Here is a 237625-nt window from a genome sequence, read left to right as displayed (position 1 = left end):
ATCGAACCCAAATTAGCCGTTATCCACTGCTCGTGTCTTTTACAGATCTTACCAGTAATAAAGATCAGACAAAAGAACTTAATGAAGACGCCATTGTTTGTATGATTTTTAAGCAATTAACTTAGGTAGCACGTGGGGGCAAAGGATCGACAAAATTGACATTATCATTCCTTTGTGCATGAAAATTGAAACCCAATGCATGACAATGAGATTAGATAGTAACCTCACGATCAGAGTTCGTTATTCTATTATTATCTCATTTAATTGTAGTATTAATATCAAGAAGTTTTTAAATTAATAATTAATAATAATAATAATAATAATAATAATAATAATAATAAAAGAATCTAAAGATTACTAAGAACTAGTGCTACGCAAATGGAACATTACTCTTAGCTTGACAAGTAAAAAGGTCTGAAATACTTTTTAAAAGAAAAATTATTCTTATCAGTTACTATTTACTATTCCATACTTCACATCGAAAAAATCCTTTTGCCTTATAAAAAAAAAAAATTTGTACGTGTAGAGTGTGAGAGTGAATAATAACGAATAAGTAAAATTCTTATTTTTAAGAGAGAAATTTTATTTACAATCCCTACTTGAAGATTGTATGTACAAATTCTTTATTAAATGAAAAAAAAAATCATTTAAAAGGAATATTTTTATAATTTTAAAAACTTTTAAAAATAAAATTATTTAGACTTATATTATACAATCCCCAAATAAGAATTTTACGCAGCATTACTCTTTTCAAAATTCTTGCTACAAAGTCTAACTATGTACTGCATTGGGTCATTTTTTCTTCAAAATTTTTATTTTGAGGTCAACGTCCTCGTCGAATGGAGTTTTATATTTACGCTCTTCAGATAAATACATTCATAAATTAATCTAATATATTAAATTATAAAATTATTTTTATTATAAAATATATCTAATATAACACGTCAACGTTACACTTGTCCTAATATTGTTAAGGAACAAACAACCTCTGACATTTTAACAACTGGCCATAACTGGTTTTCTAGGCTACGACGACAGTGAAGCTTCATCAAGCACGGGACTCTCCTAGCTCCTCCTCCTCCTCCTGCACCTGATCCCATATCATCCAACTCTCCGCTGCCACCTCATCAGATTCCGCTACCTCCACTAACGATATATTCTCTCTCCTCTTTTTCCGGCCGGAAAAGTTGTTTGGCGCCGACTCTCCGGCCTCCAAAGGAAAATTCAAGATGGCTTTACGGCCTCTTATCTTGAAAGCAGCGCAATCATAGGCCTTGGCAGCATCAACATCAGTGTCAAAGGTACCCAGCCAAACCCGCCTCCCGCGCCGGGACGGGTCCCGGATCTCCGCCGCGAACTTACCCCACGGTCTACGTCGAACTCCCCTGTAGTGCCTCCTCTGATCATGATGATCACCACAATCCGACAGCTTCTTGCTGGACCTTCCCGCTGGTTCGAGTGATTTGGACTGTCCGACTTCCTTCGGTAAGTCATGTTTTGGAGTACTCGAAGCGTGTGGTTTTCGAGTTGAGCCAAAAATGAAAGTACTAGCTGTTCTTTCGAGGTAACAGGCTTCTAGTTCTGGATTATGGTATAAGCTCGGGTCCGAAGTAGGAGAGTGCGATTCAGACTCGGATATGGGGCTTTCAGCTTCATGTTTGATGGGTTGAGGACAGTAGGCTGTAGGGGCACTGAAACTGAGACTGTTAATGAAGGAATCCGTGGAGGTAAAGTCTCCAAGAAGGTGTTGTCGGATAAGGTCAAGGACGGAGGATTCATGCGGTGTTGCCATTAAAGAGAAAGAAACGCAAAACAGTATGAGCTGAAGAAGTGGATGCTTCGAGGTTGATAATTTTGAATGAATGATAAACGCTAAACAGAGTAGGGGGATATAATATAGGGAAAAATTTACTCTTATCATTTTCATAGATCACATCTTATATATATTTTTTTAATTTTAATTTTTTTATTAAATATATAATATATGAATGATGAATAAAAAAATTCAATTAGTTAATAAATATGATAGAGTAATATTACATATAATCATGAAGTGCGTAAATACCGTGCAGTCACTTTAAAAAAAAGTGGAGTCTATTATTAATAAATTAATTTCTTTTCATGTGGGCGCGTGAGCTTCCGCCAGTAGATACAACTAGATCGTCGACAGTATATAACGTCAACCTCGCGCGAATTTAACTTTAGTCTTTAATTGAATTTTTTTAAAGAGAAATATACAGGATCTTTTAAGTTTTTATTCCACCTCTATCGTTCATGCTAGAGAAATAAATAGATATACAGAGTACATATGTTTTATAGAATTCTATTTCTCTCTTTTGTCGTAGCTTTTAAAGTTTGGATAAATTTTAGATTTTTAAAATCTTAAGTTTTAAAATTCTAGTGTAGCTTTTTATATGATCTATTGATTCATGATTGTTAAAGAAATGATAAAAATGACATTGATGATAGAGTGACTGATAATTGGAACATCAAATTTAAAATTGTGGCCACAATGAGTTCATAATTATCCAAAATCAACAAAAAACTAACAATAGACCGACAAATTGAACTGACAATGGGCTACATATGACCTTGGCTAAATATAAAACCAAAATCAAAATACCATAAATGGATATGAAGCTTCAAACAATATTCATAGTATACCAAAACCTAACAAAAATGCTCATGGCGAATAAACATGATTCAAATGCATGGATTTAACACAAAATATGGTTGAACGGCAAAGAGGGATAAATGTAGTAGAACTTTGAAAGTAGTCCACGGTATCGACTATGGCGTTAGCCAAGGTCTATGATAGCATGATAGAAATTTAAATAAAATAAAAATAGAGATGGAGAAGAGAGGAGGGAGAACAAACATTTTGATGGTTGCATTTTTTTCTTATTCTCAATTATGATAGAATATAAAACATTGATATCTAATTATAGAAAAATTACATGAAAATGAGATAATTGTTTACGAAAATCAAGACTCTTGATTTGATAATTATGAAATTGAAATCAGTTAATTTTATAATTATGTAATCAAATCATGATAATAATCAAATAAAATTATTAATTTGATATTACATGCATAGTTTCTTGTGATAGTGAATAGTGAATGATGATAAATTCGAACAAGTCAATACACACAAAAAAGTAAAACATGTGGCTCAATCTCATCATCTCTCGCATTTGTATTTTCTAACTCAAAATAACTGTTATTTTCGATCTTCATGGCGGCTTTTTTATTGATATGTAACGCATCAATTAGAACATATAAGCAGAGAGGATATTTTAGTTGGTTGGCATAATGCAATACGTGAGAACAATATCATATTATCCAGTTCAAAGTGGAATTTAAAGTCTGCTGACGTCTCCAATGCAAATGGGTACGTAGGATCTGATAAAATTCTGATCAGACAGTACCTTTGCTCACCAATTGAATCTATAATCTTATCCTTCCACAATAATAAAGGGAAAATGGAGCACTCATGTTTCACAATTGAGATGAAAGAAAATATGAATCCCATACAACAAATTATAATGACATGCAAGTTGATATTTATGATTTGGCATGTAGCTAAGCTAAGCAAAGCAAAGCTAGGTAGGAGCCAGAAGTAATTGTTCATGTGTACGTACAAAGGGCGCATGCATCCATCCATCCATCCTACATGGACAGCCAATTTGTTATGGGACATTAATAAATCTGCAACTTGTGCTTATTGGGGGGACCCAGCAAATTAATATGCATGTCACTAATTCATAAGACGTAAATGAAGAGAAAAGACACCAAGCTAGCTACGTACCCACGTACGTGTGTGTCTATATATATATAGAGAGAGAGAGAGAGTATGTGAGTAATGCTTATATACATTATATTTTTATTCTATTTTAATCATATTAAATAATATTTAACACATTTATCATTATTAAATGATAAAAAAATATACAATCATTACAAAAAAATTGTTTATTTGTGACCAGTTAATTTCAACGAAATTACTATTTACAGTTAAAATGAATCTGTTTTGATCACAAATAATCTTTTCGTCGCAATTAAATGATCACAAAAGTCCGTTTTTCTTGTAGTGAATAAATGATCATTTAATAGTAATAAATGTATCACATCTTATTTAATAAGATGAAAATAAGATGATAGTAAAACATATATAATTTTCCATATATATATCATGAGATATAATTAAGAGTTCCAAGTGACCGGATACAAAGTTTATCTATTTAATGATATCCCCACATACATCATCAACTTGTGCATCCACGACGTCTAACCAAATAGCTAGATTATATATGGGAGGGATAATACCGATGATGAGGAGAAAAAGAGTAATCAAACAAAAAATAAATTATAAGATCGAGGACGTGGAAGAAAGCAGCAATTCGTGTGTGTATATCAATTATATGATTTTTTTTTTAAAGAAAGATAGAAGGAAAGGATAATGCTTTCACTTTCTGACGATCCTACTCAATGCAATTTGCTATATAGTTTTGTGCTTCATTTTCATGTATATAGTACTTGTGAGAATGTTCTACCACATCAGCATATGCAGCTGTAGTGCTAAACTCTTTTCTCCCCATGATCTTCTGTTTTGTAGATTTGATAAATGATACTTGCAGTCGTGAGTGTATAAGTAATGTGTAGTTATTTTGAAAAAAATAAATAAATACGAGATTCACATGAAAATAAATTAAATTTTTAACAGTAGACCTCACTTTTTTTCAAAACGATTGCACGGCGCTTTCGTACTCCACGACTGTACGTAGCATTACTCTGTAGATTTTGTATCTCTTTTTTTTCTCTAGATATTAAGGGCGTTACTTAGTTAAGTGAAATGCGATATTTTGTTGAAAGTTGAGTAAAATATTATTATAATATTATTTTTATTTTGAGATTTAGAAAAATTAAATAATATATTATAATTTGTTTAGAATTTTGAAAAAATTGTAATGATTATATGAGATGAGATAATTTGATTTTATGTAATCAAGCCAGCCTAATTCACAACTTCCTTTAAGAATTAAAAAATCATATTGACCTACAACAATATTATTATAAAAAAATTATTAAATGAAAATTTGGGTATGGATTAGGGTAGATAATTGATAATTATGAAGTCTCGGTTATTTTAGACAACAAAAAAATAGTAAGAACCATCAACACAATATATATATATATATATATATATATATATATATTTTATAAAACCATTTATTTATATGAATGAACAAACAAACAAACTCAACATTGCAGATTAGAAAAAATTAAAAAATATATATATAAAGGAATTCGACCCACACTTTTTAAAATATAACTAAAGATAGCAAGATCTAAAATTAAGATTAACATCGCTAGCTCTTTTATCTATATACGTTATACGTATATATACATATATTCCTTATTTCCCAGTGATGCCACCCGCGTTAGCTGCCCCAATGCGCGCTATAATATAACCATTAGCCGAGAGTATCCCAACGACGGATGTGGAGGTAACGGCGATAACGGAGGCACGCTGAAAATCCCCTTAACCTCACAATCCCATACCTCTGTCCAACTCGACGGCGTTAACGGATGGACCGCCGCCGAAACACTCTCCGCCATTACTTCCCGAGCACGTTCCACCGGCTCTTCTTTCACCTCCTTTCTCTCTACTACTCTGTTCGTCTCTTCCTCAATCTCACTCTCTCTCGTTCTCTTCCTTCCGACGCTCACTTCAGCAGTATTATTCTCCGGAGTATTGGCAGTGAACTCTAGTGGAAAATTCAGTATAGCTTTGCTTCCACGCAGCTTGAATGCAGCTCGATCGTAAGCTTTTGCTGCTTCTATGGCCGTATTGAACGTTCCGAGCCACACCCGAGAGCCTTTCCTGTTGGGGTCACGTATCTCGGCCGCGAACTTCCCCCACGGCCGCCTCCGGACTCCCCTGTAGTGCTTACTTTCACTATGATTCGAAACGTTCGGGTTACATCCAGCTTCCAGCATGGGCTGAGAATTTAGTCGGAAAGTTGGAGGAGGTATTGCGACATTTATGGAGGGTCTGCGGTGGCTTAAGTTGGAAGTTTGGGGGGGATTTGAGTGGAAGGGTTTAGGCTTTGTTTCGAGGTCGGAGTTTGTTTGGTTGAAAGAACTGGAAGGATATGTGACGGGTTCTTCCTTTGGCAGCAAGTAAGCAGAGACTTCAATATCACCGTTGGAGCCTCCATTTTTGAGTTCCGAAGTTTGGATGGGCTGATTTTGGGAGATGTTGGAGTTACAAACATCGAGATTGGAGATGAAGCTCTCCATGGAAGTAAAATCACAAAGAAGATGTTGTCTGATGAGGTCCAAGGTTGAAGATTCCAGAAAAGACGCCATTTCAGGGTACTGCAGTACTAGTTGAGGCTGTGTGTGTGAGAGATTCTCTGAGATGGGAGGAGAGATAGAGAGAGTGAGATGGAGTAAACTCAAACCTAGGAAGAATTGAGAAGAAAGTTGGGTTCTTTTGAGTGGAAAAAACAATGAAGTGAGGAGGAGGTATATAAGGGGGAGGAATTTTCAATGTTGGTTGGAATACAGGGGAGGGTTGGTTTCACATTAGGTTCGAGGATGGAGGAAAGAAGCATCCACTTGGTCCTTGGAATGGAAGCTCTGCGAACCTTTTTTGATGTGTGTTGTCGGTACGTCTTTATTTAGTGTCCACGCCAAGTAACCAACAAACCTGTTTCCACGGTAATTCCAGAAAGGAAATTGATTTACGCACATTATAGAATATACAATTATATTTGAAATGAGAGATATTTTTATAAAATATCTTCTAAAAATAATATTATTTTATAATATATTATATAATATCTCGTGTATATATCATTACTCTTCTATAAAAACCCTAATGAAAGAGGATTTTGATTACATGGTCGAAAATTATTAGAGCTTAAATTAATTAAAAATGCCATTCCCATTAACGCCCCAAGTATTTGAAACTTTGTCGCTTATAAAAACAAGATCGATGGCCTACGTGCATCTGATACAGATGATGACGACGATTGTGGCGGTCCAATATATTATTATATTTCACGGAATATATTAATTGGATCATGCTACTACTCATCAGAATGACAAATGACAATCCTTTTTTTTTTTTTTTAATTACAGAATGGATATTTTCTTTTTCTAATTACTTGGAGAAATTACTTTTTTCTTTTATTGTGGAAAATGCTAAGTTTTGAAAAAAAATAGGAAAATACTACTATGCCCACTCAATTTGACACCTCTATTTGACCACTTATCTTTTTTTATTTTTTTATTATTATTTTTTTTTACTTAATGATTAAGGAAGTGATTTTAAATGTATTGATGTATTTTTTTTATTTTTTAAATGTATTTAAATATATTAAAAAAATGTGAAAAGAAAAAAGAAAAAAAAAAAAAAAACTAGTTTACGCTGGGCGGTAAGCCCAGCGGTCAAGAAGGGGCGGCAGAGTAGCCGCACCCAAAAAAATATATACATTTTCATGCATTCGGATACTTTGGAGCCGTGGGTTGTCATTTGCCATGCCACTTATCATTTCCGTATTAATTATTCAAAATGTCTTGACTTTTCCAGTTTCATGCCCTTTTGGATATGGATTTTTTCCTTTTATTTTTTTGGCACATAGATTATAAAAATATTAGAATGAAAATATTTTTATTTTCCCTTGAGTCCATATTATATATATACACGTAGTCCCCATAGAATTGGCCAATAGATCATCTAGATTGGAAGTAACCAGAAGGATTTTAATACCACTATAAGAACTTGTGAGGTGTTACCATGGGCCTAGGTCATGATGGTCCGATGAATCACTCCGCTCAAGACTTAAATCCCTCTGGCTTGATAGGGCTCGTGCCAGTTTGTTAAGGACATGAACGTCCGCTCGCCCGCTTATCTTTATACAATTGAGATATTCACTTATTCAAAGTGAGTAAATAACTTAAATATTTCAGGATTCAAATTTTAAATAGTGAGCGAAACAGTTAGTCCGAATGATTCTAAGAAGTCAAAAGTTCTATTTAAAGAATCCAAGTACGTTAATGAATCTCAAATAATTTGGCTCTACAAATATTCTTATCATTATTGACTCAAGCATTGGAAGCGCTCCATCAAACCTTCCAAGCCACCTTACTCTTTGGTTGCAGGAGATTAAAAGTACGTAACAGTAAAACACATCCTTAACATAGATAAACAAGCAACGATTAAAACAAAAAAAATGAAAGCAGACCTTAGCCCGCCATAAAAATCTCAGCGCTTATCCTTTAGAAATCTAATGTTTAATTCTCGAACATGAACTCCTGAAAGAATTTTTACCCCTTGGTTTTTAAAAAACACTTGATGACAACATATATTGCCATGTCGTGCCTTGATACATTTGAAATCTTCTGCCATTCATCGCTAATGAGTAATTGTCCATTCATCTAAAAAAGTTATTGTCATAGAATTTTTCTACTCATCAGTCCTGCACGGTATGGAATTGAATATAATTTTTCATTGCTATAATATATATATGTCATTAGTATATATATGATTTTGTAAATCTCTTTTTCTATCTATATATATAACCTCCAAATTCTTTTTTTGGTATAAGATATTATTCCTTCATAAATAAGGATAGTTAATAAAATTGGCACCGTCCTCTTCTAAAAAAAAATATAATTTTGTAAATATACGAATGAGGTCTTACATTATCTTTAAAGAAAAACATCTTATTGTTCATATATAATCTTGAATAATAAATCCTAACTTTGTGAAGTTCGGTAATTTTCTTGCAGGGTTTTTTTGTTTTCTCTGAAAGATTAGTGGCAAATGGTAGTGTTTCGGAAATATTCTTGAATTTTTATTTTCAACGTTCGCATCAATTAGCATGCAGTTTTGAAATATGCAAAGAACGTGCTATTTACAGCGGTACACACGCACATCATTCGAAATTAGCAAGTAACAAGGAGAGGATTTTGTCTTTGACTTTTCATAAGAATTCAAAAACCATGTGGTGTTGAACTTTGACTTGGGTGCTTCTAATTAAAGCGAAACTTTTGAAAGGACGATACAACTAGTAGGCAACTAGTACGCAACTTGACAACAGCCAGATCATCATCCACTTGCCTGTCCAATAATAACTTTAAAAAGAATAATATTTATTATATACTATATTTTTATTCTATTTTAATCATATTAAATAATATATAATGTATTTATTATTATTATAAGATAAAAAAATATATAATAAATCACATTTTATTTAATATAATAAAAATAAAATAATAGTATAATATATAAAATTTTTCTCTCAAAAAAAATAAGAAATAAAAAAGCATCCACTTGCAAATTTAAAAAAAGAAAATACAACTGCCTCGTGCTTTTTGCCACTTCGGCTAACAATGTCAGAGTAAATACATTCCCCCCAGCCCATGCAACGATGAACGAACGAAGGGGACCGCCATTTGCTATTATTTTTTATTGAGAAATTATAGTTGTAATTGTGAGTTGTATAATTATTTAAAAAAAAAAATAAATATAAAATTTATATAAAAAATAATAATTTTTTAATAATATATTTTATTTTATTTTTAAATGATTGTATAATGTTTGAGGACTTTACAAATTGTATGTAGAATTATTTTTTTTTAATTTTTTTATCTTTAATTATCTAAGTTTACTTTGGACCGCTGTCCATTTTATAGTTAATTAATTTAACTATAAAATCTTTTAGAGAAAACAATCTAATTTAACCATAGAGAAAACAATCTTTTAGAATGTTGTGAGCATTTGGAAGGAATTAACACCAAGAATTAGAAAATTAGAGAGGAAAGAGCAATTTCCTTTTTTGTTGTTTATCTCATTCTCATTAATTATTCTCATTGTTTTTTGTATCCTTTTGGATTGTAGGTGTAAGATAATGAAGGGGTTTTTTCTTGTGTTAAAAAAAGTCGTGATAATGATGGAATTAATAGATGCAGTAAGATATTTTTTAAGATATTTTTTATTTTTTTATTTTTAAACGTACAATTAAGATATTTTTTGTGATATTTTTTTTCTCATGGATACAAATATCAGTGAATATTTTTTTTTTAACATTTGAATGTTCATATCGTTCTCTCATTATTGATCTCATTGATTTTATAAGTATATATTATTTTGGATTGTAGGGTATAGCTAGCTGTAAGATAATGAAGGGATTTTCTCGTGTTCAAATAAGTCGTTACATATAATGATGGAGTAGATGCATGAGTAAGATATTTTTTGTTGTTTGAGAGTTTCTTGATATTTTTATTTTTAAAGTTTGAATATTCAAATAGTTTAATACCTACTCAGTGTTTATACAGTAACTTCTATATATATATAGGAATTAATTGTCATAAAGATATGAAAGGGAAGTGAAAATAACATTTTGAGAATCACAATTAATGAAATAATTTTCTTTTAAGACTTGCTTGGGCTGTACAAAATTTCAAATCTCGCGAGTTATTGATTATTAGTAATTTAGTAGGAGTTAATATAACAAGATTTGATGTGCAGTCATTTTTACGTATTTATTAGTACATTCTGATTGATTACGTCATTTTTTATAAATATAAAATAATTATTTTAACTAATCATATGAATAGAATATATAAAAAATACACAAAAACAACTGCATGTAACGAAATTCTTAATATAAACTCACAACAATTAAAACTATTGATAATCAACACTATTAGAGGGTATAAATAATTTTATCATTCTTGATAATTGACCCATGCACGGATAATAAGCTTGGATTGCCCCCTCGTTTATTTATTTATTTATTTATTCCCTCAGTTTTTTAGTTATGAGAGCTACTCATCGTCAATTGATGTTGATGTAATCTTTATAATATATTATCAATGATTAATAGAAAAGATCACTAAAATAAACAAAAAAATTCAAAATATAATTAATATTATAAAGATTACATTATTTCAAAGTCAAATCATAAATATTATTTTAAGAATAAGGAAGGATAGATACACCATCTTTTAATAATTTCTTAATACTTGGGTAAGGAAAATAAATTATTTTCCCCACGTGGTTACAATATTGCAGTCTCCCAATAATTTATCAACGTTTATGCGTTTTATATTGCAAGAATCAGGCCATATGGATCAAGTCTTTCTCCGTGCAATAGTATTGCATAGAGTTGCTCATGAAAACAGAATAATATTAACATCACCAAAATTTAAAAAGGCAGCATATTTAAAAAAATAAATAAAGTTTGGAGTTTTTGTATGTTTCTACAATTCGTAGTCTTTATTTTTATTTTATTCTATTTTATAAAAAAAATATAGTTTTTGTTTCTACAATTCCTAATTTGTTAATTTTTGCTTTTAAAAACATGTAATAATGTCTACATAACTTCTCTAAAGGACAGTAAATGCCCAATAAATATTATAAAATTAGTATAATTTCTTAGATTTTAGTAACACCCTTGTTTGTTTTTCAAAAACATCTCATCTCATCTCATCTCATCTCACTTCATCATTACAACTTTTTCAAATCCCCACACAAAATAAAATAAACAATTCAACTTTTTCAAATCCCAAAACAGTAATAATATTAAAAAATATATTCTAACAATATTTTATTCAATATTTTAACTTTAATCTCAACTCATCTCATCTCTGAAAACAAACGAACCCTTAATTGAGTGTTTCCAGTTTGGATTATACCTTATAAGACACTAATTTTTCAAAATTCTTCATTGATTCATATCAGCACTTTAAAAAAAACAAAAAACAAAAACTTTTTAATAGTTTCAACGTTCAACCGTTTGAAATCGAAAATTTGACCGAAACAGTCCTCTGTTTCTTTATTGTATCCATGCGGCCACAGAATAGACTTCCCCAGCAACGTTTGAGTCAGCTACCGGCTACCGCTTAAACATGGTGCATTGGACGGATCCAACAACAACCATTGTGGAACCCATATCCAAAAAAATAACGATAGACTTACTATTTTTTACAATTTATTTATTATTTTTTACTTAATAATTAAAGAAGAAACTATTAATAAAATTATATATATTTTTATTTTTTTTCTAATAATTAAAGATGTTAAAAAAATACTTACTTAATTATTAAGTAAAAAAAATATCGGTAGACACTCTCGGAACCCCAAGCATTTTTTAAAATATAATTTTTTCCGTCGTCATCTTCAATCTCAATTAATTGTATTTTAAATAGAAGATAATTATATAAAATTATAATTTTTTGTAATGAATAATTATATCAATTGAGTGATAAATAATTTGTAAAATGATTGAAAGAATATTTATCCAATAATTATTTTGATGCCTCCTTACTTTAGTCCTTGCCAACTCCTTGGTGGCCCGGGTGTCATCTGATTTGTAAGATCATTAAGGATCATGAACAAGTATGAAAACGACTTATGTCTCTTCTTTTCTTTTCCGTGGAAATTTAAAAGGGCTAGGGATGGAAATACCAATAAAAGGGTTACTTTGATTCCTGGTGTAACTAATTATGCACTAATTAGAAATGATCCATCATCTCTAGTACTATAATTCAACGAAAGTGGTCATAAATTTGTTTATTATTTATACCTTTCAATTATCATTTATTTTATAATATGACCACTAAATTATCAAATTCTTTATTTAATCCCCAATTTGAAATATAAGTCACAATTTATCCTGTCATTAATGACCGTTAAAGTTGACAAAAAAATTATTGACATAACACGATCTTAACGGTTAGAATTTTAAGAAGCAAAAATATAAATTTAAGCATTTAACCTATCATTACGAATTGTTAAAATAGATGATAAATAAGTTAAATGGTAAGACTTTGAGGGTTGAATCTTTAATAATGGAACAAAAGTGTAAAAAGAGCAGCAGTCTAATGGTAATTTATTAGTTATATATATATATATATTGTAAATGAGTGATAGTTTGAAAGGTAAAGCGTGAATTTATTTATTTAAAGTAAACCTAAATCTTGGTTTAAATGTCGCATTTTCACCCTATATATTAGCCTATATATTAGGGTTGGGCGGCAGGGCTCCTGCCATCCACTGCCTCGGCTTTGCCTGGGCAGATTGGGCAACCCGGCCCACCCATGCAGGTGGCGGGGGTGGATTAGGCCAAAAATTTATATATATATATATATATATATATGATTTTGTTACTAAAATGATATCATTTTGGAAACAAATTTCTTTTTTTAAACCAACACTAAAATGACGTTGTTTTGGATGATTTAAGTTAACCCTAAACACCCCCCCTTCCTTCCCTCTTTCGCACTTCGCCGTTCTCTCTTACCACTCCCTCTCTCTTTCCTCTATGGATTGCACTGCTATCTTTATCTCCTGCCATTGCCATCCTCTGCTACGACTCCTCCTTGATTCCTCCTCCTCTCTGAGTCCATGATTGTGAGTTTATTTTTTACTAGTTTAGGTTTTTGTGTGATTTTGTATTTTGTATTCTGTTGTGTTTTCTGTGAGTTTGTTTGAATTTTTTTCCCATCTCGTTGTGGGACAGTGGATGGGGGGTTGGATGGATGAGGGCTCCTCCCCCACCCCTTGGCACATGGATGAGGGGCCTCGCCCCCACATCCGGGAGGTGGATTGTGGTGGCCTCTCACCCATGCGGCGGCGGCGACGATGAAGGCCAGGGAGGGGGGTAGCACCCCTAATACGTACAACATACAAAACTGCGCACAAAAGTAAAAGTGAAGGGATTTCAGATGAAGGAGGAATGAATAACCATTAGGAAGAAGATTCCATCATATCTTTTAAGGCTCATTTTGATATTAATAATATTTTAGAATATCTGTGAATAGTAGTTAAATAGTTTGTGAATAATAATGAAGTGGTGATCTATTGCGTTTTGAGGAAAGAGAGAAAAAAATGTGAATTTAAGAATATTTGAGAATAATTGTATTCTCAAACAAGCCCTTAATTTCAAGACGTTGGAGGCTCCATAACATGATAACAATTAGTAAGACAAAAATGATACAAGAAAAAGAGTTCCCTCACTTGCTATGCAAATTATATTCTCAACTAAAACATAGCTATCTATTAAATAAAAAAAATAAAATAAAAAAACCTAAAACATAGCTAATCCCATTAAAAATGCAAGATTTGGTAAGCTTGCTAGCTGTTCCTACATAAAATATGCACATATACGTACATCCATGAAAATAAAAATTACTTATTTCAACGATATTCAAGCGCCATACAAAATTGCAAAAATAAATCATAGGCATCTTGAAGTTGTTAGATGGATGAGGCCAGAAGCAACAACAAACACAAGTTCTCTCCAAACCCTACAACTCGGACCCGTGAATGGACAAATTATAACTTATTCATGATGGAATATTAGCGCATGCATTATTGGAGATCAATAAAACAATCCCATGCACAGCTTCCACTATTCCTAATTTCCAATGCCTCCCTCCCTCTCTCTCCAACTTTCTTAATGGTGTTGCTAAAACTTTCTATGCATATAAGTATCCATAGTAAGAATTGGAAAATGCTACAACCATAACAAAATTTATAAAATAAACTCATTAATTAATATGATTTCATACCATACGTTAAATCTACTTTACAGTAAAAATAATTTTATAATCTGACGTACCATATCAAATCACATCAATTTATAAATTTACTTTTATAAAAAATTTTGTAATTAAAGCATTTATTCTTACAAATTGCCTATCTAATATATATATATAATTGCCTATCTAATATGTACAGGTGTATATGAATAATTTAACCTTTTTTTATATCCAGACAATTCTGTCCAAATATATATTATATTTTGTTGTATAATTCTGCAGCTGCTATTGTAAGTGATGTGATGGATGGTTTTGTGTTGATTCTGTTTAGAGTAGTGATAGACTAACAACTCATCTATAATTTGTCTACTACTTTCTTATAAAATATAATTTTTTCAAATTTTAGATACATCAAATCAAAACCAAAATGTAAAATCAAATTTAAAATAAATATTATTTTATTCAATAATAGTTTAAAAATAGTAAATTAATTGATAGTTTATCATTTCTCTTCTTTAAAGGTTATGAACTGCCTTTGATGATGGTGTGGGAATGCTACTTCCCTTGTTTGATTATACAGCATGGGCTGTGTCCAGACTTTGTATTTAAAACAATAATTGTTTGCCAAAAAAATGGAAAAATAAAAATAAAAATAAAAACGACTTTTTTAAAAGCCAAAAAAACAAACAACTTGCTTCCCCAAACTTTAATTTTTGTGATTTTCTTTTTATAAAGAAGACACTTGTCTCACCTACCGGTGCATGCGTCTCTCTCTCTCTCTCTCTCTCTTCCTTGCAGTATAAATGCCCTTAAAACCTTTATTTTCTACCAAATTCGTCTCTCCCCCTCCTATCTCGAGCCTTTCTTCCCAGCTCTTTCGCCTCACAACTCAACCAGCTTTCTTCCGAGCCTTAAAACTACACGAAAATGAACGAAGCTGCCTTGGGTGACTTTAGTTTCCCTGATCTCTGTCACCGAAGCTCAGGCCTCGGTGGCTTCTTCCCCTGCTCAACCGAACAGTGGGGTGAATTGCCGTTCCAAGTTAATGACTCCGAGGACATGATTGTCTACAACTCACTGCATGATGCTCTCAGTTTTGGGTGGTCTCCGTTAGATTTTACGGCGACCAACGTGGAATTGGAGTCGAGGGAGGTGTCGGAGCTGGCTCCGATTACGGTAACCGAGCCAATCGATTTGGCTCAAGATTCTGCATCGTCCGGGAACTTATTGGGAACTTCTTTTATTGCTCCGAAAATCGAAAATCGATGCGAAATTTTGTTGGATGAATCAAGAAAATTCTTCCAGAACGCTCACCGGAGAGTGATCAAAGAGAGGCACTACAGAGGAGTAAGGAGAAGGCCGTGGGGGAAGTTTGCCGCGGAAATACGTGACCCGGCTAAGAACGGAGCGAGAGTGTGGCTTGGCACGTACGAGAGGGCAGAGGAAGCTGCGTTAGCTTATGACGTAGCGGCTTACAAGATGCGCGGCTCCAAGGCTTTGCTTAATTTTCCTCACCGGATTGGTTCCGGTGAGCCCGAGCCGGTTAGAATCACAGCCAAGCGACGAGAATCAGAGCCGGCGTCGGACAGCGGCTCCCCAAAAAAGAGGAAAGGCTTGACAACTAAAGAAGCCGAAATCAAAATAAAGAGAGAATCAAATGTGTTCGAGCATCCACAGCAAATGGACCTGCTTCCAATTAACGAGCAATTAGAGGAATGGAATCTAATATAGTTTTTATTTTCTACTTAGATAAAATGCACCGGTGGCTAAATGCAAATGTCACACAGAGTGCCAGATCAATTAATGGTCATGTAATTAGTAAACGTTACGCAAAAATCGAGTCACTTTCATTAGTAAGTACATGACTTTTTCTCTCTCTAATTTCCTCTGACGTTTGGTGTTAAATTACTTTTAAACTCTGTTGCAAACACTGGGTTAGGAGGAGCAAAAGTGCCCATAGATGTCACTGGGAAGCCATTACCCAGCAATGGCAATTTTTACGAACCTGCGACAGCATTATCATTTCCAAACCTTAAATAGCGAGGGTTTATGAATAAGATTAAAGAAATACTACTTAATAAAAATAAATTTATAAATTGATTATTTGACTTCATATAATACATAAGATGTAATGAAATGAGTTGTCTCGAATCATTGAATTATAAGTTTCATAAATTTCTAAGAAAATTGGAGAAAATAGCACTTTCCTTTTTACCTAACGAGTTGTATGCGAGGAAACTTGGGGTCGATGACCTTTTCTTTGCATGTAAAGCACAATTTTATTTTTATTTATTTTTTCAATGAAAAGCTAGCTAGCAGGATATGCAAGAAGAAAGTAGGATATAATTAGTAGTATATCGTTCCCTGCGGAGAGATACTCTCTCCTAGTTCTCTTTTCTCTTGTCTTTTAAGTCTACTGATACTCTATTTTTACTAGGCGTAGGAGGTCTAGAGTTTAGGCTCCAACCACCTCCTCCCCTAACTAGCCCCATTGGCTTTTTTATGTTTATAGTTTGCTGTCTATTTTTTTTCTTTTATTTTTTATTTAGTTTTTCCTCCATAGTGTCGATCCTCTCCGATCTGCTGCCTTCCAACAACCTCCGACCAATACGCGACGCCAGTTCAACCTTTCTGATCGCCGATCTTCATGCTCATAGAAGAAGAATGCGATTATGCCCGGCGAGTTTGACGCACGCGCGGCCACAACCTTGCGTTATTTTCAGCTGCAATTGCGTACCAGAGGAGCTTTGGCGGCCACTCACGGCCCCACTGGTCTCAGAGGCCTCATATCCTTCAGATTTGCTCGTCCGTTCACCTCCTCAGGTGGCGCATGTCATACACGCGCTGTCATCGCTTGTGTTGTTGCCACCGACTCGACTTGGATTCCGATTGCTCAATGTTACTCTAACCAGTGATCTTGTAAGAGCATTCTCATTGGATTAGTTAAAAGCTAAATCCAATAAGAATTTAGCTATTAGGTGGATAAATTGCTCACATTGAATTAGCTATATTTTGGAATATAGCTACAGTAATATCCAAACTAATTTTCAAATTTGGAAGACACTATTCATTCATCAAATCCTTTTTATATTATTTCTTTCTCTTTCCTTTTAATATTAATTATTTCTCTCTCCATTTTAAATGACAATTGAAAAAATATAATTAGAATACAATTACAAATTAATATATAATATTATAAATAGTAAAATATGAAAAAATAAAATAAATTCATAATTAAAAAAATTAAAAAATTTTCAAAATTATTAATTACTCATTACTATATAATGAATAAATAGACAATTCAATTTGGAGATTTGATGTGAATAGTCAAAATTAAATTCATCTTATATTATTTTATTGTCATATAATGAAAAAATGGCTATTCCAATGTAGAGATTTATATAAATAGAATAGCTAAAAGTTAGATTCATCTTACATTCATAAAAAATGTACTTTAATTTAGCTATTCCAATGAGAGTGCTCTAAGAGGGATAGTGGATCTCTCTAAAAATCTACTTCAGACAATATGTGACAGTGCACCCATCACCACCACTGTTTCCAACGGAGGAACTACCGCTTCAAGCAATAGTTCTATTGTTCACTTTCAAGCGATAGTTTTATTGTTCACTTTTTTACAAAAATAAAAAATAAAAAATAAAAAGTAGCGCAAGACGGCAAGAGCATCTAGACCGTACGTACGTAATTAATTTGCGTCCCACCATTTGTTACGAAAACCCTTGTTTTGAATATTGCGGATCGAGAATTTTCTCTTCGAGTATGAAAACAAGTTAACGTTTCTGTACGCCCACGCTTAGTTAGAAAGGAACTGATCACGACAAAATGCAACATTATTTCACAATCAACCCAAATAATTAATTAGATCTTGCTTTTACACACACACACACACACATATATATATATATATATATATGAATAATACTACGTATAGTAATAGAATGCATGTTTTGATGCAGTCATTTTAAAAAATAATGAAATTTATTATTAAAAAATTATTTTTTTTAATGTAGATCTCTAATGAAGTAAAGAAGGTTGCACGGAAAGTGCATGACAGAATGTCAAAGAGAAGAATCAGAATTTCAATATTGCATTTCGTATTTGTCTTTTCCTCAATACAATAGAGCTCCAGCAGTGAGCTATTTATAGCCAACAGTACATACACGATTTATAAGAAATGAATACAAGATTAAATCTCCACTGTACAGCTCATCAATTTTCTGTTGTGCATAACAGATTCTAGAGCTTTCCGTGAGTGGGAATTGGTTATTTCTGTACAGAGGCAGCTTTCTGTGTTGATGTAGTGCGGGCACAGCCTTCTTGCAAATCCGTGGAGTCTGATGCTTCAATTGTCCCCCTCGATTCTAGCGGCACAGGGAAGATAGTCAAGGATGAGCGGAGCAGGTTGAATCGACTTGAAGATAGTGGCTTAGTGAGAATGTCAGCCACTTGATCCTTGCTTGAAACAAATGCAACTCTAAGTGTCTTAGCAGCAACTCTCTCTCTTACAAAATGAAAATCAAGTTCAACATGTTTAGTTCTTGAATGTAAAACAAGATTTACTGACAAATAAGTGGCACCTAAATTGTCACACCACAGGGTTGGTGGATCAATTAAGGGAATGGCTAATTCTTTTAATAGAGACTGAATCCAAAGAATTTCACAGGTGGTGTTAGCCACAGCTTTGTATTCAGCCTCAGTTGAAGAACGAGCTATAGTGGGCTGCTTTTTGGAGCCCCAAGAAATTAAGTGTGAGCCAAAATATACGCAAAAACCACCAGTTGACTTGCGGTCATCTGGACACCCCGCCCAGTCAGCATCCGAGAAGGCAGTGAGTTGGAAGGAAGAAGATGATGAAAAGTAAAGGCTAAAGTGAGATGTAAGGCGAAGGTAGCGTAAGATACGCTTGACAGCTTGCCAATGAGGGACACGAGGGCAGTGCATAAATTGACACACTTTGTTGACTGCAAAGGACAAGTCAGGTCGGGTAAAAGAGAGGTACTGCAGACTTCCTACAACACTCCTATAAAGCTGAGGATCTTCAAACGAAGGCCCATCAAGAGCCGAGAGTTTGACATTGGTACACATGGGAGTAGACACTGGCTTAGACTTGTCCATGTTGGTCTTATGTAAAAGATCAGAAATATAACGACTTTGGGACATGAATAAACCAGATGACATACGAGAGATTTCAACACCCAAAAAAAAAAATGCAATATGCCAAGGTCCTCAGTTGAAGAACGAGCTATAGTGGGCTGCTTTTTGGAGCCCCAAGAAATTAAGTGTGAGCCAAAATATACGCAAAAACCACCAGTTGACTTGCGGTCATCTGGACACCCCGCCCAGTCAGCATCCGAGAAGGCAGTGAGTTGGAAGGAAGAAGATGATGAAAAGTGAAGGCTAAAGTGAGATGTAAGGCGAAGGTAGCGTAAGATACGCTTGACAGCTTGCCAATGAGGGACACGAGGGCAGTGCATAAATTGACACACTTTGTTGACTGCAAAGGACAAGTCAGGTCGGGTAAAAGAGAGGTACTGCAGACTTCCTACAACACTCCTATAAAGCTGAGGATCTTCAAACGAAGGCCCATCAAGAGCCGAGAGTTTGACATTGGTACACATGGGAGTAGACACTGGCTTAGACTTGTCCATGTTGGTCTTATGTAAAAGATCAGAAATATAACGACTTTGGGACATGAATAAACCAGATGACATACGAGAGATTTCAACACCCAAAAAAAAAAATGCAATATGCCAAGGTCTTTGGCAGGGAAGTCACTACGGAGTGAATGAATAAAATCATGAATCAAAGAAGTGTTAGAGGCAGTCACAATAATATCATCAACATAAATCAGAATATAAATTGAATTAGAGCCATGTGAGAGAATAAATAATGAAGAATCCGAAACTAAGGCATGAAAACCTAAGGAAAGTAACTTGGAGCTCAATTTGGAGAACCAAGCCCGAGGGGCTTGTTTCAATCCATAAATGGATTTGCGTAACTTACAGATGTGATGTGAAAATTCAGGATTTACGAACCCAACAGGTTGATGCATATATACATCCTCCTCCAAGTCGCCGTGCAAGAAGGCGTTCTGTATATCAAGCTGATGAAGAGGCCAGTTACGGGTAATAGCAATGGAAAGAAGGAGACGTATGGTTACGGGTTTAATCACAGGGCTAAAGGTCTCTGAGTAATCTAAACCAGGTTGCTGATGAAACCCTTTAGCAACAAGACGAGCTTTGCGTCGCTCGAGGGTGCCATCAGCTTTCCTTTTGGTCTTGAGAACCCACTTGGAACCAAGAACATTGAAGTGAGGAGAGGGCGGTACCAAATCCCAGGTTCGGGTTTGAAGGAGCGCATGAAATTCGATGGCCATTGCGTCACGCCATTCAGGGTATTTGGCCGCTTCTGTGTAGGATGTGGGTTCTTCTGGAACTGAGGATGTTTCGGAGATAGTGAGGGAAGCAGATTTGGGTATTGGCCAGGGAATGGTTCCGTCGGAACGGACAAGGGGACGAGAGGTGTTGGTTTTGGAACGAGTGAGTATGCCGTGTGTAGAATAAATGGGACCAGGTGGAGGTTCAATCGGAAAATCAATAGATGGCAGAGATTAGTTAGGGTTAGACAAAGAGGTCGAAGGGGAAGTAGAAGATGGATAGCTTGTTGGAGAAGAAGACGTGATGGATCGGGTAGGAGAGGAAGTGAGGGGGGTTGATGAGGGAAAAGAATCCATGGGCTGCAAGGAAGTTGCGGGCTGGATTAATGAGCCCGTGTGAGGGTCTGCAGCTTGGAAAGAATGAGAAGGGGCCCATGTGAGAGACTGCGGCTTAGAGGAGCTGGGCTGAATGAGAGGCCCAGAAGCAGCAGGAGACGCCTGTGAAGCAAATGGAAATCTGGTTTCATCAAAGCGGACGTCCCGAGAGAGATATACACGACCAGAGGGAACATGTAAACAACTGTAGGACTTGTGATCTGGAGTGTAACCAACAAATACACACAACTGTGAACGTAAATCCATTTTGTGCTTGTTGTACGGCCTTAAATTAGGCCAACAAGCAGAACCAAATACCCGTAAGAAGGAGTAATCGGGTGTGTGGTGGAACAAGGCCTGAAAAGGAGAGATGTTATTTAAGAGTGAGGTGGGCATCCGATTGATGAGGAAGGTGGCTGTTTGGAATGCCTCAACCCAGTACATAGACGGCATGGAAGAATGAGCAAGAAGTGAGAGTCCCGTCTCGACAATGTGACGGTGACGACGCTCGACACTCCCATTTTGAGGATGAGAGTAGGGGCAGGAAATTCTATGAGAAATACCAAACTGTTTAAGGATAGTATTGAGCGGGCGGAACTCTCCTCCCCAGTCGGATTGAATGGATATAACATTTGAGGAAAATGTATTACTGACATAACGTAAGAAGGCAAGAAAAATTGAAACCACATCAGATTTTGCATGCAACGGAAAAAACCATATATATTTGGTGAAGTCGTCTACAATAGAGAGGTAATATCTGAAACTCTTGGTGGACAGCACAGGCGCTGGTCCCCATACATCTAAAAATAAAAGTTGAAAGGGAGATGAAGAACGAGAAGGAGAGGGAGGATGGGGAAGAACATGAGACTTTGCTTGTAAGCATGCAGAACAAACAAACGAGGACATAGTAGTAGAAGTAGGTAAATGAAAATTGCGGATAGTGAGTGAAGTGACACGGGGGTTGGGATGGCCCAAACGATAGTGTCAAATCTGAGATGAAGTTCGTTCTCCAATGAGTGCATGAGGAAAAGCAGGGGTGACGTGTTTGAGAGGTGGCTGTGTCGTTGGGTTAGCCTCTGCACCAGCTTGAAGAACATATAGCCCATCTTTAACATTGCCTTGAAGAAGTACCTCCCGGGTGCATAGATCCTTCACAAAAAAATCAGAAGAGTGAAATTCAAAAAACACAGCATTATCATGACAGAATTGTCTAACAGAAAGCAGATTTCTAGTGATCAAAGGAACATGTAATAAATTTTTGAGAAAAAATTTGCGAGAAGAGAAAGAGAGTTCAGCCATGCCAGTGTTTTGAATGGGGAGCACAGATCCATCCCCAATGCTCACTTGATCCGAACCAATGTAAGGAGTAGAGTTGATGTTCAAATTGGCAAAATCAGAAGTAAAATGATTCGTAGCAGCGGTATCCGGAAACCAATTAGAGACAGAAGGAGGAACAGATGGGAAGGCAGTATAGTTGGCGTGAAGAGAGGGAGGGGGAGGAGTTTGATAAGAGTGATCAAAATGATAGTAACAAGACAGAGCAGAGTGACCAGATTTTTGACAAACTTGGCACGTTGGTCGTTGAGGGGAGTTGGAAGAGAAGTTGTTGAAATGAGGAGTGAAAGAACCACGACCTCTGCCACGGCCTCGCCTTCCACGGCCACGACCTCTGTTAGAGGATGAGGAGGGAAGAGAGGGCTGAGTGACAGTCGAGTTGGCAGAAAGAGGGGTAGCAGAGAGAAGGGAATGGGTTTGATGTGCTAGCCGTGACTCATGGTTGAGCAGATAACTGAAAACTTGAGTAGACGAGAGTGTTTCGGGACGGGTTGTGATTGAGGTGACAATAGATTCATATTCGGAACCTAGACCAGCTAAGAGGTAGATAATGAACTCATAAGAGGAGAGGGGTCGACCAGCAGCACTGAGTGAGGACGAGAGAGCAGTAGCTTTGTGAAAGTACTCTGAAATGGTTTCAGAGCCTTTCTTCAAGGTAGCCAACTGGTATTGCGTTTGCATAATGTGAGCCGAAGATTGCGCCGAAAATAGGGAAGAAAGAGTATTCCATACTTCACGCGAGGTTGTGCATTCGAGTACTTGAGCTAGAACATTATCGGTCAGTGAGGAGTTAATAGCCGAGAGAACGAGTTGATCTTGAAGAGCCCAGTCAGTGTAAGCTGAGTTGGGTTTGCCGTCCACAGTGGGTGGAGGAGGGGAAATAATGCCATCAATATAACCAAAGAGACGATGACCTTTAAGGAAGGGCAAAATCTGGGCTTTCCAGAGAAGAAAATTGTCAATATTGAGCTTAACGGTGACTAAATTTGTGGCAAGGTTGGTGATAGTGGTGGGAGAAGGAGAGGAATTGGATTTATTTGGAGCCATAATAGACCAGGAATGATAGACGTTAGTCTTGGACTATGCTCGTGATACCATAATGAAGTAAAGAAGGTTGCACGGAAAGTGCATGACAGAATGTCAAAGAGAAGAATCAGAATTTCAATATTGCATTTCGTATTTGTCTTTTCCTCAATACAATAGAGCTCCAGCAGTGAGCTATTTATAGCCAACAGTACATACACGATTTATAAGAAATGAATACAAGATTAAATCTCCACTGTACAGCTCATCAATTTTCTGTTGTGCATAACAGATTCTAGAGCTTTCCGTGAGTGAGAATTGGTTATTTCTGTACAGAGGCAGCTTTCTGTATTGATGTAGTGCGGGCACAGCCTTCTTGCAAATCCGTGGAGTCTGATGCTTCAATTATCTCTAATTTATTTATTTTTTTCAAAATTATTATGTAGCGCTTGCACACTCACGATTATAATTATAATTTATATATATATATGAAGTATTGATTTGATTTTTTTGTTAAATTTCCAAATTTTATGATCATTCTTCCCTTTTCTTTTGAAGATTTTCTTAATATTTAGGTTAATTTTAATATTTTAGAAATTTCATTTGTAAATTCGCTAGCTCTTGCTGGTCTTGCACAATAAAATGTTCATGTACCTTCTCAAAAGACGCCATTCAATGATCAGGAAAAGAAAAAAAAAAACAGAGAAGATGTTTTTTCTTCTTCTTTTTTTTTTCAACTGACTATATTTGTTGTTTATGAAATGTACTTCTACGTTGAAAAACTCATCATTAAAGACATTTGACTGAGACATTCGGGACAAACTAATATATATTTATCAATGAAGCTAGTCTGTCGTTTCAATTCTACCGTCAGTTTGATTGCTTGTCAGAAAACTATTTAAAAATAATAAAAAAATATTAATAAAAAAATATAAATAAAAAAATTAGATAAAAAAAATACTAATTTTGCACTAGCGCTAGTCCTATTCTATATATATATATATATATATATATATATAGCTGAAGTAAGTATCAAAATAAATGATGATGATATATACATGTGAAAGGAACAAATCAGAAAACGTTGTACGTTCACACCAAAATCAAATCATGAGGAAGCAGTAATTATTCTAAGTTGTAACCAGAATATGTCATGCGCTTTCTTTACTGACAATCGGAATTTAAAGTCGTTGAGCGCAGTGAGGTTGACATTCAGTAAATATCTCAAACTTTTAACTTAATTTATTATATATAGGTAGTGATTAGTCAGTGAAAACATGTCCTTTACTCCGTTGGAATCCAAACTAACAAGTTTGACATTATATAATCATGATCAGCCATGGTTAGAGTTAATATATATATATTTTTAATTTCTTATATATTGATGCACGACCAAATTAAACTTGACTAACATATATATAATAATGATAAAGTCCTAAGTCAGAAATTCTCCTCATCATATTTTTGATAATATATATATATATGAGATCCAAAGGTCCAGTGCTTTAATTAGACTACATGCAGTGTCTCCATGCATGCATCATGTCAGCTGACTTTTACTAAACGTAAATAGTTTAAATCTTAGGTGATTCGATGACTCAAAAATTTCTTTAATAATTATCTCATGACTAATTAGTATCAGCCCGCCCCCCTCCCGCTAGGGGACGGGTCAGCCCGCCTCCGTTAGGAATCTTTCATGCGGGGTGGCGGTAGGGCCGACGGGAGCGGGCCCCTCTGCCACCACTATCTATATATGCGCATGCACACCAAACTGGTTGGAGACAAAGAGGTCGTCGTCTCAAATCGAGGAGAATTAATTTGTATAGTTCTTTACCTAACAAGAGTCAAGAGTATATATCAAAATAATTATCTCCAGCTACGTACCTATTGATCGGATAGAGGCGGCCTACAGTCGAGTAGCTAGAATATTATATGGCCATTTTTCGACTTGATTAATATATAGCTAAACACTCACTCACCCAACCCCCATATTTATATATACTAATTAGATCAATCATATAATTATTTAAGTTTATAGCTTCTAAATTTGAATGCTAATAAAGAAAAAACAATAAATCCCATAAAAAAAAAAGGATGACTACAAAAACTAATAAGAATTTAATTAACTTTTCGTAATAATTTATCTTATCATTTTAATTTTTAGGTAACCGATTATACGATCGGAAGTTGTTAGCGTTTTAATATTTGCATAATATTACATGGGATCGGAGTTTGATGTATAATTATAAATAATAATTAACGAGTTTTTTTTGCATAAAAGCGACCCAAAATATTCAACGATGCAGTCGATATTATTAGAGCAGCAAATTACATGCACAGCTCATATATATAATAGAAAAACGAAAAGAGTAATTATAAATTAAACAAAGTCGACAATCGATTACACGATCGAGGAATATTTATATGGTCTGAGACAAAACTGCTTAATTATTTAATGTACTTGCAATAATGAATATATATAAATAGAGTAATGCTACATATAGTCATGTAATGTGTAAATGCCGTACAGTCATTTTAAAAAAAAGTGTGATCTATTATTAAAAAATTAATTTATTTTTATATAAATCTCATATTTATTCACTTTTTTCAAAGTGACTATATATATAGACTTTTTAGGACATGAGTGCGAGCTAGCTAATTAATTAGGTTGTATAAGTAGTCTTAATTAGTTCGCACTTCTTTCGAATAATTTGCCGACAATATTATATATTATAAAATATATGTATCCTACGATTTATGATCAAATTAACCCATATATACGCGCGGGTAACCTCTGTGGGAAGAATTAATATTGATATAACTAAGGGAGTGGAAATTGAAACGAAATGATCAGTGTGAAAGGAATATATATATATATTATAGTAGGCCACTTTTAAAGGCATTTCAAAACCATTAATTAGGTGTTGATCATCATCATGTGAAAAGACTTCCTCGATCGAGAGCTAGCTATTGAATTCATATCACGAGTCAAGGAATTATAATTAGGATTTCCACGAAAAACTTTTAAAAGTTATATATTGACTAACGTACGTAACGTGGTTTACCAAAACTAGTAGATATAATGACTTATTATAATATGCATGTGTGATTATGATATAGTTGTATATATGCATGCATGCAGGGACGGATCATATCCTAGCTAGCTAGGTGATATCAAAATGTCATTCATGTCATTATTATTATCCAACCGTGAGCATTAATATAATTACAATCATATAATTTTTTTTGTTAAAAAAATTAAAGATATATTACTCCAAAGTCATTAGTGTCAACATGATTGCATTAGGTTATATGTTTGGATACTGAGATAATTTCAGATGATTTGTAAATATATAATAGTAAAAAAGTAGTAAATATAGTAATAAAATAATAATAAATAATAATAAACTATTTGTAAATAATAGTGAAGTAGTCTCAATACTTTTTAAAACTGGATTGCCTTTATTAATTACCCGTTTCACGGAGTTTCAACTTTCAAGTATATATACATATCAAAGTTCCCAGTCATCATAATATTCCCCAAAAAAAAAACATAAATGTCAACGTGCCAAAAATCAAATTTTACAAAATGGTAATGTAACATTATAACTAATTTGTCAGACATCACACCGGTAATACTGTAAAATCACACACGATTTTTCGCGTGGACAAAATACCCAAAACTTTGGAACATGTATTCTAGGTCTAGGACCGGTCTTTGGGCCTTCCCTTTTCTTGATCTGGGCCATTCGTTTAATATATAGTTCCTTGTTTAGGCAGTATTCTTTTCTCTCGGTCCTCTTATCAGTATTAACCAATCCAAATCTTTAGAATCAAATATGGTCCAGTTTTGTTTTGTTTTTTGTTTTTTGTTTTAATTTTCTTCTTCTTATTTTTAGCTCTTTCAACTTCTAAGTGATCCAAAATGTCTTTCCTTTTTCATATAAATTTCACCATATTTCTTATAAAGTTTATTCCATCACGAGAATATTGTCAAGACAAAAAAAAGGAGAAATGATTGGTATAAGTTTCAAATAAACAAGCTACATACAAAATCTTGTAAAAAAGTAGATCCCACATAAAAAAAAAGTGTAAAAAAAATTATTTTTTGTTAATGGGACTCACTTTTTTACGAAAAAATTATATAAAATTTATCTATTTGAGACTTAACTGACGTTACTAAAAACAAAAAAATGGTTTAAAATTCAACAAAATATCTGATCTTACAAACCTTAAAATCTCTTGAACGTCGTCATTCACGAATCTTCAACGTCACTTTCTTTTGTTTGCTTTGAATTGTGAGCCATTTTCTGTATAAGTATTATCTATGCATGCATCATGCATTAAAGATAAGTGTTAGATGATCTACACATAAATCTTACGTTAGAAAATTACACATTGACGTGGCTTAAAGTGAACCATCCGAGTGTAAAATTTATTTTATTGTAAATTAGTAAATTATATGATGATTCATACAATTAAGCCATATAAGTATATATAGATTTTTTGGATAAGATTTTTTATATGCAAATCAAACATTTCAGGGATCGAAGTCAATTAGGCTTTAAAACGAAATAGGAGAAATATATAATATCCTGATGAGAAAAACCAGCTTATAATGAATCATGCATAGCTGATGTAGTCGAATAAGCCAAATCCTTGTGCAGCTTTTCTTTCGCTCTCTCTTTCTTTTTGATCGGTTTTTTCACAAAGTACTTGATTCTTGTCAATTAGTACTTTTCTTCCCAAATAAAAAATAAAAAAAACCTGCGCATATATAATATCTAAGCCCCAAATCGTCTCATCCGCTCAATAGTACTCTGCTTACAGGATGAACTCCCGAACAATATTAATGAATTCAGTTGTTTTATTTCATGTTTTTAATCAAATTGTTACGAGTACTACTCATGTACAATAATGACATATATACACATGCATGCACTTAATTCGATTATAAGTAGTCGACGTCGAGCACTTGCGCTCGATTGTTTCCAGCCGATCGAAGTCATTATCGAGCACTCGATCGCTCTCTGATCTCTTGATCAACAATCTAATCAAATCGGACAAAAACGTCGACGTACGTACGTGTCTCGAGACCAGGGCCAGTTCCTCTGCATGCGGTCCGTGCATGAATGCTCTCCAACACGTGCCACCCTTTCTTCAACGCGTGCAAATGCACCGGCCCCTCAACCCTCTCTATAAAACCCACCTCGATCCCTCCCACGTCTACCTACGATCAGTATCACAAGCCCCACTAGCATATATACGGTGTTTCTCTGCTCAATTCTTAATCGTCCGATCTTCATCGATATATCCAATGGCCGAGCACCAACAGCAATCCCAGCACCCAGCCCAACAACCCCGGTCACATCAAGTTGTCAAGGCAGCCACAGCGGCCACCGCCGGAGGGTCCCTCCTGCTACTCTCTGGCTTGATCCTAGCCAGCACGGTCATCGCCTTGACCGTAGTCACCCCACTGCTTGTGATATTCAGTCCTGTTCTCGTCCCGGCGGTCATTACAGTCTGTCTTATTATCTTTGGGTTCTTGGCCTCCGGTGGATTCGGAGTAGCGGCGTTGACAGTTTTGTCGTGGATTTATAGGTACATGACGGGAAGGCAACCACCTGGGACGGAACAAATTGACCAGGCACGCATGAAGCTGGCTAGCAAGGCTCGAGAGATGAAGGACAAGGCTGAGCAGTTTGGTCAGCAGCATGTCTCTGGTGCCCAGAGCTCTTAAGCTCTCATCTACGATGGAAGCTGTAGTGGACGGGTTCATTGGTTGTCTGTTTCTCGTTATCGTGTTGTGGTTTTTGAGTGCTTTTTATTTTGTGTCGATCTGTTACTGTCGATGTAATGAATTAAACTCTTTTAAGTGAATTAACTTGAATTTCTATTTTGATTTTTTTGCTTTCTTTAGTTTCCTGAGGAGCTTGATTTGGGCTATTATTTTCTTATATAAGCTGGTAATTTTTATTAATTTGTGAATGGGGCTTGGAAGTAATCTGATCGATAGATCAGGCCTGCACGCACTCGAAGTCATGCACCTTAATTAGTACGTACAGGACAGGTGGCTGGATCGATGAACGCAAAATACAAGCGTATACTCGCTCATCAGAAGGCTTGTTTTTTGCTTTTGAGGCATGACAAGTGATTCATATATGCATGCAGCAAAACACGTGTAAATTTTATCAAGATTCCCATAAACGGCCTGCCAATATCTTAATCTTAAAGAGAGGACAAAATCAAGGCAATTTTGTTATTTGTCACGACTCATGAAGCTGATAATTATAATTATAAAGATGATCAAGAGATAGAAAGTGGGTTGTTACGAAGGACTTAATTGCCTGAAAGCTCAAATATGTCATAATATTATCATATGATCTTAGGATTAAGATTCTCTTCACCTCAAATATTTTATTACGTCATATATTAGATTTTGAAAAATGAGGGAGAAAATAAAATTATTTTTTATATTTTATTTGAAAGTTTAAAAAATAATTAGATAAAAAAGTTGAAATATTTAAAATTGAAAAAAATTTGTATTCGAGTGATATTTAAAAAAGAAATTTTTAGATGATATAGGATAGTATTTTCCAAACAATCCATGCGGGGATAAGTGTTTCGGAATTTAGTAGTAGATTTCTTTAGATGTTATTTCAATTCATCGATCGGTGAAATATATAACTTAAATTATTGTTCGTGAACTGTCCGCGTAGAGTACTGTTAAAAAAGATATATATATATATATATATATATATATATATATATATAATCAAATCAAAAGAGCTTTAAAAAAAATTAGATTGAAATTCTAGATTGAATTAAAAGTACAAGCCGCGCGTTACGCTAGCTAGCAATTTGGGATAGGTGAGAGTAGTACTGTGAGACGTCTTACATGTACGTGTGCCGGGGCAAGTGTAGAGATCAGATGATCATGTGCTTCAGAAATGGAAGTGCATCATGGCTACTACGTACTGATAAACAAATAGTTTAACCAAAGTTTGTCAACATAAACATGAATTTTTTTTAATTTTATTTTTTATTCCAGGTGATCATGAGGCCTGAGTGACATGAATAATATTGCAGCATCCTGTACGTCTGAGCAGATTCTCAGTACTGCCTGATCTATTTTGCATCAAAGGATCAAGATCAGTAGTCACTACTGCTGATCACCTAGTTCTTATCCTGTAGCGACGCCAAGCAAACTGTATTATGACGGCTCCCCATGTTCGCCAATTGGACGAGTAGTATCTCATCGTCCTCTTAATTAGTCCATCGCTGGAAAACTTGTAACGGAAATGTTCGGTTATAAATCGGAGATTGCAAGCATCCAGACCATATGCTTCTACGGACTCTAGGCAAACAAATGTTGCAGGTGAGGACGGAAGCCGATCTATAAAAGTTTGGTGGAGGCACCAGGATAGGAGATCTTCACCCAGAAAGCTACCAGCTTCAAGCACAGTACTCGTCGTTACGAACCCTTTACCAAGCGCTTGGCGACGGTTTAGGCGTCCATTAACTATAAATATCATCCTGTGAACAGGGTCTCCTTCTCTAATAATCTGCTAATTTATGGGAACACCAAACTAGTTAAACAAAAAGAAAAAAAGAAAAAAAAGAGAGCTGAAATTCTTAAGATCAGCCGTTCTACGTACGTACGTACAACTAATTGCAACTTAATTAAATAAATCAAGTAATAGATCGAAGGAGACCATATCGCACCCTTTCGCCTCTGGAAAAGAAAAGGGGTGTGACCATATCGCAGATGTTGTCAAGAATAAGATCGTCCAACACTTGGAATAGAGGAACCTGATGATGATCAATGAGAGAATATTATACAAAATAAAGTGCAATTAATTAATGTAAATAAATTGAAGTTCATTTTCAAAATAATGTCATATTTTATTTTAAACTTTTCGATCGTCTGTACGTAGATGACAAGGGAGATATATATATATATATATATAATATGGTTTTTGTTACCTTCTTGACAAGATCTATGCAAAGATAACGTTTAATGTCCCTACGGAGGCCATCGGGCAAATCTCTGATCAATTCCATCTCATCCAATCCTCCCATGGCTGCCCCTCTTAGGCGTTCAAAATGGCGAACTCTCCGTCTCAAATGAGATGGCAACTGCCTTCTTTTCATCCACCTCTCCATGTCTCGATATCTCAGCTGCATTTCTTTCTTAGTTGCCGTGACCGTATGCAGAATTATCTTCATAATTACAGAGACAAGTTCTTCTAAATTATAATATTGTATTTGATACGTCATGAATAAATTAAAGTTTAAGAATAAAAAAATCACGTGAGTAATGGGTCACACCTGGATGTTGCCAACCAAAGTAATGAAGAGTGCCAAGCCCGCAAGCGTGATGCAAATACTGACTATCAATTCCAACCAGTTACTTGAAGGCTCAAGAACATTTCCGAAAGTGCTGCATGTAACATATATATATATATATAAGCATAATTATATAAACATGATTAATTACGTACTAATTAACTAATATATATAGTACAAAAAATTATTCAGATTATTAATTTATTTATTCAAAATCTAAGCTACGATCTAAAAATTCATGGAAATTAATTAATGCATTATAACAATTAATTAGATTTTCGTATTGGCATTTATAAATAAGATTATAATAATTATAATATTTATTTAATTAATTACCTAAGGTTCAGAAAGCCCCAGTATATGGGATAGAGGATGGTAAGAGCGAGGGAATTGCTAGAAAATACTGGAAGTGCCTCCGAATAGATCCCAAAATTGAAAGGCCCATCGACATCCAAGCATAATGACCTATTAATTGTTGTTGCTGGAGACTGGTTATAAAGACAAGTACCAATTCCCTCTGAGCAAAATAAAGAGAGATTACATGAGTAGTTGTTAATCCTTGGTCTGTCACATGAGTACTGTTGCTGGAGGCACGACACCAGTCGTTGTGTTGAAAGGGCATACCAGCATCCCCCTGCAACCTGTAGATCATATATATATATATATATATATATGATATATAAATTACTTTATAATTATCAAATAAATGGGTAAAATGGGTTCATATTTTGAAGGATGAAGGTAGCTAGCTAGCTAGGCATGCCAGCTTACATGAGAAGCAATGAAGTAGGCAAGGAGATTAAGGTGCAAACGCCACCAATCACTGCCAAAGATATAACCTGTGACCTTTTGCAGTTTCCTCAACAAGTAAATGCTATGGTAGAGTTTGGGAAGGAATTGAAACAAGTAGGTTACTAAAAGTATTGTCATTATCAGCTTAATCCCTTCTTCTTTGAGCAATTTCGGGACTACTAACCACGTTACCACCTGCCAAATTAATTAAAGGAGAGAAATTCAGCTATAGATCAGGAGGCCTGTCCTGTAAAAGAAGTGTTCGTGTGATCATGTATAATATAGAGAAAGAATTAAGCATCCTTTGTGAGAGAAACAAGTTACCTGAGGAACCGGAAGTATTACAAAAGCATCCAACCAGAAACCCTTCAGGGAACGCAGGTTGTGAGATGCAATCGCACGTGCGTCCCACACCAGCTTCCCACACCCAACAACCAAAGATTCGGTCGACACGTACGCCAGCCTTAACTGGAGCAAGAGATGGCACAGATGAACCAAGTCCACACACGTGCGAACAACGGTGAGGATAGCAGCCAACGCAACGTTTATGTAGAAACATGGGGCACCACTCGGGCTCAAGGAAATCGTGTAGAAGAACAGAGGATCCAAGGCCAAAGCCATGCCACGTGCCAGCAAGACGGCACGGTTCCACCTCAGCACGCGCTTGCTTCGTGGGTCCGAAACTCTCCCGAAAGGGCCCCAGCTGGGGCGGCGAAGGTTACAGTCAGAGCGGATGGAGTGGAAAACAGGGACACCCACCTGAGTGCAGGCAGAGCATTCGTTGAAGTTCTTGGTAATTGCAATAGGCTCATGATCGCCATCGCTAATGCTATGGCTGTTTCTGTTATTATTCTTGTCAGGATTTCTTGACATCTCTATCCACCTATAAATATTATATTATCAACAAGCAAAAGAAAGTAAGAATTCAAAACCCATACATGATCTCAATCCAATCACCTCAACAACATGGCACATTTCTGCGTGATCTGAGAATCTGATCAGATCAGAGAGGAGTGATACCTATCTTAATTACCTTGAGAGGGAGGACATGGTTGGAAGTGAGAGAGAGAGAGAGGGTCTGAAGGGATTATAATGGAGGGCCGGGTTGTCTGTGTCAGAGGCACGTAGCTCATGGAGGAGATGTCCTGGCTGTGAGAAGGAGGGAGACGCTCTTACGTGGATGGTCGGTTAGCTATAAATCGACTGTAGTTGGGTCCACATAGCTCAAAGTGTCTTACTTACCTTCCATGTCAGCAGAGATGGGACAACCCATACCTATCAAATTTCTTAATTACGCATGAGTTGTTTTTCCCCATATATATTATTTATTACTTTGAATGCCGAATTGTCTTTGGTATGGCATAAAAATGAGGGTTTTGCTTTATGACTAATTTGTGACTTCATCGTTAACCAGTTTTCATGAGTTGCTATTAATTCTTTTAAAGATAATTTATTGCAAGAATTTTCATGTTCTGGTCATCGTACCAGCTGGTGTGGTATGCGCATGAACAAATATATGAATTCTTTTTTATTATCAATTAAGACAAAAACGACTGTAGTTTACTGTTGCATATATAGCTAGAGAGAGAGATCTAAAAGAAAACAATATTAGAGGTGGTAAAATGAAAAGAAAAAATGGAGGAAATTAAGATGCTCTTGCATTATGGAAATGATAGTCCTTTTTTATTTGAGCAATCAATAATAATAATGATAATAGTAATAATCTTAAAAAGCTTCCATTTTTGTTTGCTTAAAGTGATAATTGTCGAGAGAGAGATTTTGAGTATTCATTTATGGTTTTTGTGGAGAATTACTTAAAATTAATTTTCTCAATATTGAAAGAAGCAAAACAGATAAATAAAAAAGAAAGCAAATTAAAGAAACTTTTTTAAGATCACGAAAATGAAAACCCAAAGAAGAGCAAAAATGGATAAAGGCCGGTGATGGTAGGGGTGAGTACCGACTTAAGTGGAGTCAGATTTAGGAAAATTTGACTTTGACTACGACTCTGATTCCAACTCTGACTTGTGTAGGCTTCAATCAGACTCCGACTCAAACTTGTCAGAGCGGAGTTAGATTTAAATTTTTAGTTTTGGGCTTTTTTTACCTTCATATTTAACTTATTTTAAAATGAAATTTTTATGGGCTTTTAAATTTCAAATTTTACACAAAATTTAAAACTAAAACTAAAACTAAATCATTCACTGCTAATTTATTTCTATATTAATATCTAACTTTTTTTTATACTAGACTTCTACAATAATTTCTTATTACATGTTATCGTATTATACTAGTGTCTAACTTATTTTTACACTAGACTTATTTCTAGTGTCTAATTACATATTATTATATTTTAGTAAATTAGTATTATGTATTATTAACTTATTATACTAGATTTATTAGTTATTTCTATACTAGTGTATAATTTATTTCTATACAAGACTTATACTATAGTGTCTAATTACATATTATTATACTTTAGTAAATTCATATGTGTTAATAACTTATTATACTAGACTTATTTAAATACTAGTGCCTAACTTAGTTATGTACTTGATTATGTATGGTAGTAATATTATAATGTTTATATATACTAATTAAACTATCATTAATCTATTTATATTATAGTATAAGTATATTATTATATAATAATTAGCTCATATTCGTATATTATTGAATTTAACTATATAAGTTCTAGTTATATAACTATATAAATATATATTTTTATAATATATGTACAATATCGAAGTCAGATTCAAAGTTAAAGTCGGAGTTGGAGGATAAAGTCAGAGCATAAAATCGGAATCCGTCTAGCGAAACCTTCGAGTACTCCAACTCCGACTAAAAAATTAAAAATAAATCTGAGTCGGATTCAAAATGGTATTTCAGAATTTTTGCTGAGCCCTAAGTGATAGGAGAGAGAATTTAATATTGCAAAAGTTTTGCATTTGGTACGTAATTGGCTCCATTATTGATCAAGAAGTCCAACGTGAGAGATTATTCAGTCAAATCGCGCGCAGTTTAGAAATGAATTGTTAGCGTTGTGCCCCATATGATCATCTAGCCTGCATGCATTTCATTTTTTGCTTTTGTTTTCGCTTCCAGTTAGTATTAATTAAGACTAGATCATGAAAAAATAGTAATAATTTGAAGGCGAAAAATAGAAAAAAAAAATAAATACTGCAAAATTCACATTCTTTCAAAGGCTTTTTAGATAATCTTGATGCTGACATTATTTACCCAAATGGAGTCCTCAAATTAAGATAGGCAGTAAACAAAAACAATCTTTACTTAAACGTAATTACGCATATTTACCCGCAAAAACATATATCATGTTCCTCAAGAATTGACACATATATATGTCTCATCTTCTCAAATGCAGCGCACACACACATATATATATATATATATATATATTTACTGCAACAGCTCTGAAATCCAACCGAGATGAGGCAAATCCGAATCTGGTAATTCCCAGCAATTAGAAGTAGAGCTCCTCTGATCCCCTGCCTCCTCGCAATCCCTAATCTTCAAGCCCCTCAATGTTTTCAAAAACTCCGAAACACCATCAAAACAATTACTCTCATTCTTCTTCCTCGTCAACTGTTCTGGCACCGGTGGTACTGCTGATATGGCTCCCTCGTTTCCATTTGATCTATCCCCAGTACCGTTATTTCGTGCCCGGTAAGCGTAATGGAACTTGTATTTGGTCTCCGATCTCAGTTGCTCGGGCGTGTGGGCGAAAAAACATACCTTACGTTGGCAATATTTGCCGGCATTGCATGCACGCGTGCGGTACCTTGCGGGGTGCAGCCAGTACTCGAATACTCCGTGCGCAAACTCACAGGCATCGCTCTTAGGGCATTTCCCGTTCATGCGGAAGGCGGGGCAGGCGATGGCCGAGTAGTTGAATTTACTTGGGTCCCGGCGCTGGGCCTTTTCGCCGCGGTGCGCGTAGGGGCACTCGGTCCAGTCGTGGCTTCGCACTCTCGGGCATCGCTTGATCTTAAAGGCGTACATGCGGAACTCATCTGTGCCAAACACGGCGTTGTCAATGTGGTCAGAATTGAACTCGGAAGGAGTGACGACTTGGGGAAACTGCTGCTCGGAGAAATCGTAGAAACCGGGATTGATGCCATTCAACATTTTTTATGGCTGGATAAGATTTTAGAAAGGGAAAGAGAGAACTTATCGAAACTGCACTCGTACATGCACAAGGTTTTACGGTTTCAAAGGTAAGAGAAAAATCAAGTGCCAAATTTTCTTTATACAAATCGAGAATGCATGACAATGGGATGTGCGTGTGTGTGTGAGTGTCGCAAATTCCAAGAAATTAAGATTGAAAAGAAAATTCAACTCCAGGATGCATTGGGTTGAAGAAATCCGAAAACTTCAGGGGCTTGAGGGATGCAAACAATCTGTTAAGCTTTAATCTCTTCATAATACCTCTGCTTATTGGTTCGGAGATAAATATTGTTTTTGTGATTGCAAATATGGGAAGCAGAGAGCAGATCCATTAAGCATGCCAGAGAAATCTAAGAGGCAAGCTAGGCTGTTAGAGGAAGCATTGAAGTGAATTAGGAAGGTAAGGGAAAGGGTACGTGCATTTATAGCGACAGGAACTGAACTCTGCTAGAGTTAAAAGCTAACCATTATGAGTTACAATTGAGTCCACAAATGGACCCTTCGTCTAACGGTAACGGACGTCTGCTGGGGTTCCCCTTAATGGGCATGACATTGGCATGCATGCTTTCTTTGCCACCGGGAAGACATTGGTTAACACAATCTGCCAGTTGTGAGCCCATGAAGAGGCAGCTTGGCCATTTGATGTTGGCCATTGTTGCAACTTGCAGTGCGAAATATGCTTAACTTTGCAATTAACTCACCATCTGGTAGAATATAATTAATTGGAGATCTCTTGATGAAATCAAGATTTTATGACCTAAGATCTGTGAATTTGCTAAAGCACCCCTCACCAGAATCTACACTACTTTCTCATAATTACTAATTGGCATTATTTTGCCCATTAATGAAACTGGAGATCATGAAACAAAGTAAATGTGGTGACGTAAAGATTGCCGATCGCAGGGGTTTAACGGACGTTTCGATGAGACCACAGTAAACAAAAACCCAGAATCGACGTTTTATCGACTCCGGCCCCCACACCACAGAGAGAACAAATTTTGCTAAAAATGGCAAACGCACGGCAATCCACACGTGGAAATGATAAGTGACCCGACCCATATTTACGACAAAAGTAGTAAGAGATTCTCGCATTCACGTGTCAGAGGATCAAATACCCGAGCTGGAACAGTTTTGAGTTACTCTTCCTGCTCTTATTGAGAGGTGTCCTTCGGTTTGGCAAGCGTTCATTTCTTCTCTTCTCTGTGGTTCCGTTCGTTCACAAAACAACAAAAGCAAACAAAACCGACTCTCCCTTCGCTGCAACAAAATGGTTGTTGGTTGTATATGTAACGCCCCATCCCACGGTCTATACTCTAAATAGACTAATTAATAATATAATTGGAATCTCATTAAAACTTTATAAAAAGTAAGAACTTTTCATTTTCAAGTAATGTGAAATCTTATACACCACTTATTCTTATCCATATCATATGGGATATCACAATTTATCCTTCTTAAATTCCTGACGTCCTTGTCGGACCTATTCATTGTAGATAGCATGATTCAAGTCTCACATTTCTAGTTGAACCTGACTCTGATATCATTTGTAACATTTCAATGGAATGCCCAAACCATATGATCTATATTCTAAAATGATTAGTCAATGATTACAATTGAAATCTCATTAAAACCTTATAAAGAGCAATAACTTTTCATTTTCAAGCAATATGAGATCACATACACCACCTACCCTTATCCGGATGGCTCGATATATTTTGTGGCCTAAGGCAATATTAAGTACATGATGATTTAATTTAAAAATAATAATAATATTAAAATATTAAATATTAAAATTTTCTGAAATGCAAAACAAATATTAATATTATTTTAAATAATAATATTTATTAGTACTATAACAATTTGAAACAGAATTTAATTTTTCTGTAAATAGAGTATTATTTCTTATCCATATATATATACTTATTTTAATTAATACTTCATTATGAAAACAAATAAGGCTATCGATATAAAAATAAGCATCATATTTTATAAAATATTGTGATATATCATTATATTTTTGCTACTTCTATTCCAATTTCATTATTGTCTTAAAATTTTGTATATTTTGAGTAAGATTTTTTTTAGTAAAACTTCTATATTTACTTTTTTTTAACCAAATTTTACCATTTAAGATTGATTTTATTTTAAGCAAAAGAAATTTCATCTTCTACCCTAACCAATATTTTTTCTATAAGTTAATTTTTAGATTCATAATATTTTTTTTTTCTTTTGGGGCCTACTCAAAGTGGGGGGCCTTAGGTGGTGGCATTAGTTGCCTATCCCTTGAGCCGGCCGTGTCCTTATCATATGAAATATCACACTATATATGTGAGAAAAAAAAGAGTTGGTGCAGAGCTTTTAACAAAATCGAGATACATAAACCTTTATCTTCGATGGAGTATTTTCTTTTCTAAAACCCATCTCCGAGTCGTACGTGTTGTCTTCTTGGTACCAAAATCTATACAACTTGAAATAGAGGTTAGCATTGATTAGTCTGTATGGATCTAAAGCCGGTTACACGATTGAAGAAGAGAGGTTCCTACCGATGTCCACTCTCATAAACGAAAAAGGTAATCAAAAGTCAGCTTCCCTTCTCAAATTGGGATTTTTTTTTTTTTTGAGCTTTTAAAGTATGAAAATAGTATTTATTTAATTATTATCCTTTCCTCATATTTTAATTTGGTATTAAATGATTGGGTGAAAAATAAAAACAAAAAAGTCTAATTTCATGCTTGCTGATTGGTACTCAGCGGTATGGGGTATGGGTGTGCTTTGAAGGACTTTGCGTGGCTTACTCCCAAGCCGCAACCCACGGGGTGACAAGTGCCCCCTGCAGCGTGACCAATCTGAAGGTAAAAATAAAATAAAATACTTTATACACGAAGTGATTACAATAAACTCACAAAATGATATAATCTGATATAATATATTAAATTATAAAATTAATTTTTATTATAATGTAAATCTAACAAATAATATGAAATTATGTCATTTTGTAGATTTAAATTTATGTCTATAACACTTCTAAAAAATAAAAATAAAAGGCTGGCCTGCGAGACTTTAATCACTTTCTAATTTCTATCCCATTTGCGGCTAAAACTAGTAGAGCGTGATTCCTTGGACGATTCATGCAATCACTCTAACGAAGTGCCTAGAACTCGTGACCTCAAAATAGTGAGAAATATTAAAGTGGAACTCCTCATTATAGATATAAAACTATTGGCGGAATTTATAAAATATAAAATATAACAAATCCAAATTACACATCAATTAACAACGGAAGAACAATTTCGTGAAAAAAGGGAATAGGATTACATGAATAACCCAAAAGTCTTGCGAAGATGTGAAATTCCAATCTTGCACAATGGAACAGAATTTTTATTCCTCTATAATTCAAATTATACAAAATACATTGTTTTTTTTCTTTTTCTGGTCGGGATACAAGGTGTGCTGAGAAACAGACGGGTAGACTCGGGGCCCAAAAATGAAAATAAAGATGCCGCAAATGTAGTGATCGAGATTGATACATGAGTGACGAATCATGTCATCTTGGCCCATACCTTTGCTGACTCAGAAAATAATAAAAAAGAAAAAAAAAATCACCTCTTTAGGTTTTAGGATACGAATCCTGGCTTTGGCATTGTTCAAGAGTAACATTACAATTGTTCATGGTGCGCGCATCAAGGAGACCGTGATTCCATAGCTTGATCATAAATAATCTCCAACACCTGCCAAGCCATAAGCATATTAATACTCCAGACTAGGGGTGTAAACTCAAACCGGAAAACCGGAAAACCGGACCGGACTGGACCGAACCGGACCGGTTTTACCGGTTTTGAACCGGTCCGGTCCGGAACCGGTTTTTAAAACGTAAAAACCGGCCGGTTCCGGTCCGGTTCCGGTTCCGGAATTTTTTGGACCGGACCGAACCGGACCGGACCGGTTGATTAAAAAAATAAAAAATAATATTTTTATATATAAGTTTTATACAAAATATTTTATATATATTAAATATTAATATATATAAGTTTTATATATAATGTATAATTATAAATTTTTATGTGAAATTTTATATATAACATATATATTCATATATGAAATAATTTCTTATTATAATTTATAAATTATTACATAAAATGTTAATACTAAATCACTAAAAGTTTATAGCTAATACTAATATATAACTTATAACTATACCAATAGTCTAATATTAATACTATTATATAGTCTAATATATTAATAAAAGTATAAAACAGTTTTTTTTAAATCAAATTTTTTTTTTTTTATAAACAAATTTTTAATGACAAATTGTGAAATTTATATTTTTAAAAAACCGGAAAACCGGACCGGACCAAACCGGAAAACCGGACCGGACCGGACCGGAAACCGGTAAAACCGGAAGTACCGGTTTAGGAGGGTAACCGGTGCGTAATCGGTTTTGAAAAATATAAAACCGGTACATACCGGTTCGGTCCTAGATTTTATCCAAAACCGGACCGGACCGGACCGGTTACACCCCTACTCCAGACCGTTTTATCAATTACAAGTTATAAGCAAATCGATGGCTTGTATTGAATATGAGTACTACCACCTTATAGTCTTCCAACCAGATGATATTAGAAGTCAGGAGTGCAACTTTACTAAGATTATAGAGCAAGAAATTGTAATGATAAACAGATGTTCTGACTTGGCTTGCTATAAGGTGTTCTGACTGCATTCTATATTCATCAAATAATTGGGGATTGGATGAGACTTAAGGGCAGAGTTGAGCGGAAGCAGGGAAATGAGACTTTAAGGGATGCATTGGAATGAACATACCCACAATTCAGAATCAAAAGAAAATAGCTTACCAAATCAGGGCAGGGTTACGGACCAGGTCAGGTCCATGCAAGCTCGAAAAGGCCTCACATGCCCAAGGAATATGACCATCTGCTAGCACCCTGACATTACCAAATATAGAGTATTTCAAAGAACAAGCCTCAAATGAATAAGATCAATTCAGAGAGACAGGCATGAACCATGCATCATATATCATTATTAAATGTGCCATGAAATCAAACCGCATTCAAATTGATGCATACACCCCCATTCTAATTTTCGTCCTAGCCTAGTGAGAAGTACTCAAAGCAATTTTCCATATAAAATAAAAGTATTGAACATAGGTTGCATTCATGATTCAGACATCCGTATTATGTTTAGTTTTCCAAACATCACTAAACGGCAACTAATGGCTTCATTCAGTTAGGTTGATTCAAACAATTACACAGAACCCAGAAACAATCACCCTTTCAGCCAATTCAGACAGGCATGGCTAATGAGACAAAGTCAATTGTAAAGCAAAAAAAAAATCGAAACGAGAAAGAAGATTACCGTTGCTTCCTCACAAAAGAATTCCACATATGCATCATTAGCTTCTCATCCTTCGTCACATCAACAAAATCATCAAGCATCTGCGACATGATAAGAGTGTATCAATGCTATCATTGATAGAGAACAAAACACCTCCAAGTAAACAAAGTCAAAGATGCTTATTAAACTGAAGGTGCTTACCCATATTATCCAACCAAGACCAATTTTTTTTTTTTTTTTTTTTTATAACAATGAAAGTAACAAATGTGGACGAGCAACAATCAAATCACCAATAAAAAAAGATGACAACAGAAACGATATCTCGGCCATTGACTTTACCAAGGCCCAAATTATATTCAACAAACTGACCATGGACTCAACAAAGACTGGACCAAGAAATTTTTGTAATCATTCTTACCTATTAATGGATACCTAAAAGGAGGAACTGCTAATAAGAAGCAAAGAATGTGAACACTTGTCCACATGCATTTGAAGAGCCAACAATATGAAATTTAGTACAATTATAACAATTGACAATTTCCTGTAATGGGCCCTAATTATGACCCTTGTAATTGATACTTCTTAAAGGTTACCTAAAAATTACTCTTCAATGCCTTAGCTAGCTATTAACTATTTTGTAACTTAAACATTACTCTTCAACCTGAAATTTGTTTTTCAAGCAAAAAGAAACAACTCTGAGAAAACAACAAAAAAAGTCATGAAATCACTAAGCATACCCTCCGATCTTCAAAGTCTGCAACATCGTCATCAACTTCATCTTCACTATCTCGATCTGATAATACTTGCTCTGGTGCCATTGGCTACAAGCACAAGATAATAATATCTATTCTCAGATATATTGATTGGTATATTTTGAGAAGAAGTATCCAAAACAAAATATCATCATGTTGTTGAAAAATATACAACATGAACTTGACACCTGTGCTCTATGTGAGTGAAAGAACTGTCGCTTCCGCAGCAGGGCACAGCTGAAATGATTGGAAAATAATTATAATGATATGCATATAAGATGATGGAATTTATAATTTATAAAAATTTGTATCCTTCCAAATAAAAATAAGAATATGCCAAACCATGGGGTGGGGGTGAGAAAGAGAAGCGGTGTTGGACAGACATACTTTCTAGGATCAGATCGTTCAATAGATAACTTTCTTGTCTTTGCAAACTGTAGCACGGTAGGGGCTGCAAGATTATTCCCGGGTATTGATTGAACACAATCAGGATCAACATGTGATTGTGGTGTGGCACTTGAAACCCCTGCAACATCAAAGTCAGACAACAAATTTTAAACACTCTTCAGCACTAAGAATGGCATTCTGCAAATCATTCCCACCTGAGAAACGAGCCCTATCACCTTTGCTAGAATGAGCATCTGAAATTTTTTTTTTAAAAAAAAAAAAAATCATTGTACATATATAAAATCCATGGGAATGGGTGAATAGGAAAAAAAAGATAAGAATGCAAGAGTCTATCTAGTCCAAGAATCCTTCACAGTATCTGCAGATATCTAAAACTACGAGCTGCTGGAGATATCTTGTAGGCTGATGCCTTAGAAAGCCTGCAACAATAGGTTCACCCCACCTTTTCCATATATCTTCAACAGGTGGCACAAAGCTAGATAGTTTTCAACAATTCATTCCTATTTTGAGATGGACTTTTGAAACAAAGCTTGGTAGGGCAACTGAAGGTCATTTCACAAGTTCCAAACCTACTCCAGGAGGTCATTTTGCAAAAATGTAAGTGCAATCTGCAGATTACATGTTGCATAACATGTTCGTCCCACCCTTGATCCCTCCCTATGCACAATTTTAATGTGAAAGGAAATTTGGGGCAATGCAGTTTCACGGTTAGGTATGCATGCATATGTGCACACAAGTTTATCACATTCTAAAAGAGGCTCACACTATTAAGGTTTACCAATAAATTTGACGCCACCACTCTCATTGCAGTTCCACATTCAAGTCACCCACTTTATCATAGGGCTGGTGATTTACAAGAGACATGTCATGCACTAGCCTTAAGGAGCTGGTAGACCATAATGGTTTCAATCTGCTGGATTGCTTCAGCACAATCATATTTTTTTTTATCAGTTGTTAGGAGTCACTTGTCTGTCAGGTGGGAAATTCTAGGTTTATTGTATTTTCCAGCCACAAGAAAGAAGAGAGAGGTTTTGAAATTCTTCTCGATCTACGATCCTGTAAACAGTGAGAAAAAAGAAATGACACCACTTTGAAGGGGTGGATAAATGGATTGCATGAAAATTCATCTCTTCAATCAGGACTTCCCTATAGGACACTCTAGGTAGACTCTGGATGTAAGTCGCGTAATAATTAAGAGGCGAGTATTTTTAGGTAAAATATTAATTCCTTTTGTTTCTCTTCTGATTCCTTCGTGCTAGTTCTCTACAATCTTACTCCTTTATCTTTTTCGGGGGCAATAATTTGAACCAAAATTCAAAAACACCAAGGAATTTCTATGCTACAAGTATTATTGGCCCATTAACAATCTGTTGTCAAAGGCACTTTTGAAGCCGAATGGAAGATGTGGTGATAAGCTGTGGTGGACACCAGCAGGTAAGGGTATCTTTTCGGTGCATTCCTTCTATAAATCCCTTACCGTACTTCCGAACACCGATTTCCCTTGGAAAAAATTGTGGAGGAATAAGGCACCCCCTAAGGCACTTTTCTTCACTTGGACAGCGGCTCTGGGTAAGATTTTGACTACTGACAATTTAAGAAAGCGTAGGGTCATTATTCAGGATTGGTGTTGTATGTGCAAGAAAGCGGGAGAGACAGTGGATCATCTTTTGTTACATTGTGAGACAGCTAGTGCCGTGTGGAGCGAAGTGTTCAGTCACATAGGTTTAAACTGGGTGATGCCGGCTACTGTGGTGGAATTATTGGCTAGTTGGGTAATACCAGATGGACCCCCACAAATTAAAGCTGTATGGAAGATGGTTCCTAGCTGCATAATGTGGTGTATATGGCGAGAGCGTAATGAACGGACATTCGAAGATAAGGAGCGGACCTTAGAGGAGCTTCGAGTTTTATTTTTTCATACTTTACTGCTTTGGGCTATAGCTGAGATTTTAATGGCCTAAATGTACATGATTTTCTTGTTTCTTTTACAGCAACTTAGATAGGCCTTAACTCTAGTATAACTCCTTGTGTACTTGGGCTATGCCTATTCTTATTTATACTATCGTTTACTTATAATAAAAAAACAATCTGTTGTCAAATGACATCTTCAGAATAAGCAAGAGGTGGAGAATAAGGCCACAGGTCCAATCTACTATGACGCACGAGTTGTGTTTAGAAGCTCATTCAAAAGAACTGATTAGAAGATCTGTTGAGGCTGCTGATACAGATAAAAGTAAAGAACACATACCATCAGCCTTGTCTAGAAGTTCACAGACTTCTGATGGCAACTGTGACTCCAAGGCGAGTGGATGTACATGCTTTGCACTTTGAACTAGGTTCTTCGGTCTTCTGCGTCTAAGTGGCTTTGAGCTGGATAGAGAAATGAGCCCTCACACTAATTCTAAGGAATTGATTATGTATATGAACTTAAATGGAACAAAACCAAAAAAAGCTTATTAGGTCACACTATGGAAAAAGAAGAGAGAACTTACCAAAAGAAGAATGTTTGTTGCTTAGGATCAACACCATCTGCAACAACCTGAGGAGAATAAACTTGGATATAAATTCCAGACAGGAATATCAATGACACAAAAGCAAAATGCTGTACACACAATAATACTAGACTGTTAATGACAACCAAAGTACAATAAAGAATCATCACAAAGTAATTTTCAGGATAAAGTTATTGTCACCTCAGATCTCCACGTTTCAGTTTTTACAGACACATTTACAGCTTGATACTCTTCAGTCACCTGTAATACATCCATGTTTTAGTAGTTATGCTTCACCAAATTTTAATAATCAGAATGACAAGAATTTTGAAGATTACCAACCCAAAACTCAAAGTTGAAGAGATCATGTGATGAACACAAGTGAAATCTGAGACCCTACAGAAAAGATTTCAAAACTTATAAGCATCAACATGCAAAAGCATGCATACTATCTGTTCATTTTCATATGAAATGAACTATGAAGAGATCAGAAAACAAACAAGGAAAGAGATTTACCTTAAAGCTAGAGCATTTTATCAAGCAGAATGGGCATGTAAAGTCTTCAGTTACTGCAAGTTCATGAATTACCAGGTTACAGCTCAAAAATCACAACCATGCATTAACGGGGAAAAAGCATACATCATTCAGAACTATTTTTTTATAAGTTAAAATTTTATTAATAGCAATCTAGGGGAAGCCCAAATACAGGACTTATACAATAGAAGACACCTACTTGGGAAAAAAACCATTCGGAAGGATTAAAAAAAGCAGGGAAAAAATGGAAGAGAAATTTCCATTAGCATCAATATCTACTATATTCTTACAAGTAAATGGAAGTGCAAAATGAGAAAACCCTTATTCTTTTATGAATGTCTAACTGATAAACCTCATCTAAAACCAAGTTATCATCGAGGAGTTGCCACAAGTTACCAAACTAGTATACTGGCTAGAGCTAATCAAAAACCTCACAAGTTGACAAGAAGATGGACCATATACATGAAGTTGACAGCAATCAAGGGGAATCATAAAGCACCAAGAATCTGTTGATTAACCCTTTATTTTCTTTCTTTCCTTTATCATTACTATGAAGCCCTGAAATCAACCCCCCAGCCCCCGAGCACCCAGAATCCATTCTTCTTTTCTGATGGCATGCCTTCACCACTTTGAGCAATGATACAAAAACAGGTATGTTCTATCATATACTAGCCCTGATGGAACTCAAACAAGTGCAAACCCACTTGTCCATCAGTAACTAAACATCCAACTGCGATGTTATCATTTCTCCATCTCTTAACAGTGGAAATAATTGGTGTACTAGAGAGGGGAATGGGTCCTATGGGGTGGGGGTTTGGAAGCACATATGACGTGGTTGGGGGGTGTTTTCTTGTCATACTAAATTTTTGGTGGGGGAGGGCATTCGTATAAAATTTTGGAGAGACATTTGGTGTGGGGAGGAGGCTCTAGCAGATGCATTCCCTTCCGTTTTTCCTGTGGCATGTGATCAAGAGGCTTCTGTGGCGGATCTCATGGTTCGTTCAGGGGATCAACTCCATTGGAATGTCATCTTTAGTAGAGCAATACATGACTGGAAACTTAACAGTGTTAAGGCCTTTTTTAGTCGAGTGTACTCTACGAGGATGTCTGGTTTGAGAGAAGATAAGCTGTGGTGGAATCCGGTAGGTAAGGGTGTTTTTTCGGTTCGCTCCTTCTATAAGTCCCTTACTCAGCTTCCAAACACGCATTTTCCTTGGAAAGGTTTGTGGAGGAATAAGGCACCTCCAAAAGCACTATTTTTCACTTGGACAGTGGCTCTGGGTAAGATTTTGACCACTGATAATCTACAGAAGCGCCGTGTTATTATTCTAGAATGGTGTTGTATGTGCAAGAAAGCTAGCAAGACAGTGGATCATCTTATGCTACATTGTGAGACAGCTAGAGCACTGTGGAGCGATGTGTTCATTCGAATAGGGTTGATTTGGGTCATGCCTGCTACAGTGGTAGAGTTATTGGCTTGTTGGGTAATGCCGGGTGGTGCTCCACAAATCAAAGTTGTGTGAAAGGAGCGGACAATAGAGGATCTTAGAATTTTATTTTACCGAAACTTACTTGGGCTAGTGCTGTAGATTTTAATGGCCTAACTGTACATGATTTTCTTCTTTCTTTTTTAGCAACTAGATAGGTCCTATCTCTTGTATTCCACTTTGTATACCTGGGCTTGGCCTATTCTTATTTATACTACCGTTTACTTATAAAAAAAAAAACAGTGGAAATAATTTGCCATCTCCTACTATACCTTGACTACATCTGCAATTAGAAAGTGTCTTCTTTAGTATATTATCAATTGGGAACTAACAGGAAAAATGACTTCTGTTCATTGTTGTTTAGAAAGAGTTAATTTTCCAAGTGCTTCATCCAGACCCTCAACTACTCAAACGGATCCCTTCTAATGTGACAGTTGCCCTTGGACACATCTTGCATTTGGAATGGGATTTTTCCTGCACTATTTCAAACTCTCAATTACCTATTCCACCTCCATGGACTTATCTTTTCCTCCAATTACTATGCTTCCAGAATCCCATCAACAGCTTTTGTTCCCCTTTAATAAAGGTATAATGGAAAGGGCAGTCCATCTTATGTCTACTCAAAATGGAGGAGGAAGTGAGAGCTTAGCAGGTTCACATTATTAATCCATTTCCTAATAGTGCTTTTTTCTAGAGAATTGGTAACTGACACTAGTTTAGCTTTCACTGGAAATAATATAGCCATGAAATGCTCAGTATAAAACATAAGATATAAATTGATACCACTTCAAAATTCAGAGGACAAGAATGCACTCGCTGAGTTAATGCTATGGAGCTACAATAAGTTGTCAAGTATATTCTAAGAGAAAACTAACATAAGTAATCAGTTACATTCATGCTTCTCTCTATTTCTTTCCTTGCACCCTTGTGAATTTCAACAGGTTGCCAAAGCAATAACAAATTATCAATGCCACTAGGTGTGTGAAAATAATCAAACAAAAGGGGGACGGCCCCCTGCACAGGTGAAAGGAGATAGAGAACAAATTGAAAGGGTAAAAAACTACAGATTAACCAGAAAGAAAAAAGAGAAATCCACATCACCTTCTGTTGTCTGCAACTTATTTTTGTAGTATCGATAATTAAAAACGACATTTCCTGCCCTTAGCCTGGATATCACAATCAGCCAATTTTTTTTTTCATAAATTGACATGGGAAAACAAAGAATATGCCAGGCCAATGTTTTAGTGGACCATGCTAAACAATAAGCATGCCAAATGCACATATTCGAATCTTCCAAATAAACAGCAAGACACACAAATTTTCACGATCAAACTAAAACTTTGAATATTATTGACCAAGTTACAGAATCAATCCACTTGGGGCTAGTTTTTGATAATCTACAGTGAACATGTAACAACATAATCAATGCTTGTTTGCATTCATTTAAGATTGGAACAGCTGAAAAAAATCAACAAAGAAAAATATGTGCAGTATACCAATTCTAGAAGACTATTAGTTTTAATAAAAATGAAGATTTCTAAATTCCAACCCTAACAGCATCTATGATGCACAAGGAGTTGTGAATATATAAACATGTGCAGGGATAATCAATGATGTGGGGCTGCCTGATCAAGATAAAGAGACCCTCATCCTTTCTCACTTAAGATACTGTTTTTATCCTCCTTCTAAACATTCAATAGTTTTTTTTTTTGATAAGTAATAAGTTATTTTATTGATATGAAAGAGGCATAGCCCAGGTACACTAGAAGTATACATGTGAATACACCAGTTTAGTGACTCGAAACAGTTACAAGGAAATCATGAAAACTAAGACCATTCAAATCAAGAGCAATGGCCCACACAAACAAGGTCTTCCAGAAAAAGCTCCTAAACTCTTCCAAAGAGCGTTCATGATCCTCAAAAAGTCTCTCATTACGTTCGTTCCAAATACACCAGAAAATACATATAGGAACCATCTTCCACACTGCTGCAATTTGTGTTGTTCTTGAGATCCCATTCCAGCTTGCTAACAAGTCAACCACCCTGCCCGGCATCCCCCATGCTAAGCCCATTCTACTGAAAAAATTAGTCCAGATATCTCGAGCAAACTCACAATGAAGAAGTAAATGGTCCACCGTTTCCCCACTTTTTCTGCACAAACAGCACCAGTCCATAATAATGAGGCCACGTCTTCTAAGACTATCAAAGGTCAGAATCTTCCCTAGAGCCGCCGTCCACACAAAAAATGCAGCCTTTGTTGGTGCTTTAGTCCTCCAGATATTCTTCCAAGGGAAAATATGCCTTTGGTGCATATTAATGGATTCATAAAAAGAGCTTACCGAAAATTTCCCTTTCCTAGAGGGGCACCAAACCATCGTATCTTCCAAAGTGGCAGCAGTGGTAATATTGTACAGCATGCTCAGAAATCCCACCAGCTCATTCACTTCCCAATCGTGTGCATCCCGAGTGAGGTTGATAATCCACTCCTGTGTGCCTTGGTTAATAACCCGCAAGTCAGCCACCATAGCTTCTTTTTCCCGTGCAATTCTGAAAATCATAGGATAAGCATCCTTCAAGGCCGTGTCTCCCAACCACACATCTTGCCAAAAGCTGATCCTACTACCATCCCCCAAACGCAAACGAGTATTACTAGCAAAAGAGCACCATCCTTTTCGAATAAACTTCCATAGCCCCACTCCATATGTCCCCCTACCCTCTTTAGAACACCAACCCCCTCTTTCACTTCCATACTTCTTATCCACCACCCCTTTCCATAAAGCCCCCCTCTCATGGTTATAACGCCACAACCATTTCCCTAATAGTGCCTTATTGAACGCCCTCACATTCCGGACCCCCAATCCACCGTCTCTCAAAGGGGAACATACCTTTTCCCACCCTACTAGATGGAACTTACGCTCATCTCCTAACCCACCCCACAAAAAATCCCGTTGAAGTTTCTCTATTCTAGAAGCAATACTTGCGGGGAGGGGAAATAAAGATAAGTAATATGTGGGGAGATTGGATAAGGTACTCTTCATAAGTGTGATTCGCCCCCCTTTAGAGAGATACAACCTTTTCCACCCGGCCAACCTACGCTCAAATTTTTCCAGCACCCCCTCCCAAATTGTCTTTGCTTTGAAAGAAGCCCCCAACGGTAGACCAAGGTACTTCAATGGCAACGAAGCAACCCCACATCCCAAAATATTCGCCAACCCTCTAATATTGCTGACTTCTCCAACCGCAACCATCTCCGTCTTGGCAAAATTAACCTTCAACCCGGATACCGCTTCAAAACATAGTAAGATGGCCTTCAAAGATTGTATATGCCCTTCATTTGTCTCACAAAAAAGCAAAGTGTCATCTGCAAACAATAGATGAGAAATAATAGTGGAACCTGAAAAATGAAGGGCATCTCCCACCGAGAAACCTGAAAAAAATCCTCCTTCTACTGCCGCCGACACCATACGACTTAGAGCCTCCATAACTAGGACAAATAAAAGAGGTGATAGTGGGTCACCTTGTCGCAGACCCCTCGAACTATGAAAAAAACCCACGGGATCACCGTTTATCAGAACCGAGAAGCGAACCGATGACACACAGTATCTCATCCACTTCCTCCATTTTTCCCCAAACCCACATCTCCTCGGCATGTACAGCAAAAAATCCCAATTTACATGATCATAAACCTTCTCCATATCGAGTTTGCATAAAATACCTGGATCTCCCGACTTTAACCTGCTATCCAAACATTCATTAGCTATAAGAACCGAGTCCAAAATTTGTCTCCCCCTCACAAAAGCATTTTGAGACTTAGAGATAATCTTCTCCATGACCGTGCTCATCCTGTTAGCAAGAACTTTGGCAAGTATCTTATACACATTGCCCACAAGACTAATCGGTCTAAAATCTTGTACCTCTCTTGCACCGGCCTTTTTAGGGACTAGTGCAATAAAAGTAGCATTTAAGCTTTTCTCAAATCTGCCATGACTGAAAAATTCCTGAAAAACCAGCATTACATCCTCTCGCACCACCTCCCAACAAATCTGGAAAAAAGCCATTGTGAATCCATCCGGGCCTGGGGCTTTATCTTTGTTCATATTCCTGATTACTTGTTTTACCTCTTCCTCTTCAAATGGTCTCTCCACCCAATCCATACTATATTGGTCAATTACCTCAAAAGCTAGACCATCTATTGTGGGCCTCCATGCATGAGGTTCCGATAACAACTGTTCAAAATGCCCTACCACATGCTCTTTTATCTCGCTCTGATCTGAAGATACATCTCCATCTATGCTCAAAGACTCAATGGAGTTAAACCTCCTATGTGCATTGGCCATGCGATGAAAGAACTTTGTGTTTTTATCCCCCTCCCGAAGCCACAAGGCCCTTGACTTTTGTCTCCATGAAATTTCCTCCATTAAAGTCAATCTTTCCAATTCAGCAACTACCTGACCTTTTCTGATGTTTTCTTCCCCTACACCCTCTAAACCTTGTAACTCCTGAAACAAACTCTTCTTTTGTAAAGTTACATCACCAACTACCTGTTCATTCCAAATCTTCAAGTCCTTCTTCAAAGCTTTCAACTTTCCAGCCAATACATAACTCGAATTGCCCTCAAAGAGGTATGAATTCCACCATTGCCTGACCATCTCCACAAATCCATCCATCTTTAACCACATATTCTCAAACTTGAACGGCCTTCTACCCCCTTGAGTACCTCCACAAGCTAACAATATAGGGAAGTGATCAGAGCATATCCTTGAAAGCCTAGTCTGACTTACATCTGAGTATTGTGTCTCCCACGAGGGAGAGATGAGAAATCTATCAAGTCTTGACCAGGCTTGATTATTAGACCAAGTGTAATCGCCTCCCATTAACGGTAAATCCATAAGGCCTACCTCAAAAATGAACTCCGAGAAATCCACCATAGCTTGGTTTTGTCGACCCGCCCCTGAACTTTCGCTGGAAAATCTTGTCACATTAAAATCTCCACCTATACATGACGGTACCTCCCACCAAGAACATAGGCCAGCAAGCTCATCCCAAAGCAACCTCCTCTCACTGTCCAAATTAGGACCATATACCCCAATAAACGCCCATAAAAAATTATCTTCTGTGTTTTTAAAAGAACACCCAACCGAATATTCTCCCACAAACTCATCACTATTTTCCACCACCCGCTTATCCCACATAATCAAAATTCCACCCGAAGCCCCTTTCGAAGGCAAATATGACCAGCCTACATATTGACAGCTCCATAAGCTCCGAATAATACTTCTATTGATAATCTTCAACTTTGTTTCTTGTAGACAGATAATTTCCACTTTCCATTGCCTTAATAGAGCTCTTATTCGCAAACGTTTATTAACCTCATTCAGCCCCCTAACATTCCAACACAAAATTCTAGGCTTCATTTAACAACTGTTCCAGCCCTCCCCTTGTTTCTTGCACGACTTGCACTCCCCTCCTTTCCATCATAATTAATAGACCACGTCAGCCTCTTTAACTCCCTATTTCTTTTTAACCCTGTACCATGTTGTCCAGCCTCAATGGCTATAATCAATGCCTTAAACTGTTCTTCATATCCTTTACACGAAATTCCCATACAACTTTGAAGTTCCTCTACCTTTTTCAATACCCAATCATCTGAAGCAGTAGGAATAATCATTCTTATTGGAGTCGGATCCACTCCTGCAGACTCCTCCCCCACTTTAGAGCATTTACTTGGCTCAATCATCATCAACTGACTTTCCCCTACCATCTCTGATGCGCTCCCACACTCCACTGTGACTATAGCTTCTTGCCGAGCTCCTTCAGAACCTTTGCTGTGTGCCAGAAGCTCGGGCCTATCCACCGAGATGATCTGTGGCAATCCGGATGAACACAACTGATCTAGAGGTATCCCCTGACTCCCCGAGAGGTTCTGTGGTGTCCCTGATGAAAACAAACACCCATCCTCATACAAGCTCAATTCCAGACCTTCCCCTTCCACGATTTCTCCCACCTCCACCTCCGTCGGTTGTAGTGCCACCGCCAGACCACCCACTACGTCACCATGAGCCGTCGCTCCCTTCTGTTCCATCCCCTGTCCAAGACTCGGTCTTGATGTTCGTGTTTCGGGCCCCTCCAGCGAACCCGAAACCTCGGAGGGTTTTGTGATATGCTTCTCTGCCGCCGACAAAACTTCCATCGAGGCCTCTGCTTCCTCCGTCGACGTCGACTGGGGTTGCGCTGGCGTCGGAGTCACTGGCCCACCCCCCCGATGGGCCTGCTGACCCACTCCCCGCTGGGCCTGCAAGATGGCCTACTTTCTTCCTCCAGAAAGAGAGCATCTGTGGCATGGGCTCTGTTCGAGCTGACCCATAACCCTGGGCCTTCCCTATGGGCCCAACCCGCCCCTCTTCTTCTTTACCCAGACCTCCTGCCCCATTTCTTTCTCTATTACCCGCCCCAACCTCCTGCCCCACTTCTTCTTTACCCAAAACGCTGCGTATAAGCCCCTTTACTTTAACACTCATCTCCTCCAGCGAAGCTTGCAAATCCCGTAATTCCTTCAAAACGATTATCTCACTTTGCCCAGACCACCTACCACGTCCATTTTGTCTCTGATTTTCTCCCAAAACAGTAAGATCACCTGACCGTAGTAGGCCTGCCATATCTGACTTTTGCACATCTCGGGTTGACTGTAGAGCCTCCTTGTACGACATAGAAGACGTGAGAGCTTCTGCCTGTGTAGATGGAAGAACTCTCCTCTTCCCACCTACGCTTCCAACCTCCCTCAATGCCTCCGCCAGTTTTCTCCACCCCCACCCATTTCTGTCTTCAGGTATTATAATGAAGCTCTTACTACCACCTCCACTATAGACCACCAGAGCCAAGTAACTGCCGCGAGAATTTGAGCCTTTTTGCGCTACGAAAGCTCTATTACCTTCTCTAAAAACAGAGTAATATCCCTTACTGCCATGTTTATGACAGCCCTCCATGGTTTTTGCCGCCCAAAGAGCAGTGTCCAAACCCAACCTCATGTTTTGTATTCCTTTCCACCCTCTCTCAGTGATAAGCACTCCACTCCCATCTGCCCTCACCTCAAAAAACTTGGACTCAATTGCTACACTTCTCACAGTAGGCATTTTCCTTCCAGAACCACTCCACCCCGCCACCCTCAAGCACCCACCCCCACCTTAAGTTCAGCTGAACTACATGTTAATCACCCCAAGTAACTACCACTAATGACGACCCAATACCAGTAGCAAGAACACAAAAAGCCAAGAGAAGCAAAAGTGTACGGAGAGAGAAATTTTTAAATACTTGATTTACCACCCATTTTACAAATGGAAAGTAGTTAAAGATTCTGTATAACAGAGGTTAACAAATTTAAGATATTTTTAAGTAAAAAAAGCTAAAATATGAATTAAGTGACCATTTTCATTTAAGAAAACAACATAATTACTGCCTCATACAGACAACATTATTCACCGTTCAATCATTAGAAAATATATAAATTGATGTGCTCAACAATTCGATCAAAATCTGGAAATTTTCCACATTTATGGTTGGTAGATTAATTTGAATTATATGGATCTGCATATCATCCCATTCTTGTATTAAAAAAAGGGAAGGTATTAATCTTGATGTGACAATGCATATAATATATATTCTATACCATTCATGTGGCTGAATTTGTGATACCTATTGTCTCTATTTGCGAATGTCTTCATACATACCAACCTACATATACATGAAATACACACAAACACACACACACACATGAGAGAGAGATGAAGAGTACCGAATAATATGAGACAATGATGAAGAAGGAATGTCACTACACATGTATGAATTATAAGGAGATTTCTCCTTCGCCCCAATCTCTTCTGCAGAAATGATGACTTGCACTTGCTGTGATGTACTCTTAGGCAACCGGGAAAAAAAAGTAACAGATATTATAAAAAACAGGACCTTGCAGAGCAATGTGAAAATATATATAGAATAGTAGAATGAAAAAGGAACAGGAAAAAAAAGAAAGAAATGATACTCATTTTTTTCCAACCTAACAAGGAAATGTTAAATGTGGAAAATACCAGAGTTTCAGAATTATATGGAAGTTGAATTGAGATGCATCTGTCCTCATTCAAACAACTCAGCTGAGTAAAGTAAAAATAAATTTATTAGAATATGAAAATATTCCCAAGGCATATTTAAACAGCTAATTAGCACATCTAGGCTAGAAACAAGAGAAAAAAAGAGTTAGTAGGCATGTATAAGACATACCTTTAAGAAGCAAGAATGCATGTTTACAGTTGAAATTATCTCAGCCCTCTGGCCCAAGATGAAGTTAGGAGAATTCTCCCACGATAAGTAAAGTGATTCGAATGGTATCTTGCCCCATAAGCAGTCTCCTCCAGCAGTTACTGTCAAGTGAAAACAAAACCAAACCGGCAACATTCTCATGCTGAGGTACACCTAAAATCGTTTCATACTCTATGGATCATGGGTTGAAAATGCATTAAAGAATTAATTTAAATATTATAAAAAGGTCTCATTATCTATTATAGCTCTAACATAAGATTGTGCTCTATGAAATGTTTTCTTTGCAACCTTTGGGTGATCTTAAGTTACATTTTCAGAGGTAGTTATTTACTTTCATTTAGGAAGTTTAAGTGTAATAAAATGCAATCTCGTACAAAAATATCAAAAAAATGCAATCTCCTACAAATATTAAACACATTTAGCATGAGTAAAGCCCTAGGGGTTGGCTCAAGTGGTAAAGGCCTTGGTCTTGGTGGTATGCTCCCTCTAGGTCTAAGGTTGAATCCTCTAGCGTGCAAACAATTTCTAGGGACCATCGGACTGGGGGAACTTCCCCTTGAATTACCCGAGTTCCACTTGCGGAAAACTCCTTGTCAAGGGCTTATACACCCCCGGGATTAGTCGGGGGACTTTGCTCTTGAGCACCCGTTGCCAATAAAAAAAATTAGCGTGAGTAAAGCAGATGCAATGAATCAAATTAGAAAAACACATGAATTGTCAGATATTGATTAGGAAAAAAAGAAAGACAATGACTCATGAACTGTTAAAACACGTAGCGAAGTATTTTATATACAACAGAGTACAGCAACTACTATGTATCTTACACGGAAAAGAAGTCACATCCAAAGATCCCTTGGTTAAATCGATTCCAGGCAAAGGATTTTCAGCCCCAACTGCAAGAAAATAATAACGTGACCAAATATTGCAGTGCGAATCACACTTCAATCCCTCCACATCATTCAGTTTATACATTATTATTTCATACCCCAGCTGACAAGCAAGATGGCAAGTGAACCAGATTTGGCCTCCAGTGCTAGCTTATTAATCTCAGGAAGAATAATATTGGCTTGAATTTGAGTACTCCCACCTACTCCGATAGGATTGTTCCAGATGAATGCTCGACTAAAGCGGTACACAGCGGAATCCTTTTTTTATGGGGAAGAGGAATTAAAAATAATGCCAGCAAAACAATTTAGAGGCTAGAATAAATAGAAGATTATCATCAACAGATGCTAGCGAAGTTAGAATAATGTTCAATAAGATATATATTGATTAATATGAGCCTAAGAATGAATCATATGCATTCTTACCTCAGCATCTGCAACATCAGAAACTAGTCTCGCTAAGAAAATACACAGGGGAAACAGTTTTTGAGTTTGTAAACTTTCATTCGCAGTCCCCGGTAAAGAAATTTTCATTTGTATTCTACATGATCAACCAACAGGAACAAGTGAGTGCCACGAATTGATTTGTAGGATGAGGACAGACTACAGCAGACAAGCCCACATCCTTATTCAAACGATATCAGTTCAGTGTCATGAAATTTAATGGAATTCAAATAATGATGCAGGGAAAAAAGATGAATAGCAAAATGCCAGTACCATCATCTATGTTCATCATATGCTTAATGGAATTACTCTCTATTAAAAGTTCAACAACAATTGCACGAATGAAAGGTCTCTGCAAAAGTTGCTCAAATTCAATAAATTTAGCAATAAACGTAATGAAAACATATAGAATTCAACAACACGAGTAAAGCAGGAGGAAGATGATTAACTAAAACGTGAAATGTTTAACTAAACTGTAATTTGCACGGATGATTTTTTTACTCTTAAACACTAGAAAAAAAATATCTTTAAAAAAAATGTTATTCTTTATCTTGAAAGTTCTCATCTCCAGTCATATGTATCATATTCTTTTCATTTAAAAGTTAACTATTAAAGTGACTCGAGATACGCCACGACAGTCGGTGTTATTGAATATGAAAAAATATATGATGAAGACTAAGATATCTCTATCATTCACAATTGGCGAGTTTAAATTCAGGAAATACAGATTATTTTGCCCTAGAAAGCAATTACCCGACTTTGTCATGCAACAGATGCTAATCCGCAGCTCAATCTAACTTCTACGTTAGAACGAGCACATGAAAAAGTGTTCTTAAGAACCAAGATCCAAAAAAATTTCAGAATAAGCTTTAAACTTATGGGGGAGGAAATAAAACAAAATTTACAGAAAAGAGCAATACTTGAGGAAAATGTAGCATCCGAGTACGAATGGAAAATAAAATGCAGACTTCAAACAATATACCTCTTTCTATTTTTTGCCTCTATTTTGTAGTGCAAACATCTTTGAAGAAATGACGGCTACACAAGCAAAAGCAATGTGTAGAGTTAGAAATGCAGAGGCGGAAATGAAGACAAAAGAAGGAGAATTTGAATGGATTATCGGGGGACTACGTTTCTGATGGCACGGCGCTGAAGAATGTTGTAGAGTTCTACGGGCTTGCAGTAAACGGAGAGGCTCTCTTCCGCGGCGACTTCCTCTTCGGCCGACATACGCACACGGGAATCTTGACGGCACATAGCTTCCGCAATTCTAAACAGGAATTGAGCTTCGTAGCTCTCAGGAAGCTCAGAAAATCAGGAGGGATTCATTATAATAGATAAAGGGGTCGCGGACCTGAGAAAGCAACCAGGAGCGGTACGATCTGAAGAGGTGGGGGTTCCAGAAAGTCTTCAAAAGGCAGGGCAGTCATGAAGAAGTAACTGGTAAGTACGTTGTAACGATGGATTTTGGGTCAGATTTTGACTCGAGAGTTGCTCCTCCATTTTCTTTTTCTTTTTCTTTTTCTTTTTCTTTTTATTTTGTTCTAATAATATTTTTTCCTTTTTCTTAAGGGGATACCGGCCTGCGTTGTACTACTACTTGGCTGAATTTGGAATACAAGGCCCTGCGAGGACGACTTGATTGGTCTGGCAGGTGTTGCGCATATGGCAATCTTACGACTCGAGTTGAGCAGAGCCTTGTGAGTCTTTTCTTGATAAGTTTTTTGGAACAAAATCAGTTTCAGTCAAACAAGTGCAAAAAGAATAGATATTTTTTCATACATATGTATATAGAGAGAGAATATCTAGGAAGAAATATAACCTAGACTCATGCTCCGATAAGAGTTTCTCTCATTTCATATCAACATCTGAATACTATTTGAACACAAAAAAATTTTTAATTTCCTTTTCATACTTTTTAATATAATAATTACTCATTATTATAACTTTTTCAAACTTTTATATAAAACACAAAAAATAATTAATTTTTTAAAATTACAAAATAAAAATAATATTAACAAATTTTATTCTAATAATATTTTATTTTTATAATATTTTTATTTAATTTTTTCTCTTATTTCTCAAAACTCAATAAAAAACTTGACTCAAACTATTTCATTATTATTCACAAATTTATCATCTTATCTTTCTATCCAAAACAAGGGCTCAAATCCTAGCTATACAAACAAATTAGTGTAATTAGAAGTAAAAGAGGCTCTGAATCTCTCTCTTTGATTTGATATCTTTCAATGTGAATCTTCCTATGGACCATTGGTAAACGAGGAAGAATTCAAAGAGCAAAAAGTGGAAATGGACAATGGGAAGAGGAAGAAATACAAATAAATATCATTTTTTTTTCATGTATTTAGAAGGTATTTTGGAAATAATCTTGCTCTATTTCTAAATGCTCATTCGAGCCTTTCATTTGAAGCTTTCTTCTGTCCGAAGTGTCGAGCCATTAATGATTAGTTTGCCCGTCTTTCCGGCCCAAGTAGTTATCCCTATCTGCCCCGGGGCCCAGCTATAAACTTTTCTACTCATGATGCTGTAATTATACATCAGTCAAGCATTCCGTGACAATGCCCCACCAGCTTGACCATGCAAAAGTCTTCAGGATAAAAATCATTTGATTTCAACACGTGTGAAAAACTGTTGGGAGTGGGGAACATTCATGTGTATTTTTCAAAATCTGAAAACCCCCATGGCATCCAAAAATCATAGATGAAATGCAAAGCACGACAAAAACGTAGGGTCATTATCTACTAATTTCTAGCACAAATTTGTTTTTAAAAAAAGGGAACTGAATACGGTCTGACGGAATGGGCACCTCTCTGCCAAGCTAACATTTCATCATTGTATCGGCAAGCTACTTCGAATTTAGCATGACAAAGATAAAAGTCGAATTACTAGACACTGACTGTAATAGAGAATGCCTTGTGGCTAGAATAAGATCATTTGTACATACCATTTAGAAACAAACCGAAAAAATAATGGAGTGAGAGAAAATCTAACAAAGCGACCTGACGTGCATATCATAATCATATAGTATTCAGGGGGTTCGTCCACTTTGATTCAGCGAGAAGGCTGCTCTTACATGCCTACGTCCAAAGGAATATCGAAAGAAGCAACTAAGAAGAGCAGCAGCCAGACTTCTGGTTAACAGGTTGTCCTCGTATCTGCACTGTTGGTGCTCTCACATTGTTCATTGGTTGACTCGCCATCCTGCAATAAGTGATGAAAGAATTACTTTGACCATTGAGAAAAGGCAATTGCACACGAAGATGGTACTTGAAATACAAGGAAATCCTGTCCCCATGCAACTTAACCAACCATAACAAAAACTGAAGCTGAGTATTTTCTAACTCGCTCCTTCGAAGCTGTCCAACACGTGCTTTTTCCTTGTAAATTACGTATGCTATACCTCTTCTCTACTTTATTTCCACAAGATATAATTTAAGTCATATACATAAGAAGTACCTATTCTTGATGTCAGCAGCCATGGCCATAAATGCCTGCTCCACATTATTAGAATTTTTAGCACTCGTCTCCATAAATGGAATGCCAATTTCATCCGCAAAAGCCTATTAGAACCCATTCAGATCACAGGCAACACCATTATTTGGGTTATCAATAATCCAGTAAAAAACACAATAACCAAGGTTTTGCCATTGAAGGAAACCAGCTTTTACCTTGGCAGTTTCGTAGGACACAACTTTATTAGCAGTAAGGTCACTTTTGTTACCAACCAGAAGCTTGTTTACGTTCTCACTAGCATATCGGTCAATTTCACTCAACCATTGCTTAACATTATTAAAGCTCTCTTGGTCTGTCACATCATAAACTATCTGCCACACATGCCAAGAACATTGTGAAACAAATTCAATACATTCACACACACAGATGACAGACTCACTGCACAACCATGAGCAAAGTGCCAAAAAACCTGACACAGAGAGAGAGAGAGAGAGAGAGAGCTTACTATAATGCCATGTGCTCCACGGTAATAGCTACTGGTGATTGTCCTAAATCGCTCTTGTCCTGCAGTATCCCACTGCAAATTCGAGGAGAGAGAGAGAGCAGGGAGTTTCAACAACTAGATAGAAACAAAAGCAACTTGCACAGAATGCCACAACACAGAAAGTTGTGGATATGCACCCCATTCTAATCTATTAACACTACTAAAACAATGACACCATCCAAATATACATCTGCATGAAGATGGTCATCAGTGAAAAGCAAACATCTTAAGAGATGATTCTGATTTTCCAGATCATCTAGTACCCTTTTTTATCTAGTCTCCATGCCTTTATAATTTTAAGCTTCTCATTTAATTAAAGCATATATTATTGAGTCATTCAACTAGGACATTTTTTTTATAAGATAAATTTACTAATGAGCAGAAAGGCACTACCCTAGTACATAGGGAGTTAACATTAGATACACCTAGCCAGATATCAGAGATTGTTATGTTCATTTAAAATAGGATACTTTTACAATCCGATATCCTTTTCAGTTCTTTTCCACATCATAGTAATTTGCTATGTAGATATCTAATGGCTAATCATGGAATAAATCAAGATTTTATTGTATCCCAGAAATTGGAGCCACAATCCCCTCAAAGACATCAATCCTTAATGTGGCAGAACTGTATCATCATATTCCACCAAAAAAATATTGTAGAACCTTTAGCACCACAGCTACCAGACTTATTTTCATATCATGTTTCTAATGATAGCTTCCAAAACAATACAATAGATTTTTTTTTTTATAAGTTGATAGAAATTATCACCACCATAAATACTATACTTATATTTACAACATGTTTCTAGTGATAAATAAATACAACTCTCACACCCTCGCAAGGTTTAACCTGTGACCTCACCCTTCACATGTTTCAAAGGGAGGAGATGCCATTTAATCCAAAGACCATTGGATTACTTTCATGTCACACTTCCTATCAGATAGTTCAATACCAAGGTAAGGCAGACACCCGATAAGAGTAAAAATTGATTAAACAGAATCTTAACAAGACTTCTTTGCAATTTCCAATTAATCAGCTAAATAAATGCCCGGAAACTAGCATGACACCTCGAACAAAACATAGGGGAGAATAAGTCTTACAATTTGAAGTTTTATTGTCTTCCCATCTTGCTCCACTGTGCGTATTTTCTAACAATCGGTGGAAAAGTACAGTTAGGATCATATTGCTTCACTTAAAATAGCATGCACTAAAACCCAGGTGATACTTACAAAGTCAACTCCAATTGTGCTAATGTAACTGTCCAAGTACGAATCATCCTGTATCAAAGTGATGAAAGACAATTCTTATCATAAAGGGTGGAAAGAGAAAAAGGAAAGTTCAAGAAAAGCACAATGGCTTCAGTATGCTCGGCAAGCAGAAAACTTCCAGCAGTGACACAAACATCTTTTCCAGGCCCACCCTGGCATGAACTAGGTCTCAAATTTTCTTCTTGGCAAGTAAGAAAGCAAGGATAAACATATACAAAATGGATGACAAAAAAAAAGACTTGAACTGGATGAGAATCAATATCCAGGGAGGCACGCAGTGGAGAAAAATATCAACCCACAACAAATTGGGGGCATTTAATGAAGCCTGGCTTTTTGAAAGCTTACAGCAAATCTCAGAAGAAGACATGATTTGCCGACACCAGAGTCTCCAATAAGCAAAAGCTTGAACAGATAGTCACTGCAGAAGAGAACATTAAAAATAAATAAATTTGTCCCCACGATTTCATCTGAGTCACGAAGCTGTAACTCATTTTTAACAGATAAATCTCTGTACTCAAATATAGAACAAAAGGATTCATGGGGCTAAAAATAAACATTATTGAGGCCTTAGAAAGAAATTCAGTAATATATTCAATTAAATGCTTGGGCGTGATCCTTGTCCTGACAACGACTTAGTGACAAGCATATGGTATGGAACAACAGAAAATAGTATTCATGTGCCTAATCCCAAAAACGAATAGCCACTAATGAGGGAGCATCTCCCAGATTGTTACCACTAATAAAAGGGCTCAAACAGCCCCCAACAGCAGCTTGTTAAGCATAGAACCTAGCACGTTCAATTCGATCCTAAACTTCAATTAATTATATACTTAACTTCGAGAGAAGGATATAGTTGAGAAGATTAGACAAAAATATCTTAATATATTTGCAACCTAGTGGACGAAACAAATAGGGATGTGTACATTGAGCGACACAAAAAGATGAAGGCGATTAGGCGCGTGCACACATACAGAAAAGAGTCATGCCATCAAACTAAACATTGAGATCTGAAACCCAAACGCTGTCGTTTGTCGACTTATCGAGGTTGAAAATAGAATCCAGATAAAGTGATTATATCGCAATGACGGAGACGAGTACTCTCGTGAGAAAAAAAAAATTGTCATTGCACACCCGAGCTAAAGCATTCTCGTTGCAGATCTAAACAGCTAAGGAAAAAAATGCTTCCGGTTAGTTGCGATTACGATCATAAATCTAGCAGTACAGAAGCCTCATATTCACAGCATCGAATAACCAATAAGAGAATAAAGCATTAAAGTTTCATTTATTTTCTTTCCTTTCCCGATTCTTTTCTTTTTCGGCAACCAAACAGGAAGGCGAACTGAATCGTACGAATTAACTGATGAACCTTCCCGAATCAACTTAATTTCCTAAAGAGGAAAAAACTATTAATTCATGCACCCATGATCCACCACCCTAAAAAGCACAAAACAATCAGAGATCTAAAGAAATTTTCCAATTCACGTTGCGTTTGGTTGCAAGAAACTACGAATAAGATAAAATCGCATTCACAACCGATTCAGAATCTTCTTTTCTATCTCCTCTCAATCTCTAAGCGACCAAACAGAGGTTAAAGCTGTAACAATCCCGACGAGGAGATTGACATGGGGGAGACTTACTATTCAGGATTCATGACCGAGTTGTTGTCCTTGTTGTTGGCGGTGGTGCTTAATCTGCCAGGAGATCGGCCGGGATAGGACCGGCCAGACCGGGAACAGTAGACTCGGTTATGGTGTTAAAGAGGGGGGTGTTCAAATTGGACAGTGAAACACAAATGGAGGAGAATAAAGATCGTAGAGAGATCAGAAGATCAGAAACGAACAAAGGATGCTGACGAAACCGTAAACTTCGGGTTTGCACGGATCTGAGTAGCCCATGCACGTGTGATGTGATATATTTCAGTGGAGTTTTTTCTTTTTTGAACTGCAGTTATTTTATTTCGCTGCATCATCATCAACATTTAATTAGCAAAAATAATAATATTATTATTTAATTTAAAAATTTTAATATTATTATTTTTAAGTCAAATTATATCTTATAAATAATTTATTAAATATGTTATTCATATCGATTAATAAATATAATTTTTCATGTCAGCATATTAATTACTCTATAATCTCTTAAAAATTAATTTATCGATTAATTAATTGTAATTTTACTTCTTTTGAGGAGAATTTGTCATTCTTGAATATTTATTAATGAAATTCATATTAAATAGTCTAATATGTCTATTACTAAAAAATAAATATTTGATATATAAATAAATCTCATAAAAATAAATATCACAAATTAGTGTAGCTTGATCTTCCATATCAAATTATTAAAAATTTTAATTTAAAATATATTTCAAATTTTTGTAAATAGTAATAAAATGATTTGATTGAATATATTTTATTGGATTTTGAAAATATAGAGAACAAATTTGAATAAATATATTTTAAAATAAGTATTATATTGAAGTTTGTCAAATAGATAAAAGTAAAAAGTTGTTTGAATATAATTTTTATTTTAAAGTTTGTAAAAATTGATTGATTTTTATATTTAAATCATGATTAAATAAAAAGTTTAAAATTTAAAATAGATAAATATTTTATATTTAAATTATGTTTATAAAGAAAATTACGAGATTGTTTTGAAACTTTGATATTACCCAAGCATGCCATCAGGAAATTTTGTAGTAATTCCTTTCATTTAAATTTCACTATTCCCTGAAAATATAAATATACTTTGTTCAACATTTTGTTTGATGCGCAGAACCTAGTAGCCAGCTTTTGGTTTATGTTAATTTAATATAATTTTTTTGCAATTATATTCTGATTAATTATCCCTTTTTTAAAATCTTCGTTATTAATTCCAATCGTGAAAACTTATCTCACCAAATGTTGTTTCTGACGACAGCTTTAAAAACAAAAATAAAAATACGAGTTTATGTGATATTATAGTGGCAAATAAAATAAAACACGCGGTAGAAAAAAAGACAAACAAATAACTTATAAAAGGAGAACCGTAATGAAACAATTATTCTTTTAATTAATCTTTTAGTTCAATTAGCCAGTCTTTGGTTAATTATCGACATTTCGGTACACTTTGAATGATTTTTTTTAATAATTATGTTAATATAATTATATCGTGTTAAGAAAATGTTGCTTTGTAAGTGGCATTTATTCGTCTGGGAGGGACCATAGGCAACCATGTTAATGGCTAATCCATTTAACTGCAGTAAGTAATTGGTGGCGTTATTATTGGTCGTTGGGGAGATGCACCTAACAGAGTAATACGTATACCCACAATTATGAACAAACAACAAATTATCTGTATTCTTAAACAAAACTTAATTAACCATCTCTCAGTTGTTTCTCTCCATAGTTTCTCTCCAGAGTGCTCACCGCCCATCCCATAAAATTTGTTCGTTCAACAGAGGGAGGCGGTTGATGTTTCAGCTCCACCCACCGCTCCATTTCGCCGGCCACGACTTTTATTTCCTTTTATCAATGTTTTTTTTTTTCTTTTTTTTTTTAGTTTTCTAGTAGCACCGTTTATCTTTATTAATTTGCTGCTTTCTGGTGACCTAGGGTGGATACGCGCCCCTTCTTCAGCTTCTCCAGGTGTCGATCGTCAAGCTAGCAAAAGAAATCCATCTATCTATGTAGCACGTTCCCCTCACGTGCGGCTTATGTTGTGCGAGATCCTCAAGCGTCGTGCCGCCTTAGAAAGCACTCTGCCACCACGCGTGGCAGTTTTGGGTTCTACGACTTCGGATCTTCCAGATCCGATTGTTCTCTTCACTCCAGTTGTGCGCGCGTGACCTGCATGCCCCGCCATTGCCAATAACGCCCCCTCGCCGGCGATTTGTCACTGTTTTCGGTTGATATACTATGTTCCCGCTTTCCCTAATCAAAGATCGAATGAAAATGGATATGACAATTCCTTCCAGCCAGTTAAGACCAACACTTTGCAGCACACCCCTTGTACTGTAGCTTTTAGCTGCAATTTTATAATCTGTTCATCAGACTATTTAAAAACGGTCATCAAGTAGTCTCCCTTTATGAGAATTTGGTTGGAGTCAATCTTTTGGCTCCAATCACCCCCTTTGTTTTTTTTTACTTTTGTGTTGTAATGTATGTTGGCTTTGGGAGACTGTAGGAGACTCTCGCCCCACCGAACTTGTATTTTGTATCCGTTAATTTATTTATAAATGCTTTATTTGCCGAGAAAAAAAAATTGATATGTATTATTTCAATGAACTTTATTAATTAAAATATTATAAATTGAATCAATTCTTAATTTTAATAATAATTTTAATAATTAATACATAGCATCACATCAACGTAACGTTGTAACGTGGTATAATGAAAATGAAACGAGGATAGTAATTAACCACAAAGTATTAGAGACTTAGCTGGTTTGGTTATATAAAATCAAACCATTTTATATCATCTTATCATTATAATTTTTTTAAATTTTTATATAAAATATAATAAATAATTCAACTTTTTCAAATTCTAAAATAAAAATAATATTAAAAATTTATTATAACAATATTTTATTTAACTTTTAACAAAATATCTTATCTCATTTGAACTGTATAACCAAACTAAAATTGAAATAGTCGTGATAGTGTACCACCCAACTTTGATTGCTGGATGTTCCCGCTAGTACAAAGTTATTTTTTTATTTTTATCTTCTTTTTTTAATATTTTTTAATATTTTTAAAAAATAAAAAAAATATGTCAATACACAAAAAATTACTTTCTTAATCATTAATTAAAAAAAATTTAAAATATTAAATATATGAACGGTCAAAATAAAAAAATAAATTCAAACGAGATACTAATATTTTCTAAATGGAAATCACTTTTGCTCGAAAACAAATTATTATCTTTTAATATATATTGCTAACAGATGGTGTCACTTCAACAGACGCAGGAAAATGGTAATTACAAATGGAAAATATTATTTTTACCGTTAGTTTTTACTGTTATGAATTTATTATTATTATTTATTATTTAATAATTAAATAAATATTTTTTAATAATATTATAAATTTTTTTATTTTTTTAAATATATTTAAATATGTTAAAAAATATATATATATAAAAATACAAAAAAAATTTTTTAAATATATTAACGGAAGTCCCAACGGAAGCGGTGAAAGTAGAACCGCTCGTACCAAATTGGTTTAATTATTAAATAAAAATAAACAAGTTTTATAGTCCAATCAAGTCCTTATAGTTTAGGAGCTTGGATGGATAACAAGTAAGCATATGAACGTCATGGGTGTTCAAACATGGAAGAAATTGTGGCCAGGAAATTGCCGCGCCAACTACAAATTAAAGGGATCTGACTCCAAAAGGCACCATCTTTTTAGTTGAATGCATAACCATACGAAAATGCACAAACAACATGGCAACTTGGAAACGACTGTTCTGGTTGGTCTGATGCTTTTGAATTACTATCAATGCACCCAATAATAATATCTAAACGAATTAATCATTCGTTGGGATAGAAAGAGTTTTATTTTATTTCCTTTTATAATTCTAATTTTTTAAACTTTTTATATAAAATATAATAAATAATTCAATTTTTTTAAATTTAAAATAATAATAATGATGTTAAAAAATAATATTATAATAATATTTTATTTAATTTTTAATTTTTATCTAAAATTATCTCATTTCATATCACTATTTAAACAGTAAATTTATAAATTATTCAAACTTGACTGCTTATGTTATGAATTGAAAAAATATTGATAATCCACGACACAAAATATTTTTATTCCATTGCCGTCCCTATAGAATCTGCCGAGAGCAAAACAATGTCGTAGCAATTTTTTTCTTTTTTTGAAGGGCAAAATGTAGGCAAAAAGTTAAAAACATAGCAGTACTGTAATGCATTACCCACGGAGGCATCATTTGAAAGATCTGTGGGCCAATTTGATTGGACCCTTGCGACCTTCGACTTGTTTCGGTGAGTCTATATCCCCAAAATCGACTATCGGCAAAGCACCCGTTTGAGTGCCATCACTATCATTATCAAATTCTCCTTCGAGTGTCAATCCTTCGATTCTTGCCGCTGCTGAATCTCCTCTGATTCCCACATCCACTTCTGCATCCAAAATCCAAAATGCGTGTCAATTATTTAAAGAATAAACATTACTTAGGGCTCAAGATTTTCTTGTTTGGTTGCCTAGAATACATAATGCTAAAAAAAAACTTAATAATAATAAATATCGGTTGAAGGAATTCCACATTAATGTCTTGCTGCTTGCACCATCAAACTCGTTTGATTGTTATAAAATGGCTAAACCATCAAATAGAAGGCTTCCTTTTGGGATTCGGCAGAGTTTACCCGGATTAGAGAAGAACCAGAGAACGGTGGCGCAGAGAAGCAGGACAAAGGGTATGACATGAACGGCATTCTCTGCAAACTTGACGCGTGCCCTCTCTTTCTTAGCCAACTCCGCGATAGGGTCATAGACAGGCAACTCATTATTGCTTTCAAACGAACCTGTCAGTCTCTGCATGCTCGGCGACTCCTTCGTCGAAGGTGAGGGTCCATGCTTAAAGTAATCGTCGCCGTCAGAAACGCGGCTCCAGCTCGCCGATCTATACATTTTTATTTTTCTCCTTGGCAGAAAACGGAAGAATATTGAAAAGAGAGAATATGAAAAGCAATGGAAATACGAATCTAAAAGAATGAAAACCAGAGTGTTCGTGTGTGCGCGCCACAGAGAGAGAGAGAGAGAGAGAGGGCCGGGGGAGGGAGCGAAGGTTGCAGTTCAAGAAAAGTGGATTGTTTTTGGGTAAATCAGTTTCGTATTAGCCTTGACTACCCTTATTTTTCTGTGGTATAATAGATTGACTGGATCCATCATTTTTTACTCTTTCAGCCCTAGACGAGAATGAGATGACACTTTGTCCTTAATTATACCGGATTTTAAGCCAAGCTTTTCTCTTTTTATTTGTATCCTCTGTTTTTGGGGATAGAATTTGGAATGTGTCAAAGTTTTGTATCGTTTTGACAGTGATATGAGATGATTTTAGATGAGTTGAATAAGTTATTGTTAAAATATTATTTTTTAATATTATTATTATTTTAATATTTAAAAATTTTGATTTATTTATTATATTTTATGTGATAATTTTAAAAAATTATAATAATAAGATGAGACGAGATAAGATAAAATCATCTTTTTATCCAAATATGATGTTAATATCCTTTAAGGTTTCTTTTATTTTCACAAATAAGATTAATTGAAATTAAAATTAAAAATTAAATAAAATATTATTAACTGATTGTTTAACCATGTATATGTATTATCTTGAAGTTAAGCATATATTATATATATTATCTTGTTTTTAAAAGATAATATATATACACCATGGTTTTTAAAGATAACCGATGGTTTTAAAACCATGGTGTAGACAAATAATATTTAGAATTACTACAAAAAAAAAAAAAATTATATAAAAAAAATTTATAAATTAATATGATTTTATAGAATCCGTTAGATTTATTTTATAATAAAAATAACTTATGATCTGATATTTTATATCAAATTACATCAATTTATAAATTTATTTTTGTGTAATCACTTTATGATTAAAATATTTTTCATTATTTGAAATCATTGGAAATAACTTTAGAGAGAAAAGAAGAAGGAGAAGGAGAAGGAGAAGAGAGCACTTGAAATAACCCTTCGGCCTTTGACTTTCTAATAGCCTTAAAGAGTAACCTGGCCGCTTAGCCGCATTACACGATCCGGTACATATCAATTATCAAAGGCACGAGAAAAAAGCTAGATACCTTCCTGGCTAATATATAGAAAACAGGGGCACAGGAACCCACCCGCAGAAAAAACCCAATAGGCCATATATTACTGGATCCAAAAACCTAGGGGCTTGAAAATTATATAAAATGCAAGCCAGCAAGGCTGACTTGTAGCCAAAACCAAACTAGCAGGAGGCTATATTTCCAAACAAACCCATAATGTGTTCTCAGAACTTTAATTTAGGGAAATCGGAGCTAGGAATTAGAACACCTTCAAAGCGAGTACATTAACATTATTATCCCTTCATCTTAAGCGTGTTAATGAAACTCTTTCCCTCCCCAATGTCATTTTTGGAGAGAAAATCTAGAACATCTCTGAAACTACTTTCTTTATACCCCTTCGGATGTCGTTCATCCACAAGCTCTTTGGCGGGTTTCATCAGCTCATCCATGCCCAAACTTTGTAGGCTAACAATGGAGATTCTAGTCCTGTCAGGATTGAGTGAAGCCCTATGCACCACACTCTTGTAAAAGCCATTGCTCAGTACCTCAAGATGGTCGCCCGCATGCACTTGTAGTGCACCTTGAAGTTGCTCGACTGCTCCCCATTCTCCGTCATCCTTGTCCATGATTTCGAGGCCCCTTGAGCTCTGGAGGACAATGGTTAAGCAGCTGTAGTTGGAATGAGGCGGTAAACCAAGTGAAATATCCGGTTCTGGACACGGTGGGTAGCAGTTGACTGCCATGACTTGCATTCCTTTGTCCATTTTATCGCTTAAGTATGTTGAACCTAAGCCCAAACCCTCGGTGATTGCTCCCATTAGGTCTAAGCCAAGCTTTCTCACCTCCGTAGAATAATTCCCCATTTTTTCCCTGAGAGAGTTTTCTTTCAGCCAAAGATCAAAATATGAAAGGATGTACGTCGACGAGCTAGCATAATTAATTATGATAATGTATCCTTGGTAAAAATAAATAAATATATACTCGTAGGCAGAAGTTCTATTATATATCTAATTACACTTGTTCGTGATCGTGTGTGTGTATATATATATATATATATATATGTTTAACATGATAACCGTGCATATATACCGTGCATGATTATATTGGAAATAGGATTATTATAAGAGAAATGTTATAAATACATATTAATTAAATAGAAGTGCATGTAAAGTTTTCTTACATAATTTCTCTTATTATAAATAATATAAATGAACACGATCTTCAATAAATTAAAGACGGTGGCTGTCCTTTTGTTAAAAATAAATAAAAATATCATGCGGACAGTATGAAAAGAAACAGCGTACGTAATAAAGCAAGATTCATGCATGGCTCAGCATGAGTGACGACACAACCGAGCCGAAATCATGGGACGTACAAGAGGCCCGAGCTAGAACGCATGCAGCATTCGTGCTATAATATTATATATACTAGATCATGAGACAGTATTCGGTCGTCCAGTCGACGTACTGTATTTCTATATATAAGACCTACCTACTTCAATACTAGCTAGCTAGTTAATAATTAATTAATAATATCATATATTTGTGATATAAATAATACTAAGGCAGCATATATTGACAAGAAAAATAATATATAAAAGTCAATGGCATACAAATCGATGCAAGTCCCTTAATTTATAAAATGAACGTGGCCGGGGATCCAATTTAATTTTTTTTTAGTAAATCTCACATTTATAAAGTAAGTTTGTATTAAGCTTGCAAGCTCTAAACTAAAACTCTAAGATTAATTATTCTAATGCAAAGGTACGTTGCGTATGCCGTGCGCGAATGTACTTATCATATATAGTTATATACCTATTGAATGATGCTAGCTACATTCATCGAGAATCGGTATAAAAAAGGGTACCGATCGAAAAAGATACCGATCAATGTTACTAATCAGTAAACTTTGTCGGGAGTTCTATTTTCCACACCTATCACTATCAGGAGAAAATAAGTACCTGTAACTCGGTGGATTAGCAGGCCATGCATCGATCCAGTCCTCCAAGGGATTCGCATAATGCTTAAGGAGGTCCCTCCAAAACTGCACCTTGTCGATCCCATCCTTGAGAGTTGTCGCATACCTCACCGGCTTGCGAACGTCGTTGGACATGAACTTCATCTTCTCTCCGGTTGGCAACTTAAAGAAATCGAATGCTGAAGAAAGAGCTCCGTCCAGCACCGATTGGCAAATGCCATGGTTGACGATCTTGTACGTACATGGTTGCAGCCGCAAAGCCCAATATTAGCGCAGCGTATAACTTCAAAACGTAATTACGTACAAATCTAGCTACCTACAGCTAAAATACACTAAATGAATTCTTCATATGCTTACCTGGAAGAAACCAAAACGCTGGCAAGCATTTCGAATGTCTTCGATAACGACAGACCGTTGAGCTGAACCCTGTGATCTCAACTCAGCCAAATCAACAACGGGAACTTTGGCGGCCTCTGAGTGTAAACTCTTTCGTTGTGGGGCTGGAACCACGCAACAATCGAGGACGTACGACAAGCCTCTCTATTGTCTCTTTACTGTAGAGAATGAGCTCGAACTTTCATGATCACCCGCCATGTGATCGATCTGAGTCCTTACAGAATTGCTTCTCAAAGATAGGTGACTTGTGCTTGAGAATGAGACTCAGATGGTTTGGCAAAACATGCATGCACAACGGGTTTATATAGAGATGTTTTAGGCGGTTCCCATGCAAAAAGTTGAACTTGCTTATTAGTAGGCGGGTAGCATACTTTGTACAGAGACATAAAAGAGTTTTGCGTCGAAGGGGTTAATTAAGACTAAAATTAAAAAAAACACCTTTCACATGTTGTTATGCACAGCTGTGTGATTCTAATTTTGCTCGCTCTGGATGTGGACTTATTTATCAGAGCGGGTCAAGAGTTCTAGTACTCGACCTTTTTTACATATCCATGCGTTTGATGAAAATGTGATCTGCTGATCATATCATATCTGCATGCACCTGTTCCTACTTTCGTAGAGTGGTCCACGTTCTATGTTTGTGATAAAGACTCTTGAAATATGTCCTATGTTTATTTGCCAGAGTGCCGGTGGGATTTATTGAAAAATATCTTGAAAATAAATATATTTTATATACTCTTATAATAAGAATAATACGTATTTATATACTTGAAGAGTATTGCTTAATAATTACTCAAATATTTTGGTTTTTCTATTATTCTGACAAAATTTATTCTTATAAATAAATCTATTACTAAAATGATTTTTTATTTCCAAATATATTCAATATATTGGGTAAGAGTTCTTCTACTTGGAAGTCGGTGTTAAAAAATACACCCTCTATTTTATTGACATAAAAATATTTGATTTGTAAGAGATTTTAATTTTAAATTTATCTAATAAATCAAATATTATTATGTCAATAAAATTGAAGGTGGGTTTTCATGTACACCAACTTTCAAAAATTCTGAAAAGGTCGTGTTTATCATTTTGTTTTCAATTATTTTAATTCCTTGTATTTAAGCAATTATTTTGCCAGTCAGTTGGTTTTGTTATTTTAAAATATTCAGGAATAATAACGAAAAGGCAGAGAATTTTGCCGAACATAATCTTTCTTTGGAGATGGATGATCTCGAATTGATCCTCTTTATCCATTTATGTTATTACTTTCAACCATATTTTTAAATTTTGTACCGTACCGACCAGTACGGTTGAAATTTTTCGTACCGGCCGTCCGACCACTACAGGTAGTACTATATCTATTTCGTACCGGCCAATATTTCGGCCAGTGTTTTTTTTTTTTTTTCAAACTACAACCTTATTTTTTAAACCACAATTCAAATTAAACTATTTATAATTTATATATATATGTATTTATATATAATTTATTTATATAGAGACTATTATTTTAGAGTATAATTTGTATATATAATTTATTTATATATCGAGTATTCTGAAATAGTATTCCGAAACGCTATCCCGAAACAGTACCGGTATCGAAATATTTCGTTCCAGTGTCTTAAACGGTACAGCATCCGATACGGTATTCAAAACATTACTTTCAACAGCATACACATAACACGAAAGCAAGGCAGATCCAAACACAATCCCTTGAAATTTCTGTAAATTCACTAAATAAATCTTACACATATACACAAAAAGAAACCAAATCTAAAAATAAAATCGAATACGTGTAGATCTAAAGAAGAGAAAAGAATTTTCTCAGACCATTATAGAAATGAACACTCAGACCAAACAAAATCTGTGAGATGTTGGAATTTCTACAAGTTGCGTAAAAAAAACATGCCAATGTGCACGAGAATAAACCAAATTCAAAAAACACCTGTAATATCATGATGTGTAGATCTAAACAACAAAATAAGAAATTCCTTAGATGATTACAGAAACAGAGAGTGAGGAGATCTCAAAGATCCTTACACCCAGACCCAATGGGTACCGTTTTCTTTGTCTTTGTTGAAATCACACATTGTTTTGTGGTGTAAATTATAAAAATTCCTTAGGGTTTGGTGGTTAAACGGTGTCGTGTGGAAATTTCGGGGAGGGGGGAATGGCTGGCTTTTTGTCTAAAATTTGGGAGGGACGGTTGGGCTTAGCTTTTAAGTTTTTGGGCTTTAGATGTGAGAAATAAAGAAAGCTTTAAATGAGTTTGGGCGTAACAATTACGTTATAATCTTTTCTTTTCTTTTTGTTCCAAATTGATACTATCTGTTCATAAATTTTAAAAAATAAAATCTTAAAAAATAAAATTTTAATATTGTGCAACATTTTATTTCGTTTAATTTTGAGTTCGGAATATTGAACTGAATTTTTATAATTTAGTACAAATCTGTAGTTAGTTCTATATTATTTTTTTTCTTTTAATAATGATTTTTATTTAATAATTTATTGAAATGTAAATATTTATTTCGTTTCCAGATAACTTTAATAGTTGAATAACTAACCTGAAATTAATAACACTATTTGAGGTAGATTTATAACTTTTAATGTAGTATAGTTTGTTTAAAATGTTTCTTTAATTGTAAAGGATGAGTGTTTATATTATATCATATGATGAAATTATTTAGCACTTATTACTGTAGTTTCTAATTTTAAAATTAACATATTATATATTTATTCTGAAAATAATAAACATACAACATAAATTAACTAATAATAATAATTAATTAATAATATTCTGAAAATTCAACCAAAACTATTAAAATTAATAATAATAATTTTGTTAGTGTAATTTTAAATTTTGATAAGGTAAGAAATTATAATTTCTTAATAATTTAAATAGATATACATATTTATTAAATCTCTTATTATTCTTAATATAGTGTTATTTAAAAAATGTATAGATGGTTGCGCTTGTCGTGTAAAACCCCAGCCAGGGGACCCAATATCCCCATACCTGTTTTTGTTGTGTGCTGAGGGGTTAAGTAGCCTTATTAATGCAGCTGAGGGAAATGGTGAAATTAAAGGAATGGCTGCTGCAAGCGGAGGTATAAGGGTCTCTCATCTCCTATTTGCTGACGATTGTATCATCTTTGCAAGGGCTAAATGGACTGAATGGTTGAAAGTGAAGGAAATCCTAAGGGTATATGAAGAAGCCTCTGGTCAATGCATGAATCTACAAAAAATCACTGTGTTATTTAGCTCCCGAGTTATACAGGAAGAGAAGGTGAGGATTGTGCAAGATCTTGGGGCAAGGGTGCAAAGTTGCTGTGAAAAATACCTGGGGTTGCCTACTATGGTTGGAAGAGCTCGTTATGACACTTTTAGAGGAATTAAAGACAGGGTTTGGCAGAAGGTCAACAACTGGAAAAATCAATTTCTATCTCCTACTGGTAAAGAAGTTTTAATTAAAGCAGTTATTCAGTCCATTCCTACATACCATATGAGTGTGTTTAGGCTGCCTAAAAGATTGTGTAAGGAAATAGCTGGTATTATGGCTAGATTCTAGTAGGGTTATAAAAACTATGAGAAAAAAATTTAATGGACTAGCTGGGAGAAGATGGGATGTGCAAAGATGATTGGAGGACTTGGTTTTAGAGAGTTGGAAAGTTTCAATACTGCTCTCTTAGTAAAGCAGTGTTGGAGGTTTGTTAATAAACCAGACTCTATTGCTGCTATGGTGTTAAGGGCTAAGTATTTTAAAAATTATGATGTATTGAGCTCTAAGCTGGGCTATGGACCTTCTATGATCTGGAGAAGCATATGGGGATCCATGAAGTTGCTAAAGGAAGGGCTTGTATGGAGAGTGGGCAATGGTTTAAATATAAAAGTATGGGATGATAAATGACTATCCAATAAACCTTCTCATCGAGTGCAGTCTCCTGTTAAGTTTCTGAATGCTGAAGCAAAGGTGGCAGAGTTGATTGGGAATGATGGTAAGTGGAATAGAGAGGTAGTGAAGGCTACTGTTAATGATGAGGAAGCTGAAGTCATCTACAATATCCCTATGAGCTATTCTGGCTTAGAGGATAGAAGAATATGGGCTTACTCTAAGAATGGGTATTATAGTGTAAGGAGTGCCTACCATCTTGATATTAGCAGAAAGAAGGATTTGAAAGGGGAACCATCTGATGGGAGGAAGATTAAAGAAGGATGGAGAGAGTTGTGGCAACTTAATATCTCGGGAGTGGTTAAAATTTTTTTATGGAAGGCCCTTAAGAATTGCCTTCCCACAAATGAGAACCTCTATAAAAGAAAGGTGGTGGAGAAGCCAGTTTGTCCTATTTGTTTAAGGGAAGATGAAACTGTATGCCATGTCTTATGGAGCTGTCCTGCAACAATGGATGTATGGGCTGAGAAGGAAAGTCCAGTACAGAAGTGGATGTCATCTGAGGTGGATTTGGCTGTGGTATGGAGGAAATTAATAGCCGAATTACCTGTGGAAAGCATGGAGTTGGTGGTATCTGTTATGCGATATATATGGCTTAGAAGGAATGAGTGGATTTTTGAAAGGAAGTTTACTAGCCCTGAAAGTGTATTGCAGCAAGCAAGAGCAAATCTCAATGAGTTCCAACAAGCACTACAGAAGGAGACAGATATAATTAAACCTACTGCAATGGAGAGAAGGATGGTTAGATGGGAAGCTCCAAAAGAAGGCTTTGTCAAGGTAAATTAGGATGCTGCTTTCAAGGCAAACCAGAGAAAGATGGGAGCTGGAGTGGTGGTCAGAGATGAGGAAGGGAATGTACAGGTTTCTCTATGCCTGCCAAAAGATTGTATCCAATCTGTTGTGATTGTTGAAGCGACTGCTTTATGGAGGGCACTTTGCTTATGTGCAGAGCTTAATATGCAGAAGGTAGTACTTGAGGGTGATTCAATGGAGGTGATTAAAGCTGTGAATGATAGAGAGGAGTGCTTGGAATGGCATTGACAGATTATAGAAGATATTAAAGGAATTCTTTGTACACATCCAAATTGGATACTTAAACACACTTTTAGAGAAGGAAATAGAGCAGCTCATTTTCTGGCTCAGTTTGCTATTGTGTCTAGTGAAGAGTTGGTCTGGATAGAGGATGGCCTTGAGGGCTTTTTTTTTATTGTGTTACAGGATAAGAGTTGTAATAACCATGTTATCAATATATGAAAGATGATAGATTGTTTGATTCAAAAAAAAAAAAAAAGGGAGCGTTGGGCTTTAGTTTTGATTTTTTGGACTTTGAATGTCACACGTAGATTTTGACTTAATAATTGGCTTAAAGTTTGTTCTTTTGTCCTTCTAAATTAATACTAACTGTTTATAAATTTCTAATAACAAAAGTAAATCTTAAAAAAGTTAAATTAAATTTTGAGGAGCATTTTATTTCCTTTAATTTTTAGTTTAATAGGTAATCTGAAATTAATAACACTATTTTAGGAACATTTAAAATCTGTAATGTAGTATAGTTTTTTTTAAAAAAATTTCTTAATTGTAAATGATGAAGGTTTATATTATATTTATATGATTAAATTATTTGAAACTTAGTACTGTAGTTTGTAAGTTTAAAATTAAATTATCATGTTATATATTTATTTTGAAAGTAACAAATATACAACGTATGCATCGAATTATAACTATTAAAATTAATAATAACAATTTGACCACTAAAGTTATAAATTTTAATGCGGTAAAAATTTATAGTTCTTTAATAATTTAAATCTGCATATCTATTAAATCTCTTTTAGTTTTTAATATTGTGATATTTAAGAAATGTAAATATAAAATTAATCTTATGTGGCCTTTTCTTAATGTGTTCTTTCTATCAGATCCGTTGTTTTTATTGGTGATTCACTATTTCTTAATGCGTTAGTTGTTAGTTTCCTTCACTTTCACTGTTCTTTGTCCTCTATTTTCTGGTATGTCTTTGTCATTCTCATGTTAAAACGATTTATTCTATTTGTTTGTTAATAATGTTATCATATGTTGTCATTGTCATATCATTATACCTTTATGATATCTTATTCTTTGAAGAAAGTAACAATATTTAAATAATATTTATTTTGATTTATTTAAATTCTTTTTGTTTGTGGTTAGCCATACAATTAGAACTTTTCTTAGTAATAATTTAAATGTTATTATTGACGTATATGTAATTTAATTGTAATTAATGTTTTGATCAGATTTTAAATAATAAATATAATGCATGATAGTAACGAATTAAACAAAATATAAAATACATATATATTTCCATATTTCTTGTAAATATTTATTAATACATGCAATATGAATAAAATTGTTTGTAATTGTTGTCTCGTAAGATTGTCAAGAACTAATTAATAAAAGTTTTTACACTTACAAAAACCGTTGATTTAACGTACGAAAACCATTTCTTTCACATTGATACAAATGTACGTACAGTTAAGAAAGATGCTTTCCATTATATATTTCTTCTACCATTAAGCTAATTTCAACAACGAAATTTCTTTACTATTTATCTATTTTTTATTTGTTTTTCGTTAGACATACAATCAAAATATCTCTCTGTAGTAATACATACATTCTTTGATATTTGAATTATACCATATAAAGTGGCTAAACACTTATAAAAAGAGGAAAAAAATGTATATACGTAAATATATTTAGAAAAATTTTTATTAACTCCATTTAATTAATAGAGGAAAATGTACTTTATTTAATGCTTTAGTTCTATATATATTTTCATTATTTCATACAGGATCATCTACCATATCTACATAATATTACAACTAAAGTTTCAGAGAAAGAATGGATCATCTATCTTGGGCGTAGAAATAAATCAACTTGGACAAATGTGTGAAAACAAACTAAACATCCTCTCTATCAGCCCCGTCAGTGAAATAATGACATAAAGCTTCAGAATCTTTTGTTACGAAAGTTTCCAATGTCTTAATTATATGCCTAAATAGAAGACTGATTTGTATAAATATATGAATTTTGTTAGCTTTTTATTAGATTTACTTTAACTTTTGTAAATTTATGACCTATTTTAAATTTGTTTAAATTTTTCTACTAACCTTTTCATTTGTCGTTTGTTATCAATTTTATTTTATTTTATTTTTTCAATTGGGCACAAGTGAAATGCATGTTGTGCCCTTTCTAGTATATGTATATATATATATATATATATGACTGTTCATCCGGGTTTCAGCTCGAGATCTCGGGTTTCAAACTCGGATTGGAACCCTAATCGGGTTAGCCCGAATCAAACTCGGGTTGAAACCCGGGTGAATCCATATTTTTAAAAACCCAGATTCCGGGTTCAACCCAATTTTTTTATTTAAATCTTTTTTTACACATAAAAGCTTACATTGTTCAGATATATACTTAGTACCAATAGAAGCAGCCTGCCTATTCAAATCCTTGCCTAATTTCTTCATATTAATAGTATTATATATATAATATAAAAATCAGTCGAGCAAAAGTTATCGTACCATAGAAAACGAAAGAAGAAGGGCGGGCTTTGAGAGAGAGCAGAGGAAAGGAAGGTGCAGACCTTGGGTACTGCTTTGAGTCTTTGACAGTAAGGGTACTACTTCGAAAAAAAGGTGCAGACCTTGGGTAGAGAGAAGCTAGGCAACTGCAGAGAAAAAAATGAAAAAAATATTATGGGTAGTAAATGGGTACAAGCTTGTACGTTTTGCTTGGGTGACTTAACAGCTTCAGAAGCTATAACAGTTATCAGAAAGACATTGGTTATCTCACAGACACGGTCTATTATCAAAGAAACTAAAAGCTGAATTCCAAATCAAAAAGATTCGAGTACCCAGTTTTAAACCTTATACCTGAGTTTCAAACCCGTACTCGGACCGGGCACGTTCAGGTTTTGGCAACCAGAGTTTTGGATTGGTTCGGAAAAAAATCCGGTTCAGATGAACAATCTTACATATATTTATAGATAATAATTGTAAATGAAATGGCCGGCGGAACCACTCATTTATAAAGTAGTGGTATTTCCAACTTTGAAAGACAAATCATACACGACCATGATGTCTTTTTTTTTTTTTTTTTGCTCAAGTAGACTACTATTTTTATAAATAGAAAAAGAAACCCATTACATTAGAAGTTGTCCAAGAGAAACTAATTATACAGAGGTGGATCCTTTCCACTATGAAACAACAATAGAGAATGAGAAATTTGGATTAATGGGATGTTGCCGTAGGCTTGCGTCGTTGCTGCCCATTATGCCAAATTGTGCGTGCATAAATTCATTGACCGATATATTTTCCTAGCTCTCCATTTTTTGAAGGAAGTGAGATGATGCTTGATGTCACCCATGGTTGGAGTTATGGTCCAATCTTGTACAACAACAGAGTTGGATAAGGCCTCAATAGTGATGCTTGAATCGCCTTCCAATAAAAAATTTTGCAGACCCAATCTTTTTGCTTCAGTAACTGCCATCAAGGCAGCCCTGGCTTCTCCTAAGTTTGGACTAACACTACATATGAAATCAATAATTGCATAAATAGCTTATCCTGAGTCATTCCAACATATGGTTGCTATTATAGAACCTTGGGCCCGAACTGCAACATCAAATCTGATAAGAAAATATCCTGCTGCAAGATGCCTTGGTTCCATTTGGAGTGATTGAGCTTTAACATTTACCCAAGCACCTAAATGTTGGTTGAAATTTGTGAGAACTGACTCTACGAAGGAAAAAGGCGTTAGAGAGGAGGGAACCTGATTATGGATTATTTGATTTCTGAGAAACCAGATACTATCTGTAGCAATTAGAGCAAAAATTTGGAAGGAGTGACTTTCTTCCTCATGAATATCTAAAACAATTGAAGGATTGAGGATTTTTTAAACCAATTAAGAATGAGTTGTCTAGAGAAAGAAGAAATGTCAATTGGTCATTTAGAATGCCTCTACAAAATTTTAGAGTAAACGCGACCATGATGCTTAATTTGAACATCCTCTTTGTTGTTGAGAGTGAAAAAGAAAAAAAATATTATTTATAACATTCTCATATTGTTTTTACTAAAAACTTGAATTTAAAGATGTAGGGCTTGTTTGAATAGAGAAACGATTTCATTTCATCTCATCATTACAATTTTCCTAAATTTTCACACAAAATATAATAAACAATTTAACTTTTTGATCAAAACCGAAAACTATAATAATATTAAAAAATAATATTTTAATAATATTTTATTTAACTCATCTAAAATCATCTCGTCTCATCTCACTATCCAAACAAGTCTTTAAAGTTACGTTAATTAATTATTACGGTAATTAATTATCCCCTCAATTATTTTGATCATTCTGTAAATTACCCAGCTCCCGATTAGGTGATTCGACCATCTAAATAGGTGGGAGGTGTTTAACTGCCTACCAACGAACTCATTCAACAACCCCACCCACTTGAATTTTAAAACGTACGTGTAAAACTTAAATTTCAACAAAAATACGGTTTGAATGGAAACTTTGTACTTATAAAACGGTTTTTAAATCACATTATATTGAGAGAGATCATGAATAATCAATATCTTCTTACCCCTCCTATCTTTGTAAATCACTAAAATACTATATAATATACTAATTAAAAGAATTTGTGGATTAAAAAAAAGGGGTTGGTACGGAATCTCGTCCCGCTTTCCTGAACGAATTTTTGATAGAATATACATGACACAGCGTGCAAACACAATCCTCCACAAGCACAAGTCATTTGTGAATTCCAAAGTTAGGTTATCTAATGCTACGCAACTTTTCATACATATATATAAATTCGGAGTTATGTACGCTTATAAGTTACTCGTTCCGCCTCGTATAATTTCGTCACATTTTGTTCATAATTCATGGCGAAGCAGCTTCAGGTTTTTGTTCTTGTCGCGCTCAGCCTGGCGTTAACATGCACCGCCACGACGTACGTGGTGGGGGATAACTCTGGCTGGGACATAAGCACTGACCTTGATTCGTGGACCAAGGGCAAGAGATTTGTCGTTGGCGACGTTCTACGTAAGTACTGTTCTTTTCGTTTTTGTTTGTTCTTTCTTATAATTTATTAACATATATATGTTGAGTTTTTTTTTTGCCTTCTCGTTCATAAATCTTTCCTGCGGATATATTAATTAATTCCTCCCAACATATGAAATATTGTAGAAGTGGTCGAATGAAAATTTTGCTATATTTATGTACTGCTTATGTATTTGTTTGCAGTGTTCCAGTTTTCTTCATCTAATAGTCTAGAGGAAGTGACGAAAGAAAATTTCAACAACTGCAACACGACCAATGTATTGAAATCCTATACAAACGGGAACACAACCGTTACATTGTCAAAACCTGGTCCCAGGTATTTCATATCTGGAAACAAATTATATTGCCTTGGAGGGATGAAGCTCCAGGTAAATGTAGAAGACAACAATCAAGAATATTCTCCAGCAGGTGCACCTCTACCGGCAGATGCTTCAGACCAGGGGGGTGATGCTCTTCCACGGTCTTCTACAAAGAGCAACGTGCCAATTTCAAACGGAGTTGTGCATGGCGGATGGCATACCCTTGTGTCAGTTTGTCTAGGTTTTATGGCTACTGTGTTAATATGGGTGGTGCAAATCTAAAGTTTATGATCATGTTCAGAAACATATATAGATTTATTATAATTTTAAGGTTTTTCTTAACTATTTGGACTTTGAATGTTATGTATCAACTTTCCCAGCTTTAAGTGATTATTTGCTTAATTAATTACCATCATGTAATGAGGAATTTTAATGAAACTTGAAGTACTACTTCTCGGGCGATATTTTTTGTTTCCAATGATATTATATATCTTGTTATTAAGTGCCAAATCCCATAAATTAATCAGATGGTTTGGAATCATATAATTACTTGGATGTTGACAAGCTGATCATACTATGCATGGCCGAACTAGAGCTAGCCCAAATTGTAATATTGAGGCACGTGGTTTCTCTAGGGAAATGTTATGATCTACCAATTACGAATGATTCTTTCGATAAAATAGAACCTTTTGGGCATTATCCCAGATCTAGTGCATGAAAATCTAAAATAGGGGTTCAAAACCGACGGCAGTAATTAATTTGGAAGTAATATGTCCCGAGAATTGATTAAAAACATCTTAGCTAGTCATGATCATCTCTTCATGAATAACCCATCATGAGTACGTACGGTATGATCTTTTGACATTGCATGTATATGCATGGCTAGCAAATGTACGTATTCTGGTGCAAAACCGTACATAAATCAAGCATAATTTCGTATTCGATCCTCTTGAATGGATTGTCAAGCTGCATCCAGCACGCAAAAAATAAATATTCTAGGTACGTATAACGTTAACGTTGCCATGCATACATAATATTACTAGTACATATCGATCGATCTATATACAAAGATCGGTCGAGCTGCGAATTGCCAGGAGAGCCTCGAACCAGAATAATATCAAATTGCAGATCACCGGCCGGCGGCCAGGAAGGTGCTGGCCGCCACGTTAGTCTCTATATACGAATCTCTATTACAAGTTCTTTAATTTCACTTTGCATAGTTTTTATTTTTTACTAAATAAAAAGGACTTTGAATAAATAAATAGGTTAGTCCCATCGGTTTTTACTTATATATTATTTTAATCGCAGATGCATTTATTTCGTTTTTCCTGGGAAAAAAAAGGTCATTACTTAGTAGTACCATTGCTCCCTTCCTATTATATCCTGCGAGGAGCAAAAATCTAAAAAAAAAAAAAAAAAACTGTCTAGATTATTAAGTTTTTTATTCATTTTAAGAGCATGTTACAAGAAAAATGTTTATATGTAATTTGTGATAAAAGTAATTGTTTTTTGTCAAAATAAATATTTTTTTATTATATATAATCATTTTTTCGTGAATAATATTCATGACCGCAGTAAAAAATCACAAGGTCTTTGATTAAGAGAGGGAGATTATTGTTTATCGTTTTCAGAAGTAGTAAATTATATAATTTCGATCCTTCAAAATTTGAGTTCCCTATTAATTTATTTAATAATTTAAGATTTGAGTTTGCTAAATTTGACTCCAAAACTTATATTTGTTGTGGGTTTATTTTTTAGAAATTTTTAGAAAAATTCAATTCATGAGTCTTACACACCATATTTTTTATTATTTTTTTTTAATTTTGTTCTATTATAAAATGTGTGATATATAAATGATGAGTAGAATAATTCAATTGTTTTAAGCAGAATAAAATCAACAAAAATTTTAAAAAAAATTAAAAGATAAAATAATTTATAATATGTAATATGTGGAGCTTATGAATAACAATGCTATTATCATAAACAACAATGCTACATACAAGCGACTTTGTGGACGAAATGCGTACTCTGCTGTTGACGTGGCAGAAGTCTACAGTTGTTTAAGAAAAAAATGTAAGGAAAATACGGGAGGAAGGAACCTGTACCCAAAGAGAGAGAACCTGCCAAAATTGCAGCAAGCAAGCTAGGGTGATTTCTTTAATAAAGTAGAGCTTGCATTTTGAGTTGTGGAGTTGAAGTAAAGGCCATTTTTTGATAGTTTTTACATATGCATGTGGGTCTTCGATCTCTCTAGGCAATGTTTATTTTCTAGCTTCTAGGAGTGGAATAGCAAAGGTCATGAAGGTCAGCAGTCATGGCGGTGGAATGGTTAAGAAGAGTAGTAAGGAGGATCTGGTTTGAAAGTATTTCATTAGCAGAAATGACAACCGATTCGAGGAGAACAAAACCCAGTTGTCCATATCCTCTCCACAACTAGCAGAATTTTTTTTTCTTTCCAATTTGTGATGAATCTGATGCAAAATATCCTCATTTTTCTCATAATTTTTTGGTCTAGTATTTTGATGGTAATTATTCTTGATTCATGGAGAAAAACTAGGTGCATTTTGGAATTTAAGCTCTTAAATTTCAAATCCCTCCTGGCACCCCAAAATGCCATTTTCTCTTTGACATAAGCATTCAATTTGAGTTTTTCCGTACACGCCAAGTGGATTTGTGCACCAAAGGGTATACAAAATCGACTGCCTATAGAGTTTTCCTATCACAAAAGACCTAATATAATAATAAAAAATGACCATGTGGATAAACTACCACCACATTTCTCCCTTTATTCCCAAGTTTTGATGTAAAATATTGTTTATAATCATATAGGTAAGATGTTTTTTTGAGCAATTGACTAACAAATATCTGGTTTTATTCTTATAAAAAAAATATTAAATTGACTATGTAAATTTTAAAAGAACTTATAATAAATTAGAAAAAAAATTATAAATTCTATGTAAAATGCATTTCTTTAAAAAAAGAAAAATTCCTATTCCATATATTTTCTTTTCTGAAAGGAAAATGCTACATGCCCCGCTGGGGGCTCCCGCTGGGGCATGTAATATTTTTTTATATATATTTTTTAAATTTATTTTTATATAGATATTTTTAATAATTTTAAATATTTTAAAAATTAAAATAAAAATTATAATATTATTTAAAAATATTTTTTTAATTATAAAGTAGAATAAAAATTAATATTTAATGATTTATATTTTACTTTCTGATTAAGGAAGTGTTTTTTAATGATTTGTTTTTTACTTTCTGATTAAGGAAGTGTTTTTTAATGATTTTTTTTTTACTTTCTGATTAAGGAAGTGTTTTTTAATGATTTTTTTTTTACTTTCTGATTAAGGAAGTGTTTTTTAATGATTTTTTTTTTACTTTCTGACTAAGGAAGTGTTTTTTAATGATTTTTTTTTTTACTTTCTGATTAAGGAAGTGTTTTTTAATGATATTTTAAATTTATTTTATTTTTTAAAAATATTTATAAGTGTAAAAAAAATCTATATAAAAAATAAATTAAAAAATTACACATAAAAAAGTACATGTTAAGCTCAACGGGAGCCCCCAACGGAGGCTGTAATATGACTATTTTAAATATTTTTAAAAAAAATCATAATATTATTAAAAAATATTTTCTTAATCATGAAGTAAAATAAAAAATTATAAAAAAATATTTTTTTATAATTTTTTATTTTACTTCGTGATTAAGAAAATATTTTTTAATATATATTTTTTACTTTTAAATTAAAAAAATATTTTCTTAATAATATTTTAATTTAATTTAATTTTTTTAAAATATTAAAAAATTTATATAAAAATTATTTAAATAAAATATATATTAAATAAAACTACAGCCCCAGCGGGGGCTCCCGCAGCGGGGGCTGTAGCACTACCCTTTCTGAAATACCAATTCCAATTCCATGTACGACATCAAGCTAAAAAGTTACATAAAACTAAACGCCTCTCCCACCCTCACCCGCCGTCACCGCCGCCGCCGCCGCACATCTCCTTCACTTTTCACCCTCACTCAACAAATCCTTCTTGAATCCTCTCTCCAAATACATAGAAATATCTCTCGGACACCTCTCCAAACGATATACCACCACCATGAACATCTTGAACAAGCTCGGCTTCGGCTCCGGCTCCGGCTCCGGCTCCGGCTCCGGCTCCCCGAGGGCCACTCAATCCACAGCAGATGCGTCGATTCCGCAGGGCCTGGACGAAGAAGCTCCGGCACCGGGCCAGCAGTTCGCGCAGTTCGGGGCGGGTTGCTTCTGGGGCGTTGAGCTGGCCTTCCAGAGAGTTTCTGGCGTCACCAAGACTGAGGTCGGGTATAGCCAGGGCTTCCTGCACAATCCCAGCTACGAGGACGTGTGCTCGGGAACCACCAACCACTCCGAGGTCGTCAGAGTCCAGTTCGACCCCAAGGAGTGCAGCTTCGATTCTCTGCTTGACGCGTTCTGGGCCAGGCATGACCCAACCACGCTCAATCGGCAGGTTGGTTTCTTGGGTTTTTTTTTACGTTTAATTCTGAAGAAATCTGATTTGGGGTTTGTTTTTTTTGTTTAATTCTGAAGAAATCTGATTTGGGTTTCGCTTCTTTTGAGGCCCATGATTGATTTATGATGTATGTCTGGTCTAAATTTTTATGGATGTTTTCATTACGGTGATTTGGTTGATCATTTTGGGGTTGATGGTTGCTTTGGCTGTGATTTGACGAATAATTCTTGCGTTTTGATTGAATTGTACTGGGATTGATTCTCGCTAGGTCTTGGTTCTTTTCCTCGTTCATAAGCTTTGCAGTGTGGTGCTTTTCTATTTGAGGAAGCAGGGTTGATTGTTATTTTCACCATAATTTTAATGAATTATGGTTGGTTAGCTCTGTAGATGAATCTTTGCGTTTTGGTTAGTTTGTAATGTTCAGTGATTTTTTTATTTTTTTTATTTTAAAAAAAAAGAAGATAATACCGTTTTTTTTCTTTTTCTCGCCAATATTTGTGAACCAATACTCGTTTGGGATTTGCCTGGCTTTAGCTTATGTATTTTCTATCTGAAAGGGAACGAATAGCCATGCAGCGCAATGTATCTATATTTGTCTGTCAACTTGTTGCTTGATCTTCTGGATAAATATTCTATTGTTTTTTTCTTTATTTAAATTGTACTGCTGACTTGTGAAGAGACTAGACTTCAGAACCATCTAATTTTTAAGGATGTGTCTGTATTAATGTTTTAAATTCCATTCTGGTCACCATTCCGGTTTAAGTACTAAAACATAATATTTCGGTACTAGTGCATTCCGATATACCATTTTGGGATTAATTATATATTATATATAAACTAACCATTAATAGAATAAATACATATATATGTAATTGTGTATCATGTATATGTGTATATATATGGAAGAATTGAAGATTTATAAAATGAATATACATTGAAAAAATACAAACTTGAGTTGAGACACAAAAACAAAAAAAATAATTAAAAGAATAAAGCAAAAGTATTAAAAATAATGATATTTAAAAGAGAGAATGAGGAGACATTTAAAGTTACAAAAAAATTAAGATTATATAAATACATTTTATATTCTAGAATTAATTAAATACCATCTAGATTTAAAATTTACAAAAATGCCATCCAAGCACAAGAAAATGACAAAAACAGTCCAAAATGGAATAGTGTCCTGAATGGCCGAAACGGGCTAGAATTTGGAGCGAAATGGAACAAGGATGTTAATGTATAGTGTGTCGGATACTACACCGGAATGGAAAATTCCGGCCAAAATGGAACATAATTTAAAACTATGGTATGTATTGCTATCTTAGGTTGTGTTTGGGAACCAAACTCAACTCATCTTAAACAAATCATTGATGGGACACACTATTTTTTCAACTTCCCATAAAAAAGTTAACTCATCTCAACTTACTTCATACATTTCAGCCTAAAAAGTTAAACCCATATCAATGAGATCCACAAAATATATTATTCACAACTCAACTCAACTCAACTCATCTTAACATCTAAACGTAGCCACATAACACCTGACAAGATTGAATTTTATTTGACGTTTCCCTTAGCTGTTATCATCAATAGAACCGATGGATGTGCTTGTTCCTATTTTTCCCTTATTGTTATGCTATCCAAAGCCAGAAACTTACAATCTTCCCATTGGGTGAACTGTAACTTCTGAATCTTGTCAGGTGTAATGTGGTGAATTATTGAAGATGAATATTGACTATACGGAAATGTTTACTTTTTTGCTTTTATTTATCTTCATGACGATTTCTGATTGAGATTTTTTCTGGGTGTGTTCAATTCTGAGTAATGACATTAGACTCTGGACTCTGGTTAGCACCTATTATCTTCAGTCTGTTAATTTGTACTTTTATCTTTCTAGTGATATTGATTTTTTTATAAGTATCTTTCTAGTGATATTGATAGATGATAATCAATTAATGCTGATGGTAATAATTGGGATGGCATGTTCTGGATTTTATTTGACATGTTGGCTACTCATTGGCTGTTTTTAGGACTCATTGGCATGCTTGAGATTAGGAAAGTGTATTTTGATCTGAGTTACCAAAAGGCGACAAGCTATTGATGAATGTGAGGAAGGCCATATTGCTTTAACCATTAACTTTTATGGCCTATTAGAATTGTGCTTGGGGAGATGGACATTGAATTATATGGAGACAGTGAAACTCATATGAACAATCTTTTTTTAGTTATGGTGTTCATTAATCTGAATCTGTAGTGTGGTTTGAGATATCTGGAAGCATCTTGAAAATGGCTTCCACTCTTCAATGGGTTGCTTTTCTGGGAAATAGGATAAGAGGCACTAGTTTTACCAGAAATATGTTAGCATTAGAGCATCTTCTATGTCTTTCATTGGTTGCCGAGTGCTGTACTAGAACTACATTTGTGATCTAGGAGTTTTTTGTTTCCTTTGGTAGACCTCGTTGGGAATATTTACACGGGATTCTAGATAATCCTGGTTTGGAATTGTAAAATTCTTAATTGTAGGAAAAAACTAGTTGGTTGCAAGGTGCTTATACTGAAGAAATTCCTATTACATAACATTCACGTGTAAGAAAAGTTCCTAGCATGTAACTTGATGTTCAACCTTCTCTATCCATCAACGTTAGACTCATTTGTCTCGGAACCAGACCACTTCACAGATCCTAATAGCTTGGAAATCCTTCATGTGCAGGGGAATGATGTGGGGACACAGTACAGATCCGGTATATACTTCTACACGCCTGAGCAAGAGAAGGCAGCAAGAGAGTCCCTGGAGCGTCACCAGAAGCTCTTGAACAGGAAGATTGTGACTGAGATTCTGCCTGCCAGAAAGTTCTACCAAGCAGAGGAATACCATCAGCAGTACCTTGAGAAAGGTGGCCGCTTTGGCTTTAAACAGTCTGCTGCCAAAGGCTGCAATGATCCGATCCGATGCTATGGCTAAGTCTCTTTCAATGGCAAGCCCCAGCCAAAGGGTTATATTCTAGTTACGAGTCCTGAGACCGTTTGTCTATAGGTTTGTCCTTTTGCCTACCATATTCATACGCCTGTGTGGTTATGATACTCTGCTGCAATAAGAATACCGGTGTATTTACCTTTTAGACATGGATCTGTAAATTAGTTATAGAGTTTTCCAACCAGCATCAACATTTGTATCTACACCGGCGGCACGTTTTTTCTTTTGGTCGGAGGTTCACTCTGCTAGTTTGACTAGTTGGTATATATGAAAAGCTTTTCTGTCCTAGTGGTGTTTGCCTCTCTGGAGTGTAGTGCTCAAATGACAGTGGAGTTTTTAGGTGTTAGGCATAACAAATAAGTTCTAAGCTTTGCAATGCATGGAACATTCCTGAATGGCATGGTACATAAAGCACCTTAAAATTATTTTACCACATTAGGTTTGTAAGAATATTTTGGGGTCAGAAAATAAAGTTTTCTGATGGGGGCATTCTTCTACGAGTGCCGGCATGGGGATGGCATTTTCAGTCGACGAAGGTGATTGTACGGCAATTGTTTTGCACATCATCTTGGCATAATCGAACTTACACGAGAGTGCTGCTGGAATAAACCAAATACACTTTGTTTTGTGGACCATGCTAGCGTGGTCAAGGTGGAGCAGCATAGCCAGGCACGTCGAGTAATGCAAGAAGTACTTGAGCATTTTTAGCATTACGCTTTGACTCGTCTCCTCTTCATGGTATAGAAATGGGCAACTGTTTGCTCCAAGCATTTCATCCCATTAAAAGAGATACAGATATGAATTTCACAATATTTAATGCGGATATCTATAGCAATTGGCGTTACATTATTCATAGGCAAAATAAAATACTGTATGATCCTTACATTATATTTATGTCTCTCTTATTTACAAAAAAAAAAAAAAAAAATCGAAATTATGCAAAACTCTAGTCATTGTTGAGCAGGTTGCAAAGCACATTACCAGTCATAAAAGGGAACTGAACTACTGGTGCTACTCAAGCAATTTCAATGAGGAATTTTCCTCTTTTTTTTTTTTTTTCAATGTCGCTCTATCAAAGTTGCAAATGAGAATAGAAAAAGATATTTTTAATTTTATTATATTTTATATAGAATAATGTTAAATACAATTATGAATTTTGCAAGCAATCACACAAAATAGTGAGATTTATTATTAAAAAAATATTATTTTTTTATAAATCTTATATTTATTTATTTATTTATAAAAATACGTGCATGCGCACTCTAATTACAAATATATTTATTATTATTATTGAAATGATAATGATAGGCTTATTTCTTCCTATCAACTAATTACTATTTCATAGTGAATTTGAAATTTTAATTTTAATTTTATGTTATTTTAAGTATTTTTTTATTGGGTGGCACTACAACCATCGCTAGGAGTTACTGTTAGTTATTTTAGTGTGTTTTTTATATGTATTTTTTTACACTTTTAAATATTTTTTTAAAAAAATTTTACAATATTATTAAAACATAATTTTTTAACCACAAAGTAAAAGAAAAAAATGTCAGCGATAGCTCTCCGCAGGAGCTGGGGAGTGGTGTGACTAAAATTATTCTTTTTTAACATTTTTTATTTTTTAAAAAATTAAAAAAAAATATACAACTTTATTAAAATTGTTTATATTATTAAATAAAATAATAATAATAAAATAATAAATAGCTAATAGTAGGTGATAGGAAGCTATCAGTATTCTTATTGAAAGGGAAATGGTCGGCCCGGCCCGTCTTAGACATGACAACACACCCGTTCGGCCCGAATCCTCGCAAACCCTAAATCAACCACTATAAATTAAGGCTTTAGCACAGACATTCAGCACCACAGTCCCCGCGCACCATTCTTTATAGTTTAGGGTTTCCTCTCGCACTATTTCAGTATTTCTTCCTTTCTCTCGTTCTGTCCTGAATTTTGTTTATCTGACTTTGCTTTTGTTTCTTTTAGACTTTTTATGAACCTGTCTGTCTGTATGTTATTGGTTTTTGTTTTTGCTTAAATTTGGGAGAGAGATCGCAGTGATGACTCCAAGAAATTCAAGCTCAACAGACCGGAATGCAGGCTTCTCTTTGTGGAGAATTTTGCGTGTCGACCACCCCGCTGAACTGAGCGATCTTTTACTCGTTCTACCTTTTTTTTTCATTCTTATGGTTTTGCAAACACTTTCAAGTCTCAGATTTCAAATTTTAGTATTTATTTTTTAAGTTCTGTTTTTTCTCAGAAGCCAAACGGACATTGCGTGTGCTGTTTATTTTTATTTTTTATATGTTTATGTTGTGGGAAACCTAAGGTTACGATGAGGATTCTTAGCTCCCTCTTCTGAAGTGTAAGTTTGAAGAGAGATGGCTGGCAGAATCGAACCTATGACTTTATCGCCACCACTGAGTAATCTATTTTCCCACTTCATATACTCAGCATTTTTCTAGGATTTGTTACAATGGCATGCTATTTTTGTGTGAATTTATTTTGAGTTTAGTAAATTATTAATTTATTATCTAGGCAAGATTGGGATGAAGCAAAATAACATAATCCAACACTTGATCTGAGATATTCATTGTCGAGTGATTATAAATATATGGCTTCTGAATCTGCTCATCTCATTGTTTTTTCAATGCCCTCGTTTGTCCCTCCTACTTCTCGTTTCGATTTATTTATAAGTTTAAGCTTGAAAAATCTTTTTAATTCATTAGAAGTGTCGGTCATATGACTTTTGGTTCGTATGAGGGACGCACTTCAGTTTATCAAACGAGGGGTCCTTAGTAAGATTAGATTGGAGGGACGTCAATAATCAATTGAGTTCCTGTCATTGCGGGATTTCAATAGAAACATTGATGCTACAATAATTGTTATTGCTGTGTTGTTCTATCAATGAAGGCCCCTGTATTGGAATGCTTTATGTTAGCCAAATACTTCAATATTGTTAATCATACCATTCATATCGAAATCAGGATAAAATATTCTTGCATCCGTTGGAGAAAAAGTAAACTTGTAATTCATTATATTTTTCTTTTAATTATAATCTGAATCATCATATGATGAAAGTTGAAAAATCTTAGGACACCTTCCTACACAGTATTTATTAGCTGTGGATGAGAATAGAAATTCCATTCTGATGATGATGACATCTTATCTACTTCTGCGCCTACAAGCTGACTTGCTTCATCATATTAGACCTGCATATGCACAATTAACTACTTTTTTTCATTTTCGCTTGAAATTCTGGTGCTTTTTTCTTTAAAGACATCTCTTTTGTGCATTCCGTTTCTTCAATGCAATGGAATATTCATTACAGCGTAGAAAGTGTAAATCGGCCTGAGATGGATGCTTTATTTACGAAGTTTTACATGTCCTATATCGAACCATGACTCATAAAGTTGTTTTCAATTCACACATTCGTTCCTTTTTATTGCTGCTGTTATGGGTATATGCTGTGTAGGCTTGTTCCTAACATTATCATTTCATCGAAATTTAAAAAATCAATTTTTAATTTTTAATCATTTGTAAGCCACTCGAGACTTTTAAGCCAAACTACTTTAGACAGGATGGCGCAAGATCTGGTCTCTAAGGGAAGAAACAAGTTTGAACCCTCCCACCCCCGTATCAAAAAGGTTTTGATATGGTTGGGATGTTGAATTATGAAGTGTTGTAGGCAGTGTTGAACGTCTTAACTATGAGTGATGCAATAGTTGGAAATACTTGTTCGAAAAGCTTTATATTGCTTGCATCTTCAAATATTTTGGTCTGAGGACCATCTTCAATTAGAGAACTTGTGGCTTTCATCAGATTTTTGGCATATGAGCATGGTAATTTCTTCAATTAGAGAAATTGAATTCCAATTTTGATTCTCCGATTAGTGGCAACAGGGCTTTGCATTTTCCTTGCATCAAAGACGTGTTGAAGTCACCCGAAAAGCAGACACAATGTTCACACAATCTCCATCCAAGTGATGGGTGGTAGAGGGAAGTACCGGTTAAGTTGGCTTCCTGACACCAATCTGATATTTTTTGGTTGGAAAATGTAAAGTTTACAATTATCTTATAATTATTTTACAATTCTAATGGACCGTATTGTTCTAGCGCCGTTTTTGGTATATGATTGTATGTATGCTTTTTGGTTAATCGTATTTAGTTTAAGACTGTTGGGTTCCTTTTTACTTATGAAACGGGGGTATGATTATGTAAGTCAAAGAAAGTGGTATAATCTTCCATGTAGCGTTGTTACAAGTCTTGTTCGATCATCGCGCCCCCAATTTGAGTTGTTTTGCACGGGAATTGTTCTTTGCTGGTAAATTTCTAGAAACACGTCGTAACCTTACATGTGCTGATGTTTACGTTATTTTGATGGGTTCGCATCGTATGTGAATTTCAAGGTTAGTTGATAAGATTGGCGGTATTTTGCATCGTTGGAGTTCGTATCTTGGCTCGGTAGGCTGTAGCTCTCAAGATATTACCTTGTACTTACCTGTGCAAACAGTAGTCAAGACAATGTTTTGTTTTATAATTTAATCGAAATAATTAATAAATAAATTTATTTAATTCTTTATGTTTCACGATATTTTATTTTAACAAAGAATTCTTTATGATTCTCTGATGGAGAAAAGTAAAAATTATTTCCAGAAGAGGTTTGATTTAAATTTTATTTCAACACTCTTGTTTTTATCTAAATGACAAGCTTATCAATAAGTTATTATATCCATATTGATTCTGATGTATTTACAAAAGGTAATTTATCTAAATGATATTTACAATTTTAGGTGTGTAAGTTTTGGATAATTTTTTTGAAAAAAGTGAATAAATTTAATATTTATATCTAAAAATTATTATTTTTTAATAATAGACTTAATTTTTAAAAAAAATGATTGTACACACTAAAATTACGTATACATACAGTACTCAAAATCGGTTGCAACTTAGAGCATTCACAATGAATTTTGTAAAATATGAATTTCTGTAAAATATTAAGAAAGATGCACAAAAGTCACTTATATTGGATCATTTATCTTATTTTTATTTTACATTCATCTACATTAAATCTTCTACATGTAGAGGTTACTGACTTCTCTAGACAATTTTTTATTTTCTCTTTCATTTCATTTTATTTTCTTTTTATCTTATTTCATTTTAATATTTTTATCCTTTTTGCACATGCCTCACTTTCTTATCTTTTATCTACTCTTTAGCACTTTGTTTATAGTCTTTTTGACTTTTATGCATGTAGAAATTTTGATATTATTAATAATAAATACATGTATTTTTTTATCCTTTTTTTTAAGTAATTTAAAATATTATATTATACATAAAGAAATATTACAAATATATGATGTATAGAAAAATATTTGAAATATATAATGCGTAGATAATATAATTTTTGAAATAAATAAAAAAGATTAAAAAGTATAATATTTAAATAATAGGAATGAAAAATAGATAAGTTGATATAATGTATTATAAAAGTGAATATATAAAAAAGAAGAAATAAATTTTAATAATATATTTTAAAAGATAAGATAGAAAAGTGATTGGAAATGCAAAAAAAAAAAATCATAAAACTTTTCCATTCATTTGGGCATTTACCAAATTTCTTCAAAATTATGATTTTAAAATGAGTTCAATTATCCGCTACCCTGTAATAGGCATAACGTCCGCCACTGCCTGCAGGCTTACAGCTATGGTAGATGTAGGCACCCTAAAATGCATAATTGGGTTCGATCTGTATGATTGGAAGAGCAGAATTTTTCTGCAATGTGGGAAAGCAAAAGAATTCTGACAGTAGTACACATGGCCTATAGGCCATGACGTACAACTACTCGAAGTAGCTTAGCAGTTGAGCATATAAATATATATATATATGCTAGTAAGCACATAGCTGGGGCTTGGCCAAGAGGTCCACATGAGGTTTCAAAATGGCTGTAACGCGGATTGCCCATTTGCCAGCCTGTGGAGCAGGGCTTATTTTACTTCTTTACCGAGGGCTCCGTACAATGAGCTTTTAGAACGTGTGCACCCATCCTTCACGGCGTCCACACTGTGTCCTGGATTCCATACAGCTCCTATGTCATGGATCCAAGCCTTATTCCTTTTGTTTTTAGTTTTTCTCTCCCAGTTGAAACATAGATAATCCGTTTTTTGCTTGCTTCTAGACTAGACTAACACCTAATTAATGATTTAGAGAAATGTTAGATATATAAAGAGATTTTAAAAAATTAAATATATAATTAATGTGGTTTAATTTGATTTTTTTTATAATAAAAATAATTTTATAATCTAACTTATCACACCAAATCACGTTAGTTTATAAACTTATTTTTATAAAAGCTAAATCATTTATCTTATGACTAGCACTTTGCTTTAAACAGTAAAACATTGATGGTTAAGAGTGAAATGAAGCTTTGAGTTCGATTAATAAATAGTATTTTTGAAAATTAGGTTAGGATGATTGTTTGGCTACGTTTGGATGTTAAGATAATCGAGTTGATTTATAAATAGTAATATTTTGTGGGTCTTATTGAGATATGTTCGAGATTGCATTTGGACATTGAGATGATCTAAGTTAATCTATGAATAGTAATATTTTGTAGGTCTTATTGAGATATGTTTGAGATTGCATTTGGACATTGAGATGATCTAAGTTAATCTATGAATAGTAATATTTTGTGGATCCTATTGATATATGTTTAAATATAAATATGTTGATATATGTTTTAAATGTACAAAGTAGGTTTATATGATTTTAATTTTTTTTATGGGAAGTTAAAAAAGTAATGGGTTTCATCAACAATTTGTTTGATATGAGTTGAGTTGGTTTCAACAACCAAACACACCAAATTTAGTTATGTGTTTAAATGTATGAATTAGGTTGAAATAAGTTTAATTTTTTTATGAAAAATTGACAAAGTAATGGGTCCCATTAATGATTAGGTAGATATGAGTTCAACAATTAATAGTAAGTTTTTCTCTATTTCAACTTGCTAGTTCGATTAGTTTTTAGAAATGAGATGAGATGATTTGAGATTAAAATTAAAAAGTTAAATAAAATATTGTTAGAATATGTTTTTTAATATTATTTTTATTTTGAGATTTGAAAAAGTTGAATTATTTATTTTATTTTGTGTAGAAATTTGAAAAAGTTATAATGATAAGATGAGAAGTTTTCAAAATGAGAAATTCTATTTGCAGTCCTAAGTGGGAGACTGTATGTACAATCTCATTAATGAATAAAGGTAAAAGAGAAAAAATATTATTTTAAAAAGTATATTATTGTAATTTTAAATTTTTATTAAATATAAATATATAGACTTGCATGAACAATTTCTATTTGTAAATTATACGTGGACTAACTATTTCAAAATTTTAAATTTTAATCTCAAAAGCAAACCAAGCGTTAATGTCTTTTTCCTTGAGAATTATGGTTCTTTTAACTATTACAAGTGTAAATGAATATGTGGTCCAAAGAATGCTGCACTGAGCCTGAAAACTGCGGATATTTTTGCAAGTGCAAACAGCCCCACTGCACAATGCCACAACCTGTTATCTACTTGCACCCTGAAATTCCCACTAATAATGATATCACAAAAACATCGCACACGTGTCAGGATCGGGTCACTTTCTTAAATGATCCGATCCGTCCAGCATATGGAACGTGGAAGAAGTCAAAGCAATTACTCGCCACACAGCACGATAGCACAAGCAAAAAGCACCTCTATTTTTTTTTGGCAACCACCAACTAAAACCCCATCGTATTCGACCGAAAACGAAATAAATAAATAAATAAGAGCTATCACAATTTAGATGGAGATGGATTAGGAAAAAGTTACGGACTGTGATATTAGATAATATAGTTTTAGATCACAGTTACTTAAATAAAATATAATTAATATATTATTTTTAATATTATTATTATTTTAAAATTTAAAAAATTTATTATATTTGGTATAAAAATTTAAAAAAATTAAAATAATAAAATAAAATAAAATGAGATAAATAAAACACTTTCACTGTACAACCTTAATTAGTTGAGAGGCGGTGGTGCGAATCTGGCGTGTAGTTATTTGTTGTGGCTAAAATCTGATCTACCCTGTAGTTATTCTATAATGCACACTATAGAATCGGCAACTTTCATGACGGGCGTCCATATCCCCCATTCCCAAAGAGTCAGAAACCATTATAAATACGACTTTCATGCATCACACCCTCTAGTGCTAACGAAAGTGGCGAACTGACTTTCCCTGCAAAACTCACAAGCACAAGAGAAAGGGAAAAAAAAAAAAAAAACAGAGAAGGAAATGCAGCCAAATTCTTTGCTATTCACTGTCTTTCTTCTCTTCTTGATCATTGGAACTTCCATAGCACATGGCAAGCCTGGTAATGGTGGCGGTGGGAAAATGAGTAGTGGATCTTCGGAAAGGCCTTCCGGGACCCCAAGTACAGGTGATAGTGGCTCCGGCCATGGCCCCAACTGGGACTACAGTTGGGGATGGGGCTCGAGCCCCGGAAGAGGATGGGGTTATGGTTCGGGGTCTGGCCGATCTCCCAACGGTTTTGGCTATGGCTTTGGTTCTGGTTCTGGCTCAGGCTCAGGCTCAGGCTCAGGCTCAGGGTTTGGCTACGGGTCAGGAGGTGGTGGCAGCAGTGCTGGTGCTGGTGGAGAAATTGGCGGCTCGGGTGGGAAAAAGAAGCATCGCTGAATGATGCACTGGTTTGGTAAAACTGATGGAATTGCATGTTCTCGAGAAGAAAAATATATCTCATGATCAATGTTATCACGAGTTATAAAAAGAGTATCGTTTACATTATTGTTAATTATGTGTAAGCCTTGGCAGTATTATTATGTTAATATCGTATTATGGATTTTCCATTGCGATTAAGTTCTTGATCTGTGTCTATTTTAACTGTCAGTATCTCATATAGTTTCCATGCTAGGGAAATGCTATAAAGGATGTTGTTCTAGCGAGTTAGCTAGGGCTTTTTGCAAGTTTGTGGATAAGAATTATATATTTAGCTAGCTCCTTGGGTACTTTCTATTCAGCTAGCTAGACCTTATGGTTTTAATTTGTTCGCTAAAATTCGGTCCGAAAGGGCTAGTTTGAATGGCCATAGCCGATCATAAGCTATCTTATTAAGCTGGCAAAATATTTCTGACAGCTGAGCACTGACGTTTAAGAAGGAAAAAATTATGGAAGCAAGAAGAAAACTTTAAAAGGATTTATATATGAAACATCAATGAGTGGCCGGGAAACAAGAACTATATTGGCGTGTTTTCGAGGGCTTCAGGATATAAACATCAGATACTTGAAATAAAGAAATGATTTTCATTAAAGAGAGAAAGTATGCATGATTTATCACCTCAATAAAGTTTTGGAATATATATATATCGAGAGTCATGAATACGTAAACTGCAGCCAGCAGGAAGACTTTGCATTACGTTCCAATTATAAACGAGTCACAAATTAAACACGATCGATGGCATTTCGCGCTGTGCTTGATCTCCAGACGTACTATAGTAAGTTCACCAAAAACTTCTGAAACATCCGACTGCCCAATAGCTGAACTGTCTGACTAGTCAAAGAGCTTTCTTTTTTTATTTTTTTGGTGCGAGAATTTTCTGTTCTGGGCAAGTTAAGTTTTATTGAGAAATAAATAGACCTTGGCCCAAAAGCTCCAAGAACAAGTAAACACTTCGGTGAAATCGATAAGAATGGCTTAGAAAAAAGAACTCAATAAGAATGAGAAATAGTTAGGCCAACGCCATCTAAAACGACGATATTTCCCGTGAGTCCCTAAAACTTAATTGATTAGCTTGAGTTGTGCCAAAAAATAACAAAAAAACGTTGTTTTGCGAGTAGATGATCAGTTGCGTCCTTCCCATATGAAGTATGGAAACCGTCAATGCAAGACGGATGATAGTGTGTTTTTTGTTGTGATTCAACTAACGTGTATATAATCAATCATTTTGACATTTTTACCTAAAATATTTCTCTTTTTAGAATTATAAATATTTTTGATAAATTATACGGATATGTAGTTCAATTGAAGATTGTTGAAAACTAGGAAAAGACCCCACAAAACAGCGTGATAAGAGGCTATCAGCGGATCGAGGCTTTTTTTTTTTTTTGGGCCTCAGGACGTTGAAAACCTGAGGTATTGTTTTCCGTTTGAAATAAGATGCTTGATCGTATCGAAGTTTCGGAAAAAGAGAGAAAAACCAAATAAAAATATTATTAATTAAAAAACTATTTGCATATATAATTTTTTAAAATTACTTTTGTTTTAAAATTTATAAAAAATTATATTTGTGTTAAAATAATGATTTGATAAAAAAGTTAAAGATTTAAAATTAAAAAATATTTTTTATTTAAGCGATATTTGTTAATAAAATATAAAATTATTAGTACTTTTGAAAATTTCATCTCTCAAACTTCCTCGGTCATTTTCTTTATTCTCATTGCAATTTTATAATTCATTGGACTTTTATCAAACGATTATTTTTTTACTGTAATACGTTCTCCTTTCTTTTACATAACATGTTGTTCATCTTCCTTCTACAAGACTGAATAAGGTAACCAACGATCCAATATCCAACTTTTTACTAAAAAGTGAGATACCGCCTTGATCTCAAATATCATCTTCTGCTATAAAACGAAGAACATATCGTTAAAACTTAGATTACAAGCCATAAGCTCGCCCATAAATTTCTCCATAGAGACATGCACCACTTGGCGGAAATCACTCGATACCAAAGATTGATAATCCATGAAACTCTAACATCATCCTTTTCTTCTTTGTATGTTTTGATTAGTTGCATTGCAATATGATGGTCTATTTGCCATAGCTTCATATACATGGAGACCATCCATATCCCCAGCGAGTGAACATATTTTGAGAGGTGAATTTGGGAGGGCAGCCAAGAGATTGTACAAAAACATCAACGCAATTTTACAAATAGTCTATTCACTTCAAAAGAAATAAAAAGGCCATCAATTTGTATGCTTAATGTAAAGGGAACTTGTAAAGAGTAATGGCAATAGTAGTCTAAAATTTGACTAAAAGTTGAGGTTTGCCAAAATCATTGGAGATATTAATCTACGTTGAACTATCTATCTCAAAGTCAAAATTATAATATAATATTATATATTTAATAATAATTTTTATTTTTTTATATTTTGCAAAGAAACTCTATATAATAATTAATAATTTAATTTTTACTTAAAATTATTATTTCCTAATTTTTTTTTCCTCAACTTAATTATCCAACAAACACATTTTGCTAACTTAGAGAATATTTTTAGAGTAAAATATTGCTTTAGAGAGAAACAATAGCAGGCCAAACTTGGGAAATTGTTTGACTTGTAACTTAAAAGTGGAGCATTAAAATTCTAACTACTCCAATGTAGATCACTTTAACAGCACTGCTAGCCAAATGTCAATGCCTAGCCAAAGTTTGGCTAAGTAGCTCAAAATGGTCTGCACTGGAGTAATCAAAACTCCAAAATTTCACTATTGAGTTACAGTATATCTCTTTCTCCAAATTTGACTAGTCACTATTCGTTTCCAAAATAATATTTTACTCTAAAAATGTTCTCAAAGGCTATTGTTGGATAATTAAGTTGAGAAAAAAAATAGTTGGACAACAATAATTTTAAGTAAAAATTAAATTATTAATTAATATATAGAGTATTTGCAAAATATAAATAAAAATTAAAAAAAAATTAAAATATTGAATATTATATTATTATTTTGACTTTTAAATGGATAGTTAAATGTGTATTAACCTCTCTAATAATTTTGACTTTACACAAAACCTCAAGTTTTAGTCAAATTTTAGATTTGGCATTGCCAATGTTCTAAGAGCATTGACAATGTCCAAATTTTGACTAGAATTTGAGGTTTTGGCTATAGTCAAAACTTTTAGAGAGGTTAATCCACATTGAACTAACCATTTTAAAGTCAAAATAATAATATAATATTATATATTTTAATAATATTTTAAAATAATTAATATTTTTTAAATACACTTGTATTAATATTTAATATTTTGTATAAATACTAAAATTTAATATTAAAAGAGAGAGGTAGTTGGATGAAAAAATTATAAAATATTGATTTGGCACTTCTACAGTAACTCCAAATATGACTAAGAGTCCTAAATAATTGTAATTCAAAGTTTCATAAATATTCCTTTAGCTAGTAAAAAATATAAAATTAGGACTTGGCAGAAATTTGGCTAGTACAATGTCAGTGCTCTAATAAAAATTAACTAAAATTAGCTAAAATTTGACTAATACTGACATTGGCTTATGCCAGTGCTCTTAGGAAGAGGCAGACTTTAGATCCTTCTTCTTTCTTTTTTTTTTTTTAAAAAAAAAACGTTTTGAAGTCACCCAAATACCTCAAGAAACTACGTCACCAGTTCCCTGTGAAGAACAAGAGATTACATAGATTGTAGACTTTGACAGCAGATTCAGCAAAACATGAAACAGTTCCAACATTTGATGGAAAGAAATAAACACAGAGAAAACTGATAAAACAAAGCTGCCAAATTTATAAATACAGACATTATAATGCACACTAAAAACAGCATAGTGGGCAAGCTGCAGATCTAACATGCATCAAAACATATCCTGCCCATCCCATGACTCGAAGAAATTACGATCTAAAGGCCTCAGAAAATTCAGATATATCACTATCTTAGTCCAGATAATCATGCAATGTAGGCAAAAATCATTTGTAGATCATCATCGGCCTCAATTTAAATATAGGAGAAAGCAAAATACTATTTGTACCAACAAAGCCAACAATTAAGAAATATTGTCACATTCTTGAAGGCTATTTATTACCATTCATCCGCATCAGAACATAAAAATATAACAAAAGATTTAATGCAGTTTGTAGATATATTGAAAAGGAAAAACGGTAAGAGAGGATACTCAGTTGTGGCGTTTAAAGTTGTAGGTTCGATTCTGCCAGCAGAATTCCTCACCTTAAAACCTCAGAAGAGGGAGCTTCTGTCATCCTCATTGCAAACTCTGCTTTCCCCAAAAGATATGTGAAATTAAATATAAACCCGAACAACAAACGACTTAAGAAGTCAGGAAATTAATAGAACGTATTGATCTGTCGTTTTGGAGTGACTAAACCAAAGGGCAAATGCTAATTAACTTCAAGAATAGAAGATGATTCCAAGAATTTTAATTTCCTATTGATTAGTCGTATTCCGGGAAACCAAACAGACAATTATTTCAAATGAAGAAAAAAATAGAGACAGAAAAGTGATGAGTGAGATCGCTCCACCAGTGAGCGTGGTGGTCTACACGCAAGGCTTTCTCCCAATTAAAACAAGAGAAAACTCCGCGTTTCTGTATGTTGATCTTCGTTTTAACCACTCGCATAAGCAGATACGAAGGAGACGGGAAGAGACGCTGTGAACATCTTGTACAGAGGAGATCGGGCAGCGTGAAAGGATGTGAATTTATAGGGAAGCATATCTAGGGTTCCATTGGGCCTTGCCGAATTGCAAAATGATACGTGCACGAGTGATGGCCCGTTATTGTTGTTTTTATTTATTTATTCATAGTAGCATTTTACCAATTTCAAGTTTATATTTTTCCGCTTATCAAAAAAAATAATAATAAAGTTATTATATTCTCAAATTTGTCTGCATGCCAAATATATAATTCATATTATTTAAATAATAAGATTTAATTTGTAACGTTAAAATTTTGAAACTTCTCTTCCAAATTAAATTATATTATATAAATACTTTATTATGTGTATTATACACACCAATTTATAAATATAAATTTTCAAAATAATAATACTAAATATAGTTCTAATATGTGCAATTCTTGTGTAGTTTTTTTTTTTTTTTAAGTAAAGTCATTGTAACAAAATGAGTTTTTTCATATTAATCTTAGCACCTCATTTTTCTAAAAACTAGATTGGTTTTCTATTTTCGATGTATATTGGTGTCAAAACTGTCTACTTTTTTTTGAAGTGAAACTAGAGAGAGATGAAAATATTTTTCTACAGTGCTTATTTAAAAATTGTCTTAAAATTTATTTTTTTATGCCTGGTTACCGTACAAAGTCGAGTTTGAGTAGCAGTTCCTTCTCTTTAACGATATATATATATATATATATGAAAAACACTACTTTGCCTCCCCACTTTGCCCACTTTATTTGACCGCTTGTCCTTTTTTTTTTTTTTTTTACTTAGTGATTAAGAAAGTGATTTTAAATGTATTTGTATTTTTTTATTTTTTTTAAATATATTTAAATGTATTAAAAAAATATGAAAAGAAAAAAGGAAAAAAAAAAAAAAAGTTACGCTGGGTGGTACGCCCAGCGGTCAACATGGGGCGGCATTGTAGCCGCACCCATATATATATATAGAAGCCTACATTGGGAACATTCATTTCAAACTTGAGGTATATTTGGATACAGCTCCGCTACGTATAGTCACGAAGGGGAGTCGGCGTGCAATCGTCTGACACAAGCGTCACATTAGTGTTATTGAAAAAGAAAAAAAAAAAAAAAAAAGGTTGAAGAAGAATTTTCAAATCCACTGCAAATCTCTCCGGTTCGTAATCTGCAGATCTCTCCATGTTCGTAAACCCAATTTCAGTTCTCCCTGTTCCACTGCAACTCAAACAATCTCTCTTTGACCAGATTGGTGTCTCCGTTGAGGAGCATAAAAGTTATATAGAAGAGTGATGGGCTAACAAGTGGATTGAGAAACCTTCCAACTTGAACTCAAGTGGTATATAAGAGGGAAATTATTTGAAAGCTATTTATTTCTTTTGAGTTGTTTGGTTTGTGATACTGATGCACCTTCTTGCCGTCCATAGTTTTATTATTCTTTTTCTTCCTTCGTGTAGTGTGAGTTTGTCCAGTTCAGTTTGATGTTCTTGTATAATTTCACAAAAAGAGTTACCAATATCTCAATAAGTTGTGGATTTTCTCTCACAAAAAAAGAAAAAAAGAAAAAAGAAGAAGAAGCAGAAGTGAGATGGTCGGAGCTTAGAGTTCAAATTTACCGAGACGTAGAGGGAGAGAGAGAGGTTGAAGGAGAAGGGGGGAGGGGGCATATAGGGAGAGGTGGGCCCACGATTGCACCACGGTTGCGTTGGGCGACTGTATTTAGCTTTTTTCATTTGGATAACTTCGCTCGATTACCCAATAAAGTTAACACAAATAATCCCATAAAAAAATACAATTATTCTCAAGTATTCATAATTATTCTCAAATATTTCATTTTCAAATATCATTACGTAATAAAACTTAAAACATATTTTAAATATTTAATTTGTTTATCTAATCATTATTTAATCATCACAACATTCACAAACTTCTAAACTGTAAGAAAGAGGCACTCATAGTAGGCACATTTTTCCCTTCTCTTTGGAGTTATGAAATGACTTCAGAGCCATTTTATGAGCCTTAATGGCCAGCCGGGGGTTACACTTAGAGGAGCTATCTCCCCTCTATGGATAAGACACTTGCATCACAAACGATCTCTCTCAAAAGTATTATAGTCGCGACATCTAGACTGTGGAATTTGTGAGTGTTGCTCTGATATTACAATGTAGCACACTCCATTATCGATGTGAAGATCGTGGACGAATAATGATGCAAGAGAATCCTGGAACAACTACACTAGATTTACGATTTACCAACAAGGTAATATCGCTTCCGCAATATACTTTGATAACATCATAGCGCACCGCATGGGTGTTGCGCATTGTGCAAACCTTGGGTGCATCGCGCTCCGACCATGAACAGCGTAGCCTACGGCGCTACAGTCATTGTTTGGTTATTGCATGCCCAAGGCGTTGCCGCTGCTACGGCAATACACACAGGTGCATCACCCCTGTGCTAGGCGATAAAAGTGGCACAACGAGCATCATTTGGGTGTGTCGCTGCTGCGTCGCTAATCGATGTTGCGCCACTCATGGCACTGCTCTGACGTAGGTGTTACGCAACTAGCGTTGGTTCAAAGTTGCCATGGTGTAGTGCTGGTAAAACACTGCCTCAAGGCAGAGAGCCCATCGGCACGGTGTAGGAGCAACGTCGTACGTGGTGCTGCACATGAAGTTATGGGCCATATCTACTTCACCCAAGGTAGCGTTGCCATGGCGTGCACCATATAAAGCGGCGCGCTTTGCTGCAAGCAAAGCAATACCTCGACAAAGGCGCTATCCTTTGTTGTGCGCAAAGCAGCACACACTGTGGTGGCTCTGCGAGATCTACTGCATGCAAAGGAGCACGGCAGACCAAGCCGATGTCGCAAGGTTTAGAGCCGCGCACCCAAACTAGCGGCAGTCTCTGCAGTGTAAAGTAGCATGTTCCACTGCAGTTGACAAAAACTGCTATAGGCAGTGCCCATGATGGGCGCACCTAGAGGTGCAACGAACACCTCAATGTAGCGAGCTCAGTTTGTTTTGAAAATTATAAAATTATTATAAGTTTTGAAAATTCAATCTCTCAAACTTCCTCAGTGATTATCTTTATTCTAATTGCAATTTTATAATTCATTGGACTTTTATCAAACGATTATTTTGCTCTAACATAGATATGTGCTTACATCCAGATTTGCGTTCCCTACATCATAGTAAATTTGTATATTTGACATTTTCTCACTCTGTTGTGTTTAACATTTGAGATTTAATCACTCTTTGTCCAGATTTGAATATTTTGATGTTTAGGTTTAACCCAGAAATCTTTAGAACGGTTATCCTGAGGGATGTTGTATGACCTACGATAAGCACGGAGGTTATCACTGGTCACAATGGACAACCATCATTTTCCGACGAAATAGTTTTAACAAGTTTCAATATCATCTCGATTAGCCATGGCAGGAGGGAAGAGAAATTTTAAGTTTCAAAAATGAAAGAGGAAGAAGACGAAGATCCAAAAAAGAAGACGAATGAGAGGTCTGAAACAAAAGGGTGGCAGAAAGGACAAAAATGAGGGAGTGATGGGCTTAAATATAGGGGTGAGAATATGGATGGACTTCTGAAACGGCAACACAAAATTCGAAGGGGTGTGATAGTTATGAGAAATCAAACTAAACAGTACCAGTAGGGTGCGTGGCCTACACGGGCCAACTCTGAACAACGCGAGTAATGGAAGTCCCTCCAAGGGGACAACTTCAATTAATGAGGGCAGATACAATCATTAACTTTGCGCATTGGGAAGGTAAGGCGTCGCGGGATCGTTTCGTATCCCAACAACCTGGAGAAAATGAACAGGTGAATATGCATGCACGGATATCACTACCATTCATCATTCCGACGTGTGGCTAAGATAGCCATAACATCCCCTATATTTAAACTCAGAGGAGCATGAAAATACTTTCTTCATAATTTTCAACCCCCAAAAGGTGCTAGAGAGCAGGATACTGTGAGGGATGTTATCCCTTGGGCCAGACCAAGAGAAGGGCCCGTGTTGGAACCTAGACGTGAGGTATGGGCTGAGCCGAGCACACTAAAAGGGCCCTGGCCTAAGGCCAGATATCAGGTTTGGGTTGGGCCAAGCATACTTCAAAGGCCCAACTAAAGAAGATGGGTAGATAGGAAACCATGACAAACATATGGCAGGGAAGGCAGTTTGACACCTCATTGGTCGACGGACAGGGACACTCACCGACTTTAAATATTGGTGCCCATACATGACTGAAGGGAAGGAATCTATAAATGAGGCCATGTCGCATTAATGAGGTAGAATAAACTTAGAGAAAAAGGTATGCTGCATTCAATGTGACCCGGGGCTCGGTATGCACGATGTGAGTCCTCGTGTCAAAGACAAGTGCCCTGAATACCAGGCGAAGGCCATACCGCATTAATGAAATGGAGAGAACTGTGAGGAGAGGGCACCCTACATTCAATGCATCCCGGGGCTCAGTACGCTCAACATGAGGCCCTGTGTCAGGAGTAGTCACTATCAAACCTAAATGTCCTGTAGCAAGGCAGGTGGGCAACATGAGTATCTGATCTCATACATAGCGACACCCCACTACCATGAAGGCCAAACCGTTGGGTATAAATAGACATCATCCGCAATCAATAAGGAGGTTAACTTCTACATACGTTCTTACTACAACTTTCATTAAGATATTATCTTTCCCTCATCAAGACCAAAACTAACTTGAGCGTCGGAAGTATCACAGACCCCAAGCTTACTGTTCACTATTTCTGCAGGACCGGTCGTCGAGCCCCAGTAGCATGGAGTTGCCCAAGCTGCAAAACATGAGAAATTGTGCAAATATAAATACAAGAAAACATACAGTAAAATAAATAAAAGAAGACCTATCAATTGTGCATAATCAACATTTGGAACCTGCGATGTTCAATGAGAGAGAGTATTGAAAGATGAGTCCAAAACCTGAGTGTACAAAGAGAGATTTTCTAGAGAGAGAAATGGCAAAAAAGAAAGAAGAGGAAGAAGTGTAAAACCTGAGTGTGAGTTTGTTCGGTCGGTCGACTTCGCCTGTGGCGCGAGCAGGTGATATGAGGGGCAAAGATGGGCATAAAGCGGGGGAGGGCAAAGAAATTTGAAATGAGTACTGGAGTATAGGATAGAGACGAGGGCGGGTAAAACGTGTGTTTTGCTTTTTTTAAAAAAATAAAAGCAATGTCACAACCAGAAATTACGATTTGAAGGCCTCAGAAAATATAAATATTCACTATCTTAGACTCTTAGTCCAGATAATCATGCGATGTCGGCAAAAATATTAGTCATCACCGGCCTCAACTTAAATATAGGAGAAAGCAAAATAGTATTCGAGTAGTGTTAGGTTGTCGGCCAGTATTGACAGCTGGCCATGCAGCCGAGCACACTTCTCTTTTTTTTCTTTTTTTATTTTAAAATATTTTTAAAAAATATATAAATACATTACTTCTTTAACTATTAAATAAAGAAAAACTATTTTTATAAAAAATTAAAATATATGAAGTATCAAAATGTGGTGTCAAAGTAGTTTTTTTCATAATATTTACACCTTTTTTGATAAGTAAAATAGTATTTATACCTTTATGAACAAAGCCAACAATTAAGAAATAGTCACATTCTCGAAGGCTATTACCATTCATCCGCATCAGAACATAAAAATATAACAAAAGATGTAATGCAGTTTGTAGATATCCCAAAATATTAAAATTATCGAAATACTAACATTGTTTAGAGAAACACTGACACGATAAGAGTATAACCTCCCATTTCGATTTTGAGATAAAATGATATAGTTTTAAATGAAAGTTAAATATTAAATAAAATATTATTATAATATTATTTTAAAATTTAAAAAATTGAATTAAAATTTAAAAAAATTAAATTATTTATTATATTTTATGTATAAATTTAATAAAAATTATAATGATAAAATAAAATGAGATGAATTAAGATTATTTTTCAATCTAAATGAAGTCTAAAAGTAAATTAATTGAAAAGGAAAAAAGGGAAGAGAGGTTACTCAGTCGTGGCATTTAAAGTTGTAGGTTCGATTCTGCCAGCATAGAATTCTTCACCTTAAAACCTCAGAAGAAGGAGCTTTTGTTGTCCTATTGACTCCAAGAATTTTAATTTCCTATTATTTAGAGCACTAATATTAATTTTTCTATATGCATATTTAAAATTATATTTTTTAAAAATTGATTTGTATATAAAAAAAACTCTCACATTAAATTATATATATTTGAATCAAATCATAATAAATTATTTTTATTTTTTTAAATTATTATTTTTATATATTTTACAATTAGCACCATGTGCTCAAAAATATTAATTTTATATATCTAAATATTACCAATTTCATATATCAAAATGACCAATTTTATCAATAAATATTAAGATATATTAAAAAATATTTTATATCAACTTAATACAAATTTCATATATTAAAATCATCTTAATATAATTCCACAAAATTGATTTTAAAGGATAGGAGAGAGAAAAAATAGTAAAATAATATTTAGAGAGTGAATAATATTTGTTTAAATTTAAAGAAATATTATTTATAGCTATGCAAAATTTTAAAGATGTGTAATCTAATAATGTATATCAATTTAAAGAGATGTTATGTAAATATGAAATGAATATGAAGACGCATGAGTCATTGTCAATGCTCTGTCGTATTCCGAAAAACCAAACAGACAATTATTTGAAGTGAAGAAAAAATAGAGACAGAAAAGTGATGAGCGAGATCGCTCCACCAGAGAGCGTGGTGGTCTACACGCAAGGCTTTCTCCCAATTAAAACAAGAGAAAACTCCGCGCTTCTGTATGTTGATCTTCGTTTTAGCCACCCGCAAAAGCACGTGCGTAGGAGATGGGAAGAGATGCTGTCGTCGCTGTGAACATCTTGTGCAGAGGAGAATGGACAGCGCGAAAGGTTGTGAATTTATAAGGATTTGGCCTTGCCGAATTGCAAAATGATACGTGAACGAGTGAAGGCCCGTTGTTTTTTTTTCTTTGAAATAGAAGACTTTTCCAATTTCAAGTTTATATTTCAAGTTTTTCCGCTTATTAAAAAAAATAAAAGAGTTATTATATTCTCTAATCTGTCTGAATGTAACGTACATAATTTACATCACTTAAATAATAAAATTTTATTTATAATATTAAAATTTTAAAATTTATTTTTTAAATTAAATTAAATTAAATTATATAAATACTTTAATATGTATGTAAGGAGATTTCTCTCTCACTAAAAAGTTTAGTGGGCATTTATTCAAGAATAATGGGTTAAATGAAATATTCTTCTATGTATTTTAAACTAAATTTTTTTAATTATTTTATTTTAAATGTGATTTATTAAAATAAATTAATGACATGATTTTAAGATTTTGTAATATTTCTCTTAAACTTTCTAATTTTATTTATTCAAAAAATAATTCAATTATTTTGTATCGTTAGATTGATGGGTGAAAAATTATCTAGATAGATCTTATCCATTCATTTGCTTTCTTGCGAAGGAAGAATCGCAAAGATCAAAAAGCCTTTGCCCCTTCTCCAAGCCTTCGGTCATAAAGTCAAAATGGGTAAAAACAAAAGCATATCCCCTAAGTCCCCCCCAAAGCCGCCGGTCTCACCCAAGAAAGAAAGAGAATACTTCATCTCTCTCTTTCTCCAAGAAAGCCATAGCCGACGCCCACCTTCCTCTCTTCTCATCTTCATGAAATTATAAAGTTCCTCTCATTTCTTTCAAACTTTGTAACTCCATAACAAGTGAACAAGAAAAACATTTTCCCTTCATCCTCTTCAAGCCGTAAGGGTGCAAATCAATCAGTTTGGCATGGTGATGGACCCATCATTTTCTCGGACCAAACACCCATAGGGACCGATTCGTTCAGTCCAAGCTAATTATTTTTTATTTTTTTCTTTTTTAAACTCAATTAATAAAAAAATTTATTTAAAATAATAAATTAAAATTAAATGACTCATTAATGTGAATTATGTAATTAACTCAATAAAAAAATATTTTATATAGTCAATGATAATAAATTATATGAAAATTATATTATTAATTTATATGATTACTATATAACTAGCTAATTGATATTATATATTAGTTATTTAATAAAATATTAACAAGTGTTAATAACATATTTAAAATTTTATATTGTTAATGATGATAAATTAGATAAAAGATTACATAATAAATTGTACAATTATTATATAAATAATATATATATAAAATCTATTTTTATTTTTATTTCTCATTCGTTCCGATTCAGTTCAGGGTGGAAAAATTCTTGACGGGGACCAGACAAAAACTTTTCAGTCCTCCAAAACATGGATCGAGATCGACTGGTCTAAGTCTCGGTCCGGTTGGTTTCTCCGATTTGGACCGATCGTTTATCACCCCTACCAAGCCGTACGAGCATACTCCCTCCATACCTATTTTCGAGTTTTGTTCAAAGCTTATTTTCATCTTCCAAATGGGAAAATCTCGAAGGTAATAAACTTTTGGTTCACTTCCTAGCATGATTTCCATATGGGTTTCAAGTTTCACTATTTACTTCACCTAATGATGTTTAGTTTTGGGGGTTAAAACAGTGCCATCGTTTTGCTCTTCATCTACACAGTCATACTACTAATTGGTCCTCTATCTTGTCTCTTGAAAGAAGTTAAGAGCTTAAGGTAAAAACTCTAACTTGATCCATTTGATTTAATGTGATTTTAGAAGCCAACTAAGTTGTTTTAGATTGTAATTTGGTATGGTTAATTTCATGGCTTGCAATAAGTATGTATGCCTTGTTTTTTGCCCAAACCGAATGGTATTATAGTTATTTTAACATGTATTTTCTTGTATTTTGAAAATTGTGTGTTGCTATTAAACTTCGTTTAATTATAGGTGATGTTAATGTGATTTTAATGTGTATATGTAGGAACCATGTGTCTTGTGTTGAGTTTCGGTTTAGAGGTTTTGCTTGGTTCCTTGTAATTTTTGTAACTTACTTTTAAAATGTATTATGTGGGTAAAGCATAATCTTGGGTGTTTAAAGGTTTTAAAGTTTATTAAATGGGTAACTTTGTTATATTTTATGCTATGTTTAATTTTAATGGGATATGCTATTTAAACTGTTTAATATTGCTTGTGTGATTAGATTATAGCATAGTTGGTTTAGGTATAGGAGATTAATTGTACATGATATATTATGATATGTGAAGTTGTCCAAGTACCCCTAAGCCCATGTCATGCCACGTTTTGATGTAAAAATAACTCATTTATGTTATCCCTCTTTTGGTTAAATTCGACCTAACCCAAAAATCCAAAATATTGATAAGTTAACATTTTTATAATGAGGGACCATGAGTTGATTTAAAGGGCATGTTTCCTAAACTTGTTTAACCTACTTGAGATGCCTAAATCTATTTTAAAATCCATTGTTAAGCATTTCTAGATTTGATCTCTTAGGTTGTGTTTGGATATTGAAGTGAGTTGAGTTGAGTTGAGTTTAGATAATAAAATATTATTAGAATATTATTTTTTAATATTATTATTATTTTAGAATTTGAAAAAGTTGAATTGTTTATTATATTTTGTATTGGAATTTGAAAAAGTTGTAATGATGAGTTGAGATGAATTTTGTAACCAAACTCACCCATGTCCATAACCTAAGAAGACTTGAGTTATTGGAACTTAATCCAAATAAATAAGAAATACGACGCTAACAATGTGTATTATACACACTAGTTTATAAATATAAATTTTCAAAATAATTATACTAAATATAGTTCTAATATGTGCAATTCTTGTACAGTTTTTTTAAAAGTAAAGTCATAGTAACAAAATGAGTTTTTTCATATTAATCTCAACACCGAATTTACATAATTTTTTTTCTAAATATTACACAAAATTGCACATCTTAAAGCTGTATAAATTATTTTCTATTTTCAATCTATATCGGTGTCAAAACTGTCTACTTGTTTTTTAAGTAAAACTAGCGAGAGATGAAAATATTTTTCTACGGTGCATATTTAAAAATTATCTCAAATTATTTTATTTTATTTTATTTTTTATGCTTGGTTATTGTACAAAGTCGAATTTGGGCAGCACTTCCTTCTCTTTAACTATATTAGTGTTGCTACTTTGTCGCCTCTATATGCACACTCGGTGAACCGTCCAGTGCAAAATGTTGTTTTTTTTTTATATATATATATTTCAAATATTTTTTAAATATATTTAAATATTTTAAAAAATAAAAAAATAATAATACACTAATAGTTACTTCCTTAACCGTTAAGAATAAAAAATAAAATTAAATATATGAGCGGTCAAAGAGGCATACTAGTATTATTCTTAATGTATATATATATCTGGCCTATACTTAAAAGCACCTATAATTTACTGTTCATCAACAGTGATAAACAGTAAAGAAGTTTTATTTATTTATTTATTTTTTTCGCATGGTTTTTTGCCGTTTGTTGCTGTTTATAAACAGTAATTATGAACAGTTTTGTTTTGTTTTTTTTTTTTTTTCATGTGTTTGTTTTGTTTTTTCGTTTCTTTTTGGGTTTATCCGTGTGAATGTTAATGTGCAATGTAATACCACAATCGTGCATGAGGAATGAGAGAGGAAAAAAAGAAAAATAGGAAAAAATATTGATTTTTAAGTTTTAAATTCCAACCCTTAATCTTTAATCTTCAAATTTAATCTAACGGTAGAAGTTTAAATATTGATTTAAACTAACATAAAATAGATAATTAAATTTTAAATATTATATCATACACTTAAAATTAACTTCAATTTATAAAATACTAATTTCTCATCATTAAATAAAAGATAAAATTTTACTGAATATTAAATAAATGATGAAATTTTGTTAAATATTTTTAAAAAAATATAACAATATAAATAATTAGAGTTTTAACATAATTTAAATATGATATTATTCTTAATTAACTAAAAAGAATTGCTACAACTAATGAAGAAGTAGCCTAAAAATATGTCTTAAATGTGTATTTCACTTTTTTATTTTTATTTTCCTTTTTTTTCATGTATTTTTTTAATCATCATAAATATTTTTAAAAAAATAAAAAATTCACAAAATTATTAAAAAAACACTTCTTCAATCACTAGATAAAAAAAATTAAAAAAAAAAAAAAAGGCAAACATCCCTTGGACATTACCTACTGCTAGTATATTTAGAAGCCCACATGGGAACATTCATTTCAAACTTGAGGTATATTTGGATAACTTCACTCGTTTATACCATAAAGTTGACACAAATAATCCCATAACAAAATTATCTTTCAAATAATTGTGTGAAATGTTAATGCTTTTTCAATCTAATGGTATTCGTTCTCCTCCGTGAGTGACATCTCGAAATTGAATCCCTATATGATTATGGCCTGTTTAGGAATATAATTATTCTCAGGTATTTATATATATTCTCAAATATTTCATTTTCAAATATCACTAAAATTTATAATGTATTTTAATTTTAAATATTTAATTTTTCATCTAATGATTACTTAATTATTACAATTTTCTTAAACTTTTAAACAAAGCACAAAAATAATACAATTTATTCAAATTTTAAAATAAAATTATATTTATATAATATTTAAATTATTTGTATTCAACTTTTATTTCTTATTTTCTAAAATTCAATAAAATATATCACCTCAAACTATTTATATACTATTAACAAACTATTTTTTTATAACAAATATATATTATTTGTATCCAAACGAGGCATATATCTCAACATCTTATATATACAAATTAAAATTGTGGATAATAATTAATATAATTCTGCAAGGATTCGGTACCTACTACAATAATACATTCAGAGAATGATTTATTTTATTTCTTGCGTCTCAACGAGAATTAAAGAATATTATTACAAATTTGTAATATATGTGTGGTTTTAAAATGAAAAAAATCAAAAGGAAAAAAAAAAAAAAAATAAAGATCACAAGCGCGGGTTTTAGGAATCTGAAAGGATATGTTTTGTCATTTACAGCAGAGACATTAAAAACGAATACATCATATTAATACATTATCCAAATGAAAGACAAAAAGAATGGCATCGATATTATCCAAAAGAAAAAGAGAATACTTTCCGAAACGAAAGATAGAGACATTATTATGCGATTGAGTTTTGCTACTCATAAATTGTATCTACTTATAGTAAAATTTATTATAATTAAAAAAATAAAAATATTAATAATGCAATCCACCGTTCAAAACGTCCTACTCTCCATTTTTCCAAAACAAAAAAACAGAATAAAAACCAACCAACAACCTCGTTGCACGTGGCAATATATCCATGCTTTATAAATTTTGTTGACAAGTTTTTTTTTTTTTTTTGAATTTTATAAGAAAATACATGCGCCATGAAAAATATGTTTATGCTAAAATAATTCAAGATATATTTTATTTTATTTTATTTTATTTTTCTCAAAACAGAACATGCATCATGCATGCGTTCCTTAATAATTTCTCGTAAAATGACAAACAAAAATATACCCCAATATTCTTAACTCCCTACTCCACTGCACTCAATTACCCAAGTTCGGGCATAGAGCAAATTGAGAGGATGCTCTGTTCGGGTCGAGTGTTGGCGGTCTCGCACCATATAAACCCGCCATTTCCGTACAGCTTCCCTCACCGGAGCGCGAGGTTTCGACATGTAAAGCTCGTGCTCGACTCGAGATGGCGATCCAGGGTCGCCGATCCCGGCTCGTCATCTTCTTCTTCTTCATCTTCTTTTAATGCCTCCATTGATTCCGATCCTACTGAGAAAAAAACCGCCGGGTACTCTCTATTTGTTTCCCTCACCATTCGAGATGCATATTTTTATGGGTTTGGGCAAAATATATCGACTGATTACTTTGATCCGCTTTGTCCTTGGATTCAGATTCTGTATAATAGAAGGGCCGGAAACAGAGCAAGACTTTGTCGCAATGGAATTACAGGAGATCCAGGATTGTATTCGGAGTCGTCGGAACAAAATTTTCTTGCATATGGAGGAGGTGAGTGAGAATCCAACGGATACTCTCTTTCCCTTTCCCAAGGCTGACTGGTTTGATACATAAGCTTGAATGGTTGTTTGAGCTCTCAATTTCGCACAGTAGCAAATTTCTTGGATAATATTCCTGTTCCTTGTATACTGGTTAAGAAATCTATTCGATCAAACCGACTTTATACTGGGTAGACTTGAAGCCTTAGAAAGGACGGGGAGAGGAGAAAGGGAAGGTTTCCCTTCGGATGTTTGGCCCCATCCCATTTCCAGTTTCTTTCTTTCTTTTTTTTTTTTTTTTAATAGATTAAACAAGAGTAGGACCAAAATTCCATGAGTCACTCTCGCGTACCCTCCCTCTGCGTCGTATTTCCCAAAATTGTATTAAGTTGACACACATCATTCTTATTTACCTAAGATTGATTATCTTAGTTACTGATTCGGCCTTTCTAAGTGCTTCTTTAGCTTTCTCATTTTCTTTTTATTTTTAACGTTTTTTGTTCGTGTCTTTAAAAAGCGTTGTATTTATTAATTTTCATTTTTTGTCGTTCTGAGATTCATCGTGCCCTTTAGATGTTTTAAGGCCTGTTTATTATCCCTTCCCCCCCGCTCTCTAGCCTGCCTTAACATTTAGGTTTACCACCACTTGTCTGTATTGTGTGATCAGGCTATTTCGTTGTATAATACGTTTATTTGTTGTCTGCCATACCCTTCTGCTCGGGGGGAAGTCTTAACTGTTGTTTGTTAAGTCTTAGCTCGATATATCTATCTCCATGTTTAGCTCCACCTTTCCAACCATAATTAATACGGTGCAGCATCCTATTTATTTAGCTCGATAAAGTCCAAATAATGACTGAGAATAAATTTCATGTTTTATACTTTCATTGTTATCCAATGAGATTTAATTTCTATTGAAATGCTTCTACAATTCGTAGGTTCGTAGGCTGAGAATACAACAGAGAATTAAAAGTGCAGAACTTGGAATTTTAAAGGAAGCACAAGAGAATGAACTTCCTAATTTTCCATCATTCATTCCATTTTTGCCTCCTTTGGTGAGCTTTTTCACATAGGGTAACATTCTTATGGTGAATACATTTTCCAATAAATTTAAACCTATTTTACCCCATTTAAAATTTTTGTTTTCTTGATTTATAGACAATTAGAGCTATGTTCTCCTTCAAGATGTTGATCATGTCATAGGTAATCAATATATTGCCTGCAGAGTTCAGCAAACCTTAAGCTGTATTATGCCACCTGTTTTTCTCTTATTGCCGGGATTATCCTTTTTGGGGGCCTTCTAGCACCCGCTGTAAGTTATCTGTGCACTAAATCTTAAGACTGATTTAACCAATGCTTCATTTTATTTTTAGTGTTAAAAGGATATTTTATGTTAAATGCCTGGCTGCTATATTTCTCAAGTAAATTATACTGGCTGGGCTTAATTCTTATGTAGGCCATTATATATGTATTTATCATAAAGAGAGGACAGGGCTTCCAAGAAAATATCAGAGAATATTATCAAGAGAAAATTAGGACCCATATCGAAAAGTCGTGGTTCTTTGGGAAACATGCTTTTGGTTTCTTAATTTTATAATCTCCTAATGCTTCCCAACATCTTTCAGTTGGAGCTTAAATTGGGGCTCGGAGGCACATCATATGAAGATTTTATCCGAAGTGTGCATCTTCCATTGCAGTTGAGGTACATATCTTGTTCTCTCTTACCAGACAATTTCCTGTTTTGATTTGCAACTGCCTGTTGAAATATGGGAATTTTTTCCATGAGAATGTTCAAGACCCTAAAACTACTGCCTCGAGGCCACATATTTTGGTTTAGAAACTAGACTCTCCATCCTACAAATCAATTTATTTTCCAGTTGAATTTTTTTTCTTTGAGCCAAAATTTGAAACTACCTTGATCCCAAAATGTTTGTCTACCTTAGAAAAGAGAGTAGTTTTTTGAAAAAGTTTAAGTAGGGAAAATTATTGAAATTGTGCCTATTGACTTTAAAAGTTGGGCCACACCCCTTGGTGAAAAATTAGCGATTTAACCAGTTCCGTATAGGGAAACTTCCGAGGGTGCGGTGCATGGGACCGGGGTTTACTCTGCAGGGGTGGGTCCGAAGGGCCCTTCGGTCCCTGCCTTGGAAAGGTTCCCCAACATAAAAAATAATATAAAAAAAAAATGGACAATATATTGGAATATCCAAACTGAAGACCTTACAAACAATATGTCAATATGTGAAGAAAGGAGTCACCTCTCTGCTAGATGTAGTTGTGATTAGTTGTCTTGTTCAGCGGTTTGAACTTCTAGTTAGCTCCCTTTTAAGTTTTTCTTTTTGATGCACTCACTATCTTTATCTAACTTGGGAAATGATGAAATTACATCACTTACCAATCGCTACTGTAACAAAAATCTGACATTCATGAACTTGCATATTTTTGGAATATATTTTCAATTTGAGAAAAGTTTATTGGAGGCGATAAAATAAGAGAGTTAAGCATATTACGTGTTTTCCATTATCCTTTATGCATTATTCAGATAGGGGAAAAATGATTTATTGTTAATAGTAGAGAGTGTTTGTTGGTTATTATTCTAAGCTAATCCTTTGCCCAAAATTCTTACCTAGATTGGGGACTCTGAGAATACTAAGTACCACCTGTTTTGTGTATGACACCTAATTTATTTTTAAGTCAAAACTTCAAACTTTGTAAAATTGGATTTCAGTCATCTGGTAGGCATGGGCCGAATTTGGAACTGAAGCAACTGTAATTTACAGAGATCTGGAAATTGTCGACGTTCAGTCAAAATGAACCCCATGTAATCCATGTTTATTTGAATATATTGTAAATGATGGTCATACACTGCTTTTTCTGTAGTTTCTTTATTAATCAGCTTTCCTGTCACATAACTGCAGTCAGGTTGATCCCATTGTGGCATCATTCTCTGGAGGAGCAGTTGGGGTCATCTCAGCATTGATGGTGGTTGAAATAAACAATGTAAAACAGCAGGAGCATAAAAGATGCAAATATTGTCTTGGAACTGGTATCAATGTTGGAATCTCTTCTTTTTTGCTATTGTTTTTTATATCCATATTTGAGATGGTTTTGCTAAATTATACTTGAGCAGGTGTGGAGACTCATACATTTGTTTGGGGGCAGGTCTCCCCATCGAAATTCGAAACTTTTAAAGAAATTTGGATTATTGCAAAATTTAGAAAATTTTTGGGCATTAATCTGATTGTGCCCACTTAAAATAAGGTATCAAATTATGGCTTCTTATTTGAATAAAAGATAAAATTGAAATTAACTGAACATTCGTTTTTTCTTCCTGTTAACCAAACCGTACGATTGATTAAATTGTTTGGTGACACTTTGTGATTGAATAGAGCAATTGCTTGGGTTTCATGCCCGAGAAGAGGATATGTACCTGTTCAGGAAATTTACTCTTGATCTTTTCTAATTGGTGGATGCAGGATATCTTTCTTGTGCTCGCTGTTTAAGCAGCGGAGCACTAGTTCTTATCGAAACAATATCAACAACCAATGGTGGAGATCAGCCTGTATCACCATCTAAAACAGAAAGATGCTCGAATTGTTCAGGATCTGGAAAGGTTGGACATCTAACAACTGGTTCTAATATTTTTGGCGTCAATTGAATGAGAAATTCAATATATGTAGATATTTCATTGTCATTTCTCCCCAACGCTTCAGTGTTCATGGCTGATATGCATATGGGGGAACAGCTCCTTCTTGAATTCAAGACGTAGAATTTCAGCACTATATTTTGTATAGGTATCGAGGATATGATGCTGGACATTTTAGCATAAAAGAAACCTCGTTATATGGCCCCACTAATGAAGGGAATCAAACGACTTATAGAAGTTGAAGTTTCTACATTCCCCAGTTTTTTCCTCTGTTTAAGCTTTAAATCTAGAGAACAGATGCAAGTTTCAAACCATCATTTCCATTTTAACACTTGTTTTTAATTCGTCAGGTTATGTGCCCCACGTGCCTTTGTACCGGAATGGCTATGGCTAGTGAACATGACCCTCGGATTGATCCCTTTGACTAAGAACTGCAGCCTGCATCGTCATGGGCTGCCTCTCTTGTACCATACTTGGCATTCCGACAACACAATCGTAAATATTTCTGTATATACAAACAGCTTAAGGAAACACGTGAACATCTGTGTACCAACGAATTGTAGTCTCCCATTGATGCTCAGAAGCATCACAGTAACTGTATTTGTTGATAACAAATCTATTTTTGTATGTACAAAAAGCGGCGGAGTTCAGCATTTTCTTCTCTGTGAAAGTATGGGTAAACGAAAGGAGAGGAAAACTTTTTTCAAACCGCAACAAATAATAGATTTGTATTTCTCATTGTAAGTTTATCAAAATAATAATAATAATAATAATTATAAAATAGATTTGTACTCTTTCGTTGTTTCTTCTTTTCTGCTTCCCTTATATCAAACAACACCAGTGTTTTACCTTTTATTTTTATTATCATTAGCAAACCATAGAGCTTTTCAACACGTAGAGAGATGGGGTAATGATATATATTAGAGGCAATGTTCCCTTTAAGTCTGGATCAATGTCGTGAATACCTTATATCTTAAAACCTGCATTTACATGTGTAACACAAATTTACAACTCTATCTTAATGCATTAGGTATAACTTCCAAATGCCAAGTCTATCTTATATCATATTTTCATTCGTAAACAAAGAAGAATAAGAAACCGTAAATGACGACAATATCCTTCAAACGTATTACAGTTTCACTATCATTTTGAGCCTTTTGAAAATTACCCAGTTTACCACATTTTTTGGCAAAATAAAATAAATAAAAATAATGTTATTCATTAGTATACCCGTAATTTTTAAATATAATGTTTTACCCTCTTCCATTTTGTTTAAATAAAATATATATTGGAGAAAAAAAAAAATAATTTTAATGTGTCTGAATCTCTGATAGCGTCAGTGCAACGGAAGCCGGTGCAGAAAAGAGGTGCTGATCGGCAATCAGTGATCACCATAATCAGGCTTAGATAATGCACTGTGAAGTATTGTTATTCAATAAAATAACCTCCACAGACTTAACTCTACAAAATAAAGGAAATGAGTGTTTATCATATGAGACAGAAGTCATATTTTTTGTTGAAAAGCCAGCGGAATTTCACGCTGGGCAATAAAATTCATAATGTGGATGTGGGAGTAAGCAACGTCGATCGTCAAATACACCATCAGAAGTGAAATTCTTGAGCATAGACACTATTCAATCACGAGGCTTAGTTATTCATCTTGAAATTTACATATCTTATATGTTTTATTACCAATCTTACACTCGATACCACCAAACTTACTGGTAAAAATGCGTTTATGTAATGAGCTCCCAACATTGAATCTCCTAATTTCTTCTCCAACCACCCTCTCTAGGGAATCGCTGATGTCACCCAATGCCCAAGTTAAGGATATATGTGGCCGCGGATCCTGTTATCAAAACCAACATTGGCAACCATAATCATTTGCTGTAAGAAAATCTTTCCTAGTTTTCCCCCTGCCGTAAATTCAAGAAAGCGCTAGCTAAAGACTGGTTTGGATTCAGAGATGAAATGAGATGATTTTAGATGAAAGATGAAAGTTGAAAGATGAAAGTTGAAAAAAATATTGTTAGAATATTATTTTTTAATATTATTATTGTTTTGAGATTTGAAAAAGTTAAATTGTTTATTATATTTTGTATGGAAATTTAGAAAAATTGTAATAATGAGATGAGATGGGATGAAACACTTTCTGAATCCAAACGGGACCTAAAACTTCGATAATTAAATAACCATAAACAAGAGGGGTAAATACACCTACCTTATAGAACTCAGGAAGGTTGTGAAGCTTATAAACTTCATTAACAGAGTGAATTTGCTTTCTTATCTGAACCAAATTGAAGCCGAAATGAATACCACATCGATTTAATATTATAGGAAACAAGCATGCTTCTTAAGAAACAATAACTGTAGAATATACTACAACAAAACCAGACCCCTAGTGGGCATGGACTGCAGTGCAGAAAAATATGACAAAGCTAGACCAAAGACTTGCAGGGAGGGGAATAAGAAGAAAGAAGAAAGAAGGCAGCACATCAGCATCTCAATGACAAATTCAAACTTGGAAGTTCTACTTTAACAACTAAAAAAGAAAGAAAACGTGAAAGTAATGAGAGAGGGAAAAGGAAAAAGAAAATAAAAGAATGCGCACGATACCTCAGCTAATCCTCCTGTAATAACTTCCATTGATAAAAAGGTTCGTGTATGATCATCGTTAACAAAAACTTGCCACTTACTAAAATCAATCCAATACCTGTTTCACAAGAAAATTATGCATTGATGTGAAAGCGCATAATATCATGTTCTAGAATTAAACTAAATTTGCTAGAAAATACAATCTGACCGCTTCTGGAATTGAAGCTTCTGCCGAAGCATTGCCACCACTGAATCAATCTGGTGCGCCCGAATGGGAACAGTTCTTCCCAAACTAATGTGGAATTCCCTTCCTAGGGCAACTTGTTCAAGCTTGTGATCATCCTTATAGAGACTGTTAAGGGGAACATCAACATCAACAACATGAAGACCAGGTACAAGAGATGCTAGCTTCTTCAAAAACAAGGTCAGCTCCTTCTTTGGTACAGATGGTATGTAAACTGAAGCACATTGATTAAACAGAATATAAGCTCACAAAAGTCTAATGGACATATTCAAGCCAATCAGAAATAAAAAGAGCACGGTAAGAAATAAGTGCACTTGTATGTTCCCCCTTACTGATAACAAGGGCAGAATGATGACAAAGATCACAAATATTTCTCACTAATGCACTCAAGAACTAGTCATAGCCAAAAAGAATCTAGAGAGGCATCAACCTTTCAGCTGAGCCTTCAGTCAGGAAAAAACTCATAAACTGGATCTGGAAAAAAACTAACATAGTCTGTACAACTTTTTCCCTTTCAAGTACTGGACAGTCGAATTCAAAGACTGGCAGCACGAGATAGCGTCAACATCGGCAACCACATTTAGTTATCAACATGCAGACAAAGCTTGTCCATTTTTCAGTTTGCATAAAAAGCAACCCAAAGAAGAAGTTCCACTTTCTCAAGATTAGTGATATTGACAGGAAGATTGATATATTTTCCAAATAAAAGCCAAGAAAGTAGCGTGCTAACTAGAATTAAGAAACTGAATTACCAGGAATGTACACATGCAAAGCGTAGTTCCCTTCTACATGGGGAAAGCTCCTAACTCTAGCGGCCTGTCCAGCTTGCAGGCAGTCCATGGTCCCTTATAACAATCAAAATATCAAACGCTTAGTGAGCAAAGTTTTATAATAATTTCATAAATTATAAAACCATCAAGAATCTTATTCAGCTCTGTTTGGCTGCTACTAAAAACGTTTGCACTTTTTTTTTTTAATGATGGGTTTCAAGAAAGAAAAAGAAAGGGTTTCTACTTTTGTGGGGTTCTCTCAGTAACAAACAATGAAATCGAGAAAATAGAGAACATTGGTGGGTAAGTTACCGACGGGAGTGGAATTGGAAGGGTTGAGGAGGAATAGAGGAGGTGGGGGCAAAGGGCTTGGGAATTCCTTGGAGTTGGTAGGGACTGGAGTTGCGTCATCAGTGTCCGAATCGGAGGAAGCGTCTCCTCCATATGAGGCTTGCAGTGCGGCAAGTGCCTCCATCACTCTCTCTGCCCTCTACATTATTCTCCATTCCACTTTTAACCAAAAAAAAAAAAAAAAACAAAGCGTGACGCGTACGCCTTTCAAAGCCCACTATATATATTTTCCTAACCAAAGCCCATTTAAGGTTTTTTTTTTTTCAATATTCGATCGCCAAAGCCCATTTAAGTTGCTCACAGCGAAAGCCCTCTTAATTTGAATTTAACAAGAAGGGGGAAAAGCAACAAAAACAGAAAAGATTCAAGAAACCAAACGAAAGTTCCTCCTACTCCACCGCCGTCTAGGGTTCAGCTTTTGAGAAACTTTTATTGATGTATAAGGAAAATGCTCATCCTACCGTGCCTCAATCGTCTTGTGGAGAAATCTCCAATGAACAGAGAGCTAGAATATCTCGGAATTTCAGAGCCGCAAAAGCACTGCTTGCTCGCAAACGGCCTCGCCTCGACGCTACCGCTCTTTTCCCTCATCTCTCTTCTCCTCATAAGTAAACGCTTTTCTACGACAACCTTTCTTTTTCTTTTCACATTTCCTGTTGGTTTCCGGAAGTTAGCGCTAGGCATCCTATCAGGTCCCAAGCTTCAAAACCATCGGGTCTGAGGGATCTACGGAGTTTCAGGATGAAGACGCATATGTTAATTAGCGATTCTATTAGTTGATATATCTTCTCTTGTTTGTTCATTGTGAGAAAATTAATTGATTAAATGCGATATTTCTGATAATGCTGATCTTTTCAATATCTGAATCAGGGATATAAATGGAATTGCAACTCCGGCTTGTGTTGACAGCATCAACAGAATTCCTCTCGCAGAGATATCAACAAACACACCGTCACCCTCTCTTGTGATGGGGTTCAAATCAACAGGTTGTGAAAATAGCAGCAGTTCATGTTCCGGGGGCTTAACTATCAATAGGAGGGAATCGATTGATCAAAGTTCCGATTCAAGGACAACTTCTACTTATCTAGAGAATGACGTCGTGTTAGACTCTTGTAAAACTCCTATGGAACAACCAGCATGTTCAAATAGGATGGATTGCATTCAAGATGATGAATTTGATGAGTCCATTTTGGAAGAAATAGACGGTTTCTGCGTGCAGAAATTTGCAGCAAAAGTTGAAAGGTCAGTTCCAAGTGGTGACATTCTTGCAGGTACGCAGCATAACAGTAATCGTACTTGTGATCCGGGCACCAGTTTGGATTCTACCACTGTACATGACGGTGTTGTAAAGGAAGGCACACCAGTCTCTGGGAGCGGTTTGGACCCTAGAGAAAATGATTCAGATACTTCTCAGCCTACACGGACTGGGGACATGCCCGAGGAGTGCGGGAAATATTTGCAGTCTCTGAATGACAGGCAACGAGAAGCAGCTTGTAGTGATATTTCAATCCCTCTGATGATCGTTGCTGGTCCAGGAAGTGGAAAGGTTCCTCCCCATCTCTCTGTCTTTCTCCAACATAGCACAATGCTTTTCTTGAAATATTTGGTATACTTCCTTAAGAATTTTGCTATATACAAGCAAGTTTACATACCAATCTGCGTATTAAAGTTGTTGCCTTTATATTTTAAATTCAAATTAGTACTATTTTCAATAAAATCTACTTTCTAATTAATCATAATGAATAAGTGTGCGTATTAGTGTGCAGAATCACTTACAATTATATTTTTCCCTTCACTAATACCATAATGTTTCTTCCATTGTTTGAGATGAATTTCTTGCTTTTAATTTCAGACTTCCACAATAGTTGGGCGTGTGTTAATGCTGATTAATGAGGTATAGCCTATTTTCTTCTCTGATACATCTGTTTCTGTGTGCTTTGTCTCCTTAACTTGGGATTTTTTTTTTTCTTTTCTATTCTCTCTGTCCTTCTAAATTAGTATTCTAATCGAATTGATTACCCACTTTTGCTTTAATTTCTTATGCATTAAAAACTACGTATAGGGAATTAGTCCGTCAAACATTCTGGCAATGACTTTTACTACAGCAGCAGCTTCTGAGATGAGAGATCGCATAGGAGCAGTGGCTGGAAAGGCAACAGCTAAGGAGCTTACAATCAGCACGTTCCACTCATTTTCCTTGCAACTTTGTCGATCACATGCGGAGAAGTATGCACACTCTTAGCTTAAATGAAATTTATTCAAAATTGAGCAGCTGGCTCAGTAAACCTCCCATTTTGTTATCCAAGGTTCTCTACATTAAAGCCATATTCTATATTAAATCTTTGCTACATAGCATGCAAATGAATATGGATAATCACCATCACCAGAATCTTTTTCTATTGAACACTCTATAATGATATACATTGGACGAATATGTTTTGTTTTTAAAAAATTAGGAAAGGGAAAAGGCATAATTGAAAGTGTGGTTTGACTCACACCAAGTACCATATATATATATTTCTCGCTTTTGATGTATAATGGCTTGTTTGCATCATGATTTTAATCGTCCTTCTATTTTAACTCTAAAATGCCAATCCATGAACTTGTTTGGCATCCATTGTTTCTTTCCCTCCCTTTTGCCCCCTTTTTATGTGGTCATTGAGACTGTCTGAGGACTAAGATGTTGCTGATGTTATAGGTTAGGGCGCACACCAGAATTCCTAATATATGGACATGGGCAACAAAGAAGAGCAATTATTGAGGCTTTGAGATTATCAGAAAATGAGAAGAGTAGACAAAGCCATAATGCCTGCATACTTGGTGAAGAGTCTAGCGGTATAACATCTCCACAATATTTTAAGGATAAGTCAAAGACATGGCTGAAGTTCGTGACTAAGGTTGTTGTTCAATCAATGTTATTCGTAAGGCGTTGCTGTGTTTTTCAATTTGGGCCTCGTTTGTTTTTGTAGATGAGATGAGTTGAAATTAAAGTTAAAAGTTGAATAAAATATTGTTAGAATATATTTTTTTAATATTATTTTTGTTTTGAGGTTTGAAAAAGTTGAATTATTTATTTTATTTTGTATGATAATTTGAAAAAGTTGTAATGTTTATATGAGATGAGATAAGATGAGTTGAAAGGAGTTGTGAAAACAAACGTGGCATTAAATGCTAATAGATCTAGTTTTTTTTTTTTTATACAACTAATAGATCTAGCATAAAGCCAGTGATTGCTATTATTATTGCCAAATTTGTTGACTCCTTTTTTCCTTTCCTTCCATTTAATTATCCTGTCAAACCCAATGCCCTTAGAGGTTCAAATGCTTCTTCTGTTTTTATGTAACTAGCTGTTCCTTTTTCCTTTATTGCTTTATTTATTTTTTTAATAATTAGATCAACATTTGGACATTTGTATATGCAATTTTTGACCAAGGTATCTTGCAACAAAACTGCCAACAAACAGCTAAAAAGGGCTAGGAGGAAGTCTGTGGGAATGGGTCAAAATTGACATCCACTGGAAGCTCTCTCTCTCTCTCTCTATATATATATATAGTGTGTGTGTGTATGTGTGTGTGTGTGGGTGAGTGTGTGGGGCGTGAGTGGGTGTTACTATGCATTTAATTTACTCCAATTTCAGGCTAAAGCTTCTGGAAAGACTCCTGAACAATGCCGTGAAATGGGTGATGAAATAGGAGTAAGCTGTCAGATGACCGTTGTGGTTTTTTTTGTACTTATGCTTACAGTTTTGTGATTCTAAGCTCTGGATTCAATTCAGGCTGCAATTCTTGGGAACTACAATGACATTCTAAGGTCTTGTAATGCTCTAGATTACCATGACCTTATCAGCTGCTCTGTAAAGCTGCTTGCCAATTTTCCCCAAGGTTGATATTATCTGAACTAAATTTAACCAACGTCTGCAACATCAGAAGTTACTTATGTTTTGACGATGGCTTGCTCTTTTTTTCCAATCATAAGTTTTCAAGGAGTGTCAGAACTCCTGGAAAGCCATTGTAATAGATGAGTTTCAAGATACGAGTTCCATGCAATACAATCTTCTACAGCTTCTTGCATCTCATAACCGCATAACCATTGTTGGTGATGATGATCAGGTGTGCTTGCTATTTCTTTTACAACTGAAGTTTTTGTTATGTGTTACTTCTGTTCTGGTTTGTTGTTTGTTTGCTAATTGATTTCATTTCTTTATTTCTTATTAGTTCTAAAGTGCAATAAAACCTGTCCTACTGCAGTCCATTTTTAGTTTTAATGGAGCTGACATTTCTGGATTTGACTCCTATCGCAAAGATTTTCCAAACTTCAAAGAGGTTTGCCTTGTCCTTTCACTCATGCTTATTCCTTGATTATATTGACATCTCTGAAAGTTTGTATAACTAGAGTTGGAGTGGGTTTTTTGGGTAGAGTTTTAGTTCTACGGGAAGGGGTTGGGGTCGGGGTCGGGCTTGGTGTATTTTGGGTTGTTTTTCACGGCTTTTTTGGGTTATTAGGGGTTTTCTATTATGGGCAAGGTGTTCTCTTGTATACATTCAGTGTACTTGATTACTCATTTTGATATATATATATATAATATTTTTAATTATAAAAAAAACTAGAGTTGGATTTTTAAGAAGGAGATTAAAGGCGGTGGTTGATTATTATTTTTAAACTTTGTTATACCATTATAATTCAGGTCAGACTTAATAAAAACTATCGATCCACACGGTGTATCATTGAGGCTGCCTCGTCTCTTATACGGAATAATAGGAAGCGATGCCAGCTAAAAGACGTTCTTACTGATAATTCTTCTGGATCTAAGGTAATTTATTTGTTTTATTCATCATATCGGAAAAATATTTTTGATGCAATTTGGTATTTATTTTGTAGCTGGTTGTTTAATTATGTGGCCCACAATGCACAGATAACTATCAAAGAATGTCACACTGAAGATGCACAATGTTCATTTGTTGTTGACAAAATCTTGGAAACTGCTTCTAATGGTTCTGCTTCAAACTGCTCTTATGAAAACATTGCAATCCTTTACCGGAGGCAGGTAACACTTAGCTGCCACGGTAAAAGTTTTCATGATACAGAACATTTTGATATCCACTGACTGATTATGTTCTAATGTTTTATGCTACAGGTATCAGGAAAAGTCTTCCAAATGGCTTTCCGTGAGAGGAAAATACCTTTTAATATTCATGGCGTCGCATTCTATAGGAAAAAGGTTTTGACATTTTTTTAGTTCACAAAGGTTTTCTTCTGTATCATTTATTCTGGCTTATTATACTGAGGATGTTATGCATGTGGGGTCTAGTGTTTTCTCTACTATGATGTTTGTTAATTGTATTGATATAATCTCTATTGTTGTGTGATGCTTGGTGCCGTTACATGTCTTGAGGAGGCATTCTTGCCTCGTGTAATTTCTTTAGCTTCCATAATGACTAGGTTATGGGAAATAAGATTTAGAAGTTTAATTTCTTTCACATGGATACCTTCCTGGTTTACAAAGATGCGATGCATGTACTGGAAATCGCTGTCAGAAATGTTTTCATGTTGTTATGTTGATCTATATTTAGGTATTGTCATTACCCCCATGGAAGCTGTCAAAATGTGAAAATGAAGAAAACTTCCACATATAATATGTATTGCACTAATTTTGAATTTTTAAGGGCGCTTAAAACATGCACAACTATTTAAAGGCATGATATCTAATAGTTGTATGATGCCATGATACTATCCCTGCCCAGGAGGCTCCTTAATCTGATGGTAGAAAATATGTTCTTAGCTTTCATAGGATATTGAATAAGCTGGATTAATTATTTTCTTATATGGTTTTTGATTTGTCTTTTATGAATTTTTTACCGCTAATAAAAAGAAAAGAGCAGATCTATCCATACACTGAAAATTTAAAGAAATGTTATATAAATTTTTAGGCCTCTGAGAAATCAGTTCGTTATTTTACTTATAGATTGGATGTGATTAGTTTCTGTTGGTAACCATCAACTATATTGCTGTGATCTCGAGTGGTTTAAGACTAGAAATTACAGCTAGGCTCCTGTACAGTTGAAAGAAGTCTTGACATACATATATATACTGACACATATATGCAAAAGTTTGTGTGCATGTGTGAATACTTGACACTGACTGTTTCTTGTTAATGTTTGACTGAAAATATCGACTTGCGTTTTATGGGAACTCTATAATGTGATTTACTTTTGTTATTTTTTCTAGGAAACAAGCCTCTGGTTTGTTTACTTTGAGTTTTAAACACCTGTGCATTTGAGTGCATGTGGGACCTAATTCTTGGTCTCTTTGTACAGCTTTCCTGCCTTTTTAGGTGCTAATGATTATGTTCCATATGCTCGTGTCCTTTTATTTATCTGATTTGTAGAAATCATTACCATTATCTCATCATTGTTCTGACATGCGGGCCAAAAGATTTACTATTGTAAATTGGTTGTTGATTTAGCTCGTCTTGTGATAGGTAGTCAGAGCCATTATTTCTATGCTTAGAACAACGTTGCCCGCATGTGATGATGGCCCATATCGTCGGGTCTTCAAGGCTTTACTTCCTTTTGAGAAAGAGGAAAAGAAGAGGGTATATGTTTTGTTTTATCATCCATGAGTGGATATTATTTCGTTTTAAATATTATACATTATATTTTCTCTTAACTCTTGTGACTGTGTGTGCAGTATGCATGCTATTTGTCTTTCTTTTTTGTCGTAGATGTGTTCGTTGTCCATGGGGCTGAAATATCCGAGTCTTGTCTCTTTCCTGCAGGTAATCGACCATATTGACAAAATATCAACTATTAGAAAGTGCAGCTTTATATCAGCTGCCTCTGACATTTTCAGTGCAAAGATTTCTGGTACCTTCAAGAGGTTATGTTAAACAAATTTCTCTCAATTTTCTTACCTGAGATGGTAGCTCATTGTTTTTATTATGGATGTGTGTGTGCAGATTATTATAAGCGTCATTGATGCTGTCTGCTGCTTGAAGATTCACTATTAGAATTTCTATATAGTTGAATATGGTTACCGTTTATGGAAATTGGCATTTACAATAACAGTGGGCAAGGGAGGTGAATGGCCTGATCCAAACCTAAAAATCCTTGCCCATTGCTAGTCCATTTTGATGTATAAGGTCGTTTTCCTTGCTTGTGATGATATTAAAATTAATAAGGGCTCGTTTGGACACTTGGAGTATCTCAAAATTTTGTGAATAATAGTAAAATAGTTTGAATTAAGATATTTTATTAGGTGGTGCCACTCTGCCCCCACTTTGCCCCTTAGTGCAATTTTTTTTTTGTAAACATTAAAACAAAAAAAGAAACACACTTCAAAGTGGGGGACACTTTTTTTTTTTTTGGGTTGGGGAACTAGCATTTTCCAAAAAAAAAAAAACACACTTTTGCACTTGGGATAAAGTGGGGGCCACTTGGAGGGGGGAAAGTAGCATTTTCCTATTTTATTGGGTATTGAAAAAGGAGAGAAAAAAAGTTGAATAAAAATATTATAAAGTTAAAAAATTGTTTGAATATTATTTTTGAATATTATTTTTGTTTTGAAGTTTGTAGAAGTTGTATTAATTTTTGTGTTTTGTTTTCAAGTTTTGTAGACATTGTATTGGTTTTTGTGTTTTGTTTTGAAAGTTTTGTAAAAGTTGTACTGGTTTTTGTGTTTGGATAATGATTGGGTAATGATTAGATGAAAAAACTGTAGATTTGAAATTGAAAAGTGTTTGGTGTTTGAGTGATGTTTGGGAATGAAATTATGAGAAGTTTTGATAATTTTGTGTCTTATCTCTGTGTCCAAACGGGCCCTAAATCTTCCCGGATTTGAACTTTTACTCTAGGTTTCCAGGATTTGAAGAAATTTCTATGCCACTTGTTGCATGCACCAGAATGTTACTATAGCAGTGTGCCTCTTTTGAGAAGCATGGTAGTTAATCCGGAAGTTCCACAACTCTCTTAAACTGCAGGATCTCTCTTTCTCTCTCTCATAAACACGTGTATCAGCTTTTTGTGTCTATGTTGTATGACTATATACCATGTACATCCTCTTTATATATCCTGAAATATGAGTGCAATTGATTATAGGAGTCAGCTTACCCAAGGGCGCAAGGTGTTGTCAACACTTGAGATGTTATCAAAACTTGTTCACAGGGTAAATAGACTTGGCTTCACTGCAGAATCCTTGACTTGATTTTTATTATCAGTTATGAGTTGTGTTTTTTATTTGGTGGCAATAAATGAAATAAACTAATTTTTTAGTTAATTCTAATCCAATAGTTGTTTAACTATCATATTATTTCAATCTTGTGCAGTTAATAGACAGTTCTTAAATTTTCCAAGTTTTTTTCTCCTTTACTTTTTCTTTCCTTAATTTGTAAAGAATCAAGAAGGATCCATCTCCTTCTTTAAAGATAAGGTTTGATGCTTGCGATATTTTTCGCTTTATAATGGTGTAATCTGGCCTGTTATCGGTATAGTTCCATTCTAGCAGTCAATTTGTTTTACTTAATTTCAAGTAAATTAACGCCGCATATCAATGCTTACAGGAACAATCAATTTCAGCTGTTGTAACCTCAGTAGCGAACATGGTACCCCAGGTTTGTCCTCCTTTTAAGTCTTTAACCCATTTTTCTATGAAGTAGAAACATTTTATTTGTTATATTATGTGTTATTTTTTTTTCATTTTTATGTGTTACTTTAAAGTACATTTGCTTTTCCCATAAAAGTATCTAACCTTCAAATTGGTTGTTACCAGTGGTCGTCCCTTATATTGGATTTTATGAGCTGATTTTTTAATAAAGGATGTGGAGGTCAAATTTTCTTGGTCTTCCTTATCCGCTTTTCTTTTATTCCTGGCATTATAGCATCTTTTACCATCTTTCACTTTTTTCTTACCCTTAGATATTTAATGTTAGCAGCAACTATTATATTTTGATGTGTTTACAAAAAACAGTTCTATTTTAATGTGGAGAATGTTATGCGTATTCTATTTACATGAATATGTTTGCTGAGTAATCTTCTTACTTATAAAAAAAAAATGTTTGCTGAGTAATCTTGTTTTGAGCTTCAACGAATTACTTTCTACCATTCTTGTTCTTTTTATGAGTGGTACTTAGCATCTGAATGAAACTTTTAACAATAGGCATGCCTTTTATATTCAAACATTTGATACCATTGTTTTGACACTGTATTTGCATCAATGTTTTATCTCTTTGTCATGCCTTCATTTTTAAGAAATACCTGCTTGAGCAACGAGCAATTATTGATGTTGATGGGGGGAAATTGCTGAATGAAGACAATGACATAAGATCGGTAAGTATGGAGTTTTCATCTTGAAGTTTCAAATTAATTTGTCCTCAGTTAATGTTGTTCATATATGCAGTTGGAATTTGGTCACATGTCCCTGCAGGTTCTTCATTACTTACTGGATGATGTCTCTGAATTTATATCAACTAAATTTGTTGCTGTAGAAGGGGATAGCAAAATTGTATCAAAAGAGAAAGGTTGTCTTAGTGTGCTCAAAGCTTTTATTGAGTTCATATCCGAGCGTGAGCAAGAAAATTTTCAATCCCGGAGACAAGATAATAAAAGTTCTATCACATTGACTACCATTCATCAGGTCTATTCTTATTTGCTAGTACTGTTCTGTTGGTCTTATTGTGGAGTTTGACAATATCCTTGGCTCAACCTTTTTTTAATCCATCTCTTCTTTCTTGTGTAGTCAAAAGGCTTAGAATGGGATGTTGTTTTCATAGTTAAGGTACTTGACTTCATTGATTTACTAGCTTGTTTGACATGCTTCTTTTAACAAATGGTTCCTTGTACATCATGATTTATCTTATTGTGACTGGTCATTTTTCCTTCCTAACCCATGAAGATATTATAATATAGTTGAAGCCATTTCCCCTTGCATTAATGCTCAAACCAATAGCGCAGGCAAATGAATCAGAAATTCCTTTGTTGCATGAATTTAATGGTATGGCAAAGGAAAATGGCACCTCAATTGAGGTAAATTTGTTCTTGCAATATTGATTTGTTTTTTTCTTTTATGTATATTTTTTTAGTGGGGTAGTCAAGTATGCTTGTTTTTTGTATTTTTAGGAGGAAAGGCGGCTATTATACGTTGCAATGACTCGTGCTCGGAAAAAACTCTTCATCCTCTATGTTATGATGAATTCCAATTGGCAGGTTTTTGGCATGAAACATCTATAGAGTTGATCCTCAAATTTTCAACATTTCTGGAACTTACTACTCGCTAGTTTTTAAAATTTCAAGAAGCTGACTTTATACCATTTCAAAGAATGATTATTTCTTTAAGTCGGTAATTGGTAAAATTTTGAAACTTGCTGGAAGAAAAATTTAACTCGTAGTCATATTTAATGTTGAAAATATTGGTATGTGTTTCTTATGATTTTTAGTATGTTAATATTGTTTTGCATTTGAGTAATAAAGTCTTCTTTTTTTAGATGATTCAACCATCAAGATTTCTCAAAGAAATTCCAGATCATCTTTGTGAGGTTCAGGTTTGTCATGCTGATCCTGCTCGTAAGTTACTGTTTTGGTAGCAATAATAGAAAGGTTTTCACCTCAATAAGTATTACCATATAAAGAATTTCATGGTTATGATGTCTTCCGGCATTTCATTTATATTGTTTCAAAATAAGTTGATCTGGGAACATGTGTTTGTGTTGAGATGGATGATTGGCTGTTAATTATGATGTCATATGATTAAGCAAAATTTTCTTATACTGAACCATGTAACTTATTTATTTATTGAATCCTAGATATAAGTAGAAACACTTTGGAATTTGGTTTGTTCACATTGGCTATTCACATCATATATGAATCAACTGCAGTGGTATTTTCTTTGCATTGTTCTTAATGGATGGCTTGTTCACCCAGGCTGAACTCGGAGTGCAAGATTTACAAACAAAACAGGAACACATTCCAAATGGAACCACACGATTTTCTGTTAATATGCCAAGAGAAAAGGAAGTTTCTGAAGTGGACATGGTGCCAAATGATTTGCTAAATACTTGTCTTCATGAGGATTTAAATGAAACAGTTGAGGCAAGCAATGGAAGCAGTTTCTTAAGAAGGTTCTCCTACCATTTATGATGGGTTATTTAACATTGTTTTAAAGTTTTCAAATCCTCTAAGGTGCAAATAATTTCTAGGGGCCATCGGACTGGGGGAACTTTCTCTTGAATTATCCGAAGTGCACTTTCAGGATACTCCTTGCTGAGGGCCTGTGTATTCCTGGGATTAGTCGAGGCTTTGTTCTCAGACACCCAGTGCCAATAAAAAAAAAGTATGTTGTAACTGAACTTGATTTGTTGTTACCGTTTCAGATTCAGTGTGGAGGACAGATCAGTTATTTCCCACTTATTCCATCAATGGGCCAAGAAGCAAGCATTTCAGAATCCCAAGAGGTTGCTTGACAAGGTGACTGACTTCTTGTTTCTCAAATTTTGTTTTGCAAGTACTGGGTAGTGTAGTAAATTTTGTTTTATATGGTATCTGAAGTAAAATATATGTCTAGATCAAAAAATTCAGTCATTCTTTTTGTCATTTTGTGTCCAAATATTCCTTTTTTTTTTTTTTAATAATTAATAAAGTTTATTGATCTTCAAAATTAGGCATAGCCCGAGTATACAGGTGGTATACAAGAGAGAAATGCCTAATTATAGTCTACGAACAAAAAAAAAGACGCATACAAGTCACTAAAATTACCCCCATCTAATAAGATAGTCTTAGTCCAAAGTAACACAGTTTGGAAAAATGAGTCTCTAATCCCCTCCAATGAATGTTCACTATTTTCAAAACATCTTCCATTCCTCTCATTCCATATACACCACATAAAACATAAGGGCACGATCTTCCAAACATCCACTACTTGACAATTTCCCCGTGTTTCGCTCCAATAAGCCAATAGGTTCACCACCTTTTTGGGCATCACCCAAGCAATGTCCAGCCTTGAGAAGACTTCATCCCACAGAGCCTTTGCCACATCGTAGTGGAGAAGAAGATGGTCCGTTGATTCGTCATTCCTTTTGCACATGAAGCACCAATCCATTATGAAGAAACCACGCTTCCTCAACTTGTCTATGGTCAGAAGTTTACCATGAGGGGCCAGCCAACCAAAGAAAGCAATTTTTAGGGGCACTTTGCTCTTCCAAATGCGCTTCCAAGGGAAATTCTGAGAAGAGTGGGTATACATAGCCTTATATAAAGAACTAATTGAGAATGTCTTGTCCACAGCAGTTAGTCCTCCACGCCATGTTCCAAATTCAGTGTATACAAGGTGTTGTAGAAATCAGAAATGTCTCCCACTTTCCAATCTTGAACTACTCTGGTAAATGACATATTCCACTGCAGCAGGCCATTCAAAGAGTCCATGTAATCAGCAATAGAGGCTATCTTATGCAATGCAATTCTGAAAAGAGAAGGAAAAACCTCCTTTAAAGCAGCATCACCACACCAAACATCAACCGACAATCTAACTCTATTTCCACGCCCCACCACAAATCTAAAATTACGAATGAAATCCTCCCAGCCCTTCCTAATAAATTTCCATACACCCACACCATACGATCCTCGCCTTTCATTAGAAATCCAGCCTCCCCAAGTACTTCCAAATTTGGCATCAACCACGGTCCTCCATTAAGCCTCGCTTTCTTGATGGTACTGCCACAACCATTTCCCAAGTAAGGTCATATTGAAAATACTTAGCTTTCTAATCCACAGACCTCCACAAGCTAGAGGAGTGCCAATCTTGTCCCATTTAATCAAGTGTAATTTTTTCTCATCCCCCAATCCGCCCCACAAGAAAGTACGGAAACTTCTTTCCATCCTATTAGCCACAGCAGCTGGGATTGGGAATAATGAAAAGAAGTACGTAGGTAGGTTAGATAACATGCTCTTAATAACATGCTCAATATAGGAAGAAACTTGACCATTTATTTACATCTTTTTCTCTATCATTGCATATTAATTCATTTAAATAACATAATTATATAAGTGCTTTAGATTGGCATGTTATTAACAGGTTTCAGCGATGTAGTTAGGAAAATTGATATGCATGGAATCAAGTAGTTTTGATGGTGGTTAAGGTAACATAGGATGTTTGATACTAATGCTGAAGGTATATGATGATGGTATTGTTGTTCCAGATGAAGATGTTCTTGACTTTGAGTTAAATTTATAAATTTGTAGAGATTGGTTGTCACTGCAAATTAGAAGAGATATGGTCTGATTTGTAAAAGTATCTATATTTATAGGAGTAAGGAGTCTTATGCATAATACTGATAAGTAGATGAATTTTGGGTATAATGTTGACTTCTGCTTATTTTTTGTTCTAGTGTTACTTTTTTTGCAAGTAACCAAATAATTTACTAAAAAGCATAAAATGCATAGCCCAAGTACACAAGACACATACAAGAGGAACACCTAATCAGAAATTTAAAAAAAAAAAAAAAAGATGCAAGGAACTCATGAAAACTCAAACACTTTTCAATTTCAAACCTTCAACTTTTTCATCTAATCATTATCTAATTATTACAACTTTCTCATACTCCCAAACAAAACACAAAAGATAATACAACATTTTTAAATTTCAAAACAAAAATAATATTAAAAAATAATATTCAAACAAATTTTTAACTTTATAATATTTTTATTCTACTTTTTCTTCCTCATTTCCCAAAACCCAATAAAATATCTTAACTCCAACCATTTTACTATTATTCACAAATCATTTTACTACTATTCACATAATTCTCATTTCATTACCCAAGCATCCCCCAAGTGTCCAAACGAGCCCTCAGTCTATTAAAATCTATAACAGCTGTCCAAAGAAGTAGAGTATTGAAAGAGGAAAGTTTTAATCCCTTTCATCATCCACTCATGGTCTTCTACATTTCTATTATTTCTTCCCATCCGAATTCAACACACTAGTTTGATTTATTGTTCTAGTTTTAATATAAGTGGTTGATAATGCTTGTATTAGTTAGCTAGGAAACGAGCATGTGCTTGGCACTTCTAAAATTCATAATTTCAGTCAGTGATCATTGAAATGCAAACAAAATGGAAGTGTGACTACTGACTTATGTCACTTTGTGGTATTTATAGGTGGGCTTTGTAATTGATGAACGCCTAAGAGCCAAGAAAAACAAACACAAGGTCATATAGTTTCTCTGATTATATTTTTTCTCAGCTGCCCAATTATATTTTAATACAAGTTATTATTTGTCTGCTCTTTACTATGCTCCCCTTCTATGCAATAAGAATCTTGCATTGCGTTCTGCACTTTTAGTTTACACATACCATTCTTGGGAAAATATAGCGCTACAATTTCTTTACTTACCTGAATGGCTCAACCCTAGCTATGCTAACCGCATTTTCTCTAAAATTATTTTCTAGTAGCATAGGACTGAACACTGTATTTAAGGAGATAACTGAAATGTCTAAATCTTGCAATGTTTTTATTTGTTTTAGGTTATGAAACTATACAAAGTGTTTGCTATAGGCCATTTTACGGATGAACAATTGAAGAGCAGGGCTAGAGAAGCCTATTTAAGTACATCATGTTTATACTTAAGCAATAAATTGGCATATTTGCAATGTATAATTGAGTTTGGCTGAAGTAAATATTTCTTCTTTGAAAAAATACGCAATTATGTTCGTGGCTGGAAAACTTCGCTGTCAAATTGGTCCTAATGTTTTCCAAGAAATTTCATTTTGCTCTTTATCTTTTGTGCTGTCCTTTGGAGTGACTGAATTGACTTTAATGCTGTGGCATGTTTTTTATGTGCAGCATGATTTGGAAACTAAAGCTTTAATTAGGAACCACTAAAAGTCATGACTAACTCTAGGCCTTATTCTGCTGCAATGTTGACATTTTTTATGTTTAAGTTCTATGAGAGTATTCTTTTCATATATTTATGTCGATTATTAAGTTCTATCAGGGTAGAATTCAGTTAAGAGTTTATTAAGTATTTGGGTAGTTCTACAGCCCCCGCTCATTCCTCCCGTTTTAAGTTCCCGCTTGACGTGGCATTCTATGTGGCAGCCAATTGTTTATTTTAATTTTTTTTTTTTTTTAAAAAGAAAAAGAAAAGGAGATCCTGTTCATTTCAGAATCTGCATCTCTGCTAACTCCAACCTCGACATTGAGTCCGCGCGGCAAAGGATTCCATTTCCGGCGTTCTATCTGTCCTCCATCATCCAGAATCCAAAAACCTTTGTGCACTAGTAGCATTGACAGCCCTTCATTTCCGCGTGGCAAAGGAGAGGCGAGTTTGTGTGGGTTTTTTTATTGATTTGCATTTCTATCTTTTGTACCAAAAAACAGAAGTGTGAAATTACCAGGCGTCTATTTGTGAATTAGAATGTTACAGGTCAACTGAATCCCAGAGGAAAATTTATTTTTTTGCTAAGAGCTTGATTGATTTTAGAACTGTGTTGGTTGGGACCTTTAATGAAGAATCCCTTGTGTGGGTAGGCAACAGAGCTAGTACATAAAAGTTTTCTTTAAGCAATCCACGTTTATTAATGTGAAAACTGGAAATTTACACAAAAATCATAGCAGAATCACCTCCTTTGGGAAGCTCGACTTTTGATTGGAAAAACCAAGACATAAAGGTAAGGACTTGGAGATATACAAGAAGACGAAGGAAAGGGTGGCTCTATTTTTGGTTTTTGCTTGAAGAAGACGAACGACCACAGATTGGGCATCGTCGGTTTTCGATTTTTGCTTGAGAAAACTAACGACCACAACTTTATTCAACAACAATGGATTTTACAAGGGCTCAATTTTTGCTTGAAGAAGTAGATCTAGTTTTCGGTTCCCGCTTGAAGAAGACGAACGACCACAGAACTTTACTTTATTCAACAAGAGAGGAAATCGAAAGTGTTATTTGGTTTTTAATTTTTTTACTTATTCCATGTGATAGCCACATCAAGCGGGAGCTGGGAGCGGGATGTTGGAGCGGAGGGGGTAGCTTTTTCCTAAGTATTTTCATCCTGTTTTCTTTGTTAGAACATTTTTAGATAGGTGTTTTTCTTATATACATCATGTGTACTTGGATTGCACCTTTGGTAGTTCTTGTTACTTATTAAATATATATATGTATGTATATGTCAGGATGTTTTGAGTGCGCTGAAATTGTGCCTGAGCTGTGATGAAGCATTTCAATATGCAGAATATGTAAGTATATTTGCTGGTTCTCAGAAGTATGCTGTGGTCTATAATTTAGGATAATAATGGGAGGCTTCAACATATACAATGCTTCACTATTCATTGCAGCTACTTGTTGAACTGAAAAAGAATGCTTTGATTGCACTTCTTGTTAAAGTTTTATATATTGTTAATATATGTAGGCTTGGTTCTTTTTTCATTAGGTTTTGAGATGGGAGCAAATCCCTGCTGATAAACGTGCCCATTTAATGAGGGAAAAGCAGGTTTGATATTTCATTTATAATATGCTGTATTCTCCACCTTTGGCTGCAAAGTCACTTTTTTTTGTTTGGTTTTGTTTTTTTTTTCCTTTTTCTCACTCAATTAACTTTCTTATTTAGTCAATGATTCTAAAAAGTGATCCAGAATCTTTTGGCATATTTTCTACAGGATAGACTGCCTATTTAGGGCTCCTCATCATATCTGATTTAGTTCAGGCTGATATAGTTTAGCTAAAAGATTCTAAAAAGTGATCCATTTTTTAGTATGCTTTTAGTGTGTTAGTCTGGGCCCATGTAGGGGTCATCTCCTTTATGCACGAGCCAATGGCTCTAGGGTTCATGATCCAAAAACTTAGTGAAAATTCTACTTTTCTTCTTCTTCATTTTCTTTCTATGGAGGTGCTCCCATCGAAGTGAGTAATTTCAATATATTTTATTCCTAAGTAACTTGAGGTGTGTTACAGATAAACCATCTTGTACTAAAATCCAATATGTACCTGTCGTCGTTATCAATCAATGAAATATATATATATATTCCCCTTTCAGGAGCACTTCCAAAAACTAAGGATTGAGAAGTCGATGGGTACGTCCGCACCAACATGTAAACAGGTATCAGTATCTAATTTTTTCTTATTTTTAAGTTGTGCAAAAGATTGAAATAATCAAGATTTATGGGATGTTTGGATAATAAGATGAGATGAGAATTCTAAGTAGTGAAATGATTTGTGAATAGTAATGACATAATTTGAGTTAAGATGTTTTATTGAGTTTTGTGAAAATAGAGAGAAAGTTGAATTAAAATATTGTTAAAATATAATATTTATTTTTTGAAATTTGAAAAAGTTATATTATTTTTTGTGTTTTGTTTAGAAAAGTTGTAATCATTAGATAAAAAAATTAATTTAAAATTGTCAAATATTTGTGTTTGAATGATATTTCGGAAGAAAATTTAAAATTATAAGAAAATTTGAAATGGGGGATAAGATGAGATGATCTTAAGGCTGTAAGTTTAGGCTAGGACCGTAAGGCTGTAAAATTCCTAGCCTAATTACATATATCGTCCTGTGATTGTCTATGGCCATGAAATTCATCGTTCTTTTGTTACGTTGTCAATGGCAGATCTCTTATTTGCAAAATCTGGGATGCACAATCACCCCTACGTCACGTCTCCATGCTTCTCATTTGATTGAGCAGTACAAATCATTGTGATTATTGGTTCATTATAATTCTTGCCGTGCCCGGTTAAGGTCATCACCATATTTGTAAAAACTGAGGTTGATGATGCTGTGTTTACTTGTATATGATGGATTGTACTTGGTTTTGATTATTGGGTGCTTTTAATATTTATAAAATTGTTTCGTACCTTGTGCCCAATCCTATGGGATGGCGGACGCACTAGTAAGAGTAAAAATGGAGTCATACTGGTAATGATATGACCTATAAAAGGAATCCAAAATCAGAAGCACCTCTAGCTTCCACAGATATCTTACACCCTTGACTGGAACTCCTACCATAAAGTGTAAAAATGATGTAAATATAATTAAGTGGAGCCTTACTCGATCTGCAATGGGTATTAAGATAAGGTGATATAAAAGTTGGATTAAATATTTTTGTTTTAATATTTGAAAAAGTTGATTTATTTATTATATAAAAATAGAAAAAAATTATAATGATTAGATGAGATGAAATGAGTTAAAATGCATTGTAAAAACAGACTAGGCCTAAGGATCCCGGGTAAAGTGGGTTGGGTGTAGGTTGGATCAACGTAGGTCCCTTAATATTGATCAGATGACTTATCAGTTCTCAGAATTTTGAACAGGATCCACACGTCCTATAATTTGATAAATTCTGAAATATGACAATCAAAATTTCTACAGCTGTCTTCCATCGTTGTGTTTGCTGTAAATTCTTTATTTTCTTTCAAACCATTAAAGATTCCAATAGCTCAATAGAGACAGACAGGAATCGTCCATCATAGTTTTTAAAAAATAAAAAATTGCTATGGAACTGAGTAATTGAATATTACTCACTACGACAGTTTTGAATTAACCGTTCGATTTTTTTATTTTTTTATTTCAAAAAATCAGGGTACTTTCCACCACCAACGTGAGTCCCCCCTCCTCCTAGAGTCCTGGAATGGATTCAAGATTGTATTTTTGAGAAGGGGAAGCTTCATCTGGCCGACCATCTTGCAATTTTGGCTTTTTCATGACATCAAGAGTTTCCAAATATGTGTAGGAAGCATTACGATTTGATGCAAGGCCAGGACTGCTAATTCTGCTGGCAAGGAATCGGCGAATCAAGCCCCTCAGGAATGGAGCCATGGTGTCTGGTTCATAATCCAAATAGTACATAATTCCTCCCATACAGATACAAAATAAAAACACCTGTCACAGTTGAAAACGTGTCAACTTTAAGTAAGTGCCTGGTATGAAAGAAAACAAAAGGTTTCAGTTACTGAAGTCTTGGATGGCAATATGTTTTGGTTACGCAAGAAAAGAGGCAATACCTCAGCATTCCTAATATCTGGAAGCAGGTGGCGGTTCACTAAGATATACCACAATGAGGCTCCAGCTCGGGGAAGAACATATAAAGCAAGTTCACTCCGTCTAGCTTTTTTCTCCAACAGTACGGAAAGAGCAGCCATACCACCTGCGATCCAATATACAAGCTTGTGGTCTTTTGATGAGACTTTTCTATGCATACATATAACTCCCTTGCATTGCCCAAGCATCACACGATTTAGAACATGGCCATGTAGATTTAATCGACATGTGGAGAAAGATTAAGAGACAGGTACCTGAAAAATCCCAACAAAAGCTGAAAGGAATGCTGTTGAGCGAACAGCCCCCTTAACAGCAAGCCCGCAGGTACGAGCAGGAGCATCCAAGAACTACAAAGGCATTAGGCAAATATCAATGATATTTCTAGAGACATAATATGTCATCCATGGCTAGTATAAATAAAGAAAAATCCCTCTCAATTTCAAGAAAAAGCAAAATGTTTATGTTCATTGCCTTGAAATGATGTTTTACTTTGTCCTGGTTCCAAACATTGGAATATAGTACATCTAAATCAGTTACCACTAGATCATGCCACATAACATGTGCAAAACGAATTAAACATAAGGAACAGGGAAGTTCACATTAGCAAGACTATCAGAATTGCTGTGTTTTTATTCTCAGAGATGATATCACAATGAGAATTATTTTACTGTACTTGGACGACAAAGTGCATGCATGTTCACTTGTGCATGAGCTTGGGAAAGGAAATGCCAAGCCTCGCACAGCAGATGTATGGAATAACAGTAGAAAATTAGGAATGGGGAGTTATTTTCTTTTCTTTTCCCCCTTTTCCTTTGAATGAGAAGTTCTAAGGTCTAGGAAATATGCCAATTCCAAATAAGATTGAGAATACAGGACTTCATTTTTTCCAATTACATTTCAAATGACATCACCAATAGCAACATTTTTTCGTCTAGTTTCATTCGATCAATAAAGATTCTTACTTATAAAAAAAGAAAAAAAAAATCATGCAGCAGCAGTGCACAAACTAAGATTCCAGCAGTCAGGATAAATCTCATTTCAATTATTACATAGATAAAGGTGAATTGCTCTAGATCAGTGTGTTCGGAAAGAACAAAACTAAGGTTGCGTTTGGGTAGTGAGGTATTCTCAGGTATTTTGTGAATAGTAGTGAAAAAGTAGAGATAAAATGTTGAATGGTAGTGAATAGTAGGTGAAAAGTAATAATAAAATAATGAATAGTAGTGAGATATTCTAAGAATACCTCAATACCCAAACTAGGCACATAAGAATGATCTTTGTCCATGTAGCATAAAAGTATCTTTATCACTAGCAGTACAACTTGAAATGAATGGAGATAGCTGTGGTGAAGTTTTAGTTATAGACCAATAATGTCTACGAACATAGTAAGTGACTGGTAGTGTTGATGAAGATGGAGAAGGCAGAGAAGATGGTACTGTCAATTGAAGTATTGACAGGAAGTGGCAACATCCCTAAGGAGGAGATGGCAGCAATAGGGCTGTCAATGAAAAAACAGATTGTGGTTGTGCTACTAGAGATTGAAAGTAGAGGTAAAATAAACTTGAGAGTGAAGAATGTACCTTTTGTAGATGCAAAACAACAAATGGTACAAAGGTCAAAGAGAAGTAAAGTGGAAATGTTTTCCTGAACGTGGCTGATGTTGCATTTGCATTGTGAGCTAAACAGGAGTTTGTGTCTGGGTGAATAACAGAACAAGGAACAATGGAGGGAAACTCTTCCAACTTTACACAGTTGGAATTCCATCTGTCAGATAAGTATGCAGAAAGTGAGACCACATCCACAGGGTAACCTCTACAGCTGTCCCTCACTGCCTTGTATACAGGCTGCGCAACAGGACCGGTCTTCTGGATGAAGTCTTGATATGCTTTCGGCAAGCTCTCAGGACGCATTACAAAGACATACATAACCTGATATGCAAAAGAAAGGCAACTCATGCAAATAAATTTTGAGAGGAGCATAGAAGAGTTAAGAAATTCAAATCATATTATCATTGTGTTAGCATGTCAAAAGAAGCAGAATTGCAATATGTTTACAAAGGTGAATGAGCTTGCCGACATGCACCAACTTAAAAGTGAGTAAAAAATACAATACAACAAGTCAATTGAGCTAGCCAATGAGCTGTAGCTCAACTGGTATCTCCTACCTACAAGAATATGGTGCCAGAAATAGTTATGAATTCAAGAGCCACTATGCATGTGTGTGGCTAATCAATCAAGAATGGAGAGAGAGAGAGAGAGAGAACATATTTTGAAGAAAGAATTTACTAGTTTGCATCATAACAGGAGTCTGAAGTTCCTTCTGGAATAGTTACCATACTTCTCACTCAAAGATGGAAAATCTTCACCAACTTCTTGATGCCCCCAACTTTAGATGAATACAATATATGAACTAACTTTGCACTTCCTCAGTTTATAACTTAATCTCAAGTCTCAACACTTGCATACAACTTTTTTTTTTTATAAGTAACATTTGCATACAACTTAGGCTTAACTCAGGGACAAGTTTCAGCTAAACCACCCAACACGTGATTCCATGACAGCATGGCTGACCAAATACCTGTCTATTAAATTATCCCTAGAGTATGATGGTGTGGTTGATCACACAGCATTAGAGTATTTCACCCATTGCAAACTACTTCAATCTACTTCAAAGGGAAACATCAATCCTATACCACTTAGGTACATTACACTCAAAGCAACATCGACAGTGACTATCCGGCAGGACTTGGTCATCAATCATAACTACTTCCATACTTCTATTTGGAAGCCATTTCACTAGCTATTGTATATTGAGAACATGAAACCGGTTTTAAAAATTTTCTCAAGTTAATTATAGCTTTACAGGTCAAAATGAACTTTATGGTACCTGTGCACAAGCCAAAGCAAACAGCAAAGAATCTCCATGCCTCCAATGGCTTCCCCAAAGGTGAAACTTGTTCTTAGACTTTGCAGAATTATACGCACACTGACAAGATAAGGGGAAAAAAATCATTAGACTGGCTTGCATCCACACAAGCATAAGCAAGCAAGCAAGCAAGCATAAAAGCAAATAAAAAAATAATAATAATGATTGCTTTAGATAACAAATGAAAATTAATTAGGTTACATGGCATTTATTCACATACCTGAGCTACCCTAGCCAGAAGATATAAAGCAAGTGTACGCCTCCTGTTAGAATCCTCTAGGGCTAAAATAGACAGGCCAGCAACTGAACCTGCTAAAATGCTGCTCCATCATCACCTTAAACAAAGTCATAAATAAGGAATATGACTTCAAGGCATCACAAAGTGAAACAAAAGAAGTATCAAGAGCGACTCAAGATGGAAATAATCAAATAGTGGGATTGAATGTGCAAACTTACGCATTGAATGGCGTCTCTTTCTTTCTCAACTTTCTCAACAAACATCTAAGGGCATGATAAGATCCAGTGAATCCACCAAAAAATAATCCGATACGGCACGCTTCCTCTCTTACTATTAGATCTTTTTCTGAGACAAGTTGCTGCAAACAAAATAGCATTATCACAAATCGTCCTTGAGAACATTCTCAATGAATACCCTCACCGATACACATTAATTATTTATTGATTGCACTTCTATTGCGTAACTTTTTAACAAATCAATGAATAAGAAGACAAGTTATAATATGTATTTAATCACACAGTCCCAAATACTTGAAGAAAACAATGTAAAAAGCATTAACTAGATTTTATGTTTTCTTTTTTTACAGAAAACAAAAAGATCACCGTCTTGATTTCAAACTTTGAACGTGTTTTGGCTATATTTTCAAATCCCTAATTGAAATCAACTTCATCACGAATCACTCGCAAGCCAATCCAGTACACAACAACAATAACGAAATGACGCAGAGAATGCCGATGATTACGGAAGATTCAAAGCGGGAGCTCTGACCTTGAGATCGAGGAGGGAGGAGTAGGACTGGCGACGGGCGAGCTTGAAAGCGCGGAGGAGGATCCCGATGCCGACGCGTACGCCGTAGGAGAGGAGGAAGCTCTGGCATAGGTTGCCGATGGCGTTAGCCACGCACGACGGCTCGTCTACGGCGTGGTCGCAGGGCGGGCAATGCTGATGGTGCTGGTGCTGGTGCTGGTGCTGGTGGGCACCACGCGCGGCCCCGGCCCTGCGCTGGCGGCGCTGGAGCTCCTCGATAGCCTCACGGAGGCGGTCCTCAGCCTCCCGGAGCCGGCGTTCTGCGTCAACGTTATCCTGCAGAGGTGGCGATGGCGGAGACGCAGTTGCCATTTTGGTCCGAGAGAGAGAGAGAAGAAACACAGGTTGGTTACTTTTGGAGTACACTCGTTATTTATTTTATTTTTTATTCAGCACTGACTCAGAGAGAGAGAGAGAGAGAGAGAGAGGGAGAGAGAGGAGCTTTTCATTTGATTTTGTTTTTTCTCGAAGGAGAGGGAGAAGGCTTTAAAAAATTAAAAGAGGACCTTTTACTACACCTAGCGTTTGTTCTTACACCGAATGAGCGAGGTACACCTAGCGTTTGTTCTTACACCAAATGAGCGAGGGGCGTTTCGCCGCAAAGTTAGGTGGCAATGTGGCATGACTTAAAATTGAAAGTAGAATATAATATTATTTTTTAATATTAATATTATTTTAAAATTTATAAAAATTAAATTATTTATTATATTTTATATAAAAATTTTAAAAAATTATAATAATATAATAAAATAAAATAAAATATTTTCACCATCTAAATTGAGTGGGGCTTAAATACAGCTACAAACCCTAATATCCATTAAAAAAAACTCCTATCAGTATCATGGATTCTAGATTTTATTATTTTTAATTATATTTAAAATATATATTTAAATGGTGTCTAATTAAGTAGTATATAAATTAAAGATATATTCTATTCGCTAATATGTGTAAAATACACAAATCATATGACTTATATTATAAAATTTAATTAATAAAATTCAAGATTTTAAAATATATATTTAAAATTAATTTATAATATATAATTACTTTATTAGACGTGCTCTAATAGAATTTATTTTAATGAAATTATTAAAAATAAAACAATCGTGGAGGTTGAATTGACCCAAAAAAATAAATAAATAACTGTTGCCATATGTCATGCAATTGCATAGCGTCTTCAATCAATCAAATGACCAGACCCTAGTACTCCAATTGGGTCTGGACTTTGGAGTCGTGCTACATCCACACACCGATGTAGTCCGACAAATTATCGTGATCTTATACCTTTTTTATACTTTTAAAATTTTAAAAAAATTGTATAATATCATTAAAAATATTTATTTAATCATTAAATAAAAAAGTGTATCGAAACTCACTATCGACAAAAATCATAATTGAGATAATTAGAAAAGTTATTTTTATTAGTTATTATTTATTACTTCACATTTTATATTTTATAAAAAAATATACATATCTTATAAAAAACATTTATAAATATAAAATATTAGAATAAATAATAGTTAATACGAAAAATTAACATTATTCTTGAGTTTGCCCTTTTAGCATTGTAAGTTTGAAGAGGCAATTCCAATATCATATTTGGGCAAGGGTGCGGTTACTATGCCGCTTCAACTTGACCGTTAGGCATTAACGCCCAGTGTAAAAAGTTTATTTATTTATTTATTTCATATTTTTTTAATATATTTAAAAATTAAAAAAATATATTAATATATTTAAAATCACTTATTTAATCACTAAGTAAAAAAAAAAAATGACTAACGGTCAAATAGAAGTGTCAAATAAAGTGGGTATAGTAGTGTTTTCCTTTGGGCAATATTAGGGATTTCGGGAATCTTGTTTAAACATCCCGCTTCAATTTTTTTTTTAGTGATTAAGAAAATATTATTTATTAATATTATAATTTTTTAAAAATATTTAAAAATATTAAAAAAATGATATAAAAAAATAGTTTTGTACATGGCGCCGTTGCCTTTGCCAGGAGCCCTCACGATTATCTTATTCTCCATATCGCCCTTTTAAAATGGAGTAATGTATACACTATATATTTTAAAGTATATATTATAAAATAAGAATATTTTTATAAAATGATATTAATTTTATAAAAATACTATTTTTTTTTAAAATATAATTATATAAAGTGTTGTGAAAAGTTAAGTGTTTATCATTTTTCCTTAAAATCCCCAAGCGACTCGGCTGTATAAATATTAAATACTGTCTATTCTTCATGAATCCATTTTATTTAAATTTATATATATAAACCACAGGCTAGCTTCTAGCTACTCATCTTCCGTACGTAATAACTAGTTACTAATTATCTTGGAGTTCCTCCACATTTCTGATCTCCAATAGCGTTTAAATTGTAGGTGATAAATATGCACTCTCAGCAGAAGAAATTGTAAATTATTTAGGATATTTGTTACAAGATGCTGATGATGGCCGCGAACAGTGCTCCAGATAATAAAGGCAATGTCATGTACAAGCTAGAGAGAGTTGCTAATTAGATCATTGTGTTTGCGTGCAGAGATCATGACGATGATGAAAACAATGAAAAGGAAAGCTCGATGGCGCTTCCACACTAGGCGGTTCCGTTCCGTAGGGGAAAAATATCCAGCAACTGCGTGATCGCTCTCTTCACTCAAATGCCTTCCGGCCGTCATCGAGACCTTTTGCTCAAAAAGAAAGATTTGCTTATGAAAGAAAAATCAAACTGAACGACACCTAGCTATGCATACAGAATATAACAAAATTTAGCCCAGTTTATCTCACGTCTGTCTTTCACATACAAAATCCGACGCCTATTTTCATCTCTAACTTAATTCTCTAACAACAAATGAACAGTTTCATACTTGAGAAGGCAATCTAAGAGTTCTTTCCAGTTTGCTTCGAAGCACCGGTGGCTGCACTCTTGTTGTCTTGCCACGATGCTTGCCATTGCTTGTCATAGAAGGTAGCCTCATCGGCTAGCCTTTTCAGATTCTCAAAGTCTTGGGTTCGCCTGAAGAGCATCACGCCGATGACCGTCACTAAGAGTCCGGCCTTGCATATGAAATTTCCAGTTTGGCCTACTACATCAAGCCCTGTCAATGCATCTACTAAGTATGCCATGAAGAACCCTACCACAACAAGGATGCGAGTGAGTGGCAATATTGCAATTTCAGAGACTTGAATAATGGGAATGTGAAGTGCTAAAGCCTAAAGGTTTTGGTTATGACCATTGAGGAGCTCGGCTTCTGGGATATGAGATCTACTCAGCCATGCCCACCAAGGAATGATGGAAGTCCGGAATAGCACTGGTTCTTCGTTTGTTGATGCTTCTGGATACAATTCAAGAAACTTCCTTCTCCTTGCTTCTGCAATGCCAACATATTTGGAACATTAAAGGAAATATGGAATGTTTAGAGATGAGTAGCTAGAAGCTAGCCTGTGGTAATTTGCTTTGAAAAATATTGTTTGTCACACTCTAAAGCCTAAACGTACAATAATATGGTAATTTGACAGGATTCCAAATCGATGCAGGTACTTTCTTTGATTTTATCCCCGGGTCCCTATAGTTACACAAAATACTTTTTTCAGGCTACTGTACCTTTTAGAGCTAAGATTAAGGGAACAATAGAAAAGGTCTCGGAAAAAATGGTTGTTCTTTCTGCGAGAGAGAGCGAGTTCCTGCAACAATCACTTCATCCCAGTCCATCTTCCCGTCCTTACAAACATGTTTAGATCCCATGTCCCATGCTTCCATCGCTCATCTGTAAATCTCGGCGCAGAATGTTCTAGTTCTATTCCATTCTCCACTTCATCTTTCGCATTCTTTGATTTATCAATGTGCAAAGGAGACTTCAAATGCTGTTCTGCCATGTTAAAACCTTTTTGGCCCTCAAGATCCGGAGTAACAACATAAGTCGCATGATTTGGCCCCAAAGAGCGCGCCCGTGCTGATTGAGGCTGTTGTTTCTTGGTGACATGATGTGAACTGCAAGTTATATTGAGTGGGCAATAATGGTAATGGAAAGAAATTAGCTCTTCCTCTCGCTCTTGTTTCGGCCTTTGTCTTCTTTCCTGGTATCTTTCCTTTCTATTTTATTGCTCTAAGAGTCTAAATGGTCTTATGGATAGAAAGTAGGGAAGAAGCCCCATGCTTTAAAATAGAAAAACTTATCCTTGCTCCCCTGCTTTTGTCAGTAAAGTTATGGGCATGTATTAAACTTATATCTCTACAGAATGGGCATTGTCAGTAGAGCTGCCAATTAAAGCTGCCTCCTCACTTTAAGCATACAACTTCCCTGGCCAGGCTGATCTTTGATTGTGGAGTTACTCTTAATATTTCCTTGCTTACTGTCACTAGTTACACAAACTGGCTACAATTTTGGTGCAACATCTTTGAACAATGAACTCAGATGGATGGATTTCAGATCATTGAAAATTGAGGACAAGTTCAGTTAGAATCGCATTACTCTGAAAATATGAGCCAATTGATTCAATCAATCCATCAAACAGAAAGCTTGACAATCGATTTAATGAAAACACATACTATCCACCATAAGATGCTGATTGAGATTCTTGTGGGAAACAAAGGACCATGAATAGTGGCTGAAGACCGAAGCTTAAATGTTCTCATTGATTCCAGAAGTACATGAAAGATGGAATTTATCCCAAACATGAATGAAAGTAGTAACAAGAATAACGAAGACTGACTCTTCCAAACAAATTGCTAGTAAGAAATATATATATTTCAGTTGCTTGATAAAAACAAATTCCTCCCCCAACATTTAAGCAGTAAAAATGGAATCAGAAGACTGAAAAGGAAGCTATTTTTACGCTTCCCAACCCCTTAGGAGGGTGGCACGCGCAACCCGGTTTACTCCTAGTGTGAAGGCACCCATTCGGAGATTGCAGTCATGTGACTTGCACATGTTCTTCACGTTTTGAAAAGCTCGAGTCATGTACCTCCTAAGCTCCTTATTTACCTTCTCTTCATCCCACATAAAACCTTGAATATTCTGCGAATTCAATCAAATTGCCACAATTAACAGCATTCTCCTTAAAATATGATGAATCTATTTGTGCATATGACCACTCCTATATCAGAAGTTTTACAGAGAACACATTTGCTCTGTTACCTGAACCCACTCAAAGTAGCTAACGGTCACACCTCCAGCATTGGCATATATATCAGGGAGTATTATAACTCCTTTCTTTGATAGGATCTGCATCAATATAATATCATATATCAGAATCTAACTTTTAATCACATATAAATGTAAAAAAATGGAATGACAACTATACCTCATCTGCTTCAGGATCAGTAGGATGGTTTGCTGCCTCAATTATAAATTTGGCCTTCACATCGGCAGCGTTTTCCCTTCACAGCAGAAATGAAGGAATTTAGACCAAATGAGCTAGGGTGTCATACTTTGGGAAAATTCAGCCAACACAACTTATCTTTGTTTACTTTTCCGCACACAGATGGCAAAAGCTAATATCAATCAGTCTAACCAGCTATAAGTTTTCAACCCACAAACAATCTCAACTATAAAATAATTTCTGATGGAGAATATGATAACTGATCAGGTATACCGCTCTACTAATCTTCTGTTTCTTCAACTAAAATAGGAAGACAATATAATTTCCATTTCACATAATACAAAATCTGGTTTGGCACCACATGCCACATGGCATATAAGAAATCTGAGTCGCAGATGGATATGGTTCTGAGCATAAGTTTTTCACAAACACAAGAACCCTTAATTCTGAAATTCTTGTGTACCCACAGTGTGCTGAACCTCAGGCTACATTTACAAGAATTACCACTAGGCTAAAGCTAAATGGAACCATGTTAGGTGTTATTAACTACAAGAAAATACGTAACTGCAGTGGCCAAAAAAAGAACTGAATGGAGAAGGAAAAGATCGTGAGAGTAATAGGATCGCCTTAAAAAACAATTAGCAAGCAGTAGTCTGGAAATTAAAAGGTGGGGGGAAAAATTTCTTGACAAATGTTCAAACCTGTTCAGAACTCCACCTAAAGCACATGGGATGAGAACGTCACATTCATGAACAAGCAGTTCATTTGGATCCATTATCTTTCCACCATGGAAATCTTTTAAACTTCCAGTGCTTTCTTTATGATTAAGCAATTCTGTTATATCAATTCCTTTTGGGTTCTTAACTGCACCAGTGATGTCACTCACTGCAACGATTCTACCGCCTCTCTCATGAATTAGCCTAGCTGCCCAAGAACCCACGTTTCCAAATCCCTAGAGAATTTAGTCATAAAAGTACAAGTTTAGAAGATGGTGAAGTATTTTTTTAATACAAAGGAAATTTTCATTATTATGTGGATCCATAATCAACACACAAAATGACAAATCTACCTGAATAACAAATGTTAGATCCTTAATTGACTTCCCATGCTCAGCAAGTAAAGCCTCTGTTCCATATACAACACCCCGCCCAGTAGCAGCATCCCTACCGAGTGATCCACCAAGATCCTAAAACCGAAGTATAACCACATGTGAGATAGAGAAAGTGAGAGAATCTAACAAAGATATTCTTGATGTTTTATAGTCTCAAGTACTTACTATGGGCTTTCCTGTCACAATAGCTGGTGAGTGACCATGAAATTTTGAGTACTCATCCAAAATCCATGCCATAGTCTGTCCAAATAGTTTTTAGACGCGTAAGAGAAGGGTAATTCTGGATTCATAAAAGAAAAATAATTAGAGGGGGGCAAAAAACCTGAGCATTAGTGCCCATGTCTGGTGCAGGAACATCAGTATGAATTCCAATAAGATCATGGATTTTCTGGGTAAAGACACGAGTGAGACGCTCCAACTCGCTCTTACTCAAGTCCTTTGGGTTGCATCCAATCCCACCCTTTGCTCCTCCATATGGAATGTCTGCGACAGCCGTCTTCCAAGTCATTAGTTGAGCCAGAGCATTCACCTCATCAGGGTCAACCTTTTCAAAACAAACATATCATAAATCCACAGAAAAAAAATACGCTCCAGTTTTCATCAAGATATATAGCAGGCAAACTGTTTGCAAGTGGAAATCGCACATTGAATGATATGTGGAATGTTCGCATAAAGCGGGGTCTTATCCCTGGCATTTTTTTATCCTCCTGGTGTTCATGTAAATCCACAAGATCAGTGCGCGCATTCCTTTTGAACATAAAATTCTAAAATAACTCCCCTCTCCACTACAGCACGATATTGCAAAGTGGATCCAAAGACGCTCCTTATTTTATTTAAGATTGTACTGGTACTTTTTCTATATAAAATCCTATTATCCTCATTAATTGGTATATTTTAAGGACAGCTAAATTTCTTTTTTCTTAAAAAAAAATGTTCCGACGGCACATAAAAAAGGAACTCCAACTGCAATTTCCAGGGAAACAAACAAAACTTTTGAACTGAGACAAAATGACAATTTTCAAGCTTCTAAAAGGAACCAAAAAAGGTAACCCACACCTCAGGATGATATCTGATCCCACCCTTCATGGGCCCACGTGCATTGTCATGTTGTACTCTGAACCCAATGTACGATACCAGACTGCCGTCATCCTTGGGGATCGTGCACTCCACCTAACCAAACAACAACACCACCGCAGATCAGATTTTCTGGGAAAAAATGTTCTAAAAAATCCATGAACCGAAAAATTAAGAATTTCCCAACCTTGATCTCCCTGAAGGGAATCAAGAGGCTCTTTTCTAACTTTGAGTCCAACCCGAGTAAACGTGCCGCATGGCGGAAATTACGGTTCGTTGCGGCGAGAGCATTCATGGTAAGACGGCTAGATAGTTTGATAGGATGGAAAAAGAAACTGGATTGAAAAGAAAGGGAAGGAAAAATTTGGAAAACCCAGGAAAGAAAGAAAGTTGGTTTGAGTTAAGGAAATATGGCAGAGAACAAGAAACGAGTGAATGGTGGTTTAGGGTCGATGGGTAGCACAATATATATATAGTCACTTAGAGAGAGGAATGGGCTATACACTTTTGGTTGTGCATTGTTGAATTCTCAAGATCGTAGGTAGATTTTCCTTCTTTAAGGTTTTCAAGGGCAGAGTCGGATTGGGAAGCTCAACCTGTCAAAACTAATTAAGATGGGATAATTCCATAATAAAAATGATAAGCACAATAATTTTTATAATATATTTTACAATCATATTTTAAAATAATGATATTATTACAAAATATCGTATAAAAATAATATCATTTTATAAAAATAATATTATTATATATTATAAAAAATGTTATGAAAAGTGTTTTTATCATTACTCGTTCTATAACATCCGCTCTGTCTCTCTCTCTCTCTCTAAGAACCAACTCCTCTTAATTTTTCGAAGATATATCAAATCCATCGAGATGTGGGGACGGTGCACAGATTCGAGAAGTAACGTCAATTCCCACGTACTTGGGAAGTTCTCGACCGTTCAAAACCCACAAAGGCAACCTGGAAAGGTCTTGATCTTCCTAACTGTCCCCAATTAACTCATTCCACGTGGTCGGCCTATACCTTTTTAGTTCAAACAAGTCCTAAACACAGCTTGGACGTGACGCGGCGCTCCTGGGCACTCTCCGGATCTTCGTTGTTTCGCCGCGTTTGATGACGTGGACATTTAGATAAGTTTGCCAGCTTAGTCGGACCAACCAGTAAAAACACCAGCAAATAATATAAACACAGACAACTAAGAAAGTTGGTGGCATGCCTCGTATCGCCACGTTGGGTCTTACGTTCTTATCTATAGCTAGAGTTTAGGGACTTTTCGACTGTTTTTTGGACAGAATAAAGGTATTTGGCCAAAAATTACCGTTGCGATGATTGATTCTCTTCACGTGGTATCATCACGTGATGATGTTGCGTGATTTGTTATAAAAATTTAAAATATAAACATAAAAAGGTAAGAAAAATAAAAAATTTTAGTCGTCCTGTTTTTGTATTTCTTGATGTTTTTTATTTTATTTTTTTATTATATTTTTTTAACGAACCATGTAACATGTAGTGTCTCGTCAAAATGGTCATCTAAACAAGTTTTAAATAGTCTAGTACTCATATTAAAATAAACACGTTTTCGGATAAAAAGAATTTCTCGATGATTTATAAATAAATTTTATAAAAATAAATTACAAGTTAATGTATTTTGATATAGTATATTAAATTGTAAAATTTTTTTTTATAAAATATATATGACATATCAAATTAATTTATATCATATTATAAATTTAAGATCTTTTGTAAACCTAAAATTTCTCTTTTGACAATATAAAAAGAACGGTTACTACCCAGAGGAAAAAGCAAGAACGTTACTACTTTAAGAAAACATAAAAACTACGACGTGGCTCCCACCTTTTAGACAATTTTTTTTTGGGCCATAATGTACCTACCACTCGTGTAAATGAGCTAGACTCCGTGCCAATAACACAAAGGTAAAAAAACTCAAGGTCGTCGGATATAAAACTTATTTTCACATCAATAAATAACTATTTACCACGTAGAAGGTATAGCCTCCAAATCAATATTTTGAATATCGTACTGAAAGTCGTATCGATCAAAGTATTGAAATGAAATATTTCAATATCGATATCGTTTCGTATATTATTTCAAGATAGTCGATATATGAATAAATTATATATAAAAATTATATTCTAAAATAATAGTCTATATGTGTATAAATTATATATAAATACATATATATAAATTATAAATAACCTAATCTAAATTGAAGGTCAAAGATAAGCTTGTAGTTTTAAAAAATGAAAAAATAAAGTAAAATTAGAAGGCCGAAATATCAGCTGGTATCAACCAAAATATAGACTGGTACATGCCGAAATTGAGGCCGGTACAATCAGTACTGGCCGGTACGAAACATATGAGGTACTTGTACCGGCCCAGTGGTCGGTACAGAAAATTTCGACCGTACCGACCTGTACAGTACGAAATTAAAAACAGTGCTCCAAACACCTACACCCGACCATTCAGAATCATTTCTCTCTCATTCCATTTGCAGCCCCAGCCACATTTATGAGCCTTCTCCCTTTCACAGCCCCATTTCGTTTGTCATCCAACACGATTTCAACGAAATCAACTCATCTCATGCAGTCGATTTTCTCACCCCTCCCTCTCTCGTGAAGTTCATTGATATAAAATATACTAAGTCAATGGTCTTATATATGTGTGTGTGTGTGTGTGTTGAATAACATCAAGGTGGGTCCAAACTTTAATGCTACAATTGTGTTCATATTTTGTCGTGGTTGTTGTCTTTTATATGATGAGGATGACCTTATGGATGTGACTTTTGACTTCTGATTTTTGTAACAAATTTGTAAATGAGAAAAACTCAAGGTCGGTTAGATATAAAGTTGTGCATCTTGTGTTTGTAAAAATACCTCATACATCGTTTGTTTGTTTACTGCTTGTTTTGATAGATCAACTTAGAAAGTTTTACCTTTCAGAAAGTTTTATTAAACACGAGAGCCCTACAAATCTTAGAAACCAAACATAGAGCCCTACAAATCTTTGGAAACCAAATCGTATGTAGAGATAGAGAGAGAAAGAAAGAGAGAGAGATGAGGGGATAGGGAGGGGAGTAGGTCACATGGATGGGAAATGATCCAAATAAACCATCTTTATCACTTCTATGAAGGTGCAAATAGAAATATGTGGAGACACTAATATGATAGCCTTCGATTGGCTGGTGTAAAAATTCACTTCCCATCCGACCTGCTCCAGGTGCTACCTAACACAAAATATATCACATAGCAACATGCAAAATAGAGCCTAAAGAAATATATCAATTTCTGAAGAAGAAGAAGAAGAAGAACTACATGGATGAATGACATCCAATAAACGTGGGCAACGTGACAATCCATTATCAAACTCAATTTTGTTTTGTTTTTTGTTTTTTATTTTTGGCTACATACATTCAATCCTTGGAAAAATGGCACGGTCGTGCACTCGTGTGTTGACGATTTCTTGGAGAAATAAATATCACAATTATATATATATATATATATATATATGTGTGTGTACACGAATATATATATATATATATATATATATATATCTGATTAAAATATTTAAAATCGCCCTCCAAAAGAAGTTCTAACCAAGTGGTACACGCCTGACACTAGGCTGATTGATTTGGGTGTCAACTGTTATGGTAGGGATCATTTGGGTGGATTTTGTGGGCACGTCTATCTCTGTCTATTTAAAATATGTATCCAAATTTCAAATATATTTTACAAAATATTCTACTAGATGATACGGATAATTTCTTGCAAGGGTTTTGAAAATTGAATATCAGAAGAATCACAGCAGAAAAGGGTGTTATTTTAGAGTACCAAACTGAATTTCAACACGTTATTAATACCTCATAGAAATCAGTTCATTTTTATTAATAATCACGCAGTTTTAAATCAAATAATACAGCCTAACATTTTATTTTTATAGGTACAGAATATAGACTGAAATTCATAAAATAAATCTAAAATATCGAAGGGCAAGGATACAAGACAGACGGCACGCAGAAGGGGTGTGTGGAGAGCATGTTGGAAGCGTGTCGTTGGCATGCAAGTTTGATAGGAATCCACCACATGATGAAAGTTTGTTTTTCGCCACTAAATGCATGTATTGAGCTAAAGTTAAGTAGAGCGGTATGCATTTTTAATTTGAGTAGTGCTACACAATTTTACTTGCAAGACTTAATTTATTCGTTTTCTTTTAAAGCTCAAATTTCATGATTTTCAACATATCAATAACTGACATGTAGAGATATAAGTTTTTTGTATATTTTTCTTAAGTCCATTTAACAATTTTCTTTTAATTTTTAACACGTAATTGGAGACATTACATCCTGGTAAGTCCAATCTAGCCAAGAAACAGAGCTTCTGGTGGTCACCTCCAACAGATCCCCATTTCACAGGGAAAGTATAGTATCCATTAGTCTAAAAGAGACCTCTTTTCTCAAGTAAATGAAAAAGAAGAATACTTGGTACGCAGTTCAATGAACCGAGGGAGGGAGGGAGGGCTAAAGGGCATGCAACGGTGTGACAAATTCAAGATTTTCCTCCATCTGTAACCTATCAAGTAGGTGATGCGTCATTGCCTATTACACAACATCAGGATGGAATTGCTGTAGGTTGAAATTTACAAGGAGAAAGCTGCCTATCATTGTTTGAATCTAAAAAATGTTATTGTTTGGAATCCTGAATTCTGGTTTTACCCAAAGCGTGGATACATAACTCTTTAAGGACCTTCGACACTGCAATTCATTGACATGCGGGGAAGTGCTTGGAGCAGAACGACTTTCATGAAGTACTCAGATCATCATTCAAGAAGCATAAGAACGATGAAGTAAATGTTCTATTAAGGAAATGTCAAGATGCTAAATCTAGATTAAGCAATTAATTGTAACCTAGGAAACATCAGGGCTCTATGTTGTTACAAAGGTGGTAATCATAGTGTCAACATTTTTTAATAGAGAATTGGTGTCAATCCCTCTTCAATCTCATAAACCAAGGAGGACAAGAAAACATTAACTACCTTAGTAGGCATCCCGCCCCAGCATTCTCTTTCCTTTTATAACAGAGGGTCTATCCTTCTTTCCTGAAATAATCAAATATATATACTTATCAGAATCTTGGTCCATCAAGGTCTTTTGGGCAATAAACTGATGTTAGATAATACATACATTTGAACTGAAAAAATAATTAAAAAAAAAATCTATAATTTTCATAACTTCCATACTAGACAAAATTTTACATACTTTCTTTTTCTTCGATCAACCCCACTGGTCCGCATATCATTTTTTCCAAGAGCTGATCCATGGGGAATAGCATACTGCATTGGAGAAAGAGCTGGAGCAGAGGGTGCTGTAACAGCAATAGATGTAGCTGGAACAGGTGGCACAGGTGGAACAGGTGGCTGGGATGGAACAGGAGCAGGGAGTGGAGCAATGGGCTCAGGAAGCTGTCTTGGTAAAATATGTTTCAACCGATTATTCCTATAATTCTTCCAAAAGTAAAATTGCTGCCTGTGCGCCAGTTCCTGAAAAGTCCAAGAAGTTTAAACTGATCATGTTACTGCTCTCAAATAGATTTTTGAGGCATCAAGGAAATTTTAATGGTGAAATACATGATTTTGCTCAAGAGAAATATAAAAATAAAAGATTTTGACCTTGTTGCCAGGATGTGCCATGGCATTGCGGAAATTTGCGTTTTGAAGAAGTTCAAGAAAAAATAAGCAATGAGGATACCTGCAATTATGTGAGGAAAAAATGATAGAAAATGGCAGAACATCAAACCCTAAAGAAAAGCTAAACTCAGTTCCCACTCTCACCCCCATCCAGAAAAAAGACCAGAAAGTCATGGCATGATACTGAGAGATTAGCTCACATTATATATTTTATGTACTCAGGCTGTTGCCAATATTGAAGGTACTTAAGGTAGCCAATGAAAGCTTCATCTTCAAGATAGCGATTCTGAGCCAAATCTGCCATTAGAGATTAAGGAACCAAGTATTAGGAATAAAACAACACACGAAAGCACACATAAGCTCACACACTGGAGACACTAGCATCCAATCCTTGGATCTCTAGACACTTCAGAAAAATAAAGACCAACAAAGAAAACGTATCCAATGTTAACAGAAGTGATCATTGCCACTGCTAACATCACCTAGGATGTCTTTGTGCACATTTGAGATTAGTTCATTTGTTAAAAACATTGATGCTAATTTGGTGAAGCTTCAATAACTTTCATAACCCCAATATTTCACATGGAACTGCTGCTCGCAACCTCAACCTCCCGATCCCTCCCTCCCTCCCTCCCTCCCTCTAAGTCGACACTCTCAAAGCATTGCTCCTCAATTTTATTCTGGAAAGCCTTGTAAAAAGGAGAAAATTTTCTTGGGTGACATAAAACGGTGGGGTTGGGACCAACAATTGGATTCATACCATTGACTGAGGGAAAAAACAAAAACAAAAACAAAAATGATGGTTTGAACGTTAAAATGAACCTTAATGACCTATTCTAATTCCCAACATATATACCATGGGAGCTCAAGAACCACTGATATGGTAATTATATATTCCAAAAACCCTAGGGGTTGGCTCAAGTGGTAAAGGCCTTGGGCTTGGGGGTATGCTCCCCCCAGTCTAAAGTTCAAATCCCCTTAAGTGCGAACAATCTCTAGGGACCATCAGACCGGGGGATCTCTTGATTTACCCGAAGTGAACTTGTGGAAAATCCCCTTGAATTACCCCGGGATTAGTTGGGACGTTGTTTCCGGATACCCGGTGCCAATAAAAAAATATTCCACAAAACAAAAGCTTAGTCAATTGGGCACGAGGCAACTGCAATGCAATCAGAATTAAAGGAGTCACCAGCATTCAAGATGTTGAAAGCACAAAATTAGAAATGTATCAGTGGATATTTCCAATTTTTTTCCACCTACAAATCATTCACCCAAACACAACCAGACCTAATCCTTAGATTTATCAAATATGTTCTGTGACACTAACTGAAGCATTGAATAACCATGGATGAATATATGATAAAAAAAAAAAAAACCTTGAGTTTTATGAACCTAAGAATCTACCAAAAAAATTTAACAAGAGACCCCATTAGGCAGCTTTAGTGGAATAGGGGGCTTTCTTCTTCCCCCCCCCCCCCAAAACATAGTTGCATCATAATAACAAATGCTCCATTTGATTGCCAAGAAGGAAACTGAAATTTTGAAACCTACAGTGGATGTAGGTGGGATTAGCTAGACATTGTACAAATTCCAATTCAAGCAAAAACCGTTGCCTTCCATCATCCGGATCTTTATATGGGTTCTCTGGCCTGAAAAAAGAGAGAGAGAGAGAGAGAAGTCACTCAACAAAGGGAAAGAACCTTGAATCGTATATTCCTCAACATATCACTGCAATCACAAGGACAAAAATAAAACCAAAGTTACGTAATTGAGAGAATACCCTATTTTTACATGGCGAGAACAGTTTTAGAACAAAAAAAAAAAAGACAAAAGAATTTTGAAGATAATCTTTTATCTGCCTGAGACAGTAAAAGAGCCCACTAAACTAAGACTAACGCAACTATTAAGACTTGGATGATTTTGTTTATCTATTTCTTCGAAGACTCGTCCAAAAACAGAAAATGACTGAGCCTCACCCCCTCCCCCCCGCCCCCCTTCATCCTTCCATCCTTTCCTCGAATTTCCCAGAAATCAAATATGGAATACAGAAAGAGATATAATGGGTCGGAATCATGTAACTTAAAATCGAGAAGAAGAAAGCGTTGGGTGCTTACGAGGAAGGAGTACTGGCTACATCGTCGACTTCTTCTTCAATAGATGCCATTGAACCCTCCTCCACTAAAGGGAAACACGAATCAATAAACAAATTTCTTTGCAATAAAAACTTGCGAAAATATATATATATATTTATATATATGCGTGGGAGGAAGAGATCCTTACTTTGGAACCGCAGCAAGAAAAAGAGAACAAAGTAGTCAGGGAGAGAGAGAGAGCGCTACCCCGTGTCTTCATAGCATGACCAATCTGTGCAAATGGGGCCAGCAGGCCCAGGCCCAGTACCAGGACCAGGACCAGGACCAGGAAAAGCCCATAATGGTATTACCTGATCCAAATCATATAAAGAAATAGCTTGTTTTCTTTCTGGAACGGGAAACATTTGATGATTGGAATATTGGTGATAAAATAATCATTTTCTAATTTTATTTCTGTCCTTTGTAAAAATAGTTGTATTTCTTTTTCCATGTCATAAAAAATAATGACTTCATAGGATTAATTTTGTTGGATGATGCAGTAATGTACCATCTTCTTGCTCACATTATGACATGCGTACTTCCAAAGGTTGTGTTAGAAAGTTTTTGGTTCAGTTTTTAATAAATATTTGATTTACAAAGAGATGTTGTAAATTTATATCTAGAGACTTGTGTGATTTGTAAGATTTGAGAATTTTATTTTTGGAAGATTTTCTTGTGAACCTAACAAGGTTAAATTTAAGAAAATAAAACAAAATCAATTTTCAAACTAAGAATGCGGCTGTACCCGAGACTGGAGATAAATTATACTCACACCTGGCCAGTTTGGATTTCAACCTCCATCTCAACTCATCTTATCTAATCATTATAATTTTTTCAAATTTTAACACAAAATATAATAAACAATTCAACTTTTTTAAATTTTTAAATAATAATAATATTAAAAAATAATATTTATTTAACTTTCATCTCAACTCAACTAAACTCAATTCAACATCCAAACGCAGCCTAAAGTATTAGAAACAGAGGGACTATCTATGTTAATCCTACTTTAACAAAAATTAAATCTGTTCCGATAATATTAAACAGCAATCTCAATGTCTCATGGCACATTCTCCACCTAGATAATCTCACGACACTATTGAAACTTGCAAAATAGTTATCCATAATTCACAATTAGCGTACAAAATCAATGCAAATAGTGGGATCAATTTGAATTCTACAATGTCTGAGCTTACACAAACTGAATTGAAAATTACCAATCTGGAGGAGGAACTTGTAGAGGCCTAAAGATAATTAATAGTTATTACTACAACTAACATCTGCATACTCGCCCCCTTTTGTCGTCTCCTCTAAAGCAGGTAAAGGCATAATATGATGAACGTAATTTAACCATTAGTACTACTACAAGCTCCAACTTAGGGGGAAAAATTCACGTCCACAATTTAACCATTAGTATGGCCTGTACCGCATCGGTCTTCTGAACCTTGGAACCCTTCTGCATTTAAGGACAAATGAATAGTCTGAGCAATAGGGTAAGGTGGTGTGCGTGAAGACAAGATTGGAACAGAGTATTTGCAAACGTAGTCATTCCAACAATGCAACAACAGACATTAAATATATACATAATGTCTTGACCGAAAGTTTGGAATTTGAGGCTGAGAAAACATGAGCACTTAGATTCAAAACATATCGAAAACCAAGGTACAGACTAGGATAAAACATTGTAAAAGAAATTTAAATCATTATATCTCTACGTGCGTGCTTGCTGGCATCTAGTTAAAACTAATTTAATTGTCGAGTACTTTCTTGAAAATATAAATATATATATATATAAATGATGTATGGACCACAATTCATGAAAATGATCATTATCCATGACTGTTTATCCAGTAACAGCTTGAACAGAAATTACATTGGCCCGAAGCTTAACAAACCCTTTATCCACCCCCCCGCCACACACACAAATGAAATCAACTGGGAAAACATACAATGAATCCCTTATATCCTGTAAGGTATCTAAAACTTCAAACACATTGCAATCTAAAAGATAGTGAAGTAAAGGCTCCGTTTGATTTCAGAGAAAATGTCCAGTTCCCAAGTTCATTTTTTTTTCTTTCCCTTCTAGCAACCAAATTGAGTAAAAATTCTAACACTTACCCATAACCATATGGAGGATAAACAGGCATGAAGGGCCTTCGGGGTGGAAAACCTAAATATGGGTTAGGTCGCCTTCCTCTATATTGTTTCATTCCAGGAATGTTTGTTCGCTTAGCAGAGACCTATAAAAAGCCAAAGCTCACTCCTGTAATTAATTAAGTTCAAAAAGTAATTAATGACACAAACAGATTTTCAATACCTTCAATTGACGACCATGCAATTCGGATTCATTTAACAAAAGAGCATTCTGAACAGCATCAACTTCAACAAACTCAACATAAGCAAATCCTTTTGGTTGCCCAAACTTGTCTGTCAAAATTGTCACTCTGTTTACTGTTCCACAAGATTGAAAGTGCTGCTGGACCTCTTCAGGAGTACATGCATAGTCAACCTGAGATTGATAATACAAGATCAAAATTATGAGGACTCTAAGTCTCATCATTTTCGAAGGGCCTCACATGCATGAAGCATCATAAAATTTAGAAGTGGAACTATTCCTCAAGTATTTACTGAAGTCCAAAGCATTCCTAAAAAATTAAATATGCACCAGAGGAAGTACAGATGTACATGGTGCCAATCCCTGATATGTGGTTTCTTTCAAACACTTGCATGCAACCCAAAACTTCACTTTGGATCCAAACCACAACTGACAACTTGGGAAGACAAAATGCATTGGTCACTGAAGAAGAGTCTCTATGCATGGAACAACTTAAATTGATAGATGACTTGAGTAAATGATGACAATAAACCCTTGAACTGTTAATTAACAGAGTTTTCGTTTGAGTATAATTAGTCAGGGTGAGTTTTTTGGCTTGCTGCTTCCATGTACAGTTAGGATTAAATCACAAGAAACTTACCCAATAAGCCTTTCGACCTCCTTTATTCCCTCCTAGATAAAATCCCGCACAAACAGACATTCAAAGGAAAAAGATCTTTCATCAGAGCCAAACATACCGGCCTGCAAATTACTTCAATGATTTGGCTGAGTTCCCAAACTCCTCCAACCCTCTCATCCTCATCCTCTTCCACTCAGTTTCCTTTTATTATCATTTTTTTACTGATCATAGAACGCACTTTTATAAATGTGCGTTGCTTTTGGCGAGCAAAGCGTTTTGGCCTGGGAGCTTTGTTGGGCAAGTATTCACTTCCAATCACTCAAAAGAGAACAAAATGAACCAGAAATTATTATTATTTTTTTACAAGTATAAAATGAACCAGAAAATAGAAGAAAGTTTTAGTGTGATATTGAAGATCCAAGAAGTTGATAAAATATATTGACTATGAGACTCAATGCATATAAGTTTTGTATCAAAGTGGAAGATTTTGTGCGTGCTGAAGTATATCAGATTGATAATGCAGTAGCTACAGTCAATTTAAGGTATATGTGAACTAGGTTTAGAAGTAAAAGGCGAGAATCTTTCCAAGAGTCGTGAAACCCTTCAACAACTAGTAAATTGTGAAATCCCTTATAACATGGAAGCAAAATCCCAGTGCATTCACTCTTTGGCATTTACTCCCAAGTACTGGTCAACAAAGTCTAATCAAATCAACCAATACACGTGTTTGCTCAACCACTTCATCTTCATCAAAAGCTTTATTAACTATTACTCAAGCAAATGCCAACATCTTGGCATCACAAGCATTGTGATCAAGACCACCCAGTGCAGAAAGGCAGATTGAATACTGAAATTCCTACTGGAAATACAAATTCAATAAACAACGTAAAGATAAGCACCATTTACTAAACTAAACTTTTTTTTTTTTTTTTATCAGTCATTTACTAAACTAGTCAGTTGATATACATATACATACATACATATATATATAGGTAAAATAGGATTTTATTAATCAAGTATATGGGCAAAGCCCATGTACACAGAAAGTATAAATGGAGAACACCTAGTTACAGGTTAGGAATGAGAAATGGATAGTTGATATATATCTATATCTATATATATATATATGCTTAGTTAAAAGTAAATAATATTCTCAATCAATATGCACTCGTTAAAAAAATTCTAAATTAATAATTCCTTCTTTCAACTTGGTACAGCGCAAAAAAAAAAAACTATCAGTCATTATTCACGATTGAAATTTTCCCGTACAAAGGATAGCCTGTACAAACTTTAAATAATGGATAAGAATATGCAAAAACATATATAATAGTAAGTTCAGTGTATAATATCATTTGAAAGAAAAGAAACTGAGATGGAGCAAGAAATGGATGGTTAGAACCTCACATTACCAACATATATGGATCGAGCATCCACCTCCTCCTTTTCAGCCTGAGTTGCAGTAGCACTGGATGAATCTTCATACATATTCAAAAATAACATTACTAATGAACCAAATCCTATGTATCATTAGTTAAAGAGTCAAATCTTCAAACAAAAACTAAATTCAACAGCAGAAAGTGAGAGGAAACGTGCAGTATAGCATACAAGCCACATATGGTTCAAAATGACTGAACCCGGCTATCACTGATTGCTTTACTATTACTTCTTTGATTGACTGAGATGTACTGAATTTGGAGGCTAGAATCTGTGTTTTCTTGGTGTTTCTCTCGTATACATCATGCATACAAGAGTTGCAACCTTTTGTCTGTGCTTATCAACGGATATTACGTTATCCAAAAAATGTGTAGCAATACCAGATTATATAGCACAATCCAGACACAATGAAAGTCTGCAATCATTAAATAAAAAATTGTACTGCTTGTTGGGGAATCATCACCACTCCCACAAACAATGATAACGAGAAAGACAGTGAAACAATAAAGACGGAAACACAGGAATCAATCACACGATATAAAATTTACGCGGTTCTACAATGTGCCTACGTCCACGGAGTTGTAGGGGATTTTATTTAGAGGAGATTTACAACACACAGTGAGTTACAAGAGCTTCTCTCTCCTCACAATCTCGACTCTCTCTCTCTCTCTCTCACAAGCTCAAACGCAGTTACTCTCCTCTTTGGATTCAATATGCTCAATATTGTCCCTTTACATTCTATTTAATAAGATATATATATATATATATATATATATAAGGCAACAACTTTTGGGTTATTTGCTCAAGTAGAGTGTCGAGTGCGACTCGAGTGAACTCTCTGTCCAACATTCACTCGAGCGTTCTATCGAATGAGCCTTGAGCAAACTCTCTGTCCAACGTTTGCTCAAACCAACCATCGAGTGCACCTCGAGCGAGGTTGAGCTTCGCCTGAGCCCAATGTCGAGTGCTACTCGTGCAAAATCTCTACATGAGCTTCACTTGACCGCTATGTCGAGCAAGGGTCAAGTGAACTCTCGGCTTGACGTCTTCTCAGCTCACTAGGCTCCACATAACCCAACACTGCAGTTCGATACCCGTCCCAGAACGGGATAATATTTCAATTCCTTTCCCCTAACTGATTCACTAGGAACAAGCTTTAAATATAAACAAGAAAGAACAAATCTCACCAACGACTATATTAGATGTCCCATACAGAAACAAGTGGCTACACAGTTTTTTTACTTTACCCAACCATTTACTGAAAACCAAACAGAACCTAGAGCACCCAACAATACTAAATGTATTTTTGAGGAATCACACACACACAAATATATATATATACACACACACACGAGAGAGAGAGAGAGAGACCTTGAACAGCGCCCATCTCCTTCTCGACCTTAGCCTGCATTTCGCGAAGAGCGCCGGCTTCTTCTTCGATCTCCTTAAGCCTCTTCTTCATGTCCTCCAAGTCCTATCAAGAAAGCAAAGTTACTCATATAAAACATTGACTGAAAGCGACGGAGAGAGAACGAGAGAGACTGATTGTAGGGAAGGGGAAGGAAACCTTGGAGTTAGGATCTTGAAGCTCCTCGTCGTCAGCTCTAGAGGACATCTCAACGTCAGCCTCCATCTCACCCTCGTCGGGGATCTCTCCTCCATACACTTCGTGCTCTTGCTCTTCGTGCTGCCGATCCATCTCCTTCTCTCTCTACTCTACTCTCGCTCCGACTCTCAGTTCAATTTACCAGTATGAGATGGCTTCCAGCTCCAATCCTCCGTATTTCAATGGGTCTGAGTTTGGGATCGGGCGGCCGATGGACATTGTGGATTTGGGGCCAAAGCTGAAACTAGAAATTTTGTGATTAGATAGGGGTATATATGGGATTCTACTACATCCCATTGCTGACGGTTCGATTATTATTTGAGAAAGAGAATGTCTATAAATCAGCCTGCACTCCGACACAAGCTCTTTAAAAAAAATGTTAATCCCTCTATGAAATGGTATAAAAAAATTTATTTATTTTTTGAAATGAGACTCACAATGTTACAAAAAATTTATATAAAATTTGTATATTTAAAACCTTTACTTACCATTCCTTTTAGTATTAACATATCTGAATTTACGATTGCCATTGCTGCGTTATGTGTATTATTTTTTTTTTTTCCGAATATAAACCTGAATCCAATCAACAATTTTTACAAAATAATTATAATTTTATTATTAATTTTAAATAATACTTATACTTGCAAGTCGACATGAAAAGCATATCATTTACGTAGCTGACATAATTTCTCGTTTGAATATTTGGAATATCTCTAAATTTTGTGTATAGTAATGAAATGATTTGAGTTAAAATATTTTATTCAATTTTAAAAAATAAGAGAAAAAAATTGAATGAAAATATGATAAAGTTAAAAAATTATTTAAATATAAATTATTTAATATTATTTTTATTTTAAAATTTATAAAAGTTATATTAATTTTTATGTTTTGTTTAAAAAGTTTGTAAAAATTATAATGATTAGATAATTATTAGATGAAAAATTGAAAAGTATTTTGTAGTTAAATAATATTTGAGAATGAAATTATGAGAATTTATTAAAATTTCAATAATTGTATGTCTTATCTCTATATCCAATTAACATCTCCTTAGAATCGTAAGAAATTTGATTTTTAAATTTCTCATACAAATTAAGTTTGAGCAATACTCTCCAATCTCCACACATCATATTTTTTAAAATTTAAAAAAATATATTTTTGAGTTTATTTTTTTAAAATTAATTCAATTTTTCTATTTATTATTTATATATTAAATATTTGATAAAAGAAAAAAAAATAATAAAAAAAAGTGTGATGTGTAGAAATGATATGAATAGTAAGAAGTTATTTAGATTTTTTTATCACGTTAGTTGTGTGTGAAGGGTATGATCTCCACGCTAACTTTCAAATAAGATTTATTTTCTGAAAATTAATCTAGTCGTTGTTGAAGTACATTAGAGAAACATACCATCATGATACTTTCCAGCACTGAAGTAGCGTATGTTGAAGTATAAGACGTTGATGTCGCAACTACAACTTATCATCATGCATTGTTTTGACTGTGAGCTCAGAAGAGGACAAAAGAAATGCAATTTGACTATAGTGGATGGAACAGAATTACCCTATCCGACTAAAAAAGAAAAAAAGGAGAGAGAGAGAGAGAGAGAGAGAGAAGCAAATTGTCCAGCTAGCATGGTGTTGGTTTTGTGACAACGGGCCTAGCTACCATCCCATGAGATAGAAATACAGAAATATCCTTGCATCAAGCTGGGATCAGGACCAAGCACATGTTGAGAGATACCCACCCCGTCGCTTCAACGCATGAGAAACTAGCTGAAGAAAAAGTGGTGATCGAACAAAGTCGAGACATTACATTTACCCAATATTTTTCATAAAAGCATAGCTTCTCATATGTGTGGTAGGTCAATTTCATATACATTACAAGAAAAATAAATATTTATGATTAATTATTTATAAAAAAATGACTATTTAAGATAAAAATAGATTTATTTTAATAAAAAATAATAATTTTATTAAAAATAATTAATTATAAATAAATAATTTTTTTGCAGTGATCTCGCGATGAAGCTAGTTGTTGCATTCCGTATGGGGACGTCGTCTCAACCGGAGAAAAGCTATGTAAAGTCTGTTGTACAAAGCAAAGAAATTTGGGCACATAAAAACCATTTTTTTTTTCTCAGGAAAATAACTTGCATTAATAAATAGATCTACTATTACAAACATATCAAAAGACATAAAAACCATGTTATTTTCTCTAGCTGTTTATCTATCTCATGGCATGCATATTAATGCTTTCAAAATTGACTGACTTCATTATCACATCCAATCAAACTAACTTGGACTTTAAAGGGACGAATCCCAACAAAATAAGGCCCAAGATTCAAATTAATAAAGATGCAAGCAAATTGATTTGGTGCAAGTTGCCCAACCGAATTAAGTGCAAGGTTGAAGCCAATTCAAGAGCTTTCCTTTTTTTTTTTTTTATTAATTGTAATATTGGATATATTCTATCATATATGGTCAGCTAATTGATGCAGTTGACAAATGGAAAGGAAAATGCAAGACAAGATAAGGACTGGGCATGCAATTTGGTTAGAGAAGGGACGTAAGATTACATGTGTGGCGGTCCAAATTCGATTATTTTTCTCTCATTCCCAGCCCTAGCTAGGCCTATAAATAGAGACTCCAAAACGTAGAATTTGTCACCGTCATCCAGCTTTCGGATAAGGAAGCAAAATCATATGAGAGAAGAGAGATCTAGCCTGAGGATAAGAGTCTTGTTTGGTAGCCAAGGATGACTTGCCTGCACCTCCAAGATGCTTCTTCTTCATGCAACCAACCATATTGACGATTGATCGATAGAGTCATGTATTTTTGCAGCCTATATGTAGCTAGAAGCTCTTGTATGGTTCGTAGGCAATCTCCATGGCTAATCTAGCAGTCTCTTCTTTCTCATGCTGGGCCTTCTCTTCTTCGAAACGTCAAGCCTTAGCTGGCCCTGGCCGGCCTCCACACTGTTTTGCATGCACTCATTGATCTTGCGAGTATTATTGGAATATCGGAGCTAGCTAGTCCTTCCGATCGATATCAGAGAGTACTGCCATCGTTCGCAAAGCGATCTTTCCTGATACGAAGGAAATTAAAGAGAGAGCAAGTGAGTGAAGATATAAACATATTATATAGCACTACTCCTTCCTCTTCTTGCCTGAAATTCTTAATGCCGTTCATCATTGCTTGCTAGATAGCTAGGGTTCTCTGCATCAGTGACCGGAATTTATGGCCTTCGAGAGGTCTCGATATATAGTGATATATTATAGTAATTACTTTAATTAGCTTTTTTACTTCTTTAATTGCATTTCACTATATTTGTGGGACTTGAGGTGGGAAAAAGAAAAGCCTATTTGGCTAATCCTAATCCCATGCACTTGCATCACAAATTGAAGCTAATATACGAAAGAAAAATAAAACCCGGCCTAGAGAGGAAGTGCATCCCTTGAATTGATGAAAAATATAAATTAACTAGAATGGCGAATTCCACGACAAACAGACTGGATAAAGTGAATTATTATTATTATTATTATTATTTTTTTGTTAAAACAAACAGAGCATGTTAAGTTTTGAGATGAGATAAAAATTAAAATCTGAATAAAATAATATTATAATATAATTATTTAATATTATTTTTATTTTAAAATTTAAAAAAATTAAATTATTTATTATATTTTATATAAAAAAATTTAATAATAAAATAAATAATTTTATCTGTATAACCAAATCAGATAATTAAATAAAGGTGAAAGAGTAATGGGAGAGTTGGGAGATGTTTAGTCACTTTCGGTTGATTTCTATATATCAGCTTTTAAAGCATTGACGATATATTACTTCTTGTGTAGTTATATGTTTGCAACCATTTCATTTAACATGAGTGGTGTCAATGAGAAAAAAAAACTCAAAACTGGGAAGAATTATCAATGACTAGGGGGTTGCGGGAAAAGACTTTTTGCCATGACAAGTTCCTGTCGTCTACAATTTTAGGAGTCCATTTGCTCTTTTGGTCTAATTTTTCTCACGAATCGATTATGTGGACAGTATATGTTTTCTCACGAAAACTGGTTTGCAAGAAATAAGTTTGTGTCAAAATCTGTTTCCTCACCCATCTAGACACTTTATCTAAGTTTCTTATCACTAATGACAACTAGTAGAAATCAAACCTATTAAACTCTAATGACAACCCAACAAACAATACAACCATATTGGTGAAGATACCACATCAAAATATAACAACCGAAATAGCAATTTCATAATAACTTGTCAATATACATATATAACCACCATCATATATACAAATATGTCAATATTGTTGTTACACCATCATATAGAGACAAATATGCCAACATTCATTAAAACCAAATAGTTTCTTCTGAACATGAAACCTACAACATGTTTGCAACTGAAATCCAAGTACATGAGGGAATTATAAATTCTTCCTCCAACAGCATCTAAGATAAGTGCTTTTGATATATAGGAAGATTACTAAGCATTAATGTGATGTTACTTTAATGTGTTTTCCAGACATTTAGATTTACCAATCTTGCTCCATAAAGCTCCACAAAGCATATTGCTAAATGTCTCCTGAAATTGTCAAAAAACACTGTGTCAAACTTAGATACTTAATTGGAGAATGACATGACTAAATGGGTGGGAAGCTTCTATAGTAATTGTGTATCCATACCCTGTACATTAATTTCTGTTAATTAAATCTTGCCCATACACCATATGCAACTTTTTAGAGTAACAGACTTTACTCTAAAGATGAATTTGGAAAATGCCAATATCAATCAAATTGATATTCCCATGGAATTATCACTATATACCTACTACCATTAATTTTATGCTATTGCAAGTACTACAGTTGCATATTCTAATAATAGAGTTTGTTATAGCCTCATCCATGCAATTGCAGAATATCAGTTCTATATATCCCAAAACTTGAAGTCCAATATGAATTCATGAAACGTATTATTCAAAGAAAATCAATTGTTGAAATTCTACTGAGTGCACCCACATTCCTTTTGCAAGGGAGTGGCTATGAGTGTATAACCTGTGTAACATATTTGCAACCAAATTATATGCATCATCACATGATACACGGAATTTTTCCCATGTTAGAATTACTATAAGATTTCCACAACCCAACTCTGAATGTAGAATCAAACCAAGATTGTTATACCCACTGGGATTCTTTTGGGAATTGAAGTTTAGTAAACTTTGTGTGTATCACTTTAAACTACTCATGCTCCAAACTTTAAATTACTACCCTTCTATGAATAACCACAGCCATTTCTGGGATACGAGAATAGAGCTACAAAACTTTTATTTTTCATGTACATTTTTTCTCAACCAAGTCTAAAATATACACATTAGTATTAATAATATCACAATTGGTATTGACCAAGCACCATCGAGGAGTTTTCTGATTTGCACATATCCCAAGTAGTTAGAAGTGGGTTTAACCTACTTGTGCTACTTAGTGTGTAGGTTATCTTAGCATATAAACTAACCAAAACGCTATTGTTTATTAAAACCTAAAACTTAAGGGGTTCCAATTGAGGGTGTGTGTGATATTGAATATAATTGGAATTTTGCATACATGACTTGAAAAAAAAAACTGCAAGTATTAATTCTTACTACTATTGAAGAAATATAGCCCCAGCGAATACCGTTTATTTGAAACTGCTCTTCATCTCCACCAACTCCTGCTCTACATTCCATGATCCATGTGATTGAGCTGAGATTTGCTTTAACCTGTAAGTTTCCAAAACTGGTGATATTAGCCTACTTGGTTAGTTTTTAGCCTTATGCAAATCTCAAATCCACGCATTAAACCAGTATATGTAACTGTAAGAGAACTTACCCTTTCATAAGAATCTAATCTATCCATATCAAGCTAGTCAACCAAAAGTGATATCATTTCTCCCAACAATTCAAGAAAGACTACTAACAACTCAAAAGTCAACTACACTTCCTACTGGTTTTTTCACTACTGGTTTATAGATATACACTCTAACTATAATATGCAGCTACCAAAATCTGTATTGAGGGACATAGGTCCATGGTCATTGGATTGTTACATATCCAATAAAAAATCTACAAAAAATCCCACAAAAAACCCTCCAAAAAAAAGTAAAGCAAGTGAGAAGCCTAAGCATCTTGCTAAGTCTTTCTATGAGACTCACTACCTCCCTCTAACTCAATCATCCAATAGTTCATTAGGAGTTTGTCATGCTCGGAAAAATTATTCCTCAACTCTTTAATATCACCCATAATCTAGTCTAGTTTGCTCTTGTATATTTTCGCATCACTCTTGATCTGTTGATTCTCCTCTAATAGACGAATAAATGCTCTACTCTACTTCATTGAAAGAGAGAGGTCCAGAATGACCCTGTGCCCTATCCCTACTGCGTACCCAGTTCTGTGTCCCAACACTTCTTTGAATATAGTGTTAGTCGCTTCTTCAACATCCTTTTCGGGCTCCTTTTAGCTAACCTATTCACCATTAGATTCTGAAAAAATTACTTGAAAGGAAAATCAACATTACTGTTAAACACCTATGCAACCTATAGTCTAACTTAAATTAAATTAAACACAATCTTACATAATTGTGTTCAGTTGTTGCATTGATAAATTTACTATTTCGTGTTGACCAGTGTGTTTCTTTATAAAATGCAACTATATTTGGTGCCATCTACCGCTGAAACACACAAGTAACAACCAAGTTATACCTAATTTAACAGATTAAAGGACTTATATATACCCATAGTTATCACAAACCTTCTCCTCTAATATTTGTATAAAGGATTTTTGCCCACTGGTATGTTTGACTTTCAATTTTTGTATATTTGAACTGTTTCTTCTGGACTTCTCTTGCATTTGTTTCTAAGAAATTAAATCTCATTTACAAATAGTGTGTTTCTCGAGTTCAACTTAATAAGCAAAAACGAAATCAGCCGATGAATATGACTTTCATAGATGTTTTACATATTTCATAAGACTTAAGTGTTTTCCCATCCAGTCGATGAATATGTTGGATCAAGTCATAGGTTTGTTTTCAAATAAATAGTTATAGCTAAGAGAATTTTATCGAATTGGATAGATCAATATATAGAGAGATAGATTGGATACATAAATGACAATGTCAGATCAGAATTGGCTAATAAGAGCATTCTCATTGGATTAGCTAAAAGCTAAATCCAATGAGAATTTAGCTATTAGGTCAATAAATTGCTCACATTGAATTAGCTATATTCCAAATATTTGGAATATAGTTACAGTAATATCCAAACTCATTTCTAAATTTGGAACACACTATTCATTCATCAAATCATTTTTATATTATTTATTTCTCTCTCCTTTTAATATTAATTATTTATCTCTCTATTTTAAATGACAATTGAAAAAATATAATTAGAATACAATTACAAATTAATATATAATATTATAAATAGTAAAATATGATAAAATAAAATAAATTTATAATTAAAAAAATTAAAAAAAATTCAAAATTATTAATTACTCATTACTATATAATGAATAAATAGATAATTCAATTTGGAAATTTGATATGAATAGTCAAAATTAAATTCATCTTATATTATTTTATTGTCATATAATGAAAAAATGGCTATTCCAATGTGGAGATTTATAAAAATGGAATAACTAAAAGTTAAATTCATCTTACATTCATAAAAAATGTACTTTAATTTAGCCATTCCAATGAGAGTGCTCTAAGCAAAAATATATGGGTAATAGTAAGCAAAAATGTATTCATCCTTGTACAACACATATATTGTTTACATTTTACCTTTTTATTTGTTTCTTTTAACATGCAAGTGTGTAGAGTACAGATGGTAAGTAGAAGGATATTCATAGTTTAGGAAGAATAAGAAAACATTTGTTATCGATTCTAGTGTGTAGCTTCTGGACTAGACATAACGACTTTGCCTAAATTTATTAATAATATTATCGTTTACTTACCAAATAAAAATTAAGGGCTCCAATATTAAATATTGTAGACTATATATGTAGTGTCTATTTCTCGTGACGAAAGAAATAGACCATTAGGAGTGGTTAAGCAATGAAAGATGAGAGAAAGAGGGATCTGGGCTAGTGTTAAATGTTGGGATCGCAGAACAGACAGGAGATAGGAAGAAAAGGAAAAATAAATTTGGATGGGTAGTATAGCTGTAGTAGCAAGTCGTAAATGTATCATTAACCATATTGATTAATAAACCTCTCCACCATTTTATGCTCTAATGTACTAAAATAAAATTGAATACAAAATCACTTACTCCAGAAAGTGATGACTACCAGAACTATAAGTAGAATCCACGATAGCAGAATTCAATCATATCGATTAAAAAATGGCAAAAAACACGGCAGTAGAAAATCAAAACTATAAGCAGAATAAATGAAAATAAGATTAGAAAATCCGTGCAGCAGAATATGAAAATCAGGGCAGCAGAACAAATCACTACCCAAACTAAGCAGTATATTACGAGGAAAATAAAACACAGGAAAATCGATGCAGCAAAATATCAAGAAAGAGATTACTACCAGAAATGGCGTGTAAATCGAACCCAAGATTCGCATTAAATGCAACATGGAAGATGAGAAAACTAACCCTAAAATCTAATAGAAAATGACATGGGTTAGAGTATAAATTGCAAACTTACAAACGATGGGTGTCGAGGTGGGCGCGAGGAAGAGAAAATCCACGCGTGAAGAGGAATTCCTCGGTGGAAGCGGGGCTGCGCGAAAGGTAGGTGGTGGGCAAATCGGGGTTGTGCGGGAGGGAGGGGGTGGGGAAATCAGTTGCATGAGGGACTGGGGAGATGAACTGGGTATGCGAATGAGGGGGTGGTGATTTCAACTATGCGCGACAAGAAGGAGGTGGGGATCAACGGTTGAGGGAGAGGGAAGGGGGGGGGATATTGGCTGCGGGAGGGGGAGGGGGAAGACAAAGGGAAGGGTTTCTAATTTGTAGAAAGAAATCGTAGGGGGAATGCTTCGAGAGTCAAAGCTAATTGTGAAGTCGGTTGGGGAGGTTTCGAGAGTGAAAGTCCATAGTTGGTTTTTGGAAGAGGAGATTATTGCGGGGGCGGGGGGATGTAGTTTTTATATAACCACATTTTGCAACGATAAACATTAGTCGGGATTTAGGACATATTTCGCCCTAAAAAGTTTTTTCTCGATAACCAAGAAATGGCATGCATATTTTTGCATTCCATGATATAATGTGGTCAAGAAAAATTACTTTCTCGCTAAGGTTTCTTCACACCAATATTTCTCCACCACAATCATCTAGTGGGAAAAAGTTTGATTTTACTCCCACTAGGAGTTTCCGTATCGACATCCCACTTTTTGACACTAATTTATACCGCGTAAAAAGAACCTATTTGTCGTAGTGACTAGTGGTTGTTGATTTATATATATATATATATATATATATATATATAAATGTTAAATAGATAGTTTTAAAATGTATAAGTCCAGTGCATTGATTTCTTTAGAAAAAAATGATCATTTTTTTGTCATACAAGTTTTAGATTTATATATATTTTTAAAGCGAGAACACACTCTATGATTATAAATATAATTTCCTATATATATCATAATTTGATTACAAGATATTGATATCAACTTCAACCATATTATGTTATTTCATTTAAAGATTTATTTTTATGAGATATTTTTATGAACCAAATATTTCTTTCTCTTAATTTAATGGATCGTATATAGATATATTTAATTTGCATATTTAATTGGCGAATCCAGAAGCTGCGAAACTAATTTAGCAGAAAAGTATTAATTAAGACTAGAGCGGAAACTTAGAAATCATTAAGTAGGTGTGAATGACAAATTACCAACATGTATGGATTAAAGCATTTCCATCGGGTTTTCTATACTCCCAAAATCTCTAAATTTTAGAGAATCAATTTAACTTCTTTGACAAAATAAACAATATCAGGTTTCTTATTTAGGTTTAGGATGTGAACAGTAACTCTTTTATATTTAGAGAGTCGCTGTTCATCCTCTATATCTACTTTATAGGAAATAGTTAAATATGTAGAAATAAAGTAGTAGAAATAATAATAAAAAAAAATAAAAAATGATTATTTTAATAAAATAAAAAAATGATAAGAAATAAGAAGTATGAGGTTTTTTAAATATAAATAAAATATAAGATAAAATTATATGAAGAAAAATTTAGGGAACTAGATGGACGCTAAACAAAAGTTTGAAACCCACTTCTCAACCGATCGGATCCGGATCCAAATTATCCGAACGGTAATAACGGTTCAGGGAGGCATCCCCTCAATAAAATGCGAAAGATGAATTTGGCGGGAGATACCCATGTAGACAGAAATGACTCAAATGAGAACGCCCTTGATCCTTTCTCTCTCTCTAGTCTCTGCTTTCTTAACTTCTTCTACTTCGGAAGGACTCCCAAAGACCCAATAGGGAAATCAAAGTGAAGTGTTAAGGGAAATAAAAAAATGTTGAAACTTCAATCGGATCGGTACTCTCCCACTCGCATCCTCAGCGACCCCGCCACCCAGTACGACTTTCCGGTACGATTAGTTTTCTTCATCAAGAACTTCTTCTTTTTTGCCGCTTGGCTAGTGATGGTTTTGTTGTTTTGATGTTTGGTATCTTGTCAGGGTGACCGGTTTATACCGAATAGGAGTTTGATGGATCTTGATCAAGCCCGCAGTCTGTTGACAAGTAGGATTAATAAAGCTTATCACAATCCTGGTTTTAGTGTACGCTTGACCATTCTTCTCATTGCTTTATCGTTTTTTTCGAAATTTTGTGGGGTTGTGTGCCAAAATGTTTCTTGGGCATTATTTTCTTGTAAATCGTTAAGTTTATTTACACTCCCGGATGCTCACTTCTTATTTAAAATTTCCAAGTCTTGACTTTGAGGCAATACTGATCAGATTCGTGGGTTTTTGTGTCTTTTCTTCCCCAAAATTTATAGATGGATAATACGATTTGGTTGTTGTGTAAAACATATATTGAGAGCTTCAAATGGGCATATAAGTTCTTGGGAGTTCGGATTTTCTCGGTTATGACTTGATGAACTTGTTACAATTAAGGATATGATAACCTTCTTTGTGCTCTCTGTTCTTTTATTTGTGGCAGGAACTGTACAGACAAAGATTGGAGGAGAAGCTGACTCTGGATTCAGAGGGGAGACCATTCAGAATGTTGGTGTTTAGAGGAAGCCCAAAATCAAGTAGAAAATCGATTCGTCTTATTGACGAGACGCGACGGGAGGAGGAAGAGGCATTGGATAATTGTAAAAAGGACAATCAATTTCGGTATTTGCCCAAGGTGCTCGTCACAGGTTTCTCTTATAGTTTTATTTCAAGTCCCTCGTAGTTTCGTGCGAGATCTGAGTTTGAAACTTTAAATCGTATGCGAACCAAAGTTTGGTAATTAATACGTAAATGCATATCTATTCAAGTATACATATGAGCTTAGACACGCGGGCAAGCGATGAGCTTTTCTCCATTCATTATTTATGCTGTTCAGTGCTCAGATTATGACTTAGTTGTGTCTACAGAAAGAATCTAGGATTCTGGATGCTCCAAACATAATAAATGACTACTACCTGAACATCATGGATTGGGGGAGAAACAACATTCTTGCCATAGCTTTGGGCTCAGAAACTTTTCTGTGGAATTCAGAGAACGGACGTGTACAAAAGTTGTTGCAAGTTGGTGCCGGTGACTATCCTACAAGCGTGGCCTGGTCTGGGGATGCGAAAAAGGTGGCGGTTGGGTGCATGCATTCCAAACTTCAACTCTGGGATGCCGAGACTTCCAAACTTGTAAACCTCTCTGTCCGTGTGTGTTTCTGCTTTTTTTTTTTCTTTGTAAATTGTAAAGACGAATCAATAGTTCTGGACTGAAGGTTTTGGGATTACTCTTATGGTTTAACCCACAGATTAGAAGCCTAAAAGGTCATAACGGCAGGATAGCAGCCACTGGATGGAATGGTCACATTCTAACATCTGGAAGCCGGGACAAATCCATTATCAATCATGATGGTAATTTAATCGTAAATCAGTGCCTTCCATTCTATTCTGAGGATGACAAATAGTTGTTTTCGGCATGCATGTTTTCTTTGGCAGTTCGAGCGTCAAATAATATGATCTCACGTATACAAGTACACACCGAAGAAGTGTGCGGTTTGAGATGGTCAAGAACGGGCAATATATTGGCAAGTGGCGGTAACGAAAATCTCATATACATATGGGAATCTTCCAAAATGAGCTCTTCGAAATTCTTGTTTCGTTTCAATGACCATACCGCTGCAGTCAAGGCTCTTGCATGGTGCCCATATCAGTTTGATATACTTGCCTCCGGAGGAGGCACAGCAGATGGTTGTATTAAGATATGGAATATACAAAGGGGCATCTGCATCAAAAGCATAGATACCAAAGCCCAGGTTAGTTATATAGAATTTATCTTCCTTTTTTTTTCCTAAGTTTCCATAGTTCTTATACTTCTAACTAGTTAAAAAATTATCAATTTTGAGTAAAAACTAATGCACTGTACAGATTTGTTAATTGCCATTGGTTAACCAGTCTCTCAATAAAACAACAGTAGGCATTTACGAATATACCCCTTTACTTTGTTTTCTCATTGCGTGCAGTCTTGGTATTATGTATCCAGATTTGTGGACTGGAGTGGAACAGGCATCACAAAGAGATCATGAGTGGTCATGGCTTCAGCGGGAGCGAGAATCAGAACATGCTATGCTTATGGAGGTATCCGTCCATGACTAAAGCAGGAGAAATTAAGAGCCATGCATCCAGAGTCCTCCAACTTTCCCAGGTTTGTCTCTATACAGCTTAAGTTGAAAGTTACTCATAGAATTTGATTAGCTCCATTTGAGTTTTGCATTCATTAATGTACAAAATCCAAACTTGTACATTAGAAAGTTTAATCAAGCGCACGTAATGAAATCCTTAAGGTGACTCTAGTCCATCTATTGTAGTGAAGACTCCAAACTCTTTGTATGTCCCCATTTAAGTTGACTAATTTGTGCATTAGACGTTGTAAAGGTATAAATGAGGCCATTTGATTTCATGGAACAGCCAAAATGGCAGCTAGACTACAGAGTATGTCTTTCAGAGCTGGAACTAAGTTCATAAGATTGATTTGTTGCAGAGCCCTGATGGTTTGACTGTGGTATCAGCTGGGGCAGACGAGACTCTTCGCTTTTGGGAGATTTTTGGACCCCCTAGTAATGAAAATTTCCCCATCTCGGAGCTGAACAGCCTTTTGTCTCTGAAGACATCACCCCTAAGATGATGGGAACAGAAATACTCAGGTTTTCACACGCTTGGTTCCTTATCCTTGTCATGTACATTAAGTTATTGTACAAATGAGCATAGGTATCTTTTAGTTCCTTTGTAGATGAACAGAAAAATTCCATTGGGTATTGTAAATGAGATGGGAGATGCACAAAAATTTAGACCTATTCTAATCATTCTGCAATAAGATGATTACTAATTTTTGACCTGTTGGATGGAACTGTAACTGATACTGAAACATAACCCCAAATCAGACCTCTTTATAATGTGCACATATCTTTATATGGCATTGAAAGGATGGATTATATTATTTCTGCATATCCTACTCAATTGAAAAAATAGAAACGCGCTATGGTACTTTGCAGCAAGGATAGCCACAATACAAAAGCCAGAAAATGAAACAATGTGAAATCTATTTAGTGTACCTTCTATAACTGACCTCTGTATCATGATTAAGTGAAAAATAAGACTGCCAACCTCTGAATCATGATTAAGTGATCTCTGTCTAATGACTTTCACTGCAAGGAAAACCGAATTCATTCAACCTCTGAATTATCAGTATCGTTGTCCAAGTACATCTCAACACCTTTGCTATCTGCCATTTTCTCCTCTTCCGCTCTTTTCTTCCTTTCTTCTTCTCCCTCTCTTTCAGCATCTCGGGCCTTTGCAATTTCAAGTCTAGAACTGACTGCTTCCCACGAAACAAGCTTCTCGATAAATAATAATATGTAATCAGGGCGATGATTCTGTGAGAAGAAGAAGAAAACAGTTGTCAGACTTGTACGACTATAATTTTGAACAAAACAACATTATCATAAAATGAAAGCAAATTGTATTTTAACTTATATTGACTAAGCCTCACCTGAAAGTCAAGGTAGTAAGCATGCTGTGGAGAAAGTCGTGACAAAATTAAAATCAGTTCAGGTACTAATAATTCTTCCCAAATGAAGCATACAAGTACACACATCAAGTTAGGAGCAACATGTAAAAATGTTAAATACCTCCCAAACATCGATGGCAAGAAGTGGCTGCAATAAATCGACAGATATCATCAGATGTAACAATGAACTATCACAATGTAAATAGTATATATCTAACAATGAACTATCATAATGAATGAGGAAGATTTGAGTCTATCACAATACTTACAGAATAATCCCATGCGAGTGGATTAACAGCATTGGGACTCTTCACTATCACAAGCCTCTTGTCATCATTTGATGGGCGGGGATTTACTGCATTTCCAACTTCTAGTCTATTTGCTTTATCTAGGGAAAATAATAATAAACAAAGCAAACAAACAACAGGATATATTACTCCATGTCTCTAAGATTCTTTAAGGAAGTATACCATATAAGAATATTGGAGCTCAAATCAAAGAAATTTGGAACACAGAACAAAAGAATTGCCAGCTTAGAAGGGAGGAACTACCCACATGCAAGCCAAGCCCAACCAGAACCAAACTGTGTAGCTGCAGCTGACTTGAACTCTTCCACGAATTTTTCAAAAGAACCAAAGTCCCTTTCAATCAGTTCTAGAAGATCTCCATCTGGCTTTCCTCCACCGCCGGGTTGCATGGATTCCCAAAAGAACTCATGGTTCCAAATCTGCAAATAGGCAAAACATGTTTGGAAAATTTGGCAAAGAAAACCAATGAGAGGGTGGGGGGAGAACTAAATATTCATTGCTTTTCTGCGTTTGAACTAAATGAATTATACACATGACAAAAAAAGGTACCAACACCACATGAAAGAATCAGGTGAAGAAGCATTATCAGAAGTGAGAAAGAATTTTATCATAAATATCATTATTAGGCTCAAATAGTAACTATTTGACCTCAAATCTTACTATTATTAAAAATAACAAAAAATTACTGACTGAAGTTTGACCCAAGTCTCAATAATATAAAGGGCTCAAGAGTAATAAAATTACTAACAAAAAATCTCTACATGAAACTCACAAGGTAATAAACTCGAATGGTTCAAAATAATGACCAAAATTAATGCCATCACACCTGTCCTGCGTTGTTGAAAGTTGGAAGAATATCACCTTTATTGTATGAAATAATTATGATATCTTCCAATGACATTCCATCGAGCTCTGTTCCTACTATTTGTTTGTTTAGGTTCTCCACATAAGCCCTATGGTGCTTTCCCCAGTGATACTCCAAGGTCTCCTGGCTCATATGTGGCTCCAAAGCATTCTGTCAAGTGTGAAACAGTGACATAATTAATAGTGACTCAAGATTGTCAAATAGTTTCAACATGTACCACGAATAGTTCCACCAATTTCAGTCGCAGTTAAAGTTATCAATGTTTCTCTCTTTATAAAGTTTACTCACTATGGATAATAAACAAAGAATATGCTATAAACAGCTTGTTTATAACAGATTTATCAATGTAATTGCATTGGAATGATGAATTAAGAGCACCTGTTGAAAGGCCAGGTTCGGTGATGTAAAACAGATTGCTATGACACTAAATCTGATTCAAGAGCATATATTGATGAAATCTTAGTAGTAGAGAGAAAATATGAGACAAATGTTTGGGAAATAGAAGTTGATGTTACCATCTTTGCAGGTCCTCTTACTTAACAGTGTAACCTGAAATAACCTCTGGTAAATAAATATAGGATACTTGAACATATATTACACATGATATGTTTGGCAAGCAGGTAAATTACTAGTGACGTGAAAGGCAACCAAGTCAAGCCGGAGCAGACATTATAACCAATGCATTTCTTTCCTGGGATCTAGCCGAATTCTAATAAAGCAACATGCTCAGTGAGGCAATTTCATGTTTAAGAACACCAAAAAAAAAAAAAAAAAAAAATTAGTTATTTTAGAACTTCACCCCTAAAACTTGAATAACGATGACAATCATGAAAAGTCCTAAAGTTGAGCAAAGCTCTGTGAGCATGATAATGCCACAACTTGAACCGATAAGAAGGGGAAAGTTTGAAAGCTATAGATAAAGGGAATTTCTTATTTCTAATCATACCAATGGATATGGAGGAGGCTTCAGATCCAATTTTGCAGTAATTGTGGGACCGGCTTTTCTTCGACAACGTCTCTATAATTATGTCAAATTTCACTCTCAGGTAAACCGTAGTTTTAACTGTAAAATTCAGTGCTGAAGCTGAAACGCGACATTGTATATAAACTTCAAATACACAAGTACATATATATATATATATACATATATATATATATATATACACGAATAGCAGAGTGCAGACCTCTTTCTTCGTCCATTGCAGAGTACGAGGTGATCCCGAAATCCCAAGAAGCCCTGCTAAATTGCTAATGAAACCCATGTCAAACAGAGAGAGAGAGAGAGACAGAGAGACAGAGAGAGTAGGGTAGTTAGAATGGGTGACAACCTTGGCGGGGAAGAACGGTGCACGTTGGGGAGCTGGTGGGAGAGGATGCGAATGCTACAGCCATCTCAAATCTCAAATGCTATCTCCTTAACAACAAAGCACTTCAAAAATAACAGAAAAAAATATATTGAATTTGAGAGAACACAACTGGTACTGCTGCTACTTGCTAGCTGCTGCTGCGAAAGAAGCAAGACGAACATTGTTTGTACTACTCTTCTTCATTTCGGTGTTGGGTTGGGTTGGGCTTGGGCTGGACGAATTGAAATCTAAATGGGCTCAAGATTTCATTTTAAAATGTTTCAAGTTTGAACAACGGCTATTGTCAGGACTCAAGCCTAATCTCAGAGTATTCCGTTTTTAAGTCCACTAGGGTAAATATGTACACCATAGATATTAAATAAAAAAAATTGAATAATATTATATACAGTTTTAATGTGTATAAGTCTCATATATTCCCTTTAAAAAATAATAAAATTCATCATTAAAAATTAATTTTTTGATGTGAATTCCATATTTATCTATTTTTTTTTTTTAAATGGATGCCCATGACTCTTTTTTTTTTTTTTTTAAACATAGCTTAGCCGATACTTTATTGATTATTGGTCTCACTTTTGGTGGAGAAAACCCTATTTACAACCCACAAATGAATAAATAACCAACCAAACAGAACTACCGTAAGAACCTTCATCAACACCGTAAAACCGACAACCTCAACTTATCCATTCTCAGCAACCCTTTAATGTGCAGAGGAAGAGAGTTCCTATCAAACCAGGACATAGAAGTCCCTGCTGCACCCATATTGGAAAGGCTATCAGCTACCGAATTGCCTTCTCAGAAAACATGTTGCACCAAAAAGGATATGTAGTAGAAAGAATCTGCTGAATCTCCTCCCAAAAATCTTCTAAATACCATAGACCACATTTCTTCTTCTTCAGACAATTAACAATGATCAGTGAGTCCAGTTCCACTTCCAACATTCTGATTCTTATCATCTTGCATTTGCGAAGGCCATGTAACAGAGCAAGTAACTCAGCCAAATTATTAAGTTCCATAAGAAATCTTCTCTGCAAATGCCACCACTACCTCCCCACGATCATTTCGAACTACCCCACCAGCACCAGAGACCCCTGGGTTCCCCAAACAACAGCCATCTGTATTCAACTTGTAACATCCTCTGAAAGGGAAATTCCACTGCACCACTGGCACTTTCCTTGGCTTTATCGGTTTCACAAGCACATTCAATTCTTTCTGAATAATTTCATCAGTTTTAGATAAGCTATTGGCACCCTTTAGCTTCAAAGCTACCCAAGCAATCCAGAATTTTACTCTCTGCCAAATATAATTTCTATACTCTAAAATTACAAATATAATTTCTCCTAATAATATATGTCAACGTTGATACCTTTAAAAATCGTAACTGTTACAAATTAAGATCATATCCCGCGATCATAGTCTACCAGCATTAACGTAATGATTATAACGATAATACAATCCCCTTTTTTGAGCCGAGCGAAAGATTTTATGGAAATCATAAGAAGAAGAGAATTATATATATATTATCCAAAGAAGAAAGAAGAGAGAATTGTAAAGTTGTGATAACGCATTTGGAAGTGATTGGACTTTGGAGATTGGAAGGGAAGACACGTATTAAAAGATGCAGAAGTTTAAACATCTGAACTTTCGAAGGAAATAGATTTGAAATTGACTAGAGACAGGGAGAACAGGCTCAGCTGGATTGCGTTTCAAGACTTGCAAACGTTTTGTTAAGAACGTCAAAAGTTTATATTCGGTTTCTTTTTATCTATTTTCTTAAGCAAATGTTTAGTTCCTAATTCCACCTACAAATTAAGAAACAAAGCCTCTAATTTTAACTAACTATGGGATGGACAATCAATTCGTCCGTTTGCAAAGTCAAAAGTTGTGATATTTTAATTGAGGAAAAACCTTGATGCCGGTCGGGTGTGAAGATTAATTTCACACCGGCCAATCAACAAACGCCACGTAGGCATCCAAAAAAAAATGATCTGGACCCGCATACATCGAAACCTCTCCCTTTCCCTTCCCCATCTGCACTCAAGACCCGAAACCTCTCCCTCTCCTTCTTTCTCTCCCTCTCCCTCCCCATCTGCACTCAAGAACAAAAGCCCCAAAAAGCAAAATGACACAAAGCAAAATGCAATTCAATTGTCCGCAGCATCATATTAACAACTAAGTTTAATATTAGCCACATTAAAGTAAACAGCTTACATCATACTGGTTCAGGTCCTTTTCTGGTAACTCCGTAAAGAAAGGTTGGCTTTTACGATACACTTTGTCCCACCTTTACCCCTTCTTCTTCCTTTGTTTTTTTATGGTGGTGAAGTTTGGTTGTGAGGTTTTGTGTTATGGGAATCTTGGGGTGGTTGACCTTTACCATTTTGGGCAATTTTGTTGGTGGGTGCCTTCTGCATTTGGTTCATGGAATTCTGCAAGTGGGTTTTGATCACAAGGTGTTGCTCTGATCTCTCTTTCATCTGCCTCACAAGCATGTTGGATTCGCTAACTTTGCGGACTGAAACTGATACGCAAAAGCACAATTACTCGTTGAAAAGAGAGACTCTTCACCAAATGGCACACGAACACACTGCCTTCTTTTTATTCTTTCCTATTTCTCTCGCACAAATGGCACACAAATTGCTTTAGTTCTGACACAAATTGATTGAGTGCAGATGGGAAAGGGAGAGGGAGATCTAGAAAGAAGGTGAGGGAGAGGTTTCGGTATATGCGGATCCAGATCAATTCTTTTTGGGATGTTTACAATATGACGTTTGTTGATTAGCCGGTGTGAAATTAATCTTCACACCCGACCGGCGTAGAGCGCTTCTCTTTAATTAAAACTAGTTTTAATTATAAGTATAATATAAGTAGCGTGAAAAAGAAATGATAAATGTGTCAATGACATATATAATCTTTATAGCTCATAAAAAATAAACAATGGACAGGTTGAATGCGCCACTTTAATGACAGGGCCCGCCCCATCTTCCCACAAATCCTTTTACATAAAAGTTGTGTGAGTTTAAGTACACCACGTCCATTACTTTTCATGTCAACTCAATTATTTATGACGATGGGCGCTATTAATTAACTTTTCAACTCATAATTATTTAATTATGATCATAGGCTAACAGGATAATTATATATCTACGATTCTTTTCTATATTATTTTAAATTAATTAATATAATTGTACCATTTTATTAAAAATTAATTTTAATTTTACAAAATTTTATTTTATTTTAAATAGAATTATAAAATAGTTGTAAACTAATTGTATTTTTAATCATTTTTTATAAAAATAATTGTTGGCATTTTCTTGTTCAATAAAAAGTAATTTAGTTTTGACCATAATAATACGACACTTACAACCATCCTTCAAATTTAAAATTTATAATACATCTTTCTTGTAAATCAACAGTACTCTAAGGCCTGATTCTATGTACAAAATGTGCAGTACTGCATGCTGTGACACCGACGAGGGATGTGATTGGAATTTCCATTTGCATTTGTTTGAGTCTAGCTAGCTTCTAGAGATCGATTCGCAACTTTCACTTCGAGCAAAAGTTCGTTACTCCTATTCCATTATAGAAATATTCACCTGAGTGACTTTGGAGGAGGAACCAACCATGAGGAACCCTGAATAAAGCCAAGGCTGATGAAGGGTTGGGCTTCAGCTTCATTCAATTGCTTGGTATACTCGGCTCGGCCAGAAACACTTGCACCCGGTCCGGAGTTCTTGTATTCTCCATAGAAAACGGTGCTGCATGCATGCAATGTCAATCGTCACAGCTTAATTAATTTCCAAAATATGTTATTGATCAACAGAAACGGGAAGAAGAAGAAGAAGAAGAAGGCTCACCCGTCACGTTCTTTGTGGAAGTTGTCGCTCCATCCAACGGGACTGACAACGCCGCTCATGATGGTGTAGGCGTAAATCACTCTGGGCTTGTTCATCCATGCTCTTCCCAAATATGTTCCGATTCCAGTGCCAATTACGCTGCAGTGTACAAACGAGTATCCAGTTTCGTCATCATATTCCCTTGCTTGTGCTGCGATCACCGTGAAACCACCATCCCCAAGTACGTTTAGTGTAGTGTTCTGTACAAAAAGCATTCGACATTTATTATTATTTATCTCAAGATAGAAAAAGAAGAAGCATCCTCATTCAAAAAAGGCATTCATGGCAGGGAGATATCAAAAGCCTTGCCATTGTTTCTCTCTTTGACACAGAGAGCTAGACCAGTTAATTTTGACGTACGTACCATGTAAAGTGATGTGCCACTTCCAAAAATGAAATCAACTGTGCCTTCAATGTAGCAGTCCTTAAAGAAATGCTTTCCCCTGTCGTCACAGATGGTGTCCTGAAATCCTTTTATTTTGCAGTTATGGAAGGCCGCCTTGTCCCCAGAAATCCTCAGAGCAGATGCCTGAGCTCCCTTTCGTCTCCCATCAGGCCTTGGCGAAGAATTCTGCAACAACAAATCATTGATGTTATCATGCACACGCATACAGAGAGATAAAGTTCCAACGATTGTATGCATGCCAAAAATAGAAGATGGACGATGTTTTAGACACATGCATCTGTACCGCAATGATAATATTTGCGGCAACAAAGTAATCGGATTGCACGATCAAGGTGGCACTATCTACGGTTCCATACTGCGCTGCAGTACCGTCATAAGTCAAAGTTGGCATTGAGTTGGGTGCACCATATAAAGTAACAAACGGCTTAGACGGATCAATTGTAATTTTCTCTTTGTAGACTCCATGTCCAATATAAATAATGACACGTCTGGTATTCCCGGCCGGAATGCTGTTAATGGCATCGGTGATGGTCTTGAAATTTGCTCCTCCCTTCCTCCTGACCTTAATAACTTTAACACCCTCTTCAGCCTTCACCAGTGCGGGATCTAGAGTACCCTTGCTTTGCGTGTACGGCTTGACATTGTTGTCGAACCAGGTATTTAGTTGGGCGTTGTCGGCAGGTATTGGCGCTGCATCATCCGAGACGACAGATATAGCAATGAGAAGAACTGTCATTAGAGCCGCATGGACGGCGACGCATGATGTCCTTTTACCGACCATATTGGTGTATTTCGGTGTTTGAATATTACTGGTTTTTGGATGAATGTATAGATAGGCCTAGGGCGTATTTATAATTAAGCCGCAGCAGGGACAGACAGGGAACCGGAAACAATGTACGTCAGACTTGTAGAGAAGTCCATGCACGCTGTTTTTTTGTTTGTCAGTTGTGGTTTCCATTATTATTGGGAGGCCTTAAATGTCGGTGGTTTGTAAAATGGGGCTAAGAAATCAGGTTATTATATATTTCGTTCTCCTCCGCTAATTTCTTTCTGAAAATAGAATACAAGCGTACGTGCGGCCTGCCATCACAACAAATAAATAAATAAACTTGCGATGCTCGAGTTCACATCATTAAGGGATAACTGTTTGGTCGTAATTTTATCCTGAATCATGTATATATTATCCTTTAACATGAGTTTGGTTGCAATATAATTTAAAAGCAACAAGCTAGCTAGCTAGCATATATATATACACACGTACCCGCAAGCAAATTAAAAGAGAATGGAAATTCACTTACGTCGATCATGAGCAGGAAGCTGCTGATCATTTAACCTTTTTGAATCACAGATCTCCTATTCAATTGCAAGATTATCCAACACCTGATCTCTTAATTAGTATGATCAACCCAAAATTAAACTGTCTTTTTTCATATCTAATTAATGGTATTTAAGAGTAAAATAAAATTCATTTTTCATATCAGAACAATATTCTTCACATTAATTTTGGATCGGATCGATCATGAGCATCATATTATATGCATGATCGTGATTTTATATATGGTATACGTTCTGAAGTATAAATTATAACCGTTTTATAATTTCACTACTCCTTTCTACCTAGAAATTAATATGAAAAGAAATGCTTTAGCCACATATCATTAGTGATTTTATAAAAGTAAACTCATAAATTATTAATATGATTTAATGTGGTATGTTAGATTATAAAAATTTATTTTTATTATTTAGTAAATCTAACATATATAAACTTACAAAATAACCATATTAGTTTGTAGTTTTATGTAATACGTAAAACCATGTAAATTTGTAATTGAGAGGAGCTACGGGCCGGTCGGGTGTTAATTTGGTATTTACACCCTCTAATGAACTTGTGACACATAAGCCTTCCAACAAGTAAAAAAACAGAAGTGAGTACAGTGAAACAAATTCCATACACTCCCAGTCCCATGGCTCTCTCTCCCTCCCTCCCTCCCTCCCTCCTCGAGCCCAACAAATCCCATAGACTCCCTCGTCGCTCTCTATCTCCTTCCCTCTCTCTCCACGATCCCAAACTCTGCTTTTCGCCCCCTCCTCGATCACTCTCCTCAAAAGCTTTCTCTCTCCTCAAGCTTGTTAGCCTTTGAAAAATATCAAATGGTTAAATTTTTTAACATTAACTCTTCTGTGGGATTGTCAATGTAATTGCCAAAAAGCTGCCCAAATTTTCCAATTCAACATCCTCTAGCAGCATCACGAACAATGGATGATTAGCAAACTTTGTCTTGGCCACAAATGTTTGTCTTTGAGGTCCAATGTAGACTGAGAAACAACCTTCTGGAGCTACTTGACAATCGACATGCCTTTTTGCTGATCTTATTGTCCTTGGCCTCAAAACGGTTCAATGTTTTGGAGAGAGAAAAGAAAGTTTGAGAGGGAGAGGAGAGTTGGGGAAGAGAGAGAGAGGATGGGCTTCGGAATGAGAGGAGAAATGTGAAAAAATTATTTCCTCAATCAACTTTACCAGTGAATAACATGAATCTCTTACGTGTCTATTTTTTATTGATGGGTGTAAAACACAAATATACACCGCGTCCGATTTGAAGCTTTTCCCTTTATAATTTTGTCTTTATAATTTTCTTGATGACCATAACATTTCTCTGATACAAAATAACCATATATATATATATCTGCATGTGGAGATGACATGCAAGTACTGCCTCTTATTTCCACGAATCTCTACAAGCTTTGTGATTCGTCCATGATCTAGATGTCGAAGTCTGATTGGTAGATGATGACCTCTTGAACATTTTCCAATCATGAACAACAGCCATCAGATCTGCCACCTTGGCAACAATAGTACGGCAGCAATTGGCATGAACGGTGGTAACGGCTCGGAAGTCCTTGCTATCTTCACAGAACCCACTGAAATAGTTGGTGTCCAAGAACCTTAATTCAAGGCCCAGCTCTCTGAAGACGCCAGCACGCATCATGTTTAATAAAACATCTTGCTCTTTTAATCCTGCAGAGCTATTTTTCCTGGCGTACCATGCATCAAATAAAGAGATGGTCTTGTTGTTGGATCTGATCATGTAGAAGCCAGTGTTGATTTGTTGGTTGGCTTCCGACTGTTCATCTCCGTTGAATCGATCGGTGCTGATTTGAAGATCTATACTTTCGTTTTGGCTCAGCCTTGGAAATGGGTTCCTTAGCCACATTACATCAGTGTCCTGTAATAAAATAACTTTTTTCAGTTAATTTGGTCATTTGAAATCGTACGTACGTACTTAGTGCATGCATATGAATTAGGGTCGAAATAAAAGTCAAATTCCAATATATATATAGATATAGTACCGCATTACCCCTACTTTCGGGTCATGCATCCCTCAGTACTTTAGCTGATTATCTCCTGTTTTAGTTCGGTTGATAGGTCATTCATTCCTTGTTTAGAAGAGTTAGAAAGACGGGCCGGAGAGGGCCGAGAGCTTCATGTGAAGTAGGATGCGCAGATAATATCATAATAATGATATTTTATGATCTTAATCATATTAAATGACATGAGTGGCATCTTTTAAGCAATCTTCAAAGATTAATTTTAAAATAAAAAATTTAAGTGATATATATATGAAATTAAATATGATCGAAAATGATAATATTTAAATTAAAAAATAACATTTCTTTGAATTATAAATTAGTAGATAACTAGAGATTGACATTATTAAAATATAAAATAAATAATAAAATCTATTTTTTATCATCAATTTAAAATTTTGAGATATGCAAGTGGTGATTTCACGTAATACAACTTCAATAATTATTATTGTTATTATTATTGGCCATAATGTCCTACACAAATAAGTCATATATATTCTCGTAAGTACAAACGCGCGTACAGCTCATGTTCAAGGTTATATTTCTTTTAACCCAAATTATAAGGATCGAAAAGTACCGCTAATGCTGCTTAAAAAACAAAAAAGAAAGAGAAGTAAATTGCTAATTAAATTAATGTGAAAAGAAATTTGAGAATCAAGTTTAACGTACGTACTGTGAATATGAAGCTGTAACCCCGCTTGAGTACGTCTCCCAGAAAGAGGGTCCTCCTCCACATCATCTTGATAAAATCATTAGACATGTACAGCTTCTCACCATTAGAATCCATGGCGCCCTCGTCCAATATTAATTCAAGCTTGTAGCAATGAAGCCGAAGAAACTTGCACCTTTCAAAGGACCTCTGATCAACCGCAACTAGTAAAAGACGATTTATCAATTCCCTGGTGCCTTCCCCGACCCAAAAGCTATCCAAAAACATGTCAAGCATTGGCTTTTCGCCCTGATCTATGTAACCCTTGTTGACAATTGCGATTATTACAGTAGTACTCTTCTTCCCCATGGAAGCCTTAGACAAAGCTGCTTCAAGTTCATCTCTATGGCTGGTACTCCTACTGTAACACTTACATCGTATAAAGTATATAAGACCACGCACAAAGTTAACTTTACAATTAATCCATACTATATATATATATATATATATATATATCTATAAATGAAAAAAAGAAATTAACCAAATTAACCATATTGGTAGCTGTTCTCGGAAAAAGAATTTATAAAAAGAAAAGGGACACAAAGGAATTAAAAGGATGATGCTCACTATCTCATGAGAGGGTTGACGTAGGCGATATCGTAACGAAAAGAGTACTGGCTTTGAGCCGGTGGGGGTGTCGATGAATACAATATTGAGTAAACCGATTAACAAAAGGCAGAATATGACTGTACGGAAGAGTCGATCGTTGAAGTTATCCATGTGATATTCTTGTTGCTGATCAAGAGATGTGGTTTGATAGTGATGATCTCTGGCCGAAATCTACAGGGTCTTGTGCGGTAGTGAAGCAGAGGTTTACGTTTGTAGAGTTTTGTGGGAAATCATCCGTATCTCCTCACGCGAGACAGTTCTTAATTATTTATTATAACAAGCAGCCTAAGGTATGTTTGGACGTAAGGTATGTTTTGTGAATTACTGTAAGATGAGTTTGAAATTAGGTTTTAAAATCAGATTTTCAGATATTTGATGAATAATAAAAATAAATAATATTGTTTTAATATTATATATAGTTTTAAATTAATTATTATTATTTAAAATAAAAATAGAAAGTTCAAATTATCTGATAGATGGCAAATGTGGCTGCCACCGTCTAGCAGCCAAGCTAGCGGCCCAGATTGGGCCACCCTTGAGCGGCCAACCACGTACTCTATCCATGCATCACGGCGCGGCTCAAAATAGTTGCCCGTGAAAGGTCATACCGCCTCTGGCCGGCCTGTGATATATGGCCAAGATCAATTAATCGTCATGCCACGGTCATTAATGCTAACAATTGATATGTCAGCTAATTAATTTTCAATAGATGTAAACTGCTTACTTAAGTAGAAATTAAACCAAGTTTAGAACTATGATCAAGCTGAGTGCGTACTGTTACGTATGGGATCATTTAGAACCATGTGAATTAACTAAAATCTTTGGTCTACTACGTACGTGCGTTTTAATGTAGCTAGCTAGCTCATATTGACTACAAATGATTCCTTACATGATGAGATATATGCAGCTTGTTGATTCAAGCCAAATAATGATATCATTAAAAATAATTAATAAAACATTTAAATAATTCTTTTTTTTCTTTTTTTCTTTTTTCTTTTTTTGTAAGGGGTGATGGGCTGCCTCGATCACGTTGGTTTGTCATCCACCATGACTTAATTAACTAGACGCTGGACAGTTGGGTCATTCAGATATCGCAATCTGTACGCGTGACCAGCATGAAGATCGATGAGCCATGGATGGAAGCGGCGGGGATTGATCGATGATCTCATGTTGATCAAAGCCTGGGCTTTCCAATAAATCATGGTAATTAAAAATATTATTAAGAGCTATATATATATATATATATCAAATATTCATTCTTTGTGGGATAAATTAGTTAACGTATGCCTCATGGATGTGGGCTAATAATTATTAAAATTAACTAATTGTGGTAAGACTCAAACGCGGAACGTACCCATTTGATGATCTCTATTTAATTTGGTTCGAAATTGGATCATTGGAGTCAACGAACCGATTAAATATTGTCTTTGAATGAGGATTTTTAATATCAAGAACTCGATATATTAATTTCATCATGAATAATATATAGACGATGGACTACATATCATGTCATTAATGGATTCCTAGCTAGCTTCTTTATTTTGTGTGCATGGGGGGAGGCCAGGATGTAAAATTAATTTAAGTTCAACTTTAATGAAGATAAGTAGTACCCGATATTTACGAAATATCGGCTCATTAATTGCATTCTTTTTAAGTAGTACCCGATATTTTCTCACGCGGATAATGCATGACTGATCAACCGTAATGCTAATTAATCATTAAATTTTTTATAAATTTGTAAATAAAATAAAAGAAAATAATTTAATTTTTTTAAATTTTAAAATAAAAATTATATTTTAACAATATTTTAACTTTATAATCTTTTTATTCTAATTTTTCTCTCTTTTTCTAAAATCACATAAAACATCATAATTTAAATAATTTCAGTATTATTATTCACAACCTTCTAATGATCTCATCTCATTTCCCAAGCAACCCATGAGTATTTGCTGATTGTAAATCTGTACCCATCACCACAAAGATCATAGTCATCCTCAAAGATCAGTACTACACAAAACGGAATACTTTAATCGGCCGGGTAATGCAAATTCTAGTACATATGATTAGGTATATAAATGGGTTGCATCCTCCGTACGAAAATGCATTCGATCCCATTAGTTTGCCCTATACTACTTCTCTCAGATTTTCAGTGGAAAGGAGCAACTTATATACCTTTACTAAAGTAGTATTAATGTAATAATCGTACTTTTTAGCATTTGCCTAAAAACAAATGGTTGTGATGTAATGGCTTGATCGTTTCGATGGTTGATCATATGATGAGGAAAAAGATCTTTTCGTTGAGTGCATGCCATTTGATCACGGTACGGCTAGCATCGATTGCAGAATTGAATACCTAATAATAAAATTTTTTAAGCGACGTCGAAGAATGCGATCCATTAAAACCTAGATTTGGGAAGTAGCATTAGGCTAAAGGTGGTGGCACATGCTAATTAAAGTGCATACAAATTGTTGATTAAAACAATTACATAAATATATACGCGGATTGCATGCATGGATCCCTATGCAATTGCCATTGTAGTCCAGCTCTTTACGCAAAAGATTTAGCACTACCTAAAAAGGCATGAGATTTTTGTTTACTCTTTCTTATTTTACGCGGGCCTAGTTAATACATGCATAATATTGTACATGTATATAGTATTAGAGGTGTAAGGAGTTTGGTCGGTCTTGGTTTTATAAATTGTGGACCGAAACCATTCGCTCCAGTCTCCATCAGGGTTTATAAATTTTGGATTGGACTGGACCGAACTTTTATATATATTTTTAATAATTTAATATATTATTTTTATATAAGTTAATAATATAATTTTTATTTAATTTATTATCATTGACTATATAAAATATTTTTTTTAATGAATTACTTACATAATTTACATTAATAATTCATTTAATTTTAATTTAATAATTTAAATAAAATTTTTAATTAATTTATTTGAAAAAAAAAGTAGAAAAAAAATAAAAAATAATTGAGCCGGACTAATCAGACCAGACCGGACCGAATTGATAGGTCCCTATGAATGTTCGGTCCAATCCAATTTGAAAAAATGATAGACTAAAAATTTCGATTCATCACCCCAACTAGACCGAACCGATTTATACTCCTATATAATACACTTCAAACAGAGGAGGGGGGTTACATGTAGCCCGATACCATCTCCTTGGAGTCAACGTGGTCCCAAGATTAAATCCTAAATATTAATCAACATTATATATATATATTCTAATTTCTATTTCTCGATCTAAGTTGCTCCCATTGATCAAGAACAATATGGGTGTTAAAATCAAGATTCAGAATTAGTACCAGTCAGAATATGTTGTCATCTATGTGCTGCAATAATTATAATTCTATAAAATAAAATACGAGTGCTACATGAACGTATAATTTTATATATAATATTATTCGTATTGACTAACAATCTTGCTTTATCAATGTTTTATTTTTTAATTTAAAATTTAAAATTTTTACCCTTTTCAATACCTTACACATCAGCACATACGATTATATAAGAAAAAATGTAAGGGATCCCGTTCATTTTCCCGATTGTTTTTTTTTTTTTTTAGTTTTTTTTTATATAGTGATTAAGAAAATATTGTTTAATAATATTGTGAATTTTTTTTCTTTTTCTAAAAATATTTAAAAGTGTTAAAAAATGATGTGAAAAATCGTTATTTTTAAATATTTTTTAAAAAATGTTAAAAATATTTTTTGAAGTATTTTTAACACTTTTAAATATTTAAAAAAAATTCAAAAAATTATTAAACAATATTTTCTCAATCACTAAGTAAAAAAACTAAAAAAAACAATCGAGAAAATAAACAGAATCCCTAGCATTGCTCTTATATAAGTAAAATTATAAGTATAAATAGTATTTTTTAAAATAAAATATTGGTGTTACTTGTTTTTTACAAATGCTTTGATTTAATGTTTGAGTTTTAAAAAAATTATTAGTTTATTGTGGAGTTGTAATTAATGTTTGGTTATTAATGATATATGTGAACTATAATTAACCTGTGAAGGAGGATCTAAATGCTTTCACGGGAATATTATTTTGGGTGGTGCTACAGCCCCGCTCTCGCTGGGGCTGTAGTATTATTTAATATATTTTTTATTTAAATAATTTTTATATAGATTTTTTAATATTTTAAAATATTTTAAAAAATAAAATAAAATTAAAATATTGTTAAGAAAATATTTTTTTAATCTAAAAGTAAAAAATATATATTAAAAAATAATTTCTAAATAAAAAATTATAAAAAAATATTTTTTTTATAATTTTTTATTTTACTTCGTGATTAAGAAAATATTTTTTAATAATATTACGATTTTTTTTTAAATATTTAAAATAGTCATATTACAGCCCCTGTTGGGGGCTCCCGTTGAACTTAACATGTACTTTTTTATGTGTAATTTTTTAATTTATTTTTTATATAGATTTTTTTTACACTTATAAATATTTTTAAAAAATAAAATAAATTTAAAATATCATTAAAAAACACTTCATTAATCAGAAAGTAAAAAAAAATCATTAAAAAATACTTCCTTAATCAGAAAGTAAAAAAAAAAAAAATCATTAAAAAACACTTCCTTAATCAGAAAGTAAAAAACAAATCATTAAAAAACACTTCCTTAATCAAAAAGTAAAAAAAAAACATTTCATTAATCAGAAAGTAAAATATAAATCATTAAATATTAATTTTTATTCTACTTTGTAATTAAGAAAATATTTTTAAATAATATTATAATTTTTATTTTATTTTTTAAAATATTTAAAATTATTAAAAATATCTATATAAAAATAAATTTAAAATATATATATAAAAAAATGCTACGGCCCCAGCGGGAGCCCCCAGCGGGGCACGTAGCATTTTCCTATTATTTTTGGGAGTCTCCCTTGACCCTTCCCACTCGTGGAAATCCTTTCCCACTTGTGGAATGTAAAGAAAAGAACCCTATTATTAATTATAAATAGAATAGCTTTTGTATGGTAATCCAGGTACAGGACACACTACTTCGGGCAGTGTGTCTTTTTGTGTTCCAACAGAATTCCACCTTAAGTAATGAGTGCGGACTCTCTCTCTCTCGATTAATCATTCCTTTACAAACATAGATAGATGGCATGCCTTGATGTTCCTCTTTGAGAAAGTCTTCCATTCAAGATGCATCTTTATGCTAAATTACAGTAATTTCCCCAACTTTCATCGATATTATATTTTCTCCATTTAGAATGGTTACAGTTTACAATTATGGTCTGTATTTTTGGTCGATCGTTCCTGTTGGTTTTTTTTTTCTTCTCTCTCGCTAGCAACTCGAGGTGGCCATTTGTATCTTCAATGAACCCCAAGTACTTCCTAACTTTGATCAATACAGCTAGCTAGTATTTAAAACCAGATGATCAGTATAAACTTGTATACCTGTTCAACTCTTTTTCTAGTTTAAGCACATGTACATCGGAAAAACCATGATTTGTGTTCGGCACAGGTAGAAAAGACCTGTACGATTTTGTTTCTTGCACACAGGTGGCATAACTTGAATCTTGCATGGATTCAAAAGGAGCATTTAGAGCAGGGAGAATCTCCTTTAAAAATGAGCACCAATCAGCAGCTTATAATTTAGTGAGTACGAGTACAGTACTCCTTTTCCGTTGGAATTAATATTTTGTTCAGGTTGAAGCAACATTACTATTTACTTCTCTCTCTCTCTCTCTCTCTTTTTTTTTTTTTTTTTTGTACTTTGAATATCTTTTCCCTCTGTCTGTCCATTGAAACTTGATTAATGTTAGGAAGGGAAGTCCGAATCTTGGACAAGATCAGCACATGGATGCTTGACTACAAATGAAAACCCATCCTGCCGCTCCTTGGACATTCTGCAGGGCCCTGTCCATGCCATGGAGTTCCTGTGTCGCCCATGGAGCCCATCTGCAACTAACTTCATGCAGATAATTTCATCAAGTACTGTACGTGAGAAACCACAATCACGTCATGTCTTTATTCTTTGACAAGTTCGCTTGATTCTAACATAATAATGCTTAATTATATGGATGAAATGTGTTACCATGATTTTGGCTGCATAATATTGATAAGGGAAAAGAAGGGGAAGCAGTAAGCATGGGTGTAGCTAGCCTGGCTTTAACATGCTTGATCAGTGGTATTTGTTACTTGGCTATGAGATATGAATGATGTCCAACTACTAATTTCTCTAATGCCGTTCAGTATTCACAGTATCTTTGAGATAAAGATGGAGATGGAGAGTTGAGATAATTTCTCTCTCTCTCTCTCTCTCTCTCTCTCTCTCTACATGGTATCGAGCTTGCTTGATTTGAAGATGATCGATCTTTCTTAAGAGTACTAACAAATAGATGACGTAGTTTCTGCTTGCTCTGATAAGGGAGAACACTGATTGTCGTTTTTGCAGAATCTGTTGTTTCCTTCACAAGACAGTTGCTATCTAGGACGGCAGGAGGAAAAGCTACATGACGATCATACCTTAGGAGAGCAAGGAGGAAAAGCAGAGACGGAGAAAACCAAAGAAACCAAAGGGTATGCAGCCCAAAGCAACAGAAGTACTTTCAGTCGGGTGGATCTCTCTCTCTCACTCATACCCTACGAATTTATCGATGTTTTCTAAACTAAAACCTTATTTTGCGTTGAATAAAAAGGAAATTTCCTTGAACATTACCACCATAAAGCTGAAGTAGAAACATTTTATAACGTATTTTAGGCCACTTTTCGCAGGCACTGTTTACAATTGAAAGGTCTGTTCCATCTTTTATTCAAAAGCCTAAGTTCTTTGCCAGCTTATTAAGACGTAGAGTGAAAACAAAAGAGGAAGACCGACTTCGTACTGCCAATGTTCATGCTACCCTTTCTGTGGCATGCTTGGCTGCCGCAATAGCTGGCATTGCTGCCAACAGCACCAAAGAGGCAGCAAAAGATGTCATCCCTATCAGTAATGGAGATGGAGGCAAAGTAGCATGGGACAAGAACATGGGCGACATCGTTGCTTCGGCTGCTGCTCTTATAGCCACAGTATGTGCTGAAACGGCAGAGTCCATTGGCGCAAACAGAGCCCATGTCGCCTCGGCCGTCAACTCGGGCCTCGCCGCTCAAACCCCTGTTGACATGATTACACTTACAGCAACTGCTGCAACATGTGATGCATCCTATACTCAGTACCTTAGTTTCAGAATACGATCTGATTATACAGTTTCCCTTTCTGTTGACCACTTCATTTCTTGCCAATGGATTAAACTGATGGTATGAGGAAATTGGGCCAGGTTTAAGAGGAGCTGCGATACTCAAATCTAGAGCTATGGCATACGACTCTTTATCAAGGTGTCCAGAACTGCTTGAAGTAGGGGCCCAGTTAGCAGTCGTCACACCTTCTGGTAAAATTACGGTCCCCTTGCATAATTTTTTTTGTCACAAAAGTACACGAGAGTTTATGCTAAAAGATGCAACACTTTGCTATTGCTGGTAAAATGATCCTAAGCAATTTTTGGTTCATATGCACAGGGCATAAACGACATATGAGGGTCTCCATTTATTTCAAACGTAAGCAGCTCATTTTGAGCCTTGAAAAGAAGTTCTTGGGAGTTTTGACAACATTAAAGAAGTGTAAGATCGTCTCTTTTTTTTTTTTTTTTCAATTAAATAGTTTAAGCATGCCCTTGGAAATGATTCGAAGTGATATAAGGTAGAAGACTTTTACACCACACACCATCCACATGACATAATTTAATTTGTAATATTCAAATTTTTAAAATTTATCTTTCAAATCAAATTATGTCACTTAGATGGTGTGTGGTGTAGAGGCTTTCAAATAGAATTATTCAAGGTAGAATATTGGGATTAGGGTAGTGCCAAACTGGATATAGCAACAGCAAAATTCACATGCCCTCATAATACCAGAAACTTTTTTTTTTTTTCCTCCCCTTATTTAACTCTTAAGTAAAATCATGAAGTGTAATCTAACATCGTGCAGACAAGATTTTTCATGTGACGGAGGAAACTGAGGAAGCTCATGGCAACTTCTCCATCAGCCTAAAAAGCCACAGTGGTGATATCAAGGTCTGGTTTGAAGATGAAAATCAATGGTCACTCTGGGTATCAGTGATTTCTAATCTCTTGCAGATGCATAAATCTTATTGATATATGTTATCATAGAATCTCTACAAATCAAAATAATAATCAGGTGGTTCTCCTGGCGTTTGTTAAGCTAGTTCCAAAGATCTCTTTCACTATGTATTAATCCACACTGGTTTACGGCATTAATGCATTAAACTAGTTTTTTCTCTGTGACACATCAAATTTTGCCATTTACCATCTAAGGCCCACCTAATTGCATGCTGCACAACATGATTACATGAGTAAGTAGAAATCTATAATTCTATGCTCCGTAATTAAATAGGTTGCAAGACTCTGAGGATACTGGCTGGCTAGCTAGCTAGCTAGAGGAACAAAATACATGACTTTTTGTCCCAATGCAATCTACAATCACGATTATTCACGGCGTGCATTAATCATCTAGTAGATAGACAAATTATACTCAGAAACGCCGTCTTATATGCAATCGTGAAGAGAAATGAAGAAAACTGTTCTGACAATTAACAATAGAATGTAGAAATCACTTCCAATAAGTCATTTATAAGATAGTAATTCTGCCATAATGGTGCAACCGGGGTGATGAAAATACCGTGAACACCCTAAAAATAACAAAAAGTAATAAGACAATTGAAAAAATAGCAATAAATCGGATCTATATAACATGCATGCCATACGTGGACTAGGCCTCAAACCGTGGGTTATAAATCAATGAACTTCATGCATTAAGAATAAATGACAGTAAGACTTCACTAGATTAGTGCTACCGAAGGTCCAAAGGATAACAGCAAACATAACTAAATAACTAACTTCACCCTACTCTGAAAAGATTGTGTTTGCAAAAGCTAAGGTGAGCAGATTCTCTTAAGATGATATGGCCGCCTACCATCAATATGAAGATTTCTGTGCTGAACAAGACATCGTGGTATTCCTAATTTAAAAAAAAAATAAAAAATATACAGATCCTCGTTATCCAGCAAAAATTATAAGCACTTTCAAGTTACAGGAAGAAAAATTAACACCAAACATGAAAAATATATGAGACTAAATATCAGAACAGATGAACAGCGAAAAGACTTGCATTCTCATAGCTCTCTGTATACTATGTCCGCCATGGCACTACTACCTGGGTATCCTGTCATTTCTCCTCAAAGTCTACATCAATAATGTCAGGCTCCGACTTTGAAGTAGTGTTGCCTCTGCTGTCTCTTGAAAAGAAGTCCCCTTTTGGCTGCCAGACGATGTTTCCACAGCTTGTACAACGAATTATTTGGTTCTTGTAACCAGCAAATTGCCTCTTACAGGCTGGGCAAGCCCCCTGTCCAATTTTAGAGCAAAATGGTGTGAATAACATGTTACGATATATATAAATATATATATATATATATGAGAGAGAGAGAGAGAGAGAGAGAGAGAGAGGGGTAAATTTATCAACACGGCACATCAAGAAAAGCTAACAACCAAAATGACTTATATTGATCACTACTATTTCATGCTAAGGAAACATGATTATCTTTGACAATATCTGACACGTGTGAACAAGCTATACATACAAAATAGTTCAAATACAATTATTGAACTGAGTTAGAGGGCATAATTAAGTAGGATGAAAATATTTAAATTCCTACCCAAAATAATTAAGAAATTATTTATTTAAATGACAGGCCCAAAATCAGCAGAAACTATTTCCACCATTTAACAATTTTCAAAACCAAATGAATTATTTGATAAAAAAGAGGTGCATATGCCAATGGAGGATTTTTGCATAAGTAAAAGCAATGATATTATAATCGCGAGAGTCTGAGGGACTCAACCTGAATACAGACAAAAAGAATTATAGTAAGGGTCTCCCTTTTCATTTAGTAGTTGCAAAAGCTATACAGACAAGATGCCAAAATTTCAGTGGAATGCTAACAGCTAGAAAGTTCAAACAAAGAGAGTCACTTGGTTATCTCATCTCATCAGGTTGACTTCTGTCCTAAAACTCATTTGAGTTTATGAGGTACAAAGCAAACCTGATAATGGTATACAATGCAACTAGTAACAGAGAGCAATAATAAAATTATATGAGCACATATGCATGCACATTGCAGGCAAAAGTTGAACAAGAACTGGCCATACCTTTATAACAAGGTTATTGGCAATAGTCCCAATGAGAAGAGGACCGGCAAATGGAAGTATCCATACCGCAAATATCAAGAACCGAAAAAGCCATCCAGATAATGCAAGCCAGAGGAAGAGAATAGTCTACAAAAAGAAAACAAGAAAGTGGAAAAACTACATCAAGTGAGCTAAGAAAACATTTGCAGAGCTGACATCCAGAATCCACAAAGAGAAAACATGAATACATATTCAAGAATAATTTTCCTGAATATACTTATTAATACAATGTCTCTCCCCACTTCCACCCCTTTCCAACACCTCCTTCCCCCAAGGCTATGGTGAAAGGGAGAGGAAACGAGGGTACAAATTCATAATATAAAAGTTGGCATAGCCCAAGTACATAGGAATCTTGTGTGTTGAGTAAATAAGTCATTTTACAAGCCACCGTAAATAAGTCATTTTAAACAAGAGTCTTGTGTTAGGTGAAGGCTTCACCATTAGAAACCCAACCTTGATTGATCAACGAGAAAAGAAGTGAGAAAAGTGCCAGCAAGTTGTATCACAGCTATAGAGCTGGCAAACATTTAGTATCTGCACCCTGTAACATGTACATATCCAATCCGGCAGGAAAAGTTGCACTAAAGGACAAGCTAGATTTGCAATGTGGAATAGCACAGTTTTATTTATTTATTTATTTATTATTATTTTTTTTTACAGAAGGTGAATCAGCAATCTTCACTAGTTTGTTGTGAGAAAAAAACATGGCCCCATGCTTAATTTCAATCTTGTGGACCATGTGTATCATGTGGTGCACATGGTCTGAGAGGAATGAGAGATGTTTTCAAGATAGGGAGAACACACAATGGAGGAACTTCAGAATTTTTTTATGCGCACTTTAATGTTAAGGTTTTCAGCCATTGTACTTGACGGAAACAATGTCCATGACTATCTTTCCTTAGCTAGAATGTAATTAGGTGTTTTCTTTCGTATACTTCATGTGTACACGGGCGATGCCTATTTCATTCGTATGAATAAGATCTTTATTACTTATAAAAAAAAAAAATCTACATTTTCCTATCAGCTTATGTTTTTGGGACTAGTAGTGATTTTACATGATACCAAAGCAGGAGTCCTGAATTCGAGCCCTAACTCTATAGTTCACCCAATCAATTAAATATTCTATGTGATGACCCACTTCTTGACGAGCTTGGCCCACACGTGAGGGAGTCTTGAAACAAAAATACAAATAATAAAATCTACCTCTTCCCATCAACTTAAGCTTTTGGGACTAGTAGTGATTTCACAAAGGTTGTATATGTGCAAGTCACTCATGTCTATTTAAAACCAAAGACAGCAGCAGACAGAAGGGATATGGCATTCAAAGGCAAAGTTTTGATTCCTACAGATCCATGAGTGTCATTCCCTAGGAGTTCTAACCTGCATTTTTTTTTTTTCTCTTTCTTCCTCACTTACCTACCAAACAAAATATGTGCAATAGCATAACTGTGGTACAAGAATAGGCAAGATTAAATATATATGATTCAGCTTTGTGTTTGGTAGTTTCTAGAACGATCACTACTAAAATATCTTAAGGTCAAAAGAGAGGTTCAATAATTTCTCCCAGTTGTGTTTCCCTCCAAAACCTTAATCAGCTGCTGAGACAAAATTCCGAGGAAACAGTTTTCTCTAAAACTAAAACACAATCAAAACTGAATAATCACAAGAATGTATTTCAATCAGGGCCATCTGTCAAATAATATAAAGTGTAACCAACAATAATTGTCATAGAAAACACCATTAACTATTAAGTGTAACATGCTGCAAAATTTTGAGGTATACATACCGCAAAACTTCTTCCCAGTGGAGTATCCAGAAAATCACTGAGCTGTTTCCTGTACTGCATGGATGATGAGGAAAAATTATGAGTAATCACACTGACATCTTTGTTTTTTTTGATAAGTTAATCACACACACACTGACATCTGAAAACATAAGATCCAATTAGGCAAAAACAATACTTAAAGACAAAGACAGTGTCAATTTCATACAGAACACAAACAAATGTAAGGCACCCCAACTAGAAGCCTTGGAAGAAGCAACTTTAAAAGGTGACAAAAAATTGCTTTCTTTTGTTTTTTATGTGTCGACTCAAGAAAGCCCAACTTACATCTAGGCTTATACTCCAAATGAATAAATCAATGGTACAATTGAAACCATTTAGGATCAATATAAACTACAATAACTTCTCTCTCGTAAGTAATGTGAGATCTCATACACCACCTTTTACTCAATCCAAAACCCAAAGAACCAATATATAGTGCTAAATTCAAAAGATCGCACGTCAAAGTTTCTGGCAGAGCGATCCATCCTCCATCCGTTTTTGTATTGGATCCTAACTTAGCACTACATTATGCACTCTAGCAGTTCGAAATATAGATGAAAACTCTCAAGAAAAGATGAGTTCTCAAACAATGGATCATAAGGAAAGGTAACTTCTTTGTTATCTTCTTTGTTGAAGATAAGAAGGCATATTTTAGGTTTAGAGCTTACGATTCTGAAGTTTAAATGTCAATGAACCAAAAATTTATCTTCTTTGTTGTTCAAAGATATCTTTTGAAAAATCCTAGGTGGATGAAATTGAAGTGCACTTGAGTACTTCAGCTGTTCAAAGTATTGTTGTAGTGGTAATACAGATTCTGAAATCTGTAAACGAAGATGCATTTTGAATCATTGTAAACTCTAAAAGTAGTAGTATATTCGAAACATATGTCAAGGTGTGTGCATAGAATAATTGGTAAAACTCTTTACCCCTAGCTTCATCTTTTTTATTTTGTATTACTCTGTTTTCTGAAGTGCAGGGATACAAGTTATGCCTAAGAATGAATGAAAATTCAGAATCCGCTTTGTTAACAACTAATGAAGGTATGATTAATGCAACTATGAATCTCAGGGAGGGTTCGATCGTCTGGTGGCAAGCTCAACAAATGCAAGCTGGACAGGAAGTGGGGTTGAAACAAGTTTAAAAAGCGGCAATCAAAAGAATATTGAGTACTGAAAAAAAAAATTAAAGGAATAGTGATTTTCTTTCCCTGACTAGGAAGAAGGATCGTGAACTTCATACTATTAGTTTCCACTACTTTCGAACCAATTAAAATGCACAATTGAGAAAAATAATGGCATTTGGATGAAACACAGTACAAAGAAAGACCTACATAAACACTCTCACAGCTAATCGCAATTAAAAACCAGCATAATTCTCCAGTTTCGATTTCATTTCCAATGTCTCCTCAGCAACCAAACAAACGAACCCCTTACAATTTAGGAAATGTAACAGGTTGATGGAAGGGAGATAGAACAAACCCTCGGCAAGTTTCTATTGAAGTCCATAGTGAAAGTGCGCCATCGGAGGCCGATCTCGAACTCCCTGTCGATGTCGCGGGCGCGTTCGGAGGCGGAGCGGGCAACGGAGCTAAGGCGGCGCGAAACGGAGTATCGGCGGTCGAGGCGCTCGGCGGCCTTCTTGGTCTCGAAGGCTAGCTGCTCGAATCCGTCGTTGGCGCTGCGCCAGGCGTCCCTCCAGGCCTCACCGGAGACCATGCGCCTTGCGAAACCGTCGATGTCGCTGCGCCTGAAGGCCCGGATGGGCGCCAATTGGCGGACAGAAGTGGCCTGGCGGGTAAGGTAGGGCATAGGGATATGGTGGCGTGGCTTTAACTGGAGCGGGGGTTGCCATGGCAGAGTTGTGGCCATGATCGTAGCCTATCACAAAAATTAGGACACAAGTAAATTGGTAATAGTTTTGCTGGGAGTGGGAGGGTGGGTTTTCTGGGTCCGGTGCTGAGCTCTACTAATGTTTGCAGTGCGAAATCATGGCATACAATCGAACCCGTAACACGCAAGTGATCCGATCCAACGTGTCAATTTCATTAGCGAAATGATAGGCCTATATCACTCACGGGAATTTTTTATTTAATTTTTATTTCTCCTTTCAATAAGGCGGTTTGAAATTGAAATGCATTTTAAATTTATTATTTTCAATCACATTTTGAGAAGTATTTATTTAAATAATTAACATCAAAATTTATTTAAATTATACTGTTTTAACAAGTGGCTTCGTTTGGAAAGTAAACTCACTTCAACTCATTTCAATTCATCATTATAATTTTTTCAAATCTTAATACAAAATATAATAAACAATTCAATTTTTTTAAATTTTAAAATAATAATAATAATAATAAATAATATTCTAACAATATTTTATCATCTCAATTCAACTTAATTTAACATCCAAACGCACTCATGAAAATAACAAATTCTTGGACGAATTACAAGTTACGTGGTTCATCTATTTTTCATCCTTAAAATAGACAAAAAATAAATGATAAGAATTATTTGATAATTGAATCTTAACTGAACTTGTGCAGCACACCATTAATTTTTAATAAATAGATGATACATTATTTAAAGATTGATAATTTATATATTAGATTATAAAATGGGTCGCAGATTCAAGAATGTGGAGGTGTAAATTTGGATGCAAATCAAGGTACCCAACTATACTTGTTCGCATTCGGATTTATAATCCGATTTGAATACCCGTCCAGAATCCAGATTAACTTGGTTATAATTCGGGTGGATTCTGAATTATAAAAACTAAGATATTCAGTTATCCAAATTGTAACTGGACACCTGGATTTGTAAAACAAAAATAAAATTTAAAGATGGGGATTACAAACACAAAATGACACCATTTAATCTATAAAGTATTTTTTTTAATATGAGAACGAGTAATGCTATATATAATTGTAGAATATGTAAATGTCGTTTTGAAAAATAGTGAAATTTATTATTAAAAAATTAATTTATTTTTATGTGGATCTCATATTTATTTACTTTTTTCAAAGCGATTGCACGACGCTTACACACTCACGACTGCAAATATCATTTCTCTCTAGAAACTGATTATGAGTACATATATTAATTTAGAACCCATGTTATATAATTGTATCCGCATTCGGAGCAGATACGAAATTGGAATACCCTCCAAATGAATCAAGTTTTTTGAGTTTCGGACCGAGCCAAACAAAAACTGCCCAAATGCATACTCATAAAAAAAAATATATATATATATATATAGATACTATTTTAACCCTAAAATCTTATAAGAGGAAATGGTAAAAATAAATTATCATTGAATAATAATAAGATTCTCATGTTTTACTATCTATCGGTGTCGTTTTTCATTATAAGTTTTGTTATATCTTGTGGTGTTATATATATATATATATATATATATATATTTTATATATGGTGAGAGAGATTTGATCAGTAATTCTCTTAGAAAAAATTTAAAGTATTGTCAATTGATTAAAAAGATGTTGTATTTTAAATATGTATATATATTTAAGTATTTAATAGATGAAATCATTATCAAAGAAGTCATTTGAAATGTATTTAGATGTTGAATTGAGTTGAATTGAGATGATAAAATATTATTAAAATATTAATTATTATTATTATTAATTTAAAGTTTAAAAAAATTAAATTATTTATTATATTTTATATTAAAATTTAAAAAATTTATAACGAGTTAAGAAGAATTAAATTTCTAACGAAGCCTTAAAACATGCTGTATGAACGAGTGTAATTAAAAATGATTTTTTAAAAAAAAAGTAATAACGAAAATAAAACCGCATCCACTCGATGATATTAGATTTATCTAGAAGGGCTTTTGGAGTCGCGAAGCCCATTGAATCGAAAACTCGAGCCACGCGCACTTGGTTCCGCTCCAACCACGTCCCCGCCGTGAACCGTCGGACCACCGCTGTTGCAAATCCCATCGGTCCCTCGCCGGGATAAAACCCCGGACGAGAACTGCTACTTCCGGATTTTTAGATTATCATTTCGATCGGAATATATATTTATATATATATCTAGCTCCGTTTTGCTGTAGAACTAATTCAAATTCCTTCGGAGCTTGCGTTGGAGGAGCAAAAGTAGAACCATGGAAACCTCAAAAGACTCAGAGGCCCCTATCTTCCTCGATCGCGGCTCTCGAGCGACACGAGGAAAGAGGATGACCAGGTTGCTGGACGAGGAAGTTGAGGAGGATGAGCTGTTCTGGAACCAGGATGCTCTTAAAGATGTAGATTCGATATTTATTTGTCTCAATTTTTTGGTTTCATTCTTCACGATTCTTTTCCTTTTCGTTCATCTAGTTAGAAATATGCCTATTTTTATGATTATTTGCCTAAATTTGCACATTAAGCTTCTCTGTGTGCGTGTCTATATTTTACGAAAATCTCGAATGGCCAACAAAATTGTAAGTATACTATGTGTTTTACAGGAAGAGAACGATATTAATTATGAAGCAGAGCCAGAGGTTGCTGACGAGTTTGATAGCGACTTCGATGAAGATGTGAGATTACTATCACTGTTAAGATATTTCATGTCAATGATATCTGTAATGCAATCACTGTTAAGATATTACTTTTCCAGTCCTGCTCAAAATTCCTTTATCGTCTTATTTAGGAGCCCGAGCCCGATGAAGAAGTAGATAACGATGCGGATGACAGGTTTAGCTTCTATTGGCTAAAGCCAAGGATACACTTTATGTACTATAATTTGTTTATGTTTCTTGAGTGAAAGGAATGACCAAAATTTTGAGGATCGAGAGCGCTCTTTGGAAGAGTTTCAGTGTTTTTTCTGGAAGACTCTATTTATGTGGGCAAATATTATAGACTTTAATGGTCTCAACTTTCATGATTTCCTTGTAACTGTTGCTAGATCCTAACTACGTGTAATCGCATGTATACTTCATGTATACTTGGGTTATGCCTATTCTATATCAAGAAAACATCTCATTACTTATCAAAAAAAAATTTGTTTGTGTTTCTTATTGTTTGGTTTTCTTATAGGACGCGTACAAAGAAGAGATTAATTTTCCCAGGGAAACCTGTACCGAAAAAGAAAAAGAAAAAGAAAATCCTTTCGAAGTTAGAGGCTGGTACCAAGGATGAAAAACCAACTCAAAAGTCTGCCTCGCCTGAACACCACGATGTCCCTGATGAGAACGAAGGAGAGAGAACAGTGAGGAAATCTACTAGAACTTCGGTCATTGTTAGGCAAGCTGAGAGAGATGCAATACGTGCAGCTCTGCAAGCAACAATGAAGGTCAGTTTGGGGGTTCTTTCACTGCATTTCGTGTTGGACATACTTCTGAATCATGATTGAAGTGCTGCTTGTTGGTTAGATGAAATGATAATCGATGTTAATAGCCATTCACTTTGATTGTGATGATACTTTAACTTGATGAATCCAAATAGACTTGGTTGTGGGGATTATTAAAGTATCATGTACTGAAACAATGTTTTCAGTTCAATTTTTATGAAGTTCATAGATATCTTATCCTTCCTTTTTTTTTTTTTCAAATTTTGAGTTCCTATTGTTTGTTCCCTTTATTCTGCAATTTTGGTTGTTTTTCTCTGTTAAGAGAAAGAAAAGGAATAAATAGAGGAACGAAAGGTTGCTGACGGAAACCAAAATTTTTATGCTATCATTAGCATCTCATAGGATCGGTCTCAGGCCAATCCTCTTTGAAGTTGTTTGAATTGAACTATTTTAACTGTCTCAAATGCCTGTCCTGGTATGAAAAATACACATTTCTCCTGTGTACTTGGGCTTCGCCTACTTCTATGAATAAAATTTCTTGATTACCTATTAAAAAAAAAAAAATGAAAGATACACATTTCTTTTGCTTTGCACTTTGCTAAAGGCCCCAGTTATTTCAAAATGCACTTGCTTTTCTTTAACATTCTCATAAATGAGTTGGTCCATATTGCTGAACATGTGATTGCAATTCTTAGTTTCATTTTCAGCATTCCTTGGTTTATTTGATTTATTTGATTTTGTTATTGGTGAAATCATCATAGTAATGCTATTTTCAACATTGTTAGCCAATAAAAAGGAAAAAAGAAGGTGAGGAGAAGAGGATGACCCAAGAAGAGATGCTTTTGGAAGCAGCTCAAACAGGTTTTGACTTTTATCTCAATATTTAGGAGATTATCTGTAGATTGCCTGAAACTTTGTAAGTAAATGTCTGATGTTGTGAGGACGGTGGTTTCTGTGCGATCTCAACTTGAATGACATTGATGACACCTTTGAAGAAATCATGAACTTGAGGAACTTGGAGCGTGTTTTAGCTAGGGAGGAAGAAGTTAAGAAAAGAGCAATTGTGCATAAAGCTGTCTACAGTGGTCCACAGATACGATATTATTCAAAAGATGGCAAGCTTTCTTTCATTCTCTAGTGTTCATATTGTTTTGAAAAGAACATAGTGATATATGAAGTTTTATTTTATTGGAAATATCATTTCAATTTCGATTAATTTAATCTTCATCTTTAACTTTCTTACAGGTTCTTCATATTTAGAATTCAGTAAAGGATTGTCATTTCAGTCAGAGATTTCTACATTGTCGGTTCCATGTGAGTTTCACTTTACATGCTTGTGAGCACTATATTGTGTTGGTGAAATTGCTGAAGAGTCTCCAAACAATTCAGTTATACATTCTGTTGGAGTTGAGATGAGCCTTTAGATCCCATGCCTGAACAATGTAGGAATCTTACAAATGCCTTTTGAAATAACCTTAACCGTCTGATGATAATTTCAGAGTTGTATCTCAGGTTATATTTGAAGGCTTTGCTGTCATTGTGGAAATTCCATTTTCTCTGCCTCTGTTTCATAGAAACAAATTTGTATTTCTTTCTGCAGTTGGAGTGAGTGGCCTATTAAGATGATGGTGGCAAAGATTCAGTTTGAAATGGCCTTTTAGACACCTAAATGTTCCATAAAACCTGGAGCTCCAGGAAGGATAGGAATAGGTCTTAACCATGTGATGCAGTTACTTCCAAAATTAATATTTATGCTGGTTTACAGAAAAGCTTAAATTGATTAAAGGTTTCAATCTTTCATTGTTTCAATTTTTTCTTTGCTTTTCTTTTCATCCACTTTTTTTTTTTTTTGATCGGTAAATCTGTTCATCCACCTTTTCAAAGTATTAATTCCGGGCTTAAGTAAAATAGGGTGTAAAAAGAATAAATATATGCTAAAGGTTTTTGCATTTAAAAGCACATGTAGATGCAGATCACGTTCTTTGGTGGCTGTTAGGGACTTCTTTTCTGTACTCTATGGCCGTGCTATTGATTCACTTACTCTATTTAAATTTCTTTCCAGATCCAGAAAAAGCTGTATGTGCAGTTACTGGTTTGCCTGCCAGGTAAGATCCAATTTCTTGTTTGGCAGTTAATGATTTTTGTTAAAGAAATTACCGTTGGAAATGATTGCATTGTCTAATATTGTTGATGATTTCTATACCAGTACAGTTGGCTTACATGTGGCTTTTACCTCGATGTTCTATTAGGAATAACTAACCCTTAATTGATGGAGGGAGAGGCTAGGGAATGAATTGGGGAAGGGGTCTCCCCCTGTTTTGGATTTATTTTTAATTATTCGGTTGGAAAGAGGATGAGGAAAGTTGAAGGGGTGTTTTAAATTTCGTACCGTACCGGCCGGTACGGCCAAAATTTTTCGTTTCGGCCGTCCGGCCGGTACAGATACTATATCTGTTCTGTACCGGCTAAAATACCGGCCGTACCGGCCATACCGGATTAAATTTCGGCCTATACTGGCCTATATTTCGGCCGGTACCGGCCGATATTTCGGCCTGTGTTTTTTTTTTTTTTTCAAACTACAAATTTATTTTTTAACTCCTAATTCAGACTAGACTATTTATAATTTTTATATATATGTATTTATATATAATTTATTTATATATAAACTATTATTTTGGAATATAATTTATATATATAATTTATTTATATATCGACTATCCCGAAACGTTATTCCGAAACGGTATCGGTACCGAAATATTTCGTTCCAGTGCCTTGACCGGTACGACGTCCGGTACGGTATTCAAAATATTGACTGGACCCCCCTTAAAGCCCTCCCCACCAAGTGTTTCAACTTGCTCTACATTGACATTATTATTTTTTTCGGTGAACATAATTATCTCTTCTCTGGTAGGGTATCCTCGTGTATATACTCACTGGGTAACTGTTCACCCCCAATTTGTGCTTTCCAAAGTAACTTTTTTTTTTTTTTTTTTAATCAAAGAAAATGATGAAAGTAAGATGGGAGTAAAACAAGAAATTTTTTCATGCCAAAATAACAAGATACCCATTTGTGCCTTAAGATTGTGGCTTTGCAGAATTACTAGTGTGAAGATTAGTTGTTATGGGACGCTGTATTATTTTGTAATTTCCTTACAATTTTTTTGAACCATCTGACGCCCAAGGAAACTGGATTATTTTCACTTCTATTGGCCCTTGATATAGAAATTTTTTGTTTTTGTTTTTTATTATATTTCACCTCATCACACCTTGCAATTAATTGTCATCTGATGTTGTAGGTACCGAGATCCTAAGACAGGGCTACCTTATGCAACAAAAGAAGCTTTTAAAATAATTCGCGAGCGGTATGCCTTCCCTTACCTCCTAGGGGCCTTCTTTCTCAATTGATGTAGGAAACTAATCAGACATTTTCATCTAAACAACTGGGACTTTTATAGGATTTATATTTTTGTGGCTAATATTTTGTGTCGTGGGTGATTTTATAGTTTTGCTGATGAAAGTAGTGGGGTCCCAAAGGATATGGACATGGGAGATTTGTTTGATTCATTATCTGCGAAAGGATTTTCAGCCAAGCGGAAGAGATCAGTAACATCAAATAAAAGTGAAGTATCATATTTTCGATACTTGGCCCGTTTCCGAAGAATTCCTGCTCTTGAAAGCGACAGTTATGCAGATGATGATGAGTGAAACTTAAAGATGCGACATTTCATGAAATTATAACATTGACTTGTTTTGGGGACTGCTCCAATTTTCTTCTTGGGCATATTTATTTTAGGATAAAGAGATTTCGCGTTTGATAGAAGCTCGTGGAGAAACACTTCTAACAGGTAATCCATTTGAACAGTAGTTAAAAAGTCGTTTTTATTTTTATTTTTTATTTTGTAATCTTTGTTATTTTTTATGTTTTTTGTAATCATTGTAACACAGATCTACCTATCCAGTACAATGACAGATTCCCCCATCTGGTTGTATTATTTTGTTAGCTATAACTTAATCGAATGTGTTATCCCTAGATGAATGTAGTGGGAACCCGAGTTTCCACATAATCTCAGTTTTGTGGGAAATATGGGTATTTGGTTAGAATAATTTTATTTGAAATTTTTTACACCGCACATTATCACGTGACATCCTTTAATTTGAAAGATGAATTTTAAAATTTGAATCTTATACATTAAATTATGTTATGTTATGTTATGTTGATGGTGTGTAGTGTAAAGACTTTTAAATAGATAATCAAATGGCATAGTTATCTATAAACCTTGTTATTAATTGTAGCAGTGTTCAGGAAGAGCAATGTTACGTAGTTCTCAAATGGAGACTTCATTTCAAGTTTAGTTAATTTTATCTTTAAAATTTTTTTAAAATATAATAATATCTCTATCAAAATAATATTTTTTTTCATTTAATGAAGGGTTTGCACGTGCAGTCTTTAAATAGGAACTGTAAATAGAATTTCTCTTTTTATATATCTATAATCTCATCTCAACAATTGCTTTTAAATTGCTTGAAATTTGATTTATACAATGTTTAACAATATAATAAATATTTTAATCAAGAATATTATGTTGAGTAAAAATGTTGACAGCACAATATTTCACCTATTTAATTTGAAATAATGGTTGAAACTAAAAAATAAAAGATTTTTTATTTTTTAGGATTTTCTCTAATTTAAAAAATAAAGTGGCTTAATTGAGCAAGAACATGTGCGATAAATAACAACAACAATAATATAAGGGTAGGTTTGGATATAGAAATTATTTCACTTAATCTTATCGTATTTTATTATTATAATTTTTTTAATTTTTAAAATAATAATAATATTAAAAAATAAAATTCTAATAATATTTGATTCTTATTTAAAATTATATAATCTCATTCTATTTCAATTATATTTCCAGACGAGGGTAATTGTGTCCAATAAAAAGTTGTGGACCCGACCTCCGGTACCATATTTATTCTGATATGGGAATTAGAATACATGCACGGCCTATTATCATGGTGGAACGTTAAAGTTCTCCTTCCCCAACACCGAAACCCTAAAGAAGTTGAACAAGAGAAGGAAAATCCTGAAGCCTTGATGGCTAGCAGTAAGGCAAACCCGGCTCGATCTTACCTTAAGATAGGAGCCGAGGTCGAGGCCACCAGTGTAGACCCCGGCCTACGAGGCACGCTATTCCCCGCGACGATAATCGCTGGGCCATCCGAAAGCAACAAGTTCGTGGTTGAATACAAGAATCTACAGGAAAACGATGAATCCTTGAGGGAAGAGGTTGATATGGCTCTCTTAAGGCCCTTCCCTCCACCAGAACACGATTATAGTTTCGATTTTGGGGACGAGGTCGACGCGTTTTTTAGTGGCGGATGGTGGGAAGGAGTTATCACTGAGGTCGGTGAGGGTCCGACGTACTGGGTTTACTTTAGGTTTGCGCAGCAGCAGTTTTCGTTTCAGGCCGAGGAGCTAAGGCATCATCGGGAGTGGGTCGAGGGATATTGGCTTCCACCTAGGGTAAGATTCCTTCTTTTTATTTTTATTTTTTCAACCTAAGTTGGTTTCTTTTCCTCATCCAATGAAGGGAAATCTGGGAAGTATTATCTGTTCATCAAAAGATTGATTGTTTTGAGACTGTTTGTGAGACTCATAGTCATAGTTGGGTTAGACTCGCACGAGATATAGCCAATTATAAAGAACAATTGTCCTCTAACCGATAGATTGGGTTTCCATCCACATAAAATATTAGTTGTTATTAACCTTCTAATTGACTGAACTCTCGTTGTCTTCTTTATTGTTCTTGTTTCTCTCTTTTTCTCCAGTAGGCGCTGGCCTTCTTCCAATCATCTACATTTTTTTTCATACTCATATTTGTTATAATTTTAAAAATAATTTAATTAATTACAAAAATATAAAAAAAATTAATTTTAAAAATATTATCATATCTACAAAGGAAAATATATCAAATTTTTGTTTAAAATATTCATTAAAGTAATAGTTCAAAATATAAGAAAAAATATTAAATAGTTAAGTTTGTAAATGAAAGTTAGAGAAAAAAATAATAAAAAAGTAATAAAAAATATTATTTTAATATAATAGAAAAAATATAGGAAATAAGATTTAGGATGTTTTTAAAAAATGAGTAAAATTTAGAAATTTTTTTTAAGAAATGTACCTTTTAACTAAATTATAGAAAATTTTATGGAGAATGGGATGTGAATGCTAATACAGGTAAAAAGCCGGAGAGATCATCTCAATCCGAAATTAAAAATGAACAAATTGTAAGAACTAGCTGATGGCTTTCTTCTTATTGACCATGCACAATCAAAGTGATAATGCGCCTGCTTGTGTTTGCGCGCGCGCCCCTCTAATCTCTCTCTCCTGGCTAATCTTGTAACTGTTTAATGTCAATAAGCATTGAAGAACATATAATTTTGTGCGTAAGAAAATATTCTCTCACTTGTTTCAGGCGTGGGACTTCATGTGTGCGTAAGAATGCCTTAATACAACAAGCAACACTTCAAATGGGGATCGAGAAAAACCTGTAAAAATCAGTATTTTGAATGCGGAGCCTCTACAATCTTTCTGAACTAATTGTTCTGTAATAGTCACGGCAAATTAACTTTTTGTTATGTTACTTTTGTTTTATCTTTGTGGGTTCCTCTTTCTTGTTTAGTTCAATGTTCTCAAATCCTAGACTGCAGGAATGGTCGATGAAGAAAGTCGCAAATTCAAGCAAGGCAAGGATGAAAAAGTTTAAGAAAGGAACACCAGTGGAGGTAAGCAGTGACGAAGATGGATTTCAAGGTGCTTGGTTTGCTGCAACGGTTCTTGATGCTATAGGACAGGAAAAATACCTCATTGAGTACCGGAGCCTGAGAACAGAAGATGGCACAAACTTTTTGAGAGAAGAGGTTGATATACAGCACATAAGGCCGCCGCCTCCTGAAAGTGTCATGGCTTGTGATTTCAATTTGAATGAAGAAGTTGATGCTTTTTACAATGATGGTTGGTGGGAGGGTGTGATTTCCAGGGTTCTCAAGGGCTCAAGGTACAAAGTCTACTTCAAGGGCACGAAAGACGAAGAGGAGTTTCAGCACTCTGCCTTAAGACCCCGCCTAGATTGGATAGATGGAACTTGGGTCAGGGCTTCTCAGGTATGAGTTTTATACGTATAAGTTGTACATCACATATCTATTTTTAAAAAAATTAAAATATCCATCATTTATTGTGTATAAATGATGCTTAAAACTTGCACATCAATATTGTGTTGGATGTGTTAAAAAGAAGTTTTCTAAATAGAATTTCTCTTCTTTTAGGATATATTCCTTTAAAAGTCTTACCAGTGACCACTCTCTCCCTCAGTCCAAAGTCTCATGTAAATGTTGCTAAACTATATTTAAAAAAAAAACGGAATTCTCCTTGTCCGGAGTCCGGACGATAATAGAAAATTGAAAGGTTCTGCTTAATTTTGATAATTCGGACAAAAAGTTTTTTGGTCGATCAATAACACATGGAGAAGAATCCTCCTGTAAGTGCTCCCGGTCAATGTGAGTCATTATATCAATAAAAGCTTATTAGAATCGTTTATTTCTTTGCAACATGAACTTATAGATCACCTGCTAACCTGCTTATTATGACACTGATTACTATCACAAATGACTGCTCTTGATATATAATTCTCACCAAATATCCCTCTTGCCTAAAAGAGAAGGAACAACAAAGATCCTCTTGTGATTGACCCATTTTGGAACAATCTTTTCAGGCCTTAAAGTATTGATTAATCAAAGCTGGCTTCTGACCATGTTAATGGGAACCTGGTATCCTTCCTCAGATCCGTCGCTGATCATATTCCGTCCAGGGGTGCGTCTGATGCCATAGTGAATTAGTACAGCCTGCTCAGACAAAACAAAACAAAATGCCTTGGTTGTTTGGCTATCAAGTGCACACGTGGTGGTTGCTTTACACTGTTTCTTACTTGCCTCATTATATACATCTTGTCTTCTATCAAAAATTTACGTGTACTTACTTTTGCGTATTTATTGTGTATTTCATTAATATGATTGAATGCATCATTTTTTTTTAATATAAAATAATTGTTTTAACCAATCACATCAGTGAAATGTAGAATGAAAAAAACACGTAAAAATGACATAAACCTGGAATTGACCTAATAATGACAAAAACTAATTAAAAAAATTTACTAATCTTGGTCTTTCCAGAATATGAGAAGCTGCAGACATGATAGATCTCATTCGCATATATGCAGCCTGCGACTCCAAAATGGTTTACTTGGCGTATTTGATTAATTTGCTACGCATATACACTTTAAAATGTACAAGTTTGAACCGTAACGCACTGGTAATTACCTCATAACATGGTCTATATATCAATGTTATCGTCACTTTCACCCATCCCTGTGAATCTTTCGGCATCCATCATGTATTGCGCTAGTAATACGTGGGTTATTAACAGCAGACCGTTGAATATATGAACGCAGACTGAGTTAGCGATGGTGACCACCATACACCAGTATTTACTATTTTCAAGTTTTCGTTTTTTGATAATGCAAAAAACTGACATGGTAAAGGGAAAAAGAAGAAAAACAATTTAGGATGCTGTAAATGCATATATACTGCATTAATATTTTTTCACGCTCACGGCGATTCATAACAAATAAAAACAAAATAACCTTTACCAAGCTCCCCCATAAATAAAACTCACAAATTCCATCATTTTTTAAATTCTACACACATATTAAACGAGTTAAACCACATCATCAAACTGAAGCGGAGCCCGGGGAGCCAACAACCCAAACTCAATTTCCAACTTATCGATTATAAGAATACTTCTGATACAAGTGAGATGCCCTAAACGTAGACCATAGCTTGCTAAAATTCCCAACCAAAGTGCATCTTAAGGCATAGCTTAGTTATTTCAAACTCCAAAATCTCATCCAACACTATAAACGACGGCACTAAAGTGTAATCATTCCAAGAAGGGAAGCAAAACCATTACCAAATAGAGGTCAACATAACCAAGCCCTGAAAATTCATGAATTCAACGGACCTTAAACAACCTAAAATAAAAAGTCTCAAGAGTCCAGACAAATGTGTAAAACCAAAAATGCAAAACGCCTTTCAACATTAGAAGTTCCAAAGGCTGCTTCTTGATGGGGCATTAAACCAAAACTATTTCTTCTCTTCCTTTTCAGCCTCTGCAGCTCTCTTCATCCTAACACCAACATGTCGCGTATTGGTCCGTTCAATGCGAAGTTTGTCATATGCCTTGAATGATTTCATCTCTTCAGTAATCTTCACCAGCTCAACAGATGGCCTCTCCCGTACTATCGGCAAGTATGGGCCTTGGACCTGGGTTGCAGTTGCAAGCTCCTCAGGTGTAGAATCACCAGCCTGCAGTAAAGGTACGAAAGTTAGATGCAAAGCAACACAAGCAAATAACTCTTGTCCAATCGTTGGAGTTCAGCCGTAAGTCAACCTTAGATTTGCTGCGAGCACGCCTTGGGAAGACAACCAACTTTGCCTTGTATGTCTTCAGCCTCTGCACATTGGCCTGAAGACTCTCCAGGGACCGATTCCTCCTGCGATGATCAATTGCTATGCCAATAGTTGGGGCAAGTTTCTTGGGGATGTTAGCAGCCTGTTTATATCAAAGAAAGTTGCTGGATTACAAAAAGCTCTTAATATTGAAACAATATAAAGAACAATAGAAAGCTGACATATACTAAGCATGACTGTGAGAGGAAAGGGAAGACTAGGAGTCAACCCTCTGTTCGGTTGCAAGAGAACAACCATTATCTTTAGAGACTATCTTCAAAAAACCATTCGCTAGAAACATCTATGGAGATTCAAAAGCAGAATGAATCCTACTGACTACAACTTGATTTTCAAGGATTGTGAGTTCAGTGAACAAGGAAATATTCCAAATAAACTGACCAGTGTAGTAACAAGTTAGTATAGGGTAAACCAAACTTTAATAGACAGTAAAGTTGACATTCAAGACACCCCACCTTCAGTTCTTCAAGAGAAAAGCCCTTCCCAGCCCTTACTTTCATGTTATACTTCAATGTCTGCCCATGTACAATAGGGCGAAGAGGTCCAGAAGTTGGACGGGGGAAAATTTTGACAGCCTTCTTCTGGCGAGCTGATAATTATTGAATAGTACAGATCAAAAGTCAGTCAAAATTTCCATCTCCAAACAAAAGTTTTTGCCTCGAAGGATGCATGCATGGTGGTTTTATGAGTGAACATTCAAAATGTAGCACTTCAGTACCAGAAATGGGGAACAACATCCCTAAAGGGGAAAAATACTCACCAATTCTTCTTCTGTTTTTCCGAGCTGGTTGATTAAACCAGGTCTTTACAGAATTCTGCCATTGTTTCTTAAAGTGCCCATTAGGGATAACATTGTTGTGCTTAACCATTTCTTACCTGTAAAGCCATGGAATGACTGAGATATACATTCAAATAATAAACATACAGTTAACACCATGAGCATATGGTACATGGAGCAAAGAAAAGCTCAGAACTAAGTGCAATCCACACATCGAAAGATTAAAAAATAATCTTTATCTTGTGCTTGGACATTAATGTATGTTACAGGGGTCCAAGTGACGCCTTCTAAACTAAAACTGAGAAATGCTGTTAGATGCAAACAGAATTTGTTTCATATATATATATATGTTAAAATGCACCCTCAAATGGAAGTCCAAACATGCTTTTCGAGGTCGGTGCAATAAACCATGTTCTTCTAACCACGTTCTTTTTTCACATCAGTGTTTCAAAGAACAAACAATATGCATCAGTAAAAACAGGGCTATTACAAAAAATGGACGTTATACAGCTTATACAGCATACAATATTTAATCTACTTCAGGCGCTGTTTTAAACCCATAGAATGCTCTAAATAGTGCCAAGAATAATGCTACCATCATTTCGAAATACATAGTATATTATCATTTCATACACTTCTCACGTGATGTTCGACCCAGCAAAACCATTTTTTCTATTCTTATGGCCATGAAGGAAGCACCTTAATAGCCAGGTTATTCGACTATTTGGGCAAATGAAACTATACTTGGATTAAAAATAAAATTCCCTTTTCTTCTATTTCCCCACTTTTTTTCTCAGAAACCAAACAGAAGCTACTCGAGACATACAATCAAAAACTTCATCCCAGAAAAAATCTAAAAAAGCATCAACCAATTCATAAACCGGACTATGATAACTCTGGATAGCAGCAAAACGCATAGATCTGGAAAAGGGGCAGAACAAAAAGGTCAAAAGGCAAAAGATATGCGTTTATACCTCGTAATTTGCAGAAAACCAGTTTAGATTTTCTTAACCAAAATACAGTATTCTCAGCAACCAAATAGAGAGTTGGAGAAAGATGGAGATTGAATAGAAACGAAATGATGTGAAAGAAAGTGATATAAAGTGGGGGGAAGTTACAGCGTCGCCGACGAAATGAAGCTAAGCCTATCTGTCTGTCTTATCGCTCGCTCGGCCGCACGAAGCTTTGTTAGGGTTTCTCGGGTTTATATGTAACGTAGGGAGGCGAGCTGACGAAAACCCTAGCGCCGTTTCTCTTCGGTCAATTTATTATCCGTTGGCCCAACTGTATCGGGCAAGTTGGGCCGTATCTTGGGCTCTATTTATTTTTGTTTTGATTTTTTTCCCTTTTTTGCAACTTCTGTCGGCCGCATCCCTCGCAAAAAATATAAGTTTTTAGTTCTTTACAGTAGTACATCAGGAGTATAACTTTTTTTACCCTTGATACTTGATTTCGAGTGTGGCTTTTTAAATGCATTTCTGCATCCCATTAACCATCAATTAACCAGCAACTCTGAATGATCGACGATCAGAAAAATGCAACTGGAGTGAGTATAGATTATGGGAAATAACTATTGTAACCTACTTAACCTTAAGGTCCACAAATCCCCTTCTCCCAAAAAATAGTAACATGAAACTAAACCATCTTTCGAATTGGGAGGCTAATTGAACCAAACTCTTTAGAGTTAGTAGCAATGCCCATGAATAATATAACGTAAACTATATTGAAAGTGACAGTGTTGGAGGTAGGGGAAAAGTCGACAAAGCAAAGGACTATTACACTCTTCTCCCCCGATAAGTCACATTAACATAGCAGTTACAAATTGGTAAGATAGGGCAAAAATGAGTTGTCAAGTGGGAATTCAACCTTCAGTGACCAAACAGATATAATGAGAATACTTTCGACTGTAAATTGTGATCATAAGCAGCCCAGCCAAAATTACGGAGTGTCAATTGGATAGCTCCTCCTCTTAATTTAGCCCTCCTCACCATAAAGCCATTTACTGACCAAATATCCAAATACAGCAGCGCCAATTGCCAACCAGATCAATCATCAACTAAATTTACCAATTTCCATCTTCTTCTTAATCGCCCTTTGACCATGATATATAAATGAATCCAATATTTCTGAAATGGTGAAAACTCCTAAACAAAACAACCAAACATCATTGTTATGTATCAAAACAAACATTAAAAAAGATACGTTCTTTCTCAATAAATTTGGGATCGAGAAATGAAAGGGAATGTTTTGGAATTACCTCCAACAATAATAGCGCACACATTTGTTAGGAAGTGTAAAAATGAGATGTGCCCCTCTGTGAAAGTTACCTGCGGAATGCAAGCCAGATACAATAAAAATGTGCCCAAAAGTAAAAGTCCACGCACTAGAATCACACAGGAAAAGTTTCCTCAATAGTTCCAGCATCACCAAGTATATTTGTAAAATTGAGAGATCTTTCTTGTGAATTGCCATAAGCAGAAAACCCACCTTAATTGGAGAAAGATCATAAAAGAAAAATACTCCTGGAAGGGACTGAAAGTGACCTAGTTCTGAACTCCTAAAATGTTCAGTCACCGAGAACTGCCAAAATCAAATTCAAGTTTGTATTATGTCATGATCTATATACAAGAGAAAAATAATTAATTAATGGCTTCTGTGAGTTTAATTGCACCTGATTTGACTGGATGGTGTGCCCACTCACATCTGAGTATACTATAGGTACAACCTACAAAATAAAGCAAATATGTAAAACCAGATAGAGTTTTTCAATGATTTCATCAAGAAGAACTGTTAAGCAATATCTTTTATCCAAATACTTTCGGACCTGAGTTTGGTGCAAATGCTCCAGGAGAATCAAGTGAATTATAAAAAAAAAAAGAATCAAGTGACTTATAAAGAGGTTATAGAAGGCAAATAATCTAGAGAGTATAATAATCAAAATAAAATCGAGAGGCATCAAAATGCCTGGCTTCCATTATATGAGAACACGAGGCAATCATCCAGGACACTAACCTTGATGAAATACTGATACATCTCAATTGGTGTTTCGTGTGTCCATTGCACCCTGAAATACAGAATAGAAAATTTTTATTTTAATATATACAATGTGACAAATATACAAAAATTGAATTATGTTTTTTGTAAAAGGGATGGCTCATTGGACTAGAGTGAAAGGAAAAAAAAAATTGCCTACCCATCCAGAGGATTCACAACGCCAGGGAAATAGTCTCCAAAAGTTAATCTATTGATCTTGTAACTTATCTGTATCACATATAGCACATTTATCAGATGCCATATCAGAAAGTAAACAAAGGTCAAAATATCAATAGTATATCAATGAAAAGATCAGGCTCATAACTTACATTAAAACTATCATTTTGAAATGCTAGTAAATCATGTACATGAACGCCCGACTAATGGAAGCTTTTTCCAGGTGCAAAATGAAAATTTCCTGCAACCTTATTGACTTCCAAGAATCCATATATATTACATCCTTCACCTTCTTCGTCTTTAATCCTATGTAGAAAACCTTCTCTTTCGCACTGATTGTCACATGTTATTGGTATTATATATAATACATCTTGCACTATCACCACTAAAGTATTCATTATCTTTTTTATGGATACATATTCATAATCTAATGCAAATATTACATTGATCAAATTATAATCCCAATTAGATAGTTGGACAGGTAATAGTTGCAGAGAATTGCTACACCATGTACTTCTGGTCTCATATGATCCAGATTAATCTTATGTGAGTGTGAGCCACGTGCCGGGGTGGGACCCAAAAATAATATTTAAGTATATATGTCATAAAAAAAACAGTGGTAGTTAAACTGGAATGGAGGGACGATTGTCACACCTGTTATTTTATTGAAGGGTTACTGGCCCATAACTATACTAATCAGTTTTAATTTATCAAAACATACAGAACTGTTTTAATAGGAAATTTGATGTTTAAAAACATGATTTCAAATCTAGTTTGATCTAATCAGTTGCTAGTTCTCACCTAATCAACAATGGTAAAAGCTTTAGAGTATATGGAAAGTTTCGAATAAGTTAGGACCTAAACACGGTAAAAGGTGGCATTAAGCTTTTTTAGAGTAATCATGTGAACAATTAAATTTGCAACATGAATTGTTGTCTATAATTTAATTGAGGCATTTTCCTCCATGATAATCTACTGGACATAACTGCACAAAGATCCATATGAGTACAAGTGTTCTAGAGACGCAATAGCTGCTTTTTCCTGATCATGTATGATAGTATTGAGCACGCCAAATTAGGTCAGATATAACTAGTAGCCATTTCACTTTATACTTTCAAGGCCATATTTATGAGGGGTGCATAATGCAGGCATGAGGGAATTTAGACACCAAGTATAACATTTTATTCCTTTCGTTTTGAAAAAAATAAACAACCCAGTATTAGGAGAAAAATGTTTAATTCAACCTCGGTCATTGTTAGCTAGTTGATATCCCTCCAGCTTCCAGTACCAAACTAATGGGAAAAATTAGGAGTCATCTCTTCTTTATTTGGATGGATAGTGTTTGAGTGGAGAAAAGGGAGGGGGGAGGGGGGAGAGAGGCATGGGGGGGGTAAAGCTGTCTGTCTCAAGCATACCACACGATAAGATATCATACTAAAGAAGCAAATAGTATTGTGTGTACTAATCAGATAGTGGAGGAAAATCAAAAGATAAAAAAAAAAAAATCTCTACCTGCACATAAAAGTTCTCCAATAAGGTAAAAATTAAAGATACGCGTAAAGTACAAAAGAAGTAAATAAATGCATGTTATTCTTCCAGTATCAAGCTACTTTTCTAGTCTTGAAAGCTTGTTACAAAATATTTGCAGATTCAGGATGGATAAACAAGCTTTCATGAAAGACGAACCTAGTCAATCAGATATGGGTTCGACATTCCCCAACCTTTCTTTCGATATGCTTCACGAACATCTTCACAGGTGTTACAACAATCTTCATTTACCTACAGTGACGGAAATAGAATCAATGATACCTATATTGCACCAACAACTTTCAACATTTTATGTTTAACAAGCTACATACAGCTTCCAACACAAGAATAAAAAAACTTTGAATCACTAAAAGGGCATGCACAGTGCACAGACAAGCATACCGTTTCTGCACCATTACAGGAGCCACAGTATGTCTCATTGTGCTCGAGCCTGCCACCATGTCTCTGTAGTGGCTTATTAATCTGAGTCAAGCAGATAAGGAAATAAGTAGAGAGAAACAAAGAGGAAAAGTATCACTGAATTGGCAGAAAGAACAAAGACGATGTACTACTGGACTGATTAGGAGAAAAAGTCACTGAATTCCATGATATAACTTTAGAGTAATGCTACTTATCATCCCAACTTTCATCATCCTCCCATCATCCTATGATGTGGTATTAAATTATTGTAGATTATTTATTATATTTTACTTGTGAACCTATCATTTAATGTCACATCATAGGATGATGGAACTTAGGATGATGAATAAATTTTTTCATAACTTTAAGGTAATCCTAGTTGCAAAATAAAGCCACATAAGATCAAAACCAAGAAATTTTATTCAACAAGAATCAGAGTGCCCAGGTTGTTCGAGGCTAATATTCATAATCTAAATGGCCTTTCATTGATATTATGGGTGAACAGCTCCAACATTGTTCTTTTTCAGATTTTTTTAATGCAAAATATTCATTTCATGTAACATTTTATCACTCCAATTCATTTTTCTACATCTCTCATGGGTTGCAAAGCACAAATTTCTCGAACAAATATAATAACACTAGGTTGGAGATAAGACGCTCCAAATTTAAAGCTCAGTATATCCAGTAGAAATTTGAAGCGACTTTTAATGTGTGTATGCGCGCGCGCACACGCATGCATACTTGCTGGCATGTGCGTGTTAGTACCAAGAAATAAATAGCAAGGAAAAATGCATTACCAACCTTAAGAGCTCCAATTCCATCTTGTCTTGATTCTATAACATTTCCATGAGCATCTAATCTTTTCTTGATTATGTCATGTCTCTACAAGCAAAATAAGTAAAAAAATCAATCCCACTCATGCTCTAATTGAGAGGATGACAAGAGTCTTTTGTGCATCTTCGTATGTGTGAGAGAGACGGCAAGAGAGAGGGAAACTTAATCAGAAGTATCAGCATATACAACTAATTTTTTGAAAGAAAGTGGGCAAATTCATAAACAAAATTGTATACACATAACCATTGAAGAAAGTGAAAAAAAAATACTCTTGCAAGGCATACCACGTCAAGATGTTGCTCTCCACTGATGTCCATGGCATCAAGACTGGGTATAAAGCATGAAAGGGCAAGAAAGGTAACATCAAACTGCAGTTTAAAATACCATGAGGAACATGAAATCAATCACTTAAGTGGACAATTGAAGTATATCACATAACCCTAATAATATAGGGGAAAACTATATGATCAGTATCCTGAATAAGATCTTTTAAATCTTGTTTGAATAGGAAAGAAAGCAGATTTGGAGCTTTAAGTAGGAGAACCAGGAGCCCTCAAGAACAACAAGGAACTCCTAGTGTCATAAAAAATGGTTGTAACAGCACCTCAAAGAAGGTTTATGCAAGATCCTAGGGTTTATAGAAAGATAACAAAAAAAATTTATTTTTAAACAGAAAAGACAAACATTACATTGATGCATAGTGTTTCTCCTCTGGAAGTATTTACCACAAGTTTTGTTTCAGTTATAGCATGAAGATACAATTTTGAAACCAATGCACAATAAAAGGCATAGTTAGCAATTTAGAATAATAACACAAATTCTACTACTTAGTCAATAGTACTTGGCCAATTGAAAGATAGATGAAGGAAACAAAAGCACTACATTATCTATCTACATCGAAGCAACACCAATCATACAACAAGCAAAGTTGTTAGGGTAACCACAACTAGACTTCTGAAAAATCAGACTAATTACTCTAAGAGCCAAGTATTAATTCATTCGAATAATCTTATCAGTTAGATTTTGTTCTTGTCACTTATGATTGAAACGCAAAGAATGCAACAATAGGGCTAAATGATGTGAATCTATGTATGCCATTGCACCAAAAAAAGTTTATAAAGTCCTCGAACCATTTTGAATTGCGAGAAAGTTTAGAACATACCAGAATTAGAACGTTCTGACTACATAATGTTGTGGATCATTGTTCCCCAGCCAGAAGTATTTAAAAAGAACAAGAAAATTTACTCAATTTATCATTCAAACTTTCTAGTTTTACTCTTATCATTCGAAGAAATAAATATTCTCCACAAAAAATAGACTAAATCCAATTTATCAAAAATATGGCAGGAACAAAGCCTGGTGAATTTTTCCTGGTCCTAATTGACTATCCAATGACTCAGCCTCTTGACCATTACAGCATAGGAAAACAAATTATCAATATCAAGGCCTGTATTATATTAATCAATTTAAACAGATCACGAAGAAATTGTATCTATGTATGTATAACATTTGCAAAGAACTAGATCAAAATGTAGAGAACAAAAATTGAAACCCTAGTAAGACAAAATAGTGCATATACGGGTGCGACTAATTAGAAATGGGGAAGAGAGTTACGGAGCTCGGAGATGAAGAGCAAGATCATGACAAAGGAGGAGGCGAGAGTGATAATGCCACCGGAGAGCGGGCAGCTGTAGAAGTCCTTGTTGATTTTCGGGTCCGCGTCCAGGTTTCGAAGCTTGTTCATTATATTGTCCATTGCTGCTACTTGATCTAATCTCTCTCTGTCTATAGGTATATGGATAATATCAAGAATCGAGTTAAATTGATGAAGGGTGAAAACTCTAAGGGGGGGTTGGTGAGCTTGAATGCCCCGCTAGTCCTAGAGACGGATTTCCTGCGGGAATAGCTTAACGGGGTGTTGCAGATTGTGGGTGAGGAGGACGGGGTAAAGACCCAGGAGACCGCGCAGGCTCTTATCAATCAACAAATTATCAATGCCGCTCCAGGCCTGAAAAATTGTAGCCTATAGGTAGGTAACCTGTCTAGCCTTTTCATACGGGGTATTTTTAAATTTGAGAAATAATATTTATAATTATAGAGTGCGTGAGTGAGATTTACTTGAAAATTTTAATTTTTTAATAATAAATATTATTTTCTTTATGAGAGATGTATAATACTTATACAATTCATGATTATATGTAACATTACTCATTTATAAATTATAGAATACGCAAGCGTTGCGTATTTTGTTTGAAAAAAAACATAAATATAAAATTTATCTGAAAAAAATTAATTTTGTAACCGGTGTACCTCATTCTTTTTCAAAATAAACACGTGATGTTTGCACAAATTATAACTGTATTTAACATTTCTCTTATGTAACATTTGATTATATAGGTAAATTTAAACACAACTCATTTAGGAATTAATTGAACGAATCAACTCTTAAAACCATAACATGACATAATTCACACAGATAACGAGTAAAACGACAAAATCCATATAACTCATTTAATTGTCAACCAAAGTGAGTTAACCTAAATACGGTTCGTTTCATCATATTTTCATACAAATGAGTGTAACTTGTCCAAATACCTTTTTAGGCCCGATTAATATGATTAAAATATATTATCAATTAATATATAAATGAATAAGCCATCTAGAAATGGGCCAAGAAAATATAGTAAATTAATATGATTATTTTCTTTTTTTAATATCTTGAAGTTTAGATTGTTTCGACTCCTCATCCTTATTGGATACTTGTTGGATAAGATATAAAGGATTAGGAGCTTTTTACCTTATCCTTCGATTAATATTATAGTAAATATGATTAATAAACATTCTCTTTTTAAGCACGCCTGGCTTCAAATTCTTTTATAGTACTTTTTTATTTTAAGAATAATGTTATATATAGGTATAGATTATACAAATGTCGTGCATTCTTTTTAAAAAAGAGTGAGATACACTATTATAAAATTAATTTTTTTTATATAGGTCTCATATTTATTCGTTTTTTAAAAAATGAGTGCGCGGTACTTGTATATTTTATAATTGCAAATATGATTTCTCTTATTATAAATAGTTAATTTACATACAGTTCTCAAATGGGAACTGCTCATGCAAGTTCATATAATCATGTTTAAAAATAAAATAAAATTACAATAATATCATTTTTAAAATGATATTTTTTCCTCCTCATTCATCAATGGGACTGCACACGCAGTCCCTCACTTAGGATTACAAATAAAATTTCTTTATTATAAATGTTGGCATCTTAAATAATACATGTTTCAAACGACTTGTTTTTTTGTTTTTTTTTTCAAATGGAAACAGACTTCATTTCATTTTATGAACTGAAGTTACATATGTGACTTATTAACACAGGAAAAACCTAAACTATAAACTAAACTACGCATATGCTCTAGGGCACCCCCGTACACAAATTCATTTATGGTGGACATTGTTTTAGCTCTTATAAAAGTCTCTCCTAACAGAGAGCGCTATGTAAAAATAGAACTAAACAACTCATCTTCCAAATAAAAGAAGTACTAGCTCCCTTCGTCTTCACAGGTAGGAGGAATACAAGACTTTGCTACTATGGACACCAAATCCAAATAGTCTATTTCTTTTTTATTAAATACTAAAAAACATAAAACTACAAAAATAAAACACATTAAAAAATACAAAAGCACATAGAAAGTGGGCCTAGGGTTTCATCTATTTCCAAGCCCACTGCCCCCCTTCTACCTTTTATTTTTTATTACTGCCTTCTTCTTATTCTTTTGCATTTTACGTTGCCCGTCGCCCCCCTTTGCCGCTCTCTCCCTAGCCCATCTCCCTCTCTGCTACCTTCACCCTTCACGAGCACTGGCGTGAGCCCAAAACAGCATGTCCACTGCAAGCATCAACATCACGAGCCCAGATGCCAGATGGCATGAGCACCTAGCTTGCACGAACACAAGCCTCCACTATGCAAAAGACCCTCCTACGCACAAGCTCCGCTGCACGAGCAACTGACCATAGCATCGCCTGCCCCTCTTGACCAACTCTTGCCCCAGCTGTAGCCGTTTCAGGCGACTCAACACTACACACGGGTTCGAAAGAAAAAATGAAAGAATAGATTTTCGAATATTTGAAATGAAGATCTTTGAATTTAGTCTGAAACACATCTTAAAAAGAAGGAGGAGGAACAAAACCTATGCTAACATTGTGACTTATTATAATTAAAAATGATAAAAACTAATATAAAAAGAGCATTACTCGACCTCAACTAGTTCACCACGTTGCCAGGAGATTGAGGCGTGAGGAGAGATGGGCTGGCATGGCAATCAAGCAAATTTCGGGTGCACTTCGCGAGGAGATTCTAATGCGATGATCTGCAATAAAAAACATTAGGGCCCAACCTTGGGCCTCTGTAAAGTTTGGGTTGGACTAGTCGTGAACTAAGAAAAGGCCCAATCAGTTCCCAAAAAAGTGGGTTAATGCCGTTTGTCAAAGTACTCTTTGCATTTTTCCGAGTGACCATAATTTCCGATCAATTCCCATCAATTTCTGAGTTCAATTTCATAATTTCATTGTCTATTTTGTCACATGGAATTCAGAATATTAAGATTACCATTTTCTCTCTAATTTAGAATACATATTAGATTGTAATTAATATTTCGAGTCATATTAAGTGATAAATTTAATAGCTTAAAGCTTATTTGATCTAAAAAAATATATACGTCAAAATTCTCATTATAAATATGGAATTTCTCTTTTTGAAAAAAAGGTATAAATTCCCAAAGAAAACCTGCTTTAAATCATTTGCGGCTGTCCTTGTAGTTTGTACCCTAAAGATACCAAGTTTTTATTTATTTATTATTTATGAGCCACCTGTTTTGGTAATATATAAGCACGTGACTATTGCGGCCTAAAGTTGGAATAAATTTCGGACTTTATATTTATTTTTATTTTTATTTTTGTATTTTCTAACACTGCAGTCATGTCATTGAGTGGGCAGAGATCTAATCATATCATGCGCAAGCCTGTGATAAAATCAAAAATAAAAAATTGACTTTATTATGTCGAATAAGCTTCCCTTGCTCTAACGTGGAGGAATATATGGAAGTCTTTTTTTCAATTGAGCGATGATTTGCCAAATTGATTCCGTCACTCACTTTAATCACCAACTTTTGAGTTCTTAGCATGAAATGTGTACATCGTTTTGATTCGGACCACATGCCAAGATGATCCCTTATTACAGTAGACCCAATAAAAAAAACCATTCGAATAGAATTGTTTATCTGGGTTCTAGCTTAGGAATCTGGGTTTCAAAACCGAGTTGAAACCAGATCGGGTTAAACTGGGTCAAACCCGGGCCAAAACTCAAATTTTTTTTAAAAAAATAAAATAAAAATCTATATGAATATTCTTTTATGAAAAAAATATTGATACAACATTCAAACTCTATATATTTAATTTTTTAAGTCAAAGCTGTGGCGCCCTCGACCCCCACGTGTTAATTTAGTGGAGTTCGTGACACCGGGATGATGATCACACGGATCACGCACCCCATCGACCAGTGCTCAGAGTGTGTACAACATGTAATAAGTGTACAAAATAATATACGCAGCGGAGAAATAAAAAGTCTTTCTTTATTCAGTACCAGAATTTGTTTTTAAAACATATAACATAACTTTACAAGGATTAAACAGTCATCCGACAGATAAAGTAAATACAGAAAATAACATAGGGGAAACAAATCCCATAACACTGAACAGTAACTCAGCAAGTCAACCCTCTGGCGGAGCTGATTCCTCGGGTTCATACTCAGGCTCTGCGTCAGATTCTACGGAACCATAAAACGGAACCGTAGGGTAAAACACCACCATGAGATTATGACATCTCAGTACATAATTAACCGAAATAACATTCAAGAGATATAAGAAGTAACACGCGTTCCCAAACACACATAATTCACAATAATACCAAATATATATATTTATTCCCAAAATACACTTTTTAATCACTTACGCCAAAATCCCATTTTGGTCCAATCATAACCACTATTTTATTAAGCATGCGCCACGGTCTCCCCTATGGACCGTCCGCACAACCTGGCTCTTTTCGTCACATCACGGGTAACGTCCGTGCATGAGACTTCGTAACGAGCGATGCCCAGTTCCGCGCTCAGCGCGTACATGGCCAAGCATCCTCTAACCTCGCCAGCCAAAAGTCACGGAATCGGTACGAGAGCGTTACCGTCTCGTCCGTTCCCGTCGTCGCCCTGCGACAACTCAGGGGATGTCACATCAGTCTGTTACGTTCCTGAGTGACCAGAGGAGCTCCACCGAGATAATGCCCCATCTCGGCTTGGGGTCGTGAAACACACGCATCCACGCAACAGTATCAATATCCAACAGATTTCGTGACATCACCGCACAATTTAATAAAACGATAAATATGCTTTTCAACAGTTTATTAGAATACGCATTTAAATACTTCATTTACAAATTCTCAATAAATGTCGAAATACAGTTTCACAACCACAAGCATAATCTCATCCTCCAATCCAGCCCAAGGCCCAAATTTTCCATAACATCGTTTAAAGCCCAACACTTCAACAAATACAATATATTTCCAATAAACTAACAATTTATAATTAAACAACAGTTATAAAGCCAATTAATATCACTTGATGGAAAATTACATACATGACGAAATGGACAATTGTACAAGTGGCAGCGCAACAATGGTACACGGCAACACAGTGCCCGACAGCCCACACACTCACGGATTTGATTCACAGAAACAACCAACAAAATCCCTCAATAGAACAAACACCAAGCACGGCCAAAAGCAGCCTCAAGCTTTCGGATTCCCAACAAAATCACAGATTTAAACCACTAAAATTACCAAGAAATGAAAGCTAAATAGAACTCAAATCGCCCTTTCAAACTTTAAGAAAACCGAGCCTATAAATAGGCCAAAGGGGCGGTTTGCAAGGCACCCGTGTCGCACGGTGGAGGAAGGAAATAACGGCAGCATGCCGTGGAGAAATGGGAGTCTTCTCGCGGACGCGTGGCACGGCAGCACTCACGGAAGCCATGCCCATCGCCACCGAGGAGCTTGCGGATGGAGAAGCAACCGTGTGATGCCACGGGTTGACAGCAAGACTTCGGGGTGCATGCCGATCGACACGAGAGAGAGAGATGAAGGTGGAGGTGGCTCACGGCTGGGATCCATTTCGGCAGCAGCTGCGTGGAACTCGGATGGAAGAAGAAGAAATAAAGAAGAAATGAAGAAGAAGGAAGAAGAAGCAGCAGCGGTGCAGAGGAGAATAAGATGGAGCCCTAGCTCCATCCAAAACGGCGCCGTTTGGGTTAGTGGGGGCTGGGTTCACGCGGGTTGGGCCGGGCTACGGGCTGGGTTGCTGCTGGATTTCGGGCCGCACAAACCGGGCTGGAACAATTTTAAAACACACACACACGGCCCAGCAAACTAAAACACTAATAAATAAAATAATAAGCCCAAAAATAAATAAAACCCACTACAAAAATAACCTCAATAATAAAAATAACACATAAAAATAATAATAATAAAAACCCAACATACCAAAATAAATAATAACACACCTAAATAATAAAATACCAAGAGTATAAACAACATAATAACACAAATAAAATAACACTATAACTAATAAAAATGGAGATCTCACAAAAGCTATTCAAACTCTATATATTTAATTTTTTAAATCAAAGCCTACATGTTTCTTGACCACCAATAAAAAGCTAAATGGAGAAGAGAGTAAAAAAAAAAAAAAAAATCATAAAATGGATGATTCATTGGACATAATATGTATTTTATTTTTGAGTTTTTGTTTATTTAGTTGCTATAAATAAACAAAAAAAAAAGAAACATAAAAACATTCAAATCGAAGAAAAAAAAGTAAAGAAAAATAAAGTTGTAAACTCCGAAAAAAAAACCCGGGCCAAATGAAGACTGTTGTTTGGGTATTTTCAAAGAAAATCACTTTTTTTTTTTTTTTTCAGTTTTTTGATAGGGACGGTATGTCAAAATTGATGAAAATTAAGCTTTGGGTTAAAAAATATTTACACATTTCAAGAGGTATTTGTACTTAATTGCTTAAACTTTACAATTGTATAAGCTTAAATATTGCTAATTAGGGCTAAAAAGAAACGTGAAAATTAAAGAACATTCGAGTGATAATTAATGGCGGCAAAAGAAGCCTCGATAATGGAATGACACATTGTAAGATATAACGTTCCTTTGTGGTAGTACTGCAAGACAATCAATTCTATTTTGGACCATCTATACTTTAGTGCAATAGGCACTCAAAAATAAAAGGGAGGGAGGGGGGGACTCTGATTTTGACAAATAAAGGGAATCGATTAGCAATCTTTTCATGACTTCAAAAGATGCACAAATTACTGCAATAATTATGTTCTTGGCATGTTCCCTCCAAGTACATTTGCTTTAATTTCTTCAAATAAAACAAATGTAAAAGGAGATACCATACGTGATTTGAGTTTATCTTTCAATGACAGTATTATATATCAACTAGGAAATAATATTTTCATCCGAATTATTGTACACCTATATATATATATATATATATTATACTGCAAAATATCATCTTCGATCTGCATTTTAATTGCTTGAAGAAGACTAGCTAAGATTAAACATTTAATATATTACAGTTGAAACTAGCTCACGTGGATCATGGTTAATTATACATGCCATAAATTAATTCACTT

The 237625-nt window shown here is 34.8% G+C and overlaps 30 protein-coding genes, 1 long non-coding RNA gene, 5 other non-coding genes and 2 pseudogenes across 44 annotated transcripts; 16 read left to right on the top strand and 22 right to left on the bottom strand.

Annotated features, from left to right (window-relative positions):
- Nucleotides 1-928: 928 nt before the first annotated feature.
- LOC108998794 (ethylene-responsive transcription factor ERF106) lies at nt 929-1882 on the bottom strand. Its single transcript, XM_018975497.2, has one exon. The coding sequence runs from the start codon at nt 1790-1792 to the stop codon at nt 1049-1051; it is 744 nt and encodes a 247-aa protein (XP_018831042.1). The 5' UTR covers nt 1793-1882; the 3' UTR covers nt 929-1048.
- A 3352-nt stretch (nt 1883-5234) lies between these two features.
- On the bottom strand, nt 5235-6597 carry LOC108998909 (ethylene-responsive transcription factor 5-like). The gene has a single exon (XM_018975669.2). It carries the CDS (start codon nt 6370-6372, stop codon nt 5461-5463), a length of 912 nt encoding a protein of 303 aa, XP_018831214.1. The 5' UTR covers nt 6373-6597; the 3' UTR covers nt 5235-5460.
- An 8781-nt stretch (nt 6598-15378) lies between these two features.
- On the top strand, nt 15379-16448 carry LOC108998792 (ethylene-responsive transcription factor 2-like). The gene has a single exon (XM_018975494.2). It carries the CDS (start codon nt 15490-15492, stop codon nt 16291-16293), a length of 804 nt encoding a protein of 267 aa, XP_018831039.1. The 5' UTR covers nt 15379-15489; the 3' UTR covers nt 16294-16448.
- Nucleotides 16449-28910: 12462 nt separating this feature from the next.
- Nucleotides 28911-29593, top strand: LOC108998787 (oleosin 1). Its single transcript, XM_018975486.2, has one exon. It carries the CDS (start codon nt 29007-29009, stop codon nt 29427-29429), a length of 423 nt encoding a protein of 140 aa, XP_018831031.1. The 5' UTR covers nt 28911-29006; the 3' UTR covers nt 29430-29593.
- Nucleotides 29594-30743: 1150 nt separating this feature from the next.
- On the bottom strand, nt 30744-33729 carry LOC108998819 (cyclic nucleotide-gated ion channel 2-like). Its single transcript, XM_035682953.1, has 7 exons — nt 33155-33729; nt 32810-33025; nt 32375-32679; nt 32021-32132; nt 31676-31912; nt 31415-31501; nt 30744-31254 (listed from the first exon to the last, which is right to left on the bottom strand). Exons 1-7 carry the CDS (start codon nt 33701-33703, stop codon nt 30862-30864), a joined length of 1899 nt encoding a protein of 632 aa, XP_035538846.1. The 5' UTR covers nt 33704-33729; the 3' UTR covers nt 30744-30861.
- A 2336-nt stretch (nt 33730-36065) lies between these two features.
- Nucleotides 36066-37389, bottom strand: LOC108998817 (zinc finger CCCH domain-containing protein 54). Its single transcript, XM_018975522.2, has 2 exons — nt 37033-37389; nt 36066-36990 (listed from the first exon to the last, which is right to left on the bottom strand). The coding sequence occupies exon 2, from the start codon at nt 36974-36976 to the stop codon at nt 36248-36250; it is 729 nt and encodes a 242-aa protein (XP_018831067.1). The 5' UTR covers nt 36977-36990; nt 37033-37389; the 3' UTR covers nt 36066-36247.
- Nucleotides 37390-40380: 2991 nt separating this feature from the next.
- On the bottom strand, nt 40381-59206 carry LOC108998849 (polycomb group protein EMBRYONIC FLOWER 2). Of its 2 annotated transcripts, XM_018975579.2 has the most exons (21): nt 58807-59206; nt 58658-58713; nt 57658-57772; nt 57333-57492; nt 57172-57240; nt 56309-56448; nt 56119-56181; nt 55827-55948; nt 49139-49203; nt 46533-46585; nt 46359-46412; nt 46218-46277; nt 46017-46063; nt 45773-45894; nt 43719-43757; nt 43504-43642; nt 43305-43353; nt 43102-43185; nt 42386-42465; nt 41866-41955; nt 40381-40743 (listed from the first exon to the last, which is right to left on the bottom strand). In XM_018975579.2, the coding sequence occupies exons 1-21, from the start codon at nt 58930-58932 to the stop codon at nt 40623-40625; spliced, it is 1854 nt and encodes a 617-aa protein (XP_018831124.1). In that variant the 5' UTR covers nt 58933-59206; the 3' UTR covers nt 40381-40622. The 2 variants fall into 2 exon arrangements, with proteins under 2 accessions (XP_018831124.1, XP_018831125.1); XM_018975580.2 differs by lacking the exon at nt 43719-43757 and having other exon boundaries at nt 58807-59203.
- On the bottom strand, nt 42629-42743 carry LOC118343871 (annotated as a pseudogene).
- LOC118343841 lies at nt 52531-52726 on the top strand. Its single transcript, XR_004797620.1, has 2 exons — nt 52531-52599; nt 52660-52726. It is a non-coding gene; the product is annotated as an uncharacterized LOC118343841 (long non-coding RNA).
- A 1281-nt stretch (nt 59207-60487) lies between the features above and the next one.
- On the bottom strand, nt 60488-64885 carry LOC108998851 (GTP-binding protein YPTM2-like). The gene is made up of 8 exons (XM_018975581.2): nt 64602-64885; nt 63310-63382; nt 62926-62973; nt 62797-62844; nt 61655-61726; nt 61365-61520; nt 61153-61256; nt 60488-60897 (listed from the first exon to the last, which is right to left on the bottom strand). The coding sequence occupies exons 1-8, from the start codon at nt 64613-64615 to the stop codon at nt 60804-60806; spliced, it is 609 nt and encodes a 202-aa protein (XP_018831126.1). The 5' UTR covers nt 64616-64885; the 3' UTR covers nt 60488-60803.
- A 3776-nt stretch (nt 64886-68661) lies between these two features.
- On the bottom strand, nt 68662-69773 carry LOC108998821. The gene is made up of 2 exons (XM_018975527.2): nt 69334-69773; nt 68662-69090 (listed from the first exon to the last, which is right to left on the bottom strand). Exons 1-2 carry the CDS (start codon nt 69596-69598, stop codon nt 68894-68896), a joined length of 462 nt encoding a protein of 153 aa, XP_018831072.1. The 5' UTR covers nt 69599-69773; the 3' UTR covers nt 68662-68893.
- A 1278-nt stretch (nt 69774-71051) lies between these two features.
- LOC108998868 (flavanone 3-dioxygenase 3) lies at nt 71052-78208 on the bottom strand. Its single transcript, XM_018975603.2, has 5 exons — nt 78181-78208; nt 78012-78080; nt 73093-73271; nt 72719-72966; nt 71052-71628 (listed from the first exon to the last, which is right to left on the bottom strand). Exons 1-5 carry the CDS (start codon nt 78206-78208, stop codon nt 71052-71054), a joined length of 1101 nt encoding a protein of 366 aa, XP_018831148.2.
- Nucleotides 78209-82947: 4739 nt separating this feature from the next.
- Nucleotides 82948-83948, top strand: LOC108998870 (stellacyanin). Its single transcript, XM_018975605.2, has 2 exons — nt 82948-83158; nt 83360-83948. The coding sequence occupies exons 1-2, from the start codon at nt 82999-83001 to the stop codon at nt 83755-83757; spliced, it is 558 nt and encodes a 185-aa protein (XP_018831150.1). The 5' UTR covers nt 82948-82998; the 3' UTR covers nt 83758-83948.
- A 3395-nt stretch (nt 83949-87343) lies between these two features.
- On the top strand, nt 87344-91243 carry LOC108998869 (peptide methionine sulfoxide reductase A1-like). Its single transcript, XM_018975604.2, has 2 exons — nt 87344-87978; nt 90692-91243. The coding sequence occupies exons 1-2, from the start codon at nt 87589-87591 to the stop codon at nt 90941-90943; spliced, it is 642 nt and encodes a 213-aa protein (XP_018831149.1). The 5' UTR covers nt 87344-87588; the 3' UTR covers nt 90944-91243.
- Nucleotides 91244-93002: 1759 nt separating this feature from the next.
- LOC118343862 lies at nt 93003-93106 on the top strand. Its single transcript, XR_004797652.1, has one exon. It is a non-coding gene; the product is annotated as a small nucleolar RNA Z107/R87 (small nucleolar RNA).
- Nucleotides 93107-93277: 171 nt separating this feature from the next.
- Nucleotides 93278-93380, top strand: LOC118343889. Its single transcript, XR_004797676.1, has one exon. It is a non-coding gene; the product is annotated as a small nucleolar RNA R30/Z108 (small nucleolar RNA).
- Nucleotides 93381-93492: 112 nt separating this feature from the next.
- On the top strand, nt 93493-93583 carry LOC118343875. Its single transcript, XR_004797663.1, has one exon. It is a non-coding gene; the product is annotated as a small nucleolar RNA snoR31 (small nucleolar RNA).
- A 432-nt stretch (nt 93584-94015) lies between these two features.
- LOC118343861 lies at nt 94016-94111 on the top strand. The gene has a single exon (XR_004797651.1). It is a non-coding gene; the product is annotated as a small nucleolar RNA snoR31/Z110/Z27 (small nucleolar RNA).
- A 5029-nt stretch (nt 94112-99140) lies between these two features.
- Nucleotides 99141-99961, top strand: LOC108998791 (putative glycine-rich cell wall structural protein 1). Its single transcript, XM_018975493.2, has one exon. The coding sequence runs from the start codon at nt 99273-99275 to the stop codon at nt 99672-99674; it is 402 nt and encodes a 133-aa protein (XP_018831038.1). The 5' UTR covers nt 99141-99272; the 3' UTR covers nt 99675-99961.
- Nucleotides 99962-103641: 3680 nt separating this feature from the next.
- LOC118343918 lies at nt 103642-103733 on the bottom strand. Its single transcript, XR_004797705.1, has one exon. It is a non-coding gene; the product is annotated as a small nucleolar RNA SNORD34 (small nucleolar RNA).
- A 13222-nt stretch (nt 103734-116955) lies between these two features.
- LOC108998916 (protein ORANGE-GREEN, chloroplastic-like) lies at nt 116956-121750 on the top strand. Its single transcript, XM_018975681.2, has 8 exons — nt 116956-117249; nt 117353-117467; nt 118390-118506; nt 118677-118763; nt 119077-119153; nt 120370-120497; nt 120928-121064; nt 121448-121750. Exons 1-8 carry the CDS (start codon nt 117032-117034, stop codon nt 121523-121525), a joined length of 957 nt encoding a protein of 318 aa, XP_018831226.1. The 5' UTR covers nt 116956-117031; the 3' UTR covers nt 121526-121750.
- An 863-nt stretch (nt 121751-122613) lies between these two features.
- Nucleotides 122614-125226, bottom strand: LOC108998874 (U6 snRNA phosphodiesterase). The gene is made up of 6 exons (XM_018975611.2): nt 125019-125226; nt 124689-124781; nt 123901-124150; nt 123714-123810; nt 123319-123384; nt 122614-122946 (listed from the first exon to the last, which is right to left on the bottom strand). Exons 1-6 carry the CDS (start codon nt 125179-125181, stop codon nt 122749-122751), a joined length of 867 nt encoding a protein of 288 aa, XP_018831156.1. The 5' UTR covers nt 125182-125226; the 3' UTR covers nt 122614-122748.
- A 185-nt stretch (nt 125227-125411) lies between these two features.
- LOC108998872 (ATP-dependent DNA helicase SRS2-like protein At4g25120) lies at nt 125412-142914 on the top strand. 2 transcript variants are annotated; one of them, XM_018975608.2, is made up of 29 exons: nt 125412-125665; nt 125928-126603; nt 126910-126951; nt 127120-127283; nt 127756-127954; nt 128695-128751; nt 128833-128938; nt 129033-129166; nt 129305-129379; nt 129742-129867; nt 129970-130101; nt 130192-130275; nt 131536-131649; nt 131833-131933; nt 133151-133217; nt 133612-133662; nt 134300-134377; nt 134475-134684; nt 134787-134825; nt 135002-135073; nt 135167-135253; nt 135532-135588; nt 135968-136164; nt 136417-136510; nt 139196-139246; nt 141210-141272; nt 141467-141526; nt 142070-142132; nt 142643-142914. In XM_018975608.2, the coding sequence occupies exons 1-29, from the start codon at nt 125493-125495 to the stop codon at nt 142730-142732; spliced, it is 3462 nt and encodes a 1153-aa protein (XP_018831153.1). In that variant the 5' UTR covers nt 125412-125492; the 3' UTR covers nt 142733-142914. The 2 variants fall into 2 exon arrangements, with proteins under 2 accessions (XP_018831153.1, XP_018831152.1); XM_018975607.2 differs by having other exon boundaries at nt 134957-135073.
- Nucleotides 142915-143385: 471 nt separating this feature from the next.
- Nucleotides 143386-148495, bottom strand: LOC108998873. Of its 2 annotated transcripts, none has more exons than XM_018975610.2 (8): nt 148001-148495; nt 147451-147590; nt 147215-147314; nt 146956-147054; nt 145650-145997; nt 144324-144416; nt 144033-144239; nt 143386-143910 (listed from the first exon to the last, which is right to left on the bottom strand). In XM_018975610.2, the coding sequence occupies exons 1-8, from the start codon at nt 148349-148351 to the stop codon at nt 143647-143649; spliced, it is 1602 nt and encodes a 533-aa protein (XP_018831155.1). In that variant the 5' UTR covers nt 148352-148495; the 3' UTR covers nt 143386-143646. The 2 variants fall into 2 exon arrangements, with proteins under 2 accessions (XP_018831155.1, XP_035538904.1); XM_035683011.1 differs by having other exon boundaries at nt 143848-143948.
- A 2424-nt stretch (nt 148496-150919) lies between these two features.
- On the bottom strand, nt 150920-151915 carry LOC108998811 (light-harvesting complex-like protein 3 isotype 1, chloroplastic). The gene is made up of 4 exons (XM_035682601.1): nt 151770-151915; nt 151644-151723; nt 151273-151410; nt 150920-151173 (listed from the first exon to the last, which is right to left on the bottom strand). The coding sequence occupies exons 1-4, from the start codon at nt 151913-151915 to the stop codon at nt 150920-150922; spliced, it is 618 nt and encodes a 205-aa protein (XP_035538494.1).
- Nucleotides 151916-152644: 729 nt separating this feature from the next.
- On the bottom strand, nt 152645-156153 carry LOC108998782 (glutamate dehydrogenase A). Its single transcript, XM_018975481.2, has 9 exons — nt 155734-156153; nt 155529-155642; nt 154795-155016; nt 154638-154712; nt 154431-154547; nt 154063-154313; nt 153344-153419; nt 153178-153264; nt 152645-153057 (listed from the first exon to the last, which is right to left on the bottom strand). The coding sequence occupies exons 1-9, from the start codon at nt 155839-155841 to the stop codon at nt 152872-152874; spliced, it is 1236 nt and encodes a 411-aa protein (XP_018831026.1). The 5' UTR covers nt 155842-156153; the 3' UTR covers nt 152645-152871.
- Nucleotides 156154-160347: 4194 nt separating this feature from the next.
- LOC108998776 (mediator of RNA polymerase II transcription subunit 31) lies at nt 160348-163567 on the bottom strand. The gene is made up of 7 exons (XM_018975476.2): nt 163531-163567; nt 163365-163428; nt 162802-162899; nt 161451-161547; nt 161233-161311; nt 160823-161103; nt 160348-160662 (listed from the first exon to the last, which is right to left on the bottom strand). Coding segments are annotated over exons 1-7 (633 nt in total). The 5' UTR covers nt 163532-163567; the 3' UTR covers nt 160348-160649.
- A 914-nt stretch (nt 163568-164481) lies between these two features.
- LOC108998898 (polyadenylate-binding protein 1) lies at nt 164482-169628 on the bottom strand. The gene is made up of 6 exons (XM_018975647.2): nt 169338-169628; nt 169142-169244; nt 167741-167811; nt 165700-165891; nt 165501-165622; nt 164482-164838 (listed from the first exon to the last, which is right to left on the bottom strand). Exons 1-6 carry the CDS (start codon nt 169467-169469, stop codon nt 164793-164795), a joined length of 666 nt encoding a protein of 221 aa, XP_018831192.1. The 5' UTR covers nt 169470-169628; the 3' UTR covers nt 164482-164792.
- A 10115-nt stretch (nt 169629-179743) lies between these two features.
- On the top strand, nt 179744-182929 carry LOC108998812 (cell division cycle 20.2, cofactor of APC complex-like). The gene is made up of 8 exons (XM_035695420.1): nt 179744-179965; nt 180056-180157; nt 180540-180731; nt 180964-181230; nt 181347-181449; nt 181534-181850; nt 182078-182239; nt 182576-182929. Exons 1-8 carry the CDS (start codon nt 179891-179893, stop codon nt 182717-182719), a joined length of 1362 nt encoding a protein of 453 aa, XP_035551313.1. The 5' UTR covers nt 179744-179890; the 3' UTR covers nt 182720-182929.
- Nucleotides 182930-182966: 37 nt separating this feature from the next.
- On the bottom strand, nt 182967-186277 carry LOC108998790 (superoxide dismutase [Fe], chloroplastic-like). Of its 5 annotated transcripts, none has more exons than XM_018975488.2 (9): nt 186103-186269; nt 185959-186014; nt 185721-185792; nt 184736-184924; nt 184157-184328; nt 183871-183989; nt 183723-183749; nt 183584-183607; nt 182967-183467 (listed from the first exon to the last, which is right to left on the bottom strand). In XM_018975488.2, the coding sequence occupies exons 1-9, from the start codon at nt 186164-186166 to the stop codon at nt 183258-183260; spliced, it is 933 nt and encodes a 310-aa protein (XP_018831033.1). In that variant the 5' UTR covers nt 186167-186269; the 3' UTR covers nt 182967-183257. The 5 variants fall into 5 exon arrangements, with proteins under 5 accessions (XP_018831033.1, XP_018831034.1, XP_035551314.1 ...); XM_018975489.2 differs by having other exon boundaries at nt 182968-183467; nt 185959-186011; nt 186103-186277; XM_018975490.2 differs by having other exon boundaries at nt 182973-183467; nt 185721-185837; nt 185959-186011; nt 186103-186117.
- A 3116-nt stretch (nt 186278-189393) lies between these two features.
- On the bottom strand, nt 189394-191349 carry LOC108998818 (putative pectinesterase 63). Its single transcript, XM_018975523.2, has 4 exons — nt 190724-191349; nt 190399-190605; nt 189996-190234; nt 189394-189896 (listed from the first exon to the last, which is right to left on the bottom strand). The coding sequence occupies exons 1-4, from the start codon at nt 191219-191221 to the stop codon at nt 189731-189733; spliced, it is 1110 nt and encodes a 369-aa protein (XP_018831068.1). The 5' UTR covers nt 191222-191349; the 3' UTR covers nt 189394-189730.
- Nucleotides 191350-192939: 1590 nt separating this feature from the next.
- LOC108998833 (uncharacterized protein At1g28695-like) lies at nt 192940-195393 on the bottom strand. The gene is made up of 3 exons (XM_018975541.2): nt 195083-195393; nt 194480-194884; nt 192940-193664 (listed from the first exon to the last, which is right to left on the bottom strand). The coding sequence occupies exons 1-3, from the start codon at nt 195233-195235 to the stop codon at nt 193158-193160; spliced, it is 1065 nt and encodes a 354-aa protein (XP_018831086.1). The 5' UTR covers nt 195236-195393; the 3' UTR covers nt 192940-193157.
- A 4767-nt stretch (nt 195394-200160) lies between these two features.
- On the top strand, nt 200161-203311 carry LOC118343848 (VAN3-binding protein-like). The gene is made up of 8 exons (XM_035683041.1): nt 200161-200322; nt 200622-200755; nt 200923-201096; nt 201555-201716; nt 201875-202292; nt 202417-202527; nt 202655-202756; nt 203124-203311. Exons 2-8 carry the CDS (start codon nt 200681-200683, stop codon nt 203288-203290), a joined length of 1209 nt encoding a protein of 402 aa, XP_035538934.1. The 5' UTR covers nt 200161-200322; nt 200622-200680; the 3' UTR covers nt 203291-203311.
- Nucleotides 203312-203978: 667 nt separating this feature from the next.
- On the bottom strand, nt 203979-209219 carry LOC108998901. The gene is made up of 4 exons (XM_018975661.2): nt 208706-209219; nt 207189-207242; nt 205364-205489; nt 203979-204560 (listed from the first exon to the last, which is right to left on the bottom strand). Exons 1-4 carry the CDS (start codon nt 209093-209095, stop codon nt 204381-204383), a joined length of 750 nt encoding a protein of 249 aa, XP_018831206.1. The 5' UTR covers nt 209096-209219; the 3' UTR covers nt 203979-204380.
- A 1860-nt stretch (nt 209220-211079) lies between these two features.
- Nucleotides 211080-216551, top strand: LOC108998896 (SWR1 complex subunit 2). The gene is made up of 10 exons (XM_018975645.2): nt 211080-211490; nt 211692-211763; nt 211877-211920; nt 212263-212518; nt 213301-213376; nt 213511-213630; nt 213761-213829; nt 214578-214620; nt 215812-215877; nt 216019-216551. The coding sequence occupies exons 1-10, from the start codon at nt 211350-211352 to the stop codon at nt 216218-216220; spliced, it is 1089 nt and encodes a 362-aa protein (XP_018831190.1). The 5' UTR covers nt 211080-211349; the 3' UTR covers nt 216221-216551.
- Nucleotides 216276-220582, top strand: LOC108998854 (protein AGENET DOMAIN (AGD)-CONTAINING P1-like). The gene is made up of 4 exons (XM_018975584.2): nt 216276-216360; nt 217432-218039; nt 219227-219679; nt 220288-220582. The coding sequence occupies exons 2-4, from the start codon at nt 217512-217514 to the stop codon at nt 220300-220302; spliced, it is 996 nt and encodes a 331-aa protein (XP_018831129.1). The 5' UTR covers nt 216276-216360; nt 217432-217511; the 3' UTR covers nt 220303-220582.
- Nucleotides 220583-221344: 762 nt separating this feature from the next.
- On the bottom strand, nt 221345-224119 carry LOC108998855 (60S ribosomal protein L13-1-like). Of its 2 annotated transcripts, none has more exons than XM_018975586.2 (5): nt 223994-224119; nt 222858-222973; nt 222553-222686; nt 222021-222182; nt 221345-221935 (listed from the first exon to the last, which is right to left on the bottom strand). In XM_018975586.2, exons 2-5 carry the CDS (start codon nt 222964-222966, stop codon nt 221714-221716), a joined length of 627 nt encoding a protein of 208 aa, XP_018831131.1. In that variant the 5' UTR covers nt 222967-222973; nt 223994-224119; the 3' UTR covers nt 221345-221713. The 2 variants fall into 2 exon arrangements, with proteins under 2 accessions (XP_018831131.1, XP_018831130.1); XM_018975585.2 differs by having other exon boundaries at nt 223850-224109.
- A 370-nt stretch (nt 224120-224489) lies between these two features.
- On the bottom strand, nt 224490-230622 carry LOC108998852 (annotated as a pseudogene).
- Between the last annotated feature and the right edge of the window lie 7003 nt (nt 230623-237625).

The sequence above is a fragment of the Juglans regia genome, chromosome 11, assembly GCF_001411555.2.
Source record: "Juglans regia cultivar Chandler chromosome 11, Walnut 2.0, whole genome shotgun sequence".
NCBI classification, from domain to species: domain Eukaryota; kingdom Viridiplantae; phylum Streptophyta; class Magnoliopsida; order Fagales; family Juglandaceae; genus Juglans; species Juglans regia.
The sequence above is the reverse complement of the archived record's forward strand: the minus strand, read 5'-3'. Positions and strand labels throughout refer to the sequence as shown.

Coding starts and splice junctions, on each gene's coding strand:
- LOC108998794 (XM_018975497.2), bottom strand. CDS start 1,792: ATGGCAACACCGCATGAATCCTCCGTCCTTGACCTTATCCGACAACAC.
- LOC108998909 (XM_018975669.2), bottom strand. CDS start 6,372: ATGGCGTCTTTTCTGGAATCTTCAACCTTGGACCTCATCAGACAACAT.
- LOC108998792 (XM_018975494.2), top strand. CDS start 15,490: ATGAACGAAGCTGCCTTGGGTGACTTTAGTTTCCCTGATCTCTGTCAC.
- LOC108998787 (XM_018975486.2), top strand. CDS start 29,007: ATGGCCGAGCACCAACAGCAATCCCAGCACCCAGCCCAACAACCCCGG.
- LOC108998819 (XM_035682953.1), bottom strand. CDS start 33,703: ATGTCAAGAAATCCTGACAAGAATAATAACAGAAACAGCCATAGCATT. Junction 31,502..31,675: donor GCATAGATCTTGTCAAGAAG/GTAACAAAAACC, acceptor GATCATCATCAG/GTTCCTCTATTCCAAGTGTT. Junction 31,255..31,414: donor TCTTTTCCAGAGGCGAAAGG/GTGCGATATGGT, acceptor ATAAATTAGCAG/ATTATTAGAGAAGGAGACCC.
- LOC108998817 (XM_018975522.2), bottom strand. CDS start 36,976: ATGTTGAATGGCATCAATCCCGGTTTCTACGATTTCTCCGAGCAGCAG.
- LOC108998849 (XM_018975579.2), bottom strand. CDS start 58,932: ATGTGCCGTCAAGATTCCCGTGTGCGTATGTCGGCCGAAGAGGAAGTC. Junction 58,714..58,806: donor AGCGCCGTGCCATCAGAAAC/GTAGTCCCCCGA, acceptor TTGCTTGTGTAG/CCGTCATTTCTTCAAAGATG. Junction 40,744..41,865: donor CGTAACCCTGCCCTGATTTG/GTAAGCTATTTT, acceptor ATGGCTTGGCAG/GTGTTGGAGATTATTTATGA.
- LOC108998851 (XM_018975581.2), bottom strand. Junction 62,845..62,925: donor GCACAATTGGAGTTGACTTT/GTAAGTATCACC, acceptor ACCGATTGTTAG/AAAATACGCACAGTGGAGCA. Junction 61,727..62,796: donor AGACAATAAAACTTCAAATT/GTAAGACTTATT, acceptor TCGAATTTGCAG/TGGGATACTGCAGGACAAGA.
- LOC108998821 (XM_018975527.2), bottom strand. CDS start 69,598: ATGTATAGATCGGCGAGCTGGAGCCGCGTTTCTGACGGCGACGATTAC. Junction 69,091..69,333: donor CTGGTTCTTCTCTAATCCGG/GTAAACTCTGCC, acceptor TTTTGGATGCAG/AAGTGGATGTGGGAATCAGA.
- LOC108998868 (XM_018975603.2), bottom strand. CDS start 78,208: ATGAGCTGCTCTATTTCCTTCTCTAAAA. Junction 78,081..78,180: donor CTCTATTTCCTTCTCTAAAA/GTGTGTTTAAGT, acceptor TATCATTCACAG/CTTTAATCACCTCCATTGAA. Junction 71,629..72,718: donor GCTAATCCACCGAGTTACAG/GTACTTATTTTC, acceptor AAACTCTCTCAG/GGAAAAAATGGGGAATTATT.
- LOC108998870 (XM_018975605.2), top strand. CDS start 82,999: ATGGCGAAGCAGCTTCAGGTTTTTGTTCTTGTCGCGCTCAGCCTGGCG. Junction 83,159..83,359: donor TGTCGTTGGCGACGTTCTAC/GTAAGTACTGTT, acceptor ATTTGTTTGCAG/TGTTCCAGTTTTCTTCATCT.
- LOC108998869 (XM_018975604.2), top strand. CDS start 87,589: ATGAACATCTTGAACAAGCTCGGCTTCGGCTCCGGCTCCGGCTCCGGC. Junction 87,979..90,691: donor CAACCACGCTCAATCGGCAG/GTTGGTTTCTTG, acceptor CTTCATGTGCAG/GGGAATGATGTGGGGACACA.
- LOC108998791 (XM_018975493.2), top strand. CDS start 99,273: ATGCAGCCAAATTCTTTGCTATTCACTGTCTTTCTTCTCTTCTTGATC.
- LOC108998916 (XM_018975681.2), top strand. CDS start 117,032: ATGCTCTGTTCGGGTCGAGTGTTGGCGGTCTCGCACCATATAAACCCG. Junction 118,764..119,076: donor GGGGCCTTCTAGCACCCGCT/GTAAGTTATCTG, acceptor AACATCTTTCAG/TTGGAGCTTAAATTGGGGCT. Junction 119,154..120,369: donor CATCTTCCATTGCAGTTGAG/GTACATATCTTG, acceptor ACATAACTGCAG/TCAGGTTGATCCCATTGTGG.
- LOC108998874 (XM_018975611.2), bottom strand. CDS start 125,181: ATGGAGGCACTTGCCGCACTGCAAGCCTCATATGGAGGAGACGCTTCC. Junction 124,782..125,018: donor TTCCAATTCCACTCCCGTCG/GTAACTTACCCA, acceptor GATTGTTATAAG/GGACCATGGACTGCCTGCAA. Junction 122,947..123,318: donor ACCTTCCTGAGTTCTATAAG/GTAGGTGTATTT, acceptor TTTTGATAACAG/GATCCGCGGCCACATATATC.
- LOC108998872 (XM_018975607.2), top strand. CDS start 125,493: ATGTATAAGGAAAATGCTCATCCTACCGTGCCTCAATCGTCTTGTGGA. Junction 126,952..127,119: donor TGTTAATGCTGATTAATGAG/GTATAGCCTATT, acceptor AACTACGTATAG/GGAATTAGTCCGTCAAACAT. Junction 129,167..129,304: donor TTGTTGGTGATGATGATCAG/GTGTGCTTGCTA, acceptor GTCCTACTGCAG/TCCATTTTTAGTTTTAATGG.
- LOC108998873 (XM_018975610.2), bottom strand. CDS start 148,351: ATGGCAACTGCGTCTCCGCCATCGCCACCTCTGCAGGATAACGTTGAC. Junction 147,315..147,450: donor AAAGAGACGCCATTCAATGC/GTAAGTTTGCAC, acceptor ATGATGGAGCAG/CATTTTAGCAGGTTCAGTTG. Junction 145,998..146,955: donor TTGCTTTGGCTTGTGCACAG/GTACCATAAAGT, acceptor TTTGCATATCAG/GTTATGTATGTCTTTGTAAT.
- LOC108998811 (XM_035682601.1), bottom strand. CDS start 151,915: ATGGCAGAACAGCATTTGAAGTCTCCTTTGCACATTGATAAATCAAAG. Junction 151,724..151,769: donor GGGACATGGGATCTAAACAT/GTTTGTAAGGAC, acceptor TGATTGTTGCAG/GAACTCGCTCTCTCTCGCAG. Junction 151,411..151,643: donor CTTAATCTTAGCTCTAAAAG/GTACAGTAGCCT, acceptor TTGGCATTGCAG/AAGCAAGGAGAAGGAAGTTT.
- LOC108998782 (XM_018975481.2), bottom strand. CDS start 155,841: ATGAATGCTCTCGCCGCAACGAACCGTAATTTCCGCCATGCGGCACGT. Junction 155,643..155,733: donor TTCCCTTCAGGGAGATCAAG/GTTGGGAAATTC, acceptor TTGTTTGGTTAG/GTGGAGTGCACGATCCCCAA. Junction 153,058..153,177: donor GCTACTTTGAGTGGGTTCAG/GTAACAGAGCAA, acceptor TTGAATTCGCAG/AATATTCAAGGTTTTATGTG.
- LOC108998776 (XM_018975476.2), bottom strand. Junction 162,900..163,364: donor GTAGCCAGTACTCCTTCCTC/GTAAGCACCCAA, acceptor CTCTTTTTTCAG/GCCAGAGAACCCATATAAAG. Junction 161,548..162,801: donor TAATCCCACCTACATCCACT/GTAGGTTTCAAA, acceptor CTCTAATGGCAG/ATTTGGCTCAGAATCGCTAT.
- LOC108998898 (XM_018975647.2), bottom strand. CDS start 169,469: ATGGATCGGCAGCACGAAGAGCAAGAGCACGAAGTGTATGGAGGAGAG. Junction 169,245..169,337: donor TTCAAGATCCTAACTCCAAG/GTTTCCTTCCCC, acceptor CTTTCTTGATAG/GACTTGGAGGACATGAAGAA. Junction 164,839..165,500: donor TATCCTCCATATGGTTATGG/GTAAGTGTTAGA, acceptor CCTTAAATGCAG/AAGGGTTCCAAGGTTCAGAA.
- LOC108998812 (XM_035695420.1), top strand. CDS start 179,891: ATGTTGAAACTTCAATCGGATCGGTACTCTCCCACTCGCATCCTCAGC. Junction 180,158..180,539: donor ATCACAATCCTGGTTTTAGT/GTACGCTTGACC, acceptor TATTTGTGGCAG/GAACTGTACAGACAAAGATT. Junction 181,851..182,077: donor GCATAGATACCAAAGCCCAG/GTTAGTTATATA, acceptor TTATGTATCCAG/ATTTGTGGACTGGAGTGGAA.
- LOC108998790 (XM_018975488.2), bottom strand. CDS start 186,166: ATGGCTGTAGCATTCGCATCCTCTCCCACCAGCTCCCCAACGTGCACC. Junction 183,608..183,722: donor TTGCCATCGATGTTTGGGAG/GTATTTAACATT, acceptor CTTTCTCCACAG/CATGCTTACTACCTTGACTT. Junction 183,468..183,583: donor CTTACTACCTTGACTTTCAG/GTGAGGCTTAGT, acceptor TTCTTCTCACAG/AATCATCGCCCTGATTACAT.
- LOC108998818 (XM_018975523.2), bottom strand. CDS start 191,221: ATGGTCGGTAAAAGGACATCATGCGTCGCCGTCCATGCGGCTCTAATG. Junction 190,606..190,723: donor CCGCAAATATTATCATTGCG/GTACAGATGCAT, acceptor TTGTTGTTGCAG/AATTCTTCGCCAAGGCCTGA. Junction 189,897..189,995: donor TTCCACAAAGAACGTGACGG/GTGAGCCTTCTT, acceptor GCATGCATGCAG/CACCGTTTTCTATGGAGAAT.
- LOC108998833 (XM_018975541.2), bottom strand. CDS start 195,235: ATGGATAACTTCAACGATCGACTCTTCCGTACAGTCATATTCTGCCTT. Junction 194,885..195,082: donor GTCAACCCTCTCATGAGATA/GTGAGCATCATC, acceptor ATACGATGTAAG/TGTTACAGTAGGAGTACCAG. Junction 193,665..194,479: donor GTTACAGCTTCATATTCACA/GTACGTACGTTA, acceptor ATTTTATTACAG/GACACTGATGTAATGTGGCT.
- LOC118343848 (XM_035683041.1), top strand. CDS start 200,681: ATGGATTCAAAAGGAGCATTTAGAGCAGGGAGAATCTCCTTTAAAAAT. Junction 202,528..202,654: donor AGCAGTCGTCACACCTTCTG/GTAAAATTACGG, acceptor TCATATGCACAG/GGCATAAACGACATATGAGG. Junction 202,757..203,123: donor TTTGACAACATTAAAGAAGT/GTAAGATCGTCT, acceptor AACATCGTGCAG/ACAAGATTTTTCATGTGACG.
- LOC108998901 (XM_018975661.2), bottom strand. CDS start 209,095: ATGGCCACAACTCTGCCATGGCAACCCCCGCTCCAGTTAAAGCCACGC. Junction 205,490..207,188: donor CACTGGGAAGAAGTTTTGCG/GTATGTATACCT, acceptor TTCTTTTTGTAG/ACTATTCTCTTCCTCTGGCT. Junction 204,561..205,363: donor CCAATAACCTTGTTATAAAG/GTATGGCCAGTT, acceptor AAAATTGGACAG/GGGGCTTGCCCAGCCTGTAA.
- LOC108998896 (XM_018975645.2), top strand. CDS start 211,350: ATGGAAACCTCAAAAGACTCAGAGGCCCCTATCTTCCTCGATCGCGGC. Junction 213,377..213,510: donor TTTGGAAGCAGCTCAAACAG/GTTTTGACTTTT, acceptor ACACCTTTGAAG/AAATCATGAACTTGAGGAAC. Junction 213,631..213,760: donor ACGATATTATTCAAAAGATG/GCAAGCTTTCTT, acceptor ACTTTCTTACAG/GTTCTTCATATTTAGAATTC.
- LOC108998854 (XM_018975584.2), top strand. CDS start 217,512: ATGCACGGCCTATTATCATGGTGGAACGTTAAAGTTCTCCTTCCCCAA. Junction 218,040..219,226: donor GATATTGGCTTCCACCTAGG/GTAAGATTCCTT, acceptor CCTAGACTGCAG/GAATGGTCGATGAAGAAAGT.
- LOC108998855 (XM_018975586.2), bottom strand. CDS start 222,966: ATGGTTAAGCACAACAATGTTATCCCTAATGGGCACTTTAAGAAACAA. Junction 222,183..222,552: donor TTTCTCTTGAAGAACTGAAG/GTGGGGTGTCTT, acceptor TGATATAAACAG/GCTGCTAACATCCCCAAGAA. Junction 221,936..222,020: donor GTGCTCGCAGCAAATCTAAG/GTTGACTTACGG, acceptor CCTTTACTGCAG/GCTGGTGATTCTACACCTGA.